The 283,351-nt window shown below is 48.7% G+C and overlaps 8 protein-coding genes across 15 annotated transcripts; 7 read left to right on the top strand and 1 right to left on the bottom strand.

The window, feature by feature from the left end:
- Window positions 1–19,703: 19,703 nt before the first annotated feature.
- Window positions 19,704–22,583, top strand: SOX12 (SRY-box transcription factor 12). Its single transcript, XM_053394641.1, has one exon. It carries the CDS (start codon window positions 20,333–20,335, stop codon window positions 21,305–21,307), a length of 975 nt encoding a protein of 324 aa, XP_053250616.1. The 5' UTR covers window positions 19,704–20,332; the 3' UTR covers window positions 21,308–22,583.
- Window positions 22,584–46,412: 23,829 nt separating this feature from the next.
- Window positions 46,413–56,664, top strand: NRSN2 (neurensin 2). Its single transcript, XM_053394647.1, has 3 exons — window positions 46,413–47,047; window positions 53,107–53,300; window positions 55,305–56,664. The coding sequence occupies exons 2-3, from the start codon at window positions 53,112–53,114 to the stop codon at window positions 55,707–55,709; spliced, it is 594 nt and encodes a 197-aa protein (XP_053250622.1). The 5' UTR covers window positions 46,413–47,047; window positions 53,107–53,111; the 3' UTR covers window positions 55,710–56,664.
- Window positions 56,665–78,974: 22,310 nt separating this feature from the next.
- On the top strand, window positions 78,975–93,830 carry TRIB3 (tribbles pseudokinase 3). Its single transcript, XM_053394638.1, has 4 exons — window positions 78,975–79,399; window positions 88,664–88,954; window positions 91,062–91,354; window positions 93,157–93,830. The coding sequence occupies exons 2-4, from the start codon at window positions 88,664–88,666 to the stop codon at window positions 93,650–93,652; spliced, it is 1,080 nt and encodes a 359-aa protein (XP_053250613.1). The 5' UTR covers window positions 78,975–79,399; the 3' UTR covers window positions 93,653–93,830.
- A 9,721-nt stretch (window positions 93,831–103,551) lies between these two features.
- On the top strand, window positions 103,552–137,142 carry RBCK1 (RANBP2-type and C3HC4-type zinc finger containing 1). Of its 2 annotated transcripts, XM_053394625.1 has the most exons (13): window positions 103,552–103,644; window positions 113,056–113,131; window positions 115,156–115,300; window positions 116,116–116,209; window positions 118,921–119,119; window positions 122,108–122,250; window positions 122,354–122,527; window positions 125,184–125,344; window positions 126,712–126,823; window positions 128,406–128,585; window positions 130,863–130,961; window positions 133,290–133,433; window positions 136,486–137,142. In XM_053394625.1, exons 2-13 carry the CDS (start codon window positions 113,110–113,112, stop codon window positions 136,564–136,566), a joined length of 1,554 nt encoding a protein of 517 aa, XP_053250600.1. In that variant the 5' UTR covers window positions 103,552–103,644; window positions 113,056–113,109; the 3' UTR covers window positions 136,567–137,142. The 2 variants fall into 2 exon arrangements, with proteins under 2 accessions (XP_053250600.1, XP_053250602.1); XM_053394627.1 differs by lacking the exon at window positions 130,863–130,961.
- Window positions 137,143–138,565: 1,423 nt separating this feature from the next.
- On the bottom strand, window positions 138,566–163,142 carry TBC1D20 (TBC1 domain family member 20). Of its 3 annotated transcripts, none has more exons than XM_053394629.1 (8): window positions 162,869–163,142; window positions 157,707–157,892; window positions 157,015–157,095; window positions 150,786–150,972; window positions 147,552–147,653; window positions 146,931–147,072; window positions 143,946–144,130; window positions 138,566–142,662 (listed from the first exon to the last, which is right to left on the bottom strand). In XM_053394629.1, the coding sequence occupies exons 1-8, from the start codon at window positions 163,125–163,127 to the stop codon at window positions 142,404–142,406; spliced, it is 1,401 nt and encodes a 466-aa protein (XP_053250604.1). In that variant the 5' UTR covers window positions 163,128–163,142; the 3' UTR covers window positions 138,566–142,403. The 3 variants fall into 3 exon arrangements, with proteins under 3 accessions (XP_053250604.1, XP_053250605.1, XP_053250606.1); XM_053394630.1 differs by having other exon boundaries at window positions 143,946–144,055; XM_053394631.1 differs by lacking the exon at window positions 162,869–163,142 and adding an exon at window positions 161,608–161,794.
- Window positions 163,143–163,253: 111 nt separating this feature from the next.
- Window positions 163,254–181,074, top strand: NSFL1C (NSFL1 cofactor). Of its 2 annotated transcripts, none has more exons than XM_053394633.1 (9): window positions 163,254–163,392; window positions 166,821–166,918; window positions 170,506–170,580; window positions 173,223–173,388; window positions 174,224–174,316; window positions 175,628–175,737; window positions 175,913–176,050; window positions 178,760–178,924; window positions 179,420–181,074. In XM_053394633.1, the coding sequence occupies exons 1-9, from the start codon at window positions 163,291–163,293 to the stop codon at window positions 179,580–179,582; spliced, it is 1,110 nt and encodes a 369-aa protein (XP_053250608.1). In that variant the 5' UTR covers window positions 163,254–163,290; the 3' UTR covers window positions 179,583–181,074. The 2 variants fall into 2 exon arrangements, with proteins under 2 accessions (XP_053250608.1, XP_053250607.1); XM_053394632.1 differs by having other exon boundaries at window positions 174,197–174,316.
- A 14,670-nt stretch (window positions 181,075–195,744) lies between these two features.
- On the top strand, window positions 195,745–236,767 carry LOC128416632 (sodium-dependent lysophosphatidylcholine symporter 1-B-like). 3 transcript variants are annotated; one of them, XM_053394623.1, is made up of 14 exons: window positions 195,745–196,287; window positions 205,808–205,927; window positions 206,738–206,862; window positions 208,323–208,455; window positions 209,560–209,638; window positions 213,294–213,451; window positions 216,221–216,311; window positions 218,961–219,082; window positions 220,389–220,472; window positions 221,488–221,571; window positions 228,876–228,988; window positions 231,400–231,543; window positions 233,366–233,542; window positions 235,184–236,767. In XM_053394623.1, the coding sequence occupies exons 1-14, from the start codon at window positions 196,198–196,200 to the stop codon at window positions 235,224–235,226; spliced, it is 1,563 nt and encodes a 520-aa protein (XP_053250598.1). In that variant the 5' UTR covers window positions 195,745–196,197; the 3' UTR covers window positions 235,227–236,767. The 3 variants fall into 3 exon arrangements, with proteins under 3 accessions (XP_053250598.1, XP_053250597.1, XP_053250599.1); XM_053394622.1 differs by having other exon boundaries at window positions 235,181–236,767; XM_053394624.1 differs by lacking the exon at window positions 195,745–196,287 and adding an exon at window positions 197,458–197,627 and having other exon boundaries at window positions 208,323–208,370; window positions 235,181–236,767.
- Window positions 236,768–249,680: 12,913 nt separating this feature from the next.
- FKBP1A (FKBP prolyl isomerase 1A) lies at window positions 249,681–270,268 on the top strand. 2 transcript variants are annotated; one of them, XM_053394649.1, is made up of 5 exons: window positions 249,681–249,861; window positions 249,971–250,018; window positions 267,806–267,918; window positions 268,543–268,677; window positions 269,174–270,268. In XM_053394649.1, exons 1-4 carry the CDS (start codon window positions 249,825–249,827, stop codon window positions 268,669–268,671), a joined length of 327 nt encoding a protein of 108 aa, XP_053250624.1. In that variant the 5' UTR covers window positions 249,681–249,824; the 3' UTR covers window positions 268,672–268,677; window positions 269,174–270,268. The 2 variants fall into 2 exon arrangements, with proteins under 2 accessions (XP_053250624.1, XP_053250623.1); XM_053394648.1 differs by having other exon boundaries at window positions 249,682–249,861; window positions 268,543–268,707.
- Window positions 270,269–283,351: the final 13,083 nt, after the last annotated feature.

Here is a 283,351-nt window from a genome sequence, read left to right as displayed (position 1 = left end):
AGAGATCATAAAATCAAGGAATCTTGGAGTTGGAAGGGACCCCAGGAGTCACCTAGTTGAACTCCATGCAATGCAGAAATCACACAGCTAAGATCTCGCATCAGTGTCCCTCCCAAATGGATCCTTTCTTCCAGGTGTATCACGCCTGACCCAAGCTCTGATAGGATTCCCATTACATAATGTATTCAAGAGATACCATTTTCTTACAATGGCTCCCATAAAGAGACATTCTCTGGCTATCTTGGACCATTAGGAAAAATTAAGCCTCCTTTGTCAAATCACAGAGTGATCAGATTTTACCTTCCTTCATCCCATCCACAGTCATAAAGGCAGGCAGGAAGGGTGGAGTCTCCATCTATCGCTTAAATAAATCTTGCCAAATTTGTTCTTGGCACCCACCTGCCTCAAGAGACTATGGGTGAAGTCAAACCACTGCATAAGCAGCCCCAAAGTGACCTCCTTGGGCAGTGCCAGATTTACATACAGTGGATGCTCGGGTTGTGAACGTGAACCATGCGGGATGCACGTTCACAACCCGCAGCTTTCGCAACCCACGTCTGCACACGCACGGGTTGCAGTTTGGTGCTTCTGCGCATGCGCAAAGCGCAATTTGGCTCCCCTCAGCTCCCCTCACCAGGTTCAGCCAGCCAGTTAAAGGTGTTCCCAGGGTGTGACCGCTGTCACATGCTGACAGCTTCTAGGAGCCACAGGTGAGAGCAGAGTGCAGGATGGGGACCACAGGTGGGCAAACTGCTGTAGATGGAACAACCCCCGCTACCTAACACCCCACATATCCCTAAATGCTGTCCGGAAATTAAAGTGTTCCTGGGTGGTAGAATGGAGGAGGGACATGGTGCAGATTGACAGTGGAGTCTACGGTGGGAAGGAAACCCTTTTGCTTCATGAATTTCCACTGTTCCACAGAATAAAGGTGAAGAGACCCCTGACCGTTAGGTCCAGCCGTGGCCGACTCTGGGGTTGCAGCGCTCATCTCGCTTTACTGGCCAAGGGAGCCGGCGCACAGCTTCCGGGACATGTGTCCAGCATGACTAAGCCGCTTCTGGTGAACCAGAGCAGCACACGGAAATGCCGTTTACCTTCCCACCAGAGCGGTACCTATTTATCTACTTGCACTTTGAGGTGCTTTTGAACTGCTAGGTTGGCAGGAGCAGGGACTGAGCAACGGGAGCTCACCCCGGCACGGGGCTCCAAACCGCTGACCTTCTGATCGGCAAGGCCTAGGCTCTGTGGTTTAATCCACAGCGCCACCCGTGCCAAAGGATTCAAATCATAAGAAAGGCAATTCTGACCAAAAAATCAGGAAGAACTTTCTGATGCTAAGAGCTGTTTGATAGTGGAACCGTCTCCCGGGGAAGGTGGAAGAAACTCCCCTTTCTTGGAGACTTTTCAACAGAGGTCGGAGGACCATCTGTCGGGGATTCTTCACCTGTGATCCCAGCAGGGAATTGGGCTACATGACCCCTTAGAGTCCCTTCCGACCCTGCAGGGATTTTATGATTCCTTCCCAATATCCCGAGACAGGCAGTTCCTCAGCAGACCCAGCAGAGGGGGCCATGAAACAAGGACAGGGTCCAGGGAGGCCTTGAAGACAAGAGCCTGGAACTGTGGATCATCCCCTGCTGCAACCTGGCTGGAGCCTGAAAATGCCCCCTTTTTACTTGCCAACTTACTCTTTAACTTAAAAGAGATTATTGTGGACTTTAGGAAACGTAAATTGAATATTCAGTCACTCATTATTGAGGGGAAATGCGTGGAACAGGTCTCGGTGTTTCGATTTCTGGGAACGGAGTTGAGAGATGACCTAACCTGGGGAGAAAACACCAAAGACCTGATGAAGAGAGCACAGCAGAGGTTATATTTTCTGAGAATCCTCTGGAAAAGCAATCTCTCAAAGGACCTGCTGATGGCATTTTACCATTGTACTGTGGAGAGTTCATTAACTTATGGTCTCTGTGTGTGGTTTGGGAGCTGCACGGTCAGGGAAAAAACAATGCTGTCCAGGGTTGTGAAGACTGCGGAGAGAAGAATTGGGTGCACTCTTCCCACCTGGGATCAAATCTATGCTTCCAGGTGCCATAAGAAAGCTGCAGAGATAGCGCAGGATAGTGCGCACCCCGGAAATGATCTGTGGCCTTGCTAGCTAGGGGTGATGGGAGTTGTAGTCCAACATCTGGGGACCCACAGGTTGAGAAAGGCTGGTTTAGGGCCTCTCGAGGTCTTAATCTGGACATGTCTGTGCATGGTCTCCAACCACCCATCCCAATCTTGATGTCTGAATCCATCCCATGTCCAACTCTCTGGGAGACCCCCTCTCCCTCCAAAAACCAGATGCCCCACTTCCTCCAGCTAGAGAGAGGCTCTGCCCTGGCGCTTCCAGGATGAAAACCCAGATGCCACCTTCCTTAACTGCTGCTTGCTGGCTTGTGCTCAGCCCCACACTGACTGCTGGGGACCTGAGCCAATTTGTTCCCAGGCTCCATCCCAGACTCTTTGCCCAGGGCGAACTCTCTGATGGGAGATGGCATTAGGACCCAGGGCCCAGCAGGGCAGCTGCGATTGGCTGCCGGTGATGTCATCCAGGAGCTACCTAGGTTCTGCCCTAGCCTCCCCCTCCCTCCCTCCCCCCCTCCCCTCTTCCTCCCCCCACCCCTCCATTAAACTCCATTTCAAGGGAAAGCAGATTGGCTCAGCTCTGCTGCAAGCTTCAGTTCCCAAGGAGTTAACTTAAAGTGACAGGTGCAGGCGGAGAGAAGCAGATCCTTTCCATGTGGCTCCAAAGGGCTGCCTGGATGTCAAAAGGGATGTTGTGGAGGAGCAGGGAGATCCATGCTCGAGAAATACATGCCGGCTGCGTCTGCCAGGCTTTCATTGCAAAAGGACCCTTTTTGCAACGTCAGGCAATGGTCCGTCTTGCCAGGCTTGAGCAGGCATGGCGGGAAAGGGATCCCCTTCGATCCGCAGCTTCACTTTGCAGAAGACCCTTCCTTGCACTGCTGCAGCGTGGAGTTGAACTGAGGAACTCCCTGCCACTAGAGGCGGTGGCCACCACCAAGTTGACTGGCTTACCGTTTGCACCCCCACAAAAAAATTGCCAGCTTCACATTTAGAAAACAGGTGTGGAAACGATGAAATTCTTCAAATATAAATAAATATACAATACAATGTGATAATCTTTATTGTCATTGTCCCATACAGGACAACGAAATTGAAAAGTTTACATATGACATTCAAAACCCAACAAGCCTCCTATCCCAGCTATCCCAGCTTGGTTAGCCCCCTATAAACTCTGATACCCCATTTTTAAATACAGTGGTACCTCGGGTTAAGTACTTAATTCGTTCCAGAGGTCCGTTCTTAACCTGAAACTGTTCTTAACCTGAAGCACCACTTTAGCTAATGGGGCCTCCTGCTGCTGCTGCACCGCCAGAGCACAATTTCTGTTCTCATCCTGAAGCAAAGTTCTTAACCCGAGGTACTATTTCTGGGTTAGCGGAGTCTGTAACCTGAAGCGTATGTAACCCGAGGTACCACTGTACAATATACTCCCATACAGACTCCTTACAATGTGTTTAAAACCAAAATCGCATTTGGGTAGAAACTGTTTCTCAGGCGGCTAGTCCTAGTCTTTATAACCCTGTACACTGGTACCTCGGGTTACAGACGCTTCAGGTTACAGACGCTTCAGGTTACAGACTCCGCTGTGGGGAGCTGGTTCTGGCACCGGGCCTGTTGGCAAACCAACTCTGCCTTACAAAGATAAAGTAACAGAACTGTAGAGGTGGGAGGGACCCTTAGGGTCATCCAAACCAACCCCCCCTGCAATGCAGAGATCTTTTGCCCAGCATGGAGCTCAAACCCACAATCCTTAAATTAATAGTCGCATGTGAAGGTACATTCTTTCACCTTTGGTGGACGTGCCCTAGGATTAAGGCTTTCTGGGAAATGATATATAATGAGTTGAAAAAGGTATTTAAATATACCTTCTTGAAGAAACCAGAGGCCTTTCTCCTGGCATGGTCGGCCAATTGGTGTCAAAGAAGGATAGAACGTTTTTTATGTACACCACAACAGCAGCAAGAATACTCATCGCAAAGTATTGGAAGACGCAAGATTTACCCGCTCTGGAAGAATGGCAGATGAAACTGATTGACTGTATGGGATTGGCAGAAATGACTGGCAGAATCCGTGACCAGGGGGAAGAGTCGGCAGAAGAAGATTGGAAAAAATTTAAGGACTACTTACAGAAATATTGTAAAATTAAGGAATGTTGAATGATGCTGGATTGAAATTGAGTGGTTTCTAGCTGTAATGGTATAAAGGAATATGAAAAAATGGTTCTTTATAAGTAAAAATTTAAGGTTATAATAACTTAAGATGTTGGATAGAAAATAAGGTGTTTTTATAAGCTGTAATGCTTTGAGTTAAGGATTTGCTGAACAAATAATTTGAATTGGAATACAAGAAGGGGAGGTATGAGGAGGTCAGAGAAATATGTTATTGAAAATTAAGTATTATGAACTATATGTTTTTTTAATTTTTTTGTTTGTTTTTTGTTTGCATAAAAAATTGAAAATTTTAATAAATATCTTTTAAAAAAATAAAATTAATAGTCGCATGCTCTCCTGACTGACCTATCCCAGGTTGGTGGTTTGAGCCCACTCAGGGACAGCTGTGAGCACGACTAGGTGACCCTAGACCATGAGTAGGCAAACTAAGGCCCGGGGGCCGGATCTGGCCCAATCGCCTTCTAAATCTGGCCCGTGGACGATTCAGAAATCAGCATGTTTTTACATAAGTAGAATGTGCTTTTATTTAAAATGCATCTCTGAGTTATTTGTGGGGCATAGGAATTCGTTCATTTCCCCCAAAAAAATATAGTCTGGCCCCCCACAAGGTCTGAGGGACAGTGGACTGGCTCCCTGCTGAAAAAGTTATCTGACCCCTGCCCTAGGCACTGGGGCCAATTCTAGGGGGCCGTGGGTGCTTCAACACGCACAATAACATATTTGCCAATGGGCAAAGCTCTGGGCACCTGCAATCTTCTGCGTGAGATGGCACCTATCACCTTCCAATTCTACAATTCTGCGTTTCCACGAAATGCAAACATTTAAACTTGGCTCTGACCAGGATCGTAAAAATGTACCAAGATTTCCAGTAAAGATGCACAGAGCCTAGCATTCTACACACCCGCCCACACCCCAGAAATCTTGCCTGCAGAATTTGGGCGCAACAGGTTTCCATCCCTGGTTGTGCCTTGGTGAGTACAATCCAGAGGTAGACTGCTTTTCAACCTAGAAGCTCCACGGCCAACCTATCTGCCCTTAAACTTGCGCCGTAGATACAAGGAGCCTGAATAACTCTGGCTTCTTCTTTCAGCAGAGCGGGAGGAAAGAACAGGGCGGGTGTCATCCTCCATCATCTTAATTCTTCGTTCCCCCCTCTATCTAACTCAGCTGGGCTATTTGCTCTAGTGAAAGCTGCCTGGGCACACCATGGCAGGAACACTAATTAGCATGGTAATGAAAGGAATATAGAATATATCTGCATAGCAATAAGTACCATTTTTGCTGAAGAGGCTCCAGGCTTCTTCTCCTCCTCTTTTTTTCCTTTTCCTTTTCATTTTTGCATGATTAGAAACAAAAATTCCCCCTTCACATGTAATTCTGACAGCTAAGCTTCTTTCCAGCTTATGTTGAGAGATCAGTCCCTATATATCGTGGAGGAAAACTAGCCTTGCTGTAGAGCAGGGTGACTATCTTCCTGTCCACCCTTTGGTAAAAGGAAGAGGCAGTGTGGTATAGTGGTTAGACCAGGACCTGGGAGACTAAGGTTCAAATCTCAGCACTAGGAGTGACCTTGGGCCACTTACTGCCTCTCAGTCAGACCTCCCTCACTGGGTTGTTGTGGGGGTTAAATGAGGAGGGGGGCCGGTAGATCTCTGGATCGTGGGTTTGAGCCCCACATGGGAAACGATCCCTTCATTGCAGGGGGTTGGACTAGATGACCCTCAGGGTCCCTTCTAACTCTACAATTCTATGAAAGGTCTATGCAAGTCCTCCAACAATGCCTTGATGCACAGTTGCCAACTGACCAAATCCTGGCCTGCACTCATGCCTTTAATAGAAGATGACCGATGCACAGAAATAAGAAGATGGGGTGAAGCTTTGCATGTTCTGCTTCTGTCTACACATTGAGAAACTGCTTTTTTTTAAAAAAAGGCAGAGCTGCAGGGGTTGGCCTGTTTATTTGCTTATTTACTTCCTTACTTCCATTATTTATAGGCTTCTCTATAACAAGAAGATCTCTACGCAGCTCACAGAATAAAAATAACAAGCTAAAAATACAACGAATGCAATAGAAACATAACACAGCGTTAAAGGCACCAAATAAGATAATTTTGAAAAGGTCTAAGAATAAATAGAGCAGAGAATAAAAAAAAAGCCGAACAGAGCGGAAGCAACATTAAAGGTTACAATGTGCTACTTGGGGGAAAATGAGAAAACTCTCCAGGGGCCGGAAAGACATTAAAGTAGCAACAGTCTGGTGACAAGGGCATTCTGCATTTGGGGTGCCAACACTGGCAAGGCCCTGCCACCGACTGCCATCTAGGGCGCCTTATTGGACAGGGCACTCTGACAAGGGCATTAGATGAAGATTGCAGGGTCTGGGTAGCCCCCTCCTGCCTGAATTTGCCTTATCCTCTTTTGTTGTTGTTTAGTTGTTTAGTCGTGTCCGACTCTTCATGACCCCCTGGACCAGAGCATGCCAGGCACTCCTGTCTTCCACTGCCTCCCGCAATTTGGTCAAACTCATGCTGGTAGCTTTGAGAACACTGTCCCACCATCTCGTCCTCTGTCGTCCCCTTCTCCTTGGGCCCTCCATCTTTCCCAACATCAGGGTCTTTTCCAGGGAGTCTGCTCTTCTCATGAGGTGGCCAAAGTCTTGGAGCCTCAGCTTCAGGATCTGTCCTTCCAGTGAGCACTCAGGGCTGATTTCCTTAGGAATTGATAGGCTTGATCTTCTTGCAGTCCATGGGACTCTCAAGAGTCTCCTCCAGCACCAGAATTCAAAAGCATCCATTCTTCGGTGATCAGCCTTCTTTATGGTCCAGCTCTCACTTCCATACATCACTACTGGGAAAACCATAGCTTTAACTATACGGACCTTTGCTGGCAAAAGAGGATATCTCTGCTTTTTTTTGACAGTATCTTAAAAAGCAGAGATATCCTCTTTTAGAGCCATCCAAGTTGGGAGCTATCGCAAAGTATGGGAGTTCCATAGTTTAACGCTCCTCTTTTCTCTGTCCTGAATCTCCCAACATCGGGTCAGTGTCAAAACAATCAGTCGGAGCTTCGGGCTGCAGGTCTGTAAGACTTGAACACTGACAGAAGTTGGGTGAGAGAGGGGGCACAGGAGTACATCCACGATGCTCCTGGACCGATGTGGGTCCATCTCTCCCCATATGACAGTAAGTTTAGGCCTCACAAGCCTCTTTTTGCTAACCCATCCCCTTACTATCCCCCCGCAAGAAAGGTCTGTTTCCTTATCCCCAAATGACAGATTATGGAAGATGGGGAGCTTGTGCTGCAATATAGACACTGGCCATGATTTCATGTAACAATATTTTAAATTGTATTGGCAAAAGGGGTTAGACCCAGAAGCAGAGCAAAGAAGACAGTTTTCTACTCTGTACAGAAGGCAAACCAAATAAGGGTTGGGCATACTTCACATAACATGATCTGTCTTGCTTTTTTTTTTACCGGGTTATAAGAGCCACCAGCTGCACACAGGAATTAAAGACAAGAGTTCCTCTGAGCATAATTGGCCAGGAATTTGTTTTTTGGTCCCAGAAATGCACCCACTGTCCAATAATAATAATAATAATAATAATAATAATAATAATAATAATAATAAATTTATTATTTATATCCCAGCCACTCTGGGCAGCTTCCAACAAAATATTAAAATACAGTAATGCATCAAACATTAAAAGCTTCCCTAAACAGGGCTGCCTTCAGATGTCTTCTAAAAGTCTGGTAGTTGTTCTTCTCTTTGACATCTGGTGGGAGGGCGTTCCACAGGGCGGGCGCCACCACCGAGAAGGCCCTCTGCCTGGTTCCCTGTAACTTGGCTTCTCGAAGCGAGGGAACCACCAGAAGGCCCTCGGAGCTGGACCTCAGTGTCCGGGCAGAATGATGGGGGTGGAGACGCTCCTTCAGGTGTACAGAACCGAGGCCATTTAGGGCTTTAAAGGTCAGCACCAACACTTTGAATTGTGCTCGGAAACGTACTGGGAGCCAATGTAGGTCTCGTGGTCTCGGCGGCGGCCGCTCCCTGTCACCAGTCTAGCTGCCGCATTCTGGATTAGTTGCAGTAGTCAAAGCGGGAGATAACCAGAGCATGCACCACTCTGCGGAGACAGTCTGCAGGCAGGTAGGGTCTCATCCTGTGTACCAGATGGAGCTGGTAAACAGCCGCCCTGGACACAGAATTAACCTGCGCCTCCATGGACAGCTGTGAGTCCAAAATGACTCCCAGGCTGCGCACCTGGTCCTTTCAGACATAAACCACAGGCTAGTTATTTACCTATTAGCAATTGTTTCATTTTTAGAAGAGGTGCTGAAATGTGGCATATCGATGTTTTAAATAAATAAACACCCACACACTCTGGTTCCGCCCCACTCAGTTCTCTTCATTTCAGCAGTCTATTGGGGGGGGGCTGGGGTTAGAGAGGGACCACGCATTTTGTCGTTGTCATCACTATTGTTAAACAACCAGTGGTCAGAAAGCTAGGGGAAGCCACGAAGCAATTTGCCAGTAGATGTGGATCTATGCCCTGCCCACCCTGTGTGCAAAAGTATCACAGATGCCGCCATTCATAGAATCGTAGGGACCCGAGGGTCATCTAGTCCAACCCCCTGTAATGCAGGAATCTCAACACATGGTCCCCCGCCCAATCCGAATCCATTCCGGACCCTGCTTAGCTTTGCAAATGTGCTGGCAGTTTTATTGCTGCACCGTTGTGCACCTGCTCTCAACCAGAGCTACTACCCGGGGAGACAAATACAGATCTGTGTTATATTTCAGACACCTTATTAGATGACAATAAATAATATAATCATCCGAGGTCTGGCTGATCCGTGGCCTGCCAGGAAGGCATGTAAATCTGCAACCCACGAAAGAAGCATAGCAGCCTTGAGAGCGTCCTACAACTCCTCCCTCTCCCTCTCCCTCTCCCCCTTCCCATATATTCTTTATCTTCTCTCCCCCCGCCCCCCCTTTCCAATACTGCCAATTGCGGCCTAGGCCCCTGGTTCTCCTTTGCAACTCTTGTTGCCACGGAAACTGCCTCCACAGGATGAGACAGTCGGATAACCCATCACTCAGCCCGGCAGCCAATCAGAAGCACCCCCGAGCCGGCATCCTTGCAGTCGCCCAGGCGACCAATAAGCACCTCACCTGCTCCGGGAAGTCCTCCGCCTCCGGAACAGCCAATGGCAGCCTCACCTGCCCCAGGAAGCTCCCAGTCGCTCAGGCAACATCACCCAGGCGCCTTCCCCGCACCCCCATTTGGGCGTCCCTGCAGCCAGCAGTACACTTAGCCGGAGACAAATCACCGAAAAGGAGGCAACTCTTTTAAGTTGGGCATGATTAATGTTAACACATCTGTCAGTCCCGGTGCTGCTGCTGCTCCTATCTCCACGCTGCTCCGTAATCTCTGCCTCTGTTTGTCTCCTTCAAGATGCCTGTGGGGTGCAGGGAGGAGAATCTCAAACCCAGATAACAATAAGCATAATAAAGAACAAATTACGGCAAGCTGTTTTCTTTGCCCTTGTCTCCATGCCTCTGCCAAGACGGGTTCGACAAAATGCCCCCGTTGCTACCGCAATTTGGAGTTTGAGGCTACAAAGGCAGCAGATGCACTGAGTAGCGGGTTTTTGAAACACATCTGGTGGAGTTGGGCTGGTAAAGTGGGAGAGTCAAGCAGACAAAAGAGATGGTTAAAGTTTTAGCAGCTTCTGGAGGTGGTTTCCGACGGAAACCAGAAATCTGCCCCGGTTCAAAACGCAATGTTTGGTAAAACGTTTGAGATGTGGTTCTGACGGCGAATTTAATGCATCAGGCTGTGTCACAAGGGAGGCAGAAAGAAAGCAGTGTGTATTCTTGGGGTTGTGAGAGGAAGGCAATTGGCAATGAGACACCTGAGCAATTTCTGCACCTTTGTTTTACGCTAGTGGGGCATCAGTTATACAGAGCTGCAAAAACTGCAGGATGTGCTGCGTTGCCTTTTACTGTGCTGGGCCTCTTATCGGTGGGGAGCTCTTATCCCCATTATGCAGATGGGAAAACTGAGGCTGAGAGAGGAAATGACCCAGAAAGGCCCACAATGACCATGCTAGGACTTGGCCCCTGAACTGCAAGGCCAATTGCCTTCTTATTTGTTTATCCTGACGCGACTACATTGGCTGCCAATTAATTTCTGGGCCCAATTCAAAGTGCTGGTTTTGACCCACAAAGCCTTACATAGCTCAGGACCTCAATAACTTAAGGACCCCCTCTCCCCATATGAACCAACCCAGACCCTGCACTTGTTATACGTCCCCCTCCCTGAGAGGTTCGGGGGGGCAACAAGAGAATGGGCCTTTTCTGTGGTGGCTCCCTGCTTGTGGAATGCTCTCCCCAGAAAGGCTCGCCTGGCGCCATCATTACATATCTTTAGACACCAGGCAAAAACTTACCTCTTTACCCTGGCCTTTGACCATTAAACAATTTATGGCCTGTTATTTTATTATTATGGTCTGTGTTATGGTTTTTTATGCTCACTAAATCATATCCTTAATGTGGTACACTGGCCTGGGAACTTTGGATAAAGGGTGGCATATAAATGGATTAAATAAATAAAAATAAACTCATTTATATTGCTTATGTTTAAGCAGGGGGCATGAATAATCATGAATGGAGCATAGGATTTGTGGGTGTAGAGTCCCAAACGTGTCTTAGGCTGCATTCCTGGGGAAAGCCCATTTAATGGATGGCGGTCAATGGTTCTAGATTCAGGTAGGTAGCCGTGTTGGCATGACGCAGTCGAAATAAATAAATAAAAATTGTTCAGCAGCACCTTAGAGACCAACTATGTATGTTCTGGGTATAACATATGCACACGAAAGCTTATACCCAGAACATATTTAGTTGGTGGCGCTGTGGGTTAAACCACAGAGCCTAGGGCTTGCCGATCAGAAGGGCGGCGGTTCAAATCCCCGCGACGGGGTGAGCTCCTGTTGCTCGGTCCCTGCTCCTGCCAACCTAGCAGCTCGAAAGCACGTCAAAGTGCAAGTAGATAAATAGGTACCGCTCCGGCGGGAAGGTAAACGGCGTTTCCGTGCGCTGCTCTGGTTCGCCAAAAGCGGCTTAGTCCTGCTGGCCACATGACCTGGAAGCTGTACGCCGGCTCCCTCGGCCAGTAAAGCGAGATGAGCGCCACAACCCCAGAGTCGTCTGCAACTGGACCTAATGGTCAGGGGTCCCCTTTACCCTTTTAAAGGTGCTACTGGACAATTTTTTAATTTATTTCGGCGGTCAATGGATTGAGGTTGAATCCCAACAAGACAGAAGTGCTGTTTTGGGGGGACAGGGTGGATGTGGGGGGCTCCCTGGCCCTGAATGGGGTAACTGTGCACCTGAAGGACCAGGTGCGCCGCCTGGGAGTCATTTTAGCATTGCAAAGACTGCCTGGGTCATTGTGGGGCGTTGGAATACATGACCTTCCAACTCTGCAATGCTAGGATTCTAGACCAGAGCTCAAGTCCTTTGCAATGCCTGCGCTCCTTTGCTGGGCCAGTCAAAGGAGTTTTGCTCAACACCAAGGTGCTACCTAAAAGCACACCTTCTCACAAGACCTTAACTTAGCATTTGCCAACCTGGTGTCTTCCCATCCATCCCAGGGAAAGGTTGGCAATGGTTGCCAAACTCTCTTCAAGGTTAGCAGGACACTTGCAGAGAGAGAGGTTCAGCAGCGATTTGCAAATCAATTGCAGCGAACAAAAGAACAGGGGAACAAAGGCCCAAATCTCCAGAGCAGCCTTAAAAATGTGGCAATGGCAAGAAGCAACTTCCTCCTTTTTCCGGCTTTTCTGTAAGAACCTGCCCCCAAAATTTGCAATTCCAAATTGCATGCAAACGCAAGGAGCTGGGAAACAGCTGGCTTTTGCAGATTGCCCAACAGTCTGAAAGCATGGTTGGGTGCCATAGACATTTGGCCACAAATTGGTGGCTAGTCGGCCACAAATTGCCCCATGGGCTTGCACCTAGCAGGGGTGAATTAGTGGCAGCAAGGGGCGGAGATTTCAGGAAGAAGGGGAGGAGCCACGTACTCCCCAAAATATCTCTGCAAAGGGAGCAAGAGGCTTGCAGTAAAAAGTCAACTTTTTGGGGGGTGTCTGCAAAAGTTGCAGCCAGTGACTGTCCTGCTGGACTTTACTGGAAGTTTGATGGGGGGATCTGGGCTTAGGTCTGACCACGACCGGATGAGGATGGCCAATTTGGGCTGCAGCAAGGACCAGAGGACTCTGAAGGCAAGATCTGGAGGTCCTCAGGCTTCAAGAAGAGAAGCAAGGATGGAGGTATGTTTGGGGAGCCACCTAGGGTAACCTGGTGCCCGCCCCCGAAAGACTACAGGCACGCTGGCTAAGGCTGCTGGGAGTTGTAGCACCAGGTTGGCAAAGGCGGACCGAGGGCACAGCTGAGCAAAAACCTTTGCCGCAAGATGCCCCTTCTGCACTATGCATTTAAAGCAGTTTCCTATCATTTAAAACAAAGGATTGTGGGAACTGTAGTTTCTTAAGGGTGCTGAGAGTTCGGAGGAGACACCCCTCACAGAGCTCATCTGCAATTCAGGGCGATTTTTAACAAGCAATCCTTCCTTGTAGGGAACTCTGGGAATTGTAGCTCTGTGGGGGGGAAAGGCGTCTCCATGCACTCTCAGCCCCTTGAACAAACTACAGCTCCCAGGATTCTCTAGGGGGAAGCCGTGGTGGTTTAAAGTGGCTTGATACGGCTTTAGATTTATAGTTTAGAGGGGGCGTGAATTGAAGGGGAAGCTCTGAGTCAACTGTGCCCCAGCCAAATCTACCAGGTGTGTGTATGTCAGTAAACAAGTATTTTCATTATTTAGGGGGCCAGAGGCATCTGATTGGCTGCTGCTATGAGACAGGAGCCCTTCCAGATACAAAAAAAATATATGTGGCAATCTTATCTTTCACTTCCTGAGCATCACTTGTTTCTGCCAGTGACCCAAACAGCCCAGTTCTGCCTCTCCAATGTTGAGCATGGTGAGGATAATGCCAAGGTTGCAGGTTCGATTCCCAGCTGCATATTTCTGCATTTCAGGGGGTTGGACTGAATGATCTTCAGGGTCCCTTTCAACTCTACAATTCTACGGTTCTAAGGCTGCAGTTGGGAATATTATTGCATTGATGGACTAGAAATGTGGGGGTTGCTAATCCAGTCCCTGTGGGCACAATGGTACCCAATGGTACCCTCTAGCCCAGCGTTTTGTTTCCAGCAACACCCAACCCACTGCCTTGCTTGTGAGCTTCACAGGGCCTTTAAAGTGGTAGCCCCCTAAATTCTATAGCAGGGGCCAGCAAACTTTTTCAGCAGGGGGCCAGACTATATTTTGGGGGGGGGGGGAATGAGCACATTCCTATGCCCCACAAATAACCCAGAGATGCATTTTAAATAGAAGGACACATTCTACTCATGTAAAAACACACTGATTCCTGGACCGTCCACAGGCCGGATTTAGAAGGCGATTGGGCCGGATCCGGCCCCTGGGCCTTAGTTTTTGCCTACCCATGGTCTATAGCATTTGGTATATTGAGGTCTACTGCCACTAAAAGTGAAGGTTCCTGTTTCTTTTGCTGTTTCAAGCACCCTGTGCCCCAGCACTGCTGCAACAATCCAGTCTGAGGATGCTGTTTGGGAGACGGATATTATCCGCTGCATTTTGGGGAGAAAACCCAATGGAATGGTGTCAGAACCCGGAAAGAACAGGTAAGGTTTTGTGATTTATACTAGCCTTGCAAAAGGAAAGAATTTGGCTGGCTGGCCTGTTTTTTGTTGGGGGGGCAGTGTTTAGTCATTTGAAACACAATGACTCAGAGGGTCTCTGAATCGAAGTCCCCTCTGGAGCCATTAACACCCCTCCTTGCCTGGAGACATGGGGCAAGCAAGTTATTTATTTTATTTGTTTTGGCAATAAAGATTGCAAGGTAGAGGCATTTTCACAGGTACTTGGGTGTTGGGGGTCCCCAGCCATTTCCAGCCCAGGGACACCTTTGGAAATGTGGTGTGGACACCACAAACATACCCATTTCACAGAAGAAAAACTGGCAATGCTCAGAGCCTTCCCCTCCCCAAACAACAAGCAAAACACCTACACTTCCCCCAACACAAATACAGCACAGGAGAAAAACACACAGACCTCCAGCCCCCGCAAAAAAACAGGTAGCCCTACCAACCAAACAGCTAAAAGAAGCCAAACTCCCTGGTTTTTTTAAAAATGGGAGATGCAGGAAGGGCCTTGGTGGGTGGCAAGAGGATCATCTGAAGTTGTCACATTGAGGACCCCAAGCCTAACCTCAGGGGCAGCATGGTGTAGTGGTTAGAGCTTTGTTGTTTAGTCGATTAGTCGTGTCCTACCCTTCGTGACCCCCTGGACCAGAGCACGCCAGGCACTCCTGTCTTCCACTGCCTCCCGCAGTTTGGTCAAACTCATGCTGGTAGCTTTGAGAACACTGTCCAACCATCTCGTCCTCTGTCGTCCCCTTCTCCTTGTGCCCTCCATCTTTCCCAACATCAGGGTCTTTTCCAGGGAGTCTTCTCTTCTCATGAGGTGGCCAAAGTATTGGAGCCTCAGCTTCAGGATCTGTCCTTCCAGTGAGCACTCAGGGCTGATTTCCTTCAGAATGGAGAGGTTTGATCTTCTTGCAGTCCATGGCATCCACAAGCTCGGCCCTCCAGATGTTTTGGGACTACAACTCCCATCACCCCTAGCTAACAGGACCGGTGGTCAGGGATGATGGGCATTGTAGTCCCAAAACATCTGGAGGGCCGAGTTTGGGGATGCCTGGGTTAGAGTGTCCACCTGGGAGACCAGAGTTCGAATCCTCTTTTGGACCTGAATCAGACTGCGTGACTTTAAGCCAGCCGTTGCCTCTTAGCCCAGCCTGCCTCAAAGGGCTGTTGTGGGGCTTAAATGAGGAGAACCATTTGTGTCACCTTGATCTCCTTGGGGGGAAAAAAGGGGGAGCGTTTAAACGCAAACAAATGAAAATATAAAATAACCATTCATAGAGTCTTATGGGTCAAAATCGACAGCTTTTGCCACAGTCTGATGGCTGCACAGGTGCTGGGGGACTTTTGTGAATGGAGACAGTGATGGTAAAGGTTGCCGAACTTGAGCGCTTCGATTCTTGGCTCTCTGTCTTTGTCTTAACCAACCCTGGGAACAAAGGAAGCCTGCCTTAAATTAAGGTCATTCTACTTGTCTATCCAAAGGGATGCGGGTGTTGCTGTGGGTTAAACCACAGAGCCTAGGACTTGCCCATCAGAAGGTCGGCGGTTCAAATCCCCGCAATGACGGGGTGAGCTCCCGTTGCTCGGTCCCAGCTCCTGCCAACCTAGCAGTTCGAAAGTCCGTCAAAGTGCGAGTAGATAAATAGGTACCGCTCCAGCGGGAAGGTAAACGGCGTTTCCGTGCACTGCTCTGGTTCGCCAGAAGCGGCTTAGTCATGCTGGCCACATGACCCAGAAGCTGTATGCCGGCTCCCTCGGCCAATAAAGTGAGATGAGCGCCGCAACCCCAGAGTCGTCCGCGACTGGACCTAATGGTCAGGGTCCCTTTACCTTTACCTATTTGTCTATCCAGTCCAGGCTCCCTCAACTGGAATGGCTGGAAGAGGGGGCTGATGAGAGTTGTAGTCCACAGCATCCAGAGAGCGCCAGATTTCGTAGAATTGTAGAGCGGGAAGGAAGGGACCCCGAGGGTCATCTAGTCCAACCCCCTGCAATGAAGGAATATGCCGCTGTCCCATAAGGGGATCGAACCTGCAACCATGGCATTATCAGTACCACGCTGTAACCAACTGAGCTGTTTCTGTATTGTTTGTTTGTTTGATTGATTGATTTATACCCCGCCCTCCCCGGCCAGAGCCGGGCTCAGGGCGGCTAACACCAGTAAAATTACAGTAAAAACATGATGGGGGGGGACCAATTAAAATACAGGTTAAAATGCAATTTAAAATGCAGCCTGATTTTAATAGTAGCCCATAGATCAAAACCATAAGGGGAGGGAAACATAAGGGTCAGACTGAGTCCAAACCAAAGGCCAGGCGGAACAGCTCTGTCTCGCAGGCCCTGCGGAAAGATGTCAAGTCCGGCAGGGCCCTAGTCTCTTGTGACAGAGAGTTCCACCAAGTTGGGGCCAGTACTGAAAAGGCCCTGGCCCTAGTTGAGACTGATCTAACTACCTTGCGACCTGGGACCTCCAAAGTGCTGTCATTTGTGGCATTTACGTCTCCCCTTTTCCTGCAAGGAGCCCGAGGCAGTTTACGTGGTTCTCTCCCCCACTCCTCATTTAATCCCCGCTACAACCCTGCGAGGAAGGGTTGGCTGAGAGGGGCAAGGATTGGCTCAAGGTCACCCAGTGAGCTTCGAGTGGGGATTCGAACCCTGGTCTCCCAGGTCGTAGTTTGACACGTTAGCCACCACACACCATGCTGCCTTTCCCGTTTCTATTTTCTGTGGCGAGAATGCTTGAAGAGCAGCGGTTAAGAGCGGGAGCTATGAGCCAGGATGCCTCCACTGGTTTAAATAATAATAATAATAATAATAATAATAATAATAATAATAATAATAAAAAATTTATTATTTATACCCCACCACTGAGTTTCCCCAGCCACTCTGGGCGGCTTCCAATCAAGTGTTAAAAACAATACAGCATTAAATATTAAAAACGTCCCTAAACAGGGCTGCTTTCAGATGTCTTTTAAAAAGAAGATAGCTGCTTATTTCCTTCACATCTGAAGGGAGGGCGTTCCACAGGGCGGGCGCCACTACCGAGAAGACCCTCTGTCTGGTTCCCTGTAACCTCACTTCTCGCAATGAGGGAACCACCAGAAGGCCCTCGGAGCTGGACCTCAGTGTCCGGGCTGAATGATGGGGGTGGAGACGCTCCTTCAGGTATACTGGACCGAGGCCGTTTAGGGCTTTAAAGGTCAGCACCAACACTTTGAATTGTGCTCGGAAACGTACTGGGAGTCAATGTAGGTCTTTCAAGACTGGTGTTATATGGTCTCGGCGGCAACTCCCAGTCACCAGTCTAGCTGCTGCATTCTGGATTAATTGCAGTTTCCGGGTCACCTTCAAAGGTAGCCCCACGTAGAGCGCATTGCAGTAGTCCAAGCGGGAGATAACTAGAGCATGCACCACTCTGGCCAGACAGTCTGCAGGCAGGTGGGGTCTCATCCTGCGTACCAGATGGAGCTGGTAGACAGCCGCCCTGGACACAGAATTAACCTGCGCCTCCATGGACAGCTGTGAGTCCAAAATGACTCCCAGGTTGAGCACCTGGTCCTTCAGGGGCACAGTTACCCCATTCAGTACCAGGGAATCCTCCACACCTGCCCACCTCCTGTCCCCCAAAAACAGTACTTCTGTCTTGTCAGGATTCAACCACAATCCATTAGATGCCATCCATCCTCCAACCGCCTCCAGGCACTCACACAGGACCTTCACTGCCTTCACTGGTTCTGATTTAAAAGAGAGGTAGAGCTGGGTATCATCCGCATACTGATGAACACCCAGCCCTGTACGTTGCCATAGGAAAGCCGCTGTCTCTCAGGCACTTTCTGCAGCTTGGAGGAAGTAATTCTGGCCTTCCTTACTGGGCTGTTGTTAGGATAATGTCAGTTAGAGCAGCGGTAGACAACCTAAGGCCCGGGGGCCGGATGCGGCCCAATCACCTTCTCAATCCGGCCCACGAACAGTCCGGCAATCAGTGTTCTTACATGAGTAGAATGTGTCCTTTTATTTAAAATGCATCTCTGGGTTATTTGTGGGGCATAGGAATTTGCTCATATTTCCCCCCAAAATATAGTCCGGCCCCCCACAAGGTCTGAGGTTCAGTGGACCGGCCCCTTGCTGAAAAAGGTTGCTGACCCCAAGTTAGAGCATTGGAGATTATAAAACGGAGCGTTGTGTGCTGAGTGCCATTATCAATGTGAACTGTAAAGCTTACTAGGAGCATAAGAAGCTGCCTTCTACTGAGTCAGGCCTTTGGGGCCTCTCAGTATTGTCTACACGGACTGGCAGCAGCTCTCCAGGGTTTCAGGTAGCAGACTCCCCCAAGCATACCTGGGGATTAAACCTTAGACCTTCCTTGGAGGTTTTTAAGCAGAGGTTGGATGATCATCTGTCCTGGGTGCTTTAGCCAAGATTCCTGCATTGCAGGGGGTTGGACTAGATGACCCTTGGGGTCCCTTCCAACTCCAAGATGGGTGGGGTATAAATAATAGATGATGATGATTCGATAATTCTGCTTGCAAGATGGATGCTCTGCCATGGAGCTATGGCTCTTCTGAAAGTGCAAGCAGTTTTTAAAAATGCCAAATTAGCATTTACACTTCAGGGGGGGAAATGGAGTTCGTGCAGGAAAGTGATTCCCACGTGTCACAGTTGTGGGTTGAATAGACTGACCTGTGGGTGCAGGAAGGATGAGCTAGATGACCTTGGCGTCCCCTCGCCTTGTGCCTGTCGCAGAATCCTAGCACTAACTTGGGGTCTTGCACTGGGTGTAGGAAGGGAGGTTGTTAGCCCCCTGAGCTGGATTCTGAATCTCCTGTGCCCAGCTGACCAAACGCTATCCTGAAAACTCCCAGGTGTACAGGGACTGCCAACTTTCCCGCTGACCTCTGTAGCTCTGCCTTTTAACAGCTGCCACATCTGCAGGCATCGTTTTTGCAGCAGTTGAAAAGTTGGCATTTGCCTGCACGGTCTTGGGTCGAGGTTTAAAACATCTTTTTTTTTGCTTGATCCATTCCTCCAAACACACACACACAAACACAGAGCATAATTGCGCACACTTTCCTGACGCTGAGGAATCTGAAATATTTTTTGCAAAAGCTCCTTTCTCCTTTCCCTGCAGAAAAAAAACAGCAAACCAACCAGGTTTGCCTGTGAACTTGACGGGAACAGAAAGCCAGACAGTGGCACAGGAAAGGTCTGGCGATTAAACCCCCTGCCTTGGGTCAATCCTGGGGGGGGCAAGGAAACAGAGAGAGCGTTGGTGGGGGGTCCGGTCTCAGGTAACAGATATGCTCTGGGTGGGCTGCGGAGGGGGCGGTGGTCTGTCCTTAGGATGGTGGCGGAGGCGAGAAAGTTTTTGACATTCTCTCCAGCAACTCCTTCCCCGTTGCGCCCCTATTGGGGGATGCAAATCCTCCATTCCTGCCCTGCAACCAATGACGTCCCTGGGTGGGCGGGGCTTCCCATTGACAGAATGAGCACCTGGGTGTTTACTCCGAGCGAGCAATGTGTGCGCAGCAGCCCCTAGACTGTGCAGGAGGGGAGGGGCCCGTCTGGGAGGGGGGAAGAGGAGGAGGAGGAGGGGGCTGTCGGCGGGGATGGGCTATAAGAGAAGGCAGCCGAGAGGAGCCAGCGAGAGGGGTGGGCGTGAGCTGGCTGACTGGGGAAAGAGAGAGAGAGAGAGAGAGGCGTGGAGGGCAGCGAGGGGCAAAAGACCGAGACCCTCTGCCGTTCCCTTCCTTCCTTCGTTCTCAGGTCTTGCCCTGGAAGCCCAGCGGCCGAGCAGCGAAGTCGTGACTCTCCTTCGCCTTCCCGAGCGATTCAGCACCCAAAGGGCTCGCCTGCCTGAAGTGGACGTCCACCCACCCCTTCCTGCCCTCCGGCCGGCTTTTCTTGCCAAAGATCACCCCTCTCTCCCTCTCTCTTTCTTTCTTTCTCTCCACCGCCGGCCCGGCTCCCTTCGCCGCTCGTCTGGCGCCTGCGGAAGGTGCCACAGCCGAGGTGCCACAACCACTTCTGTCAATTTGCCAGCCAGCTGCTTCAGCGACTGAGTTAAAAGGGGGGTGTGGACGCCCAGGCTGAGCTCGCCGGCAGCCAGGGTGGGCGTGGGGGAAGAGAGAGAGGAGCTTTCGCACCCGGACGAGCGATCCGCCCACCCCTCGCCGGATGATGAGAAAATAACCCGGGGCTCAGTGGCGCCTGGAACGTGGAAGACGAGGGGAGCAGGATGGTCCAGCAGAGGAGCGTGCGGAGCCGGGGGTCGGAGGGCAAGCGGGAGGTGTGCCCCAAGGATGCCCTGCTGCTGAAGGATGCCAAAGGGGAGCCGGGCTGGTGCAAGACTCCCAGCGGGCACATCAAACGCCCCATGAACGCCTTCATGGTGTGGTCCCAGAACGAGCGGCGGAAAATTATGGACCAGTGGCCGGACATGCACAATGCTGAGATCTCCAAGCGCCTTGGCCGCCGTTGGCAGCTGCTTCAGGACTCGGAAAAAATCCCCTTTGTCAAGGAGGCAGAACGGCTGCGACTGAAGCACATGGCTGACTACCCAGACTACAAGTACCGGCCCAGGAAGAAGGGCAAGGTGGGCACTGCTAAGTCCCGCCCCAGGGTCTCGGTCAAGATCAAGCCCTCCGTCCTCGGGAGGGTGGCGTCCAGCAGAAGGCAGCCCCCCAAGCAGGGTGGCAGCGGCAGCCAGGAGGGACGCTCGACGCCCGAGCTGGATGACGACCCGCTGGAAGCGCGGCTGATGGAGGCGCCTTTTGACGACGGCCCGAAAACTCCTGGCAAAGAGTTCTGGCACGTGCTGCCGGCGAGCGGCGAGAAAGGAGCTTGGGGGGGCAGTTCTGGCGACCCAAAGGACCACGAGGTTGGTGCTGCTGCTGCTGCCAAGTCCTTTTCGGACCAGGCAAGGTCCTCGGAGACCCCTTCTCCAGCGTCCACCCGGTCCCCACTGTCTTCCTTCGCCTCGTCGGACGAAGAGTTTGAAGAAGAGCTCTTGAGCTTCCTGCCCGCCCGAGCCCAGCCGAACACGCCCTGTGGGACGCCGGACTGGTCTGTCTTCGACAAAGACCTGGACCTCTTCCCCTTGGGCGCCACGTCTCACTTTGAGTTCCCGGATTATTGCACCCCGGAGGTGACTGAGATGATCGCTGGGGACTGGCTGATGTCCAGCATCTCAGACTTAGTCTTCACGTACTGAATCCCTTAGCCAGGTAAACTCTCACTTCTCCGCAATCAGGTTGTCTCAAAAAAAGAAAAAGAAACCCAGCTGTTTACATGCAGGAATCAGGTATCTCCATTTTCTTGCCTTGGCTGCATTCAAAGGCGAGCTCTCCATCAGCCCATCCCCCGCTCTGCACACACCCACTTTGCCGGCACCCTCCGGCTTGGCAGGGCTGGCGTGCCGGGGCTGGGCTCCTCATCTCCTCTCGCCCCCCACGAGCCACCGAGGGATCCGGGCTCGATGCAGTGTGTATTTACCCATGAAATTTGACTGTCTAATCAGGTTCCCCCCCCCCCATTGCAAGCCTCTCCAGCCGTCTTCCCCCCCCACACCCCCGCCTCTTCCTCCTCGCAGCTGCTTCCCAGCTCCTCCGCCATCCAAGGCGGAGGTCGCCCCCCCCCCCAGTTTCCACACCGATCCATTCCTCTCCTCTTCTCCTGCTTGCCCACGCTCCTTCCTTTCAGCTCCTTATTCCTCTTGCAAGCTTCCAATTCTCCACTTTGATTTCCGTGCCATTTCAGCGCTTGTCTTGTGGTGGGCAGCCGGGGGTGTGGGGGGGTGTATTCTGTCCTTCGGTTACCTGACACCCGCACCCCCCCAAACTGCCAACCCTTTCCCCCTTCTGTTCCATTTTAAATGGCTCCCAGGAAAGAGATCCTCCCTGTTGGATCGCGTCGCGTTCAGAGAGATGTTCAGGAACATTTGCCGCCCGTCTTGCACCCGGTGTGGGCAGGGCTTCCGGGTCCTCGTTTCACAATAACTTTTTTGTTTTGTTTTCTTTTCCGCACAAAAACACGCTCCCGAACCGGGTTGGGGAAAAGCACAGCCGGGCGGCGCCCACGTGGTGTTCACGTGGATCCGAAGCTCGCACATGCCCTCTTCTTGTGGGCAGCTAGTTCCTGTCACCGACACCCCGAAAATGCCACCCTCCCCGATTCCCCCTAGAGGTGCATGCCACGGGCATGAGCCGTGGGTGGGTCCCTCCTTCCTCTCGCGTGCTGCATCCAAAGCAGACCGAGGTCTTGTTGGCATCCTTCCCTCCTTGCCACTCCCTCTGTGTTGCCACGTTCCAGCCTCTCTGGGTATTGGCCAAGGAGATTGCTAGCGCCGGGAAATCTCTTAGGGCGGGGGTCCCTGGGATGGGAAGCTCAAGCCCACCTGAGAGGGACAGAGGGCAACTCCCCCAACCTCTGGGGGGCCGTGACTTTCACCGAAGGTCAAATCCAGCCTCCCTGCTGGCTGTCGGCAGCGGCTTCCCTGGTGGAAAGGAGAGCAGTCGACGTCTCTGTGGCTGGCTAGCAGCAGGGAGAGGGTTTTCTGCCTGGGTTGGGTCCCTCTGTGTTGCCAGCACCTTCCCACCTCAGGGCAGGGAAATCCCACTAGCTCTGGCGGGCGAGGGGCTCAAGGCATGGCCGGCTCGTTTCAAGGAGGGTACGGCTGGCAGGGGAGCCTTGAAAGCTGCCTGGGAGACACGGCGATGGGCTGTGGTCAGGCAGCGAGGTGGAAGGAGCTGCCCTTTGGCAACCGCTCCCAGTGGAAGTAGCAAGGCAGGTCCTGCCCCTTCCACCTGGGGAGGGAAGGCAGGTTTCTTGGCAGGGAAGCGTGCCTCCAACATTGGCATTTTTCGGTGCCTTTTTTGGACAGCCAGATTTGTCCTGTGGTCGCTGGGCACACAGCAGCACCCGTAGCCCCAGCCCCTCCGTAGGGAGGAACGTCTAGGGAACTGCCTTGCGCTGAATCAGACCCTTGGTCTATCTAACTCAATACTGTCGACACTGACTGGCAACAGCTCTCCGGGGTGACAGGCAGGGGACGTCCCCTAGCCCTGCTTTGGATGGAACCTGAGACCTTCTGCATGCAGAGCAGGTGTTCTGCCAGTGAGCTGTGGCCTCTCTTTTTAAAACAAGTCAAGACGCCAGTCCTCATGAGTCTGGATTCCTGATTCGGACACATGTTTCTCTCTCCCAGCCCAGTTTCCAGGGATTAAAACCAAGACCTTCTGCATGCAGAGCAGGTGTTCTGCCCCTGATCTACATCCCCTCTGCAGTAAACTCCAGGGATTCTAGTTATCTGAGGATACAAATCCATTTCTGCTGGGTCTTGCCCGGAGCTTTGCAGAACTGTGATTCCCAAGCCGTGGCAATTAACCCAGTTCAGCCTTACAGATCGCAAAACTCCAGCTTCACTTTCCCATCCCCAAATACAGGCGTTCCCTGCGCTGCACATTTAAGGTGACTTATGAAAGGGTTACTCCCTCCAGCAAGGAACTCTGGGAATTGTAGTTTTATTCTAGGGCAGCTGGCTGGAGCTGATGGGAGTTGTGGTCTGCTGTACATACAGCATGTGGAAGTTATCTGCCTGGGGGGAGAAGCTGCTTAGGGGAAGGAAGGAAGGCCTAGATGAGGAAATTGGAGTTGAAACTTGACTTATCGCCTGGAAGGCATTGTAAACCACATTTTGAACCTCTTTGGGCATGCTTGTTAAATTTGTGCATGTTTCTGGCTAGGGGAGAGCACAGCATTTGCCAGCCAAATGGACATCCTGACCGGCATTAAGTGTTACGTACACATTTAGAGAATCAGAACTGTAGAGTGGGAAGGGACCCAGGGGTCATCTAGTCCAACCCCGGCAATACAGGAATCGCAGCTCATTATTGCAAAGTGAGTGGGGCATGATTTAAACTTTATGTGCGCAACTGGCTGGAGTGTGGAAACGTCCACGGGGAGCAAAAGCTCTGAGCACCAGGTGGTGCTCAGAGAGCTGGGAGTTGTAGTTCAGGAGGGCACCAGGTTGGGGAATGCTGCAGGAAGGTGCCATTCATGGAATCAGCCACTTGCCGTTGGAAGCGAGGCTCTGGTTTACAAATTGTACAGGACCTGCCGCCCGCCTGGCGAATGGGCTTTATCCAAAAGGGCTGCTCCCTCTGCAAGACCCGGGATCATAGAATTGTAGAGTTGGCTGGGGGTTCTGACGGTCATCTAGTCTAACCCCTGGCAAGGCAGGAATCTGCACTCAAGCACGGCACTTGAGGAGGCGTCCGCCTGCAATTCAGGAGCCTGTGTTCAGCAATGGGGATAAATTGTGCCAATGAATGAGCAACTTTTGGGCAGCTGGGAGTGTAAGGAAAGGCAGAAGCCGTTGCCCTCCACAGCTGCCTCTCTGCAAGGCACTAGGGCACCCAGAAACGCCATGCGCAAATGCGAATGAACATGCATAGCAAGGGGTTGGGATAGATGACCTTTGGTGTCCCTTGCAGCCCCATGAGGCAGAATCCACCAGGGCATTTTTCTGCTCGGGTCTCAATTATGTGGGAACAAAGGAAGCTGCCCTGTACTGAGTCAGACCTCGAGGCCATCTGCCTCAGTATAGTCTGCACTGACTGGCAGCTGAGAAATGTATTATGGGGGCAGGAGCACAATTGCTGAACCCTGGCACTGAAAGCAGAGGCTAGGCCTTATCTGTGGCTGAAATTCAGCCACTGATTGTTGCCTTTGCAGGATCCCAGACCTCCTCTTGTCTCCCTGCACCCCTCCAAACAGCTGAGCCTAGTTTTAAGGGCTGGTTTTTTTAAAAAAAAATACAAAAAAATCCCTTCCCTAGAGCAATCTCCATTCCCCGTTTATTTTAGACACAGCGAGTTTTGCTAATTATATTTGCTAATCTTAGAAAGCCCCCTCGCATTCCCAGAGCTCCAGGAACTCCCAAAGGACCAATGCTGCGCTTGGGACAATCCCTTTATCCTCATCTGGACACCAGCAGAGATCACAGAATCGTAGAATCTTGGAGTGGTCATCTAGTCCAACCGGCTGCTTTGCAGGAATCTCAGCTAAAGCATCCCTGACAGATGGCAACCCAAACTCTGCTTAAAAGCCTCCAAGGATGGAGATTTTTTTGATGAAATTTTTTTTGATGCAGTTCAGGTAAACTGCAAAATATCATTCGGATGCTAGATTGTCTGAATGTTACTTGCAGGTTTAAAGGTGGCTGCTTTGCTTTGTCCTGGCTCTCTGCAAGAGAGCTCTGGATCTGCCAAGTGATCATCTTGCCTTCCATCCCAGGAGTTTTGCGATGGCACGTGGGGTTCTTCTTCCTCCTGTTTTATTGCCGCACAACAACCCTGTGAGGTAGGAGATTAATAATAATAATAATAATAATAATAATAATAATAATAATAATAAAGCTTCCCTAAACAGGGCGGCCTTCAGATGTCTTCTAAAAGTCTAGTAGTTGTTCTTCTCTTTGACATCTGGTGGGAGAGAGTTCCACAGGACAGGTGCCACTACCTAGAAGGCCCTCTGCCTGGTTCCCTGTAGTTTGGCTTCTTGCAGTGATGGAACCGCCAGAAGGCCCTCGGAGCTGGACCTCAGTGTCCGGGCTGAACGATGGGGATGGAGACACTCCTTCAGGTATACTGGACTGAGGCCATTTAGGACTTTAAAGGTCAGCACCAACACTTTGAATTGTGCAGCCCTGTTTAGGGAAGCTTTTAATGTTTAATAGGTTATTGTATTTTAATGTTCTGTTGGAAGCCACCCAGAGTGGCTGGGGAAACCCAGCTAGATGGGCGGGGTATAAATAATAAATAATTATTATTATTATTATTATTATTATTATTATTATTATTATTATTACATAAGACTTGTCTTGGCCAGGATTTGCATTTGAGTCCCTTTGATTGCTGCTCTGGATTTCGCTCACCTGGCTAGTGCATGTGAAAAGCCAGATTGCAGTCTCTGCAGCTGTCCGTTTCCCTGTTGCATTGCGATTCCTGCATTGAAAGGGGGTTGGACTAGATGACCGCCAGGGTCCCTTCCAACTCTAAAGTTCTGCTATTCTGGGGATGGACCTTGCTGCCCAAACAGCCCAAAGGCCTCCCCTCCTGAGGTTGCAATGTGAGTGGTGGAGCCACGCCTGAGAGATGCATTCCAGGGTCCTTGCAGCCTCCGTGGGGATGCTGGGGTCTGTGGGCCCTTTGTGACACAGCCCCGTAGGGGGCAGTTGTGGAGTCGCCAAGATCCTCTCCTGTGGGTCCGATTCCCCCATTGCTGCCCCCACATGCTCCTCCATGCCTGGTCTGCATGCCAAAGTTCAATCTCTGGTGCCCTCCGTTTAAAAAAGGACTCGATGGCAGGTGATGGGGAAGACTCTGGAGAGGGTCCTAGCTGAGGGATAGAATATTTGCCCTGCGTGCAGAAGGTCGCCAGGTTCAGTCCCCAAAACCATCTTCAGGTAGGGAGAGGCTGAAATCCCTGGAGAGCAGCTGCCAATCAGTGTGGACAGTACTGGTCTAGATGGACCAATGTTCTGATACAAGGCAACTTCCTTCTTGCATGTGTTCCTATAAGAGCTGCGCCAGCCTAGATGTGCCCATAGCTTGACCCGGGATCAGGCCATTTCCCGTGTTCATTTAGACGCCAGAATCTGTTCCGAGCGTGGAGAGCCAATCCCCGTATCGCGCTGCCCCATAAAGGCGCCGCTGCCACAGCCGGTTGAACAGTTGGCAGTCCTTCTGGTTTCCCTCGGTGTCAGTGAGAAATCCAGAGATGACGCGGTTGCACAAATTGCATGCGCTGCAGTGACCGTTACGGCCTTCTGCATGCAGAGCAGGAGCTCAGAGGGAAGGCTTTGAGTGCAGAAGGTTGCAGGTTTAAACCTCCAGGTTGTGCTGGGAAAATCTCCTGCCCAAGCTCAACCAGGGAGATGGCTGTGAAGTGTGTATTCCATTTCAGCCCACGTTCTTCTGGGATGAAGTTGCACCACTGGGATCTTGAACTCGAGTCCCACCTGCTATTTCCTTCCCAGAAACAGGGAGCCGTGCCAAATGTCATACGGAGAGGTTTTGGGACTTGACGAACACTTGATTTCTACCCGGAAGCCCTGCCACCACTTCCTCACCCAGCGTGGCGCAGAAAGCACTCTGCCCATGCCTCAAGCTACTCATGTCTTTCGTCACGTGTCTCGGGGCAAAGCCCTGGCTAGGAAACTTTGACGTTCAGGGCCCTCTGGTTGGCGCTTCACCCGTGCCAAGGAGAGCCTCGGGTGTCGAGAACTCTGGTCTTCTCAAAGCAGGGGACAGTGGGGTGCAGAATCCGGCCCCACGCAGAAAACCCTCCACCACGCCAGCTCCTCCGAAATCTTTGCCAGTGTCTGCTCCCCGAAAAAAACCCCTTATTTTTTTTTGTCTCGCGCCCGTCCTCAGTTCGGACGGGCGTTTCTCTCGCCTTGCCCGCAGGGGCCCCTTACCCCATGCCCATGGGGACCAGCCTGGCCTCAAGTGCTACTCAAGAGTTTACAAATGTTTTCAGGCAAAAATAAATATAGAAAACCTTCCTCAGGACCCAGAGTCCGGCAGGATCAAAACCTGCTGCGTCTCTGACTACAACCCCGGGGAGGCCGGGCAGGTGGTCCGTAAGCCGACAGCCCGCCTGCCCGCCGCCCTTCCTTCTGACTTCCAAGCACAAACTCTCTCTCTCCAATGCTTCCTCTTGCCCTGACTCTCTCTCGGAGCAGTTTATATGATTTTTCTCTCTCTCTTTCTCGGGTTGGGGTGGGTTGGGGTGTTGTGTCTGTAAGGGGGAGAACGTAAAAATAAAAAAATGGTGCTCAGTGGTGAATTCACACGAAGAAGAAGAAGAAGAAATGTGTGCGATGTTAGTGCATTAGAGATGTCTGGAGCTTGCTTCTCTTCCCTGCCGGTTCCTTTCCTCTGTGAATAACCTCTTTCCCCCCTTCCTCCGCAGTCCTGCCGCCTGTAATTTTGCTTCCGTGGGTGTGCGTGCGTGGGTGTGTGGTTTGTCGAAGACTTAAAAATAAAATATTATAATAATTAAAAAAATAAAAATAAAACTCTTTCTCAGGTACAAACTCCACAGATTGTGGCCAGCAGAGGGCCTGGGGAGGGGGGCAGACCCTCCCACCCCTTTCTTCTAAACCTCTCCCAATGCTTGACAGTTTTTCTCCGCAGGTGCAGCAACAGAATGAATAATAATAATAATAATGGTGATGATTAATGATGATGATAATGATCACGTCCCACCTGCAAAGTGGTGCTAGAAAGCCCTGTTGGGTTTCCTTCTTGGTAAATGTCGTGTTAGTAGTGACCGTCGTCTTGGAAGAAGAAAAAAAATAGGCTTGTAGAAATTTTTTGGAAAAGGGGGACGTTAACGGCACTTGAGCCATCTGTGTGGTTCTGTGGCTAGCTCGGGAAATGGTGAAATGGTGGTTGTAACCCTGGAATAAAGTGTGTTCTTGGTCTGGAGCTCTGCTGTGTCGGCTGTTGATTTTTTTAAAAAAAAATATGATTTTATCATTTATTAAATGGGTTGGTTGGATTTACTTGCTTTCCCCACAATCGCCTGTGTCCGAAGTGGCTTGCAGCCAAAAAAACCACATCAAATTATACGAAATGCATTGCATGTCAGCCTATTCAGAAATGACCAGGAATCAACAGTTTGGGAAACACAGAATAAATTCAGTATTGCAACAACAATCTAGGCTTACAAACACAAAGCAAAAGAAAGAGTTAACCGACTTTAAAGGTTTCGTTAAGGGTCTTGCAAACCAAGGAGTTTTGCTCTAATGCAGTGCAGAGGGGAGAACTAGAGGACATGCAGCCGGCTCCCCTAGCCCTACTCTAGAGGAGGCTGATGGCAGCAGAAGGGAAATGTCCGGGAGGGAAATGATGGCAAGCCTCTTCCCCCAGCAGCCTGGAAGCACCACCAGCTGCTGCTGCAGGACTTATTGCAACGCAACACGAATTGCAAAAAAAAATAATGAAACCCACATAGATGCATTAAAACTGGAGGGCAGGGAAGGAAACACATTAAAAACTTCACACCCAGTTCTAAGAGGCCACAGGTAGTTAAAAGGCCAAAGTCCTGGTTATAGAGGAAAGGCTTTGCCTGGTGCCTAAAGCGATATTATGATGGCTTCAGGCGAGAGCGTCCCTGGAGAGAGCATTGCACAAACATGGAGCCACCACTGAACAGGCCTGTTCTCGTGTTGCCACAATTTTCACGATTGCTGGTTTTCGTCCAAAGAGCGAAGGGAAGGGGCCGTTGACCTTCTGCTCCCCCGCCAATTTTATCTTCCCGACAGTCCGGCAAAGTAGACCAGCCCTGGTTGTCCCTCAAGCTCTTGGGGGGCCAGGGAGCACATTTAGAAATCTTAAGGAACGGCCATGGACACCGCAGAATACATATTTCGCGGAAGGAAACTGACGGTGCTCATGCAAAATACTCTGACAGGTAACAATAATAATTAAAAATTGGGTGGTTCCACACGCTGCCGCCCCCCACATAAAGGCGACCCCTTCAGCAGCAACAGCTACCACTTTCAGTAATGAAGGCAACATGTCTCTGAATTCCAGGGCAGCCCCTGTGAGAAGAGGGTGCTGGACCAGATGTGCCCCCTTGGGCCTGATGAGGCAAGCAGGTTCTCCTTTATTTTATTTTATTTTATTTTATTTATAGAATTTATAAACCACCCTATATACCGTCTCAGGGCAGTTCACAGAAAAGATCTCAATATATAAAATCAGAATAAAAACAATAACCCAGTAACACCGTCTCCAAAAACACCAGCCGCATTCTAAAAGGGTGTTGAATGTCAGGTCACTCAAAGGCCTGGTCAAAAAGGGAGGTTTTTGCCTAGCACCTAAAGGTGTATAATGGAGGCGCCAGGCGAACTTCCCTGGGGAGAGCATTTCACAGACGGGGAGCCACTGCAGAGAAGGCCCTGCTCTCGTGTCGCCACCCTCCGCACCTCTCGAAGAGGAGGCCCACGACGGAGTGTTCGGAATTTCATTCCTCCGCGTTGCAGTTGTGTGGGATTCATAGAATCATAGAGTTGGAAGAGACCACAAGGGCCATCGAGTCCAACCCCCTGCCAAGCAGGAAACACCATCAGAGCACTCCTGACATATGGTTGTCAAGCCTCTGCTTAAAGACCTCCAAAGAAGGAGACTCCACCACACTCCTTGGCAGCAAATTCCACTGTCAAACAGCTCTTACTGTCAGGAAGTTCTTCCTAATGTTTAGGTGGAATCTTCTTTCCTGCAGTTTGGATCCATTGCTCCGTGTCCGCTTCTCTGGAGCAGCAGAAAACAACCTTTCTCCCTCCTCTATGTGACATCCTTTTATATATTTGAACATGGCTATCATATCACCCCTTAACCTCCTCTTCTCCAGGCTAAACATGCCCAGCTCCCTTAGCCGTTCCTTATTAGGCATCGTTTCCAGGCCTTTGACCATTTTGGTTGCCCTCCTCTGGACACGTTCCAGTTTGTCAGTGTCCTTCTTGAACTGTGGTGCCCAGAACTGGACACAGTACTCCAGGTGAGGTCTGACCAGAGCAGAATACAGTGGCACTATTACTTCCCTTGATCTAGATGCTATACTCCTATTGATGCAGCCCAGAATTGCATTGGCTTTTTTAGCTGCCACGTCACACTGTTGGCTCATGTCAAGTTTGTGGTCAACCAAGACTCCTAGATCCTTTTCACATGTACTGCTCTCAAGCCAGGTGTCACCCATCTTGTATTTGTGCCTCTCATTTTTTTTGCCCAAGTGCAATACTTTACATTTCTCCCTGTTAAAATTCATCTTGTTTGTTTTTGCCCAGTTCTCTAATCTGTCAAGGGCGTTTTGAAGTGTGATTGTTACATATCACATCACTGATTATCTGTGATTGATGTACCAAAAAGGAGGGCCTCAGAAGATGATCTGAGGGTCCGGGTAGGTTCATATGGAAAGAGGAGGTCCTTGAGGTATTGCGGTCCTGGGCTGTTTAAGGCTTTATAGCTCAAAACCAGCATTTTAATTGGGCCCGGAAACTAATTGGTAGCCAGTGCAGTGGGACCAGAATAGGTGTAATATGCTCAGACTTGCTCCGGTGAGCAACCTGGCCGCTGAATTCGGCACTAACTGAAGTTTCCAAACTGTCTTCCTACGTATAACGCATTGCAGTAATCTAACCTTGAAGTTACCAGAGCATAGAGGAGAGTAGTTAAGCTACCCCTGTCCAGATAGGGGCGTCGCTGGGCCACCAGTTGAAGCTGATGGAAGGCACTCCTTATCATAAAAGGTAAAGGGACCCCTGGCCATTTCGTCCAGTTGTGGTTGACTCTGGGACACGGGTGGCGCTGTGGGTTAAACCACAGAGCCTAGGACTTGCCGATCAGAAGGTCGGCGGTTTGAATCCCCGTGACAGTCAGGGGTCCCTTTAAGTAAAGGTAAAGGGACCCCTGACCATTAGGTCCAGTCGTGACCGACTCTGAGGTTGCGGCGCTCATCTCGCTTTATTGGCCGAGGGAGCCGGTGTCCAGCTTCTGGGTCATGTGGCCAGCATGACTAAGCCGCTTCTGGCGAACCAGAGCAGCGCACAGAAACGCCGTTTACCTTCCCGCCGGAGTGGTACCTATTTATCTACTTGCACTTTGAGGTGCTTTCAAACTGCTAGGTGGGCAGGAGCAGGGACCGAGCAACGGGAGCTCACCCCGTCGCGGGGATTCGAACCACCAACCTTCTGATCGGCAAGTCCTAGGCTCTGTGGTTTAACCCACAGCATAGAATGGTATAATTGTTGAGTTGGAAGGTACTATGAGGGTCATCTAGTCCAACCCCCTGCAATGCAGGAATCTTTTGCCCAACACGGGACTCAAATTCACAACCCTGAGATTAAGAGTCCCGTGCTCTTATCAACTGAACTTCCATTCTTATAAGATGTGTTTAAGCAAATCCATGGAAGAAAGAGCTATTGATGGTTACTACCCACAATGGCCGTGTCTCAGGCAATATTGCTGGGAATCTCAAGTCGGGAGAGCACACATCTTATTTCGAATGAATGTACGTAAATGAAAATGAAAATATCAAATGCCGTGGAACAGTGTGACTACATTATTACATGAGCACTGTCCCACAGCATTTGATATTTTCATTTACATACACTCATTCGAAATAAGATGGGTTTATGAAGCAATTCTATATCCTCCTACCACACTGACGAAGAATTCTGCAAAACAGTAGCCTATATCCGGAATCACTGTTCAGTGTTGGACATCATATTTGCTGAATACACAAAGCTCCACAGCTTGTCTTTCATCGTACAAAGTCTGGTACCTCGCTTCATTTCAAGATTTCCAGAGACTTTGAGAGTAAAGGTTTCATTTTGGACTTGTTACGGTTTGAAGGAATTCTATAAAAGATTGTTTATTGCGTAGGTACATGGTCATCGTGTTGCCTAGACATTGCTGACGTTCTCTTTGCAACACAGGGGCTTGTTTGGGGAATGTAAGAACAGGATCGTTGAGGACGCAAGCTTTAGTCTGACCCAGCAGAGAACTGTTCACAACACTACCCCCCTTCTGCCGCCTGCAACGAGCCTGCAGATTTGTCAATGGAACCTACGATCCCTGCTATTATTTGTTATTATTATTTGCTAAATTTATAAAATCACCTTCATCCGAAGATCCCTGGGCAGTTCACAGCACAAAAACACAAGATAAAAACATAAAAGACATAGTAAAAATAACAACCGAAAACAAATAATTCCCCCTCCATCAAACACATATAAAAGGCTGTAGGATATGAATCAACCAAAGACCTGGTTGAAGAGGAAGGTTTTTACAGTGAAGGCGCCAAGCAGGTTTCCCTAGGGAGAGCAATCCACAAAGGGAGCCACTGAAGAAAAGGCCCCGTTCTCGTGTTGCCACCCTCCAGACTTCTCATGGAGGAGGCAAATGGAGAAGGGCTTTGGATGATGATCTCAGAGTCCGAGGAGGTTCATATGGGGAGAGTAGCCACTGATAGCCCATGAATTTGACCAGTCCTCTTTTAAAGCCTTCAAGTGAAGGGTCCTAGGGTTTAATGTGATTAAATTCAACAATGAAGTTGAATCAATGACTTAGGGTGAGGAGGGGGCAATCTGTAGCCCCTTCCTCCAGACGCTGATGGACTACAACTCCCATCATCCCCCTGACCATGAGCCCAGCTGGATGGGGCTGAGGGGGCTTCAAGTTCAACAACACCCCAAAGGCACCACTGGTTCCCCACCAGCTGCTTCAGGGTGTGAAGAGGGCTCACACCTAAAATATAAATAAAGCATATCTTAATTTGTGCATTTATTATGCACCATTGCATTTACACCCCTCTTTCCCTCCATGGAGCCCAAGGCAGCCTCTGCAATTCTCCTCGTCCCCATTTTATCTTCACAGCAACCCTGTGGGGTAGGACAGGCTGAAAAAAAGAGCTGCAAGGTCAGGTCTTGCTAGCCGAGTTCCCAGAGGAATCGGGTCGGCTGGACTAGACGGGCCATCTGTTTTGACAGCGGCCAGCCGGACGCCTCTGGGAAGTCCACAGGCAGGGCCCGAGTGCGAGAGCCGCACTCTCCCCAGGCTGCCTCCTGCAGTGAAGGGAGAATGCTGTCCTCGAGGACAGTAGTAGCCGACGCGAGAGAGCCTTACCCCCCAGGAATCGGTCAAAGATTGGCTCCCTTAAGAACAGCCAGAGAGAGTTCTGCGCAGAGCTGGGATTTGAATCAATTCTTAATGTTAACGCTGCCCATTTCCCTGGGGTGCAGAGAAGTTCCTGAAGCGAAGCACAGCCTGATTGGACGCCCTTAGGAGGAGCCAGAGAGAAGTGGCGCCTGCAATACGAGCCATGTATGTTGGCAAATTTGCAAAGCAGAACCTATTGGAGGCAAGCGGGCTCCAAAATGAGTACGGGATCCCTAGCACTCCCCCTAATATTGCACCCCCAGATCTAGCTAAAAGCTCCTTTCAGTCAAACCCTAAGCTCTCCTCTCTCTCTGCGAGACACACAGTGCATTGACGTGAGATTCCACCACTGAGTGCCTTTGCCAAAAGCTCTGAGCGCTCAATTCACAGCAGATCACAGAATCATGAAGTGGAAAGGGACCTGAGGGTCATCTAGCCCAACCCTCTGCAATTGGAAGGGATCTCAGTACATGGTTCCCCATCCAGTTTGAAACCAGACCAGACCCTAATTATTATTATTATTTATTTATTTATTTATTTATTTATTTATTTATACCCCGCCCATCTGGCTGGGCTTCCCCAGCCACTCTGGGTGGCTTCCAAGAAAATATTAAAATACCGTAATACATCAAACATTAAAAGCTTCCCTAAACAGGGCTGCCTTCAGATGTCTTCTAAAAGTCTCATAGTTGTTTTTCTCTTTGACATCTGGTGGGAGGGCGTTCCACAGGGCGGGTGCCACCACTGAGAAGGCCCTCTGCCTGGTTCCCTGTAACTTGGCTTCTCGCAGCGAGGAAACCGCCAAAAGGCCCTTGGCGCTGGACCTCAGTGTCTGGGCAGAACGATGGGGGTGGAGACGCTCCTTCAGGTATACTGGACTGAGGCCATTTAGGGCTTTCGAGGTCAGCACCAACACTTTGAATTGTGCTCGGAAATGTACTGGGAGCCAATGTAGGTCTTTCAAGACCGGTGTTACATGGTCCCAGCGGCTGCTCCCAGTCACCAGTCTAGCTGCCGTGTTCTGGATTAATTGTAGTTTCTGGGTCACCTTCAAAGGTAGCCCCACATAGAGCACATTGAAGTAGTCCAAGCGGGAGATAACCAGAGCATGCACCACTCTGGCCAGACAGTCTGCAGGCAGGGAGGGTATCAGCCAAGTTCACGGATGAGACTAGGAACCACGAAAGCAATTTGGAGCCTCCTGGCTCAGAGGCGACACAGGTGACGGCAGACTTGGAGACAAAATGGAGCAACTGAACAACAGGAGGGAGGTGCTGGCCTGCTCAGTGGAACCCCTGTGGTTTGCAAGGCTTTTTCTTTTTTGTAAAGCTCAATCAATCAATCAATCAATCAACCCCTTCCAAAACCTAAAGGTGGCAATGGCCCTGCAAGCACTGTGATGAGGATGCACCCTGCTCAGTATCCAGCAAAACTGAGTGTCATTTGGAAAAGAAAAATAGAAAATGGGGTGGGAGCACAAGATGAATTTGCTGGATCAGGCCAGTGGCCTCCCTAGTTCAGCATCCTGTTGTCACAGTCGCCAGCCAGATTATTCTTCCAGGAACTCCTCAAACAAGATTATTCTCTTTCTTTATTTTAGTAACACAACCATTCCAGGTGCAGAAACTAATTTGGAAATACAGGGAGAGCGTCAGTGCTCAGGTTTATTTAACCCACTCTCTTGGAGATTAAAAAAAAAGGGGCGCACATTCACTGTTTTTGTTTCCTTGAGGAATCCAAGGCAGAACCCCCAAAGCAACACATTCTGGCTCCTGATTTTGGAAGGTTTCCCCTAGAAAATGGTCGCCAGAGTCCGAGCATCTTCCCTGGGCTCTGCCAACAGCATCTTGGTGACATCACCAGCATCCCCACGAGGATGCTGTCTCCACGGCAACAGGGCGGTGGTGTCATCGGCCCTGTTGACTCCTGACAACTGCACTGATCCGCAGCCAACAGGCAAACGGGCCCCGGAAGGGCTGGGATCATCCTGGCTCTTTGCACAGCCAAACAAACCCCTGCGTGCGGGAACGAGGGAGCCGGCCCAATCCCCTTAGCCCTAGAAAGCAAGCCCACCAGCGGATTAAGCTGGGCAGCTGGTCCCCTTGTTTGTGTGGCTTATTAAGGACTATCACACCAGGCAGGGCATAGCGGATTGGGCGAACTGCGGGGCAACTCGCAGCCGTGAGATGCGCGGCCTAATCCCACAGCTCTGATCCTGTTACGAGAGAGACAGCGGCCCACGACAACACACAGCATCCAAATCTAGACCAAGATGCCTCTGTTTCCATCACCTTGAACCTCTGCCTTGTCTCCAGGGCTCTGCGTGCCCATAGTTGGTGTCGTCTTCCATCCACGCTTGTTGTCAAGGTGGCAGCGAGGAGCACAGCTCCCGGTTGGACCAACCATATCCCCTGCTTGATCCCAGAGGTGCTTGGAGCGAAATAGGATGAGTCACTCCCAAAAGCTTTCCCAAAAATTCACCTCCGCTGTTCCTTTCCTCCTTCTCTTCTTCCCCTAAATCTGCTGAAAACATCCTCTCCAACATTTCTCCGATGAAATTTTACTATTTATACCCCACACATCTTACTGGGTTGCCCCAGCGCCTCTGGGCAGCTTCCAACATATATAAAAACAAAATAAAACATTAAACATTTTTTAAAAAAACTTCCCTAGGGATGTGGGTGGCGCTGTGGGTTAAACCACAGAGCCTAGGACTTGCTGATCAGAAGGTTGGGGGTTCGAATCCCCGTGATGGGGTGAGCTCTCATTGCTCGGTCCCTGCTCCTGCCAACCTAGCAGTTCGAAAGCACGTCAAAGTGCAAGTAGATAAATAGCTACCGCTCCGGCGGGAAGGTAAACGGCGTTTCCGTGCACTGCTCTGGTTCGCCAGAAGCGGCTCAGTCATGCTGGTCACATGACACGGAAGCTGTACGCCGGCTCCCTCAGCCAATAAAGCGAGATGAGCGCCGCAACCCCAGAGTCGGCTACGACTGGACCTAATGGTCAGGGGTCCCTTTACCTTTACCTTAAAAACTTCCCTATACAGTCATATCTCATGTTACGTTTGCTTCATGTTACTTTTTTTCAGGTTGCGTCCTGCGGCACCCTGGAAGTACCAGAAAGGTTTACCTCCGGGTTTCGCCCCTCGCGCATGCACAGAAGCACTGAATCACGCTTCACACATGCGCACAAGCACCAAATCGCACCACACACCTGCGCAGATACGGCGCTTCAGGTTGCGGGATTTTCATGTCGCGAACGGGCCTCCAGAACGGATGCCATTTGCAACCAGAGGTACCACTGTACAGGATTGCCTTCAGATGGCTCGGGGGTCGGATAACTCCATACCCTCCAACATTTCTCCAATGAAAACAGGGACATCCTAAGGAAAAGCGGGATATTGCGGGATCAAATCAGAAACTGGGATGGCTTCTCTAAATCAGGGACGTCCCTGGAAAATAGGGACATTTGAAGGGTCTGTGAAAGCTGTCCAGGCCATTTTCTTCTACCCTCCCATAACTGCCACAAACCATAAGGTTCAGAAAAGGGCAACCGAAAAGATCAAAGCAACTTTTATTTTCTTCTAACGGTGGTTTGCTCGTTTGGTGCTTTTGCAAACCTCAGGGTTTTGCGGTGCCTGCAGAGAAGCTCCTTGTGTGCAGCAGTTTCAAAAAAAAAAAAGGCAGATATCATGCTAGGGATGGTTAAGAAAGCAATTGAAAATAAAACTGCCTATTGCAACGATACCGTTCTGCAAATCTGTGGTGTGACCACATTTGGAATACTGTGTGTGGTTCTGGTTGACTCACCTCAAACAGGATATTGTGGAGTCTGGAAAAGGTCCAGAAATGAGCAATTCTTGTGGACTTGAAGCGGAACACTGGGAGATTCAGGACAGAGAAAAAATGTCCTTCTTTTAAACAGCACAGAGTTTTTCTATGATTCTATGATTCGATGATTTACTGATTTCAACTTTTAACATGTTTTTTTACTGTACGGCTTTATGTACTTTTGTTGTAAACAGTTTTTTTTTAATGAAATAGCAGCATGTGTTTTTTATAAATAAGAAAGTAAACAATAAATAGACTCTGGGATTTGCTCCCGCAGGCAGTGATGACCACCAACCAGGACAGCTTTAAAAGAGAACTATACAAATTCTTGGAGGAATAAGGCTATCAATGGCTACAAGCCAGGATACCTATTGCTCTGCCTCTGCAATTGGAGGAAGCAATGCTTCTGCATACTAGTTGCTAGAAACCGCAGGAAGGGAGAGGGGTCTTGTGTTCAAATCCTGCTGCTGGTTTCCTAGAGGCATTTGGTCAGCCACTGTGGGAACAGGATGCTGGACAAGGTGGGCCAACGGCCTCTTCTTATGTTCTTGTGGTTTCCTTTAAATCAGGAAAGTTAGAGCCTTCCTTGTGAGTGTTTTCTGTGCAAGAGTGCTGGATTTACACCAGACTGTCCACACATCATTCAACTTTTTTAGTTGTTCTGAGATGCTTCCCCAGTCTCACAGCAACGCTTCCTTCTGAAGAGACCCCTCTTGTGCTATCATGCAACAGAAGCGGGCCAAAAAATAAACTGGAATATTTGTGGTCTGAAAAAAGGTATCACAGGACTTCAAGAGGATGTTACAGAACATGCACTGATAGGAAACAAAGCAATACAGTGGTACCTTGGTTCTCAAACTTAATCCGTTCTGGAAGTCCGTTCCAAAACCAAAGCGTTCTAAAACCAAGGCGCGCTTTCCCATAGAAAGTAATGCAAAACAGATTAATCCGTTCCAGACTTTTAAAAACAACCCCTAGAACAGTAATTTAACATTAATTTTACTATCTAACAAGACCACTGATCCATAAAATGAGAACAATAAACAAGGTACTGCAGTCACCTAATCTATCAATCAGTAGCTGAACTGGGTTCCACATACTCACAAAAATGAAAGAGCCCCAAAAACAAAAATGCAAAATAAACAGCAAAAACAGACAGACCTCAGCGTAACACTCAAATCGTTAGTGTAACACTCCAAACAGAAGTGTGGCACTCAAATCGGAAGCGTAACTCTCAAAGCGGAGCATGTTCAGCTTCCGGAAAAAGTTCGCAAACCAGAACACTTACTTCCGGGTTTGCAGTGTTTGGGTTCCAAGTTGTTTGAGTACCAAGGCGTTTGAGAACCAAGGGAACACTGTATGTCCACTCCTGAAACCACTGCAGGTGAGAACAGTATCAAGAGTATATATAGAATCATAGAATTGTGGAGTTGGAAGGGATCACCACTCCAGGTTCATCTAGTCCAACCCCCTGAAACCTTCCGAGGGAGACAGTTCCACTTTTCTTATTGTCAGAAAGTTCTTCCAGGTTTGCACAGTACTGCCCTGACGCTGTCATGAGCACAAATCATCATGAATTCACAATGCAAAGGTCTTCTGGAGAGGTCATTAGAAAAAACCGCCTCTTCCCCAGCAAGGCGTGCAAATAGGGTTTTGCACCATCTGAACGGAGGACTTCTTGTGCCTTAAGTGAGAATCATGACCTCGGGTCAACACGCCTGTTGCTAAATCTACAATTAGGCAAGATGGAAAGAGTAGCCCAAGATCTAAAACTGGCGGTCTTCCTAACTCCCAACCTCACAACAAAAAAGCAGACAAGACCTTTTGCCTGGACACACGGCAAGCACCTCGCTGGGACTGTTAGTCAAAGGCTGTGTTTGCCCAGCAACTGTGGGGCTCCCCCAACTCTGTGCCCCCATTGGTGCCAGAGAAAATAAGTCACCTCAGAGGTACGTTCAGGATTGGTCTAGCCGTGAAAATGCTGGTGTACGTATCAGAAGATTCCCCCCACCCTTCCCAGGTGTTAAAAATACACTTAAAAAAAATATGCGGCAAACAGTTGCTATTTAACAGAACAAATCTGTCACTGGTTATTAACTAACTTTTCATCCTGCCTTCTTGTTGAGGTATTTGGGACAAGACGCCTGCTTCTTGGGAGAAAAGCAATGACAAACCTAGACAGCATCTTAAAAGGCAGAGACATCACCTTGCCAACAAAGGTCTGTATAGTTAAAGCCATGGTTTCCCCAGTAGTGATGTATGGAAGTGAGAGCTGGACCATAAAGAAGGCTGATTGCCGAAGAATGGATGCTTTTGAATTCTGGTGCTGGAGGAGACTCTTGAGAGTCCCATGGACTGCAGGAAGATCAAACCTATCAATTCCTAAGGAAATCAGCCCTGAGTGCTCCCTGGAAGGACAGATCCTGAAGCTGAGGCTCCAAGACTTTGGCCACCTCATGAGAAGAGAAGACTCCCTGGAAAAGACCCTGATGCTGGGAAAGATGGAGGGCACAAGGAGAAGGGGACAACGAAGGACGAGATGGTTGGACAGTGTTCTCGAAGCTACCAGCATGAGTTTGACCAAACTGCGGGAGGCAGTGGAAGACAGGAGTGCCTGGCGTGCTCTGGTCCAGGGGGTCACGAAGAGTCGGACACGACTAAACGACTAAACAACAACAACAACAAAGTTCTGATAGTAGTATTTGGGACAATATGTACTGAGTAGTTCAGTATCGTCTGCAATGACCAGCAGAGGTTCTCTGGAGTTTCAGACAGGGGTCATGTGCCTAGTTCTACCTGCAGATACAATGCGGGTGGCGCTGTGGGTTAAACACCAGAGGCTAGGGCTTGCCGATCAGAAGGTCGGCAGTTCGAATCCCCGCGACGGGGTGAGTTCCCGTTGCTCAGTCCCTGCTCCTGCCAACCTAGCAGTTTGTCAAAGTGCAAGTAGATAAATAGGTACAGTGCTACCTCGGGATGTGAACGGGATCCGTTCCGGAGCCCATTTGCATCCTGAATGGAACACAAGACGTGACGGCGCATCTGCGCATGCACGGGTCGCGTTTCGCCGCTTCGGTGCATGCGCGTGATGTCATTTTGAGCGTCTGCACATGCACGAGCAGCGAAACCTGGAAGTAACGCACTCCGTTACTTCTGGGTTGCCGTGGAGCGCAACTTGAACACGCTCAACCCAAAGCACATTCAACTTGAGGTATGACTGTACCGCTCCGGTGGGAAGGTAAACGGCATTTCCGTGCGCTGCTCTGGTTTGCCAGAAGAGGCTTAGTCATGCTGGCCACATGACCCGGAAGCTGTACGCCGGCTCCCTTGGCCAATAAAGCGAGATGAGAGCCGCAGCCCCAGAGTTGGCCACATCTTGACCTAATGGTCAGAGGTCCCTTTACCTTTACCTTTACCTGCAGATACCAAGCATTGGGCCTGGATCCTTCTGCATTCAAAACAGCTGCTTCTGTCACTGACCCACAGCCTTCCCGGCATGCTTGCAAACTCTGCAGGAGAGCCAGGAGACCGGGAGGTGGCTGGCAACTAGTTCCCATGGCACCTGTGGATGGAATCTGCCACTCGGTGCCTCGGTCCCTTGCCCTGGACCAATCAGCTGCCCTGCGGAGGAATGGGCACAGGGTACCAACAAGAGGTGCACTGTTGCTAGGACCAAGCGCTTGGCTTCGCTGAGGCACCCTGGCAACAAGCCACACCTTCCCTCTCTCCCGACAACAGGCGTATCCTGGCAACAGGGAAGCTGGCACTCTCTCCTCGCCAGCTCTCCCTCCGCAGCATCAGCATCCCAGCAACAGAGCATCTCGGCCGCCATCGTTTCCTAGCAACGGAAAGGCAGACTCCAAAGCCTGCTGTTGCTGGCCCAGTGATGCAGACAGTGTCTGGATTGGACAAACGTTCTGGAAGTCTTCCATTCACCCTGGGATCTGGATCGATTGAAAGCAACCCGGAAACTGCGGAGGGAGACAAGTGTGCATGCAAGCGGTTGTGCGAGGGGGCTAGGGGTCATCTTTCCCCAACCTGGTGCCTTCTAGATCAGGGGTCAGCAAACTTTTTCAGCAGGAGGCCGGTCCACTGTCCCTCAGACCTTGTGGGGGCCCGGACTATAACGGGGGGGGGGATGAACAGATTCCTATGCCCCACAAATAACCCTGAGATGCATTCTTAAATAAAACCACACATTCTACTAATGTAAAAACACCAGCAGGCCCCACAAATAACCCAGAAATGCATTTTAAATAAAAGGACACATTCTACTCACGTAAAAACGCGTTGATTCCCAGACCGTTTGTGGGCCGGATTTAGAAGGCAATTGGGCTGGATCTGGCCCCCGGGCCTTAGTTTGCCTACCCATGTTCTAGATGTTGCTTGACTCCCATGACCCCCAGCCAGCAGGACCATTGATCAGGGATGATGGGCGCTGCAGGGGGTAAAAACATCTGGAGGGCAGCAGGTCTGCAAAAAATATGCTTTAGCATATTTCCCAAATGGTGCAATCTGGAAACAAGGAATGTTGGAAGATTTGAGATAGATAAGAGATAACACTTCTTAATGCAGTGCACAAGGAGAAGGGGACAACAGAGGACGAGATGGTGGGACAGTGTTCTCGAAGCTACCAACATGAGTCTGACCAAACTGCGGGAGGCAGTGGAAGACAGGAGTGCCTGGCATGCTCTGGTCCAGGGGGTCATGAAGAGTCGGACACGACTAAACGACAACAACAATGCAGTGCATAGTTGAACTATGGAACTCATTGCCACAGGAGGCAGGGATGGCCAGCAAATTAGGCGGCTTTCAAATATGGCTGGACAAATTCGTGGAATGTAAATCCACCAATAGCTACCACCCAAGGTGGCTGTGTTCTGCCTCTCCATCTGCAGGCAGTCAGGCTTCCAGACCATCCAAGTGGGGTCTGGAACAGCCCCGGATTTACAGAAGATGCCCTAGTTTCTGATTTTACTCTGGAATGTCCCGCTTTTCCATAGCACATCCCTACTTTCATCGGAGAAATTTTGGAGGGTGTGGAGTTAAGTGACCTCCGAGCCAAGGAGATAAGTAACTCTACAACATGGGTAGGAAAAGTAAGGCCTGGGGGCCGGATCCAGCCCAATCGCCTTCTCAATCCGGCCCGCGGACGGTCCGGGAATCAGCGTGTTTTTACATGAGTAGAATGTGCCCTTTTATTTAAAATGCATCTCTGGGTTATTTGTGGAGCACAGAAATTCGTTCATTATTATTTTATCAAAATATAGTCCGCCCCCCCACAAGGTCTGAGGGACAGTGGACTGGCCCCCTGCTGAAAAGGTTTGCTGACCCCTGCTCTACAACCTTTAGAAGACAATTGAAGGCATCAATGTACAGAGATGGGTTGTTGTTTTTTAATGTTTTATCATCATATGTTGGAAGCCACCCAGAGTGGCTGGGGCAACCCAGTCAGATGAGCAGGGTATTCCTATTATTATGGAATAGAATGTCCCTATTTTCATTGGAGAAATGTTGGCGAGTATGTGCTTCTGAGCACCAACCACTGGGAACCCGAGGAGGGGACAGGGCTCTTGTGTTCGAATCCTGCTTGCTGGTTCCCCATTAGGGCACCTGCCTGGCCAATGTGAGAACAGGAGGCTGGACCGGATGGTCTGATCCAGCAGCCTCTTCTCCCATTGCCATTGTCAAGCAGAGGTAAACATGGCAAGTATCTCTCTGCAGCCTTTAGAAGGCAGCTAGATTTCCAGAGATAGGCAGGATGAGGAGCATATTAAGGGCACTTCTCCCTCCTCTGTTGTTGTTGTTGTTGTGTAGTCGTGTCCGACTCTTCGTGACCCCCTGGACCAGAGCACGCCAGGCACTCCTGTCTTCTACTGCCTCCCGCAGTTTGGTCAAACTCATGCTGGTAGCTTCGAGAACACTGTCCAACCATCTCGTCCTCTGTCGTCCCCTTCTCCTTGTGCCCTCCATCTTTCCCAACATCAGAGTCTTTTCCAGATAGTCTTCTCTTCTCCTGAGGTGGCCAAAGTCTTGGAGCCTCAGCTTCAGGATCTGTCCTTCCAGTGAGCACTCAGGGCTGATTTCCTTCAGAATGGAGAGGTTGGATCTTCTTGCAGTCCATGGGACTCTCAAGAGTCTCCTCCAGCACCAGAATTCAAAAGCATCCATTCTTCGGCGATCAGCCTTCTTTATGATCCAGCTCTCACTTCCGTACATCACTACTGGGAAAACCATAGCTTTAACTATACGGACCTTTGTTGGCAAGGTGATTTCTCTGCTTTTTAAGATGCTGTCTAGGTTTGTCATTGCTTTTCTCCCAAGAAGCAGGCGTCTTTTAATTTCGCCTCCCTCCTCTAGAAGGTCATAAGTTTGCCTGCCTGCCTTTGACACACATAAACAAGGCCAGAGCAGACTCTTCTCCCCTCGCAAGCCAGCAGCTCCCAGGCAGGGTGGGTGTGGCACTCCCTTCAATTGTCAGGGTGAATTAAGTGTCAGGAAAGGAAGGCAGGGAACCAGAGTGTATCCCAGATGAAAGACGCAAAGGCAGCGCATCAACGCAACACTCTTCCAGGGCAGGAGATGGGTTGTCTCAGGGATATGGCTTTCCCACTCAGCACCCTTGTTTTCCGGAGAGAAGCTGCCAGTCAGTGTAATAATAATAATAATAATAATAATAATAATAATAATAATAATAATTTATTATTTATACTCCGCCCATCGTGCTGGGCTTCCCCAGCCACTCTGGGAAGCTTCCAACAAAATATTAAAATACAGTAATGCATCAAACATTAAAAGCTTCCCTAAACAAGGCTGCCTTCAGACGTCTTCTAAAAGTCTGGTAGTTGTTGTTCTCTTTGATATCTGGTGGGAGGGCGTTCCACAGGGCGGGTGCCACCACCTAGAAGGCCCTCTGCCTGGTTCCCTGTAACTTGGCTTCTCGCAGTGAGGGAACCGCCAGAAGGTCCTCGGCGCTGGACCTCAGTGTCCGGGCAGAACGATGGGGGTGGAGATGCTCCTTCAGGTATACTGGGCTGAGGCCGTTTAGGACTTTAAAGGTCAGCACCAACACTTTGAATTGTGCTTGGAAACATACTGGGAGCCAATGTAGGTCTTTCAAGACTGGTGTTATGTGGTCTTGGCGGCTGCTCCCAGTCACCAGTCTAGCTGCTGTATTCTGGATTAGGTGTAGTTTCCGGGTCACCTTCAAAGGTAGCCCCACGTAGAGCACATTGCAGTAATCCAAGCGGGAGATAACCAGAGCATGCACCACTCTGGCAAGACAGTCTGCAGGCAGGGAGGTTCTCATCCTGCATACCAGATGGAGCTGGTAAACAGCTGCCCTGAACACAGAATTGACCTGCGCCTCCATGGACAGCTGTGAGTCCAGCACGACTCCCAGGCTGCGCACCTGTGTAGACCGTACTGAGCTACATTCCCAGCAGGGGAAATGGCTTGGATCCAAATTTAGTTCATCCTGAGTCCCATTGCATGTTCATTTCGTGCCTGAAACCCCATTGATCGAACTGAGAACGGAGTGTTATTATTATTTATTAAACTGGTTATTGACTTTCTCTTGCCCAGGGCAAACCAAAGCAATTTCGTAGACTTCATAGAATCGTAAAGTTGGAAGGGACCCTGACGGCCATCTAGTCCAACCCCTTGCAATGCAGGAATTGGCGGCAGTCCCATTAGGGGATTGAACCTGCAACCTTGGCGCTGTCAGCACCACGCTCAAACCAACGGAGCTCTCTAGGCTTGGTTAATTTACCCAAGTACAGCCAACAGAGAGAAAGCCATGGCTGATTTCTGCATGAGAAACAAGAGCGTTTTGGAGTGTTCATGAACCCCCACATTGCAGGCTCAAGTTGTATATACTGTATTTTTCCGTGTATAAGACTAGGGGTTTTTTTCCACCAGGAAATTAGGTTTAGAATTGGGGCTCGTCTTATACACAGGTAGTGCTGAGGGGGTGTTTCTTAATTTGGAGTCCCCCATAATAGGCAGCGTCTTATGCATGGGGGCGTCTTATACATGGGAAAATACGGTGTATATATGTGTGTAAATAAACCACATAGCATGAAAACACCACAGTCTCTGCTGTGCCTCATTCCTGAAGGAAATACAAACTCATTAAAAAAAAAAAATAATTCTAATTTTTAAAAAAATAAAATTAAGACCATATGAAGAGGTGACCCAATACTGCACCACACGGTTACAATATCATCAAATTGCCCAAATATTTAATCAGGACAAAGCAATAGGATTTGAAAAAGAAGAATCAAAATTACAAACAGTATTATTACAAAACTCGAAAAATAATACATCCAAAATGTATAATTTATTATTAGAATGGGAGTTAAAGGATGAAGAAGTAAAAGAAGTTATGACTAAATGGGCATGCGATATAGGTTACGCAATTCGGCTGGATCAATGGGAGAAATTATGGAGATGTGATATTAAATTTACGGCATGTTACACAATCAGAGAAAATTTGATGAAAATGGTGTGCCAGTCGTACTTAACTCCAGGAAATACAAACTCTGGGTAAGCGCCTGGAACCAACTGAAATCTCACACTGCTCAGAGATTAAAATAATAATAATAATAATAATGTACCCCACCCATCTGATGAAATCGGGGTGGCCTGCAACAATATTTGAATCCCACCATTTCTCCATGGAATGGACAGGTGGACCGTGTCCCCAGTTCCGACGGTGGATCCTAAGCCCATTTAGCGCTAGAGGGGTGTCAAAACCAGTTGCCTTCTGTTCGGGCACAGAGAGCTCCATCTTTCCCGCAGAGCTTGTGTTAGTTTCCTCCTGTCCGCCGGGTCCCAGTTAACAAGATAATTGGATTCCGCAGAAGCTGCCACATTCACCCTCAGAGAGCGAAAGCGACTCTCCCTTCTCGGCTTCCCGGCTGCCGGGCTCCGAATATTTGGGGCCTGCCAGAGGTGTGGGCAGCCAAGGCCAGCCGTGACTCAGCCAGGCGGGCGGGGAGGCATTGCGCTCTCGAGAAAGCTGCTCTCGTCCCCGTGGAGACATCCGTTTCCGAGAGCAACTGACTCAGACACTGGCAGCCTGGCACTCTGGAGCTGCGCTCGCAGCCGCCGGCGGGCAGCAAACCTCGTCTCTGCCTGCTGCCACAGAGGAACGGCTGCCCCGCCAAGCACCCTGCCCGGCTGACCTGGCTGTGAGGGGGTGGCAAAAGGGCATTTGGCATTTTGCTGCCTGGCACGGATGACGCAGCCTGCCTCCTTCGTGAACCGGCGGCGGTGGCAGCTGCCCTGTCTCTTCCACTCCGGCGGGTGCCCACCTGTGGCTTGTCGCTGCCGGCGGAGAGGCAGAGAGATGCGCTAGGAGGACTTCTTTGGCTGGCGCCAAAAACGCAGGTGAGGAGCCGCGGCGGAACAGATCTTTGTTGGAAGGCCCAAGACAGATGAAATGAAGCACTTCTTGGCCCTGTTAAGCTATGGGACTCCCTGCCACAGCAGGCAGGGACGGCCACCCGCTTTGAAACAGGATCGGACCAAATAGGACAGGGCTATTGAGAGCTCCTAGCCAGGATGACTCCACAGTTGGAAGCGGCAATGCCCCTGAATGCCAGGTGCTGGAAACCACAGGAGGAGGGGAGAGGAGTCTTGGGTTCGAGTCCTGCTTGCGCGTTTTCTTATTGGGGCATCTGTGAGAACAGGATGCTGGCCTAGATGGGCCACACTAGCCTGATCCAGCAGCCTCTTCTTATGTTCTTATTAGTAGAGGGGAAGTGGATAGGGCTAGCTCTGTCACTTCTGCTATACCAGGAGGGGGAAGAGAAGGCCCAGGCCATGACCTGCAATGACTCTGTTTGTCATGGTCTGGTTCATGGTCTGAATCATGGGCTGGAGACGTAAGGACCGGAGGCAAGATGGCGGGGTGGGAGCAGAACGGGAGTCCAGAAGCCAGGAGTCAGGAAGCCCAGAGTCCAAGGGTCAGAGAACCAGGACTCAAGAAGCTGAGGGTCCGAGGGTCAGGAAGCAAGGAGTCACAAAGTCAGGGGTCCGAGGATCAAGCAGTAAGGAGTCAAGGAGTCAAACGTAGCAAGGCAGGGAACGTGCTGCTGTGGCAACGAGCCAAAGGGAAGATGCTGACCTTATATCCCTTCCTGGCTCTTGCCACCAGGTGCTGTGAGTTACCAATCAGCCTCACCTGTGAGGCCGCACCTTGCCTCTTCAGAACAAACTTAGGAAGCCCCCAGTCCTGCAAAGTCCTATTGGTCACAGGGCCTGGCTCCTGCATGCACACCTGACACTGTTCTTCCTCCATGGCTGGAGTAATAATAATAATAATAATAATAATAATAATAATAATAATAATTTATTATTTATACCCCGCCCATCTGGCTGGGTTTCCCCAGCCACTCTGGGCGGCTTCCAACAAAATATTAAAATGCCATAATCCATCAAACATTAAAAGCTTCCCTAAACAGGGCTGCCTTCAGATGTCTTCTAAAAGTCTGGTAGTTGTTTATCTCTTTGACATCTGGTGGGAGGGTGTTCCACAGGGCGGGTGCCACTATCGAGAAGGCCCTCTGCCTGGTTCCCTGTAACTTGGCTTCTCGCAGGGAGGGAACCGCCAGAAGGTCCTCGGTGCTGGACCTCAGAGTCCGGGCTGAACAACGGGGGTGGAGATGCTCCTTCGGGTATACTGGTCCAAGGCCGTTTAGGGCTTTAAAGATAGTGCCAACACCTTGAATTGTCCCAATGGAGGTCTCAATAGATTAGTTGCAGTTTCCGGGTCACCTTCAAAGGTAGCCCCACATAGAGCGCATTGCAGTAGTCCAAGCGGGAGATAACCAGAGCATGCACCACTCTGGCGAGACAGTCCCCGGGCAGGTAGGATCTCACCCTGCGTACCAGATGGAGCTAGTAAACAGCTGCCCTGGACACAGAATTGACCTGTGCCTCCATGGACAAAAATTTAAAACAAACAAACAATGAAGATCCCAGGGCTCTAGCCACTGCACAACACTGCCTCTCAGTTTGCGGAAGACTGTGCTGTTGAATAAAAGCAATTAAAAGCAACAGCAGCCTTTTCCTCTCCCTGCCGGGTAGCCTAACCTTGCTGAAGAGTTTTAGGATACAGGACAGAGGCTGGGATAAGGCCCTTTCCAGAAGGAGGAACTCCATGGGTTCAGCGCTTGCTCCCTCCCTACCCCACCAGCCCTTGGATCTGGGTCTGGCTCTCCGCATGCTGAAGGATGGAGCGGGCTTTGCAGCCATCCTCCCTCCTCTCTGCGTGAGGCGGTCCCCATGGCAACGGCCAATCAGGGAAACAGGATGCAACCAGCTCACAGCCAGGCAGGCTGAACTGATGGGGTGGGGTGTGGGGAGCAGAAAGGAAAGCAGGAGGGAAGGAGGGGGGAAGGGCAGCCAGTCTTCCTCGCACAGGGCTGCAAGGAGGCATTGCAAAGAGGGGCAGTGCGGTATAGTGGCTAGCGAGCGCTGGACCAGGGCCCGGGAGGGACCAGGGTTCGAATGCCCGCACGGCAGCAAAGGTCACCGTGGGTGACCTTGGGAGCCAGTCACTTCCTCTCTCAGCCTAGCCTACCTCACAAGGTTGTTGTTGAGATGGAATAGAGGGGGAGGAGAACCATCTCAAGCTCCTTGGAGGAACAGGCGGGGTTATAAATGTGATAAATAAATAAATTGCTGCGCCCGGATGCTTCTCGGAGGTGCAGTAAACCTTCTGCACTTTCTGTCTGGAGGATCTGAGAAAGTTTCTTTGACCCAAGGTTTTGGTTTTGTTCCTGGTTTGTGTGTGTGGTGGTGCAGGAACAGCAATCTTCTGGCGCTCCCATTTATATGCAAACACACACAAACACACCCCTGGGTATCATGATGCATTGCCCACCCCTTGTTTGCAGGGGGTCCCATGCCCCTCCCAATAATAATAATAATAATAATAATAATAATAATAATAATAATAATAATAATTTATTTCTACCACACCCATCTGGCTGGGTTTCCCCAGCCACTCTGGGCAGCTCTCAACAGAATATTAAAACCACAATAAAACATCAAACACTAAAAACTTCCCTGAACAGGGCTGCCTTCAGATGTCTTCTAAAAGTCAGAGAGTTGTTTATTTCCTTGACATCTGATGGGAGGGCGTTCCACAGGGCGGGTGCCACTACCAAGAAGGCCCTCTGCCTGGTTCCCTGTAACTTGGCTTCTTGCAGCGAGGGAACCGCCAGAAAGCCCTCAGCGCTGGACCTCAGTGTCCAGGCAGAAGGATGGGGGTGGAGACGCTCCTTCAGATATACCAGGCCAAGGGAGCATTTAGGGCTTTAAAGGCCAGCACCAACACTTTGAATTGTGCTCAGAAATGTCCTGGAGGCCTCTCCCCCTCTTCTCAATCTGGCCCCCTCCCAAAGCTGCTTCTCTTTGCAAAATGGTCCCCTCCTAAAACTGCTTTTACGGATGTGACTGCTCTGTTACGTTCATTTATTGATTGATTTCTACTATCTACAGTGGTACCTCTGGTTAAGAACTTAATTCGTTCCGGAGGTCCGTTCTTAATCTGAAACTGTTCTTAACCTGAAGCACCACTTTAGCTAATGGGGCCTCCCACAGCCGCCGCCACGCGATTTCTGTTCTCATCCTGAAGCAAAGATCTTAACCCGAGGTACGATTTCTGGGTTAGCAGAGTCTGTAACCTGAAGCGTCTGTAACCTGAGGTACCACTGTATTTATTAAATTTATACCCTGCCCTTCCTACCATTCATCTAAACAATACCTTTAAAATAAAGCAAAAAAAAACCCTAAAAACAATTTGTTTGTAATGTGTAGTTTGCCCCTGGCCACAAAGCTCACGGTGGGGAAGACTGTAGGTGCATGTTTCCGCCAGTCACTTAGCTCTTAGACAATACTACCTCACAGGGTTGTGGTGAGAACACACAAAAAAACCCAGAGAGGCCAGCCCTGCATAGTTCTCCTAGATGGAGGAAGAGCTGGACGTGAATGCAATACAGTGGGACATTGGTTCTCAAACTTAATCGATTCCAGAAGTCCGTTCCAAAACCAAAGCGTTCCAAAACCAAGGCATGCTTTCCCATAGAAAGTAATGCGAAATGGATTAATCCGTTCCAGACTTTTAAAAACAACCCCTAAAACAGCAATTTAACATGAATTTTAGTATCTAATGAGACCATTGATCCATAAAACGAAAGTACTGTACTATAAAATAATTAAGATGTAGATGATAAAAAGTAAAATTAATTTTTTTTCCTTACCTGCACTGATGATAGTCATTGTTTGGATGGCGGGCTTTTATCCATTTCCACAGTCACACAATCAATCAATCAATCAATCAATCAATCAGTAGCTGAACTGGGTTCCACACAGTCACAAAAACAAATTAACCGAAGAAGCCTCAAAAACAAAAACGCAAAATGAATAGCAAAAACAAAAGCGCCAAACTTAATCCGTTCCGGAAGTCCGTTTGACTTGCAAAATGTTCAAAAACCAAGGCGCAGCTTCTGATTGGTGCAGGCACCCTGGAAACAATAGCTGACAGCCACATCGGACGTTCAGCTTCCAAAAAACATTCGAAAACTGGAACACTTCCTTCCGGGTTTTCGGCGTTTGGGAACCAAGGCATTTGAGAACCAAGGTACCACTGTATAGAAACAGAGCAGTGTCCCTCCATCTTTCCAGAACCAACAGCATCCTGCCAAATTTGAAAGGGGCTCACGATCAGCTAACAGATGGGGTGGGGGTCTCCCCTCAGGCCACACAAAAATGTCCCCAATCTGCCCCTGTCAGTTGCTGAAGCCAACAAATCATTTTGGAGAAGAGCCCAGCTGTTATCACAAGTGCCCTTAATGGAGAAGGATCCATTAATAAACGCCTGGAGGACCTCTTCTCCTGGAGCTATTCTGGGTGAGATTCCAGGGTTGCATGACGGCAATTGTTTCAGGAAACCAGCATATTTTAAGCCGAGGTTGGATGGCTATTTGTCATGGATGCTTTAACTGAGATTCTGCAGGGCGTTGGACCAGATAACCCAATTCTAGGGTTCCATGATTCAACGTTGAGTTCACATTCAAACTAAGCTATCATTACAGTACAGTGGGCGCTCGGGTTGCGATTGTGATCCGTGCGGGAAGCACGTTTGCAACCCACAGTGTTCGCAACCTGCAGCACCGCATATGCACATGCGCAGGTTGCGATTCAGCAGTTCTGCGCATGCGCAAAGAGCAATTTAGCACTTCTGTGCATGCGCGACCGCCAAAACCTGGAAGTAACCCATTCCATGACTTCTGGGTTTCAGCGAGTCCGTAACCCGAAAAAACGCAACCTGAAGCATCTGTAACCCGAGGTATGACTGTACTATCCTTACACCAATATGACTTGCCTTCCAAGTGGTCCTAAAGGTGAATTTGCTTCTCCGAAGGAGAGCTCGGCTGCTGGATCAGGCCAGTGGCCATCTAGGCCAGCATATGGGGCTAGTGGACCACAAGCTGAACATGAGCCAACAGGGTGATGCAGTGGCAAAAAAAGCTAATGTTATTCTCGGCTGCATCAACAGAAGTCTAGTGTCCAGGTCAAGGAAAGCAATGTTGTTGTTTAGTCGCTTAGTCGTGTCTGCCTCTTCGTGACCCCCTGGACCAGAGCACGCCAGGCACTCCTGTCTTCCACTGCCTCCCGCAGTTTGGTCAAACTCATGCTGGTAGCTTCGAGACACTGTCCAGCCATCTCGTCCTCTGTCTTCCCCTTCTCCTTGTGCCCTCCATCTTTCCCAACATCAGGGTCTTTTCCAGGGAGTCTTCTCTTCTCATGAGGTGGCCAAAGTCTTGGAGCCTCAGCTTCAGGATCTGTCCTTCCAGTGAGCTTTCAGGGCTGATTTCCTCCAGAATGGCTAGGCTGGATCTTCTTGCAGTCCATGGGACTCTCAAGAGTCTCCTCCAGTACCAGAATTCAAAAAGGGAAGCAATAGTATCACTCTATTCTGCCTTGGTCAGACCACATGTGGAGTCCTGTGTCCAGCCTGAGGTTTGGAAAACAATCAATAACCCTATTTAAGAGAGAGGGGGAAATCCTTCAATGAGTCCCATGAAGATTCAGCATGTCCAATGGGCACAGGATCCTAGCTGGCTGCTGCTGGTAATGTTAGTGGAGACAGAAAACTGGGAAGAAGTGGGGACGGAATGGAGCAACCTGGGAGAGGTCATGGCTGGCTGGTTGAGCAGGGAGCACTCCAGGCTGCAAAATTTAGTTGCAGGTCCCATCTGTATAACACATTTTATACCTGGTGGTGGAACAATCGCATGACCTGCAGACCCGTCCCAATATTCAGCACGGTTCCCCATTTACTCTCGAAGTCCTCCCTGTCCGTCTGGTTTTGATGGAACGGCCGGCCAGCCCCTTGGAACCGAGCGAGCCTGACGCATTTGCTGTGCCCCACTCAGGTCCAATGCCCACATCCTGCCAGCATCTGTGTGGCTGCAGCCGGGGCCCCGGCATGCAGCGGGGGAAATGGTACGGGGTTCGTTCCTACCTGCACCTTTTCTATGAGGATTGCACCGGAGCAAATCTGGACGACGAACTGGATTTGCCCCCAAAATCTCCAGCCAGCAGCGGCTGGTCCTCTGTCCTCTGGAAGGTAAGGACTCTAACAAGTGCCTGCCTTTTGTTGTTGCTGCTTTCAGTGCTTTCAGACTAAGCGCCTCTGAGCATGTGAAGAGTTTCTCCTTCTCCCCACCAGCCAGCATCTATTAAAGCAGCTTAAGAAAAACTGCCCCTTGAGCATGTGCAGAGTTTATTTGTTAGGGATATAGGAAGCTGCCTGAAATCGAGCCAGACTGCTGGTCAATCTAGGTCAGTAATGCCTACTCTGGCAGGCAGCAGCAATCTAGAGTTTCCAGCACAGGAGATTCCCTACCTGGGGATGCTGCCAGTGGGGTGGACCAGGGACCTTCTGCATGCAAATGGGAGGGGGAGTGTGGGGGCAAACCCAGGGCACCTCTGCAAGGGAACAGGCAGCCAGCGAGTATTATAGGAAGGCAGCCGCGATTGCTAAGGCCAGGCCAGGCCAGGCAGATGCCCCGGTCTCCACTGGGAGCAACCTCAGGTCAACGAGGACCAGGCAGCTTCTGGGATGACTCTGGCGCCACCTGCAGACAAGTGCTGGAGCATTCTGGCACTCCCAGAAGGAGCATGGGGTTCTGGAGGTCACATCCTGCCACTCACAACAAGCTCCAAGCTCCAAGGTTTATGCCTCCCGGTGCCACCTTGGCAGGGTTCACCCCTGGGCGATTCGAGAGCTCCACCCAGCTGGTGCGCCCACTGGCTACGAATCCTCTGCCACGCCGCATTACTGCCCTGAGTCTGGAATTTGTGGCCCCTTCCTTGAATTGCAGGGACAGTATTAGGGGTGCAGGGGACTTCAGTCTTTAAAAAGCTTAGGGAGGGGGCTAATGCAGCCTTGCCAACTGGGTGCCCCCTCAAATGCACTGGCTGGGGCTGATGGGAGCTTCAGTCCAAAATACCTGGGGAGAACCAGGTTGGCAAAGGCTGAGCCACAACCAGCCCAGAAGCATTTTTTCCGCTAATCTCAGGTGTGCACTGGGTGATCCTGGGTATTGAAGTGTGTGGGGAAAGCACTTTGCATGCACTCAGAGGCACTTCTGGCATGCTCAGAGGCCAGTTCTAGGCATGTTTGGGTATTCTGTTTTGACTTTCCTGGTTTTGATTGCTGTATCGCTTGTATTTCATCTTGCAAGCCACCTCAAGACATTTTAGAGGAGGAGGCGGCAGTGGCAAATAATAATAATAATAATAATAATAATAATTAATAATAATAAGAATGTACCTCTTGCTAATCTGGACTGTAACTCCATTTAAATGGATCTCTTGCCCGAAAGTTAGCATGCACAGGATCGTTGTTTTATGGGGAAATCTCCAAAGGTTGCTTCTTTTCTTACCATCTCTGTGGCTGCATGCCAAGTGCCGTTGACTTAATTGAACCACATTGAAGTGCACTGAAGGGCACAGCCACCTGCCTTGATTTGCCCAGACGCAACAACGCACAGCCAAAACTTCTCATTCCACAATGAAAGCCGCTCTGTGTCTGTACACAGTGATAACAATGTAATAATAATAATTTATTATTTATACCCCGCTCATCTGGCTGGGTTCCCCCAGCCACTCTGGGCGGCTTCCAACAGAACACTAAAATACAATAACCAATAAACATTAAAAGCTTCCCTAAAGAGGGCTGCCTTCAGATGTTTTCTAAAAGTCTGGTAGTTGTTTTTCTCTTTGACATCTGGTGGGAGGGCGTTCCACAGGGCAGGTGCCACTACTGAGAAGGCCCTCTGCCTGGTTGCCTGTAACTTGGCTTCTTGCAGGGAGGGAACCGCCAGAAGACCCTCAGCACTGGACCTCAGTGTCCGGGCAGAACGATGGAGGTGGAGACGCTCCTTCAGGGATACTGGGCTGAGGCCGTTTAGGGCTTTAAAGGTCAGCACCAACACTTTGAATTGTGCTCAGAAACGTACTGGGAGCCAGTGTAGGTCTTTCAAGACCGGTGTTATGTGGTCTGGGGGGCCGCCCCCAGTCACCTGTCTAGCTGCCCCATTCTCATTCTACTCTTTTCCACCCCCAGGTGACCCTCTCGGCTGGGACCCTGCTGCTGCTCATCGGGGCCTCGGCTTTGGCCACGGGGTACCTCCTGCCCCCCAAGCTGGAAGGGATCGGCGAGGCAGAGTTCGTGGTGCTCGACCAGCAGGCGGTGGAATACAACCACACCTTGGGGATCTGCCAGGCCGTGGGCGCGGTTCTATGCGCCCTGGCCGGGGCCCTGCTGACCGCCTGCCTTCTGTCCTCAGGGCTGCGCAACTTGAATGGAGGCAGCAAGCGGGGCCAGGATGGTGAAGACCAGGAGGAGCAGCTGTCCCCCATCTTGCGGGAGGGCTCCCCTGGGCAGCACCGGGGCGCCATTGTCACAGCAGCTCCTGTGCCCTTCAGAGACCCCTGGGTGCAGAGCATTCAGCCTAAGAGAGAGCCGTAAACCCAGACATTTTGAGAGGGGAAGAAGCCATGTGTCGATGCCCACACAGGATACCTTTCCAAGCTGTCGCTTCCCTCCTCGACCTGTTTGGTGCAGCGTGCTTTGAAGGTCATGTTTCGAACCCATGGCTCCCAAACGTTTTCACGGCACCGTCCCCTTGGTTCCATAAATTCACCCCCAGGGCCCCTTCCTATTCTGAAATGTATCCCTTAATAAGGGGACGTGGGTGGGGCTGTGGGTTAAACCACAGAGCCTAGAGCTTGCCAATCAGAAGGTCGGCGGTTCGAATCCCCGTGACGGGGTGAGCTCCCGTTGCTCAGTCCCTGCTCCTGCCAACCTAGCAGTTCGAAAGCACCTCAAAGTGCAAGTAGATAAATAGGTACCGCTCCAGCGGGAAGGTAAACGGCGTTTCTGTGTGCTGCTCTGGTTCGCCAGAAGCGGCTTAGTCATGCTGGCCACATGCCCCGGAAGCTGTACGCTGGCTCCCTCGGTCAGTAAAGCGAGATGAGCACTGCAACCCCAGAGTCGGCCATGACTGGACCTAATGGTCAGGGGTCCCTTTACCTTTACCTCCCTTAATAAACTTTGAAATAACCCGAAACTCAGTCTCAGTTCTTCTCCCCTCAGTTTTGCTTCAATTCAGCAAACCCTTCTGGGGCCGAGAAGAGTAAGTCTGCCAACTCTTTAAAGGACAGAAGCTCTGCGCCGGCAACAGCTGCATGACAGGCAGCAATTCATCAGGCTATCTCTGCACCGCTATGCCTGAAGAATCCGCACCGGTTGGATTTCTGCCATCTGCACAGTTCTCAAGGTCACAGAGAGTTTTCAGACAAGAAGGTGCCACCGGCGATTCTCATGCGCTCGTCTGTTTAAATGGAAGGGACGCAGAGCCACCAGGCCTGGATGACAGCATTTCCCCTTTCTGGTTCAATAAAGATCAAAATAAAGGAAAATGCTTGGGTGGAATTGGTTTCATTGGCTGAGCGGCAGCAAGTGTTGCATGGCTGGTCTTTGTCAGGGTTCAGTTAATCCACAATCTGATTTTATGAAATAATCCTGCTCCCCAAAGATGGGGTAGGGTGTTTTAATAATAATAATAATAATAATAATAATAATAATAATAATAATAATTATTATTATTATTATTATTATTATTATTATTTATACCATAACCACTCTGGGCAACTTCCAACACACATAAAAATAATAGTAACAATCCAATATAAAAAGTAAGAATACCTTTAAAATAAACAGCTTATATCAAATAAGGCAATACAGTATTCAATAATCCATCAGAATCCAATAGTAAACAGTAGAATTAAACATCAGCAAATAATAATTAAACCTTTTACACTCAACAATTACACTAAATAATTACTAAGCTATAATCAATAAAAAAACAGCAAATCACAATGCATAAAATACCAGAAAACATACAAAACCACGTAAAGGGATCAAACCGAGAAACAAGAACACACAACTTATAAAATTACTTTTTAAAAAAATATATAAGGTAAGTTGAGAGTTACCTGCATCCATTGAGAAGAAAGCTCTGTACGTGTTCAGAGGAACCCTGTCCTTAGGCTCATACAACACACACAGCAGGGGCTAGATTCAGGTAGGTAGCCATGTTGGTCTGACGCAGTTGAAATAAAAATAAATAAAATTAAAAAATTGTCCAGGAGCACCTTAGAGACCAACTAAGTTTGTTCTGGGTATAAGCTTTCGTGTGCATGCACACTTCTTCAGATACACTGAAACAGAAGTCACCAGACCCTTATATATAGTGGGAGGGTGGGTTTTTCCTCAGAAGGGTAGTAGGAGATGGGCAATTGGCTCAATGGGTATGGTAAACCTGTGGACGACTGTTAACGACTGCAATTAGTCCTACACCTAGTCCTACAATTAGTCCTACAATTTCTTTTTTTTTAATTTTTAATTTTTTTAATTTATTTTGATAGCAGGGGCTGATTTCCTTTACGAAAGAAAAGCACCGAGTGCAGAGTCCTGGGCCATTTTAAAAAGCAAGACATTATAAATGAAATTAATATATGCAATTAAAACAAAACAAAACATCCAACTTTGCTGTTGAGGAAGGGGAAGCAAAAGGCATTCTGCACATGCTCAAAGGCACTTTCTGCTGGACAAGCTTTTTAAAAACACAAAAGATGGCAGTCCTACTCTCTTCCTTCCAAGAACGTCTGTGATAGGGCTGCTTCCAGCACTTGTCCGCTAAGGGGAGCTCTAAACCAAATCCTCAAGGAGGGACAAATCAGCCGCCTAATCTAATCGCACAAGCCAGATCTGCAACAAAATGATGCAGCGTGCCGTACCTTGAACAGGATACTCCATTCCATTCCTAGTTGCCTCCTGATTTTTTGTGTCTTCCCCTCCACCCCAATGGCCACCCAGCCAGCATTTCATGCTCAGTCTTCACCGGGCTGTTTTGAACCCAAACTTTTTGTACTTTTTGTAAACCTGTCGTTAAACCTCTCTCTTCTGTGTGGGTAGTTCTGTTTTGGCTACATAACAGACTGACACATGGGCAATTTAGTTTGCTGCTAGTGATTGATAATGAGTGATTTACTAGAAATCATAGAATCATCAAGTTGGGTCATCTAGTTCAACCCCCTGCAATGCAGGAATCTCAACTAATAATAATAATAATAATAATAATAATAATAATAATAATAATTTATTACCCTGTCCATCTGACTGGGTTTCCATGGCAGATGGCGATCCAACCAAGGCTTCCAAACATAGCTGTCAGCTTTTCTCTTTTTTAAAGGGAAATCCCCTTATTCCGAATAGGATTCCTCTCAAGAAAAGCGGAAAGTTGACAGCTATGCTTCCAAACCTCCAAGGAAGGAGAGTCCACAACTTCCCGTGTGAGACCATTCCACTGTCGATCAGCTCTTAAGGCCAGAAAGTTCTTCCTGATGTTTAGTGAGAATCTCTTTTCTTGTAACTTGAAGCCATGGGTTCGAGTCCTGCCCTCGAGAGCAGGAGAAAACAAGCTTGTTCCCTCCTCCCAGTGACAGCCCTTGAGATATTTGAAGATGGCTATCATATTTCCTCTCAGTCTCTTCTTTCCCAGGCTAAAGATACCCAGCTCCCTCAACCATTCCTCACAAGGCTTAGTTTCCAGACTCTTTGTCATCTTGGCTGCCCTCCTTTGCACCCCTTCCAGCTTGTCAACATCCTTCTTGAATTGTATAAAGCAGTGCTTTTTTCTTTTAAAAAAATGTTTAGGGGTACTCTCATTTTCCTACTCATATTGCAATACTGCCCCTCAATGAGGCCAAACTTAGATTAGGGGTATGCGTCTCCCCAGAAAAAAAGCACTGATTTAAAGCCATCTAGGTTTTAAAGGGACGCGGGTGGCGCTGTGGTCTAAACCACAGAGCCTAGGGCATGGGTAAGCAAACTAAGGCCCAGGGGCTGGATCCGGCCCAATCGCCTTCTCAATCCAGCCCGTGGACGGTCCGGGAATCATCGTGTTTTTACATGAGTAGAATGTGTGCTTTATTTAAAATGCATCTCTGGGTTATTTGTGGAGCATAGGAATTAGTTCATCTCTCCCCCCCAAAAAATTATATAGTCTGGCCCTCCACAAGGTCTGAGGGACAGTGGGTGGACCGGCCTCCTGCTGAAAAAGTTTGCTGACCCCTGGCCTAGGACTTGCCGATCAGAAGGTCGGCGGTTTGAATCCCCGCGACGGGGTGAGCTCCCGTTGCTCGGTCCCTGCTCCTGCCAACCTAGCAGTTTGAAAGCACCTCAAAGTGCAAGTAGATAAATAGGTACCACTCTGGCGGGAAGGTAAATGACATTTCCATGTGCTGCTCTAGTTCGCCAGAAGTGGCTTAGTCATGCTGGCCACATGACCCAGAAGCTGTACGCCGACTCCCTCGGCCAGTAAAGCGAGATGAGCGCCGCAACCCCAGAGTCGGCCACGACTGGACCTAATGGTCAGGGGTCCCTTTACCTTTAAGGTCCCTTTAAGGGACGCGGGTGGCGCTGTGGGTTAAACCACAGAGCCTAGGACTTGCCGATCAGAAGGTCATCGGGTCAGGGGTCCCTCTACCTTTACTTTTAAGTTGGTGGCCATCACTGCCTGTTGTGGCAGTGAGTTCCACAGTTTAACAATGCAACTGGAAAGGCAACTCAGCAACATGGCGGTTCAAGGAAACAAACCAGAGCCCTGTCTTCAGGCTTTGCTGTATGGAATGACCGGGTTAAAGGGAGCGGAATAGGAAATGTGGTAGGGAGAAGAAGTACCAACGAAAGAAGTATAGCAGACAAAATGAATGGACTACACAGAATTGGATAAAATGACAGGAAGGATTCGAAACCTGTGGGACCAGAGATTTACAGAAGATTGGAAGAAATATACGAATTATTTGAAGAGCTCCTGTAATTAACAAATTACGCTAGTAGCACTACAAGAGGTTTTGCAAGGAGAAATATATGAAACATTGCAAAGAAGAGAAAGAAGAGAGATATTAGTTATGAGATTTAAAAGTAATAGTGTAAATAGGAAATGCAAATTAAGTGAATAGATTGGAAAATTTTCAGATGTGATTGATGGAAGTCAAAAAAACTGTATAAGATGTAAAAGTATGTTTAATTATTGTTGAAAATCATATGTTGAAAAACTAATAAGAATTTATTTATTTTTTAAAGGAAAAAGTATATCCGATGAGGACTTCTGTGCTACTCAAAAGCTCGCTTTGAATTACTTGAAAGTGATTTACAGATGGTATTTAACTCCGAGTAGGCTTGCTAAAATTTATATATATAAAAAAGGAAATGTGGTCGGGGCTCCTACAGTGGGTTGGGGGCACAAAACAGGAAACTGCTAAGCGTGTGCTCAGCAGATCCCAGCTTGTTCCCAAAGGCTCAGCGTCATGTGTCTGCAAGCCGACAATAACTATCTCTTTAATTCAGACTCTGCTCCCTGCCCCTCATCTGACTCTTGGCAGGCAAATATAGACATTGAACTCACCAGCTGAGTGTTCCACTTCCACATCCCTTATTATGAATGGGGTTAACGGCCACCGCCAATCCTGCCTGCCCATGGTGGCAGTGACATTCTGCCCATCGCCCCACGACAAGAGGGGGGAGGGCTGTGAGTCACGGCGTAATTGCAGGGTTGAAACACCTCCAGAGGAAGGAAGTTCTCTGCACTGAAAGCTGGAAAGGAAAGAAGAAGAAGAAGAAGAAGCCACTCGGTGCTTTGAATCAGCAAAAAGAAACAGGGAGAGGCCTAGCAGAAATGAATCAGCGTCCATGGAATTGTGGAGTTGGAAGAGACCCCACGAGTCATCTAGTCTAACCCCTTGCAATGCGGGACTCAAAAGAGGTTAAATAGGACATGACCTTTTGATTAGAAACAGCAGAACATTAGTTCTTAATAAGAGGTAAGTAATGGAAGCCACCCAGAGTGGCTGGGGTAATAATAATAATAATAATAATAATAATAATAAGACTCAGGTGGTTAGATGCAGGACACAGCTCTGTTTGCTTTTCAATCTGGCTGCTTTAGTTTATTTACAGAATTTATTTATATGCTGCTTAACCTAAGTGGTTGGCATAAATAAAATATAAAGGATACATAAAAATGATTTATAGCAGTTAAAGTTAAAAAAAACAACCAAGTTGATCTAAAATCAAGTTGAAAATAAAAATAAAACCAGCAATTTTAAAATATACATTATAAAATAAAATGACATATTTACATACATGTCCTATTTCCATATCCGGATAGGTTTAGTGAAAAGGCTTTTAGCAGGTGGCAGAAAGAGGACAGGGAAGGTGTGTGCCTGATGTCAAAGGGCAGGGAGTTCCACAGGTGCTGGCATGCCAAAAGATCTGTTCCTTGCAAATGTGGAATGAATCTTAGGTGGCTCTTGTGAAACCTACTAGAACTTATGACAAACAGATTTCCCAGAAGGGAAGCTCAGGCTGCCAACTTCTTCCTCGCCTTCTGCTCTTCTGCCTCAAACAGTACAGTGGTACCTCAGGTTACATACACTTCAGGTTACATACGCTTCAGGTTACAGACTCCGCTAACCCAGAAATAGTGCTTCAGGTTAAGAACTTTGCTTCAGGATAAGAACAGAAATTGTGCAGCGGCAGCAGGAGGCCCCATTAGCTAAAGTGGTGCTTCAGGTTAAGAACAGTTTCAGGTTAAGAACAGACCTCTGGAACGAATTAAGTACTTAACCCAAGGTACCACTGTAGTTTGATCTGCAGGCAATGGCAAGCCACGGGGTTTATCGCCCTGCCATTAAAATGCCCACTGCTGATTGATGCGGGCCCTGATTTCTCCTTGCACAAAGCCAGAACAGGGCAGGTTGTTCCGCTCTTGCTATTTTCCTGCTCCACTGGCAAACCTGCCAAGTAGGGGGGCAGGCTGCTGGGTTTTGGTTTTGTAACAAGAGACATTAAGAGAACCATAGAATTGTAGAGTTGGAAGGGACCCCAACGGCCATCTAGTCCAACCCCCTGCAAAGCAGGAATCACAGCTAAGTCTCCCTCATCATCCAGATTCAGAGAGTGCTACAATTAGAGAGGCAAAAGCTCTGAAGTCTCTCGTGCCAACTGAGAACATGAGAACAGCTTTCTCGAGCCAGACGAAGGAGCCACCTCATTTAGTGTTCTGTAACGTGGATCACTGCAGAATGGATGCTTTTGAATTCTGGTGCTGGAGGAGACTCTTGAGAGTCCCATGGACTGCAAGAAGATCAAACCTCTCCATTCTGAAGGAAATCAGCCCTGAGTGCTCACTGGAAGGACAGATCCTGAAGCTGAGGCTCCAATACTTTGGCCACCTCATGAGAAGAGAAGACTCCCTGGAAAAGACGACCCTGATGTTGGGAAAGATGGAGGGCACAAGGAGAAGGGGACGACAGAGGACGAGATGGCTGAACAGTGTTCTTGAAACTACCAGCATGAGTTTGATCAAACTGCAGGAGGCAGTGGAAGACAGGAGGGCCTGGCGTGCTCTGGTCCAGGGGGTCACAAAGAGTCGGATACGACTAAACAGCAACAATGTGGTTTGTTCGTATCTGCCTGGTGCGCTAAGGTAGACGACACCTGTCATGGACGTTCAATTTAGATAACAAGGCTAATGGCTGCAAATAGACTCTCTCCCTCCTGAAGTTGTCAGCATCAAGGCACAGACCTCCCATGAACGCACAGGAGATCCAGGCCTTTGTCCTTTTTTAAACAGGGCTTATTTCCAGCTGGGCAGCCTCTCTCCTCTCCAGTGTAACTGCTAAAGGTACAGAAGCCATTGCCTCCGGCGGCCTCCCGGCTCTGTTCCCAGGACCCAGGAGTTCTGCTGGCAGAAAGCCCAGGAGCTGAACAGGAAGAGCCACCCGCTGCTCTGAGGAGGGAGGGCTGGGGAAGGGGGGGGGACGACACTTCTCCTCCAAGAAATGCACAAAGGTCACGTCCTGGGCTGAGCTTGCTGACCCCAGGCTTGTGGGAAAGCGAGGAGGCCTCGCAGGGCTTTTCAGGGAAGCGGATGTCAGCCTGTGTGGGAGGAGGGGGGGCCTTTTCCCGATGGGGGGGTGCTTCTTCCAGACACAGCCAAGACTTCCCAGGAATGTGCTCTGCAAGGAGCCATGGACAGCCACCTCCTCCATGAACATCTCAGGAAAAGCTAGCATGAAGGTCCCGGCTTAGCAAACTCCTATCTAGCCGCCTAAATTGGGCTCCCAGGACACCGTCTGCATGTGAAATCATTGAAGCTGACATGCACTCCAGACACTGCTGTCATCCGTTGTGCCTTCTGCCAGGCTACCTAGATGTTGGTTATGGTTACCAGATTTTTTCCAATGAATCCGGGGACACTTTTTAAGAAAAAAGTTGAGTAGCAACAGGAAGTCAGTAGTGGGGATGGTGAGGCAAAAGACCCTGGGCCAAAGCACACATGCATATTGTATAAACATGCAAAGCCCTTCTTTCGCACCCTGTGAAACATAAATGCAGAGTTTTTCAAAAACTGGGCAATGGCATGCCACCCACCTGTGACTCCTGAGCCTCGCCTGATCTCCTGCCCCCTTCCACCTTTGTTTTGATGGATCAGGGAAGACTCGGGAGTCACGGGTGGACGGCTGTTGCCCAGGAGGGGCGACAGGCGCTCAGTTTCTCTGCCAGACAAGGTGCAAAGCCCTTCTTTCGCACCCTATGAAACATAAATGCGCAGAGTTTATTAAAAAAAAAAGGGCAATGGCCGGCGGGCCGCAACTCCCGAGCCTCCCCTGATCAGTCAAAACAAAGGGGGCAGGAGATCTGTACCGCTGGACCTCCCTTGTTCCCCTTCGGCAGTGGCGGTGGCAGTGGCAAGTCAGCAGACCGGAGCCAGCCTGGTAGCGCAGTTGGCTCTGGCTGGCTTCAGGAGCTGCTCACTGCCATGGTACCTGCCATTTTTCCTCATCGGAAGTCCCCATATAATGTGTCTTGTGTGCAGCACATCACAGGGAGACTTCCGGCAAGGCAAAATGGCGGGCACCACGGCAGCGAGCAGCTCCTGAAGCCAGCCAGAGCCAACTGCGCTACCAGGCTGGCTCCGGGCTGCTGAGGCTGCCGCTGCCATGTTTCCTGGGGACAGATTTGCAAATCTGGGGACATTCCGGGGACGGAATTTTTCTAGAGACAGATTTGCAAATCCGGGGACTGTCCCTGGGAACCAGGAACATCTGGTAACCCTATGTTGGGTGACATCAGCAGCCTTTGCACCAGGCGGAGCAGGGCCGTCTTACCCATAGGCGCTAGGGGTGCGGGACACCCGGGCGCCGGGCTCTCAGGGGCGCCAGGCCGAGAGTCCAAGGTTGCGATTTGGAGTCCGGGGATTGGGAAAAGCCGACAGCCGCTGCTGAGCAGAGCAGAGCCCATCAGAGCGCTGCAGCTCTTCTGCTGTGGGCAAGCGAGGCAATGAAGCAGCCAGCCAGCTCTGCCCTCCTGCGCACCTGGGACCGGCGGGCCGTTGAGAGGTCTGCCCAGTGCATGCTGCTCACACGAGGATCCCGGTTTCGCTCAGTCGCCACCACTGCCTCGGGCAGAGAATAACACACCTTGTTACAAACCCATATATCTGCATCTCTAATGGCTGAATAGCGCTCCTTCCTTGGAGGTTTATAAGCAAAGGTCAGATGGTCGCCTGTCATGGTTGCTTTAGTTGAGCTTCTTGCATTGCAAGGGGTTTGGCCCACCATACCCTGCCAATGAGAGGGTCAGCCCTGAGAGTTGGTTGGCCTCTGTCTGTCCTGGTAGATAATGGAGGAGGGTGCATTTGGGGGTGAAGTCAAACAATTGCAAGGTTGCAGAACCAGTGGTGGAGAGACATGTTTTGTTGTAGCTGGGGCAGATGAAGGTGCGGTGTTGTGGTCTCAACCACTGAGTCTCTTGGGCTTGCTGATCAGAAGGTCAGCGGTTCCAATCCCCGTGACGGAGTGAGCTGCCATTGATCTGTCCCAGCTCCTGCCAACCTAGCAGTTCGAAAGCAGGCCAGTGCAAGTAGATAAATAGGTACCACTCTGGTGGGAAGGTAATAATAATAATAATAATAATAATAATAATAATAATAATTTATTATTTATACCCCACCCATCTAGCTGGGTTTCCCCAACCACTCTGGGTAGCTTCCAACAGAACACTAAAATACAATAACCTATTAAACAATACAATACAATAACCTATTAAACATTCAAAGCTTCCCTAAACAGGGCTGCCTTTAGATGTCATTTCCGTGTGCTCTGGTTTCTATCACAGTGTCCCATTGTGCCAGAAGCAGTTATGTCCTTCTAGCCCCATGACCCGGAAAGCTGTCTGTGGACAAACACTGGCTCCCTGGCCTGAAAGCGAGATAAGCACCGTAACCCCATAGTCACCTTTGCCTGGACTTTACCGTCCAGGGGTCCTTTACCTTTACTGGTTCAGATGCACCATGGCCTTTCTTCTCTCTGTGCTCGTCCCAGCGGTCATTCCTCCTCTAGTCCTTGCTATGGACACACAACCTGACTGTCCCGTTTCCAGGCACTGCGGTCATCTGCAAGGGATTCCCACACAGCTGGGTTGATGTTGCCAGTCGTCATGTCTCGTTTGCAGACATCTTTGCAACACAGATTTGGCCTGCCATTGGGTCTGGTGCCTGAGGCCGTCTCCCCATAGACCACATCCTTGGCGAAAGTTCATAGAATCATAGAGCTGGAAGAGACCACAAGGGCCATCGAGTCCAACCCCCTGCCAAGCAGGAAACACCATCAGAGCACTCCTGACATATGGTTGTCAAGCCTCTGCTTAAAGACCTCCAAAGAAGGAGACTCCAACACACTCCTTGGCAGCAAATTCCACTGTCGAACAGCTCTGACTGTCAGGAAGTTCTTCCTAATGTTTAGGTGGAATCTTCTTTCTTGTAGTTTGGATCCATTGCTCCGTGTCCGCTTCTCTGGAGCAGCAGAAAACAACCTTTCTCCCTCCTCTATGTGACATCCTTTTATATATTTGAACATGGCTATCATATCACCCCTTAACCTCCTCTTCTCCAGGCTAAACATGCCCAGCTCCCTTAGTTGGGGGGGAGGGCTAGGGCAACTGCTAGATCAATGGTTGCCAAAGTGGGTGGCAGTGCCCCTGGGGGGGCAGTGGGATTACTTGGAGCAGGGGTCAGCAACCTTTTTCAGCCGTGAGCCGGTCCACCTTCCCTCAGACCATGTGATGGGCCAGACTATATTTTTTTTGGGGGGGGGGATGAACAAATTCCTATGCTCCACAAATAACCCAGAGATTATTTATTATTTACACCCCGCCCATCTGACTGGGTTTCCCCAGCCACTCTGGGCAGCTTCCAAGAAAGATTAAAAATACATTTAAAAGATTAAAAATACATTAAAATACTCATGTAAAAACACACTGATTCCCAGACCGTCCGCAGGCCGGATTGAGAAGGCGATTGGGCTGCATCCGGCCCCCGGTCCTTAGGTTGCCAACCCCTGACCTGGAGGCACTAAGATGCAAGGGTTTGGCTGTGGGACAGTGGAAATGATGCAAATGATGACCAGGCTTTGAAAAGCATCACTGGATCAAGTTAACTGGGTTTTGAATAAATGTTCAATTAATCATTCCTCTTCTGAAGTTTATTGTGTTATTGTCTTCCCCACATGGCTCATGTGAACCGCTACTCTGAATAGTGCTTTTTAGCACTGGGGATGAGTCTATGGAACCCCCCAAAAGTGTGGGAACCCCAGGTTAGATTTATTCTCACCCCCAGTTCCTCTCCTTGCAATTTCTGCTGCCACGCACAGGTGGGTTATAACGACCCACATTCAGAAGCCCAGCTCTCCTCCATGGAAGCTGCAGAATTTTGGGGGGCCTGCTCCCCCTTTTCCTGGCCCAAGCGGCCCCCCAACTGCCTGGCGCTTCTGTCCACAAGCTGGAGAGAAGGGAAGGGCATCTTTTCCTGGCTTGTAACATCTCGCCCTCCCAGGGATGTTTTGGACAGCGATCTTTGCTCCTTGCATAATCGCTGCCACTGATGCAACAGCGCATACCTCTGGCACGGACTACTACGGTTACTGCTGTTCCCAGAAAAGGTGGAGCGAGAACCCAGTGCCCAGACTTTAAAAGGGCAGTAGCAGGAATTCAGTAGCCGGAGGCGGGGGGAGGTTGGTGCAGAGACAACTGCCAGAGAAATTCTGGATCTGAGTTTTGCCTTGGAGCCCAGCCCTGACTGAGATCCTGGGGATCTGCTCCCACTCTGTGCAAGCAAGTCTGCGCTAAATGGTCCCTGCGTCTAACTCAGCCAGGGAAGAGCTCAGCTTTTCACTCCAGAATCCTGGCCAACAAAACGCCTCTGCAAAGTCCACAAAAACCAGGACCTGAGGGCATTCGCCTTGTCTTGCTCGGGATCTGGTGTTCAGATGCGAGGCACTACTGATCTGGAAACCAAGATAATAATAATAATAATAATAATAATAATAATAATAATAATAATAATAATTTATTATTGGTACCCCGCCCATCTGGCTGGGTCTCCCCAGCCACTCTGGGCGGCTCCCAACAAAGATTAAAAATACATTAAAATGTCACACATTAAAAACTTCCCCGAACAGGGCTGCCTTCAGATGTCTTCTAAATGTCAGGTAGTTGTTTATCTCTTTGACATCTGGTGGGAGGGCGTTCCACAGGGCGGGTGCCACTACCGAGAAGGCCCTCTGCCTGGTTGCCTGTAACTTGGCTTCTTGCAGGGAGGAAACCGCCAGCAAACATTTTCAGCAGGGGGCCAGTCCACTGTCCCTCAGACCTTGGGGGGGGCGGACTATATTTTTTGGGGGGAAAGAAGAAGAACCTATGCCCCACAAATAACCCAGAGATGCATTCTAAATAAAAGGACATATTCTACTCATGTAAAAACACGCTGATTCCTGGACCGTCTGCGGGCTAGATTTAGAAGGCTGTAGGGCCTGGAGAAGACTCTTGAGAGTCCCATGGACTGCAAGAAGATCAAACCTCTCCATTCTTAAGGAAATCAGCCCTGTGTGCTCACTGGAAGGACAGATCGTGAAGCTGAGGCTCCAGTACTTTGGCCACCTCATGAGAAGAGAAGACTCCCTGGAGAAGACCCTGATGCTGGGAAAGATGGAGGGCACAAGGAGAAGGGGGCGACAGAGGACGAGATGGTTGGATAGTGTTTTCGAGGTTACCAGCATGAGTTTGACCAAACTGCGGGAGGTAGTGGAGGACAGAGGTGCCTGGCGTGCTCTGGTCCATGGGGTCATGAAGAGTCGGACACGACTAAACAACAACAACAACAACAAGGGCCAGATCTGGGCCCCGGGCCTTAGTTTGCCTGCCAATGATTCTGACTAAACATCAGAAAGAATTTTCTGATGGCAAGAGGTATTTGAAAATGTAACGGTCTCCCTTGGATGGTGGTGAACTCTCCTTCCTTGGAGGTTTTTAAGCAGAGGTTGGATGGCCCTCTGTCAGGGATGCTTGAGCTGAGATTTCTGCCTTGCAGCGGGGTTGGACTAGATGACCCTAAGGCCCCTTCCCACTCTACAATTCTATGATTCTTGCTTTTTTGAAAACAGGAACACACACCTGCCCAGCTCTGTTCAGTGCTCTGCTCCGAGGCAGCCTCTGTTTGAGGGTTCCTCAACTATGTCCCGGGGCTCCACCCATTTCACAAAATACACTGTCCGACCCCTCTCTTTTCCTTGCTTCCAGTAGCAAGATAAGGGCAGAGTGTGCTGGCAGCAGCCCCTGTCATCGGCCTCACCACCGCCCTTCCCTTTCCGTTCTTGGCCAGGATGTCCCAAACAGAAGCCACAAAGCGGGAGCCAGAGGCAGGAAGGAGATTCGATCATCCTCGGGTCCTTTCCTGAAACTTGAAAGCTCCTGGGAAGCCACCCTGCTTGTTCAGAGAGGAGCCCGATGTCTGTGCCTCTGTGTGAATCATCAGAACATAAGAAGAGCGTGCAGGATCAGGCCAAGGGCTCACCTAGGCCAGCGTCCTGTTCTCACAGCAGCCAGCCTTGTGCCAAATGAGAAACCTTCAAGACCTGAGCACAGCAGCACCTCCCTACTCCTGAGATTCCCAGCTACTGATTTTCAGAAATCTCTATTCTTCCTTGCCTTGGCCACATTGGAACTCCCTTGACTGCAACTCAATCCGTTGGTTTGGTTCCCAGACTCCAGAGCAAGAGAATGCAAGCTTGCTCCATCTTCCCTGTGACAGCCCTTGAGATATTGGGAGATAATAATAATAATAATAATAATAATAATAATAATAATAATAATATTTTTTTATTTATACCCCGCCCTTCCTGGCACAGAGAACTGGGCTCAGGGCTGCTAACAACAAATTTAAAACACTTAATTGATGCAACAACAAAAAAACCCAGCATAAAATGCAGTATAAAACATGAATAAATTCAGAATTCAAAAATCAATTTAGGGGGAAAATCCATTCAATAAACATTAGATGATCACCAGGGCTAGCTGGCTAAATTAGTCCTATTTGGACCAGCGAGGAGACCAGGGGAGAATTAGCTGTGGGATCCCAGAGCAGGTAATCTTCATAAAAAGGGGAAGGAAGGGGAATAAAAGATCAGGCTAAGTTCAAATTGAAAGCCAGGCGGAATAGCTCTGTCTTACAGGCTGTCCTGTTTCCTCTCAGTCTCCTCTTTTCCAAGCTCAACATCCCCAGCTCCTTCAACCATTCCTCATAAAGCCTGCTTTCCAGATGGTTGATCCTGGTTTCCAGATCAGCAGCAGCTTGCCTCTGAATAGCACATCCTGGGGATTCGGAGGAGGAGAAGGGCAATGCCCTCATGTCCTGGGTTTGTGAACTTCCCAGAGGCATATTGTTGGCCAGCATGCGATAAAGGATGCTGGAGAAGATAATATTTTTTTAAAAAAATAATTATTAGAAATTTAAACAAAACATATTATCCAAAAATATCACATCCTTAATTTTCCCCATTTTCCTCCCTCCCCCCACCCTCCCATAAAGGACCCCCCCCGACTCCCCTCAGTTCCAATCTTTGATTTCTCTGTGAATACTATTCTCTGCATGTTACAAAATTATATAAATCCTTAAATTGTCTAACTGATTATTGTCAATAAAGCGTTTGTGAGTGTTTATTCAAAACCTGCCAAGGAGTCCAATTCACTTTGTTGAGTCATCAAGTACTTTGTAAAGGGTTCCCATTCATCTCTGAAGTCACAGTTATCCTTGTCCCGTAGTTTATGTCAATTTTGCCAGTTCTGCATAATCCATCAATTTCTCTTGCCATGATTCTTTAGTTAGGATTTCTTCATTCTTCCAACCTTGTGCTATTAAAACTCTCGCAGCCATTGTTGCATACATGAAGATATTTCTCAGTTTTTTTGACAGGTCTTTTCCTACAATCCCTAACAAAAATGCTTCAGGTTTTTTTACAAATGTTAGATGGAACATTTTCTTCAATTCATTGTAGATCATTTCCCACATTTTTGATTACCTTACAATCCCACCACATATGATAAAATGTCCCCTCCTTTTCCTTACACTTCTAACATATATTTGAACTAGTTTTGTACATTTTCCCTAACAGCACTGGTGTCAAATACCATCTATACATCATCTTCATATAATTCTCCTTCAACAGGGAACAATCTGTAAATTTTAAATCAGTTTTCCATAACTTTTCCCAATCTTCCATCATAATGTTGTGACCTACATCTTGTGCCGAGAAGAAGGTAAGATTTTGACCTAATTCAGCTGTGGAGCTCTGCTAATGACCGGCTTGTCGACCTGGACTGACCTATTAAAATGCAAGATCTACCCACCCTGGAAGAATGGCAGATGAAGGTGATGGATTACATGGAACTGGCGGAAATGACTGGCAGAATCCGAGACCAGGGAGAAGAGTCGGTGGAAGAAGATTGGAAGAAATTTAAAGACTATCTGCAGAAATATTGTAAAATTAATGAATGTTAAAATGATGTTGGATTGAAATTAAGTGGCATTAGCAACAAGGCCAATAAGAATATGTAAAAATGGACTGATAATGGATGAAAATATACAGTTATAATATGTTAAGATATAGAGTTAAGATAATGAAAGAGGGTAAGGATTTGCTGAACTGACTATGTGAACGGGAATACAAAAAAGGGAGGTGTGAGGAGGTCAAGGAAACAAGCAAACGAGCTTAAAGATATGAAAAAAATGGATTGGTTTTTAACTTTTTTTTACTTATTTCTTTTCTGTATTTTGTATTTTCCTTTTTTTCTTTTTTCTTTTTTTAATATATTTTTGTATTTTCTGTATTTTTTCTTGTCTCCTTTTTATTCTGTTAATTTTTGTTTTTTGTAAAATTCTAATAAACATCTTATTAAAAAATAAAAAAATGCATGACATCACCCCCAGGATGCCTCTCTTCTGTGTATATCTCCACAACACAGACCCCCTAATATTTATTCCCTGACCTGCAGCAGACAGTGAGCTGCACCTGATGAATGTTGATTGCTAGGTTCGGAGGAGATATGAAGCCAAAGTGAAGATTAAGGGTGTGGGGTCCAACTCTTCTTGGTCATTTAGCTTCTCAGGATACATAAATTCTTGACACGTGACGGTGCAACAGCTGGAGGACTAATTACGGAAAGGATTCTTTTCCATCAGCACTTCTGGGAAAGAGAACATTTCAATTATACAAGGATTGGGTTTTGATAAGCAACGAAGAATCCAGCAATCAGGAAACTGCACGCCCCAAGCCCAGCAAGGAGGAAACTCTGCCGCTTGCTAATTATTCCAAATCAAGCCGAGGCTTGGAGTTGGAGAGAGATTACCGCCTGTGACTTTGTTGTTGTTGTTTAGTCGTGTCCGACTCTTCGTGACCCCCTGGACCAGAGCACGCCAGGCACTCCTGTCTTCCACTGCCTCCTGCAGTTTGGTCAAACTCATGCTGGTAGCTTCAAGAACAGTGTCCCACCATCTCATCATCCGTCATCCCCTTCTCCTTGTGCCCTCCATCTTTCCCAGCATCAGGGTCTTTTCCAGGGAGTCTTCTCTTCTCATGAGGGGGCCAAAGTATTGGAGCCTCAGCTTCACGATCTGTCCTTTCAGTGAGCACTCAGGGCTGATTTCCTTAAAAATGGGTAGGTTTGATCTTCTTGCAGTCCATGGGACTCTCAAGAGTCTCCTCCAGCACCAGAATTCAAAAGGTTGTATCATCTGCATATCTGAGGTTGTTGATATTTCTTCCAGCAATCTTAATTTCGGCTTGGGATTCATCCAGCCCAGCCTTTCGCATGATGAATTCTGCATATAAGTTAAATAAGCAGGGAGACAATATACAGCCTTGTCGTACTCCTTTCCCAATTTTGAAGCAATCAGTTGTTCCATATCCAGTTCTAACTGTAGCTTCTTGTCCCGCATAGAGATTTCTCAGGAGACAGATGAGGTGATCAGGCACTCCCATTTCTTTAAGAACTTGCCATAGTTTGCTGTGGTCGACACAGTCAAAGGCTTTTGCATAGTCAATGAAGCAGAAGTAGATGTCTTTCTGGAACTCTCTAGCTTTCTCCATAATCCGGCGCATGTTTGCAATTTGGTCTCTGGTTCCTCTGCCGCCTGGGACTTTAGTACAGATTAATTTGTAACAGTGGGTTGCTATTGATTAATGAACCCGATATTGAGCGGAGATGTTTGCGGCCAAGACCAGAGGGCAGAAAACACGCAACAAGCAGGCGACAGCTGGCACAAAAAACTACAACCCCCCTGTGATTTTTCCTAGCTGTTGTTTTTCTTAAATCAGGTTTCTAGTCCCTATGGTGGTGGTGGGGAAATCATGCTTCAAAGCATATGAATAGCCATTTGTTTATATAGCAATTAAAGAGGTTCCTTCAGAACTCCACAGCACACCAGTGGGATGCGGGCAAAACTCACCTGCCATCAACACATCCCAATAATTCGGGTGCCTGGTGCAAAACCAAAGAATCCTAGAACTGTAGAGTTGGAAGGGACCCTAAGGGTCATCTAGTCCAACCCCCTGCAATGCAGGAAAGTAATCCAGTAACACCAGGAGAGTAATAGTTGTCCATCCTTGGCCCTTAGGGCAATATCTCAGAGCTGAACTACTGGTATTTATCTTTTAAAAATGATGTTTGTGTGTGCAAGAATAATGAAAAGGAAACATTGTCAGCTCACATTAACAAGAAGAAGAATCTGTCAATCCTAACATAAACGTATATATTAATATCCAAAGAGATATCCAAACAAAATTGATGGTTATGAGTTATATGTTCAAACACAGACAGGGCAGCTGGATCTTCTGAGGAGTGGATAATAATAATAATAATAATAATAATAATAATAATAATAATAATTTTGATTTATACCCCGCCCTCCCTGGCCAGAGCCAGGCTCAGGGCAGCTAACACCAGTAAAAATTACAGTAAAAACATAATGGGGGGGGGACAAAATCCCAATTTAAAATACAGGTTTAAATGCAATTTAAAATGCAGCCTCATTGAAATATACTCAGAGTCGCAAAGTGATTTCATGCTCTTTATTCAGCTCATAGTGGTGAGGAGGAATGAATGAATGTCCCCTCAAAGTTTCTGCTTTATATACATTATTTACACAATGGGCTGCACATGATTGGCTCATTCTGGAATTCTACTGTAAGCCAATCAGGTTGTGGATTCACTTATATCTGGAGCATGATTGGGTAGTTCCTGCCAACCAATCATACTGCTGCATTGTTCTAGGACCAATCAGACTGCTGCATTCTGAATCCTATTGTTCTAGGACCAATCAGACTGCTGCAGTTTGGATCCTATTCAACTCAGTACATAACACTCATTTTAAAAGTAGTCCATAGATCACATAAAGGGAAGGAAACATAAGGGTCAGACTGAGTCCAAACCAAAGGCCAGGCGGAACAGTTCTGTCTTGCAGGCCCTGCAGAAAGAAATCAGATCCCGCAGGGCCCTGATCTCATGAGACAGAGCGTTCCACCAAGCCGGGGCCAGTGTTGAAAAGGCCCTGGCTCTGACTGAGGCTAATCTGACTTCCTTAGGGCCTGGGACCTCTAGGGTGTTGCTACTTATGGACCTTAAGGTCCTCCGCGGGGCATACCAGGAGAGGTGGTCCCGTAGGTACGTGGGTCCCAGGCCGCATAGGGCTTTAAAGGTCAAAACCAGCACCTTAAACCTGACCCTGTACTCCACCGGGAGCCAGTGCAGTTGGTAAAGCACTGGGTGAATGTGATCCCACAGCAAGGACTCCGTAAGGAGCCTCGCCATGGCATTCTGCACCCACTGGAGTTTCTGGGTCAGCTTCAAGGGCAGCCCTGCTTTGATGTTTACCGGTAAGTCTTTTTGCAACTACAGAAGCTCACAGGAACCACTTCTGTCATCCCCACACCGCAGGGATATAATTTTAAAGTGTGGGAAAATCTGCAAATATCAAGGATTTTTCCAAAACAAAGCTAATACTAACAATGCTACTTGTGTTTATCTTCATTAATCTGCCAAACAGCAGAGGTTGTGCAAGAGTCCTTCCTGAATCTAGCAGTTCTGGCCTGAAGGTCCGGCTTCTGAAGGTCCACGAGGGGTTTCCATCCCTGCATGCAGAAAACTACCATGCCAGAGAGAAGGCTAGGATAGGACCTTTCTCCCTGACATGCTTGTTTTCTGTGTGCAAGGAATTTGGGTGGGTGTGGAGGAGCATTCACTCCTCAGCGCACAGTCTGAAATCATCCAGTTGAACTCTGGCCATGATTGACCCAGAGGCCATGCCATGCTTTTGTCTTTTCCTGTTCATCTGTTTCTGGAAGCAGGCAGCTAATTGGGAAGGCGAATTTCCTCCCTGCCTGAGTGTGCACATTTTGCAGACAGCAGCAGAACTTTGTCCCAGACCTCAGGCTGGAGCAGGGCAAGGTTGGCCTGCAACCTTCTCCACCTCACTGCCCTCCATTTGGTCCTCACTTTGGGCTTTGTCACGCTTTGGACTACAAGTCCCATCATTCTCGGGGTGGACATAATGGGCAGGAGGGAAAGGAGGGCATGTCACTTAGCCCAACCTGAAATAAACCTGGTTTTGCTCCCAGTTTTCTTGCTCCGACTCTGGGCACAATCTTCATGGCATGATTACCCAGCCCCTTTCATCGAGATGGGTGTTTGCCTGAGGCCACAACTTTCCTGAGCTCAGGGTACACTAGCAAACGAAGATGCAAGCAACCGTTCTCTTCTTGTTGAATAGCTGCCTGTAGGTGCCAGGGGCATTTTGCGGCCCTTCACAACCAGAATCAGGAATGGGATCAAAATACAGCAGATAAAAGGTTGGAGTCTTAACTGATCCATTGCCCAAGACCCTCAAAATGAATCCCCCAACTTTTATTTGGTCAGGTAAGTGGCCAGACCACTCAGGCAGGTGTTTCAGGCCCCAATGCATGCCCTCCAACAAAAATAGGAACATCTATTCAATAATAATAATAATAATAATAATAATAATAATAATAATAATAATAATAATAATAATACTTTTATTATTTATACTCGACCCATCTGACTGGGTTGCCCCAAATACTCTGGGCGGCTTCCACATATATAAAAACACAATAAAACCAAACAGGGCTGCCTTCAGATGTCTTCTAAAGTTGTATAGTTATCTTATCTGCTTGGCTGGAGGAGGGGGTCACATAACTCCATACCCTCCAACATATCTCCAGTGAAAATAGGGACGTCCTACCATACCCTCCAACATTTCTCTGATAAAAGAGAAGAGTTTCCCTATTGCCAGGGGCATTTCTCCTTTCTTGTGGGGCAGGTGAGGCCCTTCACAACCAGAATTAGGAAAGAGATCGAAGTACAGGTTAGATAAAATACCAGTGTACTGGAAGAAGCAAAGATCACTGGTGTCAAAGAAATGATTCTTTAACGTCAACTTTGTTGGACTGGTCATGTGCGGATGCCTGCTTATCGTCTTCCAAAGCAACTACTCTATTCCGAACTTTAAAAATGGAACGTGTAATGCTGGTGGTCAACAAAAGAGGTTTAAAGACTGTCTCAAGGCAATTTTTTTTAAAAAATGTAGTATAAACACCAGCAATTGGGAAACACTGGTCTGTGAGCGCTCCAGTTGGAGAACAGCCTTTACCAAAGGTGTCCTGGGCTTTGAAGACACTCGAACTCAGGACAAAAAGGGAGAAGCATGCTAAGAGGAAGGCACAATTGGCAAATCCACACTGTGATCAACTCCTGCCTGGAAACATATGTTCCCACTGTGGAAGGACGTGTGGGTCCAGAATTGGCCTCCACAGTTACTTACGGACTCATTGTTAAAACCATGTTTATGGAAAACAATCTGGCACAGCTACGAGTGATCTCCAAAGGAGGAGGAGGAGGAGAGATAAAAGGTTGTAACCTTAATTGATCCAGCACCCAAGACCCTCGCAACAATTCCCCTTTTATTTGGTCAGGTAAATGCTCTAATCCAAGCCCCACTGCTCATTTGGCCCTACTGCTGCGAGTCCCAATCTGGGAGTCCCAGAGGCAAAGCTGGAATATATTTTTCTTTCTCCTGGCAGCGGATGTGATTTCCTAACGCAGGCGGGGTCAGGTTACCTGCAGCAACGGCCCTGCAACCCGTCATGACATTACGAAACCCTGTGCAAGACCCAGAGCGCCTCTGCTGCTGCTGACTCAGTGGGAAGCGTGTTGTTGTCCTTGTCTCCAAGGTGAGGAGAGACCGTGGATCCTGGCCAGGCTGCCAGGGCAGAAAAGAGGAAATGAGGAAGTGGCACATGCGAGTGGTGACCCTGGGAGAGAAGGAGACAGGATGGGAGGACTGAAATGACGAGTGCCATTGTCTTTTTTTTTTAGTTTTTGCTTTTTTATGGGATTCTTTTAATGTTTATTGCCAATTACAAATCTTTATCATTACTGTTTTATTTTCAGTTTTTCATCATTGACATCATTCAAACTTCAATATTGAATTGAGGGCCTTCCGGCGGTTCCCTCCCTGCAAGAAGCCAAGTTACAGGGAGCCAGGCAGAGGGCCTTCTCGGTGGTGGCACCCGCCCTGTGGAACGCCCTCCCAGCAGATGTCAAAGAGGAGAACAACTACCAGACTTTTAGAAGACATCTGAAGGCAGCCCTCTTTAGGGAAGCTTTTAATATTTGATGAATTGTTGTATTTTAATATTTTGCTAGAAGCCACCACCAGCCATTTGGGCAGGGTATAAATAAATTATTATTATTATTATTATTATTATTATTATTATTACAATTGTGTGGTTCCCTGAACCCCAGGACTTCCCTCCTCCCCCTTCTGGTTTCCACAGATACATTTTTTAATTTTAACCGCATATAATTACATATATCAAACTTTCATTAAATCCTTATTTAATCCTTGAAAGGTAAAGGGACGCCTGACCATTAGGTCCAGTTGCGGACGACTCTGGGGTTGCGGCGCTCATCTCGCTTTATTGGCCGACGGAGCCGGCGTACAGCTTCCGGGTCATGTGGCCAGCATGACTAAGCCGCTTCTGGTGAACCAGAGCAGCACACGGAAACGCCGTTTACCTTCCCGCCGGAGCGGTACCTATTTATCTACTTGCACTTTGAGGTGCTTTCGAAGTGCTAGGTTGGCAGGAGCAGGGACCAAGCAACAGGAGCTCACCCCGTCACAGGGATTCGAACTGCTGACCTTCTGATTGGCAAGCCGAAGAGGCTCATTGGTTTAGACCACAGCCCCACCTGCGTCCTGTTCCTGTCTGTAAAGGTAAAGGTAAACGTAAAGGGACCCCTGACCATTAGGTCCAGTCGTGGCCGACTCTGGGGTTGCAGCACTCATCTCGCTTTTTGGCTGAGGGAGCCGGCGCACAGCTTCCGGGTCATGTGGCCAGCAGGACTCAGCCGCTTCTGGCGAACCAGAGCAGCGCACGGAAACGCCATTTACCTTCCTTTACCTGTTAAAAGAGACGCGGGTGGCTGTGGGTTAAACCACAAAGCCTATGACTTGCCGATCAGAAGGTCGGCGGTTCGAATCCCCACGACGGGGTGAGCTCCCGTTGCTCGGTCCCTGCTCCTGCCAATCTAGCAGTTCGAAAGCACGTCAAAGTGCAAGTAGATAAATAGGTACCACTCCAGCGGGAAGGTAAACGGTGTTTCCGCTTCTTTCTTTTTTTCTTTTTTTGAATTTGCATTTTATTTATTTGTTAAAAATTCTTTTATTACATCGGTAAACGTTGTCATATAACATTACAGGACTTACTCTCATTTCCAACATGTATACAAAAAATTATATACAAATTTTATATACCTAGAAAGAAAATGAAACAAAAAAGAAAGAACAAAGAGAAAAAACAAAAACAATTCCCCCCAAAAAATCATACACATACCACTAGACTTCCTGTCTTTCCCTTTATATCTTCCTTTTTTTTACAAATGAATGTACTCTTATTATTGTATATTTCTTTACATATTATCTCATACATTCCTATATCAATATGCGCTCTTAAGTCTTATTTCTCAACTCAGTCTCACTCCAACGTCAATCAAATGCTAGCATCCGGACCCGGGGTTGCAGCTGTCGCCCCTCTCTTCCCAGACTAGTCCCACGCCTTTGGAGGGGGTCTCGCGTGGCGCAACCCGGTCGCAAGGCGACCCGAGGGGGCGCCCGCCCGGCGGGGCTGCTGCGCGCGCTTGCAGGCTCGGGGCGGCGCGTGTCACCCGAGGCGGGGCGGAGCCCTGCTTGCCCGGCTGCCTGGTGCAATCCGCGCCGCCTGCCGCATCAGCCGGACCGAGGCGGAGCCGCGGCTGCGGGAGTTACATCATCCCCGACGGCGCGGCCAGGAGCCGCAGCGGCCGCGCAGACAAAGGCGCTCGCCGCTCGGGGACGGCGCATTGGCTCGCTGCGCTGCGCCCTCGCCGCTGGCACCATGGAGCGCCGCTGCTGCTGTTGCTCTTAGGCGGGGAGGGACGCAGGATCCCACCCTACCCGCCGCCCCGAGGTGGGGGTCCTCTGGATTGGGCGCTACCCTCCTCTTGGATTCCGCCTACCCTGCAGGATCGTCGGCCAAGGAAGGGAGAAAAGCAGTCCGGAATTGGGGGGCGAGAAAGCAAGAGAAGGACCCCTCTCCAAAATAAAGACCCGCATATAGGGAACGCCGTCGAGGCCGACGCCAAAGGTACAGAAGGGTGCTAAGAAGGACGTGGGGTGGGGAGGGGGCTCAGGTGGGCACCGGCTGTTGGCCCCACCTGGACCCCGGGGGGAGGGAGGGCGAGAATCGCTTAGCCCCCGGACCTGATTTCAGCCCCTGAAAGGGCTAGGAAAGACGCATTGGGTGGGTGTCTCTCTGGCGAGCCACTACCGTCTTTGCTGCAACAGGCTAAAAAAGGGGCTCCACTCTGGCCATGCTCAGAGGCAGCCTTGGCATCCAAAGCGCCTTTCCTTCAGCGCCAAGGAACCAAACTGTGTCACACCAGGGGCACTCAGGCGTTTGGGAATAGGAAGGAAGCGTTCTAGGCAAAAGGACCGCGGACCCAGCAGACGGGGCATCCGGGCATAATCCAGGGGTAGAGGAGCTGCTTTGCTTGCAGAAGGACCCAGGTTCAGTGCCAAGCACCACCAGATAGGTCTCTCTCCCTGAAACCCAGGAGAGCTGCTGCCAGCCAGTGTGGGTGATGCTGAGCGAGTCAGGGGTTCTTTAGCGTCGCAGGGGGTTGGACTAGATGGCCTTTAGAGATCCCTTCCAGCTCTACGGTTCTGATTGTGTGACTGGCTGGGTATAAGGCATCTTTGCATATTTGTTCTCGGTTTGAAAAATGAGTCCAAATTGCAGCCATTTAATTAACAGGCATAGGATTCCAGCAAGGCTGTTCCTTATGGGTCGCAACTGCAGAAAGTGAATTTGGGGGCCTGACATGTGGCCCCAGCTAAGTCTTTTTCTGGAGAACAGCCTCTTGGATCCTGCAGCTGAGGAGCAGCAGCTTTCCTGGGGCTGATTAAATTTAGACATCTCCGTCAGTCAGTATCACATCATGGAGTGACTCGCAATGAATCTTCAGACTTCCTCCACAGTAAACAATTGCGGTTGCCTCGGGTGAGGCCAGGCAATTCAGAAAATGTTTGATGCAAGAGGCGAGTAAGAGCCTTAAAAAAAAGCCGTGCAAATTAGGTCCACAAAAATGATTAGCCAATAAAACCTTTCTTACTAACATACCTGCCTTAGTCATAACCAGCTGTTGCGCAACTAAATGGCATTAGCTTTCGCCTCTCTGGTCTCCTGGGGCGATTCTAAACTAGTCACAGGTGACCAAGTGAGTGGCAGCCTCTTTTAAAGAAGGGTGCCCAGTGCTCAGAGGCCTGACCCAGACCACTTTTTCCAAAGGCTTCCATGTGGAGTCTGCAGTATCTGATTTGGGTCAGACCAAATCTGTGCATGTGCAGAGTTTCTTTTTTCTTTGAATGAAATTGGAGCGGGGTGGGGTGCCTTTGTAACAAACATAGTTGTGAGTGGGGAAAACAGCTGAGGAATGGCAATGCCCACCCTGCCCAAAATATTGTTGCCATGACAGATACTATGATGGAGCCCATAGGATACAACTGCATGTCGATCTGGATCAATAATCCAGGAACAGCACGGACACCAGTAATGAAGGACAGAAGTAAAAGATGGTGTAGCGATAATCGGTGTAGCAGCTGCAAAAGCCAAAGGGCACATTGTATGTGAAGATGTGTATGGCTGTGCTGGCTTGGGCTGATGGGATTTGTAGTGCAAAACATCTGGAGGGCACCAGGTTGGGGAAGGCGGGCTTAGAGCTTCCTGCTGGCTGTTCTCTTGCTCCAAATTTTCCCCAGCTGCACCAGGATTGCAGGTGTATTTACCACTGCAAAGCCGCACCTGGGAGCTTAGTTTGAAAGCAGCAGCTGACAGGGAAGGGGTTAAATACCCCTCTTCTGCTGCTTTGCCACTCAAAATTGCCCTTTGCAGAAACTCCTGTTTTCCTAGGGAGGGGGAAAGTGAGGGCTGGTTTTAACAATGATATTTTTCCATAAGGTGATGTTTGCCCCCTGGAGACTGAGTGTGGATTGGGAAGTCACTGAGCCAAATCTCAGGAGCCACAAACTCGGAGGCCTTCAGCAAACCATTTTCTTAACAGCCTGGGCCCCCACTTGTAGAATGGAGGTGGTGACATTGGTCTACCCTACAAGACTGTTGTAAAAGTTACTGATATAATGCATGCAACGCACTCTGAGCACTTAGGAAAGGCTGGTGGTGGCTGAGTTCCTGGTTCCAGGCTTTCCCAGTGGGGCAATTCATCTAGGTGGATGTCTGGATTTCATAGAATTGCAGCCTTGGAAGGGACCCTACGGGTCATCTAGTCCAACCCGCGGCAATGCAGAAATCTTGAACCCATGATTAGAGTCTCATGCACTACCGACTGACTTAGTGATTTCAGCTACTGATTTGGAATGGAAGTTTTATTTCTTCTGTTACATGTTGTGTTTGCAATCTTACTGTTCATCTTTATGCTGTTAACTGCCACGATAATTTTTAAAGAGGGGTGGCATTTTTAATTTTATTTTGCAAATGAGTAAATATAAGCAAAGCTTTATAACTGTACTTTTAAGGGTGTCTGTGTGTGTATATACTAAAGCACAGTCCTGGAACTGCTCTGAGTTCGTAATACGTGTGAAACAGAAACCAAGGAAGCGGAGCTTTGAGCATAGACAGAGTGTTTCTTTCCTTGCTTTGTCTTGCAGAGCTCACAGCCTTTTCTCAGGAAATCCAGGTTGGGGAATGCAGAGATCATGTTGCCAAGAGGAAAGGTGTGACCTCAAGGCAACCTTGTTCCTGGGTCAGCAGAGGGGGGGTGGAGGCTGGAGGACTTGCGCTCTGTTTGCATCATCCACTTATTTTCCTTGCTGATGAGAGCAAGTGAAAGGGAGATAGCTGAAAGCTCCTCCCTGCAGTCTCTCTGGAGGCACTTGGAGCCTTGAGGCTGGCACCCTCTTCCGCTTGCATACAGCTCTGGAAACCTCTGCTCCCTGTTTTGGAAGGCAGTGTCTGCAGGCAGCTTGTAGTGACGAAAAGGCAGCCTCCCTTCGCCTCCTGCATTCAATTATGTTTATGCAGATGACGTCCTTTTGCAAATCCTTGCACGTTGTTGTTTAGTCGTTTAGTCGTGTCCGACTCTTCATGACCCCATGGACCAGAGCACGCCAGGCACTCCTGTCTTCCACTGCCTCCCGCTGTTTGGTCAAACTCATGCTGGTTGCTTCAAGAACACTGTCCAACCATCTCGTCCTCTGTCGTCCCCTTCTCCTTGCGCCCTCCATCTTTCCCAACATTAGGGTCTTTTCCAGGGAGTCTTCTCTTCTCATGAGGTGGCCAAAGTCTTGGAGCCTCAGCTTCAGGATCTGTCCTTCCAGTGAGCACTCAGGGCTGATTTCCTTCAGAATGGAGAGGTTGGATCTTCTTGCAGTCCATGGGACTCTCAAGAGTCTCCTCCAGCACCAGAATTTAAAAGGTTGTGTCATCTGCATATCTGAGGTTGTTGATTCTTCGGCGATCAGCCTTCTTTATGGTCCAGCTCTCACTTCCGTACTTCACTACTGGGAAAATCATAGCTTTAACTATACGGACCTTTGTCAACAAGGTGATGTCTCTGCTTTTTAAGATGCTGTCTAGGTTTGTCATTGCTTTTCTCCCAAGGAGCAGGTGTCTTTTAATTTCGTGACTGTTGTCACCATCTGCAGTGATCATGGAGCCCAAGAAAGTAAAATCTCTCACTGCCTCCATTTCTTCCCCTTCTATTTGCCAGGAGGTGATGGGCCCAGTGGCCATGATCTTCGTTTTTTTGATGTTGAGCTTCAGACCATATTTTGCGCTCTCCTCTTTCACCCTCATTAAAAGGTTCTTTAATTCCTCCTCACTTTCTGCCATCAAGGTTGTGCCTGCATTCAATTATGTTTGTGCAAATGATGTCCTTTTGCAAATCCTTGCACAGGTATCTCCCACCATGCCCGAGTGCCCAGAGGTGTATCGCACCTTGACTTAACCTGGGCAGAAGAGATGTTCATTTGCTTCTAACTCCTCTCTCAGGTCGATGGCTGCTCCTTTCCTTTGGCAAGCAAGATCAGGGGCTGCTACTGGGAGAGGCAGCGCACCTTTTCCAGCTTCCCATGCCCTCCATTCCGCAGAGAGGCTTTGGGAACCTATGGAGTTTGCAGGTCTCTGAAGAAGAGCCTGCAGGATCAGGCTGCAGGGGGCCACTTGGTCCAGCATTTGGTTCTTGCCAGCCAGCCCAGATGCCCATTATGGGAACCCGTAAGCAAGATCGGAGTGTGAGAGCACTCTTCCTTCCAGCAACTGGTATTCGATCCTGGAGGCAGCATATAGCCAACAAGAGCCCCCTCCTTCATGAATATATCCAGTCCTGTTTTAAAGCCACCCAGTTTGGTGTCCATCCCTGCCTCCTGTGGCAGGGAGTTCCATAGTTTAACTTTGCACTGCGTGAAGAAGTATTTTACTTATCCTGATTCTTCCAACATAAAGCCTAGTTGGGTGTCTCCATCCTAGCCTCCAAACTGTTGAGCTGCCTTTCTCCTTCCACACCAGCCTCCCTCTCCATCAGCCCCCTTCCATCACCTTGGGCTAGCAAAGACCACAGGTCAATGTGTGCTTCGTATGTAAAGGTAAAGGGACCCCTGACCATTGGGTCCAGTTGTGGACGACTCTGGGGTTGCTGCGCTCATCTTGCTGCAAGAAGCCAAGTTACAGGGAACCAGGCAGAGGGCCTTCTCGGTAGTGGCACCCGCCCTGTGAAACGCCCTCCCACCAGATGTCAAAGAGAAAAATAACTACCAAACTTTTAGAAGACATCTGAAGGCAGCCCTGTTTAGGGAAGCTTTTAATGTTTAATAGGTTATTGTATTTTAGTGTTCTGTTGGAAGCCGCCCAGAGTGGCTGGGGAAACCCAGCCAGATGGGCAGGGTATAAGTAATAAATTATTATTATTATTATTATTATTATTATTGGCCTAGGGAGCCGGCGTACAGCTTCTGGGTCATGTGGCCAGCATGACTAAGCCGCTTCTGGTGAACCAGAGCAGCGCACGGAAACGCCGTTTCCTTTCCCACTGGAGCGGTGCCTATTTATCTACTTGCACTTTGATGTGCTTTCAAACTGCTAGGTTGGCAGGAGCAGGGACCGAGCAATGGGATCATGGGGATTCGAACCACATCATGGGGATTCGAACCGCCGACCTTCTGATCAGCAAGCCCTAGGCTCTGTGGTTTAACCCACAGCGCCACCCACGTCCTGCTTCGTATGTAGAAGGTTCCAAGTTTCATCCCTGGCATCTCCAGGTAGGGGAGGGAGACACTCCTGTCTGGAATCCTGGAAATGCACGGAGTTGAATCCTCGGAGGAAGCGAGTTGACTCTCCCAGCTTTCAAAATTTGCCAGGCGCATTTTGCACCTGCCTACCGGCTACTTGCGAATAAGTGAAGATGCCCGGGCAGCAGGATGGTGCCAGATGTCTCCACCCTCTGCAGATGCATGCCGGGAAATCCTTGATCTTGCCTGTTCTCACACACTAGCCACACATCCTGTAGAATCCTATCCATGATACTTCACCTGCACAATCAGAATGAATTTCAGGTAGCAAAAAGTCGTATGGAAAAATACGACTTTTGAGCTATCTGGCCCCCAAATGGCAAATAAGCTTTCCATTTTGGTGACACTAACCCTGGTATAATAATAATAATAATAATTTATTACTTATACCCTGCCCATCTGGCCGGGCTTCCCCAGCCACTCTGGGCGGCTCCCAACAGGATATTAAAAACACAATAAAAGAACAAACATTAAAAACTTCCCTAAACAGGGCTGCCTTCAGATGTCTTTTAAAAATCAGATAGTTGTTTATTTCCTTGACATCTGATGGGAGGGCGTTCCACAGGGCGGGTGCCACCACCGAGAAGGCCCTCTGCCTGGTTCCCTGTAACTTGGCTTCTCGCAGGGAGGGAACCGCCAGAAGGCCCTCGGCGCTGGACCTCAGTGTCTGGGCAGAACGATGGAGGTGGAGACGCTCCTTCAGGTATACTGGGTCGAGGCTGTTTAGGGCTTTAAGGTCAGCATCAACACTTTGAATTGTGCTCAGAAACATACTGGGAGCCAATGCAGATCTCTCAGGAACAGTGTTATATGGTCTCGGCAGCCGCTCCCAGTCCCCAGTCTAGCTGCCAACACTTTGACCACCTTGTTGTGTATGATGATTCAATACCCACCCATCCCTGAGGCAAACACCCTCATGCTTCATTGTACATGCAAAACATGGCTCGCCCCATTGTTCTCCCAAGCCATCAGCTTCTGGCACAAGAGGCAGCAATGACAGCTCAGAAACTCTGCCCTCTGATGACTCCTGGGAGCAAACAGGGTTGGGTTGGCATGGCTACCTTGGCAGGCTGGCAAATTTCCCTCTACGTTTTGTGGGTGGACTGCACCCAGCAGGGCTGTTCTTACTTTTGCATTTCTGGGCACCGTGGTTTTCTCCCCACACATTGCACAAGTAGCCCCTGCAGAACTCATTGCCACTGGTTATTGTGACGGTCAGTCACACAGGGAGGGCTGTTGGTGGGCGGCCGTGCCCCAGGGCCAGATTAAGGTTTGATGAGGCCCTCAGCTACTGAAGGTAATGGGGCCCCTTATATGTCCAGCTGTCCTTCGTCAACAACAAATTGTCACTGGTTTTTTTTGTGTTGGATATATGCTATATGGTCATTTATGGACCTAATAGGTATCTAAAGCCATTTCCACTTACCGTATTTTTCGTTCTATAGGGCGCACCGGCCCATAGGACGCACCTCGTTTTTTTTTGGGGGGGAAATGAATAAAAAAAATTTATTCCCCCCCCAGCCGCGGCTGCCGCCCCAAGCCTTGCGCACACCTGCCCGAAGCACGGGGCGCCCTCCGGAGGGCTCCGCATGCTTCGGGGTGCAGGCTGCCGCCCCAAGTCTTGCGCGCCTGGCTGGAGCTCCCGCCGGGCGCGCAAGGCTTGCAGACACTCGCCCGAAGCACGGAGAGCCCTCCGGAGGCCTCCCCGTGCTTCGGGTGACAGGCTGCCGCCCCAAGCCTCGCCCGCCCGTCGGGACCTCCCGTGGGCGCGCAAGGCTTGCAGACACTCGCCCGAAGCACGGAGAGCCCTCGGGGGGGGGGCTCCCCGTGCTTCGGGTGACAGGCTGCCGCCCCAAGCCTCACGCGCTCGGCGGGACCTCCCGCCGGCACGCAAGGCTTGCGGACACTTGCCGGGGCTGCAGGCTGCTGCCCGCAAGCCTTGTGAGCCCGCGGGAACTCCCGCCGGGCTTGCAAGGCTTGCAGATAGCTTCCTGAAGCCTGGAGAGCGAGAGGGGTCGGTGTGCACCGATGCCTCTCGCTCTCCAGGCTTCAGCGAAAGCCTGCATTCGCACCATAGGACGCACACACATTTCCCCTTCATTTTTGGAGGGGAAAAAGTGCGTCCTATGGTGCGAAAAATACGGTAACAAATAGGAGCGTACACAACACAAAACACTGTTGCTCTATGTAGCTTTTATTTTGTTTTTTAGCTCATATTTTGGAAATGTACATCCAGTTAGTTTTTTCCTTTAAATTTTTTTTGGGCCCCCACGAGAGTGGGGCCCTGAGCTATAGCTTGTTTAGCTCAGGGGTCAGCAAATTTTTTCAGCAGGGGGCCGGTCCATCGTCCCTCAGACCTTGTGGGGGGCCGGACTATATTTTTTGGGGGGGAAATGAAAGAATCCCTATGCCCCGGACCCCTGCTGAAAAAGTTTGCTGACCCCTGCTTTAATGTATACTGCTGTCTTCTTCAATGCCCTTTGTGTAGTTCCAGTGCTTTACCCCCCAAAAAAAGTTTAGGGGTACTCCCATTCCGCCTGAGACTCAGGAAACACGGTGTCAGGAAATGAGGCCACCATCGGGGGTAGCAACGGAACTGACGATTCACCATGCTAGAGAAGAAACTATTTATTTATTTTCAGTTTCTTCTCCTGTTAGATTCACAAATGTTTATAATTTATACCCCGCCCTTCCCGGTTCAGAAAACCGGGCTCAGGGCGGCTAACAACCAATTTAAAACACTTAATTGTAAAAGCAGCATAAAATACAGTATAAAAAACATGCACAACAATAAAATTCAAAAATCAATTTAGGGGGAAAATCCATCCAATAAACATTAGATGATCACCAGGGCCAGCTGGCTAAATTAGCCCTATTTGGGCCAGCGAGGAGACCAGGGGAGAATTAGCTGCGGGATCCCAGAGTGAATAATCTTCATAAAAAGGGGAGGGGGAGGGAAGGAAGGGGAATAAAAGATCCGGCTAAGTTCAAGTGGAAAGCCAGGTGGAATAGCGCTGTCTTACAGGCATTGCGGAAGGAGGTTAAATCCTGCAGGGCCCTGGTCTCATGGGACAGAATATTCCACCAGGTCGGAGCCATCACTGAAAAGGCCCTGGCCCTGGTGGAGGATAGTCTGACTTCCTTAGGGCCCTCTAAACGATGGTTATTCATGGACCTTAAGGTCTTCTGCGGGGCAGACCAGGAGAGGCGGTCCCGTAAATACGAGAGCCCGAAGCCACAAAGGGGTATGCATACCCCCAGAGAAATAAAGCCCTGGGTTGTTCTGTCAATGTTAAATGAGAAATAAGGGCGCTGTTAAGAACCTGAGGCTAACCCCAAAGGCAGACATCCACCAGTTCTCATGTCCACAATCTCAGTTTCTAAAGATGGCCTGTTGCTTAGTACCAGACACTGAGGACCAGTAACAGGGCTAGGAATGGATATCTGTTTATTTCATGAAATTTATATACTGCTTGATTGAAAAAGATACCTGGAAAGTGGTTTACAAAAAAACACTGGACTGTAGTTTTTCCTTTCTTTCCCTTTCTCTTTTTTAGGTCTCTCATTTTCTCGTCTTTTCTTCTTTGTTGTTTTTTAGACTTAAGTAGCTGCTTTCCTTAGTATATTATAATAAGCTACTTTGTAACGGGTATGTATCTTGGTATATCTAAGAATAAGTGTCTGTAAATAAGTTAACAGAGGGGGAAAGTGGGTTACAAAAAAGATAAAAGAATAAAATTATCGATGGGAAAAATTAACATCAGTTTAAGATTTTCCAAAAATTAAAGTAGCAATAGACTAAAAACAGATTAAAAACTCGCACCAGCTTTCTAAATATCTGGGTGGGCTTGCCTAAACAAAAATGTGCCGAAAAGATTACAGGGATGTCCATAGGCAGGGAGTTGCAAAGTTCTGGTGCTGCCACAATAAATGATCAAGTGCAGAATGGGTGTTATGCATTAAGGGGTCTTAGCTCCCTTGGTCATCCAGCTGTGCCCCCTTGACCTTTTTGATTTAACCCCTTGCTCTCCTAACTTTCCCCCTCCAGATGAGTCTGCTTGCACAGGAGTGCCCTCTGGTCGTTGCATCACAGAAGAAGCAGCGGCTGGACTTTGATGATGCACCTGAGACCAGCATCCCAGAAGCCAAGCGCCCGCGTCTCAGCCTGCTGCCAAGCCCAAGCCCCTGCCTCCAACCCCTTGCCTCCAGCCCCCTTCCTGCCACAGACCGGGAGTCGGGGATATCCGAGATTGGCCCATATATCCTCCTCGGGGCCACCGAAGGCGGTCGCTGCTACAGGGCTGTGGACAGACACACAGAGGCAGAATACACCTGCAAGGTAGGAAACCTGCTGGAGAAAACGGTGTTTTTTCCTGACCTGTTGATAATAATAATAATTAATAATAAATTTATTGTTTATACCCCGCCCATCTGGCTGGGTTTCCCCAGTCACTCTGGGCAGCTTCCAACAAAATATTAAAATACCGTAATACATCAAACATTACAAGCTTCCCTAAACAGGGCTGCCTTCAGATGTCTTCTAAAAGTCTGGTAGTTGTTTATCGCTTTGACATCTGGTGGGAGGGCGTTCTACAGGGAGGGTGCCACTACCGAGAAGGCCCTCTGCCTGGTTCCCTGTAACTTGGCTTCTCGCAGTGAGGGAACCACCAGAAGGCCCTCAGAGCTGGACCTCAGTGTCCGGGCAGAACGATGGGGGTGGAGACGCTCCTTATTATTATTATTATTATTATTATTATTATTTATTATTATTCACCTCACGCAATTGCCTCAAGGCAACATGCAATAAAATCAGCAGGTGCATTTAAAACAAGATGAAAAACGATGGGCACTCATGGAAAAACACTTATCTATCCCACAGGGAGAACTATTGGGGGGAAAAGGTCTGTGATTGTTTCCAGAAAGTGTAAATAGGGACCTGTTGTATCTATACATTTCCGAGCACAGTTCAAAGTGTTGGTGCTGACCTTTAAAGCCCTAAACAGCCTCGGTCCAGTATACCCAAAGGAGCGTCTCCATCCCCATCATTCTACCTGGACACATCCTGCCATTTTCAAAATTGCCTCTTTGAACTAGGCTGTGTGTGTTGGGGAGGGGGATTTTTGTTAACCCTTTGTTGAAAAAGGAAGAGTCCTGTGGCGCTTTAAAGGCAAACAACTTTATAACGGTGCATAATAGTCATTTGTGGACTAGAGTCTATGAATGATTATGCCAACCTTTGCCCGGCAAGTGCCCTCTATATGTTTTGGATGCACACTGACTGCGGCTAATAGGGCACTGGCTTGGCGAAGCTGCCTTATGCCATGGTAAATTTGTGTGTCTTTTGTGAAGTGCCACAATATTATTTTTCCCAACGATGCCATTTTTGGCAGAGCTGCTAGCGGCTGAGCAACGCTGACACCTGCTGGCTGAATATGGAATGTCATGCCCGCTTTGAGTTGGCCATTGTTTCTGAAATACTTTCCTCCAACTCCCAACCCACCAAGTTTACTTTTTTTACTATGAAAAGAGTTGAGGATTATGTGCTTTTGGAGGGGGTGTTCTGTTTGGAAGAAGGGAAGCCCAGCTCCCCTAGAAGCTCCTCTGCCTTAAGTTCACCAAAGACTTTTTAATTCTCCAACATTGATTTTATTTTGTGTGGCACTTCTGCCATTCTCTCTGGGCACGTGGTTTGGGGATTAGTGAACCATGGACAAAAATGGCCACAACTCTATTGGTGCAGAACGAAAGAGGAGTCAAATAAAGAAAGGACACACACACCCTTTTCTCTAAAGAGTTTCTGTTAAACGGAGAATTATTATTTTTCTCCAGTTAGGGCCCAGCAAGATATACAGAGAGAAAAAATGCAAGGTTTTCTGTCGCTGGACAATAAAATAGCTGTTTCTTATTTAATAAAGGTTGTGATTACAAAGTAATACCAATCAGAGGGCAATGCTATCCATGTCTAATTGAAAGTAAAGCCATAATTCACACTTTCATATATGCAATATATGAGAGTAGAAGCAACAAAAAGTATCCATTTAAAAACTTCAAAAAGCCAAGAAATACTGATGGCTTAAAAAGTGAAAATTAACATTGGAAAGGAGTGTCTAAACAATAATGACATCTGAAAGAAGGGAACGTATTTTATGCATTAGCATTTTTTTGGTGGAGAGAAAAACAGAAAAACACACTTAACAAGGCTAGCCATGTCTACTCTGAAGTAAGTCCCATTGTGTTCAAGGGGCCCTGCTTCTAGGTAGAAGTGAACGATAGCTTTACTTCCAAGCAAACATGGATAGGATTGCGCTGTTAAGAGTGCCCATGCATTTGTCTTTTAAAGCCACCACTGCCTACTGTGGCAGCGAGTTCCACAGGTTAACTGTGCGCTGCTTTTGCACTTGTTCTGCTCATTTGCTTCCTTGTAACAATTTGCTCCTTCATTTTAGGTCTATCCAGCCAAGAGCTACCCAGAGGCGCTGGCCCCTTACGCCGCCCTTCCAGCGCATCCCAACATCGCCCGTGTGGCGGATGTGATAGTCGGGGACCAGAACATTTACGTCTTCTTCCAGCCCGGGAGGGATGACATGCATAACTATGTGCGGCGGTGCAAGCGCCTTCCTGAGCCCGAGGCTGCTGTCCTCTTCCGTCAGATGGCCGAAGCGGTCGCCCACTGCCACCAGCATGGCGTGGTCCTCCGGGACCTCAAACTGCGGAAATTCGTGTTTGCTGACCGAGAAAGGTGAGAGGGTGAGAAGGGGCATCTGTTGACACTTTCCAGCTCCACTGGACATTATGCGCGGCACGAGCGCATCAGAGGCACATTTAACTTGGGCGATTTCTACCATAGGCTGGCTGGTGGAAACTGCCGCGAGCAAGCCAGCAGGAAATCACACCGAGAAAGCTGTTTCTTGTTTAATAAAGGCTGCGATTACAAAGTAAAACCAATTGCACGGCAATCCCATCCATGTCTAGTTGAAAGTAAAGCCATAATTCACGTCTACCTGGGAGCTGTGCCCCTTGAACACAATGGAACTTACTTCTGACTAGACATGGCTAGGATTGTGTTGTTCAGAATATTCATCTGTGGCCCACCCTCCAATTGAATCAGGATATTTCTGGAGTTAATGCTTTATTAGCAAAACAAGATCTGCACAGGAGAGTCAGGCCTAATAAGCACAGCAACTCAGGTCTTGCCGCCATGTATCGGTTGCCCAGACTAAAGGTCCCCACATCCCCAAAGATTATGTCTCCTCCTCTCCAGGGTGTTTTCCAAGCAATCAGAGACTGTGCCTGTTTATCCTTCCGCTCCTTTGCTCCTCTCACTTCATGCCTCTCCTGGTTCTGGGAGACAGCTTGTTGCAGCAGGAAGGGGAGAAAGCTGTGCCTCTTCACCAGCCAGACTCCTTTCTGCCTCTTGTCTCCCTCATCCCACCCTCCTGCTTCCACTTCTGCCTCTGATTCTGGACTGCTCTCTGCCACAGACTCTCCCCGCTCACTAAGTCCTGTTGTCTCTTCAACTTTCGACATTTCCTCTTCCCTGTCTTCTCCCTCTGACCACTCATCATCGCCCCTCCCGGGCTCTGAGTCTTCCTCCCGTGGGGGTTTTTCCAGGCAGTTTCTCCCACTGTTCCTCTGCATCCACCCAGTCCAGGACAGCAAGTTAACTTCAAGCTAGGCAGAGAGCATAAAAGGTCTTTTTGCAACAGGTCTGCTTAGGGTTCCCCGGTGCGTAAAGAGCTTTTAAGCTCTCTCTAGGCTCTGAGAGTGCTCTGAATGCCCTTCCTTCCTTCCTTTCTCCAACCCATTAGCTGCAGGGTGGTTCCAAGGATTTGGGTACAAGAAATTACCCTGTACATGTAGGACCCTTGGAAGTGAACTCCTGCATATGTAAGATGCAATCGTACTGTTCAGTACTCAGGTTTATGGCTGATTGACTGATCCAAATTAAGTGTCCAGAGTTGTTTTTTAAAATGTTTGTGCCATACCTGCCTATATTCTTCCTAAAATGTTTTTGGAGTCTTGTGCTTCTTCCCCAACAGAATCATTCAAATAATTCAGGGGGCAGGGAGGAGAACCCAGATTCTGTAAAAAACCAAGAAAAGGGGGGATCCATCAGTTACACAACCAAACTGGAGATCTGCTCCCAAGCTTGACCAATCCATCCCTATTGCAGAATTCAGCTTTCCCAGTTGCAAAATTAGGGGTGCTTTTGCATTGTACAGTCATACCTCAGGTTGAAGTAGCTTCGGGATGAATATTTTCAGGTTGCGCTCCGCGGTGACCCGGAAGTAACGGTGTGTGTTACTTCCGGGTTTCGCCACTTGCACATGCACAGACGCTCAAAATGACGTTGCGTGCATGTGCGGAAGCGGCGAAACGCAACCCACGCACGCGCAGTCACGTCTTACGTTCGCTTCAGGATGCGAACGGGGCTCTGGAACGGATCCCCTTCACATCCATAGGTACCACTGTATTCCATTGTATTCTGCCTTTGAGTGATGTCTGGCCCCTGCCTAACTCTCCCCTTGGATTTCTGCCCAGATCCAAACTGCTGCTGGAGAATCTGGAGGACTCGTGTTTGCTGAAAGGTCCCGACGACTCCTTGGAGGACAAGCGCGGCTGCCCGGCCTACGTGGGTCCCGAGATCCTCAGCTCCAAGGAGTCCTACTCTGGCAAGGCTGCTGACATCTGGAGCCTGGGCGTGGTGCTCTATACCCTCCTCGTGGGGTGCTACCCCTTCCAAGACACCAAGCCCCTGTCGCTCTTCGGCAAGATCCGCCGCGGGCGCTTTGCCGTCCCCGAGGACCTCTCTCCCAAAGCCCGCTGCCTCGTCCGCTGCCTCCTGCGAAAGGACCCATCTGAGAGGCTGACGGCCAGCGGGATACTCTTGCACCCATGGCTGGCTCCTGGCAGCGCCTCTGAGGGCTCGTGGAGCGGCCCCTCCAGAGATCAGGGGCTGGAGCAGGTGGTCCCAGACGTGGGGGGCTTGGGGGAGGTCAAGGCCAAAGAGGAAGAGGAGGGAGGCCTGTACAGCTGAGTCGCCAAGGAGAACGAGATGGACAAAAAAGCAACAGGGTGACTCTTGTCTTGACCTGACTAGCCATGAACCATGGGAGGGAGACCCCCTCTCACCCTTCAGTTCCCTCGCTCGGATCGTGCCCCAGAAAGAAGTGTCTTCAAGCGAAGGCAACAATCACATTTGCCAGCAAACTGGGAGGGCAGGTGCTTTGACATCCAGGTCAGGGACGATGGCGGGGCACCAGCGCCTCCCTCGCGTCGTGGCGCACTCCTCGTTCGCATGTGCCAAAGGACCATTCTGGAACTCTTTATCCCCACCAGCAAAACCCTCCTGCGTTGAGAAAGGAGTCTTCTTAGCAGCCCTGCGGGACTCCGAAACGAAGGACCGGAGCTCCGAGCCGCTGTTCTCGCAGAACGACTTGTTGGCAAAAGAGGTTCAGGTTGCAAAAGGATGGATTGAGTGCAAGATCAAGGACTGGGAATTTGTGACTGACCGGCTGCCTCGGTCAAATAGCTGGACTGGTTTTTTGTTTCGAACAGAAAGCGGCTGTAAAGACGCTCTCTTGCTGCAGTCCGGCTGCCATATTCGGGAGAAGTCGTTCCCCGTTCTGCAGTGCCGAATGAAAGTCTGCTTTGCCTGGGGGCCCCAGATGCCTTGTGAGGGAGGAGGGCAGAGTGCCAGCCTTGGAGGGAAGGGGCTGGGGTCAGCAGCTGTGTGCGGTCTCCCCCCCCCCCTTTTGACAACTCCTAGAAAACCTGTGGCCTTAAACAACTGCACACACACCCCACCCAGTTTTCACCACAGTGCCTCCAATTTCTGCCCTTAAAATGAGGTTTCCGGTGGGCCTTGTGGGCCTTAACTTTTTCTCTACTTGAATTTATCTCAGTACTTGACAGTTTCCAGGGTGCCTGGGTTTCGGGGGTGCTGAGGGTGCCTCAGCCCCCAGCCTGAGACCTGCCCCATGGTGCCTTTCCTACTTGCCTCCCCAGGGCTGAAGGAGAAACTCGGCCACGCTAGGTGGGTTGGATCTTAAAAGCCTTTTAAAATCAAATACATGCCTCTGTCTCGCTTTCTTTGTGGGGTGCTACCCCTTCTGGGGTGCCCTGAATATTGCACCACATCTCTAACCTCCATTTTTGAAAAATCAGAACTTCATTCCCACCCCAATATTCCACGAAACGGTCCATTGCTGGTTGTTTGAACCACAGGGAGGAGAAGGAGGAGGAGGGTTGCCAACGCTCAAAGTGCGGTCCCTTTGCAGGGGTCTACAGGCTTCTCTTGCCAACGTTTGTGGGGGCTGGGACCCCAGCACACCCCTATTGTCTTTGGCCTTCTGCAGGGCACCCATGCTTGGGGGCCTGCATAGATTTTTCTCTATTTTTTCTTGGGGGTTGGTTGGTGAGGCAACACTGCAAGAGGAAGTGTTTCTGACAAAAACAGGCAAAATGTATAGGCATACAGTGGACGCTCAGGTTGCAAACATGATCTGTGTGGGAGGCACATTCGCAACCCACAGAGGCGCGTCTACGCATGCGTGGGTTGTGATTCGGAGCTTCTGCACATGCGCAAAGCGTGATTTAGCGCATGCGCGACCGCCGAAACCCAGAAGTAACCCGTTCTGGTACTTCCGGGTTTTGGCGGTCCATAACCTGAAAAAACACAACCTGAAGCATCTTTAACCCGAGGTATGACTGTATATCTCAGGTTCTACAAATCCTCAAGACACACTGACCCAATCTGTTGACGGCTTTCTTTTAACAGTCACAGCTTTGCCCAAAGAACCCTGGAAACAGCAGATTCTCTTTGCAGAGCTGCAGTTCTCAGGATTATTGAGGAATTGCCATGCCAGTGTCAGACAAGAGCATGATTTGGAGGCTGAGGAAGGTAGTGGTCGGGATTGATAGTGGGCAAACTTCACCCCTTGCCGACCCACACGTCCCCATTGAGAAGCCACTGCCGCCAGCCTACCCTGTTCCGGAGCAGGATTTGGTGGGGTGGGGGGTGGTCAGAGCTAAAGAGATTCTGCTGCCTTAGCAAGTGCAGCTTCCAAACAGCAACCCCTTGGAGCTAGGGAGGGCGGCAGGGATCTCTGCACATGGGCAGGAGACTGTCTCTGCCCTTCTCTTGAGCTGTTGCAAACCGCCTTAGCGCAGCCTTCTCCAAAAACCTGTCACCCTCTCGACATTTTGGACTCCCGTCGGCACTGGCTGCGGCTCATGGGAGCTGGAACCCAAACGTCGGGAAGGTGCGAGGTGAGAAAGGGCTGGAGTTAGCCCCACATGCCAGAGGGCCCTGACACGCTCACCAAGGCGGGCACAAATGTGGTGGGCCGTTTCGCCTGAAGTCAGAAGGGCTGTTAAGCAGGATCCTGGCAGCTGCTTCAGGGTCTCTCTCCTCTGCCCCCCCAGATTGGCGTGGGAAAACAGAGTGCTGCAATCCCACCCCCCATGTTGGAAAGCCAGCTTTTAATCTCTTGGTCTCCCTGGGACCTGAAAGGTCAGGTGTCCCTTAATACATGGTTGCAAAACTGGTTTTAAGAGACATTCCTTCTCCTCTGGGAATTGCCCCTCTTGGAGGGGGCTGGGCACCTCTCACAAGGCTCTCAGCACATCAGAAGAGCCTGCTGGATAGGAACACAGGAAGCCATCTTACATTGAGTGAGACCATTGGTCCATCCAGCTCCATACTGTCTACACGGCTGGCAGCAGCTCTGAAAGGTTTCAGGCAGCAGTCTCTCAGAACCCCAGCGGGAGTGAATCTGGGACCTTCTGCATGCAAATTGGGCCAGTGACCCATCTTAAACCCGCACCTTAAAGTGGCCAAGCAAATTTGTTGTTTAGTCGTTTAGTCATGTCCGCCTCTTTGTGACCCCCTGGACCAGAGCACGCCAAACACTTCTGTCTTCCACTGCCTCCCGCAGTTTGGTCAGACTCATGTTTGTAGCTTCAAGAACACTGTCCCACCATCTCGTCCTCCGTCGTCCCCTTCTCCTTGTGCCCTCCATCTTTCCCAACATCAGGGTCTTTCCCAGGGAGTCTTCTCTTCTCATGAGGGGGCCAAAGTCTTGGAGCCTCAGCTTCAGGATCTGTCCTTCCAGGGAGCACTCAGGGCTGATTTCCTTCAGAATGGAGAGGTTTTGGGAAACCTGCAAGCGGGAGCTGATTGCAACAGCAACCTCCCAGCGTCCTTTGGGAGGGAGCTTTGACGGTTGAGCTGCTGCAAAAACGGGCGCACGGTTCTGCCCTCGGGGTGACTTTTTGTTTATGCAGGGAGAGCGTGTTGGAACCGGCGCGGGCAGACGCCTCGGGCGAAAAAAGCCCAGCTTCTGATCAGCAAACCTTGGGTATATGGGTGAAACTGGGGGAGCTGGAACCCTGCTGGTGCTTTCAGGGGAGAGCGAAAAGGGTCAGTGATTTGGCTCCTTTGGAAATAATTCTCTCTGGTTCACATGCAGCCAAAGATGCTCCAGTTCTGGTTTAGTCCTTCCTGCCTCTGCCTCTTCCTCCCCCCCGCCCAGCCGCCCACTCATCCTGCCTTGGTGCAAATGTAGCTTTCATACCTGACCAAATAATGACACTACCGTTGGAAGAGGCCTTCTGTGTTGTTGTATTTTTAACAGAGTGAATTCGCCTATTTTTCTGTCTCTCGGAAATTAAAAGATGTATTGATTTGCTGTCGAGAGTATCATTGCAGCAGACCTCTTTTCAGTTTGATTCCCCTGCAAGGACGGATGTTGCTGGACTCTGGTGCTGTTCTCCCAGGCCAGGCAATTGGCCTGTCTTGGCACCTGCTGGTTTCTTGAGCGATTCTCTGTCCCCAGCCTCTTGGGCTGAGAGAAACCTTTCCCAGCACCTGCCAGGAATTGAACATGACCTTTTCCAGAGGGATGCATTCCAGTGGTTTGCCAGGCCAGAGGCCAAAGTAGGACAAGGAATGAATGTAGCCTAATTTCTGTATACACCCCCCCTTTCTATACAGACAAGCAAAACATGATCAGAGTTTAAGGATACATTTGACTCAAGCAGAAACAAGGAGAATGTGAAGTGGAGCTGATTGTGGCCTGGGCAAGTGTTAGAAACCCAAATGTATACAGTGGTACCTCGGGTTACAGACGCTTCAGGTTACAGACTCCGCTAACCCAGAAATATTACCTCGGGTTAAGAACTTTGCTTCAGGATGAGAACAGAAATTGCACGGAGGCAGCAGGAGGCCCCATTAGCTAAAGTGGTGCTTCAGGTTAAGAACAGTTTCAGGTTAAGAACGGACCTCCGGAACGAATTAAGTACTTAACCCAAGGTACCACTGTAATCTAATTTGCCAAATGGCACCTTAAACCTAGGTTTCAGTAGCCACAACGGAATGTCTAGGCACCGTATTTTGTTTTTCCAGTGCATTATTCTTATTATTAAATATTATTCCACTTTATATTTTAAAGAACAAATCCCACAGCAGTTTACGGCACATTGAAACATCAAATAAAACAATCCAGAATAAAACAATTTCAAGATTCAAGGAAAATATTTCAGATCCTTCTCTATGTGACTTTGCTTTCTCCAGTCACCAGCCTGGCATCCGAAGATCCCCCATGTGTTTGGACCTGCACCAGTTGCAAAACACACCTGGCTAATTTCTAACACTGGGCCTGGAGGCTGAGGCCTGGAGGGCAGCATTCAGCCCCCAGGCCTGAGGTTAACCCCTTTGATCCCATTTGGCTCTGAAAAGTTAGAAACTGGTCTGCTGGAAGCAAAACAGACTCGCCATAGGTGAGTTTCTGTTTACGAGCCTGAGATGAGTACTTATATTTTTTTGGCTTTTCCCCCCACCCCAAGGAACTGTCGATGGCATGTACATACCCAACTCTCTTATCCAGCCTTCCTACAACCTGGTGCCTTCCTGGTGTTTGAGAGGACAATTTCAAACCTCTGGAAGTTTGGGACTGAAACTCTGTTGTTGTTTAGTCGTTTAGTCGTGTCTCTAAACGTGTCTCAGGGGGACTCTTTGTGACCCCCTGGACCAGAGCACGCCAGGCACTCCTGTCTTCCACTGTCTCCCGCAGTTTGGTCAAACTCATGCTGGTAGCTTCGAGAACACTGTCCAACCATCTCGTCCTCTGTCGCCCCCTTCTCCTTGTGCCCTCCATCTTTTCCAACATCAGGGTCTTTTCTTCTCTTCTCATGAGGTGGCCAAAGTCTTGGAGCCTCAGCTTCAGGATCTGTCCTTCCAGTGAGCACTCAGGGCTGATTTCCTTCAGAATGGAGAGGTTTGATCTTCTTGCAGTCCATGGGACTCTCAAGAGTCTCCTCCAGCACCAGAATTCAAAAGCATCCATTCTTCGGCGATCAGCCCTCTTTATGGTCCAGCTCTCACTTCCATACATCACTACTGGGAAAACCATAGCTTTAACTATACGGACCTTTGTTGGCAAGGTGATGTCTCTGCTTTTTAAGATACTGTCTAGGTTTGTCACCGGCAAGCCACTCCAGTATCCCTGCCAAGAAAATTTCATCGACAAAGACAACAGGAATCTCCATTGAATGATGAGAATTGTAGCCCAAAACATGCAGAGAGCACCAGGTTGGCAAAGGCTGTGCTAAGCTGACGTGTTCTTGTTACGTCTCACACCCCACAAATACAGAATAGCCTGTCAGAGCTTCCTGTCTCTCTCTCTCTCTCACCCACAGGCTTAGAATATAGAAGGGTGGTGTGAAGGAGCAATTCACAAATCTAAATCTCAACCAGGGCTGGGCCCTGAACCTATTTTCTGTTCCAGGACTGGAAAATACATGTAGCAGAATTTTCATTTGCTTCTATTCTGGGTAAGGAGGAAGCCCAGTCTGATGCAACCTGGGCTTAAAAGTAAAGGTAAAGGACCCCTGACAGTTAAGTCCAGTCACAGATGACTCTGGGGTTGCGGCGCTCATCTCGCTTTACAGGCCGAGGGAGCCGGCATTTGTCCGCAGACAGTTTTTCTGGTCATGTGGCCAGCATGACTAAGCCGCTTCTGGCGCAACAGAAGAGTGAAACCAGAGCAGTGCACAGAAACGCCGTTTACCTTTCCGCCGGAGCGGTACCTATTTATCTACTTGCACTGGTGTGCTTTTGAACTCTAGGTTGGCAGGAGCTGGGACCGAGGAACGGGAGCTCACCCTGTCACGGGGATTTGAACCGCCAACCTTCTGACCTGGGCGTACGCAGTTCTAAATTCAGTAGGAGGGAAAGCAGGATTCTGCAAAGCATTCACCAATGCACAATTGTACAGTTCCTGCTTTCCTGGAAGAGCTACAGGAGCAAATGACAGAATGCTAGCAAGCAAACTGCGGAGTTTGGGATCTTGAAAGCTTCTGATCTTGCAGAAGTGCTGTTCTAGATTGGAGGGCTCCCTTGGACAAAAAACAAGGACACCAGCCAGGAATACCAGAGCAAAACAGCAGCCAGTAGGCTTGGTCTTTGTTGAAGACTGTCGCGACAGGACTCCCACCTGCCACCAGGTGGAACAAGATGGAAGCCCCCAACAAAAGAGCCCCCAAACTTTTATTAGCTGCTAATCCCCATGTTACACCCCCCCCCAACTACATCACTAATACGTCATGGTTACATCATGAAAGGGGAGGTCTGGTGGCAGGAATCTGAGCATCCTGGACCCTGCCCCATGGTTCTCCTTGCCCTCCACCAAACACCCATCAAGTGTCACAAAAGAGATTTTTACATTTCTAGAGAGGTCCTTTTGGAGCAAAGCCACGTCAACAACCAAGATCTACGGCAGCATATGCGAAGCTTTCATGAGCTCGCGTCTCCTTTACCAGAGGCGTAAATAAAATGTGAGCCAAGGTTGGCAGGTGCAGACATGTAAGCAGTGAGGTTGGAGGGAAATGAAATACAGAAAGGAAAAGGGTGGGGACAATTGAATTAAAGCTTCAGTGCATGTGAAATAATCACAGTGGCCACGTATCGCCAAGCAGGTTTGATAAGAACAGAAATTGTTTTGCAGCACTTCGGAAGGAACCCCCTTCCTTGGAGGTTTTTAAGCAGAGATTGGATGGGCATCTGCCAGGGGTTATTGAGCTGTGATTTCTGCATGGCAGGGGGTTGGACTGGATGACCCTCGGGGTCCCTTCGAACTCTATGATTCTATGAAATGTTAACCTAATGAGCATTTAATTATTTCTTTCTTATCCTGGAGGCAGTTGGAGGGTGGATGGCAGCTAACAGATTGAGGTTGAATCCTGACAAGACAGAAATACTGTTTTGGGGGGACAGGGGGCAGGCGGGTGTGGGGGACTCCCTGGTCCTGAATGGGGTAACTGTGCCCCTGAAGGAGCAGGTGCACAGCCTGGGAGTCATTTTGGACTCACAGCTGTCCATGGAGGCGCAGGTCAGTTCTGTGTCCAGGGCGGCTGTTTACCAGCTCCATTTGGTACGCAGGATGAGACCCTACCTGCCTGCAGACTGTCTGGCCAGAGTGGTGCATGGCCTGGTTATCTCCCGCTTGGGCTACTGCAATGCGCTCTACGTGGGGCTACCTTTGCAGGTGACCCGGAAACTGCAATTAATCCAGAATGCGGCAGCGAGACTGGTGACTGGGAGTGGCCGCCGGGACCATGTAACACTGGTCTTGAAAGACCTATATTGGCTCCCAGTACATTTCCAATCACAATTCAAAGTGTTGGTGCTACCTTTAAAGCCCTAAATGGCCTCAGTCCAGTATACATAAAGGAGCGTCTCCACCCCCATCATTCAGCCCAGACACTGAGTTCCAGCTCCGAGGGCCTTTTGGCGGTTCCCTCACTGTGAGAAGCAAAGTTACAGGGAACCAGGCAGAGGGCCTTCTTGGTGGTGGCGCCCTCCCTGTGGAACGCCCTCCCATCAGATGTCAAAGTGATAAACAACTACCTGACATTCAGAAGACATCTGAAGGCAGCCCTGTTCAGGGAAGTTTTTAATGTGTGACATTTTAATGTATTTTTTATCTTTGTTGGAAGCCACCCAGAGTGGCTGGGGAAACCCAGCCAGATGGGCGGGTTATAAATAATATATTATTATTATTATTATCCTTGTTTCTATAAGTATTGTTGGCCTTCTGTCAGCTCTTGAAGACGCAGCTGTTTAGGCCATACATTCCTCACCCGCTCCCTCCTGTGGCAGTGAGTTCCACAGTTTAACCTCCGCCCAGCTCAAAGAAGCAGCACTCCCTTTTTACCAGCCCCAAATATTCCAGCATTCAGCCACACTGAATTCTAGTGCATTGACAGAGGGAGAGAAACGTTATCCACTTTCTCCATGCGGTGTATAATTTGATATCATGTCTCCTCTTAGCTTTTCTCCAAACGAAAAAGTCCTTTCTCCGCAGGGGAGTCGCTCCACACCCTCCATCATTTTGGTGACCAATTTCCAACTCCAGAATACAGAGGTGCCTTGGTTCTCAAGCTTAATCCGTTCCGGAAGTCCGTTCCAAAACCAAAGCGTTCCAAAACCAAGGCGCACTTTCCCATAGAAAGTCATGCAAAGCGGATCAATCCGTTCCAGACTTTTAAAAACAACCCCTAAAACAGCAATTTAACATGAATTATACTATCTAACGACCTTGTCTATCTTCTCTTTTGAGATCCTTCCAATTTCTCCCATTGTTTTGGATATATTGTAATACTCCAATAATTTGGCAAGCCACTCTGTTTTTGTTGGTATAATACCGCTTTTCCAATAGACAAGGACTGGAAGGTGTTTAAAGGATACTTGCAAAATTATATTGAAAAATCAGAACTATTAGAATAAACAAGTTCTGTTACAAATACTGAAATACTAAATAAGATGGATAACAACGTGTAACAGAAAAAGAAGCAGAAAATTGCTTTAAAAGTATGTGAAAGAAAGTAATAGAAGTGGAAAGAAATTGCAATTGAGTGGCGCTGTGGGTAAAAGCCTCAGCGCCTAGGGCTTGCCGATCGAAAGGTCGGCGGTTCGAATCCCCGCGGCGGGGTGCGCTCCCGTCGTTCGGTCCCAGCGCCTGCCAACCTAGCAGTTCGAAAGCACCCCCGGGTGCAAGTAGATAAATAGGGACCACTTACTAGCGGGAAGGTAAACGGCGTTCCCTGTGCTGCGCTGGCTCGCCAGATGCAGCTTGTCACGCTGGCCACGTGACCCGGAAGTGTCTGCGGACAGCGCTGGCCCCCGGCCTCTTGAGTGAGATGGGCGCACAACCCTAGAGTCTGGCAAGACTGGCCCGTACGGGCAGGGGTACCTTTACCTTTTTAGATTGGAAGTTTATCACAAGGGTGGGGTGAGGTGGTGGGAAAATGAAATATTTGTGGGATTGAGTGTGGGTATGTATGAATATTTTTAAGGATTGTATGAAATGTATGTTTGTATATTCGTAACATGTATGCATTAATGTTGAATTATTTTACTAATAAAAATTTAATATTAAAAAAAAGAATTATACTATCTAACGAGACCACTGATCCATAAAATGAAAGCAATAATCAATATACAGTGCTGTAAAATAAATAAGACAGTATTGTAGATGCTGAAAATTAAAATATTTTTTTTCCTTTTCTTTCTCTGATTATAGTCATTGTTTGGAGGAGGGGACTTTTATCCATTTCCGCAGTCACACAATCAATCAATCAATCAGCTGAACTGGGTTCCACACAGTCACAAGAACAAATGAACCGAAAAAGCCTCAGAAACAAAAACGCAAAATCAATAGCAAAACCAAAAGCTGCAAATACAGTATGATTTCCGAGGGATCCATGCCGTGGAATTTCCCGATCCTTTCTTCCCTGGGGATCCCCGGCGTGGCATTGGTCTGGGCCAGTGACGTCACGGGGGTTCCCTCGGTCCGCGCGCGGGGGCGCCCCTCGGCGGAGGGGGCGTGGGAGGAAGAGGCGGAGGAAAGAGGGGGCGGGCCGCGGGTCCCCTCGCTCCGCCTCCCCCGCGCCCGCCTTCGCTTTCGTTTTGCCGCCGGCTGCTCCCGCGGATCCGCCCGCAGCAGCGCCTGCCGCCTCGCCGGGGAGGTCAGTGTCGCGCACGGCCGGGGCGCGCACCCAGATCCCCTTCCAGGGGGCACAGAGCGGGGGGGAAACCCCCTTTACCCCCTAAGGGGGCGAGGAGGGAGGGAGGGAGGGGGGTCCGCAGCAGGGGGTGGGAAGCTTCGAGGGTGCTCTTTCTGTCAATCACGGGGCGCGTTGGGGTGCGGTTGCGCGCGATCCTCCCGAACGGGATGCGCATTTTGCGCGCGCGCGCAAGGAAGGAAGGAGCCGCGTGCGTGCTGCTCCTGCGGGCTGGGAAGCTGCGCTTCTCCCGGGATCTCTGCGGCGGGTCTTACTTCCGTGCAAAGTTGCTTTTTCAGCTCCCACTAAAATCCCATTAAAAGGGTCTTCACTTTAACCGGATCTTTCTGTTATTATTTTTAAGCTCCCCTTTCCAAAGTTTTTCGCCCCCTTCCACGCTCCCCCCGAATCTTCTCCTTTGAGGGCAGGTCTTCTCGGCCCCGATCCCCGCCGCAGACCCGCCTTTGCCCCTGGTTCCTTACTTTCCACCAAGTAGCCACCACCCCTGGCCTACCTTACAGGGCGGTTGTGAGCAAACCCACCGCCAAAGCCCCGAGGTGCCCCTTTCGGCGAGGTTTGCAACGCGGAACGCGCTTACTCGGGAGCAAAAGCCTCGCTGAGCACAACGGGGCTTACTTCCGAGTAAACTGCTTAAGAGTAGGATTGCGCTGCAGTCTGTTCTTTTGGAGCGCCTGGGGGTTTGAGAGACCATAATTTTGTGGGGTGTCTGAATTTCAGATTTGGGGGTACCCTTTGCCCAGGGGTCCTCTGCAAGAGTGGGGGGCAGAGAGGCTGCCAGGCTGCGTCTCAGGCAAGGGCTTGCTTATTTCTGTCCTTCACTTTGTCCATGCTCAGAGGCTATTTGGAGAGGAAATCGCCTGGCGAGGAATGGGGCCATGCAGGAGTCAAGGTCATAGTTTGGGGCTGCCTTGGACTCTCACCCTTGGCCCCCAGCCAGCCAGTTTACCAAACATGCCATTCTACCTCCGGAAATAATATTTGTCACTTAAAAAGACCCACTTAAAAAAACCAAGGCTTTGATGAAATGGCATCAGCCTAGCGGAGCAGAATTTGTGTTTATATTTCCTGTTTTTCACCCCTTTTGTGGTGCAGTTAAGAAATTTGAGACTCTGGTTAGAATCGGGCCCTATATTGGCCACTGACTTCTTAGAGACCAACTAAGTTTGTTATTGATATGAGCTTTCGTGTGCATGCAGACTTCTTCAGATACACTGAAACAGAAGTTGCCAGATCCCTCTATATAGTGAGAAGGTGGGGAGGGGTATTACTCAGAAGGGTGGTGGGAATGGATGACTGGCTGATAGGTGTGGTAAACCTGTTGATGACTGTTAACGACTGCAATTGGTCTTACAGGAAAAAGCAAGGGGTGAGATGGCTAAAAATAGCTATATCATGTATAATGAGATATGAATCCAATGTCTCTATTCAGACTAGGTCTCTCCATGGTTTGTTCAGGGAAGCTTTTAATCTGTGATATTTTAGTGTATTTTTGGTTTCTATGGAAGCCGCCCAGAGTGGCTGGGGAAACCCAGCCAGATGGGCGGGGTACAAATAATAAATTATTATTATTATTATTATTATTATTATTATTATTATTATTATTATTAAGTTTGGTAGGTAAAGGTTAAGGGACCCCTGACCATTAGGTCCAGTCATGGATGACTCTGGGGTTGCGGCACTCATCTCGCTTTACTGGCTGAGGGAGCCGGCGTACAGCTTCTGAGTCATGTGGCCAGCATGACTAAGCCGCTTCTGGCGAACCAGAGCAGCGCACGGAAACGCCGTTTACCTTCCCGCCGGAGCGGTACCTATTTATCTACTTGCACTTTGACGTGCTTTCGAACTGCTAGGTTGGCAGGAGCAAGGACCGAGCAATGGGAGCTCACCCCGTTGTGGGGATTCGAACCGCCGACCTTCTGATCGGCAAGTCCTAGCTCTGTGGTTTAACCCACAGCGCCACCCGTGCCCATTAAGTTTGGTAATAAGCTGCAATTCAGCAACTTCTCTTTCCAGTCTATTTCTGAAATTCTTTTGTAATAAGACAGCTACTTTGAGACCTTGTATAGAATGTCCTGGGAGACTGAAGTGTTCTCCTACTGGTTTCTCTGTCTTGTGATTCCTGATATCAGATTTATGTCCATTTATCCTTTGGCGTAGGGTTTGGCCTGTTTGTCCAATATAGAGAGCTGAAGGGCACTGATGCCATACACAATGTTAGAAGATGAGCAATTAAATAGTCCTGAGATGGTATGTTTGATGTTGTTGGGGCCAGTGATGGTGTTTTCCAGGTGTATGTGGCAGCAAAGTTGGCATCTGGGTTTATTGCAGCCTCTGATACCAGTGTCCGTGTTAAGTCTGGTTGTTGTATTATTGTGGGTGAGGAGTTGTTTAAGATGGGTCTGTAGGCAATGAAAGGTCTTCCTCCCAGAGCTTAAGAGAACTGTCATTGTCTAGGAGAGGCTGTAGATCTCTGAGGATGCGTTGAACTGTTTTAACTTGGGAGCTGTATGTGATTACTAGTGGTGTTCTGTTATTTTTTGGGGGGGGTCTTTCTTGCAGCAAGTTCTCTCTGGGTATCAGTCTGGCTCTGTTGTTTAACTTTACCAGGTGGATATTTTAGTTCTAGAAAGGTTTGCTGTAGATCTCTTAGGTGAGAGTCTCTGTCTGTAGAGTTGGAACAGATGCGGCTGTAACATAGGGCCTGGCTATATACAATGGATTGTTTGGTATGTTTGGGATGGTAGCTAGAAGCATGTAGATATGTTTGTCGGTCAGTTGTTGTTGTTGTTTAGTCGTTTAGTCGTGTCCGACTCTTTGTGACCCCCTGGACCAGAGCACGCCAGGCACTCCTGTCTTCCACTGCCTCCCGCAGTTTGGTCAAACTCATGCTGGTAGCTTCAAGAACACTGTCCAACCATCTTGTCCTCTGTCGTCCCCTTCTCCTTGTGCCCTCCATCTTTCCCAACATCAGGGTCTTTCCCAAGGAGTCTTCTCTTCTCATGAGGTGGCCAAAGTCTTGGAGCCTCAGCTTCAGGATCTGTCCTTCCAGTGAGCACTCAGGGCTGATTTCCTTAAGAATGGAGAGGTTTGATCTTCTTGCAGTCCATGGGACTCTCAAGAGTCAGTTGGTTTATGGTATAAGGTGGTGTCTATACGCCCATCCTGCATTTTTATAGTAGTGTCCAAAAAATGTGTTTCTTGCATAAAAGGTAAAGGGACCCCTGACCATTAAGTCCAGTCGTGGCTGACTCTGGGGTTGCGGCGCTCATCTTGCATTATTGGCCGAGGGAGCCGGCATACAGCTTCTGGGTCATGTGGCCAGCATGACTAAGCCGCTTCTGGCGAACCAGAGCAGCGCACAGAAACGCCGTTTACCTTCCCGCCAGAGTGGTACCTATTTATCTACGTGCACTTTGACGTGATTTCGAACTGCTAGGTAGGCAGGAGCAGGGACCGAGCAATGGGAGCTCACCCCGTCATGGGGATTCGAACCGCCGACCTTCTGATCGGCAAGTCATAGGCTCTGTGGTTTAACCCACAGTGCCACCCACGCCCCATTTTTATAGTAGTGTCCAAAAAATGTATTTCTTGCATAGATTGGTTCATTGTTAGGTTGATGGTGGGGTGAAAGTCATTGAATGTCTGGTGGAAGGTGTCCAGGGTCTGTTGACCATGTGTCCAGATAATAAAAATAGCGTCAATGTATTGCAGGTGTTTTCCTGCCACCCCCGCCCCCCCACTACTCCTTCTCCTGAAGGGGGTGCCTGGACTTGTGCCCTGGAGTTCTGCTCCAATGGGACCAGAACCCAATCCTTTCATGTTAAACAAAAAGCCGTACTCAAGGTGCACCTTGCAGAAAGCTTGCTATCTGACCCCCCCCCCAGTGAAGCAAAACCAGCTTCTTATGTGTGGCACTGCAAAGGGGGTCATTGGAAAAGGATCTGAAAGTAAAAGTTGCAATATCTGTGCCTTATGTTATGCAAATCAATGGTGCAACCACATTTGGAATCCTATGAATGGTTCTGGTCGCCTCGACTCAAAAAGGATATTGTAGAGTTGGAAAAGCTTCAGGCCCAGGCAACGAAGGTGATGGAGCGACCATGAAGCAGCGTTTATAACTGGAGTTGTACGCTGCTTGGATATATTTTCCCCCGAGCAAGAGGCATGCACCTTTCCCAAGAAATAAATAAGTGATTGCATGTGTGAGAGCAGTCAAACTTCAGAGTGCCTCTTATTGCTCAATCAATAAATACCAGGAACTTCATGGTGTATATTTCTTTCTGCCAAAGTTCAAAGTTTATAAAAGCTTCTGGGTTGGTTGGCGAAAGGTGTTAGGTAATTTGGGTGTGTGTATGTGAAGATAAACATTTGATTTCCCAAGCATATGTATATTAAAAAAAACAAATCTACAAAAGAGCCCAAACAAGTAATTTAAGGCAAAGCAGAATGGGTGGCAGTGGGCTGTAAAACTGTCAGGTACACAAATTTTGGTTGAATCTGCTCGTAATTTTTTTATCTGTGAAAATGAGCAAAACAGGAAGAGCAAAAAGATGGGCTTCCTTTTTTTGAAGAAAGAAAGAAAGAAAGAAAGAAAGAAAGAAAGAAAGAAAGAAAAGAAAAGTGATACAAAACTTACCAAGTGACATTTTCTTGTATCTGTTTGGGTTCTCTTGGCCAAGGAGTGCTGTGTCAGCATGAGGGTTACACAAAACACTTCCCAGAGCAGTGGCGACCTGTGTAGCACACAGGCTGCAGTTTATCAGTAGATGTTCAGTGTGTCCTGTTACTTGGGGGAAATTTGTGTGTGTGTGTTTTGGGACTCTTTCATAACCAAGGAATAGTTTCTGCGATTCTTTTTTCCTCTGCTTCTTGAGGATTTGTTTGCAGGGAGCGGATCATATGACTTATGGCTTGGAGTTGCCAAGGGACCAGGAAAAGAGCAGCTGGCATGTTCATCTGCTCTTATAACAGCAGCTTAATTGGAAAGATTAGCAGGCTAAGCTTCACCTGTTATGAACACAATCGCATTCACCTGCTGGTGGTTACATATCCGGTTACTACCAAGAAAGCACAGGAGCAGGGTCCAGTGAATAAGTTTCCCCCCCAATTTTTTAATAATAATAATAATAATAATAATTTTTAGTTATACCCCGCCCTCCCCAGCCAAGGCCGGGCTCAGGGCGGCTAGGTAAGGTAAAGGTACCCCTGCCCGTACGGGCCAGTCGTGTCCGACTCTGGGGTTGCGTGCTCTTCTCACTCTAGAGGCCGTGAGCCGGCGCCGTCCGAAGACACTTCCGGGTCACGTGGCCAGCGTGACAAAGCTGCATCTGGCGAGCCAGCACCAGCGCAGCACACGGAAACACCGTTTACCTTCCCGCTATAAAGCGGTACCTATTTATCTACTTGCACTTTGATGTGCTTTCGAACTGCTAGGTGGGCAGGAGCAGGGGCCGAACAACGGGAGCTCACCTTGTCGCAGGGATTCGAACCGCCGACCATACGATCGGCAAGTCCTAGGCACTGTGGTTTTACCCACAGCGCCACCCGCGTCCCAGGGCGGCTAGCAAGCAATAATAAAAACAAGTTGAATGAATACAACTTAAAAACAAGATTAAAATAGAACAATTAAAATATTAAAATGCAGCCTCATTGCAGGAGGAGAAAGGAAAAGAAAAAAGAAAGACGGGGAGGGAATCAAATTGGCTCCAAGCCAAAGGCCAGGCGGAACAACTCTGTCTTACAGGCCCTGCGGAAAGAAATCTGATCCTGCAGGGCCCTGGTCTCATGAGGCAGAGCGTTCCACCAGGCCGGGGCCAGTGTTGAAAAGGCCCTGGCTCTGGTTGAGGCTAATCTGACTTCCTTAGGGCCCGGGACCTCTAGGGTGTTGCTATTTATGGACCTTGAGGCTCTCTGTGGGGCAGACTGGGAGAGGCGGTCCCATAAGTACGAGGGTCCTAGGCCGTGATTTTCACAAATTTATAAACAAACAAACAAACATACATACATAAATCATAATCTTATTAAAACTAATCTTATTAACATTGTTAAGTGACTTCCTCGTATCCTCCTAGTTGAATTTCAGTAAATGTCATTTTAACGGTTTTCCAAATCCAAATTCTTATATAATTAACTTGATTGCTTAACCTATTTTTTTCATATTCATTCAGCATTAAACATATTAATTCATCATATTACATATTTAAATCCTAAGCCTATCTGGCAAATGTAAGCTTTTTCCAATTAATTTAACTTAACATATTTAACTAAATAGTCGTTAAATTTCGTCCATTCTTCCTGATACTCCTCCTCCTTCTGGTCACGGACTCTTCCGGTCAGGTCGGCTAGCTCCGAGAAATCCATCATCTTCATCTGCCATTCTTCCACAGTTGGTACTTCTTGCAATTTCCACTTCTTAGCTAGTAAGATTTGCGCAGCAGTTGTGGCATTCAAAAATAATTTAACATCTTTCTTGGGCAATTCCATACCTGTTACTCCAAGAAGAAAGGCCTCTGGTTCCTTTATAAATGTCTATTTCAACATTTTTTCCAATTCATTATAAATCTTTTCCCAGAAGTCTTTCACCTTGGGGCAGGTCCACCACATGTGATAAAAGGTACCTTCTTTTTCTTTACATTTCCAACATAGGCTATCACAGTTATGATAGATCTTTGCTAGTTTAACAGGAGTCAAGTATCATCTACAGTGGTACCTCGCAAGACGAAATTAATTCGTTCCGCGAGTCTTTTCGTCTTGCAAGTCTTTTCGTCTTGCGAAGCACGGTCAAGTTGCAACTGCACCTCTTCAAGCGGTTTTAAGAAAAAGGAAACAAACTCGCAAGACGTTTTTGTCTTGCAAAGCAAGCCCATAGGGAAATTCGTCCTGCGAAGCAACTCAAAAAACGAAAAACTCTTTCGTCTTGCGAGTTTTTCGTCTTCCGAGGCATTTGTCTTGCGAGGTACCACTGTATACATCATTTTCATCATATTTTCCTTTACCATTGTACATGCAGTAAACTTGACCCCTTTCTTCCACAATCTTTCCCAATCCTCAAACATTATGTCCTACGTCTCTTGCCCAATCAGGGCCCAGTGAATAAGTTGGCAACCCACAGAGGGGTTTCCAAATGCCCAAGTCATCCACGAGTGTGCACTTATGCGCACATAGAGAGGCTCATGGCAAAGGGCACAGCCTCTGGCATCTGTTCCTGAAGATCTAGGATGCTCCCTGGGAATGTAAAAAGGTGAAATGCTTCTGGGAGATGATATATAATGAGTTGAAAAAAATGTTGAAATATACATTTATAAAGAAACCAGAAGCATTTTTATTGGGCATTGTGGGGAGTGACATAAATAGAAAGGAATGTAAGCTCTTTTTATATGCAATAACAGCAGCTAGAATATTATTGGCCCAAAAATGGAAGCAAGAAGAGTTACCGGCGATTGAAGAATGGAGGATGAAGTTAATGGACTATGCAGAATTAGATAAACTAACAGGAAGGATTCGAAACCGGCGAGACCAGAAATTCACGGAAGACTGGAGTAAATTTACGGACAATTTGAAAAGTAATTGTGAAGAACAGAGGACGTTTGTAGGGTTGCAAGAAGTTTTGTGAGTAGTATTATTAGAAATATTGTAAAAATGGACAAGGGGGAGGATGATTTGTTAAGAGACGTAAAGGCAATATAAAGTTAAGAAATGCATAAGAAGTGGTGAAAACGGTGGATCATCAGAGGTGCTGATGGAAGTCTAAATAGATTGTATAAGTGATAAGTTTTGTGGTACATTTTATAATTTATATGTTAAAATTAATTAAAAAAATTATAAAAAAAAGATCTAGGATGCTCCCAAGAAGTAAGGAAGCAGAGAGTCCCACAAGCTCCCAGTTTATTTACTGTGTTGATATTGCACCCTTTTCTCCAAGGAGCTAAAGGTGGTGTTTAGGGTTCTCCCTGCCCCCACAACAACCCTGTGAGGTAGGTTAGGCTGAGTGACTGGCCCAAGGTCACCTGGTGAACTTCATGGCTGAGTGGGGATTCGAACCCAGTGCCTCCCAAGTCCTCGTCTGACACACTACCACCACAGTGGCCCTCTGGTGTCTCTGCCTGGGTAGTCCTTTACATAATATGCAGCCAGACATCATGCCCAAATCCTCAGCTGGATAGAGCATGGTGCTTATAATGACAAGGTTGCAGGTTCAATTCCCTTCTTGCACGGCAGCGGGTTGGACTAGATGACCTCAGGGTCCCCTCCAATTCTATGATTCTAGGTAATCCCTTCTTGTTGTGAACAAATGCACAGGTTCTGTCTGGCAAGACCGGCGAAACCTCAAACGTTTCATTATTTCCTCTTTCTTTTTGAACAGCCTCTGAACTTTGTGGCTCTGTGTGTATAATTTTTATTAAGTTTTCTATTTTACAATTCAAAATGTTCATTCAACAACCTTAAAATATCAATGACTTCCCTTCTCTTTCCATGGTTCATTTTGCGTGGCATGTTGTTGTTGTTGTTTAGTCGTTTAGTCATGTCCGCCTCTTCGTGACCCCCTGGACCAGAGCATGCCAGGCACTCCTGTCTTCCACTGCCTCCCGCAGTTTGGTCAAACTCATGCTGGTCTCTTCGAGACACTGTCCCACCATCTTCTCCTCTGTCGTCCCCTTCTCCTTCTGCCCTCCATCTTTCCCAACATCAGGGTCTTTTCCAGGGAGTCTTCTCTTCTCATGAGGCGGCCAAAGTCTTGGAGCCTCAGCTTCAGGATCTGCCCTTCCAGTGAGCACTCAGGGCTGATTTCCTTCAGAATGGAGAGGTTTGATCTTCTTGCAGTCCATGGGACTCTCAAGAGTCTCCTCCAGCACCAGAATTCAAAAGCATCAATTCTTCGGCGATCACCGAAGAATTGCGTGGCATAAACCCCTGCATATTTTACATAAACTAAACCATTAAGTATTCCATTAATACATCCATCAAAACTTGTTTACACTGTTGAATTTATCTTAATGCTACCAGCATTTTCAAGTGTAGTTTTCCCCCATATATTCAGCAAACATTTCCCAAACTTCTTTAAACGTATGTTCTTCTTGTTCTCTTATAGAATTAGATCCGCAAGCTGGGCATATTCCATCAGTTTAAGTTGCCCTTCTTCTTTGGCTGGGACCTCGCTCGTATTCCATTTTTGGGCTAACAAAACACAGGCCGCAATAGTGGCATACATAAATAGCCTTTTTTGACACCTGGGAATTTCCATCTGAATTATCCCCATCAAAAAGGGCTTTGGCTTTTTTTTGGAAAAGTACTTTTAAATATATTTTTTCCAATTCATTATAAATTATTTCCCAATACTCTTTTACCCATTTACAGGTCCAGAACATATGAATTTTGTGGCTCTGGAGGCGATTGGTGAGAGCAGCCTTTATGGATGAGGCAACGATAAAAGGTGAGATTGTGTGTGTGAGAGAGAGATGGCTGACTTTGGTGTGCAAAATGCATGCTAAGGAACTAGAGATGTCTCTTTGGGGCTGCTTTCTCAAGGACCTTGTTGCTGTGGGAATGTTCAGGGTGGCAGGAGAGGATATATTGTTTATTAACATCCTTCCTAACGTGCTAGCAAGTTTCTTAATGTAGCAGAGTTTACATTCCCCTTTTACATGCACAGCAGATAGCTGGTTGCAGGCTTGTGTAAGCCTCTCCCTATATATTCCTGGTAAGTTCCCTTTAATCCCTCTTAAAAGAATAAACACATGACAATCTTACTCAAAGTCAATAAAAGAAGTTTACTCACATCAGTTCACGGTTGGATCCCTGAAGGCAGATTTAGTTACAAATATCTACATGTGGATCTGCCCCAGCGGTTCTCAACCTGTGGGTCCCCAGATGTTGTTGCACTACAGCTCCCATCATCCCTGAGCTCTGGCTTTGCTAGCTAGGGATCATGGGAGTTGTAGTCCAACAACATCTGGGGACCCACGGGTTGAGAACTGCTGATCTACCCCATATGGGGGAATAATCCCAATTCTTCTGCCAGCTGAGAAGCTAGCAGGACCATTCCTAGCTAAGAAGCTGCTCAAACAACGAAGGAAGTGAAAAAGAGAGAGTGTGTTGTGTGCCTTGTCCTTTTGTTACCTGGACAGGTAAGGTCACGGCCACCTACTAGTCACATGCAAAAGGAAGGACGCTCCAGCCAGGAGGAAACAGGAAGTTTTCGACTGGCTGGACCAAACATTCCCCTGCATGTCCACTCTAGGAAAACAAGGAATGTTGTACTTGACTGCTCCCAGGGGATTACATCCCACAATTGCCTCCTTTTACACCAGAATAAGAGGCACCCTCAGCCCTTTTTCCATGTTAGGGCACAGCCTGCAATCCTACTGCAAGGAATGGGAACTGCAGCCCTGCCTGGCTTGACCCAGCCAGGCTTAGAGTCATAGAATAGTAGTGCTGGAGGGGAACCCAAAGGTCATCTGGCCCAACCCTGCCCCCTGCAGGGCAAGAATCCCAAGCAAATCTTTGCAAATGCAGGTGCCCACCAGGAGAGTAGGAAAGGACAACCTCCAGCATCTCTAGTAAAGTTGCAAATGCGCTGCCTGAAACCCTGGAGAGCAGCTGCCAGCCAGTGTAGACATTACTGAGATACATGGAAGTACTGCAGAACAATAGGTAAAAGAGGAATGAAGTCCAGTTTACATCCACCGCTAGCGCACTATTTTTGCAACAATTTGTTTGTTTCATAAAACTTGCATGCCGCTTGGTTGTAGAAAAAAACCCCCTCAAAGCAGCTTACCAAAAGATAAAACGATCAAGAAAAATTTACAGCAGTAGGTTGTAAACAGGTTAAGTGACATATTGCAAAATATACGTATTCCGGGGACTGATACTATGATTATTTTATTATTATGCTGTGTATTCTGTTTTTATGACTATGCTGAGTAAATTACAGTGGAACCTTGGTTCTCAAACACTTTGGTATTTGAACATTTCGGCTCCCGAACGCCGAAAACCCAGAAGTAAGTGTTCCAGTTTCTGAATATTTTTTGGAAGCCGAATGTCCGATGCGGTTGTCAGCTATCGTTTCCGGGGCGCCTGTGCCAATTGGAAACCGCGCCTTGGTTTTCGAACGTTTTGGAAGTCGAACGGACTCCCGGAACAGATTGTGTTCGAGAACCAAGGTACCACTGCATGTTCTCCGTGTTGTACGCTGCCCTGAGATCTTTATATTGGATCAATAATTTTGCACATGCGCGCACATAAGTGCGCACTAACCCCTGCCAAAATAGCAGCTGCACCCCATCTGGAGAGTCCCTTCCTGTCATTTTGCAAATTGTCCTTGACACCTCACTAGCGAAAGAAGCCACGAACTCACCAATTCATTAAGTCTCCGTTGCAATTTGCAACACCCCCTGGCTTCCGCGGGCGAGTTTGCCGCCACGACTTGGACCTACCCAACCCGTTTCTCGTTCTCAGCGGAACAGCAGGCCCTGAAGCTGGCGGAAGCCATCAGTGGAGGGGACGAGGAGGCAGCCCAGGAGTGTGCGGCCTGGCTGGCCCAGCGCCGTGCCCCCGTCGTGGTGCAGCTACAGCAGGACGCCTACCCCAAGCAATACATCAGGTGACGGATCACGCCGCGAAAGGGCCGGCGAATAGCTGAGAGCAATTGTGAACGGGTAGAGAGGGCAGTTCCATAGAGCAGGGGCAGGGGGATGCTTTTTGGGGGCCGGATTCACTTCCAGGCAGCTTTCCAGAGGCCGCATGGTGGGCAGGGATGGCAGCGAAAGTGGGTAGAGCAACAGATGTAGATTTTCACCTTTGTATACTCCTCTTCGGGACGCGGGTGGCACTGCGGGTTAAACCACAGAGCCTAGGACTTGCTGATCAGAAGGTCGGTGGTTCGAATCCCCGCGACAGGGTGAGCTCCCGTTGCTCGGTCCCTGCTCCTGCCAACCTAGCAGTTCGAAAGCAAGTCAAAGTGCAAGTAGATAAATAGGTACCGCTCCGGTGGGAAGGTAAACTGTGTTTCCGTGCGCTGCTCTGGTTCGCCAGAAGCGGCTTAGTCATGCTGGCCACATGACCCGGAAGCTGTACGCCGGCTCCCTCGGCCAATATAGCGAGATGAGCGCTGCAGCCCCAGAGTCGGCCACGACTGGACCTAATGGTCAGGGGTCCCTTTACCTTTACCTTTTTACAATCCTCTAGTTTCTACACACCATTGCAAACCCTTCTTTCTCCATCCATCTGGGAAGGGGGTGTGGCCTTGGAAAGGTATTGAGGGCCTGATAATGAGGGCCGGAGGGCCAGAGCTTCTACACTCCAGCCATAGCAAAAAGCTGCATGGTTGTATCTGGGGTATAAAGGTTTCTGCACGGAGGGGTGGGCAGACACAATTTGGGGACAGGGTCTAATGGATCGTTTCCTTTCTTCTCCCAGGCTGTGGGTGGGCGTGGAAGACGCCCAGATGAGCACCGTCCCCATTTACCTGAAAGTCCAGCCTTGCATGACGTTGGCATCCCTCAAAGACATGGTAATGGGCTGATAAGGCCAAGGTTGCATGTTCTAATCCAGTATGGGACACCCTGCAATGTTTATGTGACGACTATGACAAACATTGGATATCACCTGTATAATAAAATATTGGCTAAACTGAAGGAGCTTCTTAAACTTTCAGACTAGTCAGGAGCATGCAAAACAACATCACTGTTTTTGTTGAGCAACAAATCAAGCTTTTTAAATTTATTTATAATTTTTATTAAATTTTGTTTTACAGTTTAAAATACTGATTTTTACATCCCTAAGATATCAATGTCTTCCCTTCTTCTCTTTCCATGGTTCATTTTACATATCATAAATCCCTGCATATTTTACAGAAACTATCCCATTCAGTATTCCATTATTACATCCATCAAAACTTATTTACACTGTTGAAGTTATCTAAATGTTGCCAGCGTTTTCAGCTATAGTTATTTCCCATATACAGTGGAACCTCGGGTTACGTACTGTCCTCCTTACGAATGCTTCAGGTTACGAGCTCTGCTAACCGAGAAGTAGATGCTCCATTAGAGAAAGTGCACCTCATGTTAAGAACTGTTTCGGGTTACAAATGGACCTTTGGAACGAATTAAGTTCATAACCAGAGGTACCACTGTATTCAATAATAATAATAATAATAAATTTTATTTATATCCCGCCCTCCCCAGCTGAAGCTGGGCTCAGGGCGGCTAACAACAATAAAACAATACAAAAGTACAACACAAACAACACTCTAAAATCATTCATTATAAAATTAATTAAATTCAAGCCACTGGCCACCATTGGGCCAGAGCTCCGCGAAGATTGCCAAGGGAGGGAGTCAGGCTGTGCCCTGGCCAAAGGCCTGGCGGAACAGCTCTGTCTTGCAGACCCTGCGGAAAGATGTCAAGTCCCGCAGGGCCCTAGTCTCTTGTGACAGAGTGTTCCACCAGGTCGGAGCCACAGCCGAAAAAGCCCTGGCTCTAGTTGAGGCCAGCCTAACTTCTCTGTGGCCTGGGACCTTCAAGATGTTTTTATTTGAAGACCGTAAGTTTCTCTGTGGGGCATACCAGGAGTATATTCAGTAAATGTTTTCCAATCTTCTCTGAACGTATGTTCTTCTTGTTCTCTTATGTTAAGTCTGCAAGCTGCACATATTCCGTCAACTTAAGTTGCCATTCTTCTTTGGCTGGGACCTCACTTGTTTTCCATTTTGGGGCTAACAAAAAACGGGCCGCAGTAGTGGCACACATATATAACCTTTTTTGACACCTGGGAATTTCAGTCTGAATTATCCCTAACAGAAAAGACTCTGGTTTTGGGGGGGGAAGTACTTTTGAACATTTTTTCCAATTCATTATGGATCATTTCCCAATACAGTGGTACCTCTGGTTGCGAATGGGATCCGTTCTGGAGCCCTGTTCACAACATGAGCAGAACACAACCCGTGTCTGCGGAGGTCGTGATTCACTGCTTCTGCGCATGCGCGTGACGTCATTTTGAGCATCTGCACATGTGCGAGCAGCAAAACCCGGATGTAACCCTTTCCGGTACTTCCGGGTCGCTGCAGGACGCAGCCTGAAAAGATGTAACCTGAACCGAATGTAACAAGAGGTATGACTGTATTCTTTTACTAGTCCACCACCTATGAAAGAACATTCCCTCTGCCTCTTTGCATCTCCAGCACTTAATTCTGTCTTGTACATCTTAGCAAGCCTAAAGGTAAAGGTAAAGGGACCCCTGACCATTTAGGTCCAGTCGTGGCCGATTCTGGGGTTGCAGCGCTCATCTCGCTTTATTGGCCGAGGGAGCCGGCGTACAGCTTCCGGGTCATGTGGCCAGCAGGACTAAGCCTCTTCTGGTGAACCAAAGCAGCGCACGGAAACGCCGTTTACCTTCCCGCCAGAGCGGTACCTATTTATCTACTTGCACTTTGACGTGCTTTTGAACTGCTAGGTAGGCAGGAGCAGGGACCGAGCAACGGGAGCTCACCCCGTCATGGGGATTCAAACCGCCGACCTTCTGATCGGCAAGTCCTAGGCTCTGTGGTTTAACCCGCAGCGCCACCCGCGTCCTTGGAGTTAAATACAATCTGTAAATCACTTTCAAGTAATTCAAAGTGAGCTTTTGAGTAGTCTTCATTGGGTATACTTTTTCCTTTTTTTAAAAAATAATTTTTTATTAGTTTTTTTTAAATATCATTTTCAACAGTAATTAAACATACTTTTACATCTTATACAGTTTTCTTTGTCTTCCATCAATCACATCTGAAAATTTTCCAATCTATCACTTAATATACATTTCTTACTTCCACTATTACATTTAAGTCTCCTAACTAATATCTCTACTCTTTCTCTACTTTGCAATGTTTCGTATATTTTTCCTTACAAAACTTCTTGTAGTCCTACTAGCATAATTTGTTGATTACAGTCGCTCTTCAAATAGTTCGTATATTTCTTCCAATCTTCTGTGAACATCTGCTCCCACAGGTTTCGAATCCTTCCTGTCATTTTATCTAATTCTGCTAGTCCATTAATTTCTTCTGCCATTCTTCTTTCGTCAGAATTTCTTCTTGCTTCCATTTCTGGGCTAACAATACTCTTGCTGGGTATATTTTCCCATTTTGTTTAGCTCACTTAGCTGCTGCAGACAAACAGTTTGTAACTTCCTTGATTTCCGAGGCTTTGGGGCTCTGAAATTGTCTCTTCTCCCTCTTACCTGGGCCAGGTGTTCCTCCACTACGGCTTCCCCCCCAGCATCCAGAAGTGGGTGATGGGACAGAGGCTTCCGCGAGACCACGAGACTCTTCACTACCATGGGATCCAGAAGGACGGCGACGCAGTTTACCTGTACCTTCTCTCTGCCAGGGCAGCCAAGCTGAGCAAAGACGCCTTGCAGCGGGACCACGAGCGCAGGCAGCTGGAAGGTGAGCGATCAGTGCAGAAAGCATCATCCTCCTGCAAGCGTGACGGGTGATGCTGGGCTGGGGCTCCTGTGTTAGGTTTCTGTTTATGCCACTGTGCAGTTTTTGGAGTCACAAGACTCTGTTTACATTCCAGACTGTTGGAAGTCTCTGTTACGAAAAAGGAGCAATGCAGCAGCCAGCTCCAGATGGCTGGAAAGCCAAACAGGATGTTGATGTTTGGGACTGTTCCGTGGGAACAAAGGAACAGTCTATTCATTGTACTGAGCACAGGATGTTAGCTCAGAGTGTCACATGACCTGTACTGGAAGAACATGGGAGGAGTTATTCTCTCTCTGCTGTTGGTGTTAAGAGAGTGCAGACACGTTTCTCTGTACTGCTGGAAGGACAGAAATAAAGGCATGTAAATACATTTCTGTGTGTCTCCTTCCCCTCCCTGGGGATGGCAGAGGAGGAGTGGTGTGTTCTTCTCACGTTAGAGGAGGATCGCCGATTGAGATCTCGCCTGATCTTGCCGGGAGTCGCAGACGGGGAGGTCAACAAGGAACTCAAGCTGGGTGCCTGGAGAGTGGCAAATTCCTCTGACTAAGGCTTGATTCCGACAGTCTCATGGGAGACGGCTGTTGATGTTACTGGTTTCCTGGTTCTTTGTCCCAGTTGTTCATTGACTCTCACAGAGAGCAGATGCATATTCTTTTCTGTCCTGCATAGTTAGAAATAAAGTAGCAATGTAGCTCATATTTCGCAGCTCCTTCTGCTGTTTGTATACTCCGCGTAATGAGGGAACGTGCCTGAAGCCTCACTAAAGGCTTAGGTAGTTAATCACCATCAGAGGAGAGCCTCGATGGATTCTGAAGTACGACGTGGGGGAGAGCCGTTTCAGCTTGGTCGTACGCAACCTCCGACATCCTGCTTGGAGGAGGTGGTACCCTAGAAGGTGCCAGATATGGCACAGGTTCACATGGAAGATGGAGCCAGCTTGTTTTCTGCTGCTCCAGAGAGAAGGACCCAAACTAGTGGAGTCAAACATCAAGAGAGTCTGAATGAAGACTTTTTTGACAGCAAAGGGATCTGTGCCAGGACTTGGTCCTGCCAGCAGGGTGGCAAAGGGACATGCCATCATTGCCCTTCCCGTTCAGTATTTTGTAAAGCTTTGTATTGTGATGTTTTGAATTACAGTGGTAAGGTAAAAGGACCACGACCATTAGGTCCAGTCGTGGCCGACTCTGGGGTTGCGGCGCTCATCTCACTTTATTGGCCGAGGGAGCCGGCGTGCAGCTTCCGGGTCATATGGCCAGCATGACTAAGCCGCTTCTGGCAAACCAGAGCAGCGCATGGAAACGCCATTTACCTTCCCGCCGGAGCGGTACCTATTTATCTACTTGCACTTTGACGTGCTTTCGAACTGCTAGGTTGGCAGGAGCTGGGACCAAGCAATGGGAGCTCACCCCGTTGCGGGGATTCGAACCGCCAACCATCTGATCGGCAAATTCTAGGCTCTGTGGTTTAACCCACAGCAACACCTGCTTCCCTATTACAGTGGTACCTTGGGTTAAGTACTTAATTCGTTCCGGAGGTCTGTTCTTAACCTGAAACTGTTCTAAACCTGAAGCACCACTTTAGGTAATGGGGCCTCCTGCTGCCGCTGTGCTGCCGGAGCACGATTTCTGTTCTCATCCTGAAGCAAAGTTCTTAACCCAAGATACTATTTCTGGGTTAGCGGAATCTGTAACCTGAAGCGTATGTAACCTGAGGTACCACTGTATTGCTGTAAGCCGGCTTTGGGTGCAGCTCAGAAGCAGCATATAAGTAAACTTGATCGAGCAATCAGTCAATCAATCAATCAATCAATCAATCAGTCAAAGCTGTTCCAGAGTGGTTTTGGTCCTGATTTTCTGGCGGCGTGCTGGTCCACACAGCTGAGCAAGACCCATGCACGACTTTCTTCTCTACATAGCTAACTTCCCAAGGGGAGGAATGCCTTTTCCAGGGCAAGAAGGCAGCTGCTTCTAGTTTCTTTCAGACCTGCCAGCCTGGCCCCCTCCGAACTACCTGCCCTCAGCCCAGCCAGCGCACCTGCCAGGAAGGCAGCCCCAGACACCCAAAGTCTGCTCCCAGACACACCAGGAAGGATCTCCTTGAAAATCATTTTCTTTCCCCCCCCTTTTTAAATTTTACTTAATTTTAATTAGCAAATCTATCATACGGGTGATAACTTATGTTGGAAGTGCAAAGAAAAGGAGGGTACCTTTTTCCATATGTGGTGGGCGTGTCCTAAGGTGAAAGACTTCTGGGGGAAAATTTATAATGAGTTGAAAAAGATGTTGAAATATACTTTTATTAAAAAACCAGAAGCCTTTCTACTTGGAATAACAGGTTTGGAATTGCCCAAGAAAGATGTTAGATTGTTTTTGTGTGCCACAAATGCAGCTAGAATCTTGTTAGCTAAATACTGGAAATTACAAGAAATACCAACAGTGGAGGAATGGCAAATGAAAATGATGGATTTTCTGGAGCTGGCCGACCTGACCGGTAGAGTCCGCGAACAGAAGGAGGAGGAATACCCAGAAGAATGGAAGAAATTTAAGGACTATTTAGCAAAATATTCTAAGATAACATAAGTAGTATCATTTGTGAGTACCAAATTGGCTTAGGAGTTAAATGTTTCAAATTTAATAATACCATGGATACAAGTGAATAGGATAAGAAAGAAAGATGTTAATTGACCAAGGTAAATTGATTGGAAATTAGTATTGGAAAACTGCTACAATGAGATATATGGAAACACAGCTAGAGGGATTCAAGGAAGTCATTTAACAATGGTAATAAATATATGATTATAATAGTTAGGATAAAGGTTTGTATGTTTGTTTGCTTTTTATATAGTAATGTTTTTTTCTTTTTTGTTGTTTATAAGAAATTTGGAAAATCAATAAAAAATTTTGGGAAAAAGAAAGAACAGAAAATAATTTCCTTTTCCTTTTGGTCTAGAGCTAGGCATTCGAGAGGGTGTGCTGGTGCCACGGGGGACGTCAGAAGCGGCAGCCTCGACGCCAACTGACCCCTCGGGCGCCCCGAATCTCCAAGAAGAGAAGAGGGGCACCGCGTCACCTCTGCCCGCCGTGCCCCCACCGGTAATGGATTGCGAGGGGGCGGGCGGCGCAGGTAGAGATGCGATTTCCCCTCCGTGATGCTCCCATCCTCCTCCTTTTCTCTCCTGCGCGGGGTGCCACCTAGGTCGGCTGGGAATGCCCAACTTGCACCTTCGTCAACAAGCCCACCAGGCCCGGCTGCGAGATGTGCTGCGCTGAGCGCCCCAAGGGATACATCCTGCCGGAAGGGTACCAGCCGGACGTGGAGGAGCTGCAGCGGTTGCAGAAGGAAGAGGAAGCCACGCGGCAGTATGAACAGGTGACTGGCTGTTGGGAGAGCGAGGCAGCCAGGAGTGACCATGTAGATCGGGGTGTGTGTGTGTGTGTGTGCTTTGAACCTTTTAACTTACTTATTTACCTGTTGCTTTCGTCTCCCACCTTCATGTCTTGAGTGCCTCAAGGTTCTTTTTTTAAATAATTTTTTTATTAGGTTTGGATTTGATATCCTGCTTTATCACTCCCCTTCAGGAGTCTCAAAGCGGCTAACAATCTCCTTTTCCCTTCCTCCCCCACAACAAACACTCTGTGAGGTGAGTGAGGCTGAGAGACTTCAGAGAAGTGTGACTAGCCCAAGGTCACCCAGCAGCTGCAGGTGGAGGAGCGGGGAATCGAACCCGGTTCACCAGATTACGAGTCCACCACTCTTAACCACTACACCACACTGGCTCTCAACAAAACATATTAGTTGTTTAGTCGTGTCCGACTCTTCGTGACCCCCTGGACCAGAGCACGCCAGGCACTCCTGTCTTCCACTGCCTCCCGCAGTTGGGTCAAACTCATGCTGGTAGCTTTGAGAACACTGTCCAACCATCTCGTCCTCTGTTGTCCCCTTCTCCTTGTGCCCTCCATCTTTCCCAGCATCAGGGTCTTTTCCAGGGAATCTTCTCTTCTCATGAGGTGGCCAAAGTCTTAGAGCCTCAGCTTCAGGATCTGTCCTTCCAGTGAGCGCTCAGGGCTGATTTCCTTCAGAATGGAGAGGTTTGATCTTCTTGCAGTCCACGGGACTCTCAAGAGTCTCCTCCAGCACCAGAATTCAAAAGCATCAATTATCAATGATATCTTAAAACATATCATCCTTAATTTTCCCCTCATTTCCCCCCTCCCATAAACACCACTCCCCCCCCGCCCCGCCCCTCCCGACTTCTCTCAGTTCCAATCTCTGGTTTCTCTATAGATGCTCTTCTCTGCATGTTACAGAATTGTAAAGGTAAAGGGACCCCTGACCATTAGGTCCAGTCATGGCCGACTCTGGGGTTGCAGCGCTCATCTCGCTTTATTGGCCGAGGGAGCCAGCGTACAGCTTCTGGGTCATGTGGCCAGCATGACTAAGCCGCTTCTGGCGAACCAGAGCAGTTCACAGAAACAACGTTTACCTTCCCGCCGGAGCGGTACCTATTTATCTACTTGCACTTTGACGTGCTTTCGAACTGCTAGGTTGGCAGGAGCAGGGACCGAGCAACGGGAGCTCACCCCGTCGTGGGGATTCGAACCGCCAACCTTCTGATCGGCAAGTCCTAGTCTCTGTGGTTTAACCCACAGCGCCACCCGCGTCCCATTACAGAATTGTATAAGTCCTTAGTTTATCTAACTAATTATTATCAATAAAAAAAATGTGTGAGTGTTTATTCAAAGCCTGCCAAGGAGTCCAGTTCGCTTTGTTGCGTCTTTAGGTACTTTGTAAAAGGTTCCCATTCCTCTTTAAAGTCTTAGTTATCCTTGTCCCGTAGTTTATGTGTCAGTTTTGCCAGTTCTGCATAGTCCATCCGTTTCTCTTGCCATAATTCTTTAGTCGGGATTTAAGACTCTCGCCGCTCTTGTCACATACATAAGGATGTTTTTCAGCTTCCTTGGCAAGTCTTTTCCTACAATTCCTAAAAAAAATGCTTCAGGTTTTTAAACAAATGTTAGATGGAACATTTTCTTCAATGGTGGCTCAAGGTTCTTGCTTAATCCCAACAACGACCGTGTGAGGTAGAGTTGAGGCCGAGAGGCAGGGACCGGCCCCCAAACTCACACTCAATGAGCCTCGTGTAGCCAAGTTTTCTTCTGTTTTTAACATTTTGTTGGGAGCTGCCCAGAGTGACGGGAGCAACCCAGTCAGATGCATGGCATATAAATAATAAAATTATTATTACTACTACTATGTGGGGGATTCGAACCCTGATCTCTCCCCGGCTCTGGCCTGACTCTCTAACAACTATGGTACCTAGCTCTCTCTAGCCTCAAGGGCCACATTCTCTTACAGGCAACCTCCCACGAGCCACATATCTGTTTCGTGCTCATTTTCTTATGAATACTTTGCGCCAGCTTGCATGAACCCTTTAGAAATTGATGCATTAGTGGCCTATAAATCGGAGACGGTCCACAAGCCAGCTGTGGTTCTTGGTGCAAAAGGAAGCCGCCTTAATATTTCTTATTAATGGCAGAAAATTTGCTTTATTTTTCATTTTGTTTTTCAAAATATTTTTTATTAATAATTTCAACAAAACAAAATTTCAAAACATATCATATTCATTGTTTCCCCCACCAACCATCAAATCCTCCCCCACAGAGACTTCCCTCAGCTCCTCTCTCTGATTTCTCAGCACATATTATTCTCTGCATGAATAAACATACACAAATTTATTGGTTGATAACATGATAGACAGGTAACGTAAGGATGTGTACAAGTTTATAACATGCAGAAAATTAGCTTTATAAAGTCCCCCCCAGGTTTCTGTTACATCTCTTCCAATATATTTAATCTATTGCGGGCAGATCTTAAAGCCTGTCTTGTCTCTTAGCTGATCTTGCAATTCAGTTGGCATGTTAAGACACACTCAGATTCTGATTCAGTTTTATGGATTGTCAATCTGGACATTTCACCAAATGCTTCAATCTCTCTGATGTTTCTCTGTCTCTCTCTTACTTTGTAGGCTAAGGAGCAGAAGAAACAGAAAAACTACCAGCGGCTGCTGCAGCTGGATGGGCAGAGCTTGGTGCCATCGGACGAGGCCCTGGAGTGCCCCATCTGCTTCTTGGCCCTGCAGCCGGGCGAGGGGGTGACCTTGCGGGAATGCTTGCATTCCTTCTGCAAGTAAGTAAATGATCCAGTAATAATAATCATCATAATTTATTGCTTATACACCGCCCATCAGGCTGGGTTTCCCCAGCCACACTGGGCTGCTTCCGACAGAATATTAAAAACATGATAAAACATCAAACGTTAAAAACTTCCCTAAACAGGGCTGCCTTCAGATGTTTTCTAAACGTCAGATGTTTATTACCTTGACATATGAGGGGCGGGCGCCACCACCGAGAAGGCCCTGTGCCTGGTTCCCTGTAACCTCGCTTCTCGCAGTGAGGGAACCGCCAGAAGGCCCTCGGAGCTGGACCTCAGTGTCTGGGCTGAACGATGGGGGTGGAGACGCTCCTTCAGGTATACTGGACTGAGGCTGTTTAGGGTTTTAAAGATCAGCACCAACACTTTGAATTGTGCTCGGAAACGTACTGGGAGCCAATGTAGGTCTTTCAAGACCGGTGTTATGTGGTCTCGGCAGCCATTCCCAGTCACCAGCCTAGCTGCCGCATTCTGGATTAGTTGCAGTTTCTGGGTCACCTTCAAAGCTGGGATGGAACGGCTCCCTTAAGAAGAGGAGATTAAATGGGACTTTTCCCCAAGTGGAGAGTAGAGTCCTCCAAGGATCTGTATTGGGACCTGGTCTCTTCATTAGATGATCTCTGGGTGGTTCATAAGATAAAAACAGGATAAAAGCACAAATAAATAGTGAAAACAGAAGCAACGAAACAATAACTCCCACAAAACATTTAAAAGGGCATCTGGAGGTTCAGCTGGTGCCTTCATTATACACCTTTAGGTGCCAGGCAAAAACGTGCTTCTGTAGCCAAGCTTTTGGCTGATTGGCATCCAATGCCCTTTTGAAAATGTGTTTGGGGGGGGGCGTTATTGGGTTATTTTTATTATGTATTTTGTGTTTTTATTGTGATTTTATGTTGAGTGTCGATAATAACAATGTCAATGTTTTTGCCTGGCACCTAAAATCTAAATAGTGAAGGTTCCAGACAAGCCTGCCTGGGGAGAGCATTCCATAGACGGGGAGCCACTGCAGAAAAGGCCCTGCTCCCGTGTTGCCACTCTCAGGACCTCTTGTGGAGGAGGCAAGGAATAAGAGCCTCAGATGATGATCTTAGGGTCATATGGGGAGAGGCCATCCTTGAGATATTGCGGTCCTGAGCCGTTTAAGGCTTTGTAGCTCAAAACCAGCGCTTTTAATTGGGCCTGGAAACTCATTGGCAACCAGGATGGATGCAATATGCACAAACCGCCTTGTCCCAGTGAGTAGCCTGGCTGCTGAATTCTGCACCGGCCGATGTTTCCGAACCTCCCATTCTTGTGTGACGTGTGTGTCCCCTTCACCCTCCCCCCATAATTTCTCCCTCCAGGGACTGCTTGAGAGGAACCATCCTCAACAGCCAAGAGCCCGAAGTGCGCTGCCCCTACATTGATGAGAAATACTCCTGCCCAGGGCAGTTGCTGGAACGGGAGGTCAAAGCGGTAGGCCTGTTAAAATGTCTGTTTTGTACACACACACACACACAGGACGCGGGTGGCGCTGTGAGTTAAACCACAGAGCCTAGGACTTGCTGATCAGAAGTTCGGCGGTTTGAATCCCCGTGACGGGGTGAGCTCCCGTAGCTCGGTCCCTGCTCCTGCCAACCTAGCAGTTTGAAAGCACGTCAAAGTGCAAGTAGATAAATAGGTACCACTCCAGCGGGAAGGTAAACGGCATTTCCGTGCGCTGCTCTGGTTCGCCAGAAGCGGCTTAGTCATGCTGGCCACATGACCCGGAAGCTATACGCTGGCTCCCTTGGCCAATAAAGCGAGATGAGTGCCGCAACCCCAGAGTCGGCCACGACTGGACCTAATGGTCAGGGGTCCCTTTACCTTACATACACACACACACACACACACACACACTGGATTTCCCGCAAGGAGCTCAGGCTAGTGTATGTGTTTCTTTCCCTCCCACTTCCTAATTTTATCCTCACAACAACCTTGTGAGGTAGGCTAGGTTGACAGTGAGAGAGTGACTGGTCTCTCTGATGTTCACCCAATGAGCTTCACAGGGAGGGGCATTGAACCCCTTGGTTCAATGCTCCTTTTTAATTGAAAATTTTATTTACAACATAACATAACCCCCCCCCTCAATGCAGAAATACAATAAGCATAACATACAACAATACAAACAACCAAATAAAAAACTTCCTTTATCCTGTATTTGGTCTCCATATTTACTTGTTGTAAGCTGAATAATTGTTAAGATTTTTCTAATTACAACTTAAATATCCACAAAGTCTCCTGCAGACATTAATCGAAACAAGTCCAGGTATGTATTTTAGGGCACTGTTTTGTGAAGTATTCTCTGCATTTCCCCCATGCTTTTTGAAACTCTTGTCTAGTGTGATCTCTAACTGCCTCTGTTATTCTAGCCAATTCAGTATACTCTAACAGTTTGTCTTGCCATTCCTTTTTTGTTGGCACAATTCCTTTTTTCCAGTTTTTAGCAATTAGGATTCCTTGGTTCAACACTCCTAATCAGTGTGCCACATGGGTGCTCTCACAAATCATCATAATAATATTATAATAATTTATTATTTATACCCCGACCATCTGGCTGGGTTTCCCCAGCCACTCTGGGCGGCTTCCAACAAAGTATTAAAATACAGTAATGCATCAAACATTAAAAGCTTCCCTAAAGAGGGCTGCCTTCAGATGTCTTCTAAAAGTCAGAGAGTTATTTATTTCCTTGACATCCAATGGGAGGGCGTTCCATAGGGTGGGTGCCACCACCAAGAAGGCCTTCTGCCTGGCTCCCTGTAACCTCATTTCTCAGCACCGTGCTCTAACCAACTGAGCTACATATCAGATTGATTGATTCACCAGTTAGTGCTTGCAACCCTGCTATCTAAGCCCAGCAGTTCTTGCAAAATCCCGGGTTCCACAGGTAACATTATTCTCACTCGATACTTTTGGAGGCAAATTCCCTGACTTCAAACAGCATGATTAGGCAGCTGGGGCAATTTGCTTCCCCTTTTGGGGGTCTCCTCTGATGTTGTTTTCCCCATTTGATCTCCAGCTCCTGAGCACAGACGAGTACCAGCGCTTCTTGGACCTGGGAGTCTCCGTTGCCGAAAACCGCAGCCGCTCCAGCTACCACTGCAAAACCACGGACTGCCGGGGCTGGTGCTTCTACGAGGACGACGTGAACGAGTTCCCGTGTCCCGTGTGCGAGAAGGTGAACTGCCTGCTTTGCCAGGTGAGATGCTCTCTGCTCATCTAGAAACTGCCGTTGTGCATGGATGTGTCGGTTACGCTAGAAATTTAGCCTGCGGGCGGGGAAGGGAAGACCGGTCCACAGCTGGGAGATGGCAAACGTGGTTGGAGCTCAGGATTGGTGGGCCGGATCCTGCCCTTGGCTGTCCCTTGGTGGTGCAAGACTAGTCACCCGATGGCATCAGGTGGCAACTTCAGAGGGGCTCTCACACAGCACCAATCAGCCGAGCGCTTTTGAAGGTGTGCTGTCGGTGTCAGTCAGGTGATTGGCACCGACTGCGTCCATTCCGAGCATCCCTTTAAAATATATTTGCCTGCACGATTTGTATTCAGGCTGCACCTGTAAGTAGAGGGATGCCAGCCCTTGCAAAAGGACATTTCCCCTATTTCCCCTATTCAAAGCAGGTGTGCTGGTCCCGTGAGTTTCTGTGAGGTGTGGTCTGAGTCCAGTCCGAGGTCGAGGGTGCAGTATTGAGGCCGTCTGTCAAAGCTGAAGCTGGGTCCAAGGCAGGGAGTCAGGAGAGGTCAGGAGATTTGGCAGGACAGGGTGCAGGCAGGAACTGGCTACCAACAACGTTGCTCCTGCCGCTTGGGACTGGGGCTGGCTGGCTTTTATCTGCCCCGAGGCATAGGGCGGCCCCAGTCCACAGGTGACTTGCCTCTCCTGGCCTGGAGGCGAGCACTCATCCTGCGGGAACTTAGTTCCCTCCGCCTCTCTGCCCTGAGCCTCTGCAGCTCAGGAGAGGCTGGAGGGCTACCGGACCCAGAGGCAACCTCAGCTTCCTCTGACGGGGCTGAGAGTGGAGCACCTGCAGGCAATGGGTCCTCCATCACCTCAGGAGCCAGAGCAGACTCAGCTGATGCCTGCACCTGAGGACCCAGCACAGGTGAGGACCCTTCAGGCTCAAGCCCCAGCTCAGCTGGTTCTGGAGGCGGGGAATCCTGTGCAGGCCGGGATTCCTCAGGTTCAGCCTCCGAGTCCAAATCCCAGGCCATCACACCAGGCCTGCAAGCAGACTTTGCAGATCTGCTTTGGGGCAAGGCCTTTGCAAGCACTAACAGCTGATTGTGGGCGCTGCAAACCTTTGCCGGACAGCATGTTCAGAAGAGCTTGCTGCAACCACTCCCCACCTGATCAGTGGTTACAATGAGCTCCTTTACATGTCTTTAGTCAGGTAAGGGCTTTGCTAGTCCCAGCTATCAGCTGATTGTTGGCACTTTGAAAGCATCAGGGCTGTGCCTTATTTTTTTCTGGTGCCACACCTGATGTCATGCGCTGTCAGGTATAAGGCCAGGTGGGCAGGGTTTAGGTAAAAACAACAGCCTTGCAGGCCAAATGGGGAGGCCTGTTGGGTCAAAGGGGTTCCTCACTTTTACCTGTCTCTCTGGATACAGGTAGTCCAAATTCTTCTAAATACTTGTTTATGGGTGAAGCAGGGATTGTGCATGCTGGTGAAGATACTTTAGTCGAGATTCCTGCATTGCAGGGGGTTGGACTAGATGACCCTTGGGGTCCCTTCTATCTCTACATTTTTAAGATGTAGAGTGCAAGACAGAATGGGAATGGGTGTAGATGTCAGCTTGAAGTGTGTAAGAAAAATAATTACCAGTAATCTTCAGTGCTAAAGAGTCAAGTGGGCCCCAGATGGATATTGCTATTTGGAATAGAATATTCAGATAAGACCCTTCCTAGAACAAAAATACTGGGACGCAGGTGGCACTGTGGGTTAAACCACAGAGCCTCTTGGGCTTGCCGATCAGAAGGTTGGCGGTTCGAATCCCTGCGATGGGGTGAGCTCCCGTTGCTCGGTCCCTGCTCCTGCCAACCTAGCAGTTCGAAAGCACGTCAAAGTGCAAGTAGATAAATAGGTACCACGCTGGCGGGAAGGTAAACGGCGTTTCCGTGTGCTGCTCTGGTTCACCAGAAGCGGCTTAGTCATGCTGGCCACGTGACCCGGAAGCTGTACACCGGCTCCCTCGGCCAATAAAGCGAGATGAGCACCGCAACCACAGAGTCATTCGCGACTGGACCTAATGGTCAGGGATCCCTTTACCTTTACCTTTAGAACAAAAATAGAACAATTGACCATTTCCTGCCCATTGGTGGTATCCGGAATCTGCCATTTTCAGCGGATGCCTAGGTCGGCTTGATAAGAGGCTATTGGGTACATGACATCATTTCTGGGGCACCCTACTAGTGTTTGCTAACCATTTGGGGGAAGGAGACTGTCAGGATCCAAACCACATGTCTCGTCTGCAGGCTATTCACGAAAACATGAACTGCAAGGAGTATCAGGATGATCTCCAGATCCGAGCTCAGAATGACCAGGCTGCGCAGCAGACCACACAGATGTTGCTGGTGAGAAGGGGTGGCCGAGGGGCTCTGAAAGGGGGAGGGAGAGGGTCACCCCCCAAGTTCAGGCCCACACAGCATATTAGCAGTCCTCCGCCCCCCGGTTCATGATGTAGCTGGGAAAGAGAGCAGTTGGCTTGTTCATTTTACCTGCAGTTGGCTTGTTCATTTTACCAGCTCCACTTTAAGGGAAAAAACAGCAGGGTAGTAAACAGCACAAAGTCAGCAATGAAAAATTCACGAAACGCATGCAAAAATACATCATGAATCTTAAAGTACGGTGAGATCAATTGGAAGTCAGTCAGTTTTAAATTTCTTCTCTATAAGTTTTATAATTGTGTTCAGTATCAGGAGTATATATGATAATTATATTAATCTTTAGTGTGGTGGTTTGTTTGATATTTCTGTTGTTTGTTTGTTTGTTTGATTGATTGTATGTTTGTTTACTTGTATGTACATCTGCTTTCTCATAAATGTATTTATAATATATATATATATATATATAATTCACAAAAATATATCATGAATCAGTAGATCAGCTTAATGTATTCATTCATTCATAAGATTTCCTACCCACCCAGGATAATAATAATAATAATAATAATAATAATAATAATTTTTATTTATACCCCGCTCTTCCCAGCCAAGGCCAGGCTGAGGGTGGTAACAAGCAATAATAAAAACAAGTTGAATGAATACAACTTAAAAACAAGATTAAAATACAACATTAAAATATTGAAACATTAAAATATTAAAATGTAGCCTCATTGCAGGAGGAGAAGGAAAAGAAAAAAGAAAGAGAGGGAGGGAGGGAATCAAATTGGCTCCAAGCCAAAGGCCAGGCGGAACAACTCTGTCTTACAGGCCCTGCGGAAAGAAATCAGATCCTGCAGGGCCCTGGTCTCATGAGGCAGAGCGTTCCGCCAGGCCGGAGCCAGTGTTGAAAAGGCCCTGGCTCTGGTTGAAGCCAATCTAACTTCCTTAGGGCCCGAGACCACTAGGGTGTTGCTATTTATGGACCTTGAGGCTCTCCGTGGGGCATACCAGGAGAGGCGGTCCCGTAGGTGTGAGGGTCCTAGGCCGTGAAGGGTTCCGATAGTAGAATATACAATTCCAAAACACCCCCCCCCCAGATAAAACCATTTCAGCTATCAAACATTCAATACCGTTCCAACAGAACAGAGCAGTATAAATTCAGTGAAAGAGGTGGGTTCTACAAACCCCCTCAGTTGTCAAAGGGCAAAGTAAAGAGCGTGTGACTTCACTGTATGGCAAAAGCTGTGCAGGGGCTCAGGGCGCCTCCATGGGGAGGGAGTTCCACAACTTAGGGGCTGCTGCAGAGAAGGCTGTGTCCCAGCCTCTCCCTTCTGAGAGGGGTCGGGTGACCAGGAGAGCCCCTTCACCCCCCACATAGCTTAACACCTGAGAAGTCTGTAGTGATGGAGACACCTTTGGATATTTGAGGCTTGCTCAGGGCCTTAAAAACATGAACCCCTTGAATTGCGCCCGGACATCAACACGACTCCACCCGTCAGGGCAGGCAAAGCCTGGTGATCTGGTTTGCACATGCATGCTGATCCCAGCTGATTTGCAGCATGCACATATAGTTTTGGAAGAGTTTGGGGATTTCTATGCCCCACAGAGCACCTTAAGGTCCATAAATAGCAACACCCTAGAGATCCCGGGCCCTAAGGAAGTCAGATTAGCCTCAACCAGAGCCAGGGCCTTTTCAACACTGGCCCCAGCCTGGTGGGACGCTCTGTCTCATGAGACCAGGGCCCTGCAGGATCTGATTTCTTTCCGCAGGACCTGTAAGACAGAGTTGTTCCGCCTGGCCTTTGGCTTGGAATCAACTTGATCCTCTTCCCCTCTTTCCTTTTTCCTTTCTCCTTCTGTGATGGAACTCCTATTTGGGGACTTCCCTGACATTTTTCTGGCCCACGTAGGACCAGTCTGGATAGTTGGCCTTGGTGAAGACTTGACGTTTTCATCCCCAACAAAGTTTTTGATTTGAGTTCCTACTGAAATGAGGCTGCATTTTAATGTTGTATTTTAATCTTGTTTTTAAGTTGTAGTTCAATCAATTGTTTTTATACCTGGTGTTAGCCGCCCTGAGCCCGGTCTTGGCTGGGGAGAGCGGGGTATAAATAAAATTTATTTTTATTATTATTATTATTTCTAGACCCATCCATGCAACAACCACCCACCCTGGGGGAGTGAATAGTCTAGTTCTGACACAGTCTGCACCATGCAATCACCTGCCAGCACCCCTTGCCCCTGTCCTGGCCCCCTTGGGTTTGGAAGAGGCAAACCTAAACATGCTTTCTCTTTCAGAACATGGTTCAGAAAGGGGAGGCCATGCACTGCCCCACATGCAAGATTATCGTGCAGAAGAAAGACGGCTGCGACTGGATCCGATGCACTGTCTGCCACACGGAGATCTGCTGGGTGACTAAAGGGCCGCGGTGGGGGCCTGCGGTATGTATTGATCAAGTGGGTTCTCTTCAAACGGTGTGTGGTGGGCTCTGGGGTCCTTTAAGACCCCCAGCACATTCACGGATTTGGCCATGAAATATTCCATCCACTTGGATGGGCACGGGCTGTGCGACACCAGGAACCTCAGCCGCAATCGTTGTCAGCCATTGCACATGCCAGCTGGGGCTGATGGGAGTTGTAGTCCAAAACACCTGGACTACAACACCTGGTTGTTTAGCTGCTGAGGACCATAGTGAGGACTTGCAGGATGCAAGAGCAGACTAAAGGTGTTGCAACAGATAAACTCTTCCCGAGAAACTGGTTGGCTGTTGAAGCTTAATAATAATAATAATAATAATAATAATAATAATAATAATTAATTAATTAAAAATAATTATTCTTACAGTGGGTGCCCGGGTTGCAAACGTGATCCGTGCGGGATGCACGTTCGCAACCCACAGCATTCGCAACCCGCGTCTGCGCACACGCGGGTTGCGATTTGGCACTTATACGCAAAGCGCATACCCAGAAGTAACCCGTTCCGGTACTTTCAGGTTTCGGCAGTCCGCAACCAGAAAAAACGCAACCTGAAGCATCTGTAACCCGAGGTGTGACTGTATTATTATTATTATTATTATTATTATTATTATTATTATTATTATTATTTCAATCTGGCTGGGTTTCCCCAGCCACTCTGGGTGGCTTCCAACAGAAAGTTAAAAATGTGGAGTTTGGAACTGACAGGGTTAAAACTCCGTGGTGTCCTGTATCTGGGAGGAGCTTAACGCAGAGAAGTGCGTCACAGTCTGTGTCACTGTTCAGACTTGCTTTCGCTTCTGCCTGAGACGCAGCTCAGCTCGGAGGCTGCGTGTGTGTCTTTGGAGCACAGAGAATGTCGGAGGTTTCTGATGGATTTACTGCTTTGTAAATAAACCCTTCTAGAGATAAGAACCGAACTGTCTTTGGGCTTGATTTATCCCTCATCTCACACGGACGCAGGACTGCTGCTACTCTGCTTTCTTGGCCAGATCAGCTCCCAGCAGAGACGCGCAGGGAAGCCTGTCTGGACCCAAGATTTATTTACCCCAAAAAAATACATTAAAACATCAGTCATTAAAAACTTCCCTAAACAGGGCTGCCTTCAGATGTCTTCTAAAAGTCTGATAGTTGTTTGTTTCCTTGACATCTGATGGGAGGGTGTTCCAGAGGGCCGGCGCCACCACCGAGAAGGCCCTCTGCCTGGTTCCGTGTAACCTCACTTCCCCCAGAAGGCCCTCGGCGCTGGACCTCAGCGTCCGGGCAGAACGATGGGGGTGGAGACGCTCCTTCAGGTATACTGGGCCGAGGCTATTTAGGGCTTTAAAGGTCAGCACCAACACTTTGAATTGTGCTCGGAAACGTACTGGGAGCCAATGTAGGTCTTTCAAGGCTGGTGTTATGTGGTCTCGGCGGCCGCTCCAATCCAAGCTATGTAAGAATGTAAGACAAATTCTACTGGATCGGACAAAAAGTCCAGCCTAGTCTAGCATCTGGTACCCACAGTGGCCAATCAGATGCCTTCAATAAGCACTGCAAGGAGTTACTGCCTCGCGTGGGAGTTGGGCTAGGTGACATACTTTCAGAAGGTAAAATTGAAATCCTTTGGTTTTCCAAGAGCAGCTTATGTGCTTTATAATCATACATGGGTTTACCACGCTAAATGTTGTCCAGTCTCAAAAACAATAGCAAATTTGAATTCCTCAAACCCGAAAACATATTTTGCACTGAAGCAATTGCAAACATTTAAGTTTCACCCCCTGAAATGGCATGCCCTAATTCTGTAGTCTTCCGTCTTTTCGGGTCCAGGGCTTCTTGAAGTTGTGTGGCTTGGTTGTGCAGGTGTGAGAAAGCCGAGATAGGAAACTTCCAGTTAATGAGACGAGAGGGCTGGCGATGTCCCAGGGCTGTTCCACAGCCCTGATGTTGCAGACCAAGAATCCTGCCCAGCCACCCTAGCACAAGGGATGTAATCAGGTGTCTTTTGAGAGACCTGTGTGGCTGGGAACTGCTTCTGGTCTTGCGTACGATGAGGCCTGCTGTGTTCACCTTTGAACCCAAGGGCTGTTGGAACTGCTCTGGTGTGCAAAACTGTTGCATGAAGCGTATCCAAGATGTCAAGATGTGCAAGCCCCTTGCAGTGCAGGAATAGCAGAAGTCACTGCATCCCAATGTGCTCTACTGTGCTAGGCCCCTTCATTCCTTCTTTCCTATTTTCCAGACCCAAACTAGAGAATCCAGATGGAAAACTAGAATTCCGCCCCCCCCCAAATTATTTTATTGATTTTCCAATTTTTTAAAAAAACAAACATAAATCATTACCTTACTTAAACCAATCTTAGTATCATTGTTAAGTGACTTCCTCATATCCCCCTGGTTGAATTTCAATATATATCTTTTTTAACGATTTTCCAAAACCAATACTCTCTTAAAATTAACTTAATCACTCAACCTCTTTCTTTCTATCCAATTCTGCATTTAAACATATTAATTCACCACATTCCATATTTAAATCCCAAGCCTATCTGGTATTTGCAAGCTTTCCAATTTAAATTATCTGAACATATTTAGCTAAGTAGTCTTTAAATTTCCTCCATTCCTCCTGACAGTCCTCCTCCTCCTCGTCGCGGACTCTTCCAGTTAGGTCGGCTAGCTCCGAAAAGGAAAACTAGAATATTGACTACAGGGTGACAATGCACAAATAAGTAGGGTGCTTTTTTTTAACTTTGAAGGAAGCAATTTCCCACATAATCGTGCGAAGGACAATTTCGAAAGTAGCAATCCTACAGGAGGTTTCCTCTTGTCTCTCCCCGTTTTCCTGTCTGGCAATTTCCTGACCCGCTTTGTTTTTGGACCCTGACCTTTCCTGTACAGGAAGACCTACATTTTCCTTGCACTCTCATCACGACCCTCCCATGGCTTCCTCCATCTCCAACCCTGTGAGATCATCTCTTCCTTATGTACCCCTCCGCCTGCCCCCTGTTTCAATGCTTTCTGTCTCCTCCTCCTCCCCCTGCAGGGTTCTGGCGATACCAGCGGGGGCTGCCGCTGCAAGCTGAACGGAGCCCCCTGCCACCCCAACTGTCAGAACTGCCATTAAACAAGAGGGGAGGAGAACTCTGAGCTTCTGGAAGAAGAGGCTGTCTCGCTTCAGGGGAATGGAAGTCAGGAGCGAACGTCAAGCTGAGCTCTGGGACAGCCTGGGCTTTTGGAATGGCTCTAGCAAAGTTCAAGACTCACAGGCTCAGCACATTCGCCATAGAGAAGATGACTTGCTTCCCATACATGTGAGGGCTGAGCAAAAGGATTGAGTGGAAATGCTGGCCTCTTACTGGGTTTGAGGGCAGGCTGGACGTCTTATTGTAGTCCTTGTGCAGACAGGCTTCTTGCAATGTCCATGGAGAGATGCTGTTTTTGTTCCTTTCTCTACAACCAGTTTTTCCTGCTTCCCTTCCCTATGGCAGCATTACATTCTGCGTCCTTCCAAGGCTATAGGAGCAGAGGCTGTTCTTGCCAAGCTGCAGGTGCTTAGCTAAGCTCTGACCCCTATCACAGATGGGGCGGTGCCCTACGGTGCATTAGAACCAGGCTTGTCAGCACTGAGTTCCACTACAAAATATGCTGGGTTTTGTGTACAATTTTTACTTGATTTGCCCTAATAAAAGTTATTTATAAACCTGTTGCTGCGTTTTTTTCCTGCAGGTAGTTGAGCTGCAATAGTAACTTAACTTGTATTGCTCAGGACCAGTTTAGTGAGGCTTTGTATTTGGGGTTTTGCAGTCCCGTGTTCCCAGATTCCTTCAGCCTAACTCAGTTCACAGACTTGATAAAAGCATAAAATGGATTCTTATCATCCGTCCTGGGGGCGCAGAATTAAGGCAGGTGCAAAATTAAAAAAGAAGGCGGCTGGGTTGATTTCAAACACAAAAGGTTTTCTTTTTGCTCCGGGTTTGGGGAATTGGGGTATTTCCTTTCTCATTTGTTTGTTCCATAAAATAAGAAACTGCTAGGAGATAAGGTGTTAAAATGCACCCACCAGTCAACCTTGTCTTGCATCTGCTGACTCGCAGCTATGTAAGTGTTTGGTCTGGGGCAATTAAAAAACCTTTGACTGCAAACCTGGAAATAAAAACTGAAGTGCTATCAGCACTGTTCTAAAATAGCTATTTTTGAAAGACCACCTTTGTGTGGGCAAATGATCCCATTCCAGATCTTTCTCTCCGGCTTTCCCAGCTCTGAAGAATCTTTTGCTTGTCTGAAATAATTCTAAAACATCATGTGAGTCAAACAAGCGATGGATCCCGCTGACTGAAGGTGGAGTATTTAAGGCATCTGACCGGCTGCTGCTAGAAAAGGGATAGCAGACTTTTAAAAAAGCAGGGAGGGCTAATCCACGTAGGCCTGCCTCCAGGCAGAGATTGTTCAAAGCAGCTGCTGCTTAGGGCAGCCTTATTATACATCACGGGGTCAACCCCATGAAAAGCTGATGACTTGTTCCGTCACATGCAGAAGCCGTTTCAAACAAGCTCATTGGGAGAACGCTGCCTGTGGGATCAGGCCAAAGGAGACTCCCCTAATTCTCGCAGTGGCTGAACAGATGCATAAAGGAAGCTCAGAGGGGACAACAGGGCTCTCCCCAGGAACTGGTATTACATACCAGATGGTAAAGGTAAAGGGACCCCTGACCGTTAAGTCCAGTTGCGGACGACTCTGGGGTTGCGGCGCTCATCTCGCTTTACTGGCCAAGGGAGCCGGCGTACAGCTTCCGGGTCATGTGGCCAGCATGACTAAGCCGCTTGTGGCGAACCAGAGCAGTGCACGGAAACGCAGTTTACCTTCCCGTCGGAGTGGTACCTATTTATCTACTTGCACTTTGATGTGCTTTCAAACTGCTAGGTTGGCAGGAGCAGGGACCGAGCAACGGGAGCGCACCCCATTGCAGGGATTCAAACCGCCGACCTTCTGATCGGCAACTCCTAGGCTCTGTGGTTTAACCCACAGCGTCACCCGCATCCCATATACCAGAGACTAGCAAGCAGCTAAAACGAGTCAAAGTGGGTCAGGGAAGAGGAGGAAACGCAGTGCTGCAAACGCATCTGTTTAGCAAGTGGGTATAGTGTTTATTTGGTTGTTGGGGTATTTTTTTACACAATTACAAGCCTTGTACAAATCTGCATTTTACATACATATGTATAATCTTTATACAGAGTAGCAACTTCATCAGAGAACGCTTATGCACGAGGAAAGAATTTCCCCACGGAAGGTGGCTTAGAGTTGGTGGGCATCTCCCTGGCCATGATTTTGACCCAGGACGTCTGGCGTTGCAGCCTGTAACGGCAGCAGCCGTTTCTTCTTCCAGCTGCCTCTCCCCTTCAGAAAGTGCTCATTTTTTTTGACACACCTGTTGCCGTATCTATTGCGGGTTGGCAACAGCGAGGCCTGCACGAGTCGTGAAGGAGCACCAACAAAGGTAGCCTGCTAGTCTATGCAAAGTGGCCCAGTTGGGTGTCACTTAAACCACCGGGTATTTCTACTGGTCTGCAACTGCGTAGACCAGCAGGCTGCCCTACAAGCCTGGCTAGTTGCAAAATGCAACAGGCTGCTCAGTGGTTTCCTAGTGTTAGCAGGCAGGCTACAGTAATGGTTCAGTCCCCAAAGTCCAAGGGACACTCTGCTTTAGGGAACCTGGCAGAACTGTAGCGTGTCACCAAATGCATTCATGGTGGCCACCTGCTTCGGCATGAGTTCCAACAGTTACCGCAAGCAGAGTCAGCGACTTTGCAGGAGACACAAAGGCAGAGATATGTGGCTGTCAAATTCACCAGCCTGCAGCAATGCACATCAGAGGGAAGAGACAGCCTGGGGCTTAACTCTTGTCTCTGCACAGCTAAAAGGATGGAGATAAAAGGTTAGTCCCACCTCCCGTGGCTTCACATACATGATGGTCTTCCATGTGGTTTATTCTTGATGCATGAGTTTCTCCCTTCATTGCAGTCAATGGAGAGCAAAGTGTTTGCGCTCACTTGTTCTGCTCTTCCCTCTGGGATAATAAGGGTCAGTTTATACTTTCAGCTAAATCAAGTGGCAAAGCTTGCCTTACAGTTATCACTCCAGGCTTCAGGAGGTGTGATGTCCTCCCCGCAGGCAGAAAAAAAGCACGTGTGGGGGGTGGGGAAAAACAAGGCTGAACCCTTTCCCCTGACAGGCTAGTTTTCAACACACAGAGAATATTATCTCACATATGAGAGCATTCAAAGCTGCTGCAGTCTCACTTTACTAGCGGATTCTGCTAATTGTAATCAGCTGGTTTTGTGTGCTTTCAGCTTAAAAAGCTGGTGAATGCTGATCATGAAACAAATCTTCCCCTCGCCACCGCTGCACGAAGTTTCTTTTCCGCAGATTCTAGACCTGCTGAAATTTGGGGTTTTTAATACATATCTATATCTGGTGGTAGCTCATGTGAGAGGGAGAGGAAATGACTCTTCCATTTTAATAAACCAGAAGTCAGCCCATCATTGCCACAAGGAGCAGAGGGAAGAGGGTGCCTGTCTTAAACCTTTTTCTGCATTCTGCTGCCTGAATAACACGGAACAGCTTCGGGCCAAGGCTGCATCCAGCCTCGTTCAGGCTGCAGGTGCAGCTTCCACAGGTCTCATATACACCTCAAATGGCAAGTGTCTGAACCTGCTAGGAAACCGTTTCCTGCTAAGGCAAGAAGAAAACCCACAAGGGACAGGTAGGCCTCCTTCTAAGTCTTCCTCTTTTAGCCTTGATTTTCATAAAGTGCTTAGTCAAATAATGCTTCACGTGTTTCTTCCATCCCACACCATCCGGTAACGAAAAGCCCCAGCCCTTGCAGCAGGTGTCAATCATTCAAGCCCCTGCTCTTCCAGAGGAACGCTACGATCCACACTGTGGCCACCTGAGAAAGGCGTAGCCAATGTGGATGTTTCAGGTGTTGCACTCCCAACTTCCTCAGGGATGATGGGAGCTGTAGTTTAACATCTGGAGAGCACTGCATTGGCTACCGGGGACTAAGATGACACTTTCAGCTCCCTGCTTTTCACTGTTGCTCGTGGGACATGCTGGTATCCCCACGCCCACGGCTTCCTGATACCACAAGGCCCACAACCAATGGGTGGCAGGTTGATCTGCCTCCCACCAAAGCTAAACGGCACTGCCCCACTGGAGAAGAAAAGCTTCCCCCTAAAAGACACCAATAGCTGAATGACTTGGTCGCAGGAAGCACAGTCCAAATAGAGAGGCAGCAATGTGTCCTTCTGGGGTCAGTTCTCGGCTTGGTGAGAGGATACTCCCAGCAGGCAAAACAGGGAAAAGGAGGTCTCTCTGTTATTCTGCCCCCTGTCTTTCCGGTGACTGCAAATCCCAATGCACAGCAGAATCCAGCACTCTTTAAAGCAAAACAAATGCATGCACTCGTTAGCTCTAGGCCTTTCTACCATGTCGTTAAGGGCTCCAGGCACTGTGGCGTCCTCTGGGAGCTGCTCCTTTTGAATGGCCAAGTCTGCTCATCTTCCAGGGTAGATGGAGCAACCTGGGCTTCCGTCGCTGTTGGGATGAGTTCATCGCAGCAGATAGCAAAAGGCCACAGGTCCCAAGTGCTCTGCTGTCTGCTCAAACGTGACAAAGTTGGTGAACGCAGCATTACCATCAGCCTCAGGGCTGCCAGTTTGACCAAGCAGTTGGGTCCTTGGTTTGGACTTTCCTTCGCCCTCCACAGTAATGCTTGGCCGACTGAGAAGGTAGTTTTACAGGTGACTGAATACATAATTGCCATCAGGGAAAAAGGACTCAGTTGTGTAAATTAGGTAAGGACACTTGTGAGGGTTTATTAGCAGAGGAAGGAGGTAGAGGTGCATGGGGGTTTATCTATGGAGTGCCTGGGACTTTGGATTGAGTGGACAGTTTCTGGAAAACCCTTCATGCATGACAATACGTCCATTTCTGTTAGTGGCTCAGATCTTTTAAAGCACTTTTCTTTCCACATCAAATACATTGGTCCTGCAGCAGGGCGAAATTTCACAACAGGAAGATCTCTCCCTTAACGGAAAGATCATTAACGGAAACTGCTGCTATTGATTTTGCAAGATGGTAGCAACAGAAATAACTCTGAAAGCCATAATGGACCACGTTTCAAGGAGTAACTCCTCATGCGCCAGATGCAGAATTTCCTACTCGGGCCTGGCTGAGAGAAATAGCTGTGCTGGGGTGGCTGGGTGACAGCTACATGGTCTCCAAGATGAAACATGTTCATATGCTTGCAACCCCTGCTGCAGGCTTCGCAGTGGAGAGAGATAACGTGAGTCAATCTGCTACAGACCTCAAAAGCAAAAACAAGCAGATTCCCAGTGTTTTGACTTGTTGGAAACTGCCTCTTCAGTTCCACATCTAGGAATGCAGGCAACTAAATAGGTGAGAGGGAAAGGAGGGGAGGACACCTCTGAACGGCTGGGCCCAGACTCATCTCCCCTCACTCCATCTCAGTTAATATTGCAGAACCAGCACCGTCCCTGAAAATATTCTTCTGTTTCTTCCTCTCCCATTTTGCCAAAGACCCGGAGGGAAGAATGGAAGTTCTCTCAAGTGCTACACAGGCTACAGGCCCATGAACAGGGCAGGAAGCACAGCAAAAAATGAGGTTCTTTAGCCTTGTAGTAACCAAGGCAGCCACTTCCCTTGTTCCGAAAGAGGTTCCCCAGAGGCTCTGGGTGCTCAGGGAGGACGACGAAGAGGAGGTGAGAGCAGGATGACTGCAGGTCCAGGCCTGGGTGGCTTGAATTAGTAAGGCAGGTTGCAGGAGGGGGGCAGGAAAGAGAGCAGGGGCTTCAAAAACCCAATTTGCCTTCTGCAGACATGGCTGCCTATGCCTGGTGCACCAAGCTGGACACGGTAAGCTGGGAACTTCCTCCTCGACTCTCAGGGGAATATCTGGAGTTCGAATTTGGGTGCCCACTCGAGCGCGCTCTTCACCACAGCCAAAGCTGCCGCGCCGAGCGCCACCGTCAGCCCCATGACTGCCAGCTTCACAAAGCGGTTGGTCCTTGGTTTCGTTGCCAAGAGCATCTTTGCCCGCTCCTCCGCGCGGAGCCGCTCTCTGAAGCGCTGCCGGAGAACAGTGTCGGGCCGCTGCTGGGCCGAAGCCAGCTCAAAGTCTTTGAAGGTGGAAGCAGCCGTCCTGTAGGGGAAGAAGGAAACAGAGGCAGGGCACGTCATTCCAAGCAGCCAGGCAGGATATGGTTCTCCTGCTGTGGAGAAGAAGGAGGAGGAGTTTGGATTTGATATCCCGCTTTATCACTACCCAAAGGAGTCTCAAAGCGGCTAACATTCTCCTTTCCCTTCCTCCCCCACAACAAACACTCTGTGAGGTGAGTGGGGCTGAGAGACTTCAGAGAAGTATGACTAGCCCAAGGTCACCCAGCAGCTGCATGTGGAGGAGCGGAGACGCGAACCCAGTTCCCCAGATTACGAGTCTACCATTCTTAACCATTACACCACACTGGCTCAGGGTATCACAATAAATGTGGAAAGCACCCCTGAAGTCAGTTGTGTTTTCCGGATCTTGGAAACTAGCAACTTTACCAGGAGTTAAAATTCTCAGGTTAGGTTCTCTTAAAAGGATATGGGCAGGAAGCTCACTTCCTAGGGATCAGTCCACCTCAGACGAGGGAATGGAAGAGCAGATCAGAGTTGCCTGAACTCCTGAAATGACCTTGCTTGAACTCACATGGATACCTAGAAACAAGCAGCCAGCCCCATTCTGTCTACACAGGCAACTTCTGAGACCCACAGCCAGCAGGCGAACCAGCCTGCAGCTGTTATCAGAGCCAGGAGACGGCACTTGTAGAAACCTTGAGTGACCTTATCTTACACAGCAGGCAAAAGGGACAACGGATATTTGAGATGCTCAGAAGAGGATAGTGGAGCTCTCACGCGCTCTTTATCTTTCAGGGCCGCTGTTTGAGTTTCTTGCTCCTTTTTTTCTGCTGCAGCAGACGACATAAGCAGCTACCGAGTGAAAACTCAACTGCTGGAAGGGCAAGCTACTTTTCCTCAAACTGAAGTTTTAAAGGCAGAGAGTGGGTTGCCTTTTCGGCACATGGAGGAGAAATCTCTGCTTCTTTCTGAATTCCTTAGTACTGCTGGTAGTGTGGCCAGGATGTGCAGAAACTGCCTTTTTGACTGCTGGACCCACGACTGGTCTCGCCCAATCCACCAGAGCCTGTCTTCACATGCAGGGGAAGTCCCTAACTCATTGAGGGTTTGAGATCCACCCGCTACCCTCACCTGGTTTAGCCGGCCAGTCGAAGCCGTTCCCGGGGTGTGGCCGCTGTCGCATGCTGACAGCTTCTAGGAGCCTCGTGTGAGAGCGGAGCGCAGGGTGGGGGGGTGGGGACCCCAGGAGGAGTATGCCGTGCTACATCTCCACTAACACCCCAACTAAAGGCCGTCATTACCCACCTTTCGGCTTGCTGCTGAGCAGCCTCCCGGGCAAGTTCCGATGGTGGAAACTGAACGAAGAGGTCTCCAGCTCGACTGATCAGGGTCTCGTATGGAAGGTCTTGTGGGATCTGCGATAAAAGATGGTGGACGGAGGCCATGTCACACTCGCAGGCGAGAACCTCCGGTGCGCGATGGAGCACGATCTGCAGAGAAGCAAGCAGCAACTCAGTGATCCATGCGATGGTCACCTCCAGGCTTGAGTGCTGTAATTCGCTCTACGCGGGGCTGCCCTTGAAGCTGTCCCAGAAACTCCAGCGGGTGCAGAATGCTGCAGTGAGGCTCCTCACAGGGTCTCTGCCACGGGAGCATATTCACCCAGTGCTTTTCCAGCTGCACTGGCTCCCGGTGGAGTACAGGGTCAGGCTTAAGGTGCTGGTTTTGACCTTTCAAGCCCTTCACGGCCTAGGACCCTCGTAACTATGGGACCACCTCTCCCGGTCTGCCCCATGGAGAGCCTCAAGGTGCATAAATAGCCACACCCTAGAAGTCCCGGGCCCTAAGGAAGTTAGATTAGCTTCAACCAGAGCCAGGGCCTTTTCAACACTGGCTCCGGCCTGGTGGAACGCTCTGTCTCATGAGACCAGGGCCCTGCAGGATCTGGTTTCTTTCCGCAGCACCTGTAAGACAGAGTTGTTCCGCCTGGCCTTTGGCTTGGAGCCAATTTGATTCCCTCCTCCTCTTTCTTTTCTCTTTTTCCTTTCTCCTCCTGTGATGAGGCTGTATTTTAATGTTTCAATATTTAATGTTGCATTTTAATCTTGTTTTTAAGTTGTATTCATTCAACTTGTTTTTATTATTGCTTGTTAGCCGCCCTGAGCCCGGCCTTGGCTGGGGAGGGCGGGGTTTAAATAAAAATTATTATTATTATAACTCAGCTTAGGTGGCGCACGGCACCAACACTTCCCTGTCACAGGGCTACCGTCGCCAAAGGTTCAAAAGGTCCCTGCCACCTGTGATCTCATGTGACAAGAGTTTCAAAAAGCATGGGGGAAACGCAGAGAATACTTCACAAAACTGTGCCCTAAAATACATACCTGGACTTGTTTCGATTAATGTCTGCAGGAGACTTTGTAGATATTTAAGTTATAATTAGAAAAATCTTAATAATTATTCATAAAGGAAACAGCTTATAAGAAGTAAATAAGGAGGCCAGATACAGGATAAAGGAAGTCTTTTATTTGGTTGTCTGTATTGTTGTATGTTATGCTCATTGTATGTTATGTTCACGTTTAATGAGGATGGATTTCTGTATTGGGGAGGCGGGGGGTTTATGTTATGTTGTAAATAAAATTCCATTTTTTTTAAAAAAAGGAAAAGGTCCCTGCCAAAGGGTGCTGCAAGGAGGGTTCCACTCTAAACCCTTTGGGTATGCCCCCGTTTGTAGTTTGGTTTCTTTGGAAATAGCGAGTGAAACGCAGTCCACGTGTCTCCCTTACAATTTTCCTGCATTGCAGGGGGGTTGGACTAGATGCCCCTTGGGGTGTCTTCCAAAAATTATATGATTCCATGAACTGTGGCAAGTCAAAATTACCTCCAGGCAACCAGATGCAGCCCTCGTGCTGCTGCTGCTGCTGCTGCTGCATGTCAGAGTTGCCAGGATAAAGAGAGCGCAAGCACTCATGGCTCCACAGCAGCAGCTCGCCCTTGACTTTATGGATAGGTAAAAGGTAAAGGTACCCCTGCCCGTACGGTCCAGTCTTGCCAGACTCTGGGGTTGTGCGCCCATCTCACTCTATAGGCCGGGGGGCCAGCGCAGTCCGCAGACACTTCCGGGTCACGTGGCCAGCGTGACATCGCTGCTCTGGCGAGCCAGAGCTGCACACGGAAACGCCGTTTACCTTCCCGCTAGTAAGCGGTCCCTATTTATCTACTTGCACCCGGGGGTGCTTTCAAACTGCTAGGTTGGCAGGCGCTGGGACCGAGCAACGGGAGCGCACCCCGCCGCGGGGATTCGAACCGCCGACCTTTCGATCGGCAAGCCCTAGGCGCTGAGGCTTTTACCCACAGTGCCACCCGCGTCCCTGACTTTATGATCCATTGTCCTCTGACAAACAGCAGCCTTCCTCTCCAACATGCAGAATATTTCCCATCCCTATGGTATGGACTGCTGGCAACCTTTTCTGTGAAACTTCTCTGCCCAAGCACAGCAAAACTGATGATGATGATGGTAATAATAATAATAATAATAATAATAATAATAATAATAATATGCTCTAGTTATCTCCCACTTGGACTACTGTGATGCGCTCTACATGGGGCTACCTTTGAAGGTGACCCGGAAACTGCAACTAATCCAGAATGCAGCAGCTAGACTGGTGACCGGGGGCGGCCGCCAAGACCACATAACACCGGTCCTGAAAGACCTACATTGACTCCCAGTACGTTTCTGAGCACAATTCAAAGTGTTGGTGCTGATCCAGCGCTGAGGACCTTCTGGCAGTTCCCTCACTGCGGGAAGTGAGGTTACAGGGAACCAGACAGAGGGCCTTCTCGGTAGTGGTGCCCACCCTGTGGAACACTCTCCCTTCAGATGTGAAGGAAATAAGCAGCTATCCTAATCTTAAAAGACATTTGAAGGCAGCCCTGTTTAGGGAAGTTTTTAATATTTAACGTTGTATTGTTTTTAACACTCGACTGGGAGCCGCCCAGAGTGGCTGGGGAGACTCAGCCAGATGGGTGGGGTATAAATAAGAAATTATTATTATTATTATTGTTATAGCTTAACGCAAGGAGAAGAAGCAGATGCTCTCTGCTACAGACTCAAGCTTGTTTTCTTGATGGAAGGTTTGCAACTGGAACTCTATGCTGAAGGCAAAGCAGCCGCTAAGCAGCAAAGCTGTCTCTTGCAGCTCTATGCACCTTAAATCATTTTAAAGGGGGCGGGAAGCAAAAAGCACAGCCTGATTTGGTTCATGTTCCACTGCTGAAGTGAGCGACACCTACCACTGCTGCAAAGTAGATTGGCATTAGCGGGTGGCATGCCAGGAAGAAGTCGTACAACCGCACGACGTGTCTGAAGTCAGACAGCACGTGTCCAAACCAGGTGATCAGCCAGCTGAGAGCAAAAATGGTCCCTACTTCAGCTCTGTGCAAAAAAGAGGAACAAAGAAACAAAAGGGTCAAGGTAAAGCATCCCGTTTGCTCAACCATTCCCCCCCCCCCCCCGGTTGCAAGTTGCATCTGGGATGGCTGTTCTCCTCATGATATGGCATGGGATTCAGCAGCAATTCAGGGAGGGACAAGCTATCAAAAGAGCCTTGTAACATCTTCTTCCTTGGAGGTTGCCAAGACTGAACAGGTGTCTGCCTATCAGAAATGCTTTTGGATGTCCCACTTCAAGGTCGCTTCCAATTCTATTTCTCGGAGAATACAAAGGAATATGGACACAGAAGGCCTAGAAGCCACTAACTGCATCACCAAATTCTCCAAGTTTTGCTTCTCAAGAGGGGTGCTGAAAAAGGCACTGCTCAGCCATGCTAGGAAGCAGTAAAGGAGGACTTCCTAGAGTTAACCTTCAATTGCATGCATTTTTTTTAAAAAGGAAAGTGCAGCACTTCTACCTACCTCTGCATGAAGTCGTGCAATTCTGGATTCACCTGGTCTATAATGGGCATCAGGTAGTTTAAGATGTGCTTGGTGTTATCCATTGTCGGGTCCATAAAATCCCTGCCAGGCAAAGCAGGTCTGGTCAGCCAAGGCATGAGGCAGCGTGAAGCAAACGCTCTCTTGTTTATCACAGACAGCAAACGGTGCAAAGCAGACCAGAAGCCAAGAGATACCCAAATGCCCAGGGAAGTGGGAATAGCTTTGGCTCATGGGGATGGGATACTTTTTGGTTCCAGCAACCAGAGGCTCACTCGCAGTATACGGCGTGCAAGTGTACAAACTTGAACACAAGAGAGGCTGTTGCAACAGAGAAACACAAGTGACCATGCAGGTCCAATTTTTCTATTTTAGAAAAGGAAAGTCACCAGGACTCCAGCAGAAAAACATGCAGAAACCCTGAAGGCGTGGGTCCAAAGTCATGGCTTGCTTTTGGAAAACAACAACACACTTTATGTTCTTGAGAAAACTATGTTCACAAGCGGCTTGGTGCACTGTGAATGCCACAATTGCTTCGACACAGACTGAAAGCAGACTGTGGATCTAGACACTGGCCATTGCCACTAGCCACTAACGTTTCTGCAAAAGCTAGCTTCAGGAAAGTCTGGCAAGGGCTGGTCCTGAGAAGAATCTGGGGAACACAACCCTCTCTCCCAGCAGGCTCTGTAGATTTAACACACTCCTTCAACCTTTGCCTCAACTTCTAGTTAGTATTTAGAAAGGGTGTGAGAGTGATTTCTCTGCAGGAGGCTGGCCTGGCTTTTGTTTGGGACTGGAATACTTAACTCTCACAGCTGCCCAGTCCCTCCCATTGCAAACAAGATAACAATGGATGGAAATTGGGAAACAGCAGCAGCAAAGCATCAGGCATTCATCAGCCTCTCTTATAACTGCACCTGCCATCCCACAGTACAGCGAAATACATTTTTTCTTTGTCCTCTTTTAAGACTGTTCTATTGTGCGTATTGCAACTCTGTTTGTATTGCAGTTACAATAAGATCAGAATAGATTATGTCCTCTTACTTCTACCCAGAAGATTTTAATCCATCCAGTCCCTTCCCCACTGCGCTTTTTCACTGAGTTGGGCAGAACTACCACTGCCTTATCAAAGTGCAGCAGAACGTTTTCTAATCTACATCAAGAAGCAACAGCAAAAGCAACACAATGCTGATTCCTGGGCAGAATAGTTCCTGGGAGCTTTAGGTAGCACAGTCCTAGGAAGGGTGCAATGTCTATAGCAAAGGAGACCTGGGTTTCAACCATCTCTATTACAGAAACCCAGTGGAAGTGCAGGAAGGAGGTGTTGAATCTTTGGGTGGGATTCACCCAACAAACCCATCAGTGGAAACCCTATGTAAGGGCTTTCGCTTGCACAGTGGGGCTTCCTTCTCCTTGCCCATTCTACCTTTGGCCCTGGAGTGGGTGGCAGAAACCCCAGAACGGGGGGAAGGGAGAGTCATTCCATCTGGCAACCTAATACGCTTGCACAGATGGAACGTTTGTAATAGCACAATGTTGAAACCTACCCTTTAATTTTTTTAATAAACCTGGGTGACATGCAGAGAATGTGGTTCAGAGAGGAGGGGAATTGGACTTCTCCCTTCAGAAGGGTCTGCATGTCCCTCCTCCAACTGAGCACGCTAACAGTCAGGAGGTAGGGGACGTTTAACCGTCATTAAAGGTAAAGGTACCATTAGGTCCAGTCGTGGACGACTCTGGGGTTGCTCGCTCATCTCACTCCATAAGCTGAGGGAGCCGGCGTTTGTCTGCAGACAGCTTCTGGGTCATGTGGCCAGCAAGACTAAGCCGCTTCTGGCAAACCAGAGCAGCGCACGGAAACGCCGTTTACCTTCCTGCCGGAGTGGTACCTATTTATCTACTTGCACTTTGACATGCTTTCAAACTGCTAGGTGGGCAGGAGAAGGAACTGAGAAATGGGAGCTCACCCTGTCACGGGGATTTGAACCGCTGACCTTCTGATCGGCAAGCCCTAGGCTCTGTGGTTTAGACCACAGTGCCACCCCCGTCCCTTTTAACCCTCATTGGGAGGTTGGGAGGCTGCAAACCCAAACAGCGGGAAGTGGAAAGAACACAGGCACTAGGCAGCTCCACTCAAGAACCAACCCCAGCTCCCTTAGCGGGAGGCTGGTGCACAGTACAAAGGCTTTAAGACCCACTGTGGCAGGAAAGGGCCAGAGCTTAGTGTTAGAGAACATGTTTTGCATGCAAAAAGGTGCCAGGTTCAATCCCTGGCGTTTGCAGGTAAGGCTGGGCATGTTCCCTGCCTGAAAGCATAGAGAGCAGCTACCAGTCAATGTAGGCAACACCAAGCTAGGTAGACCAATGGTCTGACTCAATATAAGGGAGCTTCCTATGTAAATCCCGTTGGATGTGCTCAGAGCAGGGGTAGGCAAACTAAGGCCCATGGGCTGGATGCGGCCCCATCCGGCCCAATCGCCTTCTCAATCTGGTCTGCAGACGGTCTGGGAATCAACGTGTTTTTACATGAGTAGAATGTCTGCTTTTATTTAAAATGCATCTCTGGGTTATTTGTGAGGCATTGGAATTAGTTCTTCTTTCCCCCCCAAAAATATAGTCCGCCCCCCCCCCCAAGGTCTGAAGGAGAGTGGACCGGCCCATGAAAAAGGTTGCAGACCCCCGGCTCAGAGAGAGAAAGTTGGAGATCTGGGGGTTCCAAGGTAAGAAGAAGAAGAAGAAGAGTTTGGATTTGATATTCCGCCTTTCACTCCCCTTAAGGAGTCTCAAAGCGGCTAACATTCTCCTTTCCCTTCCTCCCCCACAACAAACACTCTGTGAGGTGAGTGGGGCTGAGAGACTTCAAAGAAGTGTGACAAGCCCAAGGTCACCCAGCAGCTGCATGTGGAGGAGCGGGGAAGCGAACCCAGTTCCCCAGATTACGTGACTACCGCTCTTAACCACTACACCACACTGGCTCTCAAGGAGCAACTTGAGCATCCTCGTTTTCACTGTGTGGACTTTTCTTCCTGGCTCACTCCTTGTTAAAGGCAGAGGCACCATTCTGCGGCAGGGACCTAACAGCCACCGCTAACCTATTCCTGGAACCCAGGTGGGTCACCATGTGAATTCGCCACTGCGCAGCAACCCGGGAGCCTGCTCCATGACTCCTTTCCGGCTCCGCAGTCCAGGGGTGCTCTCTAATGCAGACAAGAGTACCTGAGGTGATGGGTTGAAAGCTTTTCCACGAGGGCCGTTGCCAATCTCTCTCCAACCACAAGTAGAAACGTGACCACGATGTCGTGGTAGCCTTGGTAGTAGTGAAGCTGTGGGTTGCGCTGCAAGACCTGCAGGATGCTGTCAATCAGCTCTTCCTGCAGCCCCTCCCTCTGCTCATCTGGCATCCCTGCAGGGCAAGCAACAAGAAGGGTTCAGAGAGTTGGCAGTTGAGAACATCCACCTGACAACATCCTGCATCTCAGTGACACGAGTTACTTCAGCTGCCTGTCTCTCTTGTCTCCTGCCAGCTGAAGACACATAGATCCAAAGGCAGAATCATTAAGGGATTCCTGGATTTAACAACAGGGGTTAATTATCTCCTCAGCCCCATTACTTTCTTGTGCATACAGTGTGCAGTCCCGCATGGCCAAACTCAATAGCAGAAGCTCAGTAAGTCTGCACTACAAGCATAAAGCAGTTAGCCAGTCACTGTATCCCTGCAAGGAAACCTGGTAATAGCAGTTTTACAGCATCTCTATCTGAAGGTGGGCATCCCTTGGTTCAAGCAATAAATCCGATAATTTCCCAGGCAATTTATCTCTTATTTTAATCACAAGTCTCGCAGCTTCATTGAATATCAAAATATCACTGGTGCTCAGAGGGAGACTCAGTATTTGGTTCCTTCAGCTGCATCTTCAGGAACTTAGGCGGCAGCAGGACTTGGGGGGAAAAGATCCTGCTGTGATCTTGAAGAGCTGCCGCCAAAGACAGTCAGGACCCAGGCTAGATGGACCTATGACATTACTTGGCACAAGGCAAGGCCATATTTTCATGTGTTTAGCTGGCTTGAGACAGTTTAAAACGCAACACCCTTCAATTGGCTAATTGTTCCAGTGCAAGAGAAGGGAGTAGTTTACACTTGTGCAGTTAGGCTCCAAACTTTCCAGCTACAAATATACTGGGTTGATATTCTGCAAACATGAGCACCCTCTGGTAGTACACAGGACCCTTTCCTGCACAATGAAATACCAGCAGGATTGCCAGTGGCAAACAGAAGAGGAAGCTTAGAATAGAATCATAGAATCATAGAATCATAGAGTTGGAAGAGACCACAAGGGCCATCGAGTCCAACCCCCTGCCAAGCAGGAAACACCATCAGAGCACTCCTGACATATGGTTGTCAAGCCTCTGCTTAAAGACCTCCAAAGAAGGAGACTCCACCACACTCCTTGGCAGCAAATTCCACTGTCGAACAGCTCTTACTGTCAGGAAGTTCTTCCTAATGTTTAGGTGGAATCTTCTTTCTTGTAGTTTGGATCCATTGCTCCGTGTCCGCTTCTCTGGAGCAGCAGAAAACAACCTTTCTCCCTCCTCTATGTGACATCCTTTTATATATTTGAACATGGCTATCATATCACCCCTTAACCTCCTCTTCTCCAGGCTAAACATGCCCAGCTCCCTTAGCCGTTCCTCATAAGGCATCGTTTCCAGGCCTTTGACCATTTTGGTTGCCCTCCTCTGGACACGTTCCAGTTTGTCAATGTCCTTCTTGAACTGTGGTGCCCAGAACTGGACACAGTACTCCAGGTGAGGTCTGACCAGAGCAGAATACAGTGGCACTATTACTTCCCTTGATCTAGATGCTATACTCCTATTGATGCAGCCCAGAATTGCATTGGCTTTTTTAGCTGCCGCGTCACACTGTTGGCTCATGTCAAGTTTGTGGTCAACCAAGACTCCTAGATCCTTTTCACATGTAGTGCTCTCAAGCCAGGTGTCACCCATCTTGTATTTGTGCCTCTCATTTTTTTTGCCCAAGTGCAATACTTTACATTTCTCCCTGTTAAAATTCATCTTGTTTGTTTTGGCCCAGTTCTCTAATCTGTCAAGGTCGTTTTGAAGTGTGTTCCTGTCCTCTGGGGTGTTAGCCACCCCTCCCAGTTTGGTGTCATCTGCAAATTTGATCAGGATGCCCTTGAGTCCATCATCCAAGTCGTTGATAAAGATGTTGAATAAGACCGGGCCCAAGACAGAACCCTGTGGCACCCCACTAGTCACTCTTCTCCAGGATGAAGAGGAACCATTGATGAGCACCCTTTGGGTTCGGTCAGTCAGCCAGTTACAAATCCACTGAGTGGTAGCATAGTCAAGACCGCATTTTACCAGCTTCTTTACAAGAATATCATGGGGCACCTTGTCAAATGCCTTGCTGAAATCAAGGTAGGCTACATCCACTGCGTTCCCTTCATCTACCAGGCTTGTAATTCTGTCAAAAAACGAGATCAGGTTAGTCTGACATGACTTATTTTTCAGAAATCCATGCTGACTATTGGTGATCACAGCATTCCTTTCCAGGTGCTCACAGACTGTTTGCTTAATGATCTGCTCCAGAATCTTCCCTGGTATTGATGTCAGACTGACTGGGCGGTAATTATTTGGGTCCTCTCTTTTCCCCTTTTTGAAAATAGGGACAACATTTGCCCTCCTCCAGTCTGCCGGGACTTCGCCTGTTCTCCAGGAATTCTCAAAGATGACTGCCAGTGGTTCTGAAATCACATCTGCCAGTTCTTTTAATACTCTTGGATGCAGTTCATCTGGCCCTGGAGACTTGAATACATCTAGACTAGCCAAGTATTCTTGTACTATCTCCTTAGTTATTCTGGGCTGTGTTTCCTCTGCTGAATCATTTGCTCCAAATTCTTCAGGTCGGGCATTGTTTTCTTTATCGGAGAAGACTGAGGCAAAGAAGGCATTGAGGAGTTCAGCCCTTTCTGTGTCCCCTGTTTGCATTTCACCATCTTCTCCTCTGAGTGACCCCACTGTTTCTTTGTTCTTCCTTTTGCTACGAACATACCCATAAAAGCCTTTTTTGTTGCTTTTAACCTCTCTAGCAAGCCTGAGTTCATTCTGTGCTTTAGCTTTTCTGACTTTGTGTCTACACGTGCTGGCTATTTGTTTGAATTCCTCTTTGGTGGTTTCCCCCCTTTTCCATTTTTTGTACACATCCTTTTTTAATCTTAACTCAGTTAAAAGTTCTTTAGATAGCCACCCTGGCTTCTTTAGGCACCTTCCATGTTTCCGTCTCATTGGTATTGCCTGAAGTTGTGCTTTTACTATCTCCCTCTTAACAAACTCCCAGCCATCATGAACTCCCTTTCCTTTTAGTATTACTGTCCATGGGATCTCACCCAGCACTTCCCTAAGTTTTATGAAGTCGGCTTTCTTAAAGTCGAGAAATTGAGTCCTAGTATGCTTGGCTGCTCCTTTCCGCTGTATAGTAAACTTCAGAAGAGCATGATCACTCGCGCCTAATGATCCTTCCACTTCTACCCCACTAACCAGGTCATCAACATTGGTTAGGACCAGATCTAAAATGGCTGTTCCTCTTGTAGCTTCTCCCACTTTCTGGACAATGAAGTTGTCTGCAAGGCCAGTGAGGAATCTGTTTGACCTTATGCTCTTGGCTGAGTTTGACATCCAACAAATATCCGGGTAATTGAAGTCCCCCATTACTACTATCTCCCTTCCTTTTGCATGCTTGGCCATCTGTTCCAGGAAGGCATCATCTATGTCCTCCGTTTGGCTTGGGGATCTATAGTAAACTCCCACAATGAGGTCACTGTTATTCTTCTCTCCCTTAATTTTGACCCAAATGCTCTCACTTTGGCTTTGAGGTTCTAAATCTTGGATCTCTTCACAGGTATACACATCCCTGACATATAACGCCACTCCTCCTCCTTTCTTGTCTGGTCTGTTTCTCTGAAATAGATTGTATCCCTCCATTATTACATTCCAATCGTGGGACTTATCCCACCAGGTTTCAGTGATGCCTATTATGTCATATTTAGTTTGCTGTACCAAGAGCTCAAGCTCATCTTGTTTATTTCCCATACTTTGCGCATTAGTGTACAGACATTGAAGTCCATTAATCATTCCCCCGTGTCTCTTATTTAAGGATTTTTTCCTCCCACCACTAGGTCTGCGTGCTGTTTGCTCCATTCGGTCTATGACATTTGGATGATCATCTTCATCAATTGATAGACTCCTACCTTCAGGAGCACTGTCTCCCTCCCCCACATTAGTCAGTTTAAAGCCCTCCTGATGAGGTTTCTGAGATTTTTTGCAAAAACATTCCTACCAACCGTTGTGAGGTGCAGCCCATCGCTTGCCAGAAGTCCATCTTCAAGAAACTGCATTCCGTGATCTAAGAATCCAAACCGTTCCTGTTTACACCATTTGCGAAGCCAGTTGTTCACTTCCACTATTTTTCCCTCTCTCCCTGGGCCACGTCGTTCAACTGGGAGGACAGATGAGATGACAATTTGTGCATTTAATTGCTTCAATTTCCTGCCCAGAGCCTCGTAATCTCTTTTGATCTTCTGGAGGCTATTGCTTGCAGTGTCATTGGTTCCCACATGAACCAAGAGGAAGGGGTATTTGTCAGTGGGTTTTATGATTCCTTGCAGTCGTTCAGTTACATCTTGGATCTTAGCCCCGGGGAGACAGCACACTTCCCGAGACATCTTGTCAGGCCCACAGATCACTGCTTCTGTTCCCCTCAGTAGGGAATCCCCTATCACCACTACACGCCTCCTCTTAGGTCTGGTCGGGGTTCTTCCGTGAGCTGTCCGTTCCAAGGTCGCCTGCACATTCCCTGAAGACTGCCTTTGCTGCTCGTCTTCATATACCTGATCGACTGTAATGAGGGAGAGATCCTCAAATGGAGTCTGCTCTTCGTCTTCCATGCTAGGGGAAAGGACCTCAAAGCGATTGCGTATTTCTAAACAATCAGAGCGAACCCTGGGCCTCCTACTTCTTTGAGTCACGTTTCTCCATATATCTGGCTCCTGTGTTGGTGAACTAGCCTCCTTCTCAGGGGAGTCCCCTGTCTCCTCCTTGGTGGAGACGGTGTGCTCTGTTGCTTCCAAGAAGAGCTCCAGCTCTCTAATTCTTTGGAGCGTAGCTACACGTTCCTCCAGTTGCTGGACTTTGTCTTTTAAGAGGGCAATCAACATGCAATTGCTGCAGGTAAAGCTGCCTGCAACCTTTGGCAAGATGGCAAACATTGCGCAGGAACCACAGGCGACTGCAGCTGTTCCCTCACCCTCCATCTTGAGAAGGTGTCGTTGGGGGTGACTACAGCGGTCCTCCATCACAAAAAGCGTGAAGACAGGACAAATAAATCCCCCCAAATAAACCTCTATCTCCCCCAACAAACGTTTGAGACTAGCTCCCCTAAATCTAAAAGATGGATCAAACTGCCGCTGCCCTACAAGCTCTGACAAGCTCCTCCCACAGCTAATCCCCTACCTCAACAGAAGCCCTGCCCCCTCTGACCTTTGCACAGAGAAAGCAGCTAATCAGCCACAAGAAACTCACACAAGAAAACCCTTTTTGTTCCTTCTTCAGCCGCTGCCCTACAAGCTCTGACAAGCTCCTCCCACAGCTAATCCCCTACCTCAACAGAAGCCCTGCCCCCTCTGACCTTTGCACAGAGAAAGCAGCTAATCAGCTTCTCTCTGCACGGAGAAGTTCTCTCTGAACTGGATCTGCTGGCAAAGTGACTCAGCTTAGCACATTAAGAGTCACCAGCTCTTTCACTTCAGGCTGAAGAGTACCATGGTCTGAGGCAAGCAACAGCTAAAGGAAGCATACAGCAGCATCACCCATTGGTGGGGAGTGAAAACACAAGCGCAGATAAAGAAACAGAGGACCTCCCTCAAGACTCACTTATTCTGGGCCACTGGGGTGTTGCTAGGGCAACAATATCGCAAGCAGCATGTCTAAGCTATCAACTTAAACTAGTTCAGGCATCATGGTTTTCTACTAGGGGTAGATGGTTCAGTCTATTCCCAGCTCATGCCAACTTTCCATGTATTTATTCCTAAATCTGTTCTGTCCCATTTCCACATTTACCTGTGAATTTCTTAAAGCAAAATATGTGTGGAAATCTATAACTAAATTAATATTTCAATGTACGTTTTGCTGCAAAATACTATGTCAATGCATACATTTCATAAATACTTTTTTTTTCCTGAGCCAAGAAAATCAGAGAAGTGTGAAATCCCAAAGGATGATTGTGCTCCAATCTGCATATAAGTGTGGGAGGTGTAAATTAGGTCATTTCACTAGAAATGCAGGCCAAATGAAATTCTCTGTCATCTCTACTTTCAACCCAAGGGATTTCTGCAGAGACCCCACAGCTGGAAGTAGAGAGTGCTTCTTGTACCTGGAGGAAAGCGTCGGAGAGATCGCCTCACATCCAGCAACACTTGCTGGTAATCTTTGTTGTCCTCCCGGAGTTCCTCACCTAGGAGGGATAGAAGAGTGTCACAAATCCACAGTAGTCACAAAAGGAGGACTAGCCCCAAGGAACTATGGAGGGAAGTGTGTTTAATACAACCATAAAAACTGAAACTGAATACCTGTTAACAAGTACTCATCAATGTTCAAAACATGGTTTGATCTATGCAATGGGACACTAACAACACAGGTTCTGAGCACCAGGGAAACATCAGTCTTAAGGGTAGCACATATTGCAATGCCATCTGAACAGGCTTCTCTTCACCTGCTAATTGCACCAGACAGCACCAGCTGCACTTCCAGATGGATTTGCTGCCATTTGTGGGGGCTGCAGCTAAAAGGAGTTTTACTGGATTCCTGGATTTATTTATTTTTATTCTAAACCATTCCTGGATCTGCGTTTTAATAGCATTAAATATGCAAGAGGGTGAAGCCACAGAACAACTCTGTGTGAATACTAAAAGCCATGTTAATGGAAGACAGCTCTCCAATTACATAAAAAAATAAATACTGTAAAACCAAAATGCAAACTGTTCTTTGTCTGAGTAATTAACCCCACACTCAAGCTCAAAGGTTCCCAGAGTCTTTCCCCAGATTGCAAGAGTTATGTGGCTTCACCTGGCGGAGGTGGCAGGTCCTCTGTGTTCACATTAAGCAGCTTTGGCCACACCCTGCAGCGAATCTCATCCATCAGAAGCCCCCCTTCGCTGATAGCCATGCGCCTGAGTGCAGCAACATCCACAGGCTCGCTGCTCAGGGCCTGGTAGATCTCTGCTTCTTTCCTTTTTTTCTTGGAATCACAGTCTGTGAGAAAAACAAAAATCAAATTCAAACCAGCCTTAATAGCAGTTTCGCCTGCTAATGATTGTGGCCTTAAAAGAGGACAGTAATTTGTTTACAAGATGGGGAAAGTGGGGCGCTAGATCACACTGGCCAACCCACCAAATCAGCAGGGTGTTTTCTACAGTGTAGTTAATAAACTTGTTTAAGAAGAAACCAAATAGTTGACCAAAAGGCAATGGTGACACAACAAACATCAGATGGGCCAATGCAAATATCGCAGGCTAGTAACTTTGTGACCTCTTGGCTGACACTCTGCTGTTTCATTTATGGAATCTTTAGCTTAATGCTCTGAAAGACAGAACTGCTCAATTGCCACATAGGACACTTTTTTCCTTTCAGTTTAGTATTGTACACAATTTGGTATTGTACACTCAAAAGATCTGACCGTCAGTCTCCAGCTCAACAGAATCACATCAGAAAGTGTTGCATCACAGAAAGCTTTCTTCACACCAACACAGACACGTAACCTCATTCCACTGAATCACAAACTAAGCAACACCTGCGTCAGTAGCACTTGGTACTTGACTGTTGCTAAAAACCAGCCGATTTGTTTTTAATGCAAAGGTTAATAATAATAATAATTTTATTATTTATACCCCACCCATCTGGCTGGGCTGCCAGCAGTAATAAGGCAAGCACAACGCAAGCACATGATCCAGTATAACCTTTTAAAGATATGTGACTGTTATGCAAAGCAGCAGGCTAAATGCATTGGGCACAATACAACAAGCCCCCAAAGTTCTAAACCTTTTGCGGTTTCATTGTGAACACTGCTACACATCTGGACCAGAGCCACCAGAAAAAGCTGGTGATAATCAGCTGCTTTATTTTATGTTCATATACTTCTCCAGTGCAAGAAGGACAGTGGGGGGTGCGGAGCAGCAACAACCTCAGGGAGCCAAATATGTGGAAGCATGACCAGTTTGCATTTAAAAGCCTCTTTCATAAGACTCTGTTTGTGCAATTTGCATCCTTAACACCCACTCTTAGAATTCAGATGGGAGCTGATTTGAAGGGCTCTAACTTGGCAAGGCAACTTGTCACTCTGGATAGTTTTGCAAGACAACAAATGACCCAAAAGGAGGGCACCAAAAACCCTCACACACACCCCCAATTACACAACCCCCTGCAGTTTGCAACAGTGCCTTAAAAACTTTGCTATGCAGTGTGTAACTCTTCTGCGTTTCCAGCCACATACAGAGGATTGTTTTGGCAGGAAATTTCATGAGTGCTCAGTTTCTACAGAACACAATGTTGGAACTTGGAAAGCTACATGCCACTTGACAGAAATCATCCCAAAATAAGCAAGACGAGCAAACAGAAGAAGGATTTCTTTCTACTTGACTCACAGTCTAAATAAAAATTGACCCTGGTTTCTTTCTCTTTCACTCTATCCTCCTTATTGCTAATTTGCACAGGTGTCATGACAGAGGAATGGAAGGTCCTCAGTGCTCTGGTTCCCAAGGACGGCAGTAGCCGAGACAATTCTGTTTTGCACACACATGACTTTAGTGAAGAAGTATGAGTGGAATAAAGGACTGTTTCTCCCCCAAAAGAAGCCCCGCAGTGGCACAGGCAACAGTGAAATGGATTGCATACATGCAGGAGGGTGGCTAAAAACTTATCTGCCTAAAAGGAATAATTCTGTTAGGTGTGAGATATTTTTCCTTATGAGGGCCACATTGCTTCTAGTGCAGTGGTAAGTGGGGCCAGAAGCAAATGTAGGTGCAGCAAAGAATGCTAATTTTGCTTTTGTACAGCAAGCTTTTTCTATGCATGTCCCTCTCAATCAGAGTTTAACAGCACATTCTAGCCAGACAAAAAGGAGGCTGCAAAGCAGGGCTGGTGAAGGGTGTGTGTCCTGGGGAAAGTCCCATTGTATTATATGTTGGATAACTTTTTTCTGCTGCAAGTTGCTTGGAGACCTTTGGGCGACAAGTGTCTAATAAGTCCAATAAATGAAATGAATGAATGAAAGGTAGAAACGGCTGCACCTGGCTCCTGAGCTTGAGGTTCCACACTTCAAGGTTAGCTCCTAGACCAAGAGCTTTCCAGCCCTCAGCCAGGCAGCAGCTGTGTTTCAATTTCTTTTACTGCTAATTTTAATCATTTATAAATGTTTTATTTGCTTTTATTCAAACACTTCTTGTAAACTGCTTACAGGTTTTACAATAAAACAGTACCTAAATTTTGTTAAAGGGACGCGGGTGGCGCTGTGGGTTAAACCACAGAGCCTAGGACTTGCTGATCAGAAGGTTGGTGGTTCGAATCCCCGTGACGGGGTGAGCTCCCGTTGCTCGGTCCCTGCTCCTGCCAACCTAGCAGTTCGAAAGCACGTCAAAGTGCAAGTCGATAAATAGGTCCAGCTCCGGCGGGAAGGTAAACGGCGTTTCCGTGCGCTGCTCCGGTTCACCAGAAGCGGCTTAGTCATGCTGGCCACATGACCCAGAAGCTGTATGCCGGCTCCCTCGGCCAATAAAGCGAGATGAGTGCCGCAACCCCAGAGTCGTCCACGACAGGACCTAATGGTCAGGGGTCCCTTTGCCTTTTTATAAATTTGTTAAGTGAAAGTATGCGCATATCAGAAAGAGAGAGAACACCTTCTCTGCAGTGTCCCTGCGGATGGGTCCTAACCCTCCTGAGGGAAGCCCGCCCCACCTACTTCACTTTTGCACTGGAAGCGAAATGGTTTGAACACCCACCTGTCTCAGCACTGCCGTGGGGCAGGGGGAAAGCAGCTTCCTCCCACCCATAGCTGTCAACCTTCCCTTTTTTTGCGGGAAATTCCCTTATTTCAGCGCCGCTTCCTGCTGCTCTCCCGGATTGTTATATATCCCGTAGACTGTCTCCAGGACATACCTGAAGGAGCGTCTCCACCCCCATCGTTCTGCCCGGACACTGAGGTCCAGCACCGAGGGCCTTCTGGCGGTTCCCTCATTGCGAGAAGCCAAGATACAGGGAACCAGGCAGAGGGCCTTCTCGGTAGTGGCGCCCGCCCTGTGGAACACCCTTCCAGCAGATGTCAAAGAGATAAACAACTACCTGACATTCAGAAGACATCTTAAGGCAGCCCTGTTCAGGGAAGTTTTTAACGTGTGATATTTTACTGTATTTTTGGTTTTTATGGAAGCCGCCCAGAGTGGCTGGGGAGGCCCAGCCAGATGGGCGGGGTATAAATAATAAATAATAATTATAATTATAATTATAATTATTATTATTATTATTATTATTATTATTATTATTATGAGGCTGCTGATCCCTTATTTTCAAATCTGAAAGTTGACAGCTATGCTCCCACCCCCATTCAAGGGGCCTCCCACTGCAGTGCTTTGGAATAATCTGCCTCCCCCCAAAAAATAATTAAATAAACTACACAGGGAACCAGATGGCGGGAGTCGCAGTTGCTTCACCTGTTCGACTTCTGCCTGACACTTCTGAGAAGAGAGGGGAGGAAGCGTCACCCGTCGCCCCGCCCACCCCCGGAACGGCCCCCTCCGATTGGCTCCTGCCTCCTGAGCGAGGGGGACGGGGCGTGGCCTCCTCTCTGCCCCGCCCCTTCTCCCTCAGGGCCGCGTCGCCCCTCAGCGGAGCCAAGGCCTCCCTTTCCCCCCTCAGGCGCCCGGCGGTCAAGTCGGCCGAGGGCCTCGCACCCCCGCCGGCCGAGCGGCCCGCGTACCTCGCCTCCCGTTGTCGTGCGGCGGCGGCGGCGGCCTCCGGAGGGCCATGGTCTGTGGGCGCCTCCGAGGAGCATCCCGGCCGGGCCTCTCCTGCTTCGTGTCTCTTTTTCCCCTCTTCCCTTACTCCTCCCTCCCGAGGCTCCGCCCACTTTCCGCTTCTTGCCCGCCTCGGCTGGCGCCTGCCAAAGACGTCACCGCAGCCGCCAACCGCCGCGCCTCGAGCGCACGCCGGAGAGGAGTAAACAGCGCGCACCGCGCATGCGTTGCACCCGCCTTCCTCTTTCCTCTCACTGCTCTGTTTCTGTGCTCGATAGCGCAGCGGCTTTACCATAGATGTCGCAGGGAAAGGCTAGAGCGGCACGCAAAGGGTTCGGAGGTTGAACATAGAGATAGAAAGTGTAGAGGAGCAAACGCTTTTATGTGTAAGCTGCCAACCAAAGAGCCTTTTAGCACTGCCCATTTTATAATGTGCTGGCACACATTTAAAGAACCACAATGCCCACCTAATAATAATAATAATAATAATAATACATTTTATTTATATCCCGCCTTCCCCAGCCGAAGCCGGGCTCAGTTCGGCTAACAACAATAAAACAGTACAACATTCTAAAATCATTTCATTATAAAATTAATTCAACTCAAATTGATGGCAACCATGAGGCTAAAGTGCCTAATGCTGTGCCCACAGCTGGACAGCGTGTGATCTTGTGTTTATTTTTTACTTGACACATTCTGCGCAGATCAGAAAAATCTGAATTAAATCGGGGGGCGGTGGATGAGGACGACGTCACATGGATGATCAGAAAAATATGCAGGAGATACATGAAATCTAAATTGCCTAAGAAACCGTGCCTTAAGGACTGAGCACCCTGTGATTACCTAATCTTACACGCATGCTGCTGCTAAACCCAGCCAAGAACCTGAGGAAACATTTGCTCGTAGTGGATGAATGGAAAGGATCGGGAGAGACTGCATCAGATAATTCATCTGTAAAGTATGCACTGGATGGGCATGCAGTTTGGAGGAAGAGATGGAGGAGGAATTTGCACTTTGCGGGAGCGGATGGGTGGGTTTGATGTCTATGCATGGCCAAGTTGTGGTCAACTCACTTTCAAGTGAATAACTCAAAGCATGCCTGTATTGCAGTTGGTGAGTGTGTGTCCAGAGGGTGCCTACTGCTCCGCTTTTGAGCTCTGTTCTGATTGTATTTAACTGTAAAATAAATATAAATAACAGTACTCTTTAAAAAACGCACGGCACCTGTTTCTGAGCGCTTCCCGGCTGCTGCTGTTTTTGGCGAGTGGGATTCAATCGCATGCAGGCAAAACCAGATTGCGCAACCAGTGTCGACCTGCACCACGAACCCGAAGTTTTGCAAGAAAGAAAGTGACCGGTAAATTCCCTGTAAAGCGCCCTCGACTTGCAATGAGCGCCCGTTATCGAAACAGCGAACGTCGCCATTTCCGCAGCCGCGCCGGCAGGGGGCGCTCTGCGAGCTTTTTTTTAAAAAAAAAATCATTCGTTCGTTTCCACCCGGAGCGGTTTGAGCGTTGCCACGAGCGAGGCGGAACGAAAGGCTTCCCTCGCTCCGAGGGCGGAAGTGAGGCAGGAAGCGGGAAGCTGAGCTCCGAGGCGGCTGCGACGGCCGGGCCGGAGCGCTTTGGCGGTTGCACCGGGGCAAGATGGCGGATCGGGAGGAGGCGCTGAGGGAGTTCGTGGCCGTGACCGGGGCCGAGGAGGAGCGAGCGCGCTTCTTCCTGGAGTCGGCGGGCGGGGATCTGCAGGTAAACCTCGGCCGGGGAGGGGGCGCCCCTCGCTTCCCGGGGGGGGAGAAGAAGGGGGGGAAGAGCAGCAGCGCCTCTCCCCCTTTCTCCTCCTAACACCCGAATGGGCCGCCTGGACACTCTCCCTTCTCTCCTGTCCTGTCCCCCCCCCTTTCCTCTCCTCCTCACCACTGCCCTCCTTCTTTCCCCCTGCCCCTCCCTCCTGCCCCCTCTTTTCCTCTCCCCTCTATCCTGCCCCCCACCCCTCCCCATTTCCTCTCCCCTCACCACTGCCCTCCTTCTTTCCCCCTGCCCCTCCCTCCTGCCCCCTCTTTTCCTCTCCCCTCTATCCTGCCCCCCACCCCTCCCCATTTCCTCTCCCCCTCACCACTGCCCTCCTTCTTTTCCCCTGCCCCTCCCTCCTGCCCCCTCTTTTCCTCTCCCCTCTATCCTGCCCCCACCCCTCCCCATTTCCTCTCCTCCTCACCACTGCCCTCCCTCTCTCTCCCGCCCCCTTTCCCTCCCACCTGCCCTCCCTCTTTTCCCCACCCCTCCTTCCCTCTTTTCCTCCCCTCCCTGCTTTTCCCCTCCCCCTCCCTCCTGCCCCACACCCCTCCCCCTTTTCCTCTCCCTCTCACTACTGCCCTCCCCCTTTCCTCTCTCCTGCCCTCCCTCTCTCCCCTCCCCACCATCTTCCCCCGCCCCTTTTCCCCTCCCCCTTTTCCCCTCCCCCTTTCCCTCGCTCCCCTCCCCACCATCTTCCCCTACCCCCTTTGCCTCTCCCCTCCCACCTGCCCTCCCTCTTTTCCTCCCCTCCCTCCTTTTCCCCTCCCCCACTCTCCTGCCCCACCCCCTATTTCCTCTCCCCCTCGCCACTGCCCTCCCCTTTTCCTCCCCTCCCCTCTCTCTTTCCCCCTGCCCTCCCCTCCTCCCTCTTTTCTCCCCCCTTCTCCCTCCATATCCCTCCACACACAGCTGTTCTGCCCTGGACAATGGTCCTAGTACAGAAATGCTCCCCCCCTCCTGTGGTCCCTCCCCCCCACCTTCCTTGGCCTCTAGGACTGCCTTTCTTTCCTCCCTCCCTCCACGCAGCACTGCCTAATCTGCGGAACTCGCCTCTGCAGGTGTCCACCAGCCTGGATGGCTTGGGAAAGAGGACTGAATCCATGGAGGCAGCAGTGCTTGGGGGTGCCAGTCACTGGAAAGTGTGGGAGAGTTGCTCTTATGATAAGAGTCCCACCTTCAGGTTTTGCAAAAAAGGGGGGGCATCTGTTTGGCCTCTGTGAGAACAGGATCCTGGGCCATTGGGTCTAATCCAGCAGGCTCTTCTTATCTTCTTGGTTTGTTAAGGGTACTGCTGAGAGCTGATCGCAGACACCCGTTCCTCTCACGGAGCTACGATTCCCAGAGTGATTTAACAATCCATTTTTCTTTACTGGGGTGCTGGATTAGATGGGCTCTATTTGGTCTGATCCAGCAGGCTCTTAAGTTCTCCTTCTTTCTCCTTCATCCTCTTCTTCCTCCATACAAAACTTTATTCTCCCATACAATATCTTCCTTCTTGTAGCAAAGTCGTTCCCTCCTGCACACTCAAGGGTCAAGACTTTTGAGTGTGTAAGATATTACCTTATTCTTTTGGCTTAGCTTCACCTTTGCTAACCTAGTGCCCTCCATATGTTTTGGGCTATGATTGCCATCAGCATGCAGGCTGCTGTGGCTGATGGGAGTTGCAGTGCAGTTGTAGTTCAGAACTTCTGGGTGGCACTAGATTGTTGAAGGCTGGCTTAGCTCTTGCCAGTGGGCTCCATTCTGAGAAAGAAGCCACAGTTTTTTGACTTGCTTTGCAGTAGGTTGGAGAAAAGACCTCATTGCTGCCCATTTGTAGCCTGTCATTGTTGCTCTTTCTTCGCTTTTTTAGAATGCTGGCTGGAAGTTGCAAGTAAATTTCTATCCCTCTTTTAAAAAAAGTTCATCTTCCAGAATCCAGGTACCTTAACCAGTAGCTCCCAAATAGTGAATCAGGAGGAGACAAGGAAAAAATATTACATCAATGGAAGAAAGAAAAGGTATTAGTGGAAAAGCTCTTCCTTTAACTGTTGGAGGGGAGGCTGATTTTTAGTTTTCCTACTAAATAGTCAAGTAATCTGGTGTTAGCCACAGCTGGAGATGTAATACTTTGATCAGCTCAACACCAATTGCAGCTAGGCTACTTGTGCTTCAGGTAGAACTGGTTTCCCACCTACAGCACTTTGGCTTCCAAGAAGATCCAGACTGTTCTAATTATGAAGGTGCCACAGGCTGAGAAAGTCACAGGCTAACTGCCGGCATACTGTTTCAAGCACCCATTCTGGATCTTCCATATATTTCAGCAAGATTATAAATTTGACATTTATAGTGCAGAACAGTCTTGCTTATGAGCCCATAAACTTCAGTTTGCCCATTGGCATCCGTGTTCCACTACACTGTTTGAACCCTGGGATTGGCAAGGTATTTGCCCAGAAGGAATGGCCTCTGGTGAACAGGCACCTGGTGTTTTCAGCAAAACTGTAATAATTTGGCACTTAATGGAGAACAGTTCCAAGTGTCTCTCTGAAAGGAGCTCTCTTTCCAATGCTTTAGGGCTACTTGGCATGTTACAGCAGGTGAACGACAATTTCCCTTGCATGAACATGTTGCCAGATAGGAATTCTGTGTGGTGGTGCCATGTTCCCATATTGCATGGTGTCTTGGAATACATTACCGTATTTTTTGCTCTATAAGACACACTTTTCCCCTCCTAAAAAGTAAGGGGAAATGAGTGTGCGTCTTATGGAGCGAATGAAGGCAGGAGGCTCTGCTCAGTGCTCCCTTTAAAGAGACTCGTGGAGCGTGTGTGCGGCACTTGGGGGCTTTTTCCCGAGGAGGGAAAAAGCCCCCAAGAGCCGCACACACGCTCCATGTGCTCTTTAAAGGGAGCACGGCTCTTGGGGGAGCCTTCTGCCGTAGCCACGCGCAGCCTCTTCCAGGCAGGGGGAGCCTTCATTCCCCCTGCCTGGGAGAGGCTGTGCACGGCTATCCCATATGCCAAGACAGCAAGAGGCTATCCCAGAGGCCAGATCCCTCTTGCTGTTCTGGCTTCTGGGATTCAGAATATATTTTTTCTTGTTTTCCTCCTCCAAAAACGAGGTGCGTCTTATAGAGCGAAAAATACAGTATATTTTTATCAGATTCAGTACTTGCTGGCTGGGGCTGATAGGAATTGCAGTCCAAACCAAAGCAGCAGTGAGAAGGTTGGAGAGCACCACAAACTTACCCAGGCCAAGGGAGTTTTCTGTACTTCCCCACCTACTTGGCGTGGTATGTGGTACAGAAGTCATCACAAGGTTATTGACAGTTGTCTTCTCTCCCTCTTGGGTGGCACTAAGCAATGGAGCTCGCTCTCAAAAACAGCTGTGTGTCCCTCCTTTCAGATTGCCCTGGCCAGTTTCTATGAAGATGGAGGTGACGAAGACATCATCACGCTCCCGCAGCCAGCTCCCAGCTCTGTTACCCGAGGCACTGCGCCCAGGTGAGGTCAAACGGGCTCATCTTTGAGCATGTCTATATTGCGAGCTGGTGTGCAACTGCCAGAACTTCCTTTCCGCACAGGAACCCTGGGAAGTGTAACTTGCTGGGGAGGCCATGAGAACACCCTGCTAGGGATCTCTAGCGTTCATGGAACTGCAGTTCCCACCTGGGTCTGTTGGGCAATGGGGGTAAGCCCACAATGTGTAATCTAGGCATGCCTCTCAAGTCCTTTTTATTCTTGGGGAGGTTTCAGCACGGCAAAAAGGGTTGTAAAAACAGTTCCGTTTTTTTGTGTTGGAGCCGAGGAAGAAGAAGCAGCGCTCTCTCCTTGTGTGCATGTGTTTTGTGGAATATTTTCTACTTTCCCACTATGGCTGCAGCCTTCCCCAACTTGGTGCCCACCAGATACTGAGGCTGCTATATTTGATGTGCTGCAGCTTAGTGGAGCACATATTCTGACATGCAGAAGGATCCAGATTTAGTCCTATGCATCCCCAGTTAACAGGATCTAATCTGCTGAGTCTGGGAAAAGCCTGTGCTCAGTGGGCCAACACTTTTCTCTTGGGGGTGACTCATCATGACCCTGCTTAGGAGGGATTGCATTGTGGGGATTTTTTTAAAAAAATGTTACTGCCACATGATTTGGTTTGCTGCTGTTACGATTTGCATCCTCATCGTGTCAAATATTAGATGTTAAACTGGGCGGAGGGAGGAATGGGATTGTGGAAACCGGTTTTCCAGTGCTTCTCACAAAAAGATCTGGCGTGGACTCAGCTGCGGAAAGCAGACCAAACAGCAACATTTTGGGCTATCAGCCTGACCTGCTTTCACATTTCTGCTTAGTCATGCAGTCACTGAGAGAGAGTGAGTTTGAGCATGCTCAGTTGTCCCCCTCTCTAGACTAGGTGTATTGTGAATTTCACATTCTTGAGGAAAGAAAGAACGAGGTAAGGGATTGCTTTAGTATCCACCATGAGCCTTTGGAGCATAGCAGGCCATCTGCTAGAGTTGGGTGATACCTGGTTTTCAACTTCTTGATATATCGCCAGCTACACATCACAATATGCTGATATATCACAAAGTCTGAAATAAGGATGGAGCCATGTAGAGGTATTGGCTGGCTTCACAGTTTTTCCCTTGTTGTGATTTTTGCATAGCACACACACATCGTGATTTGCAATATATTACCAGTTCAGAAATTGTGAAACCATTATCATGATACAGACTTGAAACCAGTTTTGAGCGATACATCGCCCAGCACTAACACACGTCATGATTTGCGATATATTGCCAGATTGAAAAACTATGAAACCGTTATCACAATATGGTCTTCAAACTGGTTCCGGACACTATATTGATATATCACCCAGCCCTACCTGCAGTTTTCGGATTGTCTTTGGACGTTTTGACTTTCAGGAGTGCTTAGAATGCCTTGAAAGTGCAGTGCGAATTGGGGTGGGGTGGTTCAGGCACCCCAACTACAAACTCAGGAAAATGATGCTTGCTAGAAGATGATGGTCCCTTGCACGCTGAGCAAAATTGTGGCTCCTCCTCTTTCCACCTAAAGCCAGTTCCCAGCCCTCTGCCACACTATACTGTGACCAAGGAGCACAGTCTAAGGATGCCAGGGCGCCACATGGCCCTGTGCATGGAAATGTGGAGCCCTAGGGTGCCAGCAGCCTCCAAGAAGCTGCCAGTTGTGTCCTGCTACTTGGAGCAACCCTCTGGAGTGCCATGCAAGGCGGCTCCATTTTGCCTGAGTGCAAGGAGGGAGGAGGCAGCCTGCTCTCGCCACAAGAGAAAGAAGTGAAGGCACTTGCCTGGCAGGCAGGATGCCCTGTTGGCGTCTCTGGCTCTCATGGCAGTTGTGCTGTGGAGGGGGAGAGTGGGCGGCCTGGCTGGGTGCTTAGAATCATAGACTCTTAGAGTTGGAAGGGACCCAGCGGTCATCTAGTCCAATCCCATGCACTTGGAAGTGTTCGATGCTGGCTGCGGCCTGGGGGCGAGTGCGATACGTTGCAGGCCCCCAATTTCTGAAATCGCTCCTGCGATTTGAACTTTAAACCACTTTTGTGCAACGTATCCCCTTGACTTCCCCCAGAAATGCAAAGTTCCCCTTAATGGTACTTGGGGTTGCTAGGGTTGTTACCCACGCGTGCTGCTCAGCAAGTAGCACTAGGTTGTTTATATCATGTGAGTGTCTGAGAGTGAGAGACAGGAAGTCTCAGTACTGTTTTAGTTTCACTTCTGTGTGTGATGCTGTTCTGTTCTGCTGCTGAGAGAGCACAGACATGCTGATGGGTTCTTTGTATATAGACTGTAAATACAGTGGTACCTCGGGTTACATACGCTTCAGGTTACACATGCTTCAGATTACTGACTCCGCTAACCCAGAAATAATACCTTGGGTTAAGAACTTTGCTTCAGGATGAGAACAGAAATTGCGCGACGACAGCAGCGGCAGGCCCCATTATTTAAAGTGGTGCTTCAGGTTAAGAACAGTTTCAGGTTAAGAAGGGACCTCCGGAATGTATACGTAACCAGAGGTACCATTGTAAAGTAGTTTAGAGCTACTCTTTCTTCTGCTATGAGATGCTTATTGCCAGTCTCTCTGGACTGAGGAAGATTTACAGCCAGAGAGTGACCGCCGAAGAGACACCCCAGTGTCTTGGGAAGGTGGTGGCCTTCCCAAGGCCCAGCAGGGATAAGAGCAAAACCTGCCCTCCTGTCGATGGGGTGGTGGGATGGGCTGTTCTTTACTGGCAGGAATCCATCAGGTCTGTCAGAGCTCACAGAAATGGGCTGTGCTCCTTTGGTGCGGGGCATTAGTCCTTACAAGATGGAAGATCATCCCTTATACCACACTGCCCTTAAGAATGTTTGGCATTTTAGTAATCAGTTGTCATAAACATGGAGATGCGAAGGCCTGGGAGGAAACACCCGGAAAAAATGGAGGAGGGGTACCAGGGAAAATGGGAGGGATCCCAGTTTTTCCAGATTTTTTACAAAGTAGACCAGGGTCAGCAACCTTTTTCAGCCATGGGCTGGTCCACCGTCCCTCAGACCATGTGGTGGGCCGGACTATATTTTTGGAGGGGAAATGATCAAATTCCTATGCCCCACAAATAACCCAGAGATGCATTTTAAATAAAAGCACACACTCTACTTATGTAAAAACACCAGGCAGGCCCCACAAATAACCCAGAGATGCATTTTAAATAAAAGCACACACTCTACTTATGTAAAAACACCAGGCAGGCCCCACAAATAACCCAGAGATGCATTTTAAATAAAAACACATTCTACTCATGTAAAAACACGCTGATTCCTGGACCATCCGCAGGCCGGATTTAGAAGGCGATTGGGCCGGATTCGGCCCACGGGCCTCAGGTTGCCTACCCCTGAACTAGACCATCACATCTCTAGCAAGCTGCTCTGTATTAAAAAAAACGTATCCTTTGGGCACCTGGTTCGCCTTCCACTCCTTGTCGTTCTGTGCTCCCAGTTAATGCTCAGTGCTGTTGGTGCTGCAGTTGCATCAGAGGGACCTGGGGCGGTCTCATATTGTGTCTCCTTTTGTCTCGCCAGTGACCACAGGGTGACTTCATTCCGAGACCTTGTCCATGCTCAGGAGGAGGAGGAAGAGGAGGAGGAAGGACAAAGGTTTGTTGCTGTTTGAATGCCTGACTCCCCCCTGATTTATCGGGAAGGGAGGAGTTGGGGTGGAAAAAGTCCCTCTGGAAACGTTTTTTTTTGCAGGCCCAGGCTGCTATGGAAATGTCTGCGTTGGGTGGGGGGGCCCTCTCTGTTGAGGCAGCTGTTGGGAGTCCTGCTCTTGGAGGGCATGACCTCTCCTGCCATTGTTCGAAGCACTTTCATTCCAGAATCTTGCATAGTAAGTGGTTGCGGCTCTTTCTTCCTAGAGGGAGGAGCAGGCGAGTGTATTGTTACCCTGACATGAACAGGGCTGTGTTTGCTCTGTGCCAATAGATAAATAGAAACTCTCCACCAAGCAAGGCCTAAGTCTGTGGCTTGTATGAATTGCACACCTTTCTTTCTTTCTTTCTTTCTTTCTTTCTTTCTTTCTTTCTTTCTTTCTTTCTGAATGCTTGTTATTCTACTATTTGTGCAATTTATCCTGGTATTGCTAGTTATAAGGAAGAGCAGAGACAGATTTGCGGGGCATTGCAGCCTCCGGGGTTCTTGATCAGCTCCCTTTCTTTGACTTCTCACTGCGCATTGACCACACAATTTCAAGTATATCTTATTTATGTCATGAAATTCATACGCTGCTTGACTGTAAAAAACAACAACATTAAAGCAGTTTACAAAAAACTATAAGGCAAAATTATCAGTAAGGAAAAATAACAATAATAAGGCTTTCAGAAAATTAAAACAACAGTAGACTTAAATGCAGATTAAAACTTTCATCAGCTATCTTGGTAACGTGAGGTCTAGGAGCTTGACCTTGAAAAGAAAAGAGAGCTCACATTCCCAGGAAGTTAAATTGAGTGATAAGTTACGTGACTTTTCTGCAGTCACAGCACATTCTCAGCCATGGACATATCTGAGAATCCCTGTGATGTGTATGTTAGGAAATGTACAGCTCCCACAGTAAAGCAATGAAAGGGAGGCACAGTCCAGGGCGTTACAAGAGCCCTCACAGATCAGACACACTGAGTTATTTAAACTACTGTGCTACACATCATAGGCAGAGTCAATAAGGGAAATGTGGGCGTTGGTGCACATAAAACCAATTCATAATTCTGAAAATTTTCTTGTAGCAGAATGAATGAATGAATGAAGAAAGCATTTACAGAAAATTTAGAGCAGGGTTTCCCAAACTTGGGTCTCCAGCTGTTTTTGGACTACAATTCCCATCATCCTTGATCACTGGTCCTGCTAGCTAGGGATGATGGGAGTTGTAGTCCAAAAACAGCTGGAGACCCAAGTCTGGGAGTGTTCAAAGCTCTTGACATACCTAGTCCTATAAGGTTGGGGTGTGTGAAGCTGAGAGTTCCCTTGCACAAGTGGAAATCCTTGCAATGACAGGATGTACAAACTGGAAACCACCCAAAGCTCCTAAATTGTCTCGTGCCCAGGGAACTCCTCCTTTTGCCAAGGCTGCCTTTCTGTGTGTGGCCGATGATTTATATACCGTAGATTCTGGCGTATAAGACGACTTTTTAACCCTGGAAAAGAGGTTAAAAAGTCGGGGGTCGTCTTATACGCCGGGTATGGGTGGCGGGTGGCGGGTTCCGTGCCGGGAGAAAGCTTTCTTCCGGTACGGAGCGGAGCCCGCCGCCTGCTGCTGCCGCCCAGCGTGTAAGACTGGGCTTATAAGACAAACCCCCAAATTGCAGCTGCCAAATTGCAGCTTCAGGGTTCTTGGCCTTGCCTCTGTTGTCTACTCAGCCAGGCCAGCAGAACAGTGAAGAAAGGCCGTCTGGAGCAGAGACCTGACTCAGGGATGGGGAACCTGCAGCCGTCCAAAAGTTGTTAGACTCTCAACTCCCAGCAGAATGGCCAGCGGTCAGGGTTGAGAGGAGTTGCAGTCCAGCATTCGATGGGTCGCAAATTCCCCCTCCTCGGCCTCACATCTGTGCATAGCTGTCAACTTTTCCCTTTTCTTGCGAGGAATCCTATTTGGAATAAGGGAATTTCCCTTTTAAAAAAGGGAAACGTTGACAGCTATGCATCTGTGCTATCCAGTCAGGTCCTCCTGCTAGTGTTCAGCTGATCCGCAAACATTACTGCCCGTGTCACTCTGGCCCCAGTGCTGCAAGCCAGCCAGCCAGAGAGTAAGAATTGCAAATGTGTATTTTTTTTTACTTCCTTCTTACAACCTGTTTCTTAGGCCGGCATTGGGGTGAGTGAGTGTGTGTGTGTGTGCATGCACGTGCGTGCTTGCGCTTAACCCAGTTTGAGAACAGTACTTGCTTTGGCTAGAGAGTTGAAATTATTATTATTACTGTAGTATTATTATTATTTCCATACCGACCTTCATCTGAAGATCACAGAGTGGTTTACAATATAAAAACACAAAAATACATACTATAATAGCAAACAAAAGCAATAATACTCCCCATCTCTCTCAGACACAGACAGACACACACACAATTTAAAGGTTCAAAGATTGTTTTAATTAGCCAAAGGCCTGGGATAAGAGGAATGCTTTTGCCTGGCATCGAAAGATATGTAACAAAATTAGCAAATATGTTTGAGCCTAGATGTGCACACATGCCCCAGCCTTCAATGGGTCTTCAATGGAGAGGTGTAATCTTGGGGGCCTGTTGTCTCTTCAGATTTTACGCTGGGGGCTCTGAGCGAAGCGGGCAGCAGATTGTTGGTCCTCCGAGGAAGAAGAGCCCCAATGAGCTGGTTGAGGACTTGTTCCGAGGGGCCAAAGAGCATGGAGCTGTGGCTGTCGACAGAGCAGCCAAGAGCCCTGGGGAAGGCAGCAGGCCAAAAGTGAGCACACCCAGGGGGGATTCTGTTGAGACGAAATATTCAGAAGGGGTCGTGTAAAGCAAGGCTGTGGTTGGCGCAGAAGTGAGACGGGGGAGGGACTTGAATGAGGCCAAATCCTTTCAGAAAGCTGCGTGGATGAAGGCATGAGGAGGCGAGGAGCAGTAAGGACTGATAGCCAGGGAGGTGGAGCATAAAGCAGGGAGGAGTGTTGGAGGAGAAGTGGAAAAAATGAAAAAGTGAGGGCTGGAAGCTTCAAGTAGATGGAGAGAGCAAGAAGGGGCCAGTGTGGACTCTCAGGGAAGGGAGATAAAGCAATCTCCAGGGCTTGAGAATGATGGGCTTAGCTGAGACATTCTCATCACACTGAAAGTAGCTGTCAGCAGCATCTTCCCTCTTAAAGGCAGCTGCAGCCAGTCTCCTGTAGCCCCTTCCCTGTGGATGTTGTTCATGCAGAACTGCCTCCCTCCCCCAAAAAAACTCACCCTAAAAGGAGGGCTGGCAAAATCCCACTCGGCACTGACATGCCTAAACGCTTGATTCAGACGCTTGCTGATCTGAACGCTTCTCCTTTCCCTGCGCAAAATCGTTGTTTAGTGGGGAAATGACAATGGCGCATTGGATTTAATTAAAGGACAATGGATTAAGTTAGATACTGACATGGGTTGTGTGTGTGTGTCAGCCCTCCAACTATCTGGCCTGCCCGTCCTTGGAATTTTTAGCGGAGGGGAAGCGAGAAGTATTTGCCAGGGCCGCCAAATGGAGGTTGAGGTCGGAGGTGACCCATCTGCCTTTCCCCTGCTTTTTCCAGGCCTCACAGTTCCTTTCTCTCTCGCAGCCCTTTGCAGGTGGAGGCTACCGTCTGGGAGCTGCTCCCGAGGAGGAGTCTGCTTATGTTGCCCCAGAGATGAGGCAGAACGCTGCCCAGGATGTGAGTATTGCTAGGAGTAGGACTAGAGGCAGTGAGATCTGGCCAGGTCCCCATTTCTCCCATCCAGGGTTCAGTTCCTGGCTTGCTTTCTCTGGCACCTCCAGGATAGATATCTCTAGGGTCAGAGATCTAGGAAAGGCCTCACTCTGCCCCCGAGTCCATAGAGAGCTGCTGCTGCTGCTGCTGCTGCTCAGCATAGATCAGGCATGTCCACAGTCCGTTTCGGGGGCCTAATCCGGCCCGCTGGTCGGTTTAATCTGGCCCCTGTGGCAGTTTATTTCCTGGGGTAAAATCCTAAAAAAAACCTCAAAAACTTCAACCCTAAAAAAGCTCAACTTTGGGGTAAAATCATAAAAAAGCTCAACAACTTCAAACTTCAATCCTAAAAAAAGGTCAATAACTTTGGTCGGCCCTCACAGCCCTTCACTTCATGAAATCTGGCCCTCTGAAAAAAGTTTGGACACCACTGGCATAGATGATATGGAACCAGCTTTTTCTTTTTCTTTTTTTTGCCAACCAGGCTCCTTCTGGGTGCATCAAACTATAGCTCCCACCAGCCCCAGCCAGCATGGGGCTAATGGGAGTTGTAGTCCAAAACATCTGGCAGGAACCAGATTGGCAGAGCTGAAACAGACCAGTGATCTGTCTAGATATAAGGCAGCGTCATATGTCCAGCCACACATTGCATGCAAGGATATATGTTAGTGACTAAGTTTTAATTTATATATTTTTTAACTGTTGCTATATCTGTATTGTCCCTCTTATACCTAATTGCAAATTCAAATGTATCGCTATCGTGTTTCATGACTTCCTTGATATTCGTGTGGGCTGGAACTGGTCTGTGACCTAAATAATAAATTCATCATCATATAAAACCCCTGGCACCGGCTGCTTCAGAGGAGAGAGGGTGGATCGGAGCTGCGAGGTTGTGAGAGGTGGGTGTCTGAGACCCTTTCTCTTCACGCTGCTCCGAATAGCTCCATCAAGCTGCTTTCCATACTGCAGGGCTCCATGTGCTGAGCCCAAGACAGGCAGAGTGAGTTGAAGCCATTTGCACGTGGCCGAGAAAGAGTTCCACATCCATCTCCCTTGCTAGCTCTCTCCTCCAGCAACATTGCAAAGGCACCAGGTTAGAGAAGGCTGGCTTCCAGGGCAGCAGCTCTGGCAGGGCAAGAAGGATGAGGAGGGCTGCAATTTCTGCAGCCTGGCATGGCAACCTCACTCCCTGGTTTGAACGGGCGCAGATGTGCAGCAGTGTGGCTTCCTGGGAGAGGCACCCTGCAGATGGTGGAAAGACTTTTGATTTTACAGGTGCACGTGGTCCTGAAGCTGTGGAAGAGTGGGTTCAGCCTGGACAGCGGAGAGCTGAGGAGCTACCAAGACCCTTCCAACTCCCAGTTCCTGGAATCCATCCGCAGAGGGTAATGGCAGTGCTCTGGGATGTGGGCCAGTGTTTGGTAACTGGCTGCACCAGACATCTAATTCCCTGGGATGCTGTACTCTGCAGAATGCTCCCTCGCTCCATCTTACCACAGAGAAAGGTAAGGCTGGCTGGTTCTTTTTCTTGAGTTGCCTCCCTCTGTTTTCCCTTGTCAGGGAGGTTCCTGTGGAGCTTCGCCGGTTGGCCCGTGGCGGGCAGGTCAACTTGGACTTGGAGGACCATCGCGACGAGGATTTCACAAAACCCAGAGGTGCCTTCAGGGCTTTCACCGGGGAAGGACAGAAACTGGGCAGGTGAGGAGTCAGCATTTGAGCATTTCCTTCTTGCCTCTTTTCTCTTTTGCAAAAAGGCCCAGCTGCCTCTAGTCTTCATTGAGAGAAGCACTCAAGTAAAGGTTCAAAAGGAAATTAAAGCACAGTAAGACATTAAAAACTTCCCCATGCAAGGCTGCCTTCAGGTAATGATGATAATAGTAATTATTATGTATAATGAGTGCTGTGGAACCTTGGTTGTCAAACATAATCCGTTCCAGAAGACCGTTCGACTTCCAAAACGTTCAACAACCAAAGGGCCGTCAGCAGTTTCTATGGTGAAAATTGAAAAACACGCCATTCGGCTTTCGAGGTGTGTTCAAAAACGGAAGCAGTTACTTCCGGGTTTTCGGCATTCAGGTTCTGAAACGTTCTGCTTCCAAGACACTCGAAAACCAAGGTTCCACTGTATTAATATTATTAATACACCGCCCATCTGGCTGGGTTTCCCTAGCCACTCTGTGCGGCATCCAGCAGAATAGTAAAAATACAATAATTCATCAAACATTAAAAACTTCCCTAAACAGGGCTGCCTTCAGGTGTCTTCTAAAAGTCAGATAGTTGCTTATCTCCTTGACATCTGCCCTCTGCCTGGTTCCCTGTAGCTTCATTTCTCACAGTTAGGGAACCGCCAGAAGCCCCTCAGAGCTGGACCTCAGTGTCCGGGCAGAACGATGGGGGTGGAGATGCTCCTTCAGGTATACTGGGCTGAGACCATTTAGGTCTTTAAAAGGTCAGCACCAACACTTTGAATTGTGCTCAGAAACCTACTGGGATCCAGTGTAGGTCTTTTAGAACCAGTGTTGTATGGCCCCGGCAGCTGCTCCCAGTCACCCGTCGTGTACATCATTCCTCCTTCCTTCTCCTGCAGCAATTCTGCTGCCCTTGCTTTAATAGTAAAATCTCAAATTCTATAAATATTCAAATAAAGGCCAAACTGCCTAGTTTCTCTCTGCTTGTCCAGTCTACTTGTAATATGATCTGGAATGTTGAATTTAGTAGTGAACGGCCTAAGCTGGGCTTCAGCTGTGAAGGCCTGTGCCAGAAATACACCAGGTCAGGCAGGGAGTGAGATGATCCCATTTCAGATTCCTGTTGCTCCGTCTTCTTGGCAGAAATTGCTTCCTCATCCCTCTGCTGGTTAGTCTGCTGCATGCAGCTGTTAACCAGGCCAGCAACTTCTGATCCTGAAAATTGCATGGGTGAATGTTGCAGTTAGCAAATTTATATGCGGAACCAGGTGCCTAATGCGCATTTCTTTTACTTTGGAATTTTGCCCACCTGTCCTCAAGGCAGCGTTCGAAATACTTCGCTGATTAAGGTTGCCGTGCAGTCCAAATTTAACATGGAGGAAAGCCCCGCCGAAACAAGTTGGCTGACTTCCAAGTAAATGCATTTTGGCACTTCTCCCACAGCAAACTGCAATTGTTTCCAGCTTTCAGTGGCTAACTGCACTTTTCAGTGGTTAGAATGTTTGCGGACTTTGTTAACATAGTTATAGCTTAGCTTCCTGGGGTGGGAGGTGTTGCGGTTGCGACTTGCCCTTGGAGTGCAGGATTTATTCTCCAGAGTAGAATTAGGCGGAGAGTTTGCAAGCCGTCCAGACAGGCCATTTATCTGAACCTTCATCTTCTGTGTGCAAACCCCAACAATTCTGCCTTCAAACAGCCCAGTTGTCTTCTTGGCGTGTTCTTCCCCCACAGCCCTTCTTGTTGTTTTGTTTGGTTTTTAATTAAATTTCTATATCGCCATTCATCCAATGATCACATTTTCTTAAACTGTGGATAAAATAGTATGGCTGCGGATGCTGATGTTGAAGAACACAATTCCCCCCCTTTTTTAAAAATGGTTTTTATTAAAAGATTTTCTTGGGTAGCAAAAGTACATACATTGTCTCTATTTTCAGATCATTTTCCCAAGTCCTTTATACAGATCAGTTATATTTGATGTGAGACATTAATGTTGTATATGGTATAAGCTTAGGTGGAAAGAGGTGGGGAGATGGGGGGGCTGAGGGGAGTAGTAAACTTACATTCTTTTCCATAGTGTATGTGCAAGGTGTATGTGTCAGCGTCATGTGGATAGGTTTGATGGACACAATTTCTTTTCAAATTCATTCTATATCCTCTGTTTCATTACAAAGATTCTTGCACAAGGGAAGGAAATCCAGGGCCAGATTTTGGTCCAGTCCGGTGGCTCTCTTAGAGTACAGTGGTACCTCTGGTTGCGAACGGGATCCGTTCCGGAGGCCCGTTTGCAATATGAAAAGAACACAACCCGCAGTGGCATATCTGCGCACGCGTGGGTTGCGATTTGCCGCTTTTGCGCATGCACGTGACGTCATTTTGTGCTTCTGCGCATGCGTAAGTGGCGAAACCCAGTAGTAACCCTTTCCGGTACTTCCGGGTCGCCGCGGGACGTAACCTGAAAGAACGTAACATGAAGCGGACGTAACATGAGGTATGACTGTAGTTTCACCTGGTTCATAAATGGTTTTGACCAGTCTCGTTTTGCTTGGGTCTCCGAACCCAAATTTCAAAGGTTGATAAGTCTTCTGAAGCTGCTCCTTTATGTCCATCGAGTAACTGTGTACAGTCGCCAGGTTTATTGTCAGGGGGGGCCTGCATCCGTCTAGCCCAAACCTGCCACCTGCTCCACAGTGCAAACCTTTCCTCCCTCCTCCTTCCTCAGCACTGCCCCCCAGGTGATGGGTGCAGGCTCCCCGTCGCAGCAAGCGGAAAACGAAGCCAAAGCCAGCTCCTCCATCACCATCGACGAGTCGGAGCCCACCACCAGCATCCAGATCCGGCTGGCGGACGGGGGGCGGCTGGTCCAGAAATTCAACCACAGTCACAGGTACCGGGGCAGAGCTTGCTGCCAAAGGGAGTTACAAATATGGGAACCTGGCTGGCGTTGGTGGGTAGGTGGGAAGCCGGAAGAGGTCCAACGCTGTGATGGCTTGTGAATGCTCTTCGCAAGAAAGGCCTCTGCTCACTCAGAGATACATATATGCAGTCTTTATTTTACATATGTACAGGCAGCACATTACAGTCATGCATCTGAATCCTCCGGCTCAGATTCTGGGAGTGGCTTTTTCACGTGATGCCTCTCTCCACTCCTCTTTAACCCTCTCCTTTCCCTGGCAGACGGAACAGGCATTGCCTCACTGTCTGTGCCAGTACTTCCTGAGCAGTGCTGAGGCTCTGGTTCAACACCTGAGAGCCATCCCGCCTCCTGGCTTTCTCCTCTTTCTTCAATCGTCACTTCCTGCCCCCCTCCTTCTGCCTGTTCCTGCTCCTCCCCTGCGTTCTCTGGCAATACCATGACAAACGCATCTCCTTTTTCTTGCAGGATCCGCGATGTCCGACTCTTCATAGCGGACGCCAGGCCTGCCATGGCTGCCACGAGCTTTGTCCTCATGACCACTTTCCCCAACAAAGAGCTGACAGATGAGGACCAGACCCTGAAGGAAGCCAACCTACTGAACGCCGTCATCGTCCAGAGGTTAATATAAGGGAACCTGCCCGATGGCTGCCTGCCCAGGCCCTATAGCCTCCTACGGAGCAACTCTCCGGGCGGGAAGGGCAGCCTCACGGCCGCCTCGTAGTGCTGGGTTCGAAGCTCTTGCGTTGGACTCTTTAGTTGCGTTTCCCACTGTTTTGTTTTCTTTGTGCTGATCCATGGACTTTAAAAATAATAATAATAATAATAATAATAATTAAAACCAAACACAAACTTTTTCAAAGGAGCAGCAGCTACCTGTTGTGCCTGCCACACACTCTCCCCTGGATCACTCATGGGGCAGAAAGGAGAGGTAAGGTTCAAAGGCGGGGGGTGCATGGCTTCCTCCCTTCATTCCAGCTCCAGGGGTGGTAGCAGCTACAGGATCCGTCGGTGTATTAAATAAAGTGGACCCCCAAACCGCGGGGCTCTCTTCTGTGTTGCCAACCAAGTCTAAAGGGTGTTTCTGTCTTGCAGATGGGTAAAAGCTGTGGGCATTAGGAGGAATCCAGACCTTCCCTCCTCAAATAATCTAGCGCCCCATCTGTAGCACAATCTTGCCATCTACTCTTCGGTTCCTCCAGGCTCTCTCATATCGCCGCAAAGAGCAGAGAGGTCACTCCAAAGTGTCTTTCTGCCCATATCCTGAAAACAAGCCACTCTTAAGTGATGGGTCTCTGAGTGCAAAGCCTGGGATGGGTGGCCCTTGGGTTCCCCCCCCCCCTCTTTCCGGCGTGCTAAATAAAAGGAAGGGCTCATAAAAAAGAGGAGACGCACATTTTGATCAGGATTTGAAGCCTCTTAGGGAGGGGAACGGTTTGGCTTGGAGTGTGTGACTTCGTAAAGATCAGCACGGCTGCAATCTGTCACTCATCTCAGTTTTGGATCCAGGGTTGTCCTCACCTTCTGTTTTTTTAAAGAAAATAATTTGTCAGCTGCCTCCCACTGTTCCTCATTCTGTCTCATCTGCCTTTGTTCTTTCTCAGGTCTTTCTTAGGAAGGTCTCTCCCTTGATAACGCAGCAGTCTTTGCCTTTCTGGGTCCCTCCAGCTGATCCAAAACATCTGGTTGGCCCCAGGTAGGCAAAGGCTGTGACGCTGAGTGCCCCAGGAAACTCACTAAATTTCTCCTCAATGGAAAGGGGCGCTTGCGGGAAAGTTTGGCGCAGGGCGAATACCTCCATGCCTGCGAGCCTGCTCTCAGTTCTGCTCCTCAGTTGTGGGCTGTGCTTGAGCTCACATCCGCTGCATGGTCCCTCCTCTGTCAGGTGACGGAGAGCAGCCTCACCACGGGAGCAGGGCTTGAGTAAAAGGAAGGCTTGGATCCAGGCCAGTCTGTCCTGCCGGCCACTTGGGTATCAGTTATCCTGCACCATAGAGTTCAGACATGGGCATTCCCCACCAGCCACCCCTCATGGCTAAATGAATCCACACCGGATGTTGACAGTGAATTCTGTAAATTATTGTGACAAGTGTGTGAGCATTAAAAATCCAAACTGAACCCGGGACGACGTTTGCTCCTTTCTGTCGCTGTGTGGAATAGCCTCCGGTTTTGCAGCCAGCGTCTGTGAGCATGAGGGTTAGCACAGGGGGCAGGGAGCTCAGCTTGGTTAGCAATGTGTAGCCCAGGGGTCGGCAAGGCTTGCGTTGCCTGGGTCGGTTCACTGCCACGGAGCCCCCTCCATCGGCCGGATTGTGGGCAGGCGTGAGTGCACATGCCTGCAATTTCCGACATCTGTGTCTACGCAGACGCAATTTCTGGCGCCGCGAAACAAGTCTCCCTGCCGCACTGCGCCGGTGTAGCGCAGCGCATGCGGGCTCCCCAAGCGGGCAGCTCGGTTTGGGGGCAGCTCGTGGGCTGGTAAAACGACCCCCATGGGCCGTTTGTGGCCCATGGGCCTTAGGTTGCCAACCCCTGGTCTAGCCCCTGCCCGCCACCTTTGAAGCTGTACTACGCAGCTGCAGTTGTGTCCCTCTATGTAGGATGGATTGCACTCTTTGCAAGGGAGTCGTTATAAGTGGCAAGAACATTCAAAAACGCCATTTCTGCTTCCAGAGTGATAGGGCCCGCTCTGCTACTGCTGCAGTGGTGGTCCAGGCCTGAGTTGTAGCAGGCGCGATAATCTTACAGGACGGGACTCCTGCACAGGCAAATGTCCCCATTCACTTCATGGGGGGGGGCTGCTTCCAGTGGAGGAAGGAACAGGGAAGGGCTCTTGCAACTGCCCTGGGTGCAAGGCGGGGCAGTTTGGCAGTGGACGTTTCGTACGTATGGGGGCTGACTTCAGGAGCTGACTTCAGAAGAGAGTCCTCTGTTGGCTGGTTCCCTAGCTCAGCGAAGTGCTTGGCAGCCCTTGGTTGTCACACTGGTTATTTTTATCATTTGTTAAATTTATATACCATCCTTCATCCAAAGATCTCGGGGTGGTTCACAGGATGAAAATGCAGGATAAAAGCACAAAATAAATAGCTCAAAACAAAACAACGACTCCAACCCACTCGCAGACACATTTAAAAGGCTGTGGAATATTAATCAGCCCAAGGCCTGGTTGAAGAGAAACGTTTTTGCCTGGTGCGTAAAGCTGTATAATGAAGGCACCAGGCAAGTGTATCGGGAGAGCATCCCACAAACAGGGAGCCACTGCAGAAAAGGCCCTGTTTTTGTGTCGCTGCTTTCCAGACCTCATAGAGAATGGCCTCAGATGATGAGGACTGGTGCAATGCGCTTGTGGAATTTGAATAAAGAAGTTCTTGTTTCACCGTTGCCCTAACTCAATAGTGTTACTTAACTCTCTCAACCGAGATGTCAAAATGTCAGGAGGAGGTGGGGAAATGTTGAAATCAAGTTAGCAGGTGCCCCACATACACTTCCCATTATAATAATCTACAGCATGGTTCGCCTGTGCCTGTTTTTAGGCAGGTGGCCGTGGCCAGGTATATTTTGCTTGGCTGTCTGCATTCCGTGCTTCCTCTGAGGAGCTCAGGGTGGTGCAGATGGGCTCTCCTCACCCACTTTTGTGGGGATAAGATGAGAAGGAAAATCATGTACACCACCCTGAGCTCCACAGGGGTGGGTTAAAGGTAAAGGGACCCCTGACCATTAGGTCCAGTCGTGGCCGACTCTGGGGTTGCGGCGCTCATCTCGCTTTATTGGCCAAGGGAGCCGGCGTACAGCTTCTGGCTTATGTGGCCAGCATGACTAAACCGCTTCTGGCGAACCAGAGCAGCGCACGGAAACGCCGTTTACCTTCCCGCCAGAGCGGTACCTATTTATCTACTTGCACTTTGATGTGCTTTCGAACTGCTAGGTGGGCAGGAGCAGGGACCGAGCAATGGGAGCTCACCCCGTCACAGGGATTCGAACTGCCGACCTCCTGATCGGCAAGTCCTAGGCTCTGTGGTTTAACCCACAGCGCCACCCATGTTCCTTAGGGATGGAGTAGGCATGATATATAACTGCACCAAATCAATATATTACATTGAATAAAAGGCAGATAAAATCAACGGTTTAAAAACAAGTCCGGTAATTATGTACCTGGAGAGTTTTCAGCAGGTCCTTGCCTAATGGCAATAGGGAGTTCCAAAGTGTTTCTCACCAATGTGGCAGATGGAACAGCTTCAATGGGCCCTTGCAGGTAATGAGGGATTGCAGTTCCCGGTTTCTGCCCAAGGGTGGCGCTGGCGCACTGAGGCAGTACTTGAGCAAAGGTGGAATTGCAAGAAGGTTTTGCCAAGTTTTTTTGAAGATGCTGCTCTCTGCTTCCCTTGCAAACAAATCTCGATGCCGCCTCTGTGTTTCAAGAGGGCTGTTCTTTCCACATTTGGGGCTCCTCCCCCCCCCAGTAATGTGTGATTATGGAGAATATTCCCAAGACGGATAGAAACGTTGGTGGGTGGGAGGTGCACAAATCTCCACCAGTTGCTGGAAGTGGAAGAGTGCCACTATAAGAAGAACATTTAAGAAGCAGGAAGGAGAGGAGGAAGGGAGTGAAACCAAGACCGTTTCACGACAGCCTGGTCTTAAATGCATTTATTCCAGAAATGGGCTGATGGTCTCCCACTCGACAGAAGCTCTGAGCACGCCATACTCTCCTGGAAACAGCCTTGCTTGTGCAACTATGGAAACGGGAGCAGCATTTGGATTTCCGAAAGTGCAAAACCCTCGTTTTATTTAGAGCGTGTTTTGAACTTTCACGATTCATGCAAACAAAAGGGGGCGGGTGGATATTTAGGTGTGGCTCTCCTGCTGACCCCCACCCGGTCTTTACGCTGTCCTTAATCCGAAGTCGTTGCATCTAAAAGCAATGCCAAAATGTAAGTCTCGGGCAGCGCTTGAAAAATGCTAACCTCTAAAAATCAAATGTCGGAGACATAATAATTTTGGCCTTTGGATGCTTAGTGGCTTCCAACGCGCTACCATTTTTGTAATTATATTTAATTGATTTTAAAGTCTGGTTTAAGGGAGTGCAGTCTGGAGAACATTCGACCATTAAAATAAGTGGGGCTGGTTGAGAACCTTTTTTGATCTGTGTAATGCGATAAATTGGATTAGCCACCGTTCTCTGGGGAACTTGGAAAATCACTCTTTTGCACCTTGCTATGTAGGCGCTGTGGGTAAAAGCCTCAGCGCCTAGGGCTTGCTGATTGAAAGGTCGGCGGTTCAAATCTCCGCGGCGGGGTGCGCTCCCGTTGCTCGATCCCAGCGCCTGCCAACCTAGCAGTTTGAAAGCACCCCCGGGTGCAAGTAGATAAATAGGGACCGCTTACTAGCGGGAAGGTAAACGGCGTTTCCGTGTGCGGCTCTGGCTCGCCAGAGCAGCGATGTCACGCTGGCCACGTGACCCGGAAGTGTCTCTGGACAGCGCTGGCCCCCGGCCTCTTGAGTGAGATGGGCGCACAACCCTAGAGTCTGTCAAGACTGGCCTGTACGGGCAGGGGTACCTTATGTATTTTAAAGTGGGGATGCGGGTGGCGCTGTGGGTTAAACCACAGAGCCTAGGACTTGCCGATCAGAAGGTCGGCGGTTCGAATCCTCGCGACGGGGTGAGCTCGCGTTGCTCGGTCCCTGCTCCTGCCAACCTAGCAGTTCGAAAGCACCTCAAAGTGCAAGTAGATAAATAGGTACCACTCCGGCGGGAAGGTAAATGGTGTTTCCGTGTGTTGCTCTGGTTCGCCAGAAGCGGCTTAGTCATGCTGGCCACATGACCCGGAAACTGTACGCCGGCTCCCTCGGCCAATAAAGCGAGATGAGTGCCGCAACCCCAGAGTCAGCCACGACTGGACCTAATGGTCAGGGGTCCCTTTACCTTTACCTATGTATTTTTAAAACCTGGGTAGTGATAGAGGGGTTTCAGGCACTTCAGGGCTGATGTTATTTTGGGGTTATTTTCTACCACATGCCTTCAAGCTGTGGAATTAAAAGTGTTATTTCGCAGCAAACAAAAGGCGTTATTGAGCTGCTAAAAAGCTCATCCCCAAACCTGGACTTTTCTGCCATAAGAAAATTGACCGGAAAATGTGGGATGGCACTTGGTGTGACACAACGTCATGTAACCTCTCTGCAAACGGATCAGGGTGAATGCTCATTAAGTGAGTATCCTGGAAGTAACCTCGGATTTTCCAAACAAAATCCATGGTCTGGTTTACCCAAAGAAGCATGTGAGGTGGTAAACATAGAATCGTGGAGTTGGAAGGGACCCCAGCGGTCATCTAGTCGGACCCCCAGCAATATAGGAATCTCAGACCATGACAGATGGTCATCCAACCTCTACTTAAAAACCTCCAAGGAAGGAGAGCCCACCACCTCCAAAGGGAGACCATTCCACTGAAACAGCTGTTACCCTCAGAAAATTCCTGTTTAGTCAGAATCTCCTTTCTTGTAACTTGAAGACATTGTTTTGAGTCCAACCCTACAGAGCTGGAGAAAACAAGCTTGCTCCATGTGACAGCCTGTGAGATATTTGAGGATGGCTCTCATAGCTCCTCTCAGTCTCTATTTTCCAGAAGAAGAAGAGGAGTTTTGGATTTGATATCCCTGTTTATCACTATCCGAAGGAGTCTCAAAGCGGCTAACATTCTCCTTTCCCTTCCTCCCCCACAACAAACACTCTGTGAGGTGAGTGGGGCTGAGAGACTTCAGAGAAGTGTGACTGGCCCAAGGTCACCCAGCAGCTGCATGTGGAGGAGCGGAGATGCGAACCCGGTTCCTCAGATTACGAGACTACCGCTCTTAACCACTACACCACACTGGCTCTCTTTCCAAGCTAAACATACGCAGCCCCTCAACTATTCCTCATAAGTCTTGGCTTCCAGACCCTTGATCATCTTGGTTGCCCTCCTTTGCACACCTTCCAGCTTGTCAACCTCCTTCCTAAATTGTGGCACCCAGAACTGGACACAGTATTCCAGGTGTGGTCTGACCAAGGCAGAATACAGTGGTACTGTTGTTTCCCTTGATCTGGACTTCTGTTGTTGAGGCCTAGAATAGCATTCTCTTTTTTTGCTGCTGCATCACACTGTCGACTCATGTTCAGCTTGTGGTCTCCTAAGCCCCCTAGATCACATGTGAAACATGGACCACTTATAAACACCATCCCCAACTCCTCAAAAGATTCCATCAACGGTGTCTCTTAAAAATTTTACACATCACTTGGGAAGACAGGCGAACTAATATCAGTGTACTGGAAGAAGCAAAGATCACCAGTGTTGAAGCAATGATTCTTCAACATCAGCATCGTTGGACTGGTCATGTTGTGCGGATGCCGGACGATCATCTTCCAAAGCAACGACTCTATTCTGAATTTTAAAATGGAAAGCGTAATGCTGGTGGTCAACAAAAAACACTGACAACTAGGAAACAGTGGCCTGTGAGCGCTCCAATTGGAGAACAGCCTTTACCAAAGGTGTCCTGGGCTTTGAAGACACTCGAACTCAGGACAAAAAGGGAGAAACGTGCTAAGAGGAAGGCACAATTGGCAAATCCATACCAGGATCAACTCCTGCCCAGAAACCAATGTCCCCACTGTGGAAGGACGTGTGGGTCCAGAATTGGCCTCCACAGTCACTTACGGATTCACTGTTAAAACTGTGTTTATGGAAGACAATCTTACTCAGCTATGAGTGATCGCTGAAGAAGGAAGAAGATGCCATGTACTGCTAGCAAGCCAGGTGTCCCCCATTTGATATTTGTGCATCTGGTTCTTCCTGCCTAAGTGCAGAATGTGTGTCTGGACTATACCACTTAAGCTGATTGCTGCTTAATGGAGAGGGGCGCCCTCCTCAAATGCCTCTGCACATGGACTGGCTGATAACCCCCTGGAACAAGCCTGCTGGGAAGAAGGACTTTTGCCAAGCCTTCTTCCTGATGTTTTAGTTTTCTAGATTGGCTGTTTGGAGGCCGTCCGAAGTAGAGCACAGGCCAGGCTCTGATTTGCTGCCCGCTGTTTACGAGAGTGAGCCCTCGCTCTCCTGGCCTCGACCTCGGAGGTGAAATCCCAAGGAAGGGCATCTTCCAGGAGCTCTGGAGCCAGACCGGTTGCTGGAGTTTGCTGGGAGGAAGTGTGCAAAACAGGGCTGCCAACCTCTGAGGAAACCAAAGCGCTGAAGGGCGGGGAAGAGCTGGCACTCCATGCTCCGTTATCTGATTTGGATGCAAGTTCGAATCCTGGCATCTCTGGGAAAGGCTGGGCACATCCCCTGTCTGAAACCCCAGAGAGCTGCTGCCAGTCAGCGGTAGACAATACTGAGCTGGATGGACCTGAAAGTCTGACTCATAGAATCGTAGGACTGTTGGGAGGGACCCCCAAAGGACATCTAGTCCAACCCCCTGCAATGCAGAAATCTCCAAAGGGAGTCTGTTCCACTGTTGAAGAGCTCTTACTGTCAGGTTCAGTATAAGGCAGCTTCTATCTATCTATCTATCTATCTATCTATCTATCTATCTATCTATATTAGTTTTTTAACATATCATTTTCAACAGTAATTAAACATATTTTTTCATCTTATTCAAATTTTTTTGACTTCCATCAATCCTGTCTGAAAATTTTCCAGTCTAATCTCTTAGTATGCATTTCTTATTTTCCCTATTACATTTCAAACTCATAACCAATATCTCTATCTTTTTCTACTTTGTAACACTTCGTATATTTCTCCTTACAAAACTTCTTGTAGTCCTACTAGCGTAATTTGTTGGTTACAGATACATGTCTTGCTCTGTGATAGATTTCGGGGCTCCCCTGGAAAGCTATTGGGGAAGCAAGATCTATGGGGCTGTTGATGCTGCAAGCCCCTCCGCGCTATGCTCAGGTGGCGTATATGTGCACATCAAGCCATATAGCCTAAAGACACTGCAGTCTCCGCTGACCTTCAGCCCAAGGAAACTGAACCCTGGGAAAGCACACGACCCCTTGGAAGTCTCTCACAACCCAGAGATTGGGGTAGCCTGTAGCCGTATGGAACGGCTGCGAGGTTTGTTTGTTTTTTGAACTGTTTTGGATGAGTGCAGCCTGGCAGGTACTAACCGGCTTTTTCAAAGTTCAGTGCCAAGAATGCCAGCAGCTCGCAGGCTTGGGCTGTTTCGGTTGGCACCACAACCTCAGCTAGCTGGCGGCTTCTCTGCCTCTCAACGGCCTCAGCGAAACTGTTTAATTAATCCTTCACTGGTGCAATCCACTGCTGCATTCTTCAGCCGTGATCTACCTTGGAGTCTGTGTTTTTTGTTTTTGTTTTAAATCCCTTCTCCCTTAACTGCAAGACATCCTTGGCTCCAACTCCGATAAATATTGAAATTCGGTCGGGGAGGAACATCTTGTTCCTTTTTCTTTTTCTGTACATCCTATTAAAATGCACAAGAGATGGGATAGTGAACGGTTAAGATCCCATGCACTTACTCTGGAGTAAGCCCCGTTAGTGGGATTCTCTTCCAAGTAAATCTGTATAAGAAGGCTTTTCATGACACCTGAGATGTGTGTTTTCATAGCCCACCCTATTCATAGAATTGTCGAGTTCTGGGTCCTGGGGTTTCCCTGGAACTGCCTGAGTTATTATTTATATATTCATTTATACCCCTCCTTTTTTCCTTGACAGGGACTCAGCGCTGCTCACAGATTAAATAAGAACAGCTAAAAGCATAGGGGTGGAGAAAACAATGATTAAAAACCAATTAAACATTAGTAGAGTTAAACAGATATACATATACATAAGTATATCATATGCGTGTGTTGTTGTTGTTTAGTCGTTTAGTCGTGTCCGACTCTTCGTGACCCCATGGACCAGAGAACGCCAGGCACCTCTGTCCTCCACTGCCTCCCGCAGTTTGGTCAAACTCATGCTGGTAACCTCGAAAACACTATCCAACCATCTCGTCCTCGGTCGCCCCCTTTTCCTTGTGCCCTCCATCTTTCCCAACATCAGGGTCTTCTCCAGGGAGTCTTCTCTTCTCATGAGGTGGCCAAAGTACTGGAGCCTCAGCTTCACAATCTGTCCTTCCAGTGAGCACTCAGGGCTGATTTCCTTCAGAATGGAGAGGTTTGATCTTCTTGCAGTCCATGGGACTCTCAAGAGTCTCCTCCAGCACCATAATTCAAAAGCATATGCGTGTAAGTACAATTAAATATGTACAATTAAGTACATATGCGTGTAAGCATATGCGTGTAAGTACAATTAAAAACAGCACAGCACCGGCCTTTTCAAAACAAGGGCAACAAGGAAGGAACCAGTCTGTCTTCTCTTGGGAGGGAATACCAAAGTTGTCTGGGAGTAGCTACCACCGAGAAGGCCTTCTCCTGTGTCCCCAGCGAGTGGGCATGTGTGGGTAGTGGGATGCAGAGAAGACCCTCCCCTGCAGATCTCATATCCCCAAAACTCACTTCTTCATCATCAACAACTTTATTGCACTAGCCGAAGGCCATGGCATCATTCACAAAGCAATAAAAACCATAAAAACACCAGGCACTGCAGATACAATAAACCATGATCACGTCTCCTAAAAATAATGTAATAATAATAATATGTTTCTATACCCCACCCTCCCCGGCCAGAGCTGGGCTAAGGGCGGCTAACACCAGTACAGTGGTACCTTCGGTTAAGTACTTAATTCGTTCCGGAGGTCTGTACTTAACCTGAAACTGTTCTTAACCTGAAGCACCACTTTAGCTAATGGGGCCTCCTGCCGCTGCCACGCCATTTCTGTTCTCATCCTGAAGCAAAGTTCTTAACCTGAGGTACTATTTCTGAGTTAGCGGAGTCTGTAACCTGAAGCGTATGTAACCTGAAGCGTATGTAACCTGAGGTACCACTGTAAAATTACAGTAAAAACATAAGGGGGGGGGAGAACCAATTTAAAATACAGGTTAAAATGCAATTTAAAATGCAGCCTCGTTTTAAAAGTAGCCCATAGATCAAAACCATAAGGGGAGGGAAACATAAGGGTCAGACTGAGTCCAAACCAAAGGCCAGACGGAACAGCTCTGTCTTGCAGGCCCTGCAGAAAGATGTCAAGTCCCGCAGGGCCCTGGTCTCTTGTGACAGAGCATTCCACCAAGTTGGGGCCAGTACTGAAAAGGCCCTGGCCCTAATTGAGACCAATCTAACCACCTTGCGACCTGGGACCTCCAAAATGTTGCCATTTGTGGACCTTAAGGGTTCTCAGGTAGAATGTGCCAGCTTAAATGTCCGAATTCCCTTTGCAATTGACCGCTATTTTATCTAGTTCTTTTCTCCTGATCTTCTTAGCTGCCAACACATTGATATTTCAGGGCCTAAACCTGAGACCTAGGGGTGGCCCCTCGTGATGTCATGAGGATGCCCCTGGTGATGTCAATATTAAGACGGGCACGTTGAGCTAACTCCAACTAACTTTGGAGACAGAGGTTAATTGGGAAAGGGGAGGAGGGTGGATATACCAGAGCGCCCCACCTGCCCTGCCACCTCCGTCCCGGAAGAGAGAAGCTGTGCTGGCACTGGCACCCATTTCCGGTGAGATCTCGCATTGCTGGCAGAATAATAATAATAATAATAATAATAATAATAATAATAATAATATTTTTTTATTTATATCCCGCCCTCCCCAGCCGAGGCCAGGCTCAGAGCGGCTAACAACAGCAAAATAATACAGCATTCTAAAATAAATTCATTATAAAATCAGTTCAAATCAAATTGATGGCCTCTGGATACGAAGTTAATTTGTTCCGGGGGTCTGTTCCACCCCGAAAATTACATAAATGGAGGTGTGCTTCTGCGCGCGCACACAGCACGATTGAGTGCTTCTGCGCATGCGCAAGGCACACAGAGCGCTTTTGCACATGCGTGTGCAGCGAAACCCAGAAGTATACACTTCCGGGTTTGCTGTGGCTGTAACCCAAAGATTCGGTATCCAGAGGGATACGTAATAGAGGTACGACTGTACTGTGAAGGTAGTTCCTCGGGAGGTGGGTGGAAGGATGGGCAGCCTGGCAGAGGGGCTGGCACTTCTGCCTCCAGAAGCTTTGGATAATAATAATAATAATTAATAATAATAATAATAATAATAATAATAATAATAATAATTTATTTGTACCCTGCCCATCTGGCTGAGTTTCCCCAGCCACTCTGGGCGGCTTCCAACAGAGATTAAGAATACATTAAAATGTCACACATTAAAAACTTCCCTGATCAGGGCTGCCTTCAGATGTCTTCTAAATACCAGGTAGTTGTTTATCTCTTTGACATCTGATGGGAGGACGTTCCACAGGGTGGGGGCCACAACCGAGAAGGCCCTCTGCCTGGTTCCCTGTAGCTTTGCTTCTTGCAGTGAGGGAACCACCAGAAGGCCCTCGGTGCTGGACCTCAGTGTCTGGGCAGAATGATGGGGGTGGAGATGCTCCTTCAGGTATACTGGACTGAGGCCATTTAGGGCTTTAAAGGTCAGCACCAACACTTTGAATTGTGCTCGGAAACGTACTGCGAGCCAATGTAGGTTTTTCAAGACCGGTGTTATATGGTCTCAGCGGCCGCTCCCAGCCACCAGTCTAGCTGCCACATTCTGGATTAGTTGCAGTTTCCGGGTCACCTTCAAAGGCAGCCCCACATAGAGCGCATTGCAGTAGTCCAAGCGAGAGATAACCAGAGCATGCACCACTCTGGCGAGACAGTCCCCGGGCAGGTAGGGTCTCAACCTGTGTACCAGATGGAGCTGGTAGACAGCTGCCCTGGATACAGAATTAACCTACGCCTCCATGGACAGCTATGAGTCCAGAATGACTCCCAGGCTGTGCACCTGGTCCTTCAGGGGCACAGTCACCCCATTCAGGACAAGGGAGTCCTCCACACCTGCCCACCCCTGTCCCCCAAAAACAGTACTTCTGTCTCGTCAGGATTCAACCTCAATGGTGTGACCCATGGGAATCATAGTCCAGAGCATCTGCTGGGCACCACGTTGAAGAAGGCAGACCAGACCAGACCACCCTCTGCAGGGCGGGTGGGAGTCATCTGGGATGCAGAGATGGAGCGGGTGGGCGTCCCTGTTAGTCATGCAGAACAAAACTGAGCCAGGAAGACAAAGGCTTGCTGACTCAGCCTCCAGCACTATAATCAGGGAACTGTTATGACTCACCTTGCAAGATGGGGATTTGGAAAACAATCTTCGGATTAACCCCTGATAAAATGGAGGGAGGAGGGAGGCCTTTTTCTCCAACGTAGCGGCTGAATCTCTGAAGCAGTGATGCTGTCAGGGCAGGAATGCGGGGGACGGGGGACACAGTCCCCAAATTGGGGGTTTCGTGCAACACGTAAACTATGGAGCTTGCCCCCCTCCAGAAGTGGCAGAGATGGTTACCAACTGGGATGGCTTTAAAAGAGGATTAGACAAATTCATAGAGGAGGACTCTCGATGGCTACTAGCCAGGCTGGTTCTGGTATGCTTCTGAATACCAGTTGCTGGAAACTGTCAGGATGTGATGGCCTGGGAATCTGATTCAGAGGCTGAACCTGAGGAATCCCAGCCTGCACAGGAGTCCCCGCCTCCAGTACCGGCTGACCGGATCCTCAGGAGCAGACACCAGCTGAATCCGCTCTTGCTCCGGAGGTGATCGAGGACCCATTGCCTGCAGGTGCTCCTCTCCCAGCCCTGTCAGGGGAAGGTGAGGTGGCCTCTGGGTCCAGTAATCCTCCAGCCTCTCCGGAGCTGCAGAGGCTCAGGGCAGAGAGGCGGAGGGAACTAAGTTCTCACAGGAGGAGTGCTCGCCTCCAGGCCAGGAGAGGCGAGTCACCTGTGGACCGGGGCTGCCCTATGCCTCAGAGGAGACAAAGGCCAGTCAGCCCAGTCCCAGGTTGCGGGAGCAACATCGTTGGTAACCTGTTCCTGCCAGCACCCTGTCCTGCTCTTCCAGAGTTCCTGACCACGCCCGGCTCCTTGCCATGGAACCCGCTTCGCCCTTGACGGATAGCCTCCATACCCTCGACCTAGGACCGGACTCAGACCATGCCGCACGGTAACACCCCCCCCCCGGTCCAGCACACAGGAGTTCAGCCTACACTTGAGTAGGACCCTGGCAGAGACACATGTCCGACTGGCATGTTCTCTCCCTCCTGGTCTTTCGTTCAGGAGCTTCAAAAGCTTTCTTCAGCCTGAACATCAGCAACTGATGCCAACCGACACCGGCACACTTAGGGATCTGCAGAGTTTGCGCAACTTGCATAACAGACCTCAGCAACTCAGCATTTTGGCTAATCTACTTTATTTACATATAAATACACACGGAGCACTGCAACATGGCTCCTTCTCTCTCTAGCATCAGACAGCAAAGAGAAAAAGAACAAAGGACAATAGTCCTACTTCACGGAACACAGTAACACAAACATCCTGTCTCCGTCACTTCCCACTCTGGGGAGTCTGCAGCAGCACAATCAGATGCCTTCATCTGCCCCAGCTGCAACAAAACATGTCTCTCCTTTATCGGTTTCTGCAGCCACAGCAGGTGCTGCAACTTTCCAACAGTTTGACTTCACCCCCAAAGGTGCACTCCTCCGTTGTCTCCCGAGACAGATGGATGCCAGTGGTGTGTCTTGCAAACCACTGTTCTGAACGATGCTTTTTTATAGGGTAGGGGGCGGGAGGAAGGATTCAGAGCTGACGTGGGCAACTGCCCATCTGGGCTGCTTCGTGAAACTCCCTCTGCGCCCCTGATGTGGTTTCCAAAAGACCATTGCAAAGCAAGGATTTGCTTGGCTTCCTTTAAGAGCTCTCAGAAGGTCCAGTTGATGCTGGAGAGACTAACTGGCTGCCAATAAAAACCAGTTAGGCAAGGTCATTCCCCACAGTTCATTGAGAAAAGTTTAAAGGGAAGGTGCCAGCATTCAACCGCATAACATGTAGTTTGGGCTTCAGCCACCTTGCTCACAGCGGATGACTTTTGGTCAGCCATTTCCCAAAGCAGGTGGCTTCCAGATGTGCCTGACTACAGTAGGGGCAGATGGGAACATCTGGAAACAGCCTGCTTTGGGGGAAAGGCTGAGTTTGGGCAATCACTTTCTTACTATTTCACAAGGGTGTTGGGAGGAAAAACTGGTTTGCAGGCAGACACCTGAATGCTTCCTTGAGTTTCTTGGAGACAGAATTGGATAAAAATGGAATAAGCAGATCTCATATCTCTCGCTTGTCGTGTTCCTTTATGTGCTCTGTTTATAAGAAGATCAAGGTTTCTAAAATAATGAAGGCCTCATCCACCAACCTCTCTGCTTTTCTCAGCTTTTCCTGGCCAGGCACACATTTAAAGGTTAAACCACAGAGCCTAGGACTTGCCGATCAGAAGGTTGGCGGTTGGAATCCCCACAACGGGGTGAGCTCCCGTTGCTCCGTCCCTGCTCCTGCCAACCTAGCAGTTCGAAAGCACATCAAAGTGCAAGTAGATAAATAGGTACCGCTCCGGTGGGAAGGTAAACGGTGTTTCCGTGCGCTGCTCTGGTTCGCCAGAAGCGGCTTAGTCATGCTGGCCACATGACCCGGAAGCTGTTTGCTGGCTCCCTTGGCCAAGAAAGCGAGATGAGCGCCGCAACCCCAGAGTCATCTGCGACTGGACCTAATGGTCAGGGGTCCCTTTACCTTTACCTAACACACATTTAAAGCTCAATACTTCTCCCAGAGTTGCAGTTCCCAGCAGGACAGTTGCCAGGATTCTTTGGGGGAAGTTGTGGATATTAGATGTGTTTTTAATGCAGGAGGTCCTTGGCCTCCCCTAAGGGGGGAAAATGTTCCTAGCCAGAGATCCAGGAGCGAATTGTGCAGAGGGCGCACAAACAACTTCCGTCCAAGAGATAAACAGTGGCGTGTGTGCTAAACAGTGCAAAACAATGGAAAGCCCCAACGCCTCTTCTTTCCTCTTATCAGTTTCCTCGGACACGCTCCTTTCTCTGGGTCAGTTTCCTGTGCGGACGCTGGTCCATTTCCTCGATTCAACTTGCAAGCCTTTTGGAGACGTCCAAGCTGTTCTAAAAAAAACTCAGGTTGGCTTTTACAGCCCAAATCTCCACTGAGGCCCGCTAATCGATCAGAGAAAACAAACCGAGGCAACCCAAGGAGCAATGCTATACAGTGGTACCTTGGGTTACATACACTTCAGGTTACATACGCTTCAGGTTACATACGCTTCAGGTTACAGACTCCGCTAACCCAGAAATAGTGCTTCAGGTTAAGAACTTTGCTTCAGGATAAGAACAGAAATCGTGCGGCGGCAGCAGGAGGCCCCATTAGCTAAAGTGGTGCTTCAGGTTAAGAACAGTTTCAGGTTAAGAACAGACCTCCAAAACGAATTACCATAAGTACTTAACCCGAGATACCACTGTAGCTGCTTTTATCTTTGTTGCTTATCTGTTGCGACAGGCCAGAACAAAAGTGAGTTACGAAACGTCACAGATACATCACCAAACGGGTTGTGCATGTAAATCAGTTCATGCTCAGAGTTCATGTTTCTCTCACGTCTTTACAAGTCTATCAAGATGCCTGATGACACCTGAGAATTGCCCTTCCTGGCCTGCCTGAGACATCCTTTGGAAATGATGAACACCTTGGCTCCTGAAGCCAAAGGCCTGCAACATTCAGGCATAGATTTGTGCTCATTTGACCGTTCAGCTTGGCCACGCAACAGACACCTGTCAAACCGGTTCGCAGAGGGGCGACCTTCCAGGAATTGGGGGCTTTCTAGGAGCCAAACCTCCCTGTTGTATCGCTTTCTGTACTATTTCAGACATGCGGTTTACGCACTTCTCCATGTGCGTTTGCATTTTATTTATGGCACCTTAGACTTCTTGCAACGAAGCGAAGCCGGCAGGCAGGCGGCTCCAAGACGGACAACTGCCCGTCCCCCACCGGACAGCCTTCATCCACCCCTTTCCTCTGCGCCTCGGCGCCTGCCAGAGGCTCCCGGTCCCACCCCTCGCTGGCGAGAGCCCTGGTGTTGGTGTCGGTTTCAGGGCCAGGCGCGCGTCCGCCTCCCGTCCGCGCCCCCGGGGAGGAAGAAGCATGATTTGCGTCCGCTAGCTTCCTGGAGGGGACTATCCCTCTTGCCCCCTCCCGCGCTCCTTCCTCCCGCTTCGGCTGCCCTGTGCGTAATTGCGCGCGGAGGTTCGGCAGGTGATGGTCCTATAACTGTGCGAGCCATGCTTCAGGGAGAAGGCCAGGGCGAACCGGCGCGGGAAGGGTTAACTCCGAAGGGTGCAGAGCCTGGGAAGGACGCCCAGCCCAGCCGGGTAAGCCGGAGAGGAGGGCGAAGGGTGCAAGCAGTGGCCTCAGCCAGGACTAGCAGCTTGACCAATTTGGAGAGGTGGCTTTTTTGTGCGTGACCGCGCGGAGCGCTGCGAGGCTGGCCGAGCGCTCTCACAGTCGGTTCCAAGAGGGTTTCTATATTTGAGCATTTTAAAGGGGGTGGGAAGCGTCCCCGGGCCGTTTGCCTGCCAAAAGTCTAAGCCAGGCAGCCGGGGAGGGTGGCGCTTGACTTGCAGAGGCGGCACGGAGAGATCCTTTGGCAAGGAGGAAGCGGCCGGGAGCAGAGTTTACCTATGCGCGTTTGCAATTCTCTTTTTAATTCCGCGGGCTATGAAAAGTAAAACGCGAGGGAGGCAAGAGGGTGCAGGCATATAGAGAAATACAATTAATTGATAGTGAAATAATTAATAAGCTCTAACTTAAAATGATTTTTTGTTTATAACAAACTTAATAATGTAAACACATTGGCATTTGGCAATAACAAAAGTTCCTTTAGAGACACAGTTTACCAAGACTCATAATCTAATCTCTAGAAACATGCTATAACATGAAATAATAATTGTAGGTTTTATTTTATTTGTTTTTTATCTTATATTTTGGAAATGTACACCCAGGTAGTTTTTTTTCCCTTTAATTTTTTTGGGGGCCCCCAAGAGAGTGGGGCCCTAAGCTGTAGCTGTTTAAAGGTAAAGGGACCCCTGACCATCAGGTCCAGTCGTGGCTGTCTCTGGGGTTGCGGCGCTCATCTCACTTTATTGGCCAAGAGAGCCGGTGTACAGCTTCCAGGTCATGTGGCCAGCATGAATAAACCACTTCTGGCGAACCAGAGCAGCGCACGGAAATGCCGTTTACCTTCCTGCCAGAGCAGTACCTATTTATCTACTTGTACTGGTGTGCTTTCGAACTGCTAGGTTGGCAGGAGCAGGGACCGAGCAACGGGAGCTCACCCCGTCGCGGGGATTTGAACCGCCAACCTTCTGATTGGCAAGTCCTAGGCTCAGTGGTTTAACCCACAGCACCACCCACGTCCTGTAGCTTGCTTAGCTTATACATATATCCGGCACTGGAGGTGAGCAGGGGCCAGGAACAAAAGTGGAGCGGTCAACAAATGTCAGCTGGTTTCTACCCACACTCACACACTCCTCTCTCCATCCAGGAAAATAAGAGACATTGTCAGAGTTCCAGGGCACCTTCCAGCCGTGCAGAAACACTCAAGGAAGGTGAAAAACAGCAGCAGTGATGGGCAGAGACTGTGCTATCATCAGGTCAACTAGGCATCTGCCTCGGGCACAGACCTCCGAGGGCTGGGCACAGTTTCATACAGGTTAGCTTTTGTTTTATCAATGCTGTGAGCTTAACAGCAGGAGCACGAAGACTTCCAAAGTCCATGCTGCCGCTGCACTAGGAAAACTTCTCTTTGTGCCACGACAAAAGCTCCTTGATAATGTGCCAGATGTTTCTGTTGCCCTAAGGACCCTCCACGCACTTCCAGCGTCAGTGGCGAGTGGGGAACGCAAAGCTTGAGCTTGCAGAACTGTCTTACGTTTAAGAATGTTGCAAGGGGAACTAGTCGGCTTGGCAAATCTATCAGCTGAGCATGTGCTCAAGCCGCCTGCGCTTGACCCAAAGGAGCTGGTGATGACCAAGTTTGCCAAGGAAAAGGCACACAAAGTGAGATTGTGATCTGCATGAAATGGAAACATGTAACATCGCAGTTCACAAGATTATTCAAAATGGCTTGTGCCCTCAAGCGTTTTCTTTTTTCAACTGCTTCTGAAAATTGAAGCTAGCAATTTTGGGGGTGGGTTGCAAGTACAGTGGTACCTCGGGTTAAGTACTTAATTCGTTCTGGAGGTCCGTTCTTAACCTGAAACTGTTCTTAACTTGAAGCACCACTTTAGCTAATTGGGCCTCCCACTGCTGCCGCGCTGCCGGAGCACAATTTCTGTTCTCATCCTGAAGCAAAATTCTTAATCCGAGGTACTATTTCAGGGTTAGCGGAGTCTGTAACTTGAAGCGTATGTAACCTGAAGCGTCTGTAACCCGAGGTACCACTGTAGTTAGCTGTGCCTAGGGTGCAAAATAGCCTCATGATAGGTGCAGCCTGGAAAGAGCGCTGAAGGCCGGGTAGAGAGGCCTGATTTTCCTCTCACCTGCTCTAACACCTTCCCACTGCTCTGCCCCCTCTGCCCTGAATCTGCCACCTGAGACCATTGCCTCCCTCTGCCTCATGGCAGGACTGCTTTGGCGCTTCCCATAATGTGCAAGTTGTTGATCACTGTGAGGACAGGATGCTGGACTAGCCAGGCCACAATGCCTGCTGGCCCCACCTTCCTCCCCACACCTCCAGGATTTCATGTGCACACAAGACTTTGCCTTCCTGCATCCACCGTCAACAGGCTCAACTGCAACATGCTTTGATTTTCGGAAATCGGAATGAAACCCGTTTCTCAAGAAGCGCTTTTCATGGACTAAAAATACGCAGCAGTTCTAGATTGTGTGAGGACTACGCAGGGGAAAAGAAAACAAGCACTCCGTTGACTCTGGAACAAAATATACGTGTGCTGCCGTAATACTAGGGGATGAGCAATGCCAGAAGCAGGCGATGTTGCTCTCAGACAGTGCGTGGAAGCAAAGAGCTGGCCAAGCCTTTCCCGGGTGCCACGGCCTATGCCCTGCTTGGACAAGCGCCCAGGGGAACTTCAGGGTGCCGGCCAAGTAGGTGAAGTTTGGTAAAGCATTAATGAACGTGCCCAGGTCCCTGGCTGTGTCATCATCGCCTTCTCTTGTTGCCACAATGAATCACAGCCCTCGTTCCTTCCAGAAATGTGTCTGCAGTCCCCCAGCAAGGGTGCCTCTGATTGGCCTAATTACATCCTGCCGTTGGGACAGGGAAGACAAGGGTATAAAAGGGTAACAAGGTCAGTGCAAGAAATTTGGGCACCAGAGGCGATCTCCAAAATGGCACGTCCTCCCACCAGGGGAGATGGGGTGAGTGGAGATGTACATCAGGAACCAGGGAGGAATTGATGGAATCAACCTTACCTGGCACTTGAAGTGGGAATCAAAGGCCATTTGGGGAGGTGGGGGCTCTGCTCTGAATCACGCTGGCAGGGTGCAAAGCCCAGGAGGCCCCAGAAGTCAGCCCTTTCTATATCCTCCCTGGGGTGGCAGGAGACTGGTAAGGTAAAGGGTAAAGGGACCCCTGACCGTTAGGTCCAGTCGTGGCCGACTCTGGGGTTGCGGTGCTCATCTCACTTTACTGGCCAAGGGAGCCGACGTTTGTCCGCAGACAGTTTTTTCCGGGTCATGTGGCCAGCATGACTAAGCCGCTTCTGGCGAGCCAGAGCAGCACACGGAAACGCCGTTTACCTTCCCGCCAAACGGTACCTATTTATCTACTTGCACTTTGACGTGCTTTCGAACTGCTAGGTGGGCAGGAGCAGGGACCGAGCAACAGGAACTCACCCTGTTGCGGGGATTCGAACTGCCGACCTTCTGATCGGCAAGTCCTAGGCCCTGTGGTTTAACCCACAGCACCACCAGCGTCCCAGGAGACTGGTAGCGCCCTCTATTTGCTGAGAGGCTGCTGTTGAGGTGGGGTGGGGGGCTGCCGAGGTGACAGATTCAGCCCCCAAGGAGTGTGCCACAGCCATTGCTGTTACTGCAGCTGCAGCCGGTGATGCATTCCTTGGAGGCCAGATATGCTGCCCCTATAGATCCTGCTGCCCGAGGCAGTCGCCTCACCTTGCCTCACGGGTGGGCCGGCCCTGATAGGTAACCAAGATGAGGACCAAGAGGCAGTGTCTGGCTATGAGCCTCAGTCAGTTAAAAGCTCTTTAATAATAATAATAATAATAATAATAATAATAATAATAATAATAATAATAATAGGCTGGGCTTCCCCAGCCACTCTGGGCGGCTTCCAAAAAAAATATTAAAATACTGTAAAACATTAAAAGCTTCCCTAAACAGGGCTGCCTTCAGATGTCTTCTAAAAGTCTGGTAGTTGTTATTCTCTTTGACATCTGGTGGGAGGGCGTTCCACAGGGAGGGCGCCACTACCGAGAAGGCCCTCTGCCTGGTTCCCTGTAACTTGGCTTCTCGCAGTGAGGGAACCGCCAGAAGGCCTCGGTGCTGGACCTCCGTGTCTGGGTAGAACGATGGGGGTGGAGACGCTCCTTCAGATATACTGGACCGAGGCCGTTTAGGGCTTTAAAGGCCAGTACCAACACTTTGAATTGTGCTCGGAAACATACTGGGAGCCAATGTAGGTCTTTCAAGACCGGTGTTATATGGTCTCGGTGGCCGCTCCCAGTCACCAGTCCAGCTGCTGCATTCTGGATTAGTTGTAGTTTCCGGTTCACCTTCAAAGGTAGCCCCACGTAGAGCGCATTGCAGTAGTCCAAGCGGGAGATAACCAGAGCATGCACCACTCTGGCGAGGCAGTCCATAGGCAGATAGGGTCTCAGCCTGTGTACCAGATGGAGCTGGTAAACAGCTGCCCTGGACACAGATTTGACCTGTGCCTCCATGGACAGCTGTGAGTCCAGAATGACTCCCAGGCTGTGCACCTGGTCCTTCAGGGCACAGTTACCCCATTCAGGACCAGGGAATCCTCCACACCCGCCCGCCTCCTGTCCCCCAAAAACAATACTTCTGTCTTGTCAGTATTCAACCTCAATCTGTTAGCCGCCATCCAATCTCCAACCGCCTCCAGGCACTCACACAGGACCTTCACTGCCTTCACTGGTTCTGATTTGAAAGAGAGGTAGAACTGGGTATCATCCGCATACTGATGAACACCCAGCCCAAACCCCCTGATGATCTCTCCCAGCGGCTGCATATAGATGTTGAAAAGCATGGGGGAGAGGACAGAACCCTGAGGCACCCCACAAGTGAGAGCCCAGGGGTCTGAACACTCATCCCCCACCACCACTTTCTGAACACGGCCCAGGAGGAAGGAGCGGAACCACTGTACGACAGTGCCCCCAGCTCCCAGTCCCTCAAGACGGTCCAGAAGGATGTTATGGCCGATGGTATCAAACGCCGCTGAGAGATCCAGCAGAACTAGGAAACAGCTCTCACCTTTGTCCCTAGCCCGCCGGAGATCATCAACCAGTGCAACCAAGGCAGTTTCAGTCCCATGATGAGGCCTGAATCCCGACTGGAAGGGATCCAAATGGTCCGCTTCTTCCAGGCGTGCCTGGAGTTGTTCAGCAACCACTCGCTCAATCACCTTGCCCAAGAATGGAAGATTTGAGACTGGGCGATAGTTGGCCATCGTGGCCGCATCTAAAGATCTTTGGAACCAAGAGGCTGTTAAAGGAAGGTGCCATGTGGTCCTTCCCGGTCAGTGCCCTCCCTTCCGTCCCACAGGGTTCCTAAGCTGGGGGGGCCACCATTGAAAAGACTCTGGATGGAGCAGCCATCTTCTGGCGCTCTCTGGATATTTTGGGACTACAACTCCCATCAGCCCCTGCCAGCAGAGCCAGGCTCCAGCTAGCCACAGCATCACATAGCTGGTGCTGATGGGAGTTGTAGCCCAAAATATTTGGGGAGTCTGACGATAGGGAAGGAAGCACTGGTTTTGGAGTCAAAGAGATAAACAACTACCTGACATTTAGGAGACATCTGAAGGCAGCCCTGTTCAGGGAAGTTTTTAATGTGTGACATTTTAATGTATTTTTAATCTTTGTTGGAAGCCGCCCAGAGTGGCTGGGGAGACACAGCCAGATGGGCGAGGTACAAATAATAATAATAATAATATTATTATTCAGATAGCAGGACCACTTTGAAGGGAGCCTTCTTAGTGCAGGGGTTATTGTTGTTGTTTTTTTTACTGTGTTATGTATTATTCTGTTCCTATATTGTCAAACACCCCGCGATCCTCGAAGGAAGGGCAATATAGACATTTGACAACAACAGCAACTGAACTGCAGGCACAATAGGGCTGTACTGTTCTGCAGCCCTCTGTGAGAATATGTGCTTCTAAAATTATCTGCAGCCACTTTCCAGCTGCCGACACCCGATCCATCGCAAGCAGCTTGTGAAATTTCTCCCCATCTCCTCCCCACCCCTGTTTATGCTGCTATTATCCCCCCAGTCCAGGGAGCTGAGGTTGGCATGCATATGCATATGTATACGTATACGTATACGTATACGTATACATATACGTATACGTATATGTATAGGTACAGTAATACGTCGGGCTGAAGTTGCTTCAGGCTGAGTGCTTTCGGGTTGCGCTCCACGGCGACATGGTAGTACCGGAAAGGGTTACTTCCGGGTTTCGCCGCTCGCGCATGCGCAGACAGTCAAAAAGACATCATGTGCATGCACAGAAGTGGTGAATCGCGACCCGTGCATGCGCAGACGTGGGTTGCATTTGCTTCTGGATGCGAACGGGGCTCCGGATACAGTGGAGTGTATACAGTGGTACCTCTGGTTGTGAACGGGATCCGTTCTGGAGTCCCGTTCGCAACATGAGCAGAACGCAACCTGCGTCTGCGCGGGTCACGATTCACCGTGTCTGCACATGCGCATGACATCATTTTGAGTGTCTGTGCATGCGCGAGCGGCGAAACCCAGAAGTAACCCTTTCTGGTACTTCCAGGTCGCCGCGGGACAAAACCTGAAAAAACCTATCATGAAGCAAACTCAACACAGGTATGACTGTATGTATATGTATATTCTGTTTCCTTTCACAACACCCCTGCAAGGGAGGTTATAGGATGAGGGAAGTTTCCACACTACAGTTCATGGCTGGCTGGGTGTGGATCTGAGCCAGGATCTCTCCAACCTGGGTTGTGGGCTGCATGCCAGGCAAGGGCAGAGCCAGAATTAAGAACAGGTGGAGACGTTGGCAAAAGTATCCTGAATTAACTAATCCAGAATAAAGACTGCCCTGCGTCCCTTTTTGCCATGGTCACCTCAGATTAAAATTCCCAAACTTTGGCGAGTCTACTCAGGAGTAAGCGGTTCTACTGAGAAAGCCATCATCCTGAGCCCCACCCCGCAAGATAAGATGGCCTTGGCTGTTGAATGAGCATTCGCTCTGATTTTTTTTTGCAGGAAAGTAAGAAGGTGTTGTCAAAGCAAGTGTGATCCCACAGTCTCCAGTACATTTTCCTGCGATTTATTACCAAAAAACCCAAAAAAACCCCACACCTGATCTTTTTGGGGAACTGGGTTTGTTGTGCAAGAGCTCCCAATGCACTATAATTGCACAACCTGAATTTGTTGTTACGTGATCGAATCCTGCCCTCAAACAGCGGCAACTCAGGCTTTCAGTTTGAAGTGGTAACTCAAAAAGGATTAGAATCTTACTTTTGCTTTATTTTTAAATAAAGATGCTTTCCGAGAGCAATATTCTATTCTTTATGTGCGTAGGATCTTGAAACATTTGAAGTCGTTTTCTCTTTCTCATCTTCTCTCTCTCTCTGACTCTCACACACCACTGCTGCCTGGAAAGTTGTGATTGTGCCCAATTTACAGCTGGGGAATAGAGGTCAAGAAAGGTGATGGAAGAGTCATTGAGTAAGCTTGCTTTCCTCAACCACATATTCTCTTCTGGTTCTCTGTTATCCACCGCAAAAACTTCCACCGCCTCTTTTGAACACCGGCCAGACTCTGGACTTTGGATGTTGTCGTGACTTGAGAGAGGTCGTGTCAGTTCGACACCCTGTTCAGAAATTGTATTTTAGGCCTATGAGGAAATGCCAAAGCTCCACTCAGTGTCAAAGGAAGAGGCAGCCGATCAGGAGAGAGAGAGAGAGAGAGAGAGAGAGCGCTTTCTCTGGGTCTGCCAAATTCCTGATCTTGCATAAGATGAACATAGCAATTCCTTGGTCAACATACTAAGAAGCTTGTGTTTAGAGAGGAATTTAACCCCCCTCTGACAGTGGGATCAAGGCAACCCGATAGGATTTTCCACTGTGGAAACTCCCTGCTGTTTGAATATAGGGCTGGATGCAGGCCAGATTAGAGAGTTGTAGAGAAACTGCAGAGGGACGCGGGTGGCGCTGTGGGTTAAACCACTGAGCCTAGGGCTTGCTGATCAGAAGGTTGGAGGTTCGAATCCCTGCGTCGGGGTGAGCTCGGTCCCCTCTCCTGCCAACCTAGCAGTTCGAAAGCAAGTCAAAGTGCAAGTAGATAAATAGGTACCGCTCCGGCGGGAAGGTAAACGGCGTTTCCGTGCGCTGCTCTGGTTCGCCAGAAGCGGCTTAGTCATGATGGCCACATGACCCGGAAGCTGTACGACGACTCCCTCAGCCAATAAAGCGAGATGAGCACCACAACCCCAGAGTCGGCCACGACTGGACCTAATGGTCAGGGGTCCCTTTACCTTTACCTGCAGAGAAACTGCGGAAGGGATTTTCATATCCAGCATCTCTACAGACCCTCCCATGTCAGAGGCAATAGGCACTGGGAGGTTGTGTGGAACAAACCTGCAGCCGTCCAGCTGGGGGTGATGGCACCTGTAGCCCCAAACACCTGGAGGGTGGCAAAGTCTGCAGTTGGGGAGCACAGAAGTCTGCTATGTATTAGACCACTGGTTCATCTAGATCAGCATACTCTACTCTGACTGGCAGAAGCTCCCTGAATTCTTTGGGTGCTTTACATGCAGGATAATAATAATAATAATAATAATAATAATAATAATAATAATAATAATAATAATTTTTATTTATACCCCACCCTCCCCGGCCAAAGCCGGGCTCAGGGCGGCTAACACCAATAAAATTACAATAAAAACATAATAGAAAAAAATAAATAAAGCAATTTAAAATACAGGTTAAAATGCAATTTTAAATGCAGCCTCGTTTTAAAAGTAGCCCATAGATCAAAACCATAAGGGGAGGGAAACATAAGGGTCAGACTGAGTCCAAGCCAAAGGCCAGGTGGAACAGCTCTGTCTTGCAGGCCCTGTGGAAAGATGTCAAGTCCCACAGGGCCCTGGTCTCTTGGGGCAGAGCGTTCCACCAAGTTGGGGCCAGTACTGAAAAGGCCCTGGCCCTAGTGGAGACTGATCTAACCACCTTGCGACCTGGGACCTCCAAAGTGTTGTCATTTGTGGACCTTAAGGTCCTCTGCGGGGCATACCAGGAGAGGTGGTCCCGCAGGTACAAGGATCCTAGGCCGCACAGGGTTTTAAAGATGAAACCCTTCTTCAAAGTGTGAAAAGCCAGAAATGCTGTGTTTTGGGGGGAGGCTCTCCTGGGCATTTCTGCAGAGCGGGGCCCTTGACCTATGTCCCAATGTCCTCCCTTGAGTGCACCACTTCGACAGGGGTGCGATGCTCCCTTCATGCCCTCCTGAATTTCCCAGAGGCACCCAGTTCACCACTGCCAGATGCTGGCCAAAGTGAACACCTTCTCATCTACCAGGGCTGCACTTTAACATTTTCTTATATTTGCATTAGAGAAGACAGGATTTGCTACCTTTGCAGGTGTGTGTGTGTTCAAGAGGGGCTCTCCTCACCTGCTAGCATCTCCTTTCCAGGTGAAACCTGCCTTGCCTCTCCACCGGAAGGTTTGCTATGCTCTTGGAGGCGCCCCTTACCAGCTCACAGGAAACGCCGTCGGGTTTTTCCTCCAGATCTTCTTGCTGGATGTCGTGCAGGTGAGCCTCCATCCTGGCACTCAGCTACATTCGTCAAAAAACAGTGATCTGAATGAGTTATAAACATGCAACACCAGATGGCGCCAGACAGCACAAAACTTTTCCATGGCGTTTTTCCATAGGGTTTTTTTTCTTTTGTTGTAACGATTTGATTTCTGACTTATTTATAGCGTTTTTTCCCCTGTGTGCAGATCCAGCCCTGGTTTGTTTGCAGGGAGATGAAATGTTGGTTTCTTAATATGATGATGATGATGATAATAAAAGATTTATATCCCGCCCTCCCCAGCCGAAGCCAGGCTCAGAGCAGCTAACAACAGTAAAATAATACAGCATTCTAAAATCAATTCATTATAAAATCAGTTGTTGATGATGATGATTTATTATTTATACCCTGACCATCTAGGCAGCTTCCAACAATATTAAAATACCGTAATACGTCAAACATTAAAAGCTTCCCTAAACAGGGCTGCCTTCAGATGTCTTCTAAAAATCTGGTAGTTGTTCTTCTCTTTGACATCTGGTGGGAGGGCGTTCCACAGGGCGGGTGCCACCACCGAGAAGGCCCTCTGCCTGGTTCCCTGTAACCTCACTTTTCACAGGGAGAGAACCGCCAGAAGGCCCTAGGAGCTGGACCTCAGTGTCCGGGCAGAACGATGGGGGTGGAGACGCTCCTTCAGGTATACAGGGCTGAGTTCTGAAGTGTCGGCGCTGCGACACTAAATAATCAATTTCAAAATGTTGTTCGGGTTGATGCTCCAGGTCTTTCCACACTGCCTAACAGATTCAGTCTCCTCCTTTGCCTCGATCTAGCTGGAGCCTTTCCGTGCTTCGCTGATCCTTTTCCTGGGGAAAGCCTGGGATGCTGTGGCCGAGCCCACCATCGGATTCCTGGTCAGCAGAAGCCCCCGCCGGAGGTGGGGCAAACTGGTCCCCTGGTGAGTGAGAGGGGAAAGGGGCAACCGGGTGGATCTGTTGGTGTTTTGCAGGAAAGATCAAGGGGCAGCCTGGTCATAAAAGCTGGAGGTGCGTTAAGCGAGCCGCTTCTCATAGGACAGTGGAGTTGGAAGGGACAAAAAGAAAAATTCAGCCTTTCTCAACCTGTGGGTCCCCAGATGTTGTTGAACTACAACTCCCATCACCCCTAGCTAGCAAGGCCAGAGCTCAGGGATGATGGGAGTTGTAGTCCAACAACATCTGGGGACCCACAGGTTGAGAATCGCTAGTCCATATACTTCTGGACCAGAGATTTACAGAAGACTGGAAGAAGTATATGAATTATTTGAAGAGCAACTGTAACCAACAAATTACGCTAGTAGGACTACAATAAGTTTTGCAAGGAGAAATATATGAAGTGTTACAAAGTAGGAAAAGATAGAGATATTGGTTGAGTTTGAAATGTAATAGGGAAAATAAGAAATGCACACTAAGAGATTAGATTGCAAAATTTTCAGACAGGACTGATGGAGGTCAAAAAAATTGAATAAGATGTAAAAGTATGTTTAATTACTGTTGAGAATGATATGTTAAAAAACTAATAAAAATTTATATAATTTTTAAAATATATAGAGAGAGAGAAAGAGAGAGAGAGAGAACCGCTAGTCCATGGGAGGCAACCTAAGGCTCGTGGGCCAGATCCAGCCCAATCGCCTTCTAAATCCGGCCTGCAGACGGTCCGGGAATCAGCGTGTTTTTACATGAGTAGAATGTGTCCTTTAATTTAAAATGCATCTCTGGGTTATTTGTGGGGCATAGGAATTCGTTCATTTCCCCCCCCCCCAAAAAAAAATATAGTCTGGCCCCCCACAAGGTCTGAGGGACAGTGGACCGGCCCCCTGCTGAAAAACTGACCCCTGCCACTGGCCGAATTTGGCAGGAGTGGAGGTTTTGCAAGTCTCCCCTCTTCTCCCTTTATATCTCCAACCTCGGAGATTTAAAGGGGAAGAGAGAGGCGGTTGGCCAATGGCATTGTGAGTTTTTCCTCTCCCCCCCCTTTTGAACCAGTTGAAGCTGAACCTTCAGGGATGGATCCTGGCATGTTCCTGATGTGGTCTGACGTTGTTCCAGCGGTTAGATCCCTGGTTTCACATCCTGGTTCCGCAGCTCAACCTGTTGGACTCCTGCCTTTCATGTGGCCCTTAAAGACATAAAAGCCCTTCTGGCAAACAAAGACTTCCACCGTGGGCATCCAGCCTGCCATTGCCCCCTCTTCCAATAACTGTGACGCATTCCCCATTGCAGTGGAACCTCCAGATACAGGGATAGTCTACCTCTGAGCACCAGATTTTTTTGGCACAGTCAATGCAATCCCGCTTCCTGCCCGGCGGCATCCGGTTGGCTGTTCTTAGCAACGACAGCCCTGCAAGGCGGTCCTTACGCTCTCTTGTTCTCCCTGCAGGGTCGTCTGCTCCACGCCATTCGGGGTCTTCTTCTACACTATGCTCTGGTTCGTGCCCTCAGATTCCCTCTCTGTGTCACTGAAGTTCTTTTGGTATTTGGTCATGTACTGCCTCTTCCAGACCTGCATGAGTGTAAGCGCTTGTGCGTGGGACGGATGGATGAATGAATGAATGTTCCCTTCAGCCATTCATGTATTTATTGATGCTGAGGTTTATATATAGACACAGCACATCCAGCAGTTCAAGGTGGGCTTTGTAGACCAGGAGGGTAAAAGACAAAGACACACACACACAAACAAACGCAACACACAAAGGCAACACACACAGCAGGGAGTTTAAAATGAAAGCCACATTTTTAAAAAAGCTACAAGTAGGCATTGCTAAGAGCTCAACTCACAATATTGCATTAACTGCAACTACATTGAGGTTGAATCCTGACAAGACAGAAGTACTGTTTTTGGGGGACAGGGGGTGGGCTGGTGTGGAGGACTCCCTGGTCCTGAATGGGTTAACTGTGCCCCTGAAGGACCAGGTGCACAGCCTGGGAGTCATTTTGGACTCACCGCTGTCCATGGAGGCACAGGTCAATTCTGTGTCCAGGGCAGCTGTCTACCAGCTCCATCCGGTACGCAGGATGAGACCCTACCTGCCCGCAGACTGTCTTGCCAGAGTGGTGCATGCTCTGGTTATCTCCTGCTTGGACTACTGCAATGTGCTCTACGTGGGGCTACCTTGGAAGGTGATCCGGAAACTATAACTAATCCAGAATGTGGCAGCTAGACAGGGAGTGGCCGCTGGGACCATATAACACCGGTCCTGAAAGACCTACATTGGCTCCCAGTACGTTTCCGAGTACAATTCAAAGTGTTGGCACTGACCTTTAAAGCCCTAAACGGCCTCAGCCCAGTATACCTGAAGGAGCGTCTCCACCCCCATCGTTCTGCCCGGACACTGAGGTCCAGCGCCAAGGGCCTTCTGGTGGTTCCCTCATTGTGCGAAGTGAGGTTACAGGGAATCAGGCAGAGGGCCTTCTCGGTAGTGGCGCCCACCCTGGGGAACATTAAGCTTTAATGTTTAATAGGTTATTGTATTTTAGTGTTTTGTTGGAAGCTGCCCAGATGGGTGGGGTATAAATAAATAATAAATAATAAATTATTATTATTATTATTATTATTATTATTATTATTATTATTTCCACCCTGACAGATTCCCTCCTTTACCTTTACCTCCTTTTAGTGCTACCACGTCCCTTATTCCTCGCTGACCATGTTCCTAGGAGGGAGTCAGATGGACCGCGACTCTGCGACCGCCTATAGTAAGTCTCTTGGCACAGATCACCATTGATCTGGAAATGCAGCGCTTGCCTTCCTTGTTTTCTGAGACGGTGAATCTCTACAGCAGGCATCCCCAAACCCGGCCCTCCAGATGTTTTGGGACTACAACTCCCATCATCCCTAGCTAACAGGACCAGTGGTCAGGAATGATGGGAACTGTAGTCCCAAAACATCTGGAGGGCCGGGTTTGGGGGTGCCTGCTCTACAGGGATTTCCTAGTCTGGAAAAAAATAATGGAAAAATAGAGTTGGAATGGAGAAACAAGGACCCTCTAACCCAGGGGCCAGCAAACTTTTTCAGCAGGGGGCCGGTCCACTGTCCCTCAGACCTTGTGGGGGGCCGGACTATATTTTGGGGTGAAAATGAACAAATTCCTATGCCACACAAATAACCCCGAGATGCATTTTAAATAAAAGGACACATTCTAGTCATGTAAAAACACACTGATTCCCAGACCGTCCGCAGGCCGGATTGAGAAGGCGATTGGGCAGGATCCTGCCCCCGGGCCTTAGTTTGCCTACCCATACTCAGTCTAGCCCAACGCTCTGCAATGTAGGGATCTTTTGCCCAGCATGGGACTCAAACACCCAACCCTGAGATTAAGAGTCTCATGGTTTACCGACTGAGCTACCCCATCAGTTCATTTGTCTTCCCCTGGTGTCGTTGCCTGAGGCCTGGTGTGACAGTAACAAGGTGGAGATTACACTGATTAATTAGCGGGGATTTTAGAGAGGGGGATCTTTTCTGTGCAAGGGTATTTCGTAGGATCATAGAAACTTAGAGTGGGAAGGGGCCTGAGGGTCCTCTAGTCCAACCCCTTGCAATGTCAAACAGCTCTTGCCATCAGAAAGTTCTTCTTGATGTTTCGCCGGAACCTCCTTTCTTGAAACTTGAAGCCATTGGTTTGAATCCTACCGTCCAGGGCAGAATAATAATAATAATTTATTATTTATACCCCGCCCATCTGGCTGGGTTTCCCCAGCCACTTTGGGCGGCTTCCAACAGAATATTAAAATACAATAGTCAATTAAACATTAAAAGCTTCCCTAAACAGGGCTGCCTTCAGATGTCTTCTAAAAGTCTGGTAGTTGTTGTTCTCTTTGACATCTGGTGGGAGAGTGTTCCACAGGGCGGGTGCCACCACCAAGAAGGCCCTCTGCCTGGCTCCCTGTAATCTCACTTTTTGCAGTGAGGGAACCGCCAGAAGGCCATCGGCGCTGGACCTCAAGCTTGTTCCATCTTCCATGTGACGGCCCTTCAGATCTTTGAAGATGGCTATCATATCTCCTCTCAGTCTCCTCTTTTCCAGGCTAAACATACCCATCTCCTTCAACTATTCCTCATCAGGCTTGGTTTCCAGACCCTTGGTCATCTTGGTCACTCTCCTCTGCACACCTTCCAGCTTGTCCACATCCTTTTTAAGGATGGTCCTGCATACTATCTGTCTATGGGACTCTTCCCTTGTGTTGCATGCCACTTTGGATGAAATCCTGAATATTTGTGGTGCTCAGTAGTTGGCACGATCATCCTGCCACCAAGATAACAGCTGGAGCCATCAACGCCGACTGTTTATCGGTTAAACCCAGGGGTAGGGAATCTCATCCAACATGAGATCCACTTTTGCTTCTGGGCAACTTTCCAGGGGCCACGTAGCAGTGCTGGCAGGGGCCGAAGGGGAAAGTGGGTGGAGTCACAGATGTGACGTCACCTTTTGTAAAGCAGGCTAGGTTAAGGTTACCAGATCTTTTCCCCCAAAAAATCCGGGGACACTTTTTTTTTTGAAAAGAGAAAAAAAATGTTATAAAAAAAGTTTTTAAAAAAAGGAAGTAATATCTTCTCTTCTGTGATCTCCTCTGTCGCGTGGCCTTCCTCTGGGCCCCGGCGTGCTCTCTTGGAGCGCTAGCCAGCGTGGAGTAGGCTTGGGTCGGGCCTGGGCTCAGCCACATGTCCTTGCCCTCCTCAACGGGAGCACCAGTGTGGCAAAATTGGGGCTCCCCTCTTTTTTCTCCTTCCTCTTTCTCTCGCTTCCTTCTCCTTCGCCTCTCCTCTTCCCTGCGTCGGCTCCGGGGTTTTCCTGGCCCCGGAGCACCGCTGGGCAGTCAGCTGGGTGGCCAGGCACCCTCGCTCCTGGCTCAATTTGGGTCGCCGGGGGGGCATGTTCAGTGGTATCCCCAGTTGACGCACCGGGCGTCCCCAGTTCCCCCTTGGCAGCAGCAGCGGCAGTCTCAGCAGCCCGGAGCCAGCCTGGTAGCGCAGTTGGCTCTGTCTGGCTTCAGGAGCTGCTCGCTGCCGTGGCGTCCGCCATTTTGCCTCGCCAGAAGTCCCCATATGATGTGTCTTGTGCCGTTGAGCCAATCACGCAGCATTCATTCCCTCATGAATGAACTTTATTACGGTCGCAGACCAGGATAAAAAAACATATAAATAAAATAGCAGTTAGGATTTTTTTAACAGGTAATTGTTAGAGCAAATAAGGACAAAGAAACAAACATAGGATAAAACATCTGAATAAAATACAAGATTAAACACGGATAATGGATGGATGGATAAAAACTGATGATTAAAACAGTTAAGAACTAAACAAAAACACGCAGTTAAAACAACTGTAAGAGCATAGGAACTAAAAGACTCGCAGTTAAAACAACTATTAGAGGCTGCAGAGTAGAAGCCTCTGAAATAGAGGACACTCACTGTCGGAATTCAAGCGAGCAGAGCCTCCAGCTCTTAGGAATTTGGCCACCCTCCAGGTGCCCGGCTTGAATCCTTTTGACCTCCTGTCTGCGACTCCCGGCAAGATCAAAGGAGGTCTCCAATCGGCGATCCTCCTCAACGTGAAGGAGAACACACCACTCCTCCCACTCCTCTCCCAGGGAGGGGGAAAGAGCCAGACAGAAATATATTTACATGTCTTTATTCCTGTCTTTCACCAGTACAGAGAAAACATGTCTGCACACTCTGCTTCCCAACTGCAGAGAGAGAATAAACTCCACCCATGTACTTCCAGTACAGGGTCATGTGTCACTCTGAGGTAACATCCGGCTCTCAGAGCACTTTACAGACTGTGCCTGGTTCCCACGGTACAATCCAATAACATCCACATCCTGTTTACCATTCCAGCCACCTGGTGCTTGCTTCTGCATTGCTCCTTTTTCGTAACACTCACAACATTAGAAACTGATGTGCAAATATGGTTAACTTAAGACTTAAGACTTCATTCCTTCATTATAAATCTACAACACTTAAAATATAAATCCGGGGACTTTAAATGAAATCCGGGGACATTCCGGGGACGGATTTTGTCAGGGACAGATTGTAAATCTGGGGACTGTCCCTGGGAAACGGGGACGTCTGGTAACCATGGGCTAGGTTCCAGCCATGCAAAATCCAGAGTTGTAGAAACATCTGCAGGCACCACTCTGATCTCCATCCAGGCCCCTTCTGGGCAGGCAAATATCACTCAAGGAGGGCGTGAGATGGGGATGGTGAGGGGTCTGGCCTAGGGAAAGGGTGTGTGGCCTGGGCGGAGTCCTGAGGGCCGGATAGAAGAGCCTTGGGGGCCGCCCCGCCCCTGGTTTAGAGCTGTGCTGCGACTCCTTTCCGCTCACGCCTCTCCCACTTTTCCATGGCTTTCGGCAGGGATGGGAGTGGAGATGCTGAGCACCCTGCTGGGGTCGGGTATCCAGGGGCAAATCGTCGGGAGTCACCATGCCAGCATGAGGAAGAGGTGCGACGTGGCGAATGGCACCCTGGCAGAAAACGACACCTCTCTGCTCCCGGATGTGCTAGAGAGTGCGGTAAGAGTTGGGCCGGCCCTCGGCGGCTGTAGGCAACCAGCCATATGGGAGCTGAAATGGGACTGGGAGCCACATAGAGCAAGCAAGAGCTGCAACAAAATGTTGCAGCGTGCCCCAGCCTAACAGAGCTGCTCCTGTTCAGGGTTCTAGCAAGCGTAACCTTCCTTGAGGAGGCTCCATTTCCCCATGCTGCCATCCCTATTCAGATTAGCTCCATTAATAATGGTAGTACAGTCATACCTCAGGTTACAGATGCTTCAGGTTTTGTTTTTTAAGGTTACAGACGCACCAAAACCCAGAAGTACCGGAACGGGTTACTTCCGGGTTTCGGCAGTCGTGCACGTGCAGAAGTGCTAAATCGTGCTTTGCACATGCGCAGAAGCACCAAATTGCAACTCGCGCATGTGGGTTGCGAATGCGCTTCCCACACGGATCACGTTCGCAACCCGAGTGTTCACTGTAGTAAAGGTAAAGGGACCCCTGACCATTAGGTCCAGTCGTGGCTGACTCTGGGCTCATCTCGCTTTATTGGCCGAGGGAGCCGGTGTACAGCTTCCATGTCATGTGGCCAGCATGACTAAGCTGCTTCTGGCGAACCAGAGCAGCGCACGGAAACGCCATTTACCTTCCTGCCAGAGCGCTACCTATTTATCTACTTGCACTTAGACATGCTTTGGAACTGCTAGGTTCGCAGGAGTAGTAGTAGTAGTAGTAGTAGTAGTAGTAGTAGTAGTAGTAATAATAATAATAATAATAATTCATTATTTATACCCCGCCCATCTGGCTGGGTTTTCCCAGCCACTTTTGGGATGTAATCCATTGGTGCAGTCAAATGCAGCATTCCTTATTTCCTAGAGTGGGCACAGGCAGGGAAACATCCAGTCAATGTAACTTCCTCTTAGCTTCCTTCTCCTGCATGTGACCTGGGGAGATGAGCGTGGCTCTGGCTGGCTCCACAAAAGAGCCATGTCACAAAGCCATGTTCTCAGTTCGTCTGTCTTCTCCATACTGTCTTGTTGCTGTTCTTCTGCTGCCATGCTGTTCTCCTCCCGCCATTTTGTTGCCTTAATGTAATTTTGCTGTCTGCCGGCTCTCAGCCAGCAGCACATGAGTTCAGTCTCCCTATGAGATGAACTCGCAGATTCTTGTGTAACTCTTAAGAAAAGCCTGCCTTCCGGGAATCATACTGCGAACTGAAATGTGAATAAAACCTTTTGTTACTTTGCTCAGAAGACTCTTGTGTCTTTATTCTTTTAAGCGGGATCAAAAGGGAATAAACTTAACGAAGAGATTCAAACGAACCTGCAAACTACCGTATTTTTCGCTCTATAGGACGCACCGGACCATAGGACGCACAGGACCATAGGAAGGGGAGAACAGGAAAAAAATTTTTTTTCTTGTTCTCCCCCTCAAAAACAAGGTGCGTTCAAGGTGCGTTCAAGAGCAAACTGCAGGAAAGAAGATTCCACCTAAACATTAGGAAGAACTTCCTGACAGTAAGAGCTGTTCGACAGTGGAATTTGCTGCCAAGGAGTGTGGTGGAGTCTCCTTCTTTGGAGGTCTTTAAGCAGAGGCTTGACAACCATATGTCAGGAGTGCTCTGATGCTGTTTCCTGCTTGGCAGGGGGTTGGACTCGATGGCCCTTGTGGTCTCTTCCAACTCTATGATTCTATGATTCTAAGAGCAGGTCAGGGAACAGCACAAAGGCTGCAGCCTTGCCGTTGCCCCCCTGAGCTTGTGGGGTTGGCGGTGGGGGGAAGCGCTGCTTTTCCCCATCCCCAACCTCAAAGATCCCTGAAGCCTTTGGAGCGCAGCTTCGGAGACAGCCTTTCAAGCCTCCGCAGGGCGGTGGGGTGCCTTCACCCTGCCACCCTGCGGAGGCTTTGTGCAGCTATCCCGAAGCTAGAACAGCGAGACGGAGGGCTGCTATCCGCAAGCCTTTGGAGCCCGGCGGGAACTCCCGCCGGGCTCCGAAGGCTTGCGGACAGCTGCCTGAAGCCTGGGGTGCGCAGTGCTGCGCTCCCCGGACTTTGGGCTGCAGGCAGCTGTCCACAAGCCTGCAGAGCCCAGCAGGAGTTCCCACCAGGCTCCGAAGGCTTGCCGATAGCTTCCTGAAGCCTGAAACGTGAGAGGGGTCGGTGCGCACTGACCCCTCTCGCTCTCCAGGCTTCAGCGAAAGCCTGCATTCACTCCATAGGATGCACACACATTTCCCCTTCATTTTTGAAGGGGGAAAAGTGCGTCCTATAGAGCGAAAAATACGGTAGCTTCCGCTATATTGAGGGGAATCTGCTCTGCTACATCACTTACTAGTGTGCGTGAAGGAAGGCTAATACTTATTCAATATAAAGTGGTACCTTGGTTTACGAACTTAATCTGCTCCAGAAGTCCGTTCTTAAACCGAAACTATTCTTAGACCAAGGTAAAGTTCGAAAACCGGGACACTACTTCTAGTTTTGCGGAGTTCGTAAACCAAATAGTTCATAAAGAGGGCTGTTCTTAAACCGAGGTACCACTGTATCCTTTCCTACAATCCTTAATATTCCCATACTACTCTGGGCGGCTCCCAACAGAATTAAATCACAATAGAACATGAAATATTAAAAACTTCCCTAAATGAACGGACACGGCTAACTTAGGTCCAGTCCCTTCAATGGGTTTACTCTGAGTGGAATATGCATGCATCGCACCAGAGAACAAGCCATCAGATTTTGACTGGTTGTGATTTGCATTCGGCCAGTAAATGGTTTTCTCCGTTTCCCTTTCAGCGCACGGCGTATGTTGTCGCCTCCCTGGTTCTTGGCTCTCTTTATTTCCTTTCCTGTTTGGTCCTTTTCTTGGGAGTGAAAGAACAGCCAGGTAAACGTACAACTATTTCATGTATTTGGCGCTCAATGTGACTTTTCTTGAAGGTTCAGCCCTGGGCCTGGTCACAAGATCCAGGGTACATCCAGACAGATGCTTATCGTGGTGTTATGTACTGAGCTGAATAGGATCCAAACTGCAGCAGTCTGATTGGTCCTAGAACAATAGGATTCAGAATGCAGCAGTCTGATTGGTCGTAGAACAATGCAGCAGTATGATTGGTTGGCAGGAACCACCCAATCATGCTCCAGATAGAAGTGAATCCACAACCTGATTGGTTTACAGTAGAATTCTGGAATTAGCCAATCATGTGCAGCCCATTGTGTAAATAATGTATATAAAGCAGATACTTTGAGGGGACATTCATTCATTCCTCCTCACCACTATGAGCTGAATAAAGAGCATGAAATCACTTTGCGACTCTGAGTATATTTCACGTGGGATGGCTGCAGCTTATGCCTCGGTCCAGTATACCTGAAGGAGCGTCTCCACCCCCATCATTCAGCCCGGATACTGAGGTCCAGCGCCGAGGGCCTTCTGGCGGTTCCCTCATTCCGAGAAGCAAAGCTACAGGGAACCAGGCAGAGGGCCTTCTCGGTGGTGGCGCCTGCCCTGTGGAACGCCCTTCCAGCAGATGTCAAAGCGATAAACAACTACCTGACATTCAGAAGACATCTTAAGGCAGCCCTGTTCAGGGAAGTTTTTAACGTGTGATATTTTACTGTATTTTTTGTTTCTATGGAAGCCGCCCAGAGTGGCTGGGGAGGCCCAGCCAGATGGGCAGGGTATAAATAATAAATTATTATTATTATTATTATTATTATTATTATTATTATTATTATTATGATGCATGCAAGATTCTTTGCAAAGTCTGAAACGACCCATCTTTCCTTCTGAAAAGGTTAAAACACACCCAATGTGTTGCCAATGACCCTGAAATATACTCGGAGACGAGAGTGGATTTCACTCTCTCTACTCAGCTCATAGTGGTGAGGAGGAATGGAAGTTCCCCCAGAATGTCTGCTTTATGTACATTATTTACACAATGGGCCCCACGTGATTGGCTAATTCCGGGATTCTCCTGTAGGCCAATCAGGTTGCGGATTCACTTCCACCTGGAGCTGGATTGGGTGGCTCCTGTGGACCAATCAGACTGCTGCATTCTGGGACCTATTGTTCTAGGACCAATCAGACGGCTGCATTCAGGACCCTATTGTTCTAGGACCAATCAGACTGCTGCATTCTGGACCCTATTGTTCTAGGACCAATCAGACTGCTGCATTCTGAATCCTATTGTTCTAGGACCAATCAGACTGCTGCCTTTTGGATCCTATTCAACTCAGTACATAACAGACCCATTTGCATCTTCTGAATTGCCTGCTTACAATATTAAGATCCTCTCTGGAAACACCCCGCGAACAAAGAAATGTGTTAAATCAATTCTAAAAAGAATCTCTGATATTGGTCCAAGAAATTCCTGCATTCTGCAGCCAGGTGCCTCTGGGGAAAAACCTCCAAGCAGGGCTCCAGGGGAGCAACTATCCCTGCTCCTTATTTGGCTCCCAGCAACTGTCATTCAGAGGTAGACTGCTTCTGAACCAGGAGGCTCTACACAGCCATCTTGGCTTAATGGCCAATGATAGGCTGCTCATGTTTGGGCCTTAGTTGCAGGCTCTTTGTGTGTGTATGTGTGTGTTTTTTGCAAGGAAAGTTTATTTATTTATTTATATTTTTAAAATTTGATTTTGAAAAGTATAATCATACAACAAAAAATCAATTCAACATCCGAATACAGTGGTACCTCGGGTTACATACGCTTCAGGTTACAGACTCCGCTAACCCAGAAATAGTACCTTGAGTTAAGAACTTTGCTTCAGGATGAGAACAGAAATTGTGCTCCATTTAGCTAATGGGGCCTCCCGCTGCCAATGGAGCACAATTTCTGTTCTCATCCTGAAGCAAAGTTCTTAACTCAAGGTACTATTTCTGGGTTAGCGGAGTCTGTAGTGGTGCTTCAGGTTAAGAACAGTTTCAGGTTAAGAACGGACCTCCAGAACGAATTAAGTACTTAACCCGAGGTACCACTGTATCGAGAATGCTCTGAATCTCCTGATTTCCCCCCATCCCTTCCATGGGTCCAAGTAGTAATATTTATAGCTGTCTATCAATATGTCTGGACCATGAAGAAGGCTGATCGCCGAAGAATGGATGCTTTTGAATTCTGGTGCTGGAGGAGACTCTTGAGAGTCCCATGGACTGCAAGAAGATCAAACCTATTCATTCTGAAGGAAATCAGCCCTGAGTGCTCACTGGAACTTTGGTCACCTCATGAGAAGAGAAGACTCCTTGGAAAAGACCCTGATGTTGGGAAAGATGGAGGGCACAAGGAGAAGGGGACGACAGAGGACGAGATGGTGGGACAGTGTTCTCGAAGCGACCAGCATGAGTTTGACCAAACTGCGGGAGGCAGTGGAAGACAGGAGTGCCTGGCGTGCTCTGGTCCAGGGGGTCACGAAGAGTAGGACACGAATAAACAACAACAGCATCAATATGTCCAAATTTTTGTCCTTCCAAATTATGCATTCTTTCCACTACATCATAAGTGTAATGTTCCTTTCTTCCCTCTTTTTTTATTTTTGCCAGGACGATACACCCCTTTGGGGAAGACCAGACTCCCATTCTTTGCCAGTCTGCGGGCCGTCCTAAGCCACAGCTCATACACCCGGCTCCTTGCAGGTTTCTTGCTGGCATCGCTGGCCTTCCAGGTAACAGCAGGCCCTACCATGGCTGGGTAACAGGGCTTTATGGGGCGGACATGGGACACAATTGCTCAGCGGTACACTGAATTTGCCGGATGGGCCATAGCTCAGCAGTAGAGGCCTAGGACCCACGTACCTACGGGACCGCCTCTCCTGGTCTGCCCCGCGGAGGACCTTAAGGGTCCACAAATAACAACACTTTGGAGATCCCGAGCCTCAAGGTGGTTAGATTGGTCTCAACTAGGGCCAGGGCCTTTTCAGCACTGGCCCCGACATGGTGGAATGCTCTGTCACAAGAGACTAGGGTCCTGCGGGACTTGACATCTTTCCGCAGGGAAAGAGACATCTTTCCTGCAAGACAGAGATGTTCCGCCTGGCCTTTGGTTTGGACTCGGTCTGACCCTTACGTTTCCCTCCCCTTATGGTCTTGATTTATTGGCTATTTTAAAATGAGGCTGCATTTTAAATTGCATTTTAGCCTGTATTTTAATTTGGTCCCCCCCCCATTAAGTTTTTACTGTGATTGTATTGGTGTTAGCTGCCCTGAGCTCTGGCCGGGGAGGGCGGGGTATAATTAAAATTTATTATTATTATTATTATGGAGACGCGGGTGGCGCTGTGGGTTAAACCACAGAGCCTAGGACTTGCCGATCAGAAGGTCGGCGGTTCGAATCCTCGCGACGGGGTGAGCTCCCATTGCTCGGTCCCTGCTCCTGCCAACCTAGCAGTTTGAAAGCACGTCAAAGTGCAAGTAGATAAATAGGTACCGCTCAGGTGGGAAGGTAAACGGCGTTTCCGTGCGCTGCTCTGGTTCGCCAGAAGCGGCTTAGTCATGCTGGCCACATGACCCAGAAGCTTTACGCCAGCTCCCTCGGCCACTAAAGCGAGATGAGCGCCGCAACCCCAGAGTTGGTCACGACTGGACCTAATGGTCAGGGGTCCCTTTACCTTTACCTTTACCTTTTAATCTTCCTTGAATTATTTGCACGGTCCGTTGCCAGCTTGCAAAGCCTGGTGCCCAGCACACAGGTGCACCCTGCTTTGCAGGTGCCACTGATTGGCAGCATGTGCAAAACGCCCTTTCAACCCAGGTGTATCTTTACCTGCCCCAGGTAAGGGCAGGTGAGTGTGGCTTGACCAAAAGAACCTGGCAAGGTGGTGTTTCCCCACCACTGATTTTCATTCTGAAAACAGCCTCCTTGGCAGCCACTGTGCATAAAAATGGAAGCAATGGTTTAGCAGGGAGTGGCATGCCACACTCGCCCATTCAGCGCCCGAATGCTCGCTGAGGCTGTTCTGTTTCCACCCACAGCTTGCCCAGGGAATCTTTGCCTTCTTCTGCACTCATGCAGCTGGACTGCCTGGGAGCTTCCAGCATCTGGTGCTCATCATGTTGGTACGTATTGCCTCACCTTTTTTTTAATCGTTTTTATTTGATTTTTCAAATACAAATTTATAACAAAACCAAATACATTTCCATATACAGTGGTACCTTGGTTTTTGAGCGTCTCGGTAGCCGAACATTTTGGTTTTTGAATGCCAAAAAAGCGGAAGAAATGCTTACGTTTTCAAACGCGCCTCAGAAGTCAAACGGCTTCTGCTGTGTTTTTTCCACATTTTCTGCATTGACTTTGCATACTGCCCTTTGTACCACGGTTGTCGAATGTTTCGGAAGTCGAATGGTCTTCCAGATCGGGTTATATTCCACAACCGAGGTACCGCTATAGAGAGATTTCTCTGACTCGGGAGACCTCCCCCCATCCCCTCCGTGGCTCCTAACGTCAATGTTTTCAACTGCATATTATATCAAATCTATATTTTATATCTATCCATATTATCCACAGCGTTTGTTACGTTACAAGTGAGATTAAAATCCTGCTAATGTTTTCGTCTGCTTACAGTGGTCTCTTAAATAAATTATAATTTCCCCCCCTTCTTTCTTGAAGTTTTTGTTTTCTTGGTTCCTGAGCTTTCTGGTCAGTTTTGCAATTTTAGCTTAATCCAACAGCTTAGTTGAACATAACATACAATAAGCATAACATACAACAATACAAACAACCAAATAAGAGACTTCCTTTATCCTGTATCTGCCCTCATTATTTACTTCTTATAAGCTGTTTCCTTTATGAATAATAATTAAGATTTTTCTAATTATAACTTAAATATCCACAAAGTCTCCTGCAGACACAAGACAAGTCCAGGTATGTATTTTAGGGCACTGTTTTGTGAAGTCTTCTCTGCATTTCCCCCCTGCTTTTTGAAACTTTTGTCTAGTGTGATCTCTAACTGCCTCTGTTAATCTAGCCAGTTCAATATACTCTAACAGTTTGTCTTGCCATTCCTTTTTTGTTGTGCCAAAGAGTTCTGGGTCATGCCGGGTGATGAGTTTCCTCTCCCCTCTTTGCCTCCAGGTGGTCGCCTGCCTCTCCATCCCTGTCTGGCAGTGGTTCCTGGTAAGGTTTGGGAAGAAGATGGCTGTCTTCATAGGCCTCTCGGTCAGTGTCCTTCACAAGACCTGTTCTTGATGACTTGTCTGCATTTTGCCTTTTTCAGTTGCAATTGCAGAGGGTGGCGACAAGGAAAAGGGGCCGTTTCAGCCATGGCTTCCTGCTCGTGGCATGCTCTCCCCAGGGAAGCCTGCCTGGCTCCGTCATTGACATCTTTAATACTAATAATAATAATTTATTATTTATACCCCACCCATCTGGCTGGGTTTCACAGCCACTCTGGGCGGCTTCCAACAAAATATTAAAATACCATAATGCATCAAACATTAAAAGCTTCCCTAAACAGGGCTGCCTTCAGATGTCTTCTAAAAGTCTGGTAGTTGTTCTTCTCTTTGACATCTGGTGGGAGGGCGTTCCATAGGGTGGGTGCCATCACCGAGAAGGCACTGGACTGATTAAGTCAGGGGTCAGCAAACTTTTTCAGCAGGGGGCCGGTCCACTGTCCCTCAGACCATTTTTTTTTGGGGGGGGAGGGAAATGAACGAATTCTTATGCCCCACAAACCCAGAGATGCATTTTAAATAAAAGGACACATTCTACTCAAGTAAAAACATGCTGATTCCCGGACCATCCGCGGGCCGGACTGAGAAGGCGATTGGGCTGGATCCGGCCCCTGGGCCTTAGGTTGCCTACCCCTGAATTAAGTCAACTGTTCTGTTGTTTGTTGATAAGATGTTTCCTGCAGCTGAAGTTTCCCGCTGTTGCTGCGTCTGTTTCATAAGTTTCATAATAGTTTTCCTGCAGCTTATTATCTGTTTTTATGATATACTTTATGCTCTCTTTTAAAAAGTTGCTTAGACACTCGCCCCCCTCCCCCGCTTTTCTATAAGTGACTAAAAAGCTGACTCCCCCCCCCCTGTACTGTAACAAACCAGTGATGTGGGGGGGGGGCTTGGATGAGGCCCTTTTCTCCACCAGGCATTGTGCCAGGAGAGAGCAGGATTGGAGCATCTCTGAAATTTTTCTACCCTGCAGATTAAGAGTGCTAAGTACTTAAAAGTACTATGTCAGCGAAAAGCACCTGACACATCTATGATGTGCTTTGAAAAAGAGAGAGAGAGTGAGTCAGTGAGATTACACGTTTCCAAAAGAGAGATATTGGTCCAAGGCTGCACTGTGACTGTGAAGGGAGAGGGGAACGGTTAATCATTAATATTATCTACACATAGTAAATTCCGGCACTCTGCTAGGATGGCTACACAAGCTCAAACTCAAAAATGCAGTTATTTGCAAAGCCTAAATCAGACAGGTCAGGAGGCCGTTTTCTGTCTAACCAGCTATCTGAAACTGCTGATGCTAGCTACAGGTCAGAAGGTCGTTTCCTGCCTAGCCAAAAACTGCTGTCAACTAAAAACCACTAGCAAGATGTTTCCTGCTTTGCTTCTGCTTTAAGTAATGCAAGATAAGAAGAGATACGAAGGGAATGCTTAGCTAGCAAAAGAAAGACACGTGTACAAGAAGGTGGGAGGGGGTGCTTACTGAGCAGAGAAAATGCTTAACCAGCAGAGGAAGTGCTTAGCTAGCAGCCTTAGCCAGCAAATATTGATATGCCCTAAAAGGGAATGAGTTGAAAACTTGCCAAGCTGATTGGGGAAGTTTTGGGGGGAGGTATGGGAGGAGGGTGAATGCTTTCAGGTATAAAAATGCTTGCTGAACATGGTAACAACACAGTCAGATTTCAGAAACTATATTCTGCTGACTGTCTCTGTGCACAGATTTGCAATAAATCTCTTTTCTCTGACCAAGAAGTCTCTGGAATTGTTTTTCCCCTCTGGCCACGGGGTTGGCGGACCGCTGGACCTCCGGGTACTGCTAATCTAAGGCTTCAGTTTTGGGGGCTCGTGTCCGGGATGGGTCCCCACCCCACGAAAGGTGGACCGAGGGGCCAGACTCGACCGGGTGAGCAACCAGGACCAGGGCTCGCAATCTCCAGCACGCACCCTGCCAGTTTGTAGGGGGAGATCGCCACGCTGTGCCTGAGCCGAGACACCCAGTCGGGAGAGAAAAGAGGACGGCCGAAGGAGGGGTCCGCAGCGGAACAGGTAAGCCCAAGGGAAAGGGCGTGGTAGGAAGCCTGATCAGCTTCCCCTGGCTGTGAGCAGTAGAGTGCCGCCAGTAAGGTTGGGTAAAAGGGAAACAGAGGGGAAATTGTATTGGTGTGTTTTGTGTGTTGCATGTTGAAATTATAATGGTGTGATTTGTATGTTATATGTTGCATGTCGGATACCCCAGTGACTGAATTGTTGTCAAGTGTGGGTCGGGGCTTAGCGTCCCCTTGGCCGAGCGATTGCAGGGTTGTGCATTTTCTGCCAGGGCGACCTCGGCAGGTCACAATCTGTAGTGCGTGGAGTGTGAAAGAATTTACAGCCCATTAGGTGCGGGGTATCTGAAAAAGAAAAAAAAAAATGGGGTCTGGGGCAAGCCAATGTAGTCCTCTGGAATGTTTTTTAAAGAACTGGAAAGCGGCCACAAAGCATGATGATTGGGGGTTCAAATTGAGAAGACAGAGGATGAGGACATTGTGTGAAGTTGATTGGCCCCAACAAACTAACTGGCCCTCGGAGGGGAGCTTTGATTTGCAACTAATCAGCCCACTATATCAAAATATCTTGAACGTCCACCCAGACCAGATCCCTTATATTTCTACTTGGAAAACCAATGTAGAAAAGAATCCACCGTGGTTGAAAGCCTGCCAAGGCGACGCCCCACGAAATACAATCTGTACAGTTCGACCGGCAGGGAAGGCAGAAAAGCCCCCGGTGATACCAGAGCCAGAAGGAGAAGAGGGGGAAGTCATTAAACCGCCGCCACCCTATGCTCCACCAACTGCCCCTCTAGCGAATCCCCCAGGCCCAGGGCCCCAGGACCAGGGAGGAGCCGGCCCTCAGCCTGAACCCTCCAAGGTTGATGAATTAGAGAGCGAAGAGGAAGAGGATGATGAGGAGTTTATGAAGGGACTAATTGAGTTAGCAAAGAAAGGAAAAATGTGGACACAGTATCAGACAATTGAGATTGCAACAGTATGTACAACCCTATGTGAAAGAAGTGGATGTTAGTTCCCATTTGTTAGCAGCAACCAGGGTGTCCCTCCATAAGTCCCATAAGGCACAGAAAAAGGGTGGGACTGCAATGATGCCTCTATGCAGAGTGTATGACCCACCAGCCCCCCAGGACAGGGTGGGGAAGCACCACCACGCACTTATACAGTCCAACATGTGCCTTTTTCAAGTGCTGATGTGTGCAATTGGAGAAATTAGAACCCTACCTTTGAGGAGAACCCAGACTTTTAAGCCATCGGGAGAAGCCACATTGTCCAATATGTCACTTGGGGAACTGGTTGTGGAGGCACCCCTGAGGGAGTACTGGCACCTCATGATGGTAAAAGAAGAGGAGGGACCCATCCCCGCCAGTATTCTGGAACAAGTGAACCCCCCAGGAATGGCAAAGAATGTCCCACCAATAATCGTGAAGCCCAAGCCATTTGTCAATCCTGTTGCAGTAAATAAGTATCCCATCCCACGAAGGGCGACTGAAGGAGTGTGGGTGCATCTAGAGCGACTGCTCCAACATAGGATCTTGAGGCAATGCCAATCACAGTGAAACACCCCTTTGTTACCAGTGAAGAAAGGAAGCAGGCTATTATCCTGATACCAGAGCCAAAGAACTGCAGAGAACTCTGTGGCTTTCTGGGGTCTGCAGGATTTTGTAGGATATGGATATTTAATTACAGCATCATTGCCAAGCCTCTACATGAGTCAACCAGAGGAACTGAGAGAGACCCCTTTGTTTGAAGCACAGAACAACAGCAAGCCTTCGTGGATTTGAAGAGGGCACTACAGCAAGCCCCAGCGCTTGGCATCCCAAACCCTGAGAAACCCTTTACTCTATTCGTGGATGAGGACCAAGGGACAGCGAAAAGGGTTTTGTGCCAAAATTGGGAAGCTGGCAACAGCCAGTGGCATACCTAGAGCCCTGACCCTAGCAAAGGGACAGAAGATAAACATTTATACTCTAAGTATGCCTTTCTGACTTTACATGCCCATGGAGCCTTATGGAAGGAAAGAGGTTTGCTTACCTCCAGAGGAAACCAGGTGGCCCACCCACAAGCCTTATTGAACCTTCTGGATGCTGTATGGGAGCCCAAGGCAGTGGCAGTTATCCATTGTTATGGACACAAAACTGGACTAGGAGAAGTGGCCAGAGGAAACCGACTAGCAGACAGGGTGGCCAAGGAAGCAGCCCGAGAACCAGCTCCCGCGTCAGTTATTGGAGCACTGGTCCCTGGAAGGATCTTGAACACCGCTGATAAGCCAATATACACCAAAATGGAAAGGGACACTGCAGATGCCCAGGGGCTGACTATGTCCAAAGAAGGATGTTACCTTACTCATGATGACAGAATATGGATTCCAGAGTCCCTTTCTCGGCAGATTATTCATAGGTACCATGATTCAACCCACATAGGACCCGATGCTACAACCAAGCAGCTGGAAAAATGCTTCTACATAGCCCACCTCTACCAACTGGCAGCCCAGATCTCCAGGAAATGCTTGCTGTGTCAAAAGAATAATCCCAGAACCGGACCACTGGCTCCCCCAGGGATTCAGCACAGTGGAACGGCACCTATGGAAGATCTTGTCGTGGACTTTACTGAATTACCCCGTTGTGGACTACACCGCTACCTGCTGGTGGCAGTGTGCACCTACACCGGATGGGTCGAAGCATGGCCCACAAAGACTGAAAAGGCATCTGAAGTAACCAGGTGCCTGCTTAGGGAGATCATTCCCCGCTATGGGCTACCTAGGTCAATAGGATCTGACAATGGACCAGCTTTTGTCCACTCAGTTTTGCAATAACCCCCCCCCCATGCTAGTCAAAATGTGCAGTTTAATAATTATGTGCAGTAATTCTCCCGAGATTTTCTCTCTGTCTTAACAGGTGGACCCAGGCCCACTGCTGTTGAAGTTGCTGACCTCACCCCTTGGGTCCACCACACTTAAGTGAAGAAGGCTATTTTAGATTGGACAGTTACACCAAATCCTGATGATCCTCTGAAGCTAACCATCTCCAGAAGAGCGCCAGACGACTGGACAAGTGGATGGGAGGGACGCCCGCGGGCAGCGTCCCCAACGTAGAGACTTTTTTTCCCCAGCAAATTTTAAGGCACCGCCAGGACTTTTGATATTGGGGCCAGAACTCTTTGATATGGTCACTCCGTGTGTCAGGCCTCTGCAAGGGTGGATATATATATTCCTGTGGGTATATGTTAATATATGTAGAGGGAGAAGCCCCTTTCGGATACAGTGTGTTGGGAGGAAATCATGAGAGTATTAAGCATCCACAAGGACAGGTGGGAAAATTGGTTAAGATAATAGGCTCCTCCTCAGAGAGGTGGGACACAACCTCCCAAAAAGCAAGGCAGCTGATAGAGCACGAGTATCAGTGGGCCCTTCAGCAATAAAATAGATATGTCCTAGATAATATTTCAGTCACCATTGATCACATGGAAACAATGATAGCTGAAAACCCGCTGAAAGCCACAGGGAGTGATGCATGGGGTTGGTTGTATTCCTGGCTGCCTGATGGCAGTTGGCTCAGGAATGTTATAGTATTATTAGCAGGACCGCTATTAATCCTTTTGCTTCTTTGCCTCTGTATCCCCTGCTTATTGCAATGCTTGCCGCAAATGATGCAAAGACTCCTGTCACGGAAGCTAGGACCCACAGTCATCGCTGTGATGAGGGAGTATAGGCCCATACCCCAGAACGAACCTAAGTATTAGGTTGTTCAGAAGAAGAGGAGGGAGTGAAGGGAGAGGGGAACGGTTAATCATTAATATTATCTACACATAGTAAATTCCGGCACTCTGCTAGGATGGCTACACAAGCTCAAACTCAAAAATGCAGTTATTTGCAAAGCCTAAATCAGACAGGTCAGGAGGCCGTTTTCTGTCTAACCAGCTATCTGAAACTGCTGATGCTAGCTACAGGTCAGAAGGTCGTTTCCTGCCTAGCCAAAAACTGCTGTCAACTAAAAACCACTAGCAAGATGTTTCCTGCTTTGCTTCTGCTTTAAGTAATGCAAGATAAGAAGAGATACGAAGGGAATGCTTAGCTAGCAAAAGAAAGACACGTGTACAAGAAGGTGGGAGGGGGTGCTTACTGAGCAGAGAAAATGCTTAACCAGCAGAGGAAGTGCTTAGCTAGCAGCCTTAGCCAGCAAATATTGATATGCCCTAAAAGGGAATGAGTTGAAAACTTGCCAAGCTGATTGGGGAAGTTTTGGGGGGAGGTATGGGAGGAGGGTGAATGCTTTCAGGTATAAAAATGCTTGCTGAACATGGTAACAACACAGTCAGATTTCAGAAACTATATTCTGCTGACTGTCTCTGTGCACAGATTTGCAATAAATCTCTTTTCTCTGACCAAGAAGTCTCTGGAATTGTTTTTCCCCTCTGGCCACGGGGTTGGCGGACCGCTGGACCTCCGGGTACTGCTAATCTAAGGCTTCAACTGCAGAGGTGAGCCTTAAACACTGTATATCGCCTAATATAATGTTAAGAGCCAACTGGCTATAGAAAACCATCAGGGATAGGTTGGAAAAATATATATGCCAAATTCCAGAGGGGTAACAAATGAGACCTACAAGTAAAGCTGTAGATCAGGCTGTGGAACTCCTGCTGCGCTCCAAAGGCTGGCGGATAGCTGCCTGAAGCCCCCGGAGCGCAGCCTTTGACGCCTCCGCAGAACAGAGGAGTGCCTCTCTTCGCTTCGCAGCGCTCCGTCTCCCTGTTCTGGCTTGGGCTTAGCCGCGCAGCCTGCATTCGCTCTATAGGACGCACACACATTTCCCCTTAATTTTTGGAGGGGAGAAAGTGCGTCCTATAGAGCGAAAAATACGGTAGATGGCTGTGAGGAAGTGAGGGCTTTCCATCTTGTCAACTGATGGAGGAAGACCAGCAGGAACGAGCTGCTGTGCTCATTAGGCCTGACATCCCACCAAGTCTGTGGAGGTTGAGTTTTTGCTAATAAAGAGTTCACCCCATCTTTGAACTGTGTGATTACGGACTGGCATGCCTCTGTGACAAGACCTCATGGGAATCCCACAAGCAGGACCTGAGTGCGAGAGCAGCTCTCCCCACGTGCGATTTCCCACAACTGGCATTCATGTGTATCCCATCTCTGACAGCGTAGGTAGATCAGGTAGCCATCCTGGCTTCTAGTTGTTGATGAGGTGGCTCTTTTTCCTCTTTTTCTTTCCTCTCCTCCTCCCTCTCACCTTGTCTGCTGCAGCTGATCATCCCGTCTCTCATTGTTATCACGGTCGTGACCCACAACTTCCTGGTCTATGTCTTCATGGTCGCCCTGGCAGGAAGCAGCCTCGCCGTCCTCTACTTGTTGCCATGGTGAGCGGAAGGGAAGTCCCGAACAATAGCGGGCTCGTCTGGGGAGGGCGTACCGCATCCGGACGGAAGCTTCCTGAAATCCCGTGCTATGCTTTCCAGCATTTCGGCACTCCGGGAACTCTCAGAGGCACTTGGTTCATAAAATGCAGCGCTACGCACATGGGTGTGAGAAAAACAAGCATGAGAGAGAGATATAACAGGGTCTGCCGCTGCGTTTGCTTCAGCATGTTTTTCCGTTTGGAGTTTTCTGCTGTAATTCCTACTTGCCCCTTGACACGACCAGCCCAAGAGATTTTGCCGCTTGAGGCAAAACAAAAGGAGGTGGCTGGAGGTGGCCCAGGGAAGTCCTGATACTCTGAAGGCAGTGAGAAAGAAAATGGGAAGCTGGAGGTGGCAATGGCAGCAGGCACAGAAGGTGGCAAGTGGCACGCTTCTCGTGGACAAGATCTGCCTTCCCTCCCAGCTTCCCCCAGCCTTCTGCCTGAGGCGACTGCCTCACTGAGGCTAATGGATGAGCCGGCCTTGCCCCTCAATCTCATCTGTCTTTCAATACGATGATACGATACGATAATCTTTATTGTCATTGTCCCATACAGAACAACGAAATTGAAAAAATCTACAACAGACATTGAAAAACCAACAAGCCTGCTATCCCAGCCTGGTTAACCCCCTAAAAATACCCCATAATTAAATACAATATACTCCCACAGAAACTACCTTACACTGCGTTTAGAACCAAAATCGCATTTGGTTTCTCAGGCGGCTAGTCCTAGTCTTTATAACCCTGTACGTTCTTCCAGAAGGCAGAAGCTGAAAGACATCATTTCCGGGGTGCACACTATCCTGCACTATGTCTGCAGCTTTCTTATGGCACCTGGAAGCGTAGATTTGTTCCAAGGTGGGAAGGGTGCACCCAATTATTTATTAGCGCCAGCAAAGCTCCTAAGAGCCTGCATTGTTCCTCTAGCACCCTTACAGCACCCAGGGAAAATTGTGCCCCCAACTTGAGGGTTGTCAGAACCTTTAGGGACATCTAGTATCTCAATTTCAGGCTAATTTTGTCCACTGGGACTGGCAGCAGCTCTGCGAGGTCCGTGGCAAATGTAGCTTAGCAAAGTCCCCGAGTGCCTGGGAAGTTTGAGTCCCTGGGCTTCGTCCCTTTTGCACCAACAGTTGCTATTTTGCCGGTGGAATTTCTGAGATAAGGAAAACGATGGAGGGAACCACACTTGCTTGACACAGATTCCTTGCAAAGGAATCGGAACGAATGCTCGACAGGCAACCTCCCTGCAGACTTTGTGCAAAAACATTGAGTAAGGTAAAGGTAAAGGGACCCCTGACCATTAGGTCCAGTCGTGGCCGACTCTGGGGTTGCGGCGCTCATCTCGCTTTATTGGCCGAGGGAGCCGGCGTACAGCTTCCGGGTCATGTGGGCAGCATGACTAAGCCGCTTCTGGCAAACCAGAGCAGCGCACGGAAACGCCGCTTACCTTCCCGCTGGAGTGGTACCTATTTATTTACTTGCACTTGGACGTGCTTTCGAACTGCTAGGTTGGCAGGAGCAGGGACCAAAAATCGCAGCTTCTCCAGCCAGTAAAGCTAATATTATTATAATGACGTATATAATCTTCCCACAATAATTTCACAGTAGGGCATAGTACTAAAGAAACTAATGATCTGCCATCCTTTTCACTTAGAGAATTCCACACAACACAAATAATCCCATGCATCATTTATAAAAGCGTAACGGGAACTAATGGATGCACTGGTTTTTCAGAGCTGAAAAGGGACTGACTGTTGTTGTTTTTTTATCTTTTCGCTTGCTGCGTTTTCCAAGTGTGTACAGTATCTGTTACTAAAAACCTCTATGAGAGGATATGGGGGAAAACTTTTATCACTAGATATCAAACATTAAAGGTAAAGGTAAAGGGACCCCTGACCATTCGGTCCAGTCGTGACCAAATCTGGGGTTGCGCACTCATCTCGCTCTATAGGCGTTTGTCCACAGACAGCTTCCGGGTCATGTGGCCAGCATGACTAAGCCGCATCTGGCGAACCAGAGCAGCGCACGGAAATGCCATTTACCTTCCCGCCGGAGTGGTATCTATTTATCTACTTGCACTTTGACGTGCTTTCAAACTGCTAGGTTGGCAGGAGCAGGGACCAAGCAACGGGAGCTCACCCCGTCGCAGGGATTCGAACTGCCGACCTTCTGATCAGCAAGTCCTAGGCTCAGTGGTTTAACCCACAACGCCACCCGTGTCCCTTAAAACATTGAGATTTATGCTTAATAGGGAAGTTGTCTTGAAGCAACCTTAGATTTGCTCGTTCATGGGTGAATTGTTGCTTGATGCTGTGGTGCCTGTCTTGCAGGTGCAAACCTCCTGACTTGATCTCCTCCTGTTCCCCAGGTCCATGCTTCCAGACGCAGTGGATGATTTCAAGCTGCAGAACCCCACCTGCCTCAACCTGGAAGCTTTCTTCTACTCGTTCTACGTTTTCTTCAACAAGCTCGCCGCCGGCCTCTCCCTTGGGATTTCCACCATGAGTTTGCAGTAAGCCCCTTCGTTCCAGCCTTGTTGCTCCTAAGCCACAAACACTGTCCCCAAATCCCTTTCGCTTGTTGTGTTCCTTTATGTGCTCTGTTTATAATAAGATCAAGGTTTCTAAAATAATGAAGGCCTCATCCACCAACCTCTCTGCCTTTCTCAGCTTTTCCTTGCCAGGCACACATTTAAAGGTTAAACCACAGTACCGCTCCAGCGAGAAGGTAAACGGTGTTTCCGTGCGCTGCTCTGGTTTCGCCAGAAGCGGCTTAGTCATGCCGGCCACATGACCAGGAAAAACTGTCTGCAGACAAATGCCGGCTCCCTCGGCCTTTAAAGCAAGATGAGCGCCACGACCCCAGAGTCGTTCACGACTGGACTTAATTGTCTCTTTACCTTTTACAAATAACCCAGAGATGCATTTTAAATAAAAGCACACATTCTACTCATGTAAAAACACGCTGATTCCTGGACCATCCGTGGGGTGGATTGAGAAGGCGATTGGGCCGGATCCAGCCCCCCGGGCCTTAGTTTGCCTACCCATGACCTAGAGGCAGAGCTGGCTTAAGAGCCCTCATGGTGCAGTGGTTAGAGTGCTGGACTAGGACAGGAAAATCGGCTTCCAGGTGGAGAAATCAAAGTTAGAAACAGAATTGTTAGAACCCAATACTAAGAATTTGTCAAGAATGTACAATTTGCTGTTGAAATGGAATACACAGGATGAGTTGGTTAAATCAGCTATGATTAAATGGGCACAGGACATTGGTCATGACATTATGTTTGCTGACTGGGAACAGTTATGGACCACCGGTATAAAGTTCACGGCATGTAATGCCTTAAGAGAGAATATTATGAAAATGGTTTATAGGTGGTACATGACCCCAGTCAAGCTAGCAAAAATTTACCATTTGCCCAATAACAAATGTTGGAAATGTAATGAAACTGAAGGTACTTTTTATCACCTTTGGTGGACGTGCCCAAGGATTAAGGCCTTCTGGGAAATGATATATAATGAAATTAAGAAGGTGCTTAAGTGTACCTTTCATAAAAAACCAGAGGCTTTTCTCCTGGGCATGGTAGGCCAATTGGTGTCAAAGAAAGATAGGATGTTTTTCATGTATGCTACAACAGCAGCAAGAGTGTTAATAGCAAAGTATTGGAAGACACAAGAACTACCCACGCTGGAAGAGTGGCAGACGAAGGTGATTGACTACATGGGACTGGCAGAGATGACAAGCAGAATCCGTGACCAAGGGAGAGAGACGGTGGAGGAAGACTGGAAGAAATTTAAACTTTATCTTAAAAATTCTTGTAAGATTATGGAGTGTTAAAATGTCATGGTTTAAGCATAGCAGATTTGCAGCGATAAATGATTGGACAAAAGGAAAGAAAAGGGTCAAAGAAAGGAGTTAATAAATAGTTTAGACCAGGGGTTGCTGGAAAATTTAAAACAGGGATGCAGAAAAGGGAGGCATGGGGAAGTCGCTGAAATTAGGTTTATGAAAAAAATTATGAAATTATACATGTTTATATGTTTGTTTGTTTGTGTTTGTCTTTTGTATTGTTTTATATTATATGTTGAAAAACTAATAAAAATTTTTATAAAAAAAAAATAGAGTGCTGGACTAGGACCTGGGAGACCAGGGTTCAAATCTCCCACTTGGCCATGGAGCTCTCACTGGGTGACCTTGGGCCAGTTACCAGTTTAACCTTCCTCACAGGGTTGTTGTTGTGAGGATAAATGAGGAGGAAGGGAACCACGCTCCTTGGAGGAAAAAGTGGCATATAAATAAATAAATAAATAATCTATTTTTTAAAAAAACTTTTCCAGTTTTGCAGGTTACAGAGCCGCGGACTGCACACATAACCCCCAGGTTATCCTGACGCTGCAAATTCTCATGGCGCCTGTTCCCATTGTCCTGCTGCTCTCCTCCATGGCCGTCTTCTTCTCCTACCCCATCGACGAGAAGCGGAGGAAGCAGATCAGAGTGGAAATGGAGGCGACTGGGTAAGGATGGGGTTCCCCCATGTGGAGCAGAAGAGTTGGAGAACCTTAAAGTGGTGGAGGGTCGCCCCAAATTAAAGGAACAGGCTTCCCTATCCTAAAGGCTTGGGTTGGGCATTTTAGACCACATGTACAATCCCGTTTAAAATGGGAGACAGACATTGCTGGATTAACCCATGCCCTTTCAGGCTGAAGTCTGACTGGCCTCGGAGACCTTACAATTTTTCCCCAAGGCGCTCATGATTTGACTTGGGTGGGTTTTCAGGAGTGTGATGCAGTGCAGGACCCCCAAAACTTAAACAAGGCTCCGTCGAGCTGGACCAGACACATTCAAAGAATCTGTAGGGGCACCAGGTTAGCAAAAGCTCACTGAAATGACCACCAACACGTAAGACAAGATCGTGCTGTAGATGTCAACTGGCTTGGCAGTCAAGTCATTCCATCTTTCCAGGGAACCCTGAGAAATAAATAATAATAATAATAATAATAATAATAATTTATTATTTTTCCTCAGCCACTCTGGGCAGCTTCCAACAAAATATTAAAATACAGTAGTAGTCTGTCAAACAATAAAAGCTTCCCTAAACAGGGCTGCCTTCAGATGTCTTCTAAAAGTCTGGTAGTTGTTTTTCTCTTTGACATCTGGTGGGAGGGCATTCCAAAGGGCGGGCGCTACCACCGAGAAGGCCCTCTGCCTGGTTCCCTGTAACTTGGCTTCTCGCAGTGAGGGAATCACCAGAAGGCCCTTGGTGCTGGACCTCAGTGTCCGGGCAGAACGATGGGGGTGGAGACGCTCCTTCAGATATACTGGATATGCTTTCATTGGGGCTGAAGGAGACAAAAGAAAATGCACAGAGAGGGAAGAGAGGCCTATCTCCTTCCACTGACCTTATCCAGCCAAAATCACCTATCCACCCACCCCCAAAAGTCTTACCCCTGCCTCCTGGCCATAGCCCTGATGAGGCCTATCCTGGATCCCAAAGCTGCTTCCCCCAGATGTGATGTGGGGTGAGTGGCAGGTGGAGAGACGGCTGTTTATGCACAATTTGCAGTGCGTTCCCAATGGTGCCTGCACGTGTGAAATATAATCAGAGTCGAGAGTGGATTTCATGCTCTTTATTCAGCTCATAGTGGTGAGGAGGAATGAAAGTTCCCCCAAAGTATCCGCTTTATATACATTATTTACACAATGGGCCCCACGTGATTGGCTAATTCCGGAATTCTCCTGTAGGCCAATCAGGTTGTGGATTCACTTCCATCTGGAGCTGGATTGGGTGGCTCCTGCAGACCAATCATACTGCTGCATTGTTCTAGGACCAATCAGACTGCTGCATTCTGAATCCTATTGTTCTAGGACCAATCAGACTGCTGCATTTTGGATCCTATTGTTCTAGGACCAATCAGATGGCTGCATTTTGGATCCTATTCAACTCAGTACATAACACCATCTTTGCTGGGGCTGATGAGAATTGTAGTCCAACAGCTTCCTGGGGCACCAGGTCTGCAAAGGCTGCTCTATGAGTTTGTTTGCCCCCTTTCGGAGAGCTCTGTGCGCCTCTTCCATAATTTCCCACTCCGCACTGACCTTTAGACGCTGAGCCTCTCCTCCGATTTCACGTTCATCTTTGCTGTTTTTCTAAGCAGGCATCAGGGTCAGACAGAACGCCCAGAATCAGAGGCAAGTTAGTCTCTGGAGGGAATTCATGACTACTTGCGGGAAAGTTGCTGATGCTTTTTGCCTCCGGTTGCAACACTACAAAGGACAGGTCTCTGGCGTCTTCCTTTTTTTCATCCGGGAGCAGCAGTGAAGACATCTCGGGCACTTGCGCAAGACGCCAAAGAAATTAACTCCACGGAGCTCAACGTTTTTACAACCATCTCTCGCCCAGGGACAAATCCCTGAGGATGGAACAAGCAGAGACTTCGCTTTAAAAACTGGAATGAACTTCTTTCTCAGGGGAGCAGGAACAAGCTGGTGGTTCTACAAACGCAGGGACTTTTAATGTACATTTATGTAACAAATATCTCTTGCCTTGGAAAGAGAATGGATTGTGCTATGATTCAGTGACTTGTCTTCTGCACTTATACGATTTATGTAAGCTCCTCACATATGAGTAAGGAAACTAGGCCAAATGCATATTCAATTTCAGGACATTTTAGAGAACTGGAACTCAGCTGCCCGGAGGTTGACCCCGGGCAGCTGCACTCAATATCATTATGGGTCTCTCTCAACCCCAGTCGTTTTCACAGGTATTTTGGTCTTCTGCAATCTCCGGAACACATAGCTAACTTCTTTGCAAGCTGAACTGGGACCTTTATGCATTCATCTGTATGGTGGCATCTGTTTGATACCTACCCCTGGCAAGAAGGATGCTTATTTAGCTCAGTTTAGAGAGGCAGAGGGCATGATCTTAGCGGTAGAGAACATGCCGTGAATATTGAAGGTCTCAGGTTCCACCTTCAATGTCTTGAATTAACAGATCTCAGGTTAGGAGGGCTGAGGAGCTGATTGGAGAGTCAGAGTAGATAATTCTGAGCTAGAAGGATCTGTGTCCAGAGGGAAGTAAGATGTGACTCACCCAGCTGGCCGGGCACGAGTTGACCTTTCTCCAGGTCCTGACTGGGACCTACCATGACATTCTTCTGACAGGCTATTAGCATTATGTTCCCAAGCGCTCCAGGTCAAGGCAAGCACCGCACTGAACATGCTGATGAGACCTCCTTGACCCAGACCGATCCTTAGCTTCCAACCTCCCCTACAAAATAGCATCGTAGTTTCCACTTTCCTGGTTATGGGGATCGCCTCCCTCCGGTGGGGGACAAGGCTCTGGTGCACACCAGCTCTCCCAACCTGGTCCCAGCCTCCTGACAACACGACACCTGCCTGTTTGTGAGGCTATGGATGCTGACATCCTTCGAGCCATTTAGCAACGGAATCTTGTGGTCTGGTCTATTTCGGTATGTGCTAATGTGGTTGCCATGCACACCGATGGCTTTTATCTGTGTTTTTAACTAGACTGCGAGTCGTTAGTGATTTGCCTGTTTATTGCACAGAGCCAGAGCAACAATAGGTGCTTTGTGAATCACACTGTGGAGCCAGGTTGACATTTCAGAAATAAGATTCCTTTTTAAAAATAATAACAATTAATTAGGGTGGTGTTTTTTTCCCAGGGGGAGTTGTATGTGACTAAGAAGCTGCGGCTGACCATGTCTCAGTTGCAGAAGCTTTATTCCCCTTCGTGCCTCTCATTGCTATGTGACTGGGATCAGGGGGTCAAAGGTTGTGACTTATTAGGGTAGGCCTGAGATTTCCCCCCACTGGAAACCTACCGCCAGGAAGATAGAAGACAGAGAACACCAAAATGTTGAAAAGCTTAATGCAGCGTTTGGATTCTTTGTCAAAAACATAGACAGTTGCTGCAACGTATTGGATTCAAAGAGTCCTTCAGTCAACACACACACACATGCTGTTAGACAAGCCACTCTTCTCTAGACATTTTGTTAAGTTCTGGCTGAAGATATCAGACGACACAGCGATTCTTCACACAGCTCTTGTTTATTCATAGGCCAGAACAGAACTGGGCTGAAGGGTTCAGCCAGCCTGCTTATATAGCGTTCAACTACAAAGCAACAGTAACAACTTTCTGTAACTATCCAATCACTGAACTTCACCTTCAATTCCTTATTTGCATATGCGGACCTGAGTGAAAACTATCTACAGTATCCCCCTGCTGGCCCAGGGTGAGAACTTCAGGACATAACACCCTTCCCCACCGAGATAAGGCGTTAGTTACAATCGTAATGGTTTCCTTAATATACAACACTACATGTAATGGATCAAGTAGGCACAAAAACATATTGGTTACATTTCACATACTTCCATTAGATCGACAGTGTTACATGTCCAACAGCATAGTCCTTTAAATAAGTTGGGCGCTTGGATTACTATACTGGCCCATCTTACAGAGGAGTTGTAAGGGTCACAGTGTACATGAAATGGTTTGAAACCTCTGAAGAGCTACACAGATGTGATCCCTTTTTATTACGACCGCAGCTATGCCCAGATTCTTGCCAGATTCAGCACTGCTACATGCAATGCTGCTCTGATCTTCCTCAGCAAAGACCTGGGGAAACAGAAGCAGTTGCGCTGTTGCTTTTGCTGAAAAGCAGCTGATTTCTCGTCTGCAACCCAGGGCCAGAAACACACTTCAGGAGTGGGCTGCTGTGTACAGCTTGTTCCCTCTCTGCCCCTGCAGCTTCATTCGCATTATATTCTGGGTTGCTCCCTCCTCCTTCCGAAAGGCAGTGGCTTTTTGGTGCCAGGAAATCAAAAGCTGCTGTTATCCCATCCTACTAAAAGCCTCACAATTGGTGTAATTTGTATTCAGGTATTCTTGTAACTTGCATCTTACACCGTGTAGGCTGGAAGAGTAACGAGCGTCAAGCTGTGCTTTATACTTCGGAGTTTGACTGGATATTTGCATTTTCTGAGGCTGACATCTCTCGAGTTGTTTCGTTTCAGCTGACAAAAGCTGCCATTCTCATTTTGTATTTTGTATGCTTTGACAACCAATACAGATGTTTCTGTTTCCTCCCTTCTCATACACAGTCCCTTATTCTTCAGCGGAGGGGGGGAGCATCTATTCCATTCCTGCCTCTCACCTCTGTGTGTTTGCAGTGGAGGGTGATGAGTGAAAGCACATATACAGTGGTACCTCGGGTTACAGACACTTCAGGTTACAGACGCTTCAGGTTACAGACGCTTCAGGTTACAGACTCCGCTAATCCAGAAATATTACCTCGGGTTAAGAACTTTGCTTCAGGATGAGAACAGAAATTGTGCTCTGGCGGCGCAGCGGGAGGCCCCATTAGCTAAAGTGGTGCTTCAGGTTAAGAACAGTTTCAGGTTAAGAACGGACCTCCAGAACGAATTAAGTACTTAACCTGAGGTACCACTGTATAGGGAAGGAGGTGGGTTTTCTCTCTTCTGCAGTGTGGGCTGAAGATTCCTTTTGCTTCTTGGAAAATGGGAATAGCAGAGGGGGCCCCAGGTACCTCAGAGATGGACCGGCCTGTGGTGAAACACATACAGTGGTACCTTGGTTGTCAAACTTAATCCATTCCGTTCGACTCCCAGAACCGTTCGAAAACCAAAGCACGGCTTCCGATTGGCTGCAGGAGCTTCCTGAACTCATTCGGAAGCCACAGAAGCCGCGTCGGATGTTTGGCTTCCAAAAAAATGTTTGCAAACTGGAACACTTACATCCGGGTTTGCAGCGTTTGGGAGCTGATTTGTTCGGGAGCCAAGCCGTTCGACAACCAAGGTACCACTGTAGTTGATTTCAGTGATGCAAACCAAGCTAGGTGATGGGCATTTTCTGCAGACGGGGATTGATTGGGATAGGTTGGTGGGCAAGACAAGCTAAACAGCAAGTGGGACTTAGGGCAAATGGTTGCAGCGTGGAGTGCTCCTGTTGTGAGATGCTCATAAGAACACGAGAGCCCTGGTGTCAAGGCAAAGCCTCATCGAGTCCAACATTTTGTTCTCAAAGTGGCCAGCCAAATGTCGATAGGAAGCCCTCAAGCACTACTCAGAGCAGAGGCGCACTCTTCCCAATTGCATCAGGCTGGGGAAGGCTGCCTTAGGCTACCGTATTTTTCGCTTCATAAGACGCACCTGACAATAAGACGCACATAGTTCTTAGAGGAGGAAAACAATAAAAAATATTCTGAACGAAACAGTGGATGTATGATTTTTTGGGTGCAGGCTGTAGCCATGGACATGCTATGTGATCTGATGGTGAATTTGGGGACCCAATGCAAAAATCCTGAGGATCCATGTGGATCTGTGCTTTGTAACCACATTTTTGCACCATTGCAACCCCAGGAAACAGTGGATGCGTGATTTTTTTGGTGCAGGCTGTAGCCATGGACATGCTATGTGATTTGATGGTGAATTTGGGGTGACCCAATGTAAGAATCCTGAGGATCCATGTGCTTTTACCTCCCCCCTCCCAGGCAGCCTCCTTTATTGCTAGCATCCCTTATCTCCCTCCCCGATCGCTTGCTGATTAGTGGCTTTGTTTCCACATGATCTGCTTTTTGCCCCTGGGCAATTCGGCTCCAGGGACCACGCATTCGCTCCATAAGACGCACATTTCCCCTCACTTTTTAGGAAGAAAAAAGTGCATCTTAAGGAGTGACAAATATGGTATTTTGGAAGGTGCAATAGTTTAGTGGCAAGGCACATTCTTCTCACACAGAGCATCCTGCCCCGAAACCTTGCCATCTTCAATTAAAAGGACCAGGAATGGCAGATTTGTCAATGCTTCTCAGTTTGGAGCAGGCAGTTCTAAGCCAGATGGACCCTTGTTTTTTAGCGCTGCAAAACAAGGCTGATAAAGTTTTCACTTCAGTATGTTCTGATTTTGAAAACTGCAGTGTGAAGAATAGGTCTTAAACCTTCTGTGCAATTATTTGTCCTTGCCTCTTCTGTTTTAACTCCGCAAGGGCACCCGAAGGAGAAAGATTTCATGACAAGCGCAGCTGCCGTCACTTACATCAGAATCATTCACTTCAAATCAGGGGTTCTTTCTTCTGTGTTCTAAAAACTGGATATACTTCTGATAAAAATATATATTCCTAGCTGTGTGTCTCCCCAGAGGGTTTCTCCGTTTCAAAGGATAAAGGCTGCTTGTGGTTTGAGAAGAAAACTGCCTTTGAATACTGAGCACTCTTCAAAATTTGACCTTACAGAGAATCTTCCATTTTTAGCGATGCCTCGTGACCCTGTCAAAATGAATGCAAAGAAGTAATTTGAGGGGTGTTAAGCTACAAGAAGAGTGTGCTTCGGGGTTTATCTTTCAGTTTGAATATTGATATCCTACTGCACACTTTTAAGTCGATTCCTGAGGTTAGACGGGCAGAATTGATGAGTTCTGCTGCTGAATTAATTAAGAGCATGAGAATAAATCCCAGCTGGATTGGCCAGTGGCTCAGTGAGTCCAGCATTCTGTTCTGACAGATGCTCGTGCGCGTTCAACAGAATATTCAAGGGAACCAAATTGTTGTGATTTATTTGTTTAATTTTTATACCGCCCTTTATAGATCTCAGGGCCAGTGGCGGAGAGCAGGCGGGGGTGCGGCTGGCAAATATCCCAGGGGTGTGGCATGCATCCTGGGGGCGTGGCATGTGTATTAGGGGTGTGGCATGTATCCCAGGGGTGTGACATGCATCCTGGGGGCGTGGCATGCCTCCTGAGGGCGTGGCATGTGTCCCAGGGGTGTTGCATGCGTCCTGGGGGTGTGACGCCCAGTGCGGGATGGGGGAGCAGCCGCGATGGCACCCCACCAGGATCGCGCCGCTGGTGGTGATCTCAGGGCCAGTGGCGGAGGGGGCGGAGAGCAGGCGGGGGCATGGCTGGTGCATGTCCCGGGGGTGTGGCATGCGTCCTGGGGGTGTGGCATGCGTCCTAGGGGCATGACCTGTGTTCCAGGGGCATGACATGTGTTCCAGGGGTGTGGCATGCATTCTGAGGGCGTGGCGTGTCCTGGGGGCGTGGCATGTGTCCCAGGGGTGTGGCGCCCAGTGCGGGAGGGGGGAGCAGCCGCGATGGCACCCCACCAGGATTGTGCTGCCGGGGGCAGTGCGCTTCCCCCACACCCCTGTTCCTCCTCCAGTGCTCAGGGCAGTTCACAGACCCTGCTCCAAGTGCGAGAACACACCTTTGGTGCCAGGAGGACTTATTACATAAAAACACCAGAAGGGCCTGCAGGATCAGGCCTATGGCTCATCTAGTCCATCATCCTGTTCTTACACTGGCTGACCAGTTGCCTGTGGGAAACCCAGAAAGAAGCAGGATTTGAGCACAAGAATACGCTCCTCCTCCTGCAGTTTCCAGCAACTGGTATCCATAAGTGTTCCTGCCACCAACTGTGGCCACTGTGGCTAGCCCTCTCCTCCATGACTTTGTCCAATCCTCTTTGAAAGACATTCAAGTTGGTGGCCATCACTGCCTCTTGTGGGAGGGAGTTCCATAGTTTAACGATGTGCTGCACCTGGTCCAGTCGGCATGGGAGCTCCCTCTCGATGTACTTGCAGCATTGCTAATAATGTTTCAGAAGCCTTTGAAACGGTGGCAAGAAAATAACTGAATTCTAATGAGTTCCTGGTCTGGTCCAGTGAAATTGTTCCACCAAGTATCACATTGGGAGGAATTGGGTAGCATAATAATAATAGTAGTAGTAATTCATCCCCCAAAAGTTTTTGATTTGAGTTACTACTGAAATGAGGCTGCATTTTAATGTTGTACTTTAATCTTGTTTTTAAGTTGTATTTTAATCAATTGTTTTTATACCTGGTGTTAGCTGCCCTGAGCCCGGTCTTGGCTGGGGAGGGCAGGGTATAAATAAAATTTTTTATTATTGTTGTTGTTGTTGTTGTTGTTGTTGTAGTAGTAGTAGTAGTAATAGGTTTGAGGCATGGTCTCTAGGCAAGCTCAAACCCAGGGCACTGTGCACAGGGACAGAATATCTGTCCTGGTTCATATACTGTGCTGCATGAGAATCACCCAGGCTGCCGTTATGTCTGAATGCGAAAGTGCTGGGACCTGTCTTTTCCCCAGGTTAGATCTTGCATTCTCAACTATGTCTTGCAAAGCTGAACTAGATGTTCAGGGATCTGTTGCCTGGCCCTGTCCTAGCCTTAGGGGGAGAGTGTTATTTTTGCTGCCATTAACAGAAGAAGGCAGCCACATCTACAAAGCATTTTATTGGGATTGCATTTGCTGCAGTCTACCAGCACCGCCAGTCTCTACACAGTATTCATGCTCTTGGCTCCACATATTTCAAGCAGCAAAGTAAGCAATTAACATTCTGCACCTAGGCTTGCCAGAGCCATCCCAAGGAGAAACTGTGTAGTAATGGGCACCACTTTAAACAGCCCTGGCTTCTCGTAAAGAATTCTGGGAAACATAGTTTGTTAAGGGTGCTGGGATTTGTTGGTCCTTGTTCCGATGACAGAACTACAATTCCCAGAGTTCCCTTGGGAGGTGGGATTGATTGATAAACTACATGGGGAATTGTAGAGATACAATCCCACCTCCCAGGGAATTCTGGGAATTGTAGCTCTGTGATGGAAATAGGGGTTCTCTAACAACTCTCAGCACCCAGGATCCTTTGGAGGAAGCCATAGCTGTTAAAACTGTATGACAGTGATTTAAATTTATGGAGCAGATGGACCTTAAGAACTGTGTTCGCCAAGCACTGGTGCTTTTTAACTTACCGTATTTTTCGCTCTATAGGACGCACTTTTTCCCCTCCAAAAATGAAGGGGAAATGTGTGTGCGTCCTATGGAGCGAATGCAGGCTCCCTGGCTTCAGCGATAGCAAGGCAAAGCCTCCGAAGCCTGCGCTCCGGAGGCTTTGCGTTGCTTCCGCTGAAGCCAGGAGAGTCTGCTCTTTGAGGCTGGCGGTGGGGAAAGCAGCGCTTCCCCCATCGCCAGCCCCAGAGGATGGGGGGCAGCAGGAAGGCGCGCAACGCCTTCCCGCTACTCTCCAACCCGGCTTCGAGGCTGGCGGTGGGGAAAGCAGCGCTTCCCCCATCGCCAGCCCCAGAGATTGGGGGGCAGCGGGAAGGCAGCGATGCCTTCCCGCTACTCTCCAACCCGGGTTGGAGGCTGGCGGTGGGGAAAGCAGCGCTTCCCCCATCGCCAGCCCCAGAGATTGGGGGGCAGCGGGAAGGCAGCGATGCCTTCCCGCTACTCTCCAACCCGGGTTGGAGGCTGGCGGTGGGGAAAGCAGCGCTTCCCCCATCGCCAGCCCCAGAGATTGGGGGGCAGCGGGAAGGCAGCGATGCCTTCCCGCTACTCTCCAACCCGGGTTGGAGGCTGGCGGTGGGGAAAGCAGCGCTTCCCCCATCGCCAGCCCCAGAGATTGGGGGGCAGCGGGAAGGCAGCGATGCCTTCCCGCTACTCTCCAACCCGGGTTGGAGGCTGGCGGTGGGGAAAGCAGCGCTTCCCCCATCGCCAGCCCCAGAGATTGGGGGGCAGCGGGAAGGCAGCGATGCCTTCCCGCTACTCTCCAACCCGGGTTGGAGGCTGGCGGTGGGGAAAGCAGCGCTTCCCCCATCGCCAGCCCCAGAGATTGGGGGGCAGCGGGAAGGCAGCGATGCCTTCCCGCTACTCTCCAACCCGGGTTGGAGGCTGGCGGTGGGGAAAGCAGCGCTTCCCCCATCGCCAGCCCCAGAGATTGGGGGGCAGCGGGAAGGCAGCGATGCCTTCCCGCTACTCTCCAACCCGGGTTGGAGGCTGGCGGTGGGGAAAGCAGCGCTTCCCCCATCGCCAGCCCCAGAGATTGGGGGGCAGCGGGAAGGCAGCGATGCCTTCCCGCTACTCTCCAACCCGGGTTGGAGGCTGGCGGTGGGGAAAGCAGCGCTTCCCCCATCGCCAGCCCCAGAGATTGGGGGGCAGCAGGAAGGCGTGCGACGCCTTCCCGCTACTCTCCAACCCTCCTGTGGGCTTTTGGGGGAGATGGGGGAATTCCCCCACCTCCCGCAAAAGCAGGCAAAAGCCAGGCGCTCTTTAAAGGGGCTCCGTGGCTTCTGCTGGCTTTTCTAGGAGGTGGGGGAATTCCCCCACCTCCTAGAAAAGCCCGCAGGAGCCGCGCACCCTTTGAAGAGCGAGCGGCTCTTGGGGGCTTTTCCCCAAGGAGGGAGAAGGGACTGACTGGCCGAGTCAGTCCCTTCTCCCTCCTGCGGGCTTTTGCGGGAGATGGGGGAATTCCCCCACCTCCCGCAAAAGCAGGCAAAAGCCGTGCGCTCTTTAAAGGGGCTGCACGGCTTTGCTGGCTTTTCTAGGAATTCCCCCACCTCCTAGAAAAGCCCGCAGGAGCCGCACAGCCTTTAAAGAGCGAGCGGTTCTTGGGGGCTTTTCCCCAAGGAGGGAGAAGGGACTGACGGGCCGTTTCAGTCCCTTCTCCCTCCTGGTCGAAAAGCCCGCAGGAGTCACGCGGGGCTCCTGTGGGCTTTTGCGGGAGGTGGGGGAATTCTGCCACCTCCCGCAAAAGCAGGGAGAAGGTCTTGGAGTAGCGCACAGGCTGCGTGCAGCCTGTCCACTGCTCCCAGAGCTGGGGGGGGAAAATCATATTTTTTCCTTGATTTCCCCCCCTGAAAACTACGTGCGTCCTATGGTCCGGTGCGTCCAATCGTGCGAAAAATACGGTATTCAGAAATGATGTGGAGTAAGGGCCGAGCAGCGATTATGACATCAGATTATTCAGGGTAGATACAAACAAAGAGGGATTGTGAGCTGCTCCAAAACAATCTTTCCAAACTGGGTGAACGGGCATTAAAATTGTGACTGTGGTTCAATGTAAGTAAATGCAGAGTGATTACATACCCTCCAACATTTCTCCAGTGAAAGTTGTTGTTGTTTAGTCGTTTAGTTGTGTCCGCCTCTTCGTGACCCCCTGGACCAGAGCACGCCAGGCACTCCTGTCTTCCACTGCCTCCCGCAGTTTGGTCAAACTCATGCTGGTAGCTTCGAGAACACTGTCCCACCATCTCATCCTCCGTCGTCCCCTTCTCCTTGTGCCCTCCATCTTTCCCAACATCAGGGTCTTTCCCAAGGAGTCTTCTCATGAGGTGGCCAAAGTCTTGGAGCCTCAGCTTCAGGATCTGTCCTTCCAGTGAGCGCTCAGGGCTGATTTCCTTAAGAATGGATAGGTTTGATCTTCTTGCAGTCCATGGGACTCTCCAGAGTCTCCTCCAGCACCAGAATTCAAAAGCATCAATTCTTCGGTGATCAGCCTTCTTTATGGTCCAGCTCTCACTTCCATACATCACTACTGGGAAAACCATAGCTTTAATTATACGGACCTCAGATATGCTGATGACAAAACCTTGATGGCAGAAAGTGAGGAGCAATTAAAGAACCTTTTAATGAGGGTAAAAGAGGAGAGCGCAAAATATGGCCTGAAGCTCAACACCAAAAAAAAACCAAAGATCATGGCCACTGGTCCCATCACCTCCTGGCAAATAGAAGGGGATGAAATGGAGGCAGTGAGAGATTTTACTTTCTTGGGCTCCATGATCACTGCAGATGGTGACAGCAGTCACAAAATTAAAAGACACCTGCTTCTTGGGATAAAAGCAATGACAAACCTAGACAGCACCTTAAAAGCAGAGACATCACCTTGCCGACAAAGGTCCGTATAATTAAAGGCTTTGGTTTTCCCAGTGAAAGTAGGGATGTCCTATTCCACAATAATAATAATAATTTTATTATGGTTACCCCAGCACTCTGGGCGGCTTCCAGGATATATAAAAACATAATAAAACATTTTTTTTTAACTTCCTTATACAGGGCTGCCTTCAGATGTCTTTTAAAGGTTGTACAGTTACTTATCTCCTTGGCTCAGGGTCGCATAACTCCATATCCTGTAACATTTCTCTGATGAAAATAGGGATGTCCTAAGTGGAAAAGCGGGACATTCCTGGGTGAAATTGGAAACCGGGTCAACTTCTGTAAATCCAGGACTGTCCCTGGAAAATGGGGGCAACTGGAGGGTCTGCGCTTGTGGCGGCTCTGAACTGGCAGTGACTGAGCAGGAAAGGGCTCTTGAGGTGGTGGTAAATAGCTCAATGAAAACATCGGCGTAGTAGGCAGCATCTCTGAAAAGGGTGAATTCTCTGGTAGGGATCATCAGGAATGGAACTGAAAACTGCCAATATGGTAACGCCTTTGTTAAAAAAAGTGGTGTGACCATCATACATGGACTACTGTGTGCAGCTCCCACCAACTCACCTCAGAAAAAGCTACTTGTTCCACTTCCATCTAGCCTGGGATGCTAGGGCACCGGATGACTCCATCTACAAAGGCTGCTCCTACGATAATCTTTATTGTCATTGTCCCATACAGAACAACGAAATTGAAAAAATCTACGTAAGATATTCAAAACCCAACAAGCCTGCTATCCCAGCTATCCCAACCTGGTTAGCCCCCTAAAAACTCTGATACCCCATTTTCAAATACAATATACTCCCATGCAGACTCCTTACAATGTGTTTAAAACCAAAATCGCATTTGGATAGAAACTGTTTCTCAGGCGGCTACTCCTAGTCTTTATAACCCTGGACCTTCTTCCAGAAGGCAGAAGCTGAAAGAGATCATTTCCGGGGTGCGCATTATCCTGCGCTATCTCTGCAGCTTTCTTATGGCACCTGGAAGCATAGATTTGATCCAAGGCATCCAAAGTAGCATCTCTTCAGTTGCTGAGATCCAGCTGTTCAGCCCCATTCATTCCTTTCCCTCTGAGGACATCAGTGGGAGCTGTTGCCTGGTAACAGCCAATTGCCACCCAGGGATGTCTTGCCTCCCATCACAGGACTTAGCTAGATCCAGCTGCTCAGTTCCATTGTCTGTCCTCAGGGGACATCAGCGGGTTCTGCTGCCTAGTAGGCGGAGGCTGACGGGCAGCATCAAGGATGAGGGCAGGAAATGCCACCTGAATAATCCTGGCACCACTGTGTGTTATTGCTGTTCCCGGTGCCAGACTCAAATGGCGGTTTTTAAATCGTGCGAATCTTTTTCACGCTGTGTTGAAAGCCTATTGGGTCTGTAAGGCAGAAATTATTTTTCTTTATTTCGTTAAAAATGACACACCACTTGATTGTGAAAAAAAAGCCCTGACTATAATCTGGTAACTTTTCTTCAGCTCCGATTCCTTGATCAGTTTGGTTGCTCTTTTCAGAACCTTTTCCAGCTCTTCATTCATTCATTCATTCATTCTACAAAATAAATAAACAAGAGAGGAGGATGTGAGTTGCCTCTGTAAGGAAAAAGGATGCCCTGTTTGTGGGGATTTAGGGGAAATGTTATGGGGAGCTCACTAGGACTGCCCGCTTTCCAAAGATCTTCTTTGGGTGGGTGTCGAGATTGACCCATCTCTGGAGCGTGACCATGCTGGGGACATCCAGGAACTCACACAACAAAACTTATTTTCTAACAAATAAAGCTTTCTTGAAAGAAAGTTGCAATTGGCTGGAGGTGACCCATGGAGACAGGAAGTCTCTGTGCAAGAGAGAGACGCTCCCTGATGTAGAATAAAACAGCCCTATTTTTCTAGATTCAGGAGGTAGCCATGTTGAATCATAGAATCATAGAATCCTAGAGTTGGAAGAGACCACAAGGGCCATCGAGTCCAACCCCCTGCCAAGCAGGAAACACCATCAGAGCACTCCTGACATATGGTTGTCAAGCCTCTGCTTAAAGACCTCCAAAGAAGGAGACTCCAACACACTCCTTGGCAGCAAATTCCACTGTCAAACAGCTCTTACTGTCAGGAAGTTCTTCCTAATGTTTAGGTGGAATCTTCTTTCTTGTAGTTTGGATCCATTGCTCCGTGTCCGCTTCTCTGGAGCAGCAGAAAACAACCTTTCTCCCTCCTCTATGTGACATCCTTTTATATATTTGAACATGGCTATCATATCACCCCTTAACCTCCTCTTCTCCAGGCTAAACATGCCCAGCTCCCTTAGCCGTTCCTCATAAGGCATCGTTTCCAGACCTTTGACCATTTTGGTTGCCCTCCTCTGGACACGTTCCAGTTTGTCAGTGTCCCTCTTGAACTGTGGTGCCCAGAACTGGACACAGTACTCCAGGTGAGGTCTGACCAGAGCAGAATACAGTGGCACTATTACTTCCCTTGATCTAGATGCTATGCTCCTTTTGATGCAGCCCAGAATTGCATTGGCTTTTTTAGCTGCCGCGTCACACTGTTGGCTCATGTCAAGTTTGTGGTCAACCAAGACTCCTAGATCCTTTTCACATGTACTGCTCTCAAGCCAGGTGTCACCCATCTTGTATTTGTGCCTCTCATTTTTTTTGCCCAAGTGCAATACTTTACATTTCTCCCTGTTAAAATTCATCTTGTTTGTTTTGGCCCAGTTCTCCAATCTGTCAAGGTCGTTTTGAAGTGTGATCCTGTCCTCTGGGGTGTTAGCCACCCCTCCCAGTTTGGTGTCATCTGCAAATTTCATCAGGATGCCCTTGAGTCCATCATCCAAGTCGTTGATAAAGATGTTGAATAAGACTGGGCCCAAGACAGAACCCTGTGGCACCCCACTAGTCACTCTTCTCTAGTTGGTCTGACGCAGTAGAAATAATACAATAAAAAATGGTCCAGTAGCACCTTACGAGACCAACTAAATTTGTTCTTGGTATGAGCTTCCTTGTGCATGCACACTTCTTCAGATACTTCAGCCTTATTTTTGTGGGAGAAACATTGGAGGATATGGGCCCAGGCCATGAGCGGGACTCCCCTTCCCCTCTCTGAAGTGCAGGCGGCCATAAACAGCACACTTGCCTCCCTACCAACCACATTATTATTATTATTATTATTATTATTATTATTGCCTTTCCCCCTGACAGGGACCCAGCGCGGCTCACAGACAACAAGAACCGCTAGCAACTAGGGAATCTGAGCCTGTTGATCAGGCAGTGGGAAATACTGTTATGTGCATGTTTGGAGACCGCACTGTATTTTTTTTACCACAAACACGACCATTTTTTCCTATTTCCCTTTTCCCAGAGGTTGCTGAGGGCAACCCAGTCAGATGGGCGGGGTACAAACAATAAAATCATTATTATTCTTAGGATGTGATTTGACCTTTGAACAACGTCATACATGTATTAGTATATGTGATATACTACTAATAATATATATATTGTTATCAGCATTATAATATATATATATATATATATATATATATATATATATTAGTATTATATATGTAATAACGTAATAATATATATATTAATATATGTGCTATACTAATATATATGTCTGTAGGAGAGTCGGGGGCGGGGGAGAAAGAGGGAGCCGCCCGCTCTCCCTCTCCCGCCTCCTCCTCCCTGAGGGGCAGCAGCCAAGATGGCGGCGGCGTCTGCTCTCCCCTCTCCCTCAGCCGCGCTCTTTGCCCCTCCCACCGCCGCGGCCACGTGCGCCTCGCCTTTCCGAGCGGGCGCGCGCGAGAGAAACGGCGGGGCGTGGCTCCGAGCGGCCGACTCCGGCGAGGCGAGGCCGGGCGGCGGCGGCGTGGGGCGGGGCCTCCGTTCTAAACGGCAGTGCGCAGGCGCGGCTCCTCCCTCCCCGCCCCCCTCCTCCTTCGCTCCAGGCGTTGGTGGTTCGTCCGCCGTTGCTTCGCCTTCCTCTCGCCTGCCGGACTCGCCGCTGCCGCTCCTCCCGGTGCGCCTTTGGGGACTAGCATCGCCGCGGGCCGGGCCACATGGGCGTGCGCGTGGAGACCATCTCCCCCGGGGACGGTGAGCCGAGAGACCCCCCCCCTCAACCGACGACCCCCCCTCAAGAGGTTAGGGGGCACGAGCCCCCCTTTTCTCCCCCCCCCATTAACTGCCTTTTTCTCTTCTCTAGGGAGGACCTTCCCTAAGCGAGGGCAGACCTGCGTGGTGCACTACACGGGTGAGTCTCGTCGTCTGAATGGCCCTCTTTTAACCCCCCCCACACTCCCCACTTCCCGGAATGTGGGGGGAGGCTTTTTGGTTGGGGTGGGGAGGGGTCGTCTGCAAAGGGTCTCTCTCTGTGTCTGGTGGGGAGGGAGGGGGGGGTCACAGCTGCGTTTTGCGCTTGGAGCAGAAAAGGGAGGGGTGGAGGGGGCAACTGCGTGTGTGGGGGGCAAGTGTGTCTCAGCTTGTAGGGGATGAACTGTTATGGGGGGGGGAGAAGCAGGAGCAGAAATCTGTGCCCCCCCTCTTCCTTTCAGCAGAGGGTTAGGATATGGCTGGGCACGCTGGCATAAGGTGCAGTGGTTAGAGGAAATCCTTAATTGTGAAGGGGGGGGATGATTGGCAGGCTGAGGCTCCTCCTCCCTTACCTGGTTGCAAAAACAACCCCCTCCTCCCTCGCATTTTAACCGTATTTTGGGCATCGCAACCCACAAACCTGCTTTTGGAAATCGGGTGGTGGGGACTCAAATCTGTGCCCGTTTTTCCCTTGGCAACTGATGCTCCTTGGGTCTTGCTGCATGCATTGAAGAGGGGTGGCTGTGTGTGGGTCTCTCCGCATGCCCCCCCTCCACGCTAACGAGCTTTGTGGTCTACGGCACCCATGTTTAAGCCCAGTGTGTGGTTTTTCCCTGAGCCACCACCTGCTTAGAGGTACTACTGGAGCAGCCATGGATTCCCAAGCAGCTGTGCTTGGGCTAGGCGGAAAGGATCTTGCCAAAAGGAAGGTACTACTTAGATAAGCTGTTTGCCCTTAATACTGCAGTTTCGTCATAAATCTTGTTGTTTCTGGCAGGGGTCTTAGGCTGTGGTTGGCATCTTGTGGGGTTTATGCCGCCCTCGCCTGCAACCACATGCTTCTCCGTCTGCAAGGCTAAAAAACATGGTTGAGGTTTCTATGTTTCTGGTCTGCTCTGTTTCCCAAGTGATTGTCTGTCATGCCAGTCCTTGTAAGGGAGATCCAATCTGCCCAAATTTATTTATTTGTTACAGTAGCTTGCTTACTTGCTTTTGGACAGTTGGAATATTTAAGGAACTTCCATCTGGACCGAGTGAAAAAATGTGTTTCATTTTTGGGGGCTGGGTTGTTGTTTTTTTAAAAATATTTCAGAAAAAAGCCGAAATTTCTTGGGCAATGGAAGGAAGCATTGAGGAAGGGGCCATAGCTAAGTGATAGAGCCTGTGCTTTGGGTGCGGAAAGTCCCAGGTTAAGTACCTGGTCTCTCCAGGTACTGTTGGGGAGGATCCCTCCCTTCTGAAACCCTGGAGAGCTGCTGTCAGTCAGCGTAGATAACACAGAGCTACCGTATTTTCTGCACCATAACACTCACTTTTTTCCTCCTAGAAAGTAAGGGGAAATGTCTGTGCGTGTTATGGAGCGAATGCCTGCGGGTGGCGGGGGGGGGGATCTGCTGCAGTCGTGAGCAGAGGATCCATGGTTCCCCTTCCTTCCCTCCTCCGTGGTTACAAAGCATGGATCTACATGGATCCTCAGGATTTTTGCATTGGGCTACTCCAAACTCACTGTCAGATCACATGTCTGTGGCCACAGCATGAACCACAAAAATCATATATCAACTATTTTGTTTAGAATATTTTTTTCCTTGTTTTCCTCCTCTAAAAACTACGTCCGTGTTATGGTCTGGTGCGTGTTATAGAGCGAAAAATACGGTAAATGGATCCAGTGGTCTGATTGAATATAAGGCAGATCCTTGTGTACTCTTGTTTCAGTGCATCTTGATATTTTTATATACAGACGAAGCTGCCTTAGGCAGACAGACCTTTAGTGCATTTTGCCTAGTGTCGTTTATTTCAAGTGTCAGTGGCCTGGGTCCTTTTTCAGAAGCTGCTATGCCTGACATCCTGATCACGAGGACAGGACTTGAGGTGCTGGTACGTGCTTTTGGTTAGTCTGGGTTGATTAGTGGTCTTTGAGAATGGGCTGTTAATGTGGAGTTCATTTTTCACACCTTTGTGGTTTTAGTGATATGTGGATAGGTCCGAGGTTCCATTTATTACTGCATATCCGTGTGTGTGTGTGTGTGTTTAAAAAATGTGCTACCTTTCAGGTAGTCTCTGTTATCAAGTGTTCATTAGCATGTCTCTGCACTCAGGCTGATTCTTTGGTGCTACACAGGTCATCTAACATATTTTTGTACTGCACAATCTAATATTGGCATTGTGAGGAAAGCACAGGTCTTCAAACGATTGTGCCAAAGCACTGTACTTAATCACTTGGGTGCAGTATTGTGGTGATTTGCATATTATATTAGAAGTACTTCCATTTTGGCTCATGTTAAACCCTTTTAGCAAAGAGCGTGTCTGCTCCCTAGGTTGATCAAAAGCGCCCAAATCATTGAGAGATGCCATGAAATTGATCTAGTTGGAAAGTCAGCTGCTGTGCTATGTGCAGTGAGAGAGCATTTAGTTGAAACATGTTGCATGTGCCCCTTTTTTGAGAACATGCCCCCTGATTTTGAGGGTGGCTCTGAATCTGGTGGAACGTGAACTCTGTGTTAACCTTCTTTGGTAGATATTTCGCTTTGCTGCTTGAAGCCCGATTGGTTGATCTGTGGAGCTGACAGCTAACTTGTCCACTAAGGTATTCCCCTTTCTGTACTGGGATTCATTGCTAGGAAGAGATGGAGGCGACAGCCCAGTCTCTTGGAAGAAGGCTTCAAAGGCACCCATGGAATCGCTGGCTGCCCTCTATCTCTTACGGCTTCTAGCAACTTTAAATTGTAAATATTCACACAGCATCCTGAAATCCCTTGCCCTTCCTGCATGCAGTGAGTGATGATCCATACGTGAATTACATATGGAAGGAAACCAGGGTCTGAGTATGGCAGACTTCTGAAAGGCTGTTGGATTTCACTACTGGATTGCAGCTGGCCAAAAGCGTCTCTATAGGCCCCATTGCCATTTTTACGGAGAGCCGTCTCACATCATTGCCTGACCCATGGAGAGACTGTGTGTGCCGCATAGAAGAGATCACCTGGGACAAGAATACAGGCAGTGACCTTTCTAGGTACGTCCAAAATGTGTGCAAATGCACGCACTCACATTGTGCCAAACCTGGAAGTGATCTGAAAATGTCACCAAAAGGGGTGGATTCGGGTGCTTGCAAGGTTTTTCAGTGGGTGTTTGGATTATACACGATTTCACGTAAGTGTGCAGTTCATTGGAAAGTAGCCCCCGTGTGAATCGACCGCGGCCTGTATCATAATGGCTCTAATGTTGGGAGTTGGTGCAGAGTTCCACGTTCCTGATGCCGCGCAGTGAACGGTATGCATTGTGCACCTGCAGAGCTGGCCGCCCACGAGGAGCGAAGGGTTGAGTTCTTTCCTTGTAGGGCTTGAAGCTGTTTGTGGCGGGAGGGAGAACACCATGAAGTATGCAAGGCCAGAATGCTTTGCCGTGGTTGTGCTGTGACAACCCAGCTGCTTATATGGGTAGAGCTACTTCCAACAGCGGTTGGATGGATGGCCTGGTTCTTAGCAGCGTAGCGGCTGATTTTTCTTCTTGGCACCCCTTCTTTTGTGCGCACTTGCAAGGGTTCTCATTGTGCCAGAAAAATGAAGAAGGCGTAACGCTAGCTGAGTGGTAGCTGCTCTTCAAACATCCTTGGGTGGCGGGGGAAGTAAGGGAGACAAACGGGTGGAAGCAGTAAGATAGCAGTTAAACTTGCAGTCTGGGGAGCGAAATCTTTTTTGGAAGCCTCCAGGGAAATTCTGGGAATGCTGTCGATGGAGAGTATCCTGATTTTAGGGGAAGACGCCAGGTTGAATAACCAGTTCTTCCAGTTCCGTGATGTAGCTGTGGAAGCCAAAGTGATTTTCTGGCCTCCAGGCTGCAGGGTCTGTGGGGATTTGGCACAGCACCCCTTGGGTGCTTATGAGGGAGGACTCTCCCTGTGTAGCAGCCTTACTCTGGTGTGAGTTAAAACAGCAAAGGGCCTGCTCCCTTGGAGAGGTTCTCTTTAGCTCTGTCCTGTATAGCTCATGGAACGAACTAGCTCTTCACTGGACTGCCACCCTCCCCTTGCGATCTCCTTTCTCCTTTCTGTGTAGTATTTCCTGGGGACCCCGTTCTTGGATGCCAAAGGGAAGAAAAGGGAAGGCTTGGTGCCGGAGCAGACCTCCTCCCTCTCCGCCCCTCCCGGATTAGCAGCCACTCCATCTGTTTCTCTTTCCTTCCCTGCTGTCATTGGGTGGGGAAAGGAAATGAGGATGGTCTCTCCCTGGCTGCCTCTTGCGCTGACAGGAAGAACAAAGGGATGGCTGGCAGGGGACCTGGAGGCTGTTGGTTGGGACAGGAGATTCGCCCGCCCTCTGGTGCTGGCAGTGCAGCCTTCCTTTTCCGTGTCTGTGGAGCATTTGGGGAGGGCTGAGCCATAGGCAGCGCCTTCCGTCATCTCCACTTCATTTGGGTGTGTGGGTGTGTTTGGACAACACCATCTTACCTTACCGTGGTGCTAAAATGCAGCCTCTCTCCTTTCTCAGGTGTTTCATGCTCTGGTTTAGCTTTTTTTTGGCAAGGGCGACGTCTGCTCAAAAGGTTGGCCTGGTCTGATTTAGCGAGCGGCATCCGATTTGAGCAGGATAGTGATCTTACATGCAAGATGCCAGATACAGACAGTGAGCAGTGACTACATTACTACATGAGCACTGCTCCACAGCATTTGATATTTTCATTTACATACATTCATTTGAAATAAGATGTGTTTATGAAGCAATTCTATATCCTCCCACCACGCTGACGAAGAATTCTACGAAACAGTAGTCAATATCTGGAATCACTGTTCAGTGTTGGACATCATATTTGCCGAATACACAAAGCTTCACAGCTTGTCTTTCATCGTATAAAGTCTGGTACCTCACTTCATTTAAAGATTTTCAGAGACTTTGAGACTAAAGATTTCATTTTGTACTTGTTATGGTTTGAAGGAATTCGATAAAGATTGTCGATTGCGTATGTACATAGTCATCGTGTTGCCTAGACATTGCTGATGTTCTCTTTGCAACACAACATTTTTGGGAACAAAGCATAGAGGAAGAGGAGAAATGGGTTTGTGGCATGAGGGTTGCATCTTCTATATCACAGGAGTTAAAAAGTTAGGATGGTTCTCCTGCACAGCCTTCAGGGCATATGTTGGGTGCTGGGAATTCTAAACTGTGATCCTGACCACACCTTATGGGGGCAGTTTTGGATTATGCAAGCTATAAATGAATTATCTCTGGTGCCAGTATGGGAGCAACAGGGAGCATGGGTCAGGTTCTGTGTCCACAGCCTGAGGATTGGGGGCAGATGTGCTCATTTTTGTTAGTGCCTGAACTTCTTAGGAGCGGCAAAGACTGCGCAGGATTTCAGATGCATTTACAAGAACTGTCAGCTTAGTAGGAGCAGTTTGGGTTTCCCCACTGCAAGTCGTTTCCAGATGTGGCAGGCAAGGTGCTCCTCTCCCAAGCATGAAATTCATTTAAAATCAGCTTTATGTGATTGAGAGCAGGCCCTATTTTGCACAGTCGACTTCTCCAACTGGCCTGGTGGGGTAAGAAGCATCTGTGCCCCCACCGCTCCATTTTCATAACTGAACTGGAAGCAGGACACCTTTTAAAAAGAGAGCTGAACCAAATATCTGGTTTCATTCCTCAGGTAGAAACTAGTAATTCTGAGACAAATGGTGTTGATATTCTTTTCTCTTTAGTCGCCTCTGATCCCATTAATTCTCCTCAGAGTATTGATCTCGGGTGATCTCAGCCATTCAGGGATCATGAATGGGATGATGCCACTGTATAGCCAATTGGAAATGACTGTAAGATGAATGTGATTCACCTAATGAACTCTGTCAGCGGAAGCCCTGCAAAAGGGAAATTGGATTCCCACCCCCTTATATCCCTGCGCTCCCTGAAACTGACTCTGGGGTCTTGGGGTACCCCCAGAACAGTGCAAGGGGGATCTTTCTGCCTTGCAAGCGAAAATGCTTGTGCAGACAGAACACGTGTAATAGTGTGACACTGAATTGCATGCACACGATATCATTTCAGACTATTGAGGGTCAGGGCCAAACAACGTATAGACGTAGTTTGCAGTGGATGCAAACTACAAAACATTGATAGTGTCAGCTTAAGGACTTATCAGAGTGGTAACAGAAGTTAAAAGGCAATCTTCATTTTTCACCACAACTTGGGAAAGGATTTTTCCTGTTCATGTTGGCCAGTAACCTTCACCTGGGATGTTGTGTGTTGGCATCTTACATAGCATGTTGCAAAACTTGCTGTGATGCGGTGCCGAATTCTTTAGGCCGTGTGTGCTGTTGAGATTACTATTTTGAGGAAAATAATTACACACACACACACACACACACACACACACACACACACACGGCTTCTTCTGGAGCACTTGAAGCACACTTTTGGTTAGATCAGTGCACCTGCAATGGGTTTTACTGGTTGCTACCTGTATTTTATTTTACTTCTACACTTGGATCAAGCTAATTTAAATGGGTGGTTCTGCCCCCGTTTCTCATGTATACCATCTAATGGCTGCCTCAACGTGGTCTCTGGGCCATTGCCAAAATACATCCTGGTTTGGGTCTGATCCAGCAGACCTTCTCTTATCCACAAGGAAGATGATCGGAGTTTGTTAAACCAGTTTTCTTTGACATCCAAATTGGGCCAATGTGTCCTTATTGCTGCTTGCAAACAAAGATATCAGACTATGGTGAGGGAGCACATGGGCCCATTAAGCCATCAGATCATTAGGTCTGAAGTGGACCAGGGTGTGTTCCAATCTTAAGAGTTAGATCTGGACCTGATGACAGAGGCTTCAGTCGTCATGTCACACAGGAACACATCCTCTTGCGTGTATGTATTCAGATAAAGGACTGGTTTCAGTTCACAGCTAGTCTTTCTAAAATTGCTGAGCCCCATGCTTTGAACAACCTTGGCAGCTGTGTAAAATTTGGTGGTGTCTGATCATGGGGTACATGACTCCTAACTAACTGGTCCTCCAGAAGCACTGTTCTGCTGGGGAAAAAATACTGTGTAGGCCCACAGATTCCTAACCATATCACAGTTGTCCTTAATTTTTTTTTTTTTTTTTTACATCTTTCCTACAATGCTGGAGAAAGCTCCTTGGGTGATAAAAGGTAAAGGTACCCCTGCCCGTATGGGCCAGTCTTGACAGACTCTGGGGTTGTGCGCCCATCTCACTTAAGAGGCCAGGGGCCAGCGCTGTCCGGAGACACTTCCGGGTCACGTGGCCAGCGTGACAAAGCTGCATCTGGCGAGCCAGCGCAGCACACGGAAACGCTGTTTACCTTCCCGCCAGTAAGCGGTCCCTATTTATCTACTTGCACCTGGGGGTGCTTTCGAACTGCTAGGTTGGCAGGCGCTGGGACCGAGCAACGGGAGTGCACCCCGCCGCGGGGATTTGAACCGCCGACCTTTCGATCGGCAAGCCCTAGGCGCTGAGGCTTTTACCCACAGTGCCACCCGTGTCCCTTGGGTGATATATTGCCCCAAATCAGTTTGAAATCCATATTGTGGTATCAGTTTCATATTTTTGGACCCGGCAATATATCGCCGTGTGTGTGTGCATGCGCTATGCAAAAATCACGATGCTGCAAAAACCCTGAAGCCTGCCCAATGCCTCTACGTGGCTCCATCCTTATTTCAGACACTGTGATATATTAGCTGATAATATATCCCGATGTTGAGAGCCAGGTATCTCCCAGCCCTAAAACTCATAACAGAATCGCGTGAAACTGTGGGATTAAATAAAAATTATCCACTAGAAACTTAAAAAACCGCGGAAGTTGATAAGTAATAGCCAAGGCCAACTAGTAGGCTTGAGGTTTGAACTGGAGTCTTCTGGGTTCAGAGTGCAATCTGGGTTTGACAACACTTCCCCTTCTCTGTGGTTTGTGTGTTGAGTTACTTTTGCTGAGGAATTAAGGATAACAGGGACAGAGGAGGGTGGTTGTCTTTGTGATCTGTCCAGTTCATGTTCTAGAAATGAGATTGGATTGTTCCTTGTGGAACCATTCAAGGTTTCGTGGGCTTGGCTTTGGCAGTTGTTCAGCTCCCTTGTCGCTTGGATGATGCAGGAAGATGGAGATTCAGTCATGTCAACGTGGTGCACACAATGTTGTGGCTGCAGGTTTTATTGCCGTAAGGCCCAGCTGCTGCAGGGGGTTGAACTAGATCAGCCTTTCTCAACCTGTGGGTCCCCAGATGTTGTTGGACTACAACTCCCATCACCCCTAGCTAGCAAGGCCAGAGCTCAGGGATGATGGGAGTTGTAGTCCAACAACATCTGGGGACCCACAGATGGAGAACCGCTGAACTAGATGATCCTCAGGGGTATCTTCCAACTCTGCAATTCCATTTTCTTCCATGAGAAAGTATGGGGGGAGGCGTTTCTGGGGTGAGTTTTGGGTTACGAGATAAGTGGCACCCTGGAAAGCAGTGGTCAAGAACACAAGGGCATAGATTTCAGGGGTCTAAGCAAAGCAGCTTGTTTCTGGGCTCTCTAAAAAGTGTGCTTGTAAATATGCCCACCTCTTTGGCAATGCGTGGCCCTGGGTGCCGAGCACGATTTGGGCAATGTCATGGCAGTTGAGGGGAGTGAGCCATTCAGAGACGGCGCTGACAGGTGCCAAGAGACGCAGGCTCCTTTGGGGGCCCTGTTTGCCCATGAGTGCGCATGCAGAGCTTTGTGGCTTTTCTGTTCCTCACTGGTCAGTGCTGGAAACTGGGGAAGCCCCCGCTTGCCTGTTCTCCCTCCCGCGCTCCCCTTTCCCAGGATCCCCTCCTTCTAAGCGAGCAATGTGTGTGTTCTGCCCTCCAATGGCCTGTGTCTTCTGGAGCAGCTGCTGCAACTGGTCTCCATCTTGCCTTTTTGTAGAACCTGACGGAGCTTGCCACAGTTTGCAAATAAGCTGTCATCGGGAGACTGTGCCCTTTCGTATCCCGACTTAAATCTGGACCTTTGCTCACCGCCGCCAAGCCTCTTGTTGCTAACAGGACCGGCTGCCAGGCTCCATAGGCTGCCAGAGAATCGCGTCTCCGTTCCAGTGCAGCAAAGATGGCACTCTAGGAAATGTTGCACGTTCTGTTCATACCTTCCCAAAGTAAACGGATCTGGGACAGGAATGCCCTTTGTTTTTCCAGCCCCTGGCTTTAATGGGGACGTTTGCCTGCTTGGGAAGGGCTTTACCGTGTAAGGTGATGAGGAGCCTTTGTAGCTGAAAGGCCAACTGTGCAGCCGGCACTTGAAGCGGCAGCGAAAGCAGCCTCTGAGACGCTCCTTGCTCTCTCTGTGCTGCAAATCGAAGTGGGTGGGAACTCCTGGGCCGCCTCTTGCCAATTTGCACATTGCCTTCTGAGGCTCTGGAGGGCAGCCTGCCAACTGTGGCAAAGACCCAGTGAATGCGAGATGTCTGACCTTCTTGAAATGGAGCCATTCTTCATTCAATTCAAATTGCACGTATAGGACCGTTGCCCGGGCTACAGGCACTCAGAGGGCTGCAGTTTCTCACTTCCTGCAACAAATGCAGCCTTTTGTTGTTTTCTGATCGAGTAACCTTTTAAGAGAGGGGCAGTGTGTTGCAGCAGAGTTACACAGGGTGTCTGCCGTCTGTGGCAAATGCTGCAATTCCGTGCAAGATTACCCGAGAGTAAATCTACTTGGGAGTGATTTTTACTGAAGGTGGGAGAGATAAATAAATAGCATTGAATTCAATGGGGCTTTCATCTAAGCAAGCTTAGCATTAGGCTTTAAATTGCTTTATCAGAAAATGGCACTCAAGGCAGTTGATATACTTTCCTGCCCCTCTGTCTGTGCTGCCGCATAATGCCTGAGGTGCCTTAAGTTGGCTTTGTGGGAGCTGCTCCATTTGAACCAGTGTGACCCACGGAAAGGTGAATTGGCTAACAAACGATGGCTGCCACAAATGCATGTTCAGCAGCTCAATTACCATCTTTGTCCATACTGACTAGTTTTTAGCATCCTTGGAATTCTTCCAGCTTTTGAGAGAAGGATATGGATTTCCTGATCCGGAAATAATTGCAGGGGACTTGAGCTCCTGAGTTGGGAGTGGAATCTCAGCTGTACAGAATTCGCATGTTGTGGTTATTTGGAGTGCGTACTCAACATTTTTTGGATGCGGGTGGCGCTGTGGGTTAAACCCGCTCCGGCGGGAAGGTAAATGGCGTTTCTGTGTGCTGCTCTGGTTCGCCAGAAGCGGCTTAGTCATCACCCAGAAGCTGTACGCTGGCTCCCTCGGCCAATAAAGCGAGATGAGCGCCGCAACCCCAGAGTTGGTCACGATGGTCAGGGGTCCCTTTACCTTTCATACTCAACGTTTTAACTTCATAAGATCTATTCAGTAGCCAGCCGAAAAAGGCTTTAAGGAGCGTGCCATTGTGTTCATGTCCTGCTTGGCCACTGATAATGATATTAATAATAGTAATTTATTATTTGTACCCCGCCCATCTGGCTGGGTTTCCCCAGCCACTCTGGGCGGCTTCCAACAAAGTATTAAAATACGGTGGTATTAAAAGTATTAAAAAACGCGATAAAACATCAAACGTTAAAAGCTTCCCTAAACAGGGCTGCCTTCACATGTCTTCTAAAAGCCTGGTAGTTGTTGTTCTCTTTGACACCTGGTGGGAGGGCGTTCCACAGGGCGGGTGCCACTACAGAGAAGGCCCTCTGCCTGGTTCCCTGTAACTTGGCTTCTCGCAGCGAGGGAACCGCCAGAAGGCCCTAAGCGTTGGACATCAGTGTCCGCACTGAGAACAGAGTGCCGGATCTTTGTTCTCATGCAGCAGCCAAACTCTTGTTAGGTTCATAATTATTATTATTTTTTGCATTAGATGCTGCATGCTATGCCATTTTACTTGCATACTGCATTCCTTGAGATAAGCCTTAACCCCCCCCCCCCCAGGGCAAGGATAAAACAGCCAAATGCTGTGAAGTGCAAAAAATAAAATAGAAATAACAGCCAAATACAGTTCTTGAACTGTATTTGGCTGCTATTGAACAGGAATATTTTTACCGCCTTCTGTAAAAAGGTGCCTCAGACATCTCTTAAAATATAATTCCACGGAGCGAGAAAGCACGACGCCTTGTCCCAGGAGGAAGCTGAGCAGGGCTGCTGCTTCAAATGTGGAAGCTCTCGTACAGGCAGTGGCCTCTTGCGAAAAACGGATGTGCGCTGCTTGGATCCCTCGATGTCTCAAGCTCCGGGTCCAAAGCTGCACTTTCCACCTTGTCAACTTTTCCTCTTTGTTCTCGGCCGTTCCCCTCCTTATCCGTGGTGGCAAACATCTCCATCCATCCTCCTGCTCTGGAGGGGAGTCCTGGCTTTGTCTTTGGCTCTCTTCCTCCTCCTCCTCCTCCTCCTCCTTTTCTTCCTCCAGCTCCAAGTGGGGGGCTGTGACTTGTCAGTATTTGGCAGTCTCCCCCGTGCTTGGAATGTTAGATTTGATTTTGCTGCAAGAATGTGTTTTGATTCACAAAAAATCGTGTGGGTTTGGTATTCTTTGGCCATTTTGGAGGCTGGCTTAATTTGATAACTGGGCCAGTAAACATTTGTTACCCTAAGTGGGGACTGTTATGCAATTCTGCATACATGGAAAAACAACCACCCCAAACTGTTGATTTCTTGTTGAGTGCTGCATTCTGAAGAGGATAAGTGTCTTTGGCTTTAAAGGAAAAGTTTTTAAATTCCTGTTCCTCCAAGGCAGCCCAGAAAGATAACCATAGTTAGTACTGTACTGAATGCCACTGAGAGGGCCAGGAGAACAAATGAGCTTTTGCTTCTTCACCTATCTCCCTGCCTGTGTCATCTGCTTGCGCAACAGAGGCGGCTTCCAGGCCAAAATCTATCCTAGGAGGCATCTAGCATAACTAGTTTGAATCCAGAAACCCTAGAGCCATATTACGCAACCCGGTGGGTCAGTGGGTGTTCAAATCAGAGGGGTCCAGATATTATTATCTTTCCAGCAGAGGCTGTATCACTGCCTCTTTGAGTACCAAAGGCACAGACCTCTCTCTAGGGCAGCGGTTCTCAACTTGTGGGTCCCCAGATGTTGTTGGACTACAACTCCCATCATCCCTGACCCACCGGTCCTGCTAGCTAGGGGTGATGGGAGTTGTAGTTCAACAATAGCTGGAGACCCACAGGTTGAGAACCGCTGCTCTAGGGGGAGCGGTTTCCACCTTCCACACACAGCCTCCCTTGTCCTTGTGTCCTGCTCCAGTGTTTCTCAAACTCCAGCTGTTGCTGGACTACAACTCCCACCATCCCTGACCCACTGGTCCTGCTAGCTAGGGATGATGGGAGTTGTAGTTCAACAATAGCTGGAGACCCACGTTTGAGAAACACTGTCCTCCTGTTGAGCAAGCCCAAGTACAAGTAATAAAAACAATGCAGCTACTTCCTCCCTCTGCCCTTTTGAATTGCCCTTGGGCCCGGACGCGTTCCCTTGCACCGCTGTGCTTTATAAGTCGGCATTTGAGCACGCACTGTTTGAATCTGGCTTGGGCTGGGGAGAGTTCTGCCCAGCCCATGTGCAGAAGGGAATGCTGGCAGCGGAAGCAGACCCTGATCACGCCCAGTGTACAACTAACAGGAGATCTACACCTGTGTGTCTGCAGCTCCTGCCATCAAAAACCAGGGCTCTTAATGAGACCCATATCTGAGGTGCTTTAATACAGAGCATTGGCAACCCGAGAGCAGGTAGGCAGCGCAGGGAGCTGTTGTGTTCTTCCCCACCTTCCTCCTTCGCTGGAACCTGGCCCGCGTTCCCCAAAGCAGAAGGCGCAAAGTATCGCATGGATTTTTAGGGATTATTCGAGCTCAGGCGCCTTCTGTGCTGTTTGCACGCGCATGCAAGTTTATCCTAAGAAGTCTGCATTCTGTGAAGACATGTGGTGTTGCCCCAGAGTTCTTGTCAGCTCCCTAGGAAGAAAAAGAGAGAGCCGCAACTGTGGTAGTCAGGCAGTCTGGGAAAACTGGGGCATGGCTCTACTGAAGTCCTGTTTGTGTGCAGTATATACTTAAGAAATCTGAGTGCATGCAGCCACACCACTTTGTCTCCTTCCTTTAGTCCTAAGGCAGGATGTGCGTTACCGGCCCTCCTTGCCCTCCTTCTCACCACTTTGCTATCGCTGCTGTGCGCTCACACTATTTCAGTTTCAACTGCTGTCCTCCCTGCTTTCAATATCTTGCTGTTCAGGTCTGCCAGTCTCTTGGGCTTCTACTGGCTAAACCCTTCCATCTTCCTCCAGCTGCTGCCCTGCACCTTCAGCTCATTTGATCTCTCTAAGGAAGGGACTGCGAACCCTTTTAGGCCTGTTGGCACATTTGGATTTCTGAGGCACCCCCCCATCACTACTTCTCTGCTTCAGAACAGCGTGGAAGGAAGCACGAGGGTGCATAGCTCACACTTCACTTTTCTAGAGGATCTGTGTTGTAGTATTAGTAGTAAGTAAATACAGTGGTACCCCGCAAGACGAACGCCTCGGAAGACGAAAAACTCGCTAGACGAAGGAGTTTTTCGTTTTCTTAGCCGCTTTGCAGGACGCATTTCCCTATGGGCTTGCTTTGCAAAACGAAGCTTGCCCCGCAAGCTCCGGGGATAGCGGAGAAGCGCAGCGCGTCTTCCCCGCTGTCCCCGGACCCCTTTTGAACCAAGGGGCAGCAACGGGGAGAAGCGATTCTCCCCGCTGCCCCTTCCCTTGCTTTAAAACAGGTCCGGGGACAGAGGGGAAGGCGCGCACGTTAGGTCCATATAAGGTTTGCCAGTCAGAAGGAGTTGCTGGAACAGGAATGCATCCCTGGAGAGCAGTGTGACGGTGAGTCTGGAAAGGTGGTGTCTGAGAGCAGGATGGTGGTAGCATACGGATGCTCAGTTCCTTGCTCTCCGGTAAGATCGGAATCAAAGCCTCACGCATCATTTGCAATGTGCTCTTTCCTTCACCCCCGTGCAGCCTCTAGACGTGTCTTCAGAACACTTAGGAGAAAATATATGTAGGGATATCGCGGAGTGGGCAGTGGGGTCTGGAGGGAGCACACTCCCCACCAGCAGGCAGCCACAGTCTGCCTGCATGCGTGACCCTGGGGTGCGTAGCACATCCCCCCCCCCAGACAAGCCACAGCTGTCTGTACATCGTTCCCTCTGTCTGACCTTTTGCGGTCTCAGCAGTCTGCGGTGTCCTGTCTGTAACCTTTGTCCCTGGGACCTTTTGTCTCCTTTGTCATACACTGTGCAAGGGGAAAACGACATGGTGGAAACAGGTGCCAAAATAACTTTGTACCACCCCACGATCTCGGGACCGAAGATGTGTAAAGGTCACAGCCCAAAATGTATCTGCCTAGCTTGCATATTTATCTCAATAAAAGGAGGCTCCACAGGGCTAGCGGGCAGCTTGCATGCAGCCCACCTGTGCGCAGCTCACAACATGATCAACACCTGTCTTGTGCCTTCACTTCAACATCAGTCTGCTTAACCATTTTGTCGACAAGGTCTGTTTCTCAAAACTCGTCATCATCAAGTTACGGGTGACATGGATGCTCCCTGCAGAAGGACACTGTTAGTCTGTCTGTCCCAGCCAAAGATCTGAGTATTCCTGGCTAAACTGGGCATGGAACCCCTTTGCGTGATGACAATGTGTAACATGTTTGTGTTCTTGTGCGTAAAATGTAAGTGCAGAACTTTTCTCGACCTCCTGTTATTGTCGTCTTACTATAGAGAAGCAGCAGAAATGGTATACACCACGGGGGGGCAGGCTCCCCTTCCTGGCCCTTCCTCATCACCCTCCTTCAATATGTTAGCCTGGCTAGAATGTGTCCTTGAAGTCCGGTCATCCAGAGTATGTGCAGAAACCGACCTTCTGTACAAAGGCAACACCCACCAGTGGCCATGTAACTGTTGGCAGGTTGCCTGGAAGAGAGTGCAGTCATTGGGTTGGGGGGAACGGGTTCCTTGCTCCTGCCATGCACATATAATTAGGTGTAAATCCCATTGGCCTTGGTGGGGCTTACTTCTGACTAGACGAGGACGGATTGCACCGTAAACGTACCCAAACAAAACTGTTGATGCCTATCTTCATTGCTTGACTTGGGTCGAATTGCCTTGCGGGTTTAAATTTCCCAGGTTCCAAGAGTCCTTTTGTTCAGGGCTTTCCCAAAGATCCTTGTGCTTGGATCCCAAACGCTAATCTAGGTGTGCTCAATGGAATTTTTCACACTCCCCGCAGCAGATTATCAAGCCAGCTCACCAACTTTGAAAAAGAGTTTCCCTGCCATGGGGCTGAGGCCTGCTCTTTTATAATACAAGGCCACAGTTCTGTGGATGCTGAGAACTTTTAAATGTGTTGTGGAAGTGGGGATTATTGGGTTGTCTTTGTTTTTATTTTTATTATGTATTTTGTCTTTTATATATTGCAATTTTACGTTGTGAACCGCCCTGAGATCTATGGGTATAGAGCAGGGATGCGGGTGGTGCTGTGGTCTAAACCACCAAGCCTCTTGGGCTTGCCGATCAGAAGGTCGGCGGTTCGAATCCCCGTGACGGGGTGAGATCCCGCTGCTCTGTCCCAGCTCCTGCCAACCTAGCAGTTCGAAAGCATGCCAGCGCAAGTAGATAAATAGGTACCACTGCAGCGGGAAGGTAAATGGCGTTTCCATGCCCTGCTCTGGTTTCTGTCACGGTGTTCCGTTGCACCAGAAGCAGTTTAGTCCTGCTGGCCACATGACCCGGAAAGCTGTCTGTGGACAAATGCCGGCTCCCTCGCCCTGAAAGCGAGATGAGCATCACAACCCCATAGTCGCCTTTGACTGGACTTAACCATCCAGGGGTCCTTTACCTTCATAGGGCAGTATACAAGTTTTATCATCATCATCATCAGGCGGCTGCTGTTCTTTGGATCCTGGACACGGTTTGTAGACCACCCTTGTCCTGAAGCATCTCTTAGATACTTACTGCTGCCTCAACACAGGAGTGAGCCTAGTTAGCCTTCTCATTTCCTTGACCAGTTAAACTTGGGCAAGTCGTGGTTGACATAGCCAGGGAAGTGAGGATTTCAGAATGTGTAGCATTCTTTTAGCTCCTGGGATCTACGCTGTCGTGCCTTTCAATTGACCTATTTTAAAAATAACTGTGCGTTATTAATTCATCTGCTTTTGTTTAAGCTGTGTGCGCATCTTAGGCAAACGGTGCTTCGAAAGGTGACATAGAAGCACGTTCTAAATAAAAGTGGAAGAATTGTGCTGAACGTGGGTCCTCACTGCTTCTCAAAACCTGTGAGCGCTTCAGGTTCAGAATCGGCCAGTGGGGGAAGAGGCAGACTAGACAAATGCTCTGGACACGAATGTCCCTGTATCTCGCTCGGCTGTCTCCCAAGATGAGTCTTGCCCTTTTAAAATGGAAGCCAATTCTGTCAAGCTGGCCATTACAACCCAAGCTCACCACTGCTCTTAATTTGTAAAGAGCCCCGTGGCAGGAGGGGTCTTGCACTGGATGCATACAGGACCTTCAAGCGGTAAAGAGCTCCTTGCTGTTTTCTTCCCTGGAGCAGAATGTAGGTCCTTGGAACCTCCTTCCCTGCTGGTCTTAAGTTCTTGGCTGGCCCTGTGCTTAGCTGCATATCTCACTTAATCACAAACTAATCCTCTTTAATGGTTGTGGCAGACCTGTTGCGGATGCCTGCGAGCTGCAAGGGCTCCCCAAAGGCTTTTCTCAGGTTGCTTTCTGCCTTTCCTGGTGTGCTGGAAATATCAATCAGTGGGTCCTTTCTTGCAGCCACATGTGACCCTCTTTGCACAATTGTGAGCAGAGAGCAGCACAATCAGTTTACGTCTGGAAGCCTCCCCTAATGACACTTAATGTTCGTAGACTATTTTAGAGTAGTCAAAGCACTTCACAAAATTTATCACATACCATACTTTTCTGCATACAGTCATACCTCGGGTTAAAGACACTTCAGGTTGAGCGTTTTCAGGTTGCGTTCCGCGGCGACCTGGAAGTAACGGAACGGGTTACTTCCGGGTTTCGCCGCTTGCGCATGCGCAGACGCTCAAAATGACACATTTTGAGTCCTGCAGCCAATCAGAAGCTGCGCTGGACGTTCGGCTTCTGAAAATCATTCAAAAACTGGAACAGTCACATCTGGTTTCTGATCATCCTGGAGCTGAAACGTTCGAGTTCCACGGCGTTCTTTTTTTTTTTAATAAAGATTTTTATTGATACTACAAGAAAAAAACACAAATACCAAATTACACACAAGAATAACCATAGACACATAATTTTCTTAGCAAACAATAAAACATATATTGGTCTTAACACTAAAGACCCAACCTCCCGTCTACTCCATATTTCAATTTCATATTACTTATTGCCAATATACACTTTTATCATAATTAAACTTATTCTTAATAAATCTAATTTCTTATATCTACCTTGCAACTATTACTGAAGTTCCTCAAATGCTGCTCGAGGAAATTCGAGTTCCACGGCGTTCTGAGGTTCCACCGTAGTTGACCGTTATTGACTGAAATCTGTCTCACTGAATTAATCTGCCATCTGAATTCCTCTCCTCACCCCAGTTGAGAGCCCTGTGCTTTTTGACATGTGTCCGATTTGTTTCCTTTGCTGGCACGATCCTCCTGGGAAATGTTTCTCTTGGGTGTATTTTGCCCCCAGGATGACGTTCGCTTCCTTTTCCATCGCAGGTATGCTGGAGGATGGAAAGAAGTTCGACTCGTCCCGTGACAGGAACAAGCCATTCAAGTTTGTGATGGGCAAACAGGAGGTCATCCGTGGCTGGGAAGAAGGGGTTGCCCAGGTGTGCAGGTTTGAACAGTGCCAGGTAGCAGGAGTTGGGCGGAGAGGAGAGTTGGGGGCTCTTCCTGCCTTTTGTGCACGAAGTGGGAAGGTTTGGCGGCTGAAAGGGACGGGGTGATATTTTGGGCTGGCTGGGATTTCCCCCCGCAATTAGGATCTGGCTTGTAATGACCTCAGTGGGGTTTACCTGGAGGGAACAACCTCTGTCTTATCCCTGCCTTTTGCATGTGAGTCACAGTGGTGAGAGATTTGCATATCATGCCAGCCATCTCATGATAAGACTGAAGTGGATGCAGACTAGAAATGGAGGCATCTCTCAGCGTCCTTTCGGGAATAGTTTGCAGCTAAGCCTGTCTGCCTTGTCCTCGTTGCTGGAATGGAGGGAATACGAAGGATGTGGCCAGCCAGTGTCTCGCGGTCCGTCCATCCCCGACACAGCAGGGAAACCTGAGACCTTTTGCTGCCAGGCTTTTCTTTGTCCCCCTGTTGTGCACCTTGCCTTTTCCGGCCTGTGTGTTTCAGAAATGGGGATTCAGACACCTTCAGGGGAGGGAAACAAAGGCTGAGATCGGGAGGTGGGAATGGGCTGCATCTGCTCTAACGGCCTGCTGTGTTCCTTTTGCAGATGAGCGTTGGGCAGCGAGCCAAGATGATAATCTCGCCAGACTATGCCTACGGTGCCACCGGCCACCCGGGGATCATCCCACCCAATGCCACCCTAATTTTTGACGTGGAGCTTCTAAAAATGGAATGACAAGAGGCGTGTGTTCTTCCATTTCCCTGCTCCGGGGTAGGTGACGGTATCGGAAGACTCCTTGGGTTTGTGTTTGTGCGAAAGAGAGAGAGAGACAGACAGAGAAGAGGCACTTCCAGTGGCTCAGGGAGAGGCAGGTGTTCGGAGGCCTCTGTCTGCGCAGAAATCTCTAGAACGAGGCACCCCGGGCCCATTCATCAGCCTGGCACAAAGCGTGACTATCTTGCCATAAGTGGCAATAGCAGGAGATTGAGAGCTTCCTGCCAGAGCTGAACTTGGCACCTGAGCAGGGTTGCCTGGGCAACTAATGGGTACAACGCCTTGAGTCAACAGGGCTGAGGTGTCGGATCTTCTCCACCTCTTTTTTATTTTGGCATTTGCGCCTGTTTTCTCCGCCCGCCTCTCCCCCCCCTCTCTCTCATTCTCTGTACAGCGCAGTTACACCCCTCCTCTCCAGGGCAAACTCTAAAGCAAGTCCCCCCCCCTTTTTTTGCCTTCACAGGTTTGGCACATGGAGAAATCCAGAAATCTCTGCTTCAAGACGAATGCACATGAATTTGTATGGAGCTTTCCCAGCTGTCCACTACATCCACCCTGATTTGAATGTTTTTGGGTCACTCGGCTCTGCTTCTGATTCTCCTTCCTTGTTTCCTTCCAATATTTGACATTTTTAAGCTACATGCTGTAAAACCTCAGCTTATCTGTTCTCTTGTTTTGGGGTTTATTGGTTTTTTGTTTTTGTTTTGGTCAGGTTCTTTAATCTTATTATATATTTTTTTGGTGTAGACTTGAGTTGTGTATGATCGAGCATTGCTAGTAAATATACTGGTTGGTTCACATTATATAGGAAAAGTTGCTTGAAACGAGGCAAGCCTTTGTTTCGTTTCTGTTTTGGGGAAGTACCTTATTGTATTAAAAAACCGATTTTTCTGCTGCAAAGCCATACAAAGCAGTTTGAGAGGCTGTCGAGGGCTGAATCACCGGGAAGCCTCAGTCATAGGAGTTGATACGGTTCTCTGCTGAAACCTGGGGCCACAAGGGACTCTTCCCCCCCCCTGCCCCCCCACCACTACCATCTTGGGGAAGGGGCATCTTCCATGGTGACGTAGCGTCAACCTTGTTGCTCTGGGGGCAGCTCTCTCCCCCAGCCCACTGACCTCTTCCGCCGCACCCCCGCCATTATTGTGGTGCGTGGTGTTTTCTACTGGATTTTCAGGATATTTTTACCTTTTAGCAGTCTGAATCCCCGCAGCTAGCTAAATTCAAGGACTTCAAAAGGTGCTGCTTTCCCCATGGGGGGTGATGGGGGTGGTGTGAACCCGTGCCCGCCCCCCAGCCCCCCCGAGTGCGGACACACCGTAGAGAGTTCTTAACGGAGATCTGATGCTGGTCATCGCAGCTTGCCACAGCCGCCTGGGCAATGCACCGGCCCCCGTCCTGGTGTCCTGCTGACCCCCTCCCCACCCCCTCACGTAGTGAGTTTTGGTAAGAGAATTGCCGCTGCCTCTTCTTCCTCCGCCGCCTCCTCCACCATCACCACGTAAACACATAGAGTTTTATTATTGCAATAAAAACGCTTTACGCTGGCTTTTCTCAACTCTGGGCATGTTGTTTGTCTTGGTTATTGCCTCCACTTGCTGCTCTGGGAAATGGGTTGGCCTCCGGCGTCTTTATTGGTTGTGTTCTTGTCCTGTTCTTTCCTTCGCATCGTGGCACCCGAGGCAGGTGCCAGCCACGTGCCAGCCTAGCTTCTGCAAAGGGTCAAAGTGGTTCCGCAGTTTGTGCCCGCGGTTTAGGCACGAGGTGTATGGATAACCCTGTGCCAAGGTAGAATTCCAGTGTCACAGCTCAGATCAGCTGCCAAGAACCTGGCGTATTTTCTTCTTAAAACAGGGGCAGGCCACACTGTGCCCTCCAGAGGTTATGGCTACGACTCACACCTTCCCTGACTGCTGCCCATGCTGGCTGGGCCTGGTGGGATCTGTGGTCTTAAGACACCTGGAGGCAGCATTTGAAATTAGGCAGGCGCCAGGCACATTTTGCACCTAGCATTCAACCACTTGCAACCAAGTGAAGGTGCCCAGGTGCCCGACACCTGTACCACCTGGAGGTGCATGCCTGGGGGCAGTGGAAAATCCTTGGATCTTGACCGTTTTCAAACACAATAATAGCACATCCTGTAGAATTCCATCAGTTATATTTTATCTGCACAATCGGAATGAATTTCAGGGACCAAAATGCGTTTTCTGTTTCACCTTGAGCAGGATCAATGAACAATGTTCTAGTTAGTTGCTGTAGCAGGCTTCCTCAACCTCGGCCCTCCAGATGTTTTTGGCCTACCACTCCCATGATCCCTAGCTAGCAGCACCAGTGGTCAGGGATGTTGGGAATTGTAGTCTCAGAACATCTGGAGGGTTGAGGAAGCCTGTGCTGCAGCTTGTCTTCACTTGCCCCCAACACACTGCCCTGCTCACAGTTGTGAAGACTATTCCTGCATTATGAATGGCCCATGTTACCATTAAGAAAAGAAGGTAAAAATAGACTAATACCTATGTGGTTTGTCCCTGGATATAATAATAGTACAGTTACGTTTGCTTCATGTTACGTTTTTTCAGGTTGCGTCCCACGACAACCCAGAAGTACCGGAAAGGATTACTTCCGGGTTTCACCGCTCGCGCATGCACGCAAAATGATGTCATGTGCATGCGCAGAAGCGGCAAATCCCGACCCGCATGTACGCAGACGCGGGTTGCGTTCCTTTCATGTTGTGAATGGGCCTCTGGAACGGATTCCGTTTTCAACCAGAGGTACTACTGTATTATTATTATTATTAATAATAATAATAATAAATTATTTAGACCCTGGCCACTCTAGCCGGCTCCCAACAAAATATTTAAAATACAATAAAACATCAGACATCAAAAACTTCTGTAAACCGTGTTGCCTTCAGATGTCTTCCAAAAGTCTGGTAGTTGTTTATTTCCTTGACATCTGGTGGGAGGGTGTTCCACAGGTGGGCGCCACCACCGAGAAGGCCCTCTGCCTGGTTACCTGTAACTTCGCTTCTCGCAGGGAGGGAATGGCCAGAAGGCCCTTGGAGCCGGACCTCAGTGTCCAGGCAGAACGATGGGGGTGGAGACGCTCCTTCAGGTATACTGGACCGAGGCCGTTTAGGGCTTTAAGGGTCAGCACCAACACTTTGAATTGTGCTCAGAAATGTACTGGGATTCTTTTAAGTAGCCCTGTGTTGGTGGCACTTCTTGGTGTGCCCCTTGTTTTTAGAATGTCTCATCCACCTTCCCCTTGGGACATTTTTTTTTTAATAAATATTTATTGGTTTTTCACAAATTTTAAGAACACAAATCACAACAAAAAACATAAACACACACAAAACACAAAAAAACACCACATGTATAATTTCAAACCCTTTTTTCATAAAAGATTTTCCCGACCTCCTCGTACCTCCCCTTGTTGCATTCCAATCCCTAATTAATTTTGATCAACAAATCCTTCCCAAATTTCTAATAAATAAATTTTAACCTTTCTTTCCATATTACATAATGGTTACAGCATACAACCTCATATTTTCCAAATCCACAACGTCTCAACATTCCACAATTTTACAATGTTTCTTAAGATAGTCTTTAAATTTCTTCCATTCTTCTTCCGATGTCTCTTTTCCCTGGTCTCGGATTCTGCCGGTCATCTCTGCCAGTCTCATATAGTCTATAACTTTCATCTGCCATTCTTCCACGGTGGGTAGTTCTTCTGTCTTCCAATACTTCGCGATCAATATTCTTGCTGCTGCTGTAGCATACATAAAGAATGTCCTGTCCTTCTTTGGCACCAACTGGCCGACCATCCCCAAGAGAAAGGCCTCTGGTTTCTTCAGAAAGGTATATTTAAATACCTTTTTTATTTCATTATAAATCTTCTCCCAGAAAGCCTTAATCTTTGGGCATGTCCACCTGAGGTGAAAGAATGTACCTTCATTCTCTTTACATTTCCAACACTTATTGTCAGGCAAGTGGTAGATCTTAGCAAGTTTGACTGGGGTCATGTACCACCTATAAATCATTTTCATAATATTTTCTTTTAAGGCGTTACACGCCGTAAACTTTATACCGGTGGTCCACAACCGTTCCCAGTCTTCAAACATAATGTTATGACCAATGTCTTGTGCCCACTTAATCATAGCTGATTTAACTGTTTCATCCTGTGTATTCCATTTCAGCAGCAAGTTATACATTTTTGACAAATTCTTAGTTTTGGACTCTAACAATTCTGTCTCAAGTTTTGATTTTTCCACCTGGAAGCCCCCTTGGGACATTTTAAGGTTTCCAGTCGTGAAACTGAGGCTGGGAACTTTGGACGGCGTGAAGGACACAGACGAAATAGCCAGGTCTCCGTTTTGAACCGCAAGATCCCGTTTCCTCCGTCTGCGCTCAACAAGTAAGCGCTCCGCTTTGAGCCCCCTCCCTCTCCTGCTTTAGGAGTGTCACTGACAGATCGACTTGCCCTGGTGGACATCTAATTGCATTATGGTAAATCTATTAGTCTCCTCCCGGCCTGCCGCTTGAGACGAGGAGCGAGTGTTTTGTGCCTTGAGTGCCATCTCTCTGCTTGGTATGGAGGATTAGTCTGCACGGAGATGGCTCCGCTTAAGGAGGTTGCGGTCTGAGCTCTCGATGTCGCTGAGCAGCGAGAAAGCCCAGGCGCTATTGTAGAAAACCCCACAAAGTCCATGGGATTAATATTGCAGGACCCCTCACCCACCCGCTAAACAGACTGCAAATACAAATTGCTGAATGCTGAATGAATAGCATTGTTGATAAGATCTCAGAATCGTTGCTTCATCACAAACAACTTAGAATTGAGAAATCTCTTGCGGTTGGCAGCTGAAAAACAACACATTGGCATCTTGTCTCTCTTCCAAAATTGGTTCATTTGCCCTTGTGCCGTTTAGGAGTCTCATTGACTTTGTGGTTTTGGGGGCAAAGAAAAACATCATGGCCTGTTCATTTTTTCCCCTGCGGTCACAGCTCAGGAGGCTGCATTCTGGCGATCGTGGCTTTTGCTTTAACCTGTCGAAGCTGAAAACACAGCTGGCAGCTGATGAAATCTAGAGGGAACTGAGCAATGCCAGCATAGGTGGTTTGTGGTGGTCTCCTTGGAGACCCCACCTCTCCTAGCGCAAGCTGGATGAAACATGCCGTACAATAAAATATTGGGGCAAATGAAGGTTTGTTTGAAAGTATAAAGTGTTCAGATTCTTCCTTGGCAGCATCCAGAAGGAAGAAGATTTCACGTGAGATGGCCTGGTGTCTTCCAGATGTTCCCAGCTATGGTGACGGAGCTGGGATCCAACATCTGGTAGACCCAGGCTGCGGAAAGGTCTGTCTTAGCACCTAGACCTGCGCGAGAGCTCTCTTTTGTTCAAAATTGTGTTACAAAATCTCGGCAAGAACCCAAGCAAACATTTCCCCCTTTGCCTAATCAGTTCCTTTGCTTCGTTCTGCTTTAATCACACTTGGCTGATGTGGGCGAGGTAAATCAATTGCACCCAGGGCGTCTGACTTCCCTCTTCGCACTGGGGTGGGAGCAGGAGGTCTGCAAGGCCACCGCTGGAGCAAGTGGTATAGTGGTCTTTCTAGCCGAGGTGGTTGTGGTCAGATGGCAATCTTTCCTGATACACCAGTTCAAAGGCTTCTGAAACTGTGTTAACAACAATGCTGTAAATACAGTGGTACCTCTGGTTAAGAACTTAATTTGTTCTGGAGGTCCGTTCTTAACCTGAAACTATTCTTAACCTGAAGCACCACTTTAGCTAATGGGGTCTCCCGCTGCCATGAGATTTCTGTTCTCATCCTGAAGCAAAGTTCTTAACCCGAGGTACTATTTCTGCGTTAGTGGAGTCTGTAACCTGAAGCGTCTGTAACCCGAGGTACCACTGTACAAGGAGAGGAAGCTCCCATGCCAGTGTGGTGTAGTGGTTAAGAGCTGTGGACTCGTAATCTGGTGAACTGGGTTTGCTTCCCCGCTCCTCCACGTGCAGCTGCTGGGTGACCCTGGGCCAGTCACACTTCTCTGAAGTCTCTCAGCCCCACTCACCTCACAGAGTGTTTGTTGTGGGGGAGGAAGGGAAAAGGAGATTGTGAGCCACTTTGAGACTCCTTTGGGTAGTGATAAAGTGGGATATCAAATCCAAACTCCTCCTCTTCTACTCTCTGCCACAAGAGGCACTGATGGCCACCAACCTGGGTGGCTTTCAAAAGAGGGTTGCGGCGCTTAATAATAATAATAATAATAATAATAATAATATTTTTTATTTATACCCCGCCCTCCCCAGCCAAGACCGGGCTCAGGGCGGCTAACACCAAATATAAAAACAATTTATTGAAATATAGCTTAAAAAACAAGATTAAAATACATTAAAACATTAAAATGCAGCCTCATTTCAGTGGAAACTCAATCAAAAACTTTTTGGGGGATGAAAATGTCAAGGCTAACTATCCAGACTGGTCCTACATGGGCCAGAAAAAAGCCAGGGAAGTCCCCAAATAGGAGTTCCATCACAGAAGGAGAAAGGAAAGAGGGGAAGGGGACCAAGTTGATTCCAAGCCAAAGGCCAGGCGGAACAACTCTGTCTTACAGGCCCTGCAGAAAGAAATCAGATCCTGCAGGGCCCTGGTCTCATGAGACAGAGTGTCCCACCAGGCCGGGGCCAGTGTTGAAAAGGCCCTGCCTCTGGTTGAGGCTAGTCTGACTTCCTTAGGGCCTGGGACCTCTAGGGTGTTGCTGTCTATGGACCTTAAGGTCCTCACTTTCAGGCTGAGGTAGCCAGTGTTTATTCACAGACAGCTTTCTGGGTTATGTGGCCAACATGACTAAACCGCGTCTGGTGCAACTGGACACTGTGATGGAATCCAGAGCGCATGGAAATGCAAGTTACCTTCCCACCGGAGTGGTACCTATTTATCTACTTGCACTTTGTGCTTTCGAACTGCTAGGTTGGCAGGAGCTGGGACTGAGCAACGGGAGCTCACCCCTTCACAGGGATTCGAACCACCAACCTTCTGATCAGCAAGCCCAAGAGGCTCAGTGGTTTAGACCACAGCGCCACCCTCTAGTCCAGAGGATGCCAGACTAGATGTGCCATTGGCTTGATCCAGTAGGCTCTTACATTCTTCTGGTTGGGTGACGGTGGATGTCTCTGCCATCTCTTGATTTCTACTCAAGACAATGACTCGCCGCTGAGTGAGTCCCTTGAAGCAAAGTGTTTGTCACGCCGGGTGAATTGTGAGTGGGTGGTTTTGATGCCTCATTGACGCACGCTTGCCATCTTTTGATGCCTTGGTGAGTTACGTGATAAACATCCCCGTGCCTAGAGCTCTCCGGGTGTGCGTATGTGAAAACCCAGGTCTGGTTAGCGGGCTGGATTCATTCATCCTTCTCTCCATCACCCTCTGAGCCAATCTGGGCTTCCCCAGCTGCTTTGTGGTCTTGTGGCTAAAAAAGCAAGTTCACCTGAGGACTTGGGACGCCCTCGCTGCCAAGAGCTTAACTGAACAAAAGGCGCCCATTGCAAAGAGCAGTCGGTGCTTCTGAATGGTTCGATACTAAATTCTGTGGGTGCAAAGCTCCGGAGGCCACGTGGATTTGCTTGGCGTTCCTGCGCCTGCTTTGCAGTGCCCTGGAAGACGGGCTAAGTCGTGTGAGAAGATTAGTCTGGTTTTCATCAGGTAAATCATTCACTCATCTAATTAATTGCGCATGAGCTCAGGTGGCATGGAGCCAATCCAGCAGCTGCCTTGTCCGTTTGCTCTGCCGGATAAGCCCCCACCTGGCTCCTCCCAAGGAATGATAATATAATAATTTATTACATATACCCTGCCCATCTGGCTGGGCTTCTCCAGCCGCTCTGGGCAGCTTCCAACAGAATATTAAAAAGACAATAAAATGTCAAACATTAAAAACCTCCCTATACAGGGCTGCCTTCAGATGTATTCTAAAGGTTGTATACTTGTTTATTTCCTTGGCATCTGATGGGAGGGCATTCCAGGGAGGGCGCCACCACCGAGAAGGCCCTCTGCCTGGTTCCCTGTAACTTGGCTTCTCGCACCGAGGGAACCACCAGAAGGCCCTTGGAGCTGGACCTCAGTGTCCGGGCTGAACGATGGGGGTGGAGACTGTCCTTCAGGAACCCTGGGAATCATAGTTTCGGGAGGATTGAGGACAGTTAGCACAACCCACCGTACAAATCGTATCAAGTCCTGAGACGCTGAGAGCTACAGGTCCTTTCAGGGGCCAAGATCGGTGGGTGGAAGGCATATTGTTCGTTTCACATCCTTCAGAAGCTTGGTGGAGCAGGGTGATAGCCTGGGAAATGGCCTTCTCTGTGGTGGCTCCGAAATTTTGGAATGCCCCACAACGGCAAATGCTGAAGAGGCGCCTCTTTACTGTGGCTTTTGAACCTGGAGGTGTATATTTTTACACCTTATTTCTGCCTTGAGCTGTTTTATAGTGCAATACATTATGTTTGGGTGTTAATATTGTGCTTTAATTGCTGTAACCCATTGTGGGGCTTTGGGGTGGTTTTGTAATAATTAATAACTGATTTGTCCTTGCCAGTGCCCCGTTGCTTTTCTGTATGAAGTTTTATTAAGACGTTTTGCAATACAATGAAAAGCAAACTCTTCAAAATGGAAGATGGTAAAAGAGAAAGAAGAAAGAGAAGGGGAAAAAGCCAGAAGAACACAAAGTAAAAGAAGATAATAAAAGAACAGAGAAAGAGAAATAAAAAGATAGGTAAAAGCAACGAAATTAATATAACAGAATAAAGCAAAAGAGGAGAGATATAAATAGAAGTGTTTAGGGAAGCTTTTAATGTTTAATAGGTTATTGTATTTTAATATTCCATTGGAAGCTGCCCAGAGTGGCTGGGGAAACCCAGCCAGATGGGCAGGGTATAAATAATAAATTATTATTATTACTTCCAACTATCCACCTATCAGTTGTAACTGCAAGTGTCCAATGTTTTACTTTAGTCCAATGTTATATCCCAAATGATGTCTCGTTCTTTCTCTACCAGCTGTGATGTTTTCTCAATAATTAATCCAGGCATCTCCCCTAGTTCCTCATCTTTTCCATCCAAGACGTCCTAGAGAGGTTCTCCAATTATTATTCAATATAAGAATCCCCTGCTGCTTCTCTAGATCACACGAAAGGTCTTTGTGATCTGGCATCCTGTGTCTCTCTCAGAAACCACCCCGATGCCTCTGGCCAGCAGGACCTGAGAGTGTCAGACTAGGACCTGGAAGACGAGAGTTCGAATCTCCCACTCGTGCAGGGAGCTTGCCTTGGGACAACCGCTGTCTCCCAGGCAACACATGTAGGGTTCAAACCTTCTGGGCTCCAGCAAGGTTGGAAATTCCTCAGGTTCCTTCCTAGTTCACCATGTTCTCTTCCTGGCAGAAAAGGGGTCATTTTGTGCTTATGCAAAGTTATGAAAAGACTACATTTCTTGCAACCTGCCACCTTCATCCCAGGGACATAGGATTTATTTATTCCAAACTTCCCAGAGTTCTCCCTGTAATGGGGCATTCAAATAAAGACGGCTAACCATAGATTTAAAAGAAAACAAATATTCAAAAATTAAAAGATCCTCTCCCATCCCAAAAATATCCCCTCCCCTGTGTTTGAGGCAGGGAAAGGAAGACCTCCCAGGATGGGAGGCTGGGAGAAAACTAATTTTTTATTTAGATTATTTTGGTTTTCATTGGATGGCACGTCAGAAAGTTTCAATAAAAACTCATATCAAAAATTGTCCCCTCAGCACAAATATACAGGTGAAACTCGAAAAATTAGAATATCGTGGAAAAGTTCATTTATTTCAGTAATTCAACTTAAAAGAGACTGAGCAATGCAGAAGAGCTGAAGGCTGCTATTGAAGAATCCTGGTCCTCCATAACACCTCAGCAGTGCCACAGGCTGATAGCATCCATGCCACACCGCATTGAGGCAGTAATTGATGCAAAAGGGGCCCAAACCAAGTACTGAGTACATATGCATGCTTCTACTTCTCAGAGGTCCAATATTGCTCTATATGCAGTTCTTGTTTTGCTGATTTCATGTAATATTCTAATTTTCTGAGATGGTTAATTTGGGGTTTTCATCAGCTGTACGCCATAATCATCACAAATATAACAAATAAAGGCTTGACTTATCTCGCTTTGCATGTCATGAGTCTATCTCATATATTAGTTTCACCTTTTAAGTTGAATTACTGAAATAAATGAACTTTTCCATGATATTCTAATTTTTCGAGTTTCACCTGTACAACATTTGACTAAAATGTTAATTGTGAGCTAAATCCAGCTAAGATAGGCTTAGGCTGGATTTTGGCGACCTGGTGCCCTTCAGATGCTGTCGGACTACAATGCCCATCGGCAGGCTGGATGGGACTGGTGGGAGATGTAGTCAGAAAACACCTGGAGGGGCAGGGTGCTGATGGGAATTGTAGTCTGATGCCTTCACAGCTGGTGGAGATTCTGAGGGCGAGCCCAACATCCACAGCAGGAGTGCCCCCTGGTGGCACAAAGCGGGGAGACGAGGAAAGGGTTGACACAGTCGGACTTTGCAAATAGCATTCCTGAGTTGCGATGGTTGTTGCTGCTCCTCCTCCTCCTCCTTCTCCTCCCTTGGGTTCCATTACAGAAAGTTTCCATTTCCAGAGGGCTTGTCTCCTGCAGCAAAAACAACAAAGTCTTGTGGCACCTTAAAAACAAAGGCTTTTATTCAGGCGTCGGCTTTCGTGAACTTCGGTTTGGGTGGTGCCAAGCAGTGAGTTGCAAAAGCAGCCTGTGATTCCGTTGATTCTCCTCGATCTCTCAGCAGCTTTCAGGGCCATCAGCCACGGTCTCCATCCTGGAGATGCCATTGGCTATTGAACCCAGGGGCTTCGGCATACAGAGCAGATGGTCTGCCACTGAGCCATAGCCTTCCCACCAATTTGTGGTGGTTCTAGTCCACCTTGGCCAGCTTCTCTCAAAACACCAGAACTCATGAACATCCAGCAAAGCTGATTCAGCTGGAAGAATCAGAACAGAGATAAATACTTCAACAACAACAACAATTTATTATTTAAACCCCATCCATCTGGCAGGGTTTCCCCAGCCACTCTGGGTGGCTTCCAACAAAATATTAAAATACAATAGTCTATTAAACATTTTAAACTTCCCTAAACAGGGCTGCCTTCATTTCCTTGTTTATTTCCTTGACATCTGATGGGAGGGCGTTCCACGGGGCGGGTGCCACCACCGAGAAGGCCCTCTGTCTGGTTCCCTGTAACCTCACTTCTTGCAGGGAGGGAACCGCCAGACGGCCCTCGGAGCTGCACCTCAGTGTCCAGGCTGAATGATGGGCGTGGAGACGCTCCTTCAGGTATACTGGGCCTTTGAGGCCGTTTAGGGCTTTAAAGGTCAGCACCAGCACTTTGAATTGTGCTCGGAAACGTACTGGAAGCCAATATAGGTCTTTCAAGACCAGTGTTATGTGGTCTTGGCAGCCGCTCCCAGTCACCAGTCTGGCTGCCGCATTCTGGATTCACTATTTTGCAGGAGGAATTCAAGCACGTACCAAATAGGTTTCATAGAGTTTTCATGTAGTTAATGAATAGAACTGAGGGGAGAGAGACTTTCTGCAGGCAATGGCTTTTCCACCTGTCTTGTCCTACCACATGGGCATAACCGGGATTTGGGGGGGGGCAGGACTTTTTTTTAAAAGCCTGGAACTTTAAAAACAAACAAACAAGGTTCTATGTTGTGAACAAATAAACTCAGATAAAGGAGCATTTGGATATATATTTAAAAGTCTCTGCAGCTCCCATTTTTTCCCCAATGGGGTCTGTGCAGTAGAACTTCTTGACGTACTGCCCCCCTTCTACTCTAAGATCAAAATTGAGCGTGGAGACTTCATATCCGTTGGGTTCTTTTTCCATCTCTGCTGTTGACTCACAGCACGGACAACGGGTCACAATCTCCCTCTGTGAAATGGGCACAAGACCTTCAAAGAGTGCAAGATGTTCATGTAATGAATAGCACAGGATCCCGAGGACACCTCTGTCATGGCAACGCAGTGAAGCATGGAGAGTTGTCACCGGAAATGGATGTGATAACAGCCGGTTAGTTAAGGACTATGGCATCTGACTTCGCCATTTGTCTCCAGGGCTGGCCTGTCTACTGGGCAGCGCTGCAGGTAATTATACTTTAGACAGCTTCCTTGATTTGTCAGCTGCCGAATCTGCAGAAGGGTGTACGGGTTGCCCTTGCAAATTCGAGCATGGAGAGGTATGGCCTCTGATGAGCAGAACCTGTGACACATTTGCTTGCAAGAACTTCCGGATTGCCTTGCTGAGTGAGGCCAGGTCTATATTCAGCAGGTTGCTAGACAATGAGCAAAATCGAGTACAGTGGTACCTCGGGTTACATATGCTTCAGGTTACAGACGCTTCAGGTTACAGACTCCGCTAACCCAGAAATAGTACCTCGGGTTAAGAACTTTGCTTCAGGAGGAGAACAGAAATCATGCAGTGGTGGAGTGGTGGCAGCGGGAGGCCCTATTAGCTAAAGTGGTGCTTCAGGCTAAGAACAGCTTTAGGTTAAGAACGGACCACGGGAATGAATTAGGTTCTTAACCTGAGGTATCACTGTAGTATGTTTTATTGGACTGTGTCATTCCAGGCTAAGAAGGGGGATGGATGAGCTTGAGTGTTTCCCCTGCCTCAGGAATTTCCCTGCACACAGAAAACCAGAAACTAGTGACAGCCTGGAACTTAAAAAAAAAAAAAAATAGCAACAAGGTTCTGTGTTGTGAACAAATAAACTCAGATAAAGGAGCATTTGGATATATATTTAAAAGTCTCTGGAGCTCCCATTTTTTCCCAATGGGGTCTGTGCAGTAGAACTTCCCGATGGACTGCCCCCCTTCTACTTTAAGATCAAAATTGAACGTGGAGACTTCATACCCGTTGGGTTCTTTTTCCATCTCTGCTGTTGACTCACAGCGCGGACACAGCTAAAGGATCAGCCTAGTCTTTCCATCAAAAGCTTGCCCCACTATTGGGACATGGTAAAGGTAAAGGGACCCCTGACCATTAGGTCCAGTCACAGACGACTCTGGGGTTGCGGCGCTCATCTCGCTTTATTGGCCGAGGGAGCCGGCATACAGCTTCCGGGTCATGTGGCCAGCATGACTAAGCCGCTTCTGGCGAACCAGAGCAGCGCACGGAAACGCCGTTTACCTTGGGACATGGTGGATTTCCCCAGTGCAGCTATTCCCTGACTCTGGAATTTTATTTTATTTTTAAAATGAGGAGGGGAAATATCCTGCAACCCATCCTCAAGGATGTTACACCTGCCTGCAGGCAGCCAGGCACCCTGCAAAAGGAGCTTTGTGGCTCAGTGGTAGGATGGTCCCAGGTTCAGCTTTGGGCACCTCCAGTTTTAAAAAGGATCAAGTGAAGGGAAATGCCTTTTTTTGCCTGAGACCCTGGAGACCTGCTGCCTGTCAGGGTAGACTACATGTGGACTATTTTATTAATTTGACATACTGCCTTTCATCTGAGTATCATAGGCGGCTTCTGTAGCCCAGATGCGAAACTGGTGCCTGAGTTTTTGCTTTTCCTCTTCCCTCCCTGTCCCTTTTGCCTTGATTGCTGTGGTTTTAAAAAAATATTATCATTGTAAGCCTGCAGGCAGAGACCATTTTGCCTTGAGGGGATGCAAGCTGCTCTGGGAACCTTTTGGATTGAAGAGCAGGGTAGAAATAAATAAAATATTTTTTAAAAGGTATGTCAGTGTGCATGCATACCCAGTACAACTCAGTGTCGTCGCTGGCATCTATCTGTCTCAAGGGAGACAATGGAGTGTGCCTGCAGAGGTGAAGCCGAACCCCTGGAGAATCACAGCGTCTGGTGTGGCTGAAAAGCCCTACAACATATAACTGCTGCCAATAATAATAGTAATAATAATAATAATAATAATAATAATAATAATAATAATAATTACTATTTATACCACGCCCCTCTGGCTGGGCTTCCCCAGCCACTCTGGGCAGCTTCCAACCAAATATTAAAATACAGAAATACATCAAACATTAAAAGCGTCCCTAAACAGGGCCGACTTCAGATGTCTTCTAAAAGTTTGGTAGTTGTTGTTCTCTTTGACATCTGGTGGGAGGGCGTTTCACAGGGCGGGTGCCACTACCGAGAAGGCCCTCTGCCTGGTTCCCTGTAACTTGGCTTCTCGCAATGAGGGAACCGCCAGAATGCCCTCGGCACTGGACCTCAGTGTCTGGGCAGAACGATGGGGGTGGAGACGCTCCTTCAGGTATATTGGACTGAGGCCATTTAGGGCTTTAAAGGTCAGCACCAACACTTTGAATTGTGCTCGGAAACATACTGGGAGCCAGTTATATGGTCTCGGTGGCCGCTCCCAGTAACCAGTCTAGCTGCCGCATTCTGAATTAGTTGCAGTTTCCAGGTCACCTTCAAAGGTAGCCCCACACAGAGCACATTGCAGTAGTCCAAGCGGGAGATAACCCGAGCATGCACCACTGTGGCAAGACAGTCTGCGGGCAGGGCGGGTCTCATCTTGCGTACCAGATGGAGCTGGTGGACAGC

This window comes from Podarcis raffonei, chromosome 6 (genome assembly GCF_027172205.1).
Source record: "Podarcis raffonei isolate rPodRaf1 chromosome 6, rPodRaf1.pri, whole genome shotgun sequence".
Lineage (NCBI taxonomy): Eukaryota > Metazoa > Chordata > Lepidosauria > Squamata > Lacertidae > Podarcis > Podarcis raffonei.
Note: the sequence above shows the minus strand (reverse complement) of the source record. Positions and strands in the feature narration are given on the sequence as shown.

Excerpts from the sequence above, each read along its gene's own strand:
- RBCK1 (XM_053394625.1), top strand. The coding sequence starts at position 113,110 with ATGGATGAGGCAACGATAAAAG. Across the intron at positions 113,132-115,155 it reads GGATGAGGCAACGATAAAAG|CGGAACAGCAGGCCCTGAAG; the intron begins GTGAGATTGTGT and ends TCTCGTTCTCAG. Across the intron at positions 128,586-130,862 it reads TGAACTGCCTGCTTTGCCAG|GCTATTCACGAAAACATGAA; the intron begins GTGAGATGCTCT and ends TCTCGTCTGCAG.
- LOC128416632 (XM_053394622.1), top strand. The coding sequence starts at position 196,198 with ATGCTTCAGGGAGAAGGCCAGGGCGAACCGGCGCGGGAAGGGTTAACT. Across the intron at positions 213,452-216,220 it reads CGGATGTGCTAGAGAGTGCG|CGCACGGCGTATGTTGTCGC; the intron begins GTAAGAGTTGGG and ends TTTCCCTTTCAG. Across the intron at positions 219,083-220,388 it reads TGGCATCGCTGGCCTTCCAG|CTTGCCCAGGGAATCTTTGC; the intron begins GTAACAGCAGGC and ends TTCCACCCACAG.
- NRSN2 (XM_053394647.1), top strand. The coding sequence starts at position 53,112 with ATGCCCACATCCTGCCAGCATCTGTGTGGCTGCAGCCGGGGCCCCGGC. Across the intron at positions 53,301-55,304 it reads GGTCCTCTGTCCTCTGGAAG|GTGACCCTCTCGGCTGGGAC; the intron begins GTAAGGACTCTA and ends TTCCACCCCCAG.
- SOX12 (XM_053394641.1), top strand. The coding sequence starts at position 20,333 with ATGGTCCAGCAGAGGAGCGTGCGGAGCCGGGGGTCGGAGGGCAAGCGG.
- NSFL1C (XM_053394632.1), top strand. The coding sequence starts at position 163,291 with ATGGCGGATCGGGAGGAGGCGCTGAGGGAGTTCGTGGCCGTGACCGGG. Across the intron at positions 163,393-166,820 it reads CGGCGGGCGGGGATCTGCAG|ATTGCCCTGGCCAGTTTCTA; the intron begins GTAAACCTCGGC and ends CCCTCCTTTCAG. Across the intron at positions 174,317-175,627 it reads GGCAGAACGCTGCCCAGGAT|GTGCACGTGGTCCTGAAGCT; the intron begins GTGAGTATTGCT and ends TTGATTTTACAG.
- TBC1D20 (XM_053394629.1), bottom strand. The coding sequence starts at position 163,127 with ATGATTTTTTTTTTAAAAAAAAGCTCGCAGAGCGCCCCCTGCCGGCGC. Across the intron at positions 147,073-147,551 it reads TTGCACGACTTCATGCAGAG|AGCTGAAGTAGGGACCATTT; the intron begins GTAGGTAGAAGT and ends TTTTTTGCACAG. Across the intron at positions 144,131-146,930 it reads CAATCTACTTTGCAGCAGTG|ATCGTGCTCCATCGCGCACC; the intron begins GTAGGTGTCGCT and ends GCTTCTCTGCAG.
- TRIB3 (XM_053394638.1), top strand. The coding sequence starts at position 88,664 with ATGAGTCTGCTTGCACAGGAGTGCCCTCTGGTCGTTGCATCACAGAAG. Across the intron at positions 88,955-91,061 it reads AGGCAGAATACACCTGCAAG|GTCTATCCAGCCAAGAGCTA; the intron begins GTAGGAAACCTG and ends CCTTCATTTTAG. Across the intron at positions 91,355-93,156 it reads GTGTTTGCTGACCGAGAAAG|ATCCAAACTGCTGCTGGAGA; the intron begins GTGAGAGGGTGA and ends ATTTCTGCCCAG.
- FKBP1A (XM_053394649.1), top strand. The coding sequence starts at position 249,825 with ATGGGCGTGCGCGTGGAGACCATCTCCCCCGGGGACG. Across the intron at positions 249,862-249,970 it reads GACCATCTCCCCCGGGGACG|GGAGGACCTTCCCTAAGCGA; the intron begins GTGAGCCGAGAG and ends TCTCTTCTCTAG. Across the intron at positions 267,919-268,542 it reads GGGAAGAAGGGGTTGCCCAG|ATGAGCGTTGGGCAGCGAGC; the intron begins GTGTGCAGGTTT and ends TTCCTTTTGCAG.